This window comes from Stegostoma tigrinum, chromosome 1 (genome assembly GCF_030684315.1).
Source record: "Stegostoma tigrinum isolate sSteTig4 chromosome 1, sSteTig4.hap1, whole genome shotgun sequence".
NCBI lineage: Eukaryota > Metazoa > Chordata > Chondrichthyes > Orectolobiformes > Stegostomatidae > Stegostoma > Stegostoma tigrinum.
The window spans coordinates 125292801-125581158 of NC_081354.1; the positions used below are offsets into that span (position 1 = coordinate 125292801).

Sequence of the window (288358 nt, forward strand, 5' to 3'; positions counted from 1 at the left end):
AATCTTCCTAGTCTGAATGTGAGGTCAGAAGCTCATCTTTGCACTAAATGTGATATCAAGATTGTGAATGACTCGCTTAATTGCTGTTGCCCAGGAGAGGGATTCAGTCTGTTGTCGGGGAACAGAAATTGGAGTGAGGACAATGGTATCCAGTCTTCCCAAAATTTAATTGGAGGATATTTCTGCTTTTCCAGTACTGGATGTCAAGGTGAGCAATCTAATGATTTATTAGCCATGGAGAGTTGAGGGGTTTGATGGAGCTGAACTGATTTGTCATCAGCATATGTGAAAAAACATGATTAGATTAGATTCCCTACAGTGTGGAAACAGGCCCTTCGGCCCAACATCCCACACCGCCCCTTGGAGCATCCCAACCCCCCATAACCTTCACACCCCTGAACACTATGGGCAATTTAGCATGGCCATTCCACCTAGCCTGCACATCTTTGGACTGTGGGAGGAAACCGGAGCACCTGGAGAAAACCCACACAGACACTGGGAGAATGTGCAAACTCCACACAGACAGTTACCCAAGGCTGGAATCGAACTGGGTCCCTGGTGCTGTGAGGCTGCAGTGCTAACCACTGAGCCACTGTGCTGTCCCAAAGTGCTATTCTTTCAGATGTCAATGAAGGGCAGCATGTAATTGAGAAATTAGGATGATGTCAAAAATAGAACTTTTAAGGGACTTCACAGGTAACAGTGCAGGAGGAGGAAGAGGATCCAAAGCAAGCAACTTTCTGGTTATATGATGGGTAAGAATAGAATCAGGCAAGACTGGATCCATGCAGCTGGATGATGGAGTCATTGAGACATTTCATTTCTCCAAACTTCTTCAAAGGCTGTAATATATTAAGGACCACAGCACCATGGTGCAGAAAGCCATTCAAGAGTGGGGAGCAAAAAGACAGGTAGTTGTTATAGGGGATTCTATTATTAGGGGGACAGATAGCATCCTATGCAAGCTGGATCGGGAGTCCCGCATGGTGTGTTGCCTGCCCGGTGCCAGGGTGCGGGACATCTGCCGGATTGAAAGGATATTGGAGCAGGAGGGGGAGGATCCAGTTGTTGTGGTCCACGTTGGGACTAACAACTTAGGCAAAGCTAGGGTGGAGGACCTGTTCAGGGATTATCAAGCACTAGGAAAGAAATTGAAGTACAGGTCCTCAGGGGTCATAATCTCCGGATTACTGCCTGAGCCACGTGCCATTTGGCACAGGGAAAAGAAAGTTAGGGAAGTAAACACGTGGCTAAGGGATTGGTGTGGGAAGGAGGGATTCCATTTCGTGGGGCATTGGCATCAGTTTTGGAACCGGGGGGATCTGTACCGTTGGGACGGTCTCCACCTGAACCGATCTGGAACCAGTGTTTGAGTGAAAAAAAGGATAAATAGGGTGGTCAGTAGGACTTTAAACTTCTGAGTCAGGGGGGAAGGGAAAGTGAAAGAGACAGGGAGTATGGAGTTAAATGGAAAGATAAGCAACAGGATAGCATGTGTACAGGTGGGTTTAAGCTCGAGGCAGACTAGGAATACAGCAAAAAGGAAGGATAGCTTAAGACATCTTGGGATTTCCAACTTCTCTAATAATGATTAGAAAGCTAGCATTAAGGCACTTTATCTAAATGCTCGTAGTATTCGCAACAAAGTAGATGAATTAACAGCACAAATCCTCTTGAATGATTGTGATGTGGTAGGCATCACAGAGACATGGTTGCAGGGAGCTCAGGACTGGCAGTTAAACATCCAAGGATTCACAAATCAAAAAGACAGGGAGGTGGGTAGCGGGGTGGGGTTGCCTTGTTAGTTAAGAATGAAATTAAGTCTACGGCACTGAATGACAGGGTCAGAGGATATGGAGTCTGTGTGGGTGGAGTTGAGGAACCACAAAGGCAAAAAAACTATAATGGGAGTTATGTACAGACCTCCTAACAGTGATCAGGACCAGGGGCGCAAGATGCACTGAGAAATAGATAGGGCATGTCAGAAAGGCAAGGTCACGGTGATCATGGGGGACTTCAATATGCAGGTGGACTGGGTGAATAATGTTGCCGGTGGATCCAAAGAAAGTGAATTCATGGAAAGTTTGCCAGATGGCTTTTTGGAACAGCTTGTGATGGAGCCCACAAGGGAGCAGGCTATTCTGGGTTCAGTGCTATGTAATGAGCCAGACGTTATAAAAGACCTTAGTGAGTTTTGAGAAGATTTGCAGCTCAGGTTGAGGTTCTGGATGTGAGTTTGCTTGCTGATCTGGAAGGTTAGTTTTCAGACATTTCGTCACCATTCTAGGTAACATCATCAGTGAGCCTCCGACTTCTTATAAATAGAAAGCGCTTCGTCGGAGGCTCACTGATGAAGTTACCTAGAATGGTGACGAAACGTCTGAAAACTAACCTTCCAGCTCAGCGAGCAAACTCACATCCATAAAAGACCTTTTAAAGTAAGGGAACGTTTAGGAGGCAGCAGTCATAATATGGTAGAGTTCAGCCTGCAGTTTGAAAGAGAGAAGGCAAAATTGGATGTAATGGTGTTACAGTTAAATAAAGGTAACCACAGGGGCATGAGAGAGGAACTGACAAAAATCAACTGGAAGCAGAGCCTAGCGGGGAAGAAAGTAAAGCAACAATGGCAGGAGTTTCTGGGTGTAATTGAGGACACAGTACAGAGGTTCATCCCAAAGAAAAGATAGATTATCCAGGGTGGGATTAGACAACCATGGCTGACGAAGTCAAGAACTATATCAAAGAAAAAGAGACAGCCTATAAAGTGGACAAGAGCACTGGGAAATCAGAAGATTGGGAAGGCTACAAAAACAGACAGAGGATAACAAAGAGAGCAATAAGGAAGGAGAGATCAAATATGAAGGTAGGCGAGCTAGTAATATTAGAAATGATAGTAAAAGCTTCTTTCAATACATAAGAAACAAACGAGAGGCAAAAGTAGATATTGGGCTGCTCCAAATTGATGCTGGAAGGCTAGTGATGGGAGAAAAGGCAATAGCTGAAGAACTTAAGTACTTTGCATCAGTCTTCACAGTGAAAGACATGAGTAGTATGCCAACAATTAGGGAGAGCCAGGGGACAGAGTTGAGTATGATGGGCATTACAAAAGAGAAAGTGCTAGAAAAGCTAAAAGGTCTAAAAATTGATAAGTCTCCTGGCCCCGATGGGCTACATCCAAGAGTTCTGAGGGAGGTGGCTGAGGAAATAGCGGAGGCTTTGGTCGTGATCTTTCAAAAGTCACTGCAGTCAGGGAAAGTCCCAGAATACTGGAAAATTGCTGTTGTAACTCCCTTGTTTAAGAAAGGATCAATGCAAAAGATGGAAAATTGTAGGCCAATTAGCCTAACCTTGATAGTTGGTATAATTCTAGAATCTATTGTCAAGGATGAGATTTCTAAATTCCTGGAAGTGCGCGGTCAGATTAAAACAAGTCAGCACGGTTTTAGTAAGGGGAGGTCGTACCTGACAAATCTGTTAGAATTCTTTGAAGAGGTAACAAGTATGTTAGACCAGGGAAACCCAGTAGATGTTATCTATCTAGACTTCCAAAAGGCCTTTGATACGGTGCCTCACCGGGAGGCTGCTGAGCAAGGTGAGGGCCCATGGTGTTCGCGGTGAGCTACTGGCTTGGATTAAGGATTGGCTGTCTGACAGAAGGCAGAGAGTTGGGATAAAAGGCTCTTTTTCGGAATGGCAACCGGTGACAAGTGGTGTCCCGCATGGTTCAGTGTTGGGGCCACAGCTGTTCACCTTTATATATTAATGATCTGGATGAAGGGATTGGGGGCATTCTAGCAAAGTTTGCTGATGATACGAAGATAGGTGGACAGGCAGGTAGTACTGAGGAGGTGAGGAAGCTGCAGAAAGATTTAGACAGTTTAGGAGAGTGGTCCAGGAAATGGCTAATGAAATTCAATGTGAGTAAATGTGAGGTTTCGCACCTTGGAAAAAGAATACAGGCATGGACTATTTTCTAAATGGTGAGAAAATTCGTAAAGCAGAAGTACAAAGGGATTTGGGAGTGTTGATCCAGGATTCTGTACAAGTTAACTTGCAGGTAGAATCCGTGATTAAGAAAACGAATGTAATGTTGTCATTTATCTCAAGAGGGTTGGAATATAAAAGCAGCGATGTGCTTCTGAGGCTTTATAAAGCTCTAGTTAGGCCCCATTTAGAATACTGTATCCAACTTTGGGCCCCACACCTCAGGAAGGACATACTGGTGCTGGAGCATGTCCAGCAGAGATTCACACGGATGATCCCTGGAATGGTAGGTTTAACGTATGATGAACGGCTAAGGATCCTGGGATTGTACTCATTAGAGTTTAGAAGGTTGAGGGGAGATCTCATAGAAACTTACAAGATAATGTATGGCTTAGAAGGAGTGGACGCTGGGAAGTTGATTCTGTTAGGCGGGGAGACTAGGACCCGTGGGCACAGCCTTAGCATTAGAGGGGGTTAATTTAAAAAGAAATGAGACATTTCTACAGCCGGAGAGTGGTGGGCTTGTGGAATTCATTGTCACGGAGTGCAGTGGAGGCTGGGACGTTGGACGCCTTCAAGGCAGAGATCGACAAATTCTTGATCTTAGAAGGAATCAAGGGCTATGGGGAGAGTGCAGGGAAGTGGAGTTGAAATGCCCATCAGCCATGATTTAAATGGCGGAGTGGACTTGATGGGCCGAATGGCCTTACTTCCACTCCTGTGTCTTATGGTCTTATGGATTAGAGGGAATATTCGCTCTTATCACGGTTACATTGAGTTTAATTTGTGACTTTTTGATTCAAGCTGTTTAAGGCCTGTGACAAGCGCAGAAACTAGTTTGGAGGATGGTGTTTGCGTTTAGAGATGGGAATGGTAGTTCATGAGCGTGTGGAGTGAATTTTTGAGGTGTGGGTGTTAACAACAGATTTAAAGGAAGGGAAGGACAATATCTGAAAAGGCAGAGATGCTTATTAATATCCCAGAGGAAATGTTGAGGAAATCAGCAATTTGGTGGTAATAGAACAGAAGGAATAAGAGATGAACTTCATGAGCAAAATAAACTGAGGGCATATGGGGTGATTGTTATCTTTAAAATAAACTGAAATACATACTTTCTGCTCTCATAATGCAGAGGGGCAAAATATGAATTTGACTTTTTGACCATTTTGACTTGCTTGTGTTTTGGATGAATGGTGGTTCCAGCATTGAAAAGCACTTTGAGTTAATGGAATATAAGAGTATAACTTCGCTTTTTGGATAATTGCTCAGTTTCAAATTCTCGGACCACTGAGGCTGAAGTACTTAAAGTTACTCAACCAGCCCTCTGGAGAGTATTTATACTTCCTCTACCAATATTTGGATGCATTGATGTGATGTAATGAGACAGGCCTAATTAATAACTTAATAGTAAAGTTGTTGTTAAGGTAGCAGTGACTAATGATTAAATTTTGAATTCAGTTTCAGGAGGAGAAGAGTAGGCCTAAATCTTGTGTTCTAAACATATGTAAGCACAATTATTATGGTATGATGACAGTTGGCTGAAGTGAACTGGGAAATTAAGACAGGCCAGTGGACAAGCTGTGGTAGATATTTAAGGAAATATTTCAGAAGATTGAAAGTTCATTCTTGCTGGTATGTAAAACGGGGGGGAGAGAGATACATCAACTGTGCTAACTAGTGAGTTGAAGGTAATATCTCATTTATAGAATAAGCATATTCTGCAAAGACTGATTACAGGACAAGATTGGCTACAAACAGCAAAAACTGACTAAAAGAATAATGATGGAGAATGAGAGAAGCTAGCTGAAAACAAATCTAGTAAGAATTTGTACAGGTATTTAAAAGGACGAGTAAGTAAAGGGAGCATTTATCTAATAGAGCAGAGTCCAGATAATAAATGGAAAATAAGGAAATGATGAAAAGTTGAACAGATATAGCCTGTTTTTGCTATAGAAGTCTCAAATCCCAACCAAGAAATGGTCTGGATTACTTAATACTTGATTTCGAATAAGAGAATCCCATCCAATAGGTTGGGTCCATTTGGACTTAGATGAATTGGAGATTATCTTACTGGATTGATTTGGGAAAGATACTTCAAAGACCAAGACAATGTAATAGTTCCTCAGTATGAAGTCAAGGGTGACCAATTGCTTCTAACAAACAGGTTTTGTTACCATTGCCAGAGTGGAGAATATTCTGTCACAGTCACAGCTGATTGAGACGGTCACTCATTTCCAGAGAGAGATGCTCAAACAAAGAGTCAGACACCACCAGGGATAATTAAGACCCTTAATGTGAATTGGTAAATGTTGAAAAGATGTTTCTCCATGGACATACTGGAACTAGAGGATACAGCTTAATAATATGTCTGTGATTCCGACAGATGAGAAATTTTTCTCTGGGTCTTAAGTCTGTAAAACTCTTAGCTTGAGATCAATAGAGACAAAATCATTAATTTTTTTTTTAAAAGAAGTTATTGGATAGATTTTTGACTTTTAACATAGTCAAAGGGTATTATGGGGAGGCAGGAATGGGGAATTGAGGCTAAAATCATCAGCCATTAACTTGTTGAATGGTGAAAGTGTGAGGGGTTGAAATGGTTAACTTCTGTTCCTATTCTTGCATTTCATATAACCTTTTGCATGATTTCACTTTGAGATTTGAAACTTTGCCTTGGAGATTTTTGCAAGCTATAATATGGCCTTCCCTGTTGGAAGGGGTGGGTGGGGAGTGAGTCTGAAGAGGTTACATTTTTTGCATATCATTTTGTTTTTCTTTACTGCAGGTATTCAGGAGCAACATGTGGTCTTGCCTTTGTATTTGTTTATCCATCTCTCATTCATATGATGTCACTCCATGGTAGAGGACGGCTGAGTTGGCCATCTGCGATCTTCCACAGTTTCCTTATAGGTCTTGGTGTGGCTAATCTCATTGCACAGTTCTTGATATGAGTCTGCCAAAAATAAAGACTGAATTTTAAGATAACTTATTAACTGAATTACAAACTGTTCTTAGAATTGTAAGTTTCAGTATTATTCTCCTACATGGTAACACTCATCAAGTACAACAATCAGTTGTTATTATTACTTGCACCCAGAGGATTGATATTTCCCCGGTTATTGTAAGCTATTCCATTGACGTGTGACACTGATTTTGAAATAGGAGTACAGACAAACATTATTGATCTTTCATTTGGTTTACACAGTAAAACCACAGTTGGTAAATTGCCTACATAGTGTTGTTCATCCTCTAGGCTGAAGTGGGTTCTCAAATATTTTTCAGATGTAATCCAAATAGTAAGCAAAAGACAAAGTTTGTGAAGATTGCTTGTAAGCTACTTTAATGGGATACCATTTCTGTTTTTTGAACGGCACACATTTTTCTTTTTCCAAGCTGTTATCTTTCAGAGATTACATGTATCAGGTAGAGGAAAAGTTTATAATACTCTAGTGAATCAGTTAGCCTTTTCTCTGAGTAGCTGTTTGGTATATGGTAGAGAAGAAATCTTGTATTTGCCTGAAAGCTTTCATGGAGAATTGATTTTGTTGGTTTAAAATAGTCTTGAGGGTACCTAGACCTACATCTGAGCCACTTTGAAAGACTGATTTAAATTTATAATTTTGGCAGTCTAGGTTAGTGTTGGTGGCACCCTTCAGTTGTGCTCAGTTTTATAATGTTAGTTTTTGTTCCCACTTGTACGGCTGAAAGTGTTGGCTAATGTTTAGAAATCTCAACAGATCACTTTGCATATTATGTTTTCATGTAAAAATATATTTTCAATTTATTACATTTAACTGAATTTGCAGCCATTTGAATGATTCACCTCACTTGAATGCAGTACAGTATTCTACATGATGATATAATGATGACATCTTGCTTTATTTAAACTCCTATGTGCCCGGGGAGAAAAGTCTAAAAGATTGGGTCATAAGCAAGTTGTGCAAGCTAGTCGCTGGTCGTTTAGCTGGGTAATAAGTTGCATTTCAGCTGATTATGATAGTTACTGGAAAATATTAAGCAGAACTGTTCCAGTTTTGTAGCTGCATTGGTTAAAAACTTCCATTGGCAGACTAATTAAAGTTAGACTGAAGGTATGGCAATAGAAGAGTGCACATTGTGTTGATAGTGCATTATGTGTGGGGTCTTTGGGTGTCTTTTTAAAGCACTAATCATACTATAATTCAGGACCATAGTAGTGGGAGAATGCATTGCTTTCTCAACTTTACTGCATCTGCACCACTACTGGATTACAATGTATTGGTGCTGGCCTCTTCCTCCATAGCAAGTAGTTCCCTTCTAATGCCCATGCATCATGGGAGCAGGCCCAGGAGCAGCTCAGCTACATATACGGGACACAACAATAGGTCAGTTGGCCAAATATCTGTTGTAATTTTACTGACTATTGTTTTTCTTGAAATGGGATACGTTGCAATTTGTGTACTTCATTACAGCCAATTTAAATCAATGGACTTGTTTGATTTTGGGTAAATTTTACTTGGAAAGATTTAACTTCTGTGGTAAACTGGGCCTTATGCGAGACAATATGATGCCAATTCTGTACCAGTTAAAATGTATTTCTGTTACTGTTTTGCATGAGGCTTTTTAATCATTTTGTCAATGTTTGTTTTGCTTTACTTTCCTCTGGTGTGGTACATTTGTTTATGGATTTGAATGTGCATCTATGACACTTGATGTCAATAAGTTACTTGTACAATTTCAACAAGTTCAATCAATAAAATATAGCATATTTCAACATGCTTTTTCAAGGTGTTTCTTAACATACTGTGTCTTATACTTGGGTTACTGGAATGATGTAGCCAACATGTGTTTCTGTAGAGTATATGCAGAAGAAACTGCCCAGAATCTAGAATTTATTTGTTCATGGAGCATTGCTTGCATGCAAGCATTTACTACCCAGCCCAAATTGGTCTGGAGAAAGTGGTGCCTAACTGCTGGAGTCCATGTTGTGTAGGTACACTACGGAGCTGTTGGGGACTATTATGATTGACCCAGCAAAAGTGAAGAAGTGGCAAACATCATGCTAAGGCACATTGGTATGTGGGTTGGAGGAAAACTCTGGTCGTGCTTCCATCCACCTACTGCCTTGCCAATCTCGGCAGTTCAGAGCACCTTCCAGACCTGCAATCACGGGAGCCTTGCTGGGTTTCTGAAAATTGTGGAAGTGGTATGCAATACAGTCACTGCATTGTTGGTGAAAGGAGTGAATTTTGAAGCAGCTGGTTGAGGTCTGAAACTATAGGCTGTTTGATGTCAATTCCTTGTGGTGTTGGAGCTGCACTTCTCCAAATAAGCGGAGAGTACTCCAGCACACTCTGCATTGTAAATGGTGCATAGGTTTTGGGAAGTCAGGAGGTGAGTTTTTCAGTGCAGAATTGCTAGCCTCTGACCAGTTCCTGTAACCACAGTATGTGTATGGCTGGTCTAGTTCAATTTCTGGTCAATAGCAACCCCCTTCCCCCTTTTTTACCAGGGTGTCCCTCCCCTTAGCAGAATGTTGGGAAATACAGAGACAAATAATGCTACTAACTGCCAAGGGTGATGGTTGAATTCTCTTGCCAGAGATAATCAGTGCCTGATACCTGTGTAGCATGAACATGACTTGTCAATTATTAGTCCAAACCTGAACATTGTCCAGTTGCAGTCAGTGACAGCCCTTGACATCAACGCTGCATTTGACAATGTGGCATCTCAAGGACCCTGAGCAAACTGGAGTTAATTGGTATTGGGGGTAAATTCTGCTGGCTGATGTCCTATATGCCATATAGGAAGATAGTTGTGGTTCTCGGAGGACAGTCATCTCCATTCCAGGCCATGTTTGCAGGTGTAGTCCTCAGGATAGTGTCTTAGGACCAACCATCTTCAGTTGTTTCATCAACGACCTTCCCTCTATCATAAGGTCGGAAGTGGGGATGTTTGCCACTGTGCAATGTTCAGCACCATTCCTGACGACTCAGATACTGAAGCAGTCCATGTTCAAATGCAGCAAGATCTGAACAATATTCAGGCTTGGGATGACAAGTGGCAAGTAACATTCGGACTAGGCTATGACCATCACCAATGAGACAATCTAACCATTGCCCCTTGACAGTCCGCACTATCAATATCCTGGGATCGTAGCCACTGCATATAAACGAGTGCAGTGGCTACAAGAGCAGATGAGAAGCTAGGAATATTACAGCAAGTAACTCTCCTTCTGACTTCCCAAAGCCTGTTCACCATCTGCAAGGTACAAGTCAGGATTGTGATGGAATTCTCCCCACCTGTCTGGGTGGAGGTCTAACATTGAAAGCTTGATACTGTTCAGGACCAAAGCAACCCACTTGATTGGCACCACATCCGCAAGCATCCAAGACTGCCTCTCAGTAGCAGCAGTATATACTATCTACAAGATGCGCTGCAGAAATTCACCAGAGATCCTTGGCACCTTCCAAACCCAAAACTTCATCCTAGTCTGACAAGGGCTGCAAATACACAGGAACACCATCACCGGCAACATCCCTCCAAGTGACTCGGCATCCTGGTTTGGAAATAAATCATCGTTCCTTCACTGACACAGAATTTCAGGATTTGGATTCAAGCTTTAACAGCATCGTTAGTCAACCCACAGCATGTGAACTGCACCGGTTCAAGGTAGCAGCTCACCACCTTTTCAAGGGCACCCAGAGTAGACAATAAATGCTGGCCAGCCAGTGATGCTCATATCCCATTAATGGGGGGTGGGGGGGAGAGAAACTTCTGTCACCTGTTTAAACATCTTTCCCTTCTTTAATGACAAAGCATCTGCCAACCTTTTTGTTAAGGAACCAACTTATAAGTGACTTCCAGATCTGGCTTCGTGAATAACAAAAACTTGTTTGGGTAACAGATTGTGTTTTTAAAACAAAACAACAGACCAAAGTCCAAACGTCATTTTTAGCTGTCAGTTCCCGGTTCACATCTCCAAATTTATTAAAAGAATAACACAAAAATAATGAACCTACAGCTTTGCAGTATCTAGTGCCTTTAGCTATTTCTTAATCTCATGCAGTGAATCAATTTTGCTGAAATCTGGTATCCATAAGATGTAGCATCGCTGGTGTGGGTCAAGGTGGATTGTCCACTAAGCGCTACAGGCTGAAGATTGTTGTAAAAGATGAGGCTAAAGCATTTATATGGTCATAGTCACAGTATCACACAACACAGAAACATACTCTTCAGTCCAACTCATCCATGCCAATCAGACATCCTAATCTGACCTAGTCCATTTGCCAGCATTTGGCATCATATCCCTCTAAACCCTTCCTATTCATATACTTAGCCTTTTTAAATGTGACTACCAGCCTTCTCCACTTCCTCTGCTACCTCATTCTGTACATGCACCACCCTCTGCACGTAAATATTACTCCTCAGGTCATTTTTAAATCTGTTCCCCTTTCACCTTAAACCAATGACTTCTAGCTTTGGGCTTTCTTATTCGAGGAAAAAGACTTGGGTGAATAAGCAATCATGATTTTATAAATCTCTATAAGGTCACCCCTCAGCCTCCAACGCTCTGGGTGGAGAAAAGCCCCAGCCTATTCAGCTCCTCCCTGTAACGCAAAGACTCCAGTCCCAACATCTTTGCAAACCTTTTCTGTACCTTCTCAAGTTTTACCAACATCCTTATTAGAAGGGTGACCAAAACTGTATGTGGTGTTCTAAAAGTGGCTTCACCAATGTTTCTGACCAATGAAGGCAAGTGTGCCAAGTGCCTTCACTACCCTGTCTACCTGATTCTCCACCTTCAAGGAAGTATGCACCTGCAGCTTTGGAGTCTCTTTGTTCAGCAACATTTCCTAGGCCCCTACCATTAACTTAAGTCCTGCCCTGCTTTTACCTTTTCCAAAATGCAACACCTCACATTTATGTAAATTAAATCCCATCAATCACTTTTATCCACTGTTTGATCCACCCTCCCAAATTTCAATTTGTAAAACAGGATTTTACTTTCACAAAACTATGATTAATCCTGCTGATTATGTTATGATTTTCTGAACCATCTCGCTACAATTTTAACAATTCCAGCATCTCTCCGACACTTGGTAATAGTTTAGATGGCAATTTCCTGCTTTCTTTCTCCCACATTTCTTGACTAGAAGGGTCGCATAGATTTCTAACCCACTGAGATTCTTCCAGAATTTCCTGGCTACACCAGTTCTGAAGAAGGGTCTCATTAAGATTGGGCAGCAAGTCAACTGAGTAGTTAGCACTTTTGCCTCACAGTGCTAGAGACCCAGGTTCACTTCCAGCCTTGAGTGGCCGCGAAGTTTGTATATTCTCCCTGTGTCTGCATGGGTTTCCTCCGGGTGCTCTGATTTCCTCCCATGGCCCAAAGAGGTACAATTTAGGTGGATTGGCCATGTTAAATTGCCTATTGTGTCCAGAGATGCATTGGTCAGGTGGATTGGCCCTGAGAAATGTAGGGTTACATTGATAGCCTGGGTGGATGCTCTTCAGAGGGTTGGTGTGGACTTGATGGGCCGAATGGCCTGCTTCCACACTGCAGGGTTCTATAATGCTATGAACTCTGCCTTCTCTCACACATGGTGCTGCACCTGAATTTATCCGGTAATTTCTGCTTTCATTTCAAAGTTTAGATGTACAGCAGGATATTGGACAAAGTAAAAGCACCTCCCAGCAATTATATTTCGGCATACTAATTGTTCTGTATGTCCAAAACGTTTCTGACTTAAAATTCTAGATATGAAAGTCTAGATAGTTCCGGATATTTGAGGTAGGTATCGGGGAGACAGGTAGGTTCTTTACTCAAAGAGTGGTAGGGGCGTGGAATGCATTGCTGGAGAGGGTAGTGGAGTTAGCCTTATTAGGGGCATTTAAGCGGCTATTAGCTAGGCATATGGATGATAGTATAAGGTAGCGGTGAAGTTAGATAGACCTTAGGTTTCGGGTAAAAGTACAACACAACATTTTCGGGCGAAGGGCCTGTACTGTGCTGTACTGTTCTATGTTCTATGAGGGTCATCCCTAAATCAACAGTTGTACACTTGTACTTATTCTAATTCAAAAACCAACTGTGGTTTCGCATTGATCTGCTGGGCTCCCGCTTCTATGGAGAATGGGAATATTGGTGGAGCTGCCACCTGAATTGAGCTGTTTAATTGTCCACCATTCATGCCTGGATGTGGCAGGACTGCAGAGCATGGATCTGATGTGTTGATTATGAAATCAATTAGATGCTGCTCAGGCAGCATGGGATGCAAGTAATCTTGTGTTTACCAACTTTACCAGGTTGACACCTTATTTCTATGAATACTGGTATGCCTTCATGCATGTTGAGTCGGGGTTGATCCGTGGCTTAAAAAGAGAAAATGCTAAAGAAACTTAATGTCTGCTAGTATCTGTGGAGAAAGAAACAGTTAATGTTTCAGTCTAATATGATTCTTTTTCTCCAACACTTTCTGCCTTATTTCAGCTTTCTAGCATCCACAGCATATTGCTTTTATTTAATCCCCTGGTTTGGTGGTAATAGCATTGTCAGGGATATGCTGTGCCATGTGGTTATGGATTGGATTTGAATGCAATTCTGCTGCTGATGGCCCCCAACACCTCTATGGATGCCTAATCTTGAGTTGCTAGGTCTGTTTGAAATCTATCACATCCAACACACTGATGGTGCTACACAACACATTGGTGCTGTCTCAAGGCCATTGTCTCCACAAAGACTGTGCAACTGACAGTGGTTTCACAGTTACCCTGAATAAAAGAAGACTGACACCAAGTTTCAACAAACTCAAAATGTTTACTAAAACAAAAAAATTCTTTTAGCAAGTGGAAAACTGATTAAATAGAAAATATAGAAAACAGGAGCAGGTATAAACGATTCAACACATTGAGACTGCCACGCTAATTAGCATGATCATGGCTAATCATACAATTTGCATCCAATTCATGCCTTCTTCCTGTATCCTTTGATCTCATTTGTCCTAAGAACCATATCTGGCTCCTTCAAAACATTCAGCGATAGTAAGAACTGCAGGTGCCGGAGTCAGAGATAACACAGTGCAGAGCTGGAGGATCACAGCAGACCAGGCAGCATCAGGGGAGCAGGAAAGTTGACATTTTGGGTCGAGACCCTTATTGAGGAGGGTCTGAAGAAAAGTCCCAACCCAAAATGTCAACCTTCAAAACATTAAATGCTTTCATCTCAAAAATTTTCTACGACAGAGAATTCTACACTCTGGTGAAGAAATTTGTCTTCATCTCAATCTTATATGGCCCACCCTGTATCTTTATACTGTGACCCTGGTTCTGGACACCCTGATAATCAGGACATCCTTCTTATGTTTACCCTGTCTAGTCCTGTTAGAACTTTACAGGTTTCTGTGAGAACCCCCCTCCCTTATTCTTCTAAATTCAAGTGAATATCTAAGCTAACAAAGTGTAAAGCTGGATGAACACAGCAGGCCAAGCAGCATCTTAGGAGCTCTAAAGCTGACATTTCGGGTCTAGCCCCAAAACATCAGCTTTTGTGCTCCTAAGATGCTGCTTGGCCTGCTGTGTTCATCCAGCTCTACACTTTGTTATCTTGGATTTTCAGCATCTGCAGTTCCCATTATCCCTGAATATCTAAGCTATAAGGTCAATATCTAAACTATGGTCTAGAATTGTAACTATATCTCTTTTTTTAATAAAAAATGGAAAGACACTTTTTTTGACCAACGGCCATATAGGATAGTGGTTGATGAACTGTCAGTCCACAGAGCTTCAAATTGTCAAAATAGAATTACTAACAAGTGTATACCAATGGAAGATCTTTTAAGTAACACTTCAGTTCCATTGGAAAGCCAACTAAATCAAAATCTTTAGTTAATGGTCACAGTTCAAGTTTTTCAAGTTTTCAAGGTAGTCAAAATTCTGAGTTGTTGACTTTAAGTCCCCAACTGTCAATAAAATACAGACTCACTTGTCCCTCCGTCCCTTTCCTCCCCTGTTCTGGCAACCAGCAGCGTAGAGATCCCATAATCTCTTACAAAGATAGGTGTTGCAGCAATTAAGGGCAACATTCAGTATATTCCGAACAACAGATATATGTGAACACATCACACAAGATGTTAGGAGGACCTGTGATTCAATTGACAGTGCTTCAGCCAAAGATGAGTTGTCAACTTTCGATTAGTTGTATTGCTCAGTGAATTTTGTACTTGATATTCATGCTGGCTAAATAAGTGTTCTTCTCTAAATTTAGTTTTTCTGAGGATATGACTCACAAAAGAAGTCACGAGACACTGTCATTTTTGTTTCTTAAGATTTCTCACATCTTCACACTTACTTATTAACATTTTACAGATTTATTTGTACTTATGAACTATATGTTCTGGAAAAACTATAAAACAGACTCAGTTAAAGATTTGAAGCTAATATTGACAATGGAACAGTAAGATTAATGCTTCTCAAAATTTGAATAGATATTAGAAACCAGCTTCCCAGCTGTTAGTGTGTTAATAAAGATGTCTTTTAACTTCCTTTTCATTTTATCATTTACTGGATGTGGGAATCATTAACTACAGTAGTAATTTTTGATCAACTCTAGTTACCCCGATGAAGGTTCTAGTAAGTTTTGTTTTTACTGGTACATGGCAATGGTAGCATATCTTGCATGATCGGTATTTATTATCCTTGATGATGGTGTTGGGCTATTTTCTAGAAACGCTCAAGTCCATGTGACAATCTTTCGATTGACAAGGGAGTTTGGGGTTTGAAGGGCAAACAGGAACGTGGAGTCATGACAAAGTCCGATGAGCCATAATGTTACTTTAATGGTGGAGCACACTTGAGGGGCCAAATGACCTGTTACACATTCTTATTTTTTTTTCCATCGATATATGTGCTACAAGCGCATCAGCATTTGTTGTTCATGCCTAACTGCCTTGGAATTGAGTTGTTTACATTTCACAGGGCAGTTGAGAGTCAACCACACTGTTGTGGATCTGGTGTCACATATAGACCAGATCAGATCAAGGCAGCATATCTCCTTCCCTAAAGGAACAAGATGGGTATTTGACAGTAATTGATATTAGTTGCATGGTCACCATTACTGAGACAAGATTTTAATTCCTAGTCTGATCCATTGAATTTGAATTCTAGCAGCTGCCACTGTGGGACTTGAACCCATGTCCCCAGCAAATTATGCTGGACCTCTGCATTATTGCTTCAGTGTCATTACTAAGGCAACATCCCCATTTCGTGTCTTTGGGAGGGGAGTTCCACATTCTTGCCCAAGTGACGGTGAAGGAATAGTGTTACATTTTCAAGTCAGATTGGTGGGTCACTTGATGGGGAGCTTGCTGGTGATGGTGTTCCCACGTATCTGCTGTACTTAATCTTCTAGGTAGTAGTCATGGCAGGTTTGAAAGATGTTCTCAAAAATTTGGTGAATTTCTGCAAGTGTACCTTGTGGAGGGTACGTACTGCTGTTACCATGCACTAATGATGGAGGGAGTGAATATTTAAGGTTGTGTTTTGAGAGCTAATCAAGCATGTTGGTTTGTAATGGATAATGTTAAACTTATTGATGATCTTAGAGATGTATTCATCCAAGCAAGTGGACAGTATTCTATCACACTCCTGCATATGCCTTTATAAATAATGGACAGGCTTTGGAGTGAAGTGAGCTACTTGTCACAGAATGTTGAGCCTTTTGCCTGATCAGTACCCATGATATTTATATGAATGAAACAAAATCTGAAAACAACCAAAAACAGAAATTGCTGGAGAAACTCAGCAGGTCTGACATAGCTGTGGAAAGAAGACAGAGTTAACATTTCACTGGACCTACAATGTGTTAACTTTGTTTCTACAGATGTTGCCAGGCCTGCTGAGTTTCTCCATGATATTTATATAGTTAGCCTTTCCACGATGATGTTGACACTCTTGTGTGGCTGCAATGTAAGTGCTGACAATACTGCTGGTGCTGTAAAATAAGAAATTTCAGGTCACAAATCATCAGTATCACCTTAGCCACCAGATTTACATCTCCATAGGACATGAGGAGCTATGAACTGGCAGCATCTGTGGAGTGAGAAAATGTTAGTGTTTCAAGTTCAATGTGGTAGTTAGTGTGGTATATGTAACAGAGACCTGGGGCCCAGGGAAGAACAGGACTGGGTGTTACCTACTCAAGGTGTTCAGAAAAGGAAGAAAGACAAGGGATATTAGTATTTGTTGATGAAGGCATTGCAATGTCCCAGAGGGTTCAAGGGGAGAATCACATTGGCTAGAGTTAAGGATAAGAAGGGTGGAATTACCATTGCTCAGTATCATCTATGGTCTACCCTTTGGGTACAATGACATTTAAAAAGGTATTTTTTTCAGTGCATTTGTTTGGAGCAGGACTTGCTGTGTGGAAATTGGCAGCTGAACTTACCTACCCTAAAAATAAATACATTTCAAAGGTTGGAAAAAAGACTTTTGGGAAATCTTGAATATATGATAAGGTACAATATGAATTCAGTACAAAAAGTTTTTTCTTTCTTGTGAGTTTAGAGCATGTTCTTATCTTTTATCTCTTTCCTATTCTTGTAGCCTTGAGATTTATTTGGTTGATCCTTCTAAGTTTGTCAAACACATAAATGGAAACATTTCTTCAGTACTTTTCATGATTCATTGACGTTTTCAGTACAGAAGTAATGTCAGAGCTGGAAGAGGGGTAGGCCATTCAGCCCCTTGAATCTGTACCACCATTTAATGAGCTCATGGCTGATCTGTGGCCTAAATCCACAATACCTGCCTTTGGCCCATATCCTTTAATACCTTTGCTTAACCAACATGTAGTTGTCTCAGTTTTAAAGCTAATAACTGATTTAGCATCAACTGCTTTTTATGGAAGAGAATTCCAAACATCTACCAGTTTCTGTGTGTAGAAGAGTTTCCTCACATTTCTTGTGAATGGCTTGGTCCTAAATCTAAGACTATGAAATCAGTTCTAGAATTTCCAACTAGTGAAAACAGTTTACCTTTATCTCACCTGTCATTTCCTGTTAATAATCTTGAAGACGTCATTTAGATCACCCTTTAATCCTCTAAATTCTAGAGAAAACAGGCTTAATTTGTATTATCTCTTCTGTACCATTATGCTCACAAAGATCTGACTAATCTCATTTTCCAGTTCTTGGTCCATAGCCCTGGAGAATAGGGCAATACAAGTGATTGCAATGGTGGACGCTAGGAAGTTGTTTCCGTTAGGTGGGGAGACTAGGACCCGTGGGCACAGCCTTAAAATTAGAGTAGGTAAATTTAAAACTGAAATGAGACGACATTTCTTCAGCCAGAGAGTGGTGGGCTTGTGGAATTCATTCCCACGGAGTGCAGTGGAGGCCGGGACGTTGGATGTCTTCAACGCAGAGATCGACAAATTCTTGATCTCACAAGGAATCAAGGGCTAGGGGGAGAGTGCAGGGAAGTGGAGTTGAAATGCCCATCAGCCATGATTTAAATGGCGCAGTGGACTTGATGGGCTGAATGGCCTTACTTCCACTCCTATGTCTTATGTCTTATGGTGTATTCTTAAATGTTACAAGTTCCTGACTTGACCATTCTTAACAGAAGTTCTAGACACTCACCCCCGGCTGAATGAGAAAGGCCTATTTCCACACTGTAGGGATTCTATGATTCTCTGTCCTTAGTCTTAAATCAACAATCAGTGTTATTTAATCAATACAATACTTTTGACTGTAGTCACTGCTGTAATGTGGGAAAAGGTGGCTGACAATTTCTGCAAAGCAAACTCTTATAACCAGCTTTGTGATTTCCAAATATTTGTTTTTGTAATATTGATCAAGGAATGAATTTTGTCCAGAGCACAAAGGAAAGTTCCTCACTTCAAAACAGTTCAACAAAATTTTTTCTTCTTTATTGAATCATGGGATAAGGGCGTCACTGGCTGGGGAGCATTTATTGTCCGTCCCTAATTGCCCAGAGGGCAGTCAGGAATCTGGAGTCACATGTAAGCCAGGCCAGGTAAGGATGGCAGTTTTCTTCCCTAAAGGGCATTAGTGATGTCAGATGAATTTTTCCTGACAACTGGCAATGCATTCACAGTCACCATTAGGCTTTTAATTCCAGATTTCTGTTATTGGGAGGATTCGAACCCAAATCCCCAGAATTATTTTGGTCTCTGGATTGACAGTCCAACAATAATATTACTGGGCCATTGCCTCCCCTTTTACACTAAACCTACCTAAACTTACACGAAGGCAGGGTCTGAGTCAGTTTAGTTTTTAATGTTCAACTCTTTAAACCCAAATTTTATGACTTACAGGTGCCATCTAGCAGAGATAAACTGTAGGAAATTAACTGAGCAGGAGGACTCTGATGCATGTCGATGTGAAGTTATTGGGTTTTTTTCATGTTGGAAATACCCAATGTCTGGCATTGAGCAAATGTTTCGTGTCATTTGACTTGTGAACCCTTGTCTCAATGATGTGGATTTAACTTTTGGACTATTCAGATCTCACATACATCACTGTACAATAGCGTGCGGTGTATTATTGCAAATACTGACGTGCAATTGAGGTGTTTTTTTTCCACGACAAGGTGTTGTTGCCAGGTAGTTAGGGCGTGGCTACGCCTTTCCATTGCTAACAGCGGCAGGGCGCAATCCGCGCCTTTGTGTTACTAACCTATAATTTGAACGACTGTCAATGCTGGGTAACAAGGTGGCCAACATAAATCTGCAGTCGGATATTTTGACTTAGGTTTGGGAGGACTGTAAATATGGCTTGTACAATGTCGCGGCCCAGCCAATGCAAAATAAATACCTTTTGTCCTCGTCTATCTATCTCACAAGCAATGTAAGTTGCTTCTGGAGGAAATATACGGCGGGGCGTTTTTGCTTTTAAACAGCCTCACGCAATGATGAATTGATTTTTCCATTGCGGCACTGAGAGGCTCGGCACTCCTCTTCTAGCTATGTGTCCTTCAACCAGACGGCCTGCCGGGGCTTGGGGTTGCCGCTGACGTGGTTTAGGGAGGCGTTTCTGTCGCGCGGCGGCGGCAGTAGCAGAACGCGCTCTATCCCGGCTCAGACTGGGCCGGGACGGCCCCGAACCCCTCGCTCAGCCTCTCATTGTGACAGTGACAGAGACACCAGCCGCATTGTGACAGGGCCGCCGCCGCTAGACAGCAGCTTCTCCGTCTCTGCTGCCCGATCGTCCCCCTCCCCGCGGCTGGGGGCTTGTTTAATTTAAGGGCGGGCAACAGGGTCGGAGTTGACTTTGCAGAACTGTCTGTCGCTGATCGTATATCTCAGCTTCGGGTGTCCTTATTCCCGGTACCCCCCCCCCCCCCCCGAGAAGCAGACATAGCTTGTGTCGGCCATTAGTCTTCCTTTCCCTGCAGACTGCACATTAAAATTTGTGCGGACAGCTGCCAAGCGTCCTTTTAAACCCGCATTCCCTCCTCCTCCCACACACACATGCACACACCCCAAAGCGAGATCGCACCGCAAACAAAACTAAGCAAATTTCAGAAGATTGCTTTCAGAAAGAGAAGTGTTTGTACAAAGTCTGCGACCGTCAGTTCCTTCCAGTACAAAGGCAGCGAAAGAAGATGTTTGACTGGCAGAGAATCCCTTTTGTTTGCTTGGATGTAATATGCCTCATACTGGGTAAGTATATTTGAATATCTGATTCTATATAATGTGTATTATTATTATTAAAGATTGTATTCACTTATTAAAGTCGCATGTATTTTTGTTTGTTCGTATGTTTGTACATTTGGGCGCAATTGCATTTGATTTTGTTTTGGTAAGGAACTGCTTTTACTTAGGATGTACATTTTCCCTGCTGTCTGGGTTCCTCGTGACGTGTTTTGCTTTTCCGAACTCTGTGAATACGATGGTAAAAGGAGACAAGATTCTGATTAAAAGGGGTATAACAGTCCGTGCTGGTTCCACCACTCGGCTTCACCAAAATCACATCATTTTAACACGGTACTAACGGAGAGCAAGTATTGCTGGATGAGTTTTTTTTGCTGTTCTGTGAATTGCTGCCGGCTCCATCACAAGGGGAACCGTCTGTTAATGTGATCCAGCGGTCGCCACAGCGGGTCGCTTTTCTTAGCCAGCCTGAAGCCGTTGACTTGAGCAGATTATTCTCCCTCTGCAGTTTTCGCCCGTCTCCTTCCCAGTTCCGTGGCTTCTCTTACCTCTTAGCTCCCAGCATAATTCAGTGTCAAAGGGAAAGACGCTAATTTGACAAAGAAGTTCCCTGATCATGCAAACGACAAAGGCTGCGAGAGGAGGACGATTAAATTTATTATGCAGTTGCCCCAAAATAGACTTAAATATATATATATAGGACCCATTCTGAGAAACAAGTAGGTTTCAAATTTTCAAATGCTAAACAAAGGATAAATTCATATTTTAAAGTTAGATATTGACATTGAACCAAAACAGTCATAAGTTTAGTAATATCATGGTTGTTCTTCAATCCGTGTAGAACAATTTTTTTACATACAGTAACCAGTTCACAAATGATTCAATGGACTTTGCTCTTTCAGGGGCAAAGAAAGATTTATATGAAACAAGACTGAACTTCACATATGGTAACATTTTTAGATACTTGGAAACAAGGCTGTCCAACCTGGTCATATCTCAACTTTCATCTCAAGATTTCCGAGGTGGACGCGGGGAGCAGGTCTTTAATAATTATTTTTAGAACGGTAATAATATAATGGTAAAGTTAACTTTAGTTCAGACACAATCATTTGGAAACACAAAAATAACGTTAATATAATGCTCATCGCGACCGCCAGACGCCTCAAAGGTAATTGCAGCCGTGTCAGTCACCTGAATTGTGTGGAAAGAGAAAGTCATTTCGAGCACCCACAATTATCACAAACTGCACGAAAGTACTGGCCAAATAATTTGTATTGTGTTAAGTTGATTGAGATAAATATTGGGTAAAATTTGTTAACAAAGCCCAAATTACATCAATAAAGCTAAAAGAAAATCAGTTTACAAAAAGTAGCAGTGCTTGTTCTGCGATAACAAGGTATAGAGCTGGATGAACACAGGAGGCCCAGCAGCATCTTAGGAGCAGGCGCCTGCGAGCTTCCTGTTATGACTTATTTTACACTGTCAGAAGTTAAAAGTGCAATCTGCTCTTCGAGAGCAGTGGAAAGGGATTCAACTCCAACACCCCAACATATTGACTAACTACAGCTTTCTCATTGCAGGATGCATCAGCTGGATGCTGTATTCTTCAACAGGTCATAATCATGGGACAGAAGGCAGCCTTTTGGCCCATCAAGCCTGTGCCAGCCCTCAATGGAGCAAATCACATTGTTCCATTCCCTCATTCGATCTTCATAGCCCTGCAAATTTTAAGTGTGTAATTTCAGTTTGAAATCAATGATCATCACCAGCACCTCCCTAAATTGGAGGTTTCTGATCATTGTCACCCAGATCACACAATGGTTACAGTATAGAAGGAGACCATTGATCCATCATAAATGTACTGGGTCTCGAAAACAGAAATTCACCTGGTGTCACTCCCTTGTTCTCTTTTGTATTTTTTCAGGTAGTGACTCACTTCCGTTAAATGCCTTGATTGAAGTTACCTCCACCGCACAACCAGGCAATGCATTCCAGATCCTAACTCACTTCATGAAAACATTTCTCTTCATGTCTCCATTACTTCTTTTGCCAATTATTTTCCAATTTGTGATTTCTTATTCTAAGACCTTCCATCACTGAGAATAGTCTGCCCAGATCCCTTGTGATTTTTGAATACCTCTATGGAATCTCCTGTCAAACTTTTCTTCAAGAAAAACAAAGTCCTGAGTACATAACTGTAGTTCCTCTTCTATGGAACCAGTTTCAAGAATCCTTTCTTTACTGTCTCCATTGCATTTATGTGCTTCCTAAACAATGGTATACAGGACTGAATATAATATTCCAGTTAAGGACGAACCGGCGTTTCATATAAGTTTAACACAATTTTCTTGCTTTTACAATCCATTTTCCAATCCATTTAACTGGGATTTTGTATGCTTTATTAACTGTCCTCTTATCCTATTCTGCCAGCTTTAGTGACTAGTGCACACATACATTTCTCTGCACCTATATCCCATTCAGAATACTAACCTTTATATTATATTGTGTCTTCCCACTCTTCCTGATGAAAATAAAGCACTTTACAGTTTTCTGATTGTCCTCAAGCATACATTTTGTTCTTAATTTAATCTCTATGTCTTTCATAATCCAGGAAGCTCTAGATTTGTTTGCCTTTTCTTCCCCACCCCCAGGAATATTTTCTCTTCAAATGCAGCCCATTGTTCAGTTACTATGTCTCCTGCCAACATTGGGATTCCAGGTTGATTAGGTAGGATCCATTCTGGAGTGTGGGAGATTGAGGGGTGACCTTATGGAGCTTTCTAAAATCATGAGAGGCATCGATATGATGAATAGCAAAAGTCCTTTCTCCAGACTAGGAGAGGTCAAAACTGGAGGGCACAGGGTTACGGTGAGAGGAGAAATATTTAAAAGGGACCTGAGCAGCAATATTTTCACACAGAGAGTCGTGCATGTATGGAATGAACTGCCAGAGGAACTGGTAGAGGTGGGTGCAGTTACAACATTTAAAAGACATTGGCAGGTACATGAATGGGAAAGATTTAGAGAGATATGGGCCAAATGCAGGCAATTGGGACTAATTAAGTTTTGGAACCATAGTTGGCATGGACATGTTGGACCAAAGGGTCTGTTTCTGTGCTATATGAATCTGTGACTATGACTGTATAAAGAAAGCAGCAAAGATAGCTGGTGATAAAGCTTCAGCGTTTCTTCAGATTTCACTCTGATGAGATACTTAATGAGTTGTAGCTGTGAGGTTCAGTTCGGTTCTGGAGGAAATAAATAAGACTGTTCTTTTGCCAGACTAATAAAAATTAAAAGTGGCATACTTGAAAACTTCAGTATGGTGAAAAAAGAGATATGATATTGAAGCTTTTCATCTTGTACTCATCAGAACAGATGCTAGAAACGCTAAATTTCAAAGACTATAACAAGTTAGATCGAATGAGAAGTGGATGCTGGTGGTTGGCAAATCAATGCTGCATACTAAATGTGTTGCACCAGGGAACTATCTTCTCCTCTGCTTTTATTTAGTGTCAAAAAGACAGTTCCTTAATGTGTGCTTTTCTTCCTGTCTATGAATACATATAGCATTCAGCAAGTGTAAGTTGAGCCATATGGCAAAAATGACTGATAACCTCAAATTGGTTGTTGTGGAAGCAAGGTCATGGGGGACATTTAAGAGACTGCTGGACATGCATATGGTCACACAAATTTGAGGGTGCATACATGAGGATCAATGGTCGGCACAACATCGTGGGCTGAAGGGCCTGTTCTGTGCTGTACTGTTCTATGTTCTATGTTCTATGTATGGGTAATATACCTGGCACCACACTGTACTGAAATTCATACATACATTACACATCTGTGTGGTAGGTAGAACCTTTGTTCGACTTAATAGTGTAAGCGAGCATATATTTTTCTTCTTTGGGACTAAAAACCAAAATGGGGACTGTTACTTAGCTGAAGTAACAGGAATATTTTGCAACTTGTGAAAGATTAAATGCTTCACATTTTCATCTGGGCAGTGTTGCTCTTTGAGGCAGTGAGGGAGATATTTTGAGTGGCGTCAAGAATATTTGTATCAAGGGAATTCTGTCTAATAACAGCCTTCCCATTGGTTGAGCTGCAGTTTGTTACAAAACCGTAAGAGCAGGAACAGCCAGAGACGCCTGGAGCTTGTGAAATGTGAACATCCCTCTCTCCCTCACTCCCTCACTCTCATTCTCCATGAGTGGAAAAAAGAAAAAGCAAGAAAGCTTAAAAGAAGGAATTCTAGCAAGGAAAGACCTTTCAAAGATCCTGGGCTGGATTTTAATGGTGGCAATTGGGGTTTGGAGAATCATTTAGAACCTACATTGCTTCTTTGACGTTACTCAGCAAGTGCTGTCCAACTACGAAATTACAACTAATGTTAGACATTTTGTTCTGAGTTTTGTAAGCACAGGCTATCAAAGTGAAAAACAACCATCACTTTAAAAACATTGTATGCATCATTGTTGAAATCACAAAGAATCATCAAAGACAATTTCACCCATCCTTGAAATCTAGACTGTTGATTCACAGAGTTTCCTTCCCTATTGTTTATTTTTCACTCATAACATATGTCAAATCGTCTATCTTCTGTCTGTCTTGACTATGAATGAGTGTCTAGATATTTTGGGCGTTTTAAAGGGAATAGTTTATGTCACATTGTCATGGATAAAGATTTCTTTCTTTTCTGTGCCATTTGTTAAAAGTTGTATGGTATATATGAATAGAGTTATTTTCTATTAATGACAAAATCTGATGTGAACTGCTTTGGTCCTGAATACTAGTCAGTCAGCAAATTGGTTATTTTGGGTGCCTAATTGGGTCTTTATAAATTTTGTGATGGCTTATGGAACAGTGGGGCATGATAATTACTAATCACCTCTCAGTTAAGTTGTAATAACAGAAGCATCCTGTTAGTAAAAAGTAGCTTTGATGAGCTTGTTTGGTATCAAACTTGCATGGCAAGCAAACAGTTTGGACCGTATTAATGAGTTTGGCCAGTCTTATAACACATGACATATTGACCAAAGAAAGTAGGTTTGTGGAAGACAGTGGGAGAGAACCCAATTGTGGTGTTTCTCAGCTAGTAACACTGATAATATTACTGAATACTTACTTTGACTCTTCACAATGGGCAGAGTCCTGATTGTACTCAAACAGCCTGTGCTTACAAATCTGATAACATAATGTCCGACATTAGTTGTAATTCAGTGATTAGAAAGCACTTGCTGAGTTACCCCGCAGAAACGACATGGGTTTTCAATGGTTCTCCAAGCAGTGGTTGAGGATACCTCCATCCCCCAATTGCCACCATTAAAATCCAGCCCAATATTTTGATAAAATCTCTTGGAACAAAAAGTCATACTTTTAGGAATAGGGGTTAACAGATTTAAAGTAGAGATGAGGAGAAATTACTTCTCTCTGAATCTGTGGAATTTAAGTATCTCAGAATGTGGTGTATGTTAGTAAATTTAAGGAGGGTAGATTTTTATTAGTAGTTGGTTGAAAGGTTATGAATAGTGGGGATGAAAGTGGAGTTGACACCAAAATGAGATCATCCACGACTGTATTCAGATGGCAGAGCAGGCTGAAAGAATTGAATTACCTACACCTGCTTCTGGTTCTTATGTTCTTACTCTTATGGGCCCCTGGGGTTACAGGACTAGCTTGTGTAATCTTTCTATTAAATGTAATCTTTGACACCCAGATGTCATTCTAGTAAATCTGTATTGTACTTCCTCAAAGCCAATGTGTCCTTCCTTCATGACGATATCTGGAACTGCTCACATAACCCATTTGTGTTCATGTATAGCTGTAGTATGATTTGTACTCATTACGTTTTAGGTCTGTATAGGGGAAGGACCAAATCTAATTAGCCATTTTTTTGATTATTGACTGTACGTGTTAATGATATTTTAATTATGTATGGTTTAATTGAACATGATCATCACTGACCTTAGATATCTTTGAACCTCAACCATTTCTGGCTTTTCTGAAAATAGAAAGTACTGTTTTTGGAAAGCACTCTGATCTATCCTTTTTAGGTCAAAACTGGTTGTCATCACATTTTGCCTTGCTTAAATTCCATTTGCCATAATTTTGCTTTTTCATTTAACCTGTTATACCTTCTTATAATTTTATGCTTCCAACAACACTATTTATAGTGCTATTTCTATTTGCATCATCAGGTAATTTGGATATGTGGCAGTTTATCCTTTCATCGATGCTGTTTATGAATACGGTGAATATTTACACAGATTTCTTTGCTGCACTCACTAATTATCCTATCAATAGGGTTATCGATACATTATCTGTACACTCTGCCACCTGCCACTTTCCTAACCCTAGGTCAATAATTTTCCGTCAATCTCATCAGTTTCACCTGTAGCTAATGATGTGTTATTTTGGATTTAGTTAATTTCTGGAAGTCCACATAAACAATATGTGTATCTGTTCACTTCTTTAGTCTGCTTCTGCTGTTTGTAGCTGCTTCTATTGTACAATCTGCCGTCATGGCATGCCACAGTTGTCTACATTGTGCCAACCTGTCACATCCACTCTAGCTTGTTTGCAACTGCTCTGTGACATCAGTCATCCAGCTACACCCAGATGAACCCATCTTCCTGCAGCCTTTTGCTGGCCAGAAAAGATCTCTGTAGTAATGCAGTCTGACAAAGTGGCCAAAGTAGCGACGTTTTCTTTTCTGGATGTTACTTTGTATCATATGTTTTGCTCGTGCAGTCGCAATCTATCTTTTCATTTGTCCCTATGGCCTGTATATAGAATTTTTATCTCACTATCCACAATTCAAATGCTTCTACTTTCTTCCACAGATCTTTACTTATTGATCAGGTTTCCAAAGCATACAGGAAAGAAAACAGACTGTAGCATCTCATGAATTTTTATCTTGTCACCTATTCAAATAATTAAATCAGTCCTCATCAGGCATGTCATAATCAGTTTGCATTTGCATTTGTTATCTCTAATCAGCTGAAGATGTTCAAATGCTCCATCCTTGATTATAGACTCTGAGTATTTAACTGACAACAGATGTTGGGCTCACTAGTGTGTAATTTCTTGACTTTTTTTTCTCTCATTTCAAACATCTGACATACAATTTTCTCAATTCCGGAACTATTCATTTTGATTGGTATTCAAAATAATACTGCACTAGTTTTAGTTTTATTTTACACTAGTAAGAAACTTTGAATGTTGCACCATTATATTTAGCATACATAAGATGTATGAAGGTTCACTCGTTTTTATTTATTTCCGAGTGTTCAGTTATGTTTAACTATTAGATATTATCCAGGGATTTAGTTGTATTCATGAAAATGAGCAAAGTAAACTATGGCTGTTGGGTTAGGAAATGTATGTTTGTAGCTCTGGAAATAAATGATAATGAAGAGCGTAAAGATTAAGATCCAGTACATTCATGATTGCCTGCGCCAAGTAGCCATTACATGTGGTTGCACTGCACTATATATGGCCAAATATAGTTGAAGCATGAAAGGGATGGACAGAAGGCTAGAGACCAATGTTCATGGTCTTAGAGTTGACTTTTGGAAGAATAAATTCCAAAATAGCTTTTGTTTAAATTTTAGTTTTAAATTTTGGCTGCATGTTTTGAGATTAGAACTTAATCAGATTATGATGGATGTAGTAGATTTGTATGCAGATGCTCACAACCCTCTCTTTGCCATGCAATATGAATCAGATAGTATTGAAATAAAACATTTGCACAAAAGCTCTTGCAACAGTGTTACCAGAAAATTCTGACTAAATATTGAGATTTTACACCAATTCTACTCTTGGCAACTTGTGCCTGGATTTTTGAAAATCCCAACCACCTTTGTCAGAAAGGAAAAATGTATATCAAACAAACTACCATCAATACAAGCAACTGAGTTCTGAGGAAAGCCTGGAACATGAATAAAGACAGACTTGGAAGCAATAGAATAATAGGACTGGATTTAACATACACTGACCAATGGGATGTAGGCAGGGAATACTTAAATTCCAATGGGCCCATACCTTCTTCCTACCTGCCCACCCCAATTTTACCAGCTTGTTGGCTGCCAATCTGGATCCAAACCAGCTGGAAAGACAGAAAGCAAGACCCCTTTCTTTGTGGATAGAGTTTATTAGCTACACAGTCTTATAGCACCTACCACATGCAGTTTCACTGTTCCTCCTTATAACTACAAAGTCAATTAAGTAATCAATTCACCCCAATCATCTGTTTGTCTACTTGCTATATTAACAGACTTCCCTCTGGTCTTTAACTAATATGTTTTCAAAACACGCAATCAATCCTTGAGACCAATGAATGGAAATTAAACATAATTTCTGCCATATTCAATTTCTTTCCTAATATGGCAACAGATTGCTAACAGTTTTTAGCATAATCCTCTTCCTTTCATTAAACATAAAAAAACCTTTAATCAGAAAGCAATACAAGCAAAAATTGATTGATTTTGATTTCATGTTCTTATAACTTCTTATAGTATTCCTCTCTGAGGATATCAGTCCCTATCATCCTCAAGGAATGCACCCTAACAAAGTAACTGTTTCCCCGTTGTTAACTATTACCGGTCTTTCTGCCCTTCACTTTTGTAATATATAGCGTCACTTGGATTACAACTTATTCCTGATAACGTTTGCTCACAACCCTCTGTTTGCCATGCAATATGAATCAGATAGTATTGAAATAAAACACTGAACTTCCTCTGAAAGACAATTGTGCAGAGCATTCAGGTACTCAGAAAAAATTGAGTTAATTATGGCCCCTTTTGAACCAGGGAATGGTCACTCCTTATTGAAGGAATTTTTGGATTTCTTCAAAATGTCACTTCATTTAGACTGTAACCTTCAAACATTTTGGATGAGTTCTTTGCAGGGATTTGCCATGCCATGGCAGATGTTAATTTACAATTTGGTTGGTCCACTATAGTTTTCTGGAGCATCTCACTTCTACCAGTGGTCTCTTTAACATACTTCATTACTACAGGGATTTTCTACTGCAGTTGTAATGACCACGGTTTCGACAGATCCCTAGTTTCATTATTGGCAAGATTCCAGGGCTCCCAAGTGGAAAATGAGATCCTGCAGCCTTCAGGATGGTCTTTGGGCCTGAGTATCTTCTCCTATGTCCTTCCCCACCTCCAGGACTTGTCATCACATGAGCTGCTACCACAACCAACCCATTGTCAGCTACTAACGATACCTGTTCATTCTCTCAGGCTAACCATTACCCATTCCTTTGTCTACCCAACTGTTTTTCTCTCTCTCTCTGGGCTCCATGTCCACCAATCAGTTACTTCTTCCCTTCCCCCGCTCCTTCTTTAGCATAGGTACCAACCTTTCCCTAGCAATTGATGGTTCTGTAGAGGGGTCACTGGACCCAAAGTGTTAATTCTGCTTTCTCTTTTATTAGATGCCGAGTTTCCGCATCAATTTCTGTTTTTGTTTCAGATTTGCAGCATCCAAAGTTCTTTGGTTAATTAAAAACCCAGTTCCCTCTGCTGGATCAGCATCACTTGCCTCTCCTCCCAAATTTTCTGTGCCATGTGTGTTTTCAAAATCCTTGTTATTTGATTTAGGAAAATTCATTCCGTAATGAAGTTTCAAAATGCATCTAAAACACCCATTGACCATTTCCAGGGTTGACTCTTCTGTTTCAGTTTCCTGTTGTCTGTTGTAATTGCTGGATGTATTTCTATCACGTTCCTTTTAATTACGGTATTGGCGCTTTCAGCCTGTATTTGAGCCAACTTACATTGCTGTTGTGATGATCCTCCTTTCTTTATATTACTGCTGTATGAGCCATGAAGGCCTCCCTGGAATGTTTTAAAAGCTTTTGATATTTGTTCCAAGACACATTTCTTTCTGGAGTCCAGCTCCAGTTATCAATAGGAGCCGAATCATGTTTTGACACCTTAGCACAGCCCAACAGTTTAAAAACGATTACTGAATTAGGAATCTCCAAATAGAAATTTTGCAATATTGTCTGTTAAATTTCATTAAATATTCTTCTACAGAATATCCACCTTGCTTTCTAAACTTATCAAAATCTGACTATGCCTCCAATGGATTTAATAGGTCATCTTTCTTGTTTCAGAGTTTCTCCAAAGATTTTAATAGAATTTCCAAAAATTCCTCAGTATCCAATTGTTGTATCTCTAGTTTTGAGAATATTTTACCCATAATCTTGTAGCTGATGCAGACCAACAATATTAAGGCATAAAGGAGCTTCATTGGACTGGTGTGTGAAAGGAGCTACTGTTCCTGCTTTGTATCAATCAAGTAAATCAATTGTTCTTTTAACATTGTATTAACATAAAGGGATGGGGTGGGTGCTCCCTAAAATTTCTTAGTTGGAAGCATTGGGACTGCCAAATCCTGTTAAATTTAAGTATAGATTCATTGCTGCAGAGAAGAAGGCCACTTAGCCCATCATTTCCATGCTAGGCTCTTTTGGCGCAAACTAATTGGTCCAATTTAACAACAGAACCACTCAAGGTACTGATGTATTAATTGAAAGAAAGGTCATATTTGGATAAAAATGAAGTACTGAAACCAATCTATTTTAATCCATGATGGCTGCTGTTCATGGACAGAAGCTGTTAATAGTTTCATATACCTGTATGGAATAAGAGCATTTAGCAAAAACTCAGACAAAAAGAGAACAGTGTGCAGTTTAGTTTTTCAGTTTGAGCTGTAACGTGGGAATGTAATTTAACAGAAAAAAATACATTTGAATTTGTGTTTTATTTGTAAGTGTTTAAGGCTGATGATTTTTATCAAACCTGACAGGAAGACAGGGGCTGACAGTATCGCTAGGAATGAGCATAGTCTTTAAATGCATGGCATCTTGTTGCTAATTTGTTTTGGGAGCAGGCAGGAAATCCTCACATTTATGTTCGGTAAACATTCATTTCCCAAAAATTTCACATTGTGTTTTATTTTTCCTCAACGGAATGTCTTAAAACCCTACTCCCTAGTTACTTACAACAAAATTGAAGCCTATGGGATTAAAGGGCCAGTGGCAGCATAGATACCATACTGGCTCAAGCCACAATGCTGAGGGTGATTGTTTTATCAGACCAAAGAACAGTATAAATTTGGTATCCTTCAATGCTTGGTATTAAGGCTGCTGCTGGTTTTGATCTATGTTAATGACTGGATCATCAGTATAAAAGGAAAATGTCCAACGTTTGCAGAACAGACAAAGGTTAGGATATGGTTAACAATGAAGAGGGTAATGGCAGACTTCTCTAGAATGGGACTGGTGAAATGAGCAGACATATGGCAAACTAAATTTAATGCAAAAAACTGAAAAATGATGCAAGTTAGATGTTAAAAACCTGTACATCTTTAAAGGGTCCTCAGAAACAAGGAAACCTAGGAGTGGTTCATCACAAATATTTAGACATAAAGGGACATATTTCCCCCTCCCCCATTTCTGAAGAAGGGTCCAGATGTGAAACATCAACTTTCCTGCTCCTCTGATGCTGCCTGGCCTGCTGTGTTCCTCCAGCTCCATACTGTGTTATCTCTGATTCCAGGATTGGCAGTTCTTACTATCTCTGAGTGAGTTATAAGGATGCCCACCTTGAAGGAGTTAACCTCCTCCCTTCGAAAAGACCTCAGTGGATCTCTCTCCCACTGCAACCCTCTGGTATTCTCTTCGGCCCTGAAACTTCTTGCATCCCATGACCAACCCTCCCTCTCTTCCCCGCCTCCTTGACCTGACACAATCTGTCCATCTTCTCTCCCACCTAGCCGCTCCTCCCACCTCACTGACTAATCTCCACCACTGCCTAGCTGCTTTCTCCAGCCTCACCCCTCCTCTCTGTATTTAGTTCCGAGCTCCCTTCTCCCTCCCCCATTTCTGAACAAGGGTCCCGACCTGAAATGTCAACTTTCCTGCTCCTCTGGTGCTGCCTGACCTGCTGTGTTCTTCCAGCTCCACACTGTTTTATCTTTGACTCCAGCATCGGCACTTCGTACTATCTCTCATTTACAAGCCTGTTCATATTAAAAACCAAGCATGTAGAATCCTGCGCTTTGCAAAATTAGGCACAGAGTGAAAAAGCAGGAAAGTTAAACTAATCTTCCATAAATGATTGATGGCTTCAGGTGTAGAGCATTGTGTCAAATTCCGGGTGCCAGAGTTTGGTAAGTGCCTGAAAGAGGGTGCAGAGAAGATTTTGCTGGAATAGGATTTGGGATAAAGAACTTCAGTTAAGTGAAGAAACTGATGAAGAATCTAGGATTGTTCTTGAAAGAGAAGACAGGTGAATGGGAGACAAAAATAATTCAATATTTATAGAAAATATTTTGATATACTGGGAGAAACTGTTTCCAGGAGTGAGAGATTTGATAACCAGAGGCCAATAATACAATAAAATTGGAGAAAGAAGCAGAGATGAGGAAAAATAATATTGACAAAGTGATAGCGAGTTTTGAGAAGATTTGTAGCTCAGGTTGAGGTTCTGGAGGTGAGTTTGCTCGCTGAGCTGGAAGGTTCGTTTTCAGACGTTTCGTCACCGTACTAGGTAACATCAGCAGTGAGCCTCCGACGAAGCGGGTCATAACACCAGCGCTTTGTTGGAGGCTCACTGATGATGTTACCTAGTATGGTGACGAAACGTCTGAAAACGAACCTTAGAGCTCAGCGAGCAAACTCGCATCCATTGACAAAGTGAGTTGTTATTGGCCTAGAATGAACTCCCTTAAATAGTAGTGATAACAGATCCAATAGTTGCAGTACAAGTAAAGCCAGCGTAACACAGGGAAAGGCAGAGAGCTGCTTACAAGACTATAGTGAAAGAGTACAGGAATGCAAATAAATGGATATTCCCATTGAACAATCAACACAGGCAAGGTGAGCTGTATTATCATCTTCTGTGCTCAATTATGCCATTTTTCAACATTTGTAGTTAATTTTACATTTTGGTGGAGGCTTCACTTTTCATTTATCTTAAAAGTCTTTAGTCAGTGATCTCTGTGTAGCAGTTGAGTTGAATTTGGTACATGCAGAATTGCATGCAAATTTGACACAACATACTGAATAACGTATTGTTTTGTTTTGTGATAAAGTCAAATAAAGTCACAGGTATAGAGTCATATAGCACGAAAAGAGACTCTTAGGTCCAAGCAATCCATGCCAAACATAATCCCAAACTAAACTAGTCCCACCTGCCTGCCCCTGGTTCATGTCCCTCCAAAACTTCCCTATTCATGTATACATCCGAATATCCAGTTTTTAAAGAACTGTAAATGAGAGCTAACTGCCAACAATCTGGCACACAAACACAGCTTTGACCTGGCTGTGAAAATTAGTACCTAAAATGGGTGGCAGTACAGATGAATATGATCTAGCTAGTGACACCCTTATGCTGCATATGATTTGAGAAGAAGTGGGTTCCCTAATGGATTGGTTCCTTTGGACCAAACTGCTGTTTGGATACTCTAGCTCCAAATGTAGAAGTAATCCACTCTGAATCTGTGACTACTTTTCTTCAGCGTTTAAGAGAATTGTGTGCTATCTAATGCTGGATCCCATTTGAGTGAAATAAACAAATTATGTTTGTGACTGCTGCACAATCTTTGCATTCATGAGCACACTTCCTCAGGATTGGGAACTAATACTGTTCCACTGGAAAAGCTAACAAAGGTAACCATGCTTTGCTCAATTGGTCCCTAAGCCAGTTGAAATACATGTGATACCACTATTTTCTTCTTTTTCAGCACAATCGTAATGCAAGGAGAGGCTGGCGGCTGTTGGCTGGGAGCTGTCTTCTACTCTTGTCTCCACAAGCCATTGCTCTGATCACAGAGATATAGCTTTGTTTAGAAGTGCATGAGCAGCAAATCCCGCCTGGGCTTCAGCACATTGTAGTACGAGTCTGGCCTATCTGTGCTTGGAGACAGCTTATGCCTAAATATGGTGGAAAAATGCAAAACACTCTTTAATCAAGAGCAGATGGCCAGACCCAAGCAAAGTTGGCTTTGGCAGCAGATATTACATGGGCACTCACTGATCTATATAAACAGCAGAGTGCAAAGGGACCTGTAACATACAGAGTTATTTGTGAAACTGATAAGGGAGAGCATCCCCACTTTCCCCTACACTCCACATAACTAATAACACTTCCTAAAGAATTTTGACTGTTTCCAGAAAGTACTTGACAAGATAAATGTTTAAGTCTATTTTATCATCAAGCTGTCTTTATTCATTAGAACATATCACATATAAAGCTTTAACAAATCAGCAAAGTAAACAGTTCTTGATCTGAGTCAAAAAAATTATAATATTTCAAAGTAAACAATTTTTTGTGTTCTACTTCTCATCGATGTGCACATAATTAAACTTGTGTCTCTTTTGTTATCTGTCACTCTTCTCACCTGTCGGCTTTCTGGTGTAGCTTGTTCACATTTTCTCTTCCCTCCATTGGTCACACTCTGGTTTCCTTTCTGTACCTATTACTTCTTGCTTCTTCTTACTGTAAATTGTATTTCTCTGTCTTCCTTTTTTACAGAAGCCTTCAGCACAGAAAATGATTCAACTCATTGTAACGTAATTGACTCTTCAAAAGGGACACAGTTAATTCCACTCCTGTATTCTTTAATTATAGGCTCATAAACCACTCTTAACCTCTCCCTGCATCATAATTCTGGCCTAAAAGAGACAGCCACCTTTTACTGCCATTGACTGTATTGCAATTGGCAGCAGACCCATCTCCAAATGAGTAAATGACTGTATCTACGAAATGAGAATTGGCTCCCAATTTCAAGTATATGTTCAGTTCTCTATTGCAAGTTGTTAGACTAAAGTCTATTTAGTTTAAATAAAGTTTATTTAGATTTCACATCAGATGAAAAGCCGTTAAAATCAGATAAAATTAAATCAACCAATTATTAACAAAGAATACAACAAAAACTAGTTGCTGGAGTGACTCAGCAGGTCTGACAGTGTCTGTGGGGAGTGAAACACAGTTAACATTTCGAGTCCAGTGACCCTTCTTCAGAAGGGTTTCTTTGGAATATATGAACAGAACGATTAGACCTAATAACTTTAAGCGATATCTGCCTGCAAATTGGATGCTTATAGAATCTAAAAACATCAAGAGATAGAAGAGTTAAGAAAGGACATAAAGTGGCAATATTGACTCTAGGCAACATTGATGTAGATGGGGAAGAGCTACCTTTAGAGTTGGATACCAAGTTGGATGCACTGAGCTGGGAAGTTTCCTAACTCTGACTACCCACCTCCAACATGTAAGTCTTGTCTGATAACTCAACTTAGTTCTGCCACTCAACTTTGCAATATGCTGGGTATGGAAAATAGCTTCTCCTGGATCACATCGAACAAAATTCCCTTAGAAATGAACAGCAGTGAAAATTATTTCATAACCTCCAAACTGTAAGAATATACGTACTCAGAAACCTGAGGACCAATCCAAAGATCTTCTGTTCACTTGGAAATTTTGGCCTTGAGACGTCAATGCACCACATGTGTACACAAGGCTGACCACACGGATAATTGCTCACCTGAAATAAGTTTGGGGCAATACCCCAGCATAAAGTATGTGCTCACATACTTCAGCTGCATATTTGTGTTGTTCACCAATTGGCACTGTACATCTCGCAAATTGCAGCTGTTAAATCACTGAGCCAAAGCACTACTGCACAGTGGTAATTACACCAGAATCAGTTACCTGTAACATAAAGTCACAATTCCTGTCACTACAGCTAGACCATTTATACTGCAACTGGAGTAATTACAAAGTTGACTGTATAGATTTGATTTAATAGATTTGAAATTCTGTGGGTATTTTCCCAATCTCTCACCTACCATACACTTTTCTAATAGAGACACTAATACATTTCTGGGTTGTTCATTGGCTGCAAGGAGCTCTTCGGTGCAATCTATATTTAATGAAGCACTTTTCATAAGGAATTGTGCCTTTAGAAATGTCGTCACAATGGGCAATGTAAAAATATGGGAGCCAATTACTTGCAAGCAACAATTATTTGGATTTCAAAATGCCATAACGCAGCTTCTGAGAAATAAAACATAAACAGTATGATTGCAAGTGTGTAGGAAGATGTAGGAGACATAACTGAAAAATTGGTTGAAAGGATGGGCTTTTAAATTTTGAAGGTTGAGTGAAATAGCACGATGGTGGATTTTGAGAGGGAAGATCAAAGAGGAGTGTTGAGACAGTTGAAAGCTCTATTACAGCTGTTGGACATGAGAGGGACAGACAAGAGTCCATACTTAGAGCTGGGAGAAACCTAACAGTAGCGAGATTAGAGAGGTAATTCTTTAATTTTCTCTGATTTTAGTTGGAGAAATTAAGTCATCCATGACTTTCTAAGAACACGCAGTTGGTGGTGTGTCCAAGAATGTCATGGAAAGACAAAAAGCTTACGAAATGAAACTAGACATTGTAATCATATGTATGAAAAACGAAGATATAGATGACGAAGTAAAATATGGTGGATCATTGGGGCCCCCAGAATTGAATGTTTGGAATAGGACGAAAAGTTACTGTTCGAGCTGTGCTAGGTACAGTGGGGCATGGTGTCGAATTTTTCATACAGTAATCTTTCTTGTGTGAATGGCTCACTACCACATTGGGTGGTGTATTTATTCAAAAACCTGTCTGAGAACTTTTTCAATCTTTTCTTTCCTTGTGGATTGAGGCCTCCCCCCAATAACCACACTAATTTTGGTAGTCCCATTTTCCTGTATCTGCTGATTGTTTCACACATTAACTCATAGTCTGTGAAAAACACCTCCAAATTGATTGTTTTCAGTCTTTGCTAATGCATCATTCATGTAAATACCAGTGGCACCTGGACTCAAGAAATCCCCAATTTTTAATGCTCTTATAAAAACAATACTAATAATTGAACTAATAACTGAGTCAGAATGGAGTTCTGAGAAAGGGTCTCAAGACCTGAAACGTTAACTCTGATTTTTATCTACAAATGCTGCAAGACCTGCTGAGATTTTCTAGCAATTTTGGTTTTTGTTTGTGACTAATAATTGAACAGTTTGACAGTAAATTTTGCTCGGTTCTGTCACGGACTTTTCGGTCACTTACTCTAACATTAAGGAGCTAATGTTCCATATGATAGGAACAATGTTGTTAAACATGAAAGGGTGCAGAAAAGATTTACATGGACGTTGTGGGGTGGAGGGTTTGATTTATAGTGATGGGCTGAATAGGCTGGGGCTTTATTCCCTGGAGTGTTGGAGGTTGAGGGGTGATCTTATAAAGGTTTATAAAATCATCAGGGTGAACAGCCAAGTCTTTTTCCCAGGGTTGGAGAGTCCAAAACTAGAGGGCATAAGTTTAAGGTGACAGAGGAAAGATTTAAAAGGGACCTGAGGGGTAACTTTTTCACTCAGAGGATGGTATGTGAATTGAATGAATAAGTATGAATACCAGAGGATGTAGTGGAGGCAGGTACAATTAAAATATTTGAAAAGCATCTGGATGGGTATATGAATAGGAGGGGCTTAGAGGAATATGGGCCAAATGCTGACAAATGAGACTAGATCAGTTTAGGTTATTGTGGTTGGTGCGGATGAGTTGAAATGAGTCTGTTTCTGTGCTGTGTGACTGTGTGACTCCATGTTTTGAATAATTCTAGGAGAGCACTAGATAAATAGTACTTGGGCCATTGTTTTCAAATTATGCATGTTGGTATTGTATTTGCACATTGGAACTGATAGGGGATGTCCATGCAAAATATAAAGAATTATCAAGTGCATTATTTTTTTCTGGAATTTTATTTCTATTCTAGTGGGATTCTAGAATACTGTGGTTGAAGTTATTTATGTTTGTAATCACTATTAAATATCCTAATGGGGTAAGGACATGGACCATTTCTTCTTGGAGATATATATTCCCCTTTATATGACCTAAGTCTTCCCTGTCGCTTGCCAGTCCAAATCTGCATGTTGATCAGATCCTTGTATCGGCTGCTTTGGCTATGCTGTTATCAGAAGAATTGTGAGCAATTTTACAGTTCTCACAATCATTCATGCTTCCCCCTTTATGACACAGTGAATGCCTTTGATAACACAAAAAAATGCATTGATGAAGCAACTGAAGATGGTGTTTAGTGAAGAACAGTATCTAGAGAAACACCTTTGGCCTGCAACAATTCGCATCTAATCCAGGACATCCTATATCTCACAAAGCTTTTCTCTTTCAGTTTGTATTCTTTGTACAGCGGTTTTGTTGGTTTATAATAGCATTTTGTCATTTTCTTGGGATTCTCTGACATAGTTTGAATGTTTCCAAAGGAATCATTCATCCAGCTGTTTCAGACCCCTTTACTATTACATAAAATCTTCAAATGATTCAGGAGCAGACATCTGTTTTAAGTGTGACTGATTACTTTGAAATGAACAAACATTTATACGGGAAAGTGTAATCTTCTGATGGAACCTATTTTCTAAGATCTTAATCATAAGAGGCTCTTTATTTCAGAAGGATTCATTCATCACAGATTTCTTGAGATTATACAGTTGACACAGTTTTGGCTGTGATGATGCTGCACTGTACAGGTTGTTTTGCGTCGATCTTTGTTTTGACAAATGCCACGTTGCCACAAAATGATGATTTTTTTCTTGCTTGCATTCGTCCAGTGTAGATTTTGCCAGAATGAACTCTTGCACACTAATTAATGATTTTCTGCAGATGTGGAAACACTTCTTTCAAGGCATGAACTCCGAGAATTAACTCTCTAAATTCTGAAACATCTCATAAGGGGAATTTCAAAAAAGAAGTTGTAGGCTTAGCTATAGGTTTAATAATGACTTCTTAATCTTGCGCACTTATTACAAGCCCATGATACAAGCATATAATTAAACTTTTCTTTTACCAACAATGTTTTGAGAGCTGTTTACAGCTGCCCCTTTAATAAACAATTAATCTCTCATTTTGCTGACTTTTGAATTTGCTGAGTCACATTATGGGATCGCATAGGAAATTATCATTACCTAGTAGCTCACTTAATCTTAAATAGCTGTTGTGTAGAATATTAAAATTGCGCAAGTAACCAAAAACATTAGAAGTATTTTTCTATGACCTGTCCAGAGACAGGAGTACAGTTGTTTTACCATTGATGTTTCAAACTTTGAATTCCAGTTGCTACTGTGAATAGGACAAATTCAGAGCATCGGAAAGTAACATAGATGGTAAACAATTCTTGCAATCTGTACTACAGCTGAGAATAAAAGTTACACAGAATAATTCTTATCTGTGACTTGATGTAAGTAAGAATTGGTTGAATATGCTCGCCGTATGCCATTCACAGGAACATGTCAGTATTTACATATTTTACATACATTTCAGCATCATGCAAGGAAATGTGAAGCGTTGTATTGAGTTTTACAATGGAGGAGTGCAGATCTTTGTCAACGCCAGTGTGAACTTCACATTTTTTCCCTTTTGATTAGTATGAGGTCAAGTCAGCCAAATAGCATGTTCCAGATCACTACCTGGTGACTTCTGCTACAAACGAAGACTTCTGGCCATCAGATGAGAACAAAATAAGGTTCAACACTGTCGTCACATGGGGTCATATGACTCACCAGCAATCAATTCCTGTTGTCCTCCAAATCATCAGTTGTGTGTGTAATATGATTATTTGAGTAAAACAACAGAACAAGAAAAAGGCATCAGCATCTCAAGGGTTAAAACATAGACTTCTGCTTGCGTTGAGCCATAAATGGCCACTAATAGGTCAGTGGCTCTGCCAATCTGTGATATCTGAATGATTGATTTATTTTTTATTCTTTTCTGGCCGTACACAAGAGGTGCGCTGTGGTAGACATGTACTGCTGGCATTTTGGTAGAACTTGGTACAGATTAGGTTGTGACCAATAGATGCTACTTACAGACGGTAAGAGATGAGAGGCTAGGCAGGACAACATTGCAGGAATTAAATAGGAGGTAGAAATCCATTTGAAATGAACCCTTCATGTGCCAGATTCCTAGTATATCTTCTATTCTATTTTCCACATATTTTTTCTCACACCTTCATTGTCTTGATTATTTTATTTTGGTATTCATTGTATTACTTTCAATGTATGGTTCAGAAAAGGGAAAAATACATTTTTTTCCCAAATAATGAGCAGAATACAGCAAGAAGATTCGCAAATTGCTATATTGAGATTTAGGAAGGCAATAAAAGTTGAAATGAAGGAAATGAAAATCTCTCTTTGTGATTTTGTCAGTAGCAGCCAAGTTATGTCTTTTATACCCAATTATCACCGTTTCCAACACAAAATAAAGGTTCTGTGTAGTGATTGTTTGTCATGGCTGTGAGATCTGTCCTGACAAAGCCTCGTCTGATCTTTTAAACTGTGCAACCAAACAGCAGAAAATGTGAGTCAGCAATGTTTTTTAGTTTATCTTCACCAAGATTTCATTGAACTGGTAACTTAAAGCCCCAGGTCTGATGTTCTGGGAACAATGGTTTTGAATCCCACAATGGCAGGTGGTAAAATGTGAATTCAATAAAAATCTAGCATTAGAAGCAAAATTTAGTCTAATGGGTGACCTCGAGGTGAAGCTCAGCATGGTCTGGAGTCACGGCTCAGTGCAGACTAGAGGTTAGGTGCTGGCTTATTATTCTGAACTTCTTATTTTGGGTTAGAAGGCTTATTATTCTGAACATTTTATCTGTTTTTCTAATTATTTCCTATGATCTGCAATGCTGGACTTCTTATTTCTTTTTATAACTTTTTTTCCCTTAAGAAGTTGTGCTTAACAGTCTGTACCTAGGTACCTTTGTACTTATGATGGCGCCGTAAATGACGACTTGTAAACTTTCCACTGTCTCATTTGAGTACATGTGACAATGAAGCTATTTAAAATTCTTTAAAAAAAGATTGTTGTAAACACCCATCTGATTCATTAATTACCTTTAAAGGGAAGAAATCTGCCATCCTTACCTGATCTCATCTACATGAGTCCAGGCCCATAGCAATATGGTTGCCTCTTAACTGACTGCTAAAATCACCAGTAAGTCTTTCAGTTCAAGAGCAATGAGGCTTGTGTAACAAATGCTAGCCTTACCAGTAACGTTAATGTCCCATACAAGATAAAAGAAATAAAATTGTAAGAGTTATCAGTATTCTTTGGTAGTCAGTCAAATCACTTTAAAATGCAGAATACTGTGAAGATAAGCATGAACATAGGCTGGAATGTCTCTTTCATCATTAAATACCAGTCAAGCACTTAAGTGGTAATAGAACATAGAACAATACAGCGCAGAACAGGCCCTTCGGCCCTCGATGTTGCGCCGACCTGTGAACTAATCTAAGCCCCTCCCCCTACACTATCCCATCATTATCCATATGCTTATCCAAGGACTGTTTAAATGCCCCTCTTGTGGCTGAGTTAACTAATGCTGCTGGTTCTCAGGGTATCAGCTCCTGTGACAATGATGTTCCACTTGACTTGAAGCTGCCAAACAATCAGAGAGCAGCAGCCTCGAGAAGGTGCAATATAGCTTCAGCGGCCCAAACACCTGGCCGAGCAGCAAGCTGAACACCAAGTGTAGAGGCCAGTTCAGAGATTTTTTATTGTGTGGGGTAGGAGTGGGAGTAGGGACATGACAGGATCATCATCGCAGGGAGTGGGATCAGTGGGGTCAGAGGCAAGAATGGGGCGGAAGTTTTCAGCCACGCCTTCCCCCATTTTTGCTACTGCCTCCGGATTGGGACAAATTAAGGCCTCTTCCCCAACCTAGCAGGCAGATCACCCTGCTGTGAGCATTGGAAAGGCAGCTGCTTTATCAGACCTGCTGGGAGTATAGTAAACCAGGCCAGTGGCATGATGAGGCCCCTTAAGACAGCAGGTCAGGAAGGTCTAACCAGAAATTAATTCCTGAAATTGCAAGAAGGGGGCAGGTATCTCCCTACTGCCATGCGACTTCATTGCCCTTCCTGCCAACTTTCCTGCTGCCCAAGGGAAGAGAAAAGCTGGCCGTAGCCAGTCCCCTATGTGAAAAAGCCTCCATAATTGGTAGATAATAAGTGCTACCTGCTGCTCCCGTGTATGTACGTCCATTTACTTGGCTTCTGTTTTCTGTTTTATTTTATTCTGGGTAGGCACAGACATGTTGAGATAAATGGCCTCGTCATGTGCTGTACATTTCTCTAGTTTCTATTTTTTGCCCACTATTACCAGATCACTTTTCTGCAATTGTACTTTTAATACTTTGCTGCTTTTGAGTTATACTGGGCAGACTTCACACTGATTTCTAGACTGTGAAGTTGCTTGTTTTAATTATTTCTGGATGAATTGCGCTTTCTTTAACTCTTAATTTCAGGTCTTCTGTGCAAAGGTGCTATTGATTCTCAATTATTGTTTAATCCAGTTGTTCACTTGCAGACATATCTTTGGGAATCTGTTCTTCTGTCAAGCATTTATGTATAATTCACCAATGTTGCATCCAAATAACCACAAATTTAGCATTGACCATGCCAATGTATTGTTCCACAGAGTGATTAATGTTGAGAATTCTCTTCGCCAGAGAGCAGTAGAGACTAAGTCAGACAGATTTTGATCTACAAGGAAGTCAACGGCTATGAGGGAAAGACAGGAAAAAATTAAGACCACAATTGTATAGGCCAAATCTCTGCAATTCCTGCTTCTATTTCTTATGTTCTTATTTGTGCAAATATATGGAGTGCACATCTGCAACAGTCTGGATAGCAAACCCTGATCCCATGTCATAATCTGAACTGTATCCCTGCCCCCAATCTAATAGTTTCCTGCGCAATGTGTCTCTTTTCTTTTCCAGTGTTGGGCACTCAGCTGCCTGATGGGGTGAGTTGTTAAAAAAAAGCTAAGTAGAGGATTGAAGGGTGTGGTGGGCACTTCAAAGTGGGAGAAATTTACAGGCAGGACCCGGCAAAATTGTGAAAGTAATTAAATGGATGTGCTAAGATCAGGGGAGCAACGTAGGTCAATAGACAAGAGTGATTCATTTGTGAGGCAAAAGAACTCCAGATGTAGTCTCACTGGTACCCTGTATAACTGAAGTAATTTGTCCTGCTTTTGTATTCAATTTCTCTTGCAATAAGCAACAACATTCTACTAGCTTTCCTGTTACTTATCCTACCCGCATACATTTTGTGAATCATGAACTACTACATGCAGATCCCTTTTGTATCTCAGAGCTCTGCAAACATTTGCCATTTAGTTAATATGGTTCTATTTTATTCTCCTTACGAAAGCGGACAGTTTCACATTGCCATATGATACTGCGGTTGCCAGAACTTTGCCCAATCAACCTATCCTGATCTTTTTGTAGCTTCCCACGTCTTCTTCACAACTATCTATTATAGTTTCTATCTGCTGTTGTGTTATCAGATTCTGAGAGCCCTCTATGATCCCCTTACGGCTTTGATGGAAGTTGGATAAGTATAGTTTTCTTCTGCATTTATTACAAAATGAAATTCGGCCATGGTTCCTGCTCCTGATATTTATACGTGATCTATTTGTTAAAGTGCCAATGTGAGGTTGCTGTTTGAGCACAGGATAGACCATGGAGAAGCCTCAAAATGGAATACCCCACAAACTTGACTCATCCCATTTTATTGGTGAAAAGAGATATTGTTTAAAGTTATATGAGTAAATTTTCATCAATTGTGCTCTATGAGTAACTGCCTTCAAGAAGTGAGAAATAAAGCAAGAAACGTAGAGAGTTTGAAACAGTTAAAAAAAATTCAGCAAGTTATTAGCATTTAATAAAACAGCAGGGTTTAAAAAATTGCTTTAAATTTTCAGATGTTGGCACTTCATTGATTTGTTGACAAATTCTGAGGAAATGATTCCTATCTGATTCATTGCTGACTAAGTGCAGAATTGGGATCAATCCCAAGAGGGATACAACTCATACCAATCGTTCTACTTGCACAACTCTAGCACACGTGAGGCTGGACTGAAGCTTTATTTGCTTCAAAGATAGAGTGATGTTTCATAATTTAAAGCATCGGTGTGAGAATGTGTTTCTGCTGTAGATACAGGTCTGTTTAGGACTTTCAAATTGATTTAACTGTCTGAATAACCTTACATAGCCACGAGGGGTGTCTTTGCACATCCTGAAGGATTGGGTAAATCCATCTCTATGTGGATTGTTGAGGTAGTCTGACCCAGCTCCCTGGAGCCAATCAAAATCAGAAGCCAGATGTGCAATTACTGAAGCAGTCAATGGTTCAGGTCATAGCCTAGTTCAGTTCAAAAGTGTTTTTTCAGGTGCTGTCTTTTGATTTCTTGATGTCTTTTTTCTAATTATTAAAAGATTGCTACCAAGTCTATCAAAAGTTCCATTATATTGTAATTAGTTATAGGTGGGTATATTTAGCTTTTAACCTTTTATTCTGCCCTCACTCTAAATTTCACAGCCATCACATTTTTCCTCATTTAAACTAAAAGTATTTCCGAAAATAACTCATAACTTGAAATAAAATCTGCTTCCAGCTGTGTAAAGTGATTTTTTAATTTACTTTTGAGAGCTGTCGATCATTTATGTAGATGGATTGAGTAACAGAGACTGCTGTGGTCTAAGTTAAGTTGACCGTTGAATCCATGTGTAAAGGACATCATGATTATGTTACTGTGCATCATAGTAATTACATTGAATTGGAGGTTTTGTTTTTAAGCAAGGGTTATTTTGGATAGTACTCCAGTTTGAGTGAAAATTGTATGGTTTAATAAAAGAAATACAAGTTTTAATACCTGAATTAGTCTGCTGATGATATTATTTTACAATCAGAGCAATATCAATAATATAAGCATTTCTCCCCAACAAGCTTCCTATCCTTTTATAAAGTTAGAATTTGAAGGAAAGTTATGATTCGGACAGAACAAAACATTCTATCAGTCTGTAGCCACCATGGGAATTAATTTCATGATTTCCCTTGAAAGGTAAAGGGTTTGCAAAAAGAATTCCTTGGAAGAGGTTGATATTGAAATTGTGTTCTCAACCACTATGTCCATCTTTAACTATAAAGGAAATCCATCATGTTTCTGTTTTTATTTGAAACTTAGAATGACCCTAATAAAAACCCTTGTTACTTTTGCTGAACTGCAGTCTGTCATACAGAAGTGTAGATCGAGTATTACTTCCCTTATGGAGTGTTTGCTTCCTTAGCCAGTGCTGTCAGAATAACAGCCCATAGCGGGGTCACTATCATTGCATATACTCTGCAATTTAGCGTTACCACTTGTGCATCAATAAATTGGTTCCAAGTGTGCACAAACTGTCAGAGATGCCTCCGTTAATAAGATAATTAGACTTAAGTTGGCTACTTAGCAGATAGAGTGGCTAAAATATCTCATCTGGAACCAATTTTATTGTTATGTGATGATGCCTTGTAAGGTGAATGCTTTTATAAGTAGTTCAAGTTGTAGAGAAAAGGCAAACTTGCCTGAGGGAGGTGATAGGCCACTTTGAGAATTGTCATATGGTCAATGACATGACTAAAGCCCTTTTCCATTACAAATAAGTACGACACAAACTAGGGATCTATGATTCTGTTGTTAGAGGAAGTGAAGTGATTTTGTGTATTTACTCTCCACAGAAGTGGACCTGGGAATGTTTATGGATATTGGTTATTCAGTCCAACCTGGAGGCCATGGACAGTAACCTTAAAAGAACACAAAAGAGATATTGGGAATGGGGTTGGGGGCAAGGGGAAACTATTTAGTTTCATTTAATGTTGCTCTTGATTTTAGAGTATTGCTCAAAAGAAAGCACATCTTGTCAAAACTTTCACCTTGCGCTCGTAAAGAAAATTTGCAAAAATGCCAATTGAAGGGGAAACCTACATTTATACGAGTTGAGAGAAACGCAAGTGAACAATTGATAAAGGCAATGCTAAGGAGGAGTAACTGATTTATGCTGATGGATTGTTTACTGCCAGGCATTGTTTAAATTTTAAACCAAGAAATTGACTCTGGTTAAGGCAGTGCCCCTACGAATAAATCAGTGAATGTCTGTCATCTATTTGCTTGAGTTGAAATAGATGCCATGCATGTATATCTTCTTTCTGTTTGCAAATAGTTGAGCCCTTTGGAGTAATATTTGTAGCATCTTGTACACATAAATAGCAGCACTGAGAGCCTGACTGACAATCTATATTGGTCATCAACGTAATTCTTGGCACGCTCAGGATTATCCAGTAAATGATGGCCAATTGCTGAATCATATTTAATATTAGACACTGTTGTCAGTTTTGCAAAGTGGACTCATTGGGTATGGTCAGCTTGCTGTGAACAGTTAAGGAGACACACCGTTGATGTGATCCATCAGTCTGTTGGACATATAGCAAATATGACACTAATCTTGTATGAAAGGCAAAACATCTTTTCAGCTTGATGGCAGCATCCTGTTAATAGTGAACACCACTCGTGTTTTGTATTACCAAATGATTATTTTTGATATTGTTGATGTTTTCTCTTTCTCTTCTGATTTAGCAGGCTCCACGGTCTCATGGCTCAAATGCCACTGAAGGAATGAGTCCCAACTGCTGATAATGCAAATTAAAATTAGGCGCTAGAATCAGACTGTAGCACTGTCGTTATCAGAAGAGATTTAAAACAAACTATTTCATATGGAATGCAGGGAGAACTAGCTATTTGGATGCAGAACTGGCTTCAAGATAGAAGATAGCGAGTGGTGGTGAAAGGTTGCTTTTCAGACTGGAGGTCTGTGACCAGCAGGGTGCTGCAAGGATTGGTGCTGGGTCCACAGCGCTTTGTCATTTATATAAACGATTTGGATGTGAACTTAGGAGGTATGGTTAGTAAGTTTGCAGATGACACCAAAATTGGAGATGTAGTGGACTCGAAGAAGGTTCCCTCAGAGTACAACGGGATCTTGATCAGATGGACCAATGGGCCGAGGAGTGGCAGATGGAGTTTAATTTTAATAAATGTGAGATGCTACACTTTGGAAAGGCAAATCGGGGCAGGACTTATACACTTAGTGATAAGGTCCTAGGGAGCATTGCTGAACAAAGAGAACTTGGAGTGTAGGCTCATAGTTCCTTTAAAGTGAACTCAGAGGTAGGCAGAATAGTAAAAGAAGGCATTTGGTATGCTTGCCTTTATGTATTAGTGCATTGAGTAAAGGATGGGATGTCTCTTTGTAACTGTACAGGACATTGTTTAGGCCACTGTTGGAATACTGCTTTCAGTTCTGGCCTCCCTGCTGTAGGAAGGATGTTGTGAAACTAGAATTTAGAAAAGAGTAACAAAGATATTCCCTAGAGTGTCAGAGGCTGAGGGGTGACATTAGTAGACGTTTATAAAGTCATGAGGAGCATGGATAGGGAGAACAGTTAAAGTCTTTTTCTCAGGGTGTGGGTGAGTCTGAAACTAGAAGGTGAAAGGGTAAAAATTTAAAAGGAATCTGAGGGGCAACTTTTCACACAGAGGGTGGTGCATTTATAGAATGAGCTGCCAGAGGAACTGGTGGAGGCTGGTACAATTATGGCATTTTAAAAGGCATCTGGATGGGTATATGAATAGGAAAGGTTTAGAGAGATATGGCCAAATGCTTGCAAATAGCACTAGGTTAAGTTAGGATTTTTGATTGGAATGGACGAGTTAGACTGAAGGGTTTGTTTCCATGCTGTACAGCTCTATGACTCTGTATGCTCTGTAGCATGAGTCTAACTTGTGTTTGTTTCTCCTCCCCAGTGCTGACCTACCTGCATATTCCTAGTATTTGCTATGTCTGTTCATGTAGATCTATTTATTATTGATGGATAATTTAAACTGAGGTTGCTATTTAAAGGTTCGGGCAGAAATCTTGACTTTGCATAGCTCGTTAAAACAAGTGACGGTGAAGAGGCTGCTTTTTTTTAACGTCTTTTCCATTGAGGTCATTGGCAACAGAAATGGATGGCTGCTCGAGAACACTCAAACTTTACCTCATTTGATGATTTTTAGTTTAGATTCATGTGGACACAATGTGGAATATTACAGACAAGAAGGCGCAACAATACGATACCCCCTCCACATGTTCATAAACAATCGAAGAAGTTAGCAACAACACAATATTGCAAATGAAGAGAAACTATTGGCGACTTCCTTTTTGATACTACCAGATGTAGAGGAGTGGAATGGCTCCCCTTTCTTCCCACTCCTTGTTTGATTTTAACATTTTTATTTTATTTTATGAAACATTCATTTGCCAATTCAGTGTCTCCTTATCTTTTACATTTGGATGATAAAGAACTAGCCAGCTAGATTTCCTTAAGTTGAACAAGTAAGAAGCTCATTTTGTCATGCAAAAAACAAAGTTAAAAAAAAATTAAAAAACTAAAACTGGGAATGTTCATCCCAACTTCTGCAAAACATGACTTGAATCACATGCAAATCTACAATAGAGGTTAATTTTGGTCAAGTGGTCTGGTCATAGCTGACTTGGTCACATGACTTTTCTATAACTGCTATCAGAAAGTTAAAAATCCTTTGGATATTCCACAAAGTATCTTCATAATGGTAGCAGACGGCTATTGAAGCTGGGTTTTTAATTAATTTCAAGACTGAGATAGACAGATATTTTAATTAGTAAGGGAATCAAGGGAGGAAAGTGGAGTTGAGGATTATTAGATCAGCCATGATCTCATTGAATGGTAGATTCAACTCAATGAACTGAAAGGCCTGCATCTGATCTCATGACGTATGGTGTTATGGGGAGGCTGTTAATAGACCCTTTGGAGTGGATTTGGAGTACTACAGAGTCAACTAAAGCAATTTTTAGTTTGTCAGTGACCTGGTTTTAGTTGAAATTGCCTTTACAAAAAGTCTAATGTTTGTTTCCAGCTGATGAGTTAAAAATTAATATTTGAGTGAACATGTCTTTGTAAGACTTTATGTAGAGGTTTTTTCTTTCAATCATAGTGCAACACAAATAATATTGTGTTCGTCACTTGTTATGCTTTTCATCCTTCTTAATGTATATTGAATTCAGATGTTTTAAAATCAAGCAAAATGATTAATGTGTGGTTGTTTCAATAGATTCCACTGCCTAATATCAGGCAGAGTTTAAATTTCCCCCTTCTGTGCAGAATTGCACTGAGCTGTTCACACAAACAAATTTCTAGGTTAAATTTTCTCATCTAGAACATAGAACATAGAAGAACATAGAACATAGAACAGTACAGCACAGAACAGGCCCTTCAGCCCACAATGTTGTGCCGACCATTGATCCTCATGTATGCACCCTCAAATTTCTGTGACCATATACATGTCCAGCAGTCTCTTAAATGACCCCAATGACCTTGCTTCCACAACTGCTGCTGGCAACGCATTCCATGCTCCCACAACTCTCTGCGTAAAGAACCTGCCTCTGACATCCCCTCTATACTTTCCTCCAAACAGCTTAAAACTATGACCCCTCGTGCTAGCCATTTCTGCCCTGGGAAATAGTCTCTGGCTATCAACTCTATCTATGCCTCTCATTATCTTGTATACCTCAATTAGGTCCCCTCTCCTCCTCCTTTTCTCCAATGAAAAGAGACCGAGCTCAGTCAACCTCTCTTCATAAGATAAGCCCTCCAGTCCAGGCAGCATCCTGGTAAACCTCCTCTGAACCCTCTCCAAAGCATCCACATCTTTCCTATAATAGGGCGCCCAGAACTGGACGCAGTATTCCAAGTGCGGTCTAACCAAAGTTTTATAGAGCTGCAACAAGATCTCACGACTCTTAAACTCAATCCCCCTGTTAATGAAAGCCAAAACACCATATGCTTTCTTAACAACCCTGTCCACTTGGGTGGCCATTTTAAGGGATCTATGTATCTGCACACCAAGATCCCTCTGTTCCTCCACGCTGCCAAGAATCCTATCCTTAATCCTGTACTCAGCTTTCAAATTCGACCTTCCAAAATGCATCACCTCGCATTTATCCAGGTTGAACTCCATCTGCCACCTCTCAGCCCATCTCTGCATCCTGTCAATGTCCCGCTGCAGCCTACAACAGCCCTCTACACTGTCAACGACACCTCCGACCTTTGTGTCGTCTGCAAACTTGCTGACCCATCCTTCAATCCCCTCGTCCAAGTCATTAATAAAAATTACAAACAGTAGAGGCCCAAGGACAGAGCCCTGTGGAACTCCACTCACCACTGACTTCCAGGCAGAATATTTTCCTTCTACTACCACTCGCTGTCTTCTGTTGGCCAGCCAATTCTGTATCCAAGCAGCTAAGTTCCCCTGTATCCCATTCCTCCTGACCTTCTGAATGAGCCTACCATGGGGAACCTTATCAAATGCCTTACTGAAGTCCATATACACCACATCCACAGCTCGACCCTCATCAACTTTTCTAGTCACATCCTCAAAAAACTCAATAAGGTTTGCAAGGCATGACCTACCCCTCACAAAGCCGTGTTGACTGTATTTGATCAAGCCATGCTCTTCCAGATGGTCATAAATCTTATCCCTCAGAATCCTTTCTAACACCTTGCAGACGACAGACGTGAGACTTACCGGTCTATAATTGCCGGGGATTTCCCTATTTCCTTTCTTGAAGAGAGGAATTACATTTGCCTCTCTCCAGTCCTCAGGTACGACTCCAGTGGAGAGCGAGGATGCAAAGATCTTCGCAAGTGGCGAAGCAATTGCATTTCTCGCTTCCCAAAGCAGCCGAGGACAAATCTGATCCGGGCCTGGCGACTTGTCAATCTTAATGTTTGACAAAATTTACAGCACATCAGCTTCGTCTATCTCTATCCATTCCAGCATGCACACCTGCTCTTCAAAGGTTTCATTCACTACAAAGTTTGTTTCTTTCGTAAAGACAGAAGCAAAAAACTCATTTAGGGCTTCCCCTACCTCCTCAGGCTCCACACACAAGTTCCCTATGCTATCCCTGATCGGCCCTACTCTTTCTTTGACCATTCTCTTATTCCTCACGTAAGTGTAAAATGCCTTTGTGTTTTCCCGGATTCCTTCTGCCAAGCCTTTCTCGTGCCCCCTCCTGGCTCTCCTCAGACCATTTTTGAGCTCCTTCCTTGCCTGCATGTCATCCTCTCTAGCTGAACTTGACCCTAGCTTCCTCCACCTTATGTAAGCTACCTTCTTCCTTTTCACTAGAAGCTCCACCGCTCTCGTCATCCAAGGTTCCCTAATCTTACCCCTTCTTGCCTGTCTCAGAGGGACATATTTACTCATCACTCCCAACAACTGTTCCTTAAACCGTCTCCACATGTCGATAGTTCCCTTACCATGGAACAACTGCTCCCAGTCCATGCTTCCTAACTCATGTCTAATCGCATCATAGTTTCCTCTTCCCCAATTAAATATCCTCCCATTCTGCCTAATCCTCTCCTTCTCCATAGCTATGTAGAATGTGAGGCAGTTATGGTCACTATCACCAAAATGCTCTCCCACCACAAGATCTGATACCTGCCCCGGCTCGTTTCCGAGCACCAAGTCTAGAATGGCCTCTCCCCTCGTCGGCCTGTCAACGTACTGCGTTAGGAAACCCTCCTGAACACACCTTACAAAAACAGCTCCATTCAAATCTTCTGCTCTAAGGAGGTTCCAATCAATATTAGGAAAGTTAAAGTCACCCATTACAACAACCCTACTGCGTGCACACTTTTCCAAAATCTGTCGACCTATGCTTTCTTCAATCTCCCTGCTGCTATTGGGGGGCCTGTAGTAAACCCCTAACGAGGTGACTACTCCCTTGCTGTTCCTAATTTCCACCCATACTGACTCAGTAGGCAGATCTTCCTCGACAAAGGAAGCTTCTGTAGCTGTGATACCCTCTCTGATTAGTCGTGCTACACCCCCTCCTCTTTTTCCCCCCTCCCTATTCTTTTTAAATGTTCTAAACCCTGGAACATCCAGCAACCATTCCTGCCCATGAGAAACCCATGTCTCTGTTATGGCCACAACATCATAGCACCAGGTACTGATGCATGCTCTAAGTTCATCACTTTTATTCCTGATACTCCTTGCATTAAAGCAAACACACTTTAACCGATCCCTTGGTTCCTTCCCAGGAAAATCCTTCCCACTAGCTGGCCTACCTCTTGCTACTGCCTCACCTGCATCAACGCTCACCTCTGGTATACAGCTCAGGTTCCCACCCCCCTGCCATACTAGTTTAAACCCTCTCGAACTACTCGAGCAAACCTTCCACCCAGGACATTGGTCCCCTTCCAGTTCAGATGCAACCCGTCCTTCTTGTACAGGTCCCACCTTCCCCAGAAGGCATCCCAATTATCAACATATCTGAAGCCCTCCCTCCTACACCAGCTGCGTAGCCACGTGTTCAGCTGCGCCCGCTCCCTGTTCCTCACCTCACTATCTCGTGGCACCGGTAGTAAACCAGAGAACACTACTCTGTTCGTCCTGCTCTGCAGCTTCCATCCTAACTCCCTGAAATCACTTTTTATATCCTCAAACCTATTTCTGGCTATATCATTAGTGCCAATATGTAACACGATTTCTGGCTGTTCGCCCTCCCCTTTTAGAACTTTATACACCCGATCGGAGACGTCCCGGACCCTGGCACCAGGGAGGCAACATACCTTCCGGGAATCCCGATCTTGCCCACAAAATCTCCTGTCGATTCCCCTAACTATCGAGTCCCCTACCACGAGTACTTTTCTATTCTGCCCCCTTCCCTTCTTTGCCACAGTGTCAGGCTCAGTGCCAGAGAACTGACTACTATGGCTTTCCTCTGGTAGGTCATCCCCCCCAGCAGTATCCAAAACGGTATACTTATTGCTGAGGGGAATGCCCACAGGGGATCTCTGCACTGTCTGTCTGTCCCCTTTCCTCCCCCTAACTGTAACCCATCTATCCTCGACCTGAGCCTTAGGAGTGACCAACTCCCGATAACTCCTCTCAATTACCCCCTCTGCCTCCCGAATGATCCGTAGTTCATCCAGCTCCAGCTCCATTTCCCTAACACAATCCTTCTGCACAAATAGTAGGATTGTCACAGGTTTAGGGAGAAAGAGAGGAAAAATACACTCTCCAGTAAATACCACTATTACAGCTGCTTCTGTTTGGATATTGGGTATTGTGTAGGATTGGACTGGTTGGGTCCAACCGTCTGATTTGGAATAGCCAATTGTGAAATGATTAGCTGCACCCTATTGATGATGAATGAAGTCACAGTTCACTAAGATGATGGCAGTGTCTAGTACACACATATGACTGTGTATAAGTTTTGTCTTCAGTTCAGGAAGACAGAAAATAAGCTCACTTTTCGGTAAGTAAGATTAATACTGGCTCAGGAGTTGATGATATCTAAATGAGCAGACCTGAGCAGTGATCATTCCAAACTGAACTTAGACCCATGTAGGAGTGGTGTGTTTATTGACTATCTTTCATGTTCTGTTTACTCATTACTAAAATACCATTGCTATTTCCTTCACAATTGCACTAAGGCTTCCTGGACTTTTAACATAATGAGTTTGTTTGAACTGGAACATTAACATTAAAATTACTAAAATTAGTATTCTGTATTATAGTATTGAATAAGTCATTCGTGTATGACTATTAGATCTGTAATGTAGTTCTTTAAAACATATAATCTGTGTTCAGAAGCAGAGATGACTCTGCAAGCACTATGATTGTCCTTGGCTCACTGGTTAATGAGGGAGCGGGCTGTCTCATCATCTGATCCTGATTGCTATCCAGAGAGTCCTGTGCACATGAATGTTGGGTGTGGACTAGATAAGCTGCTGAGTTGCAGCCCATTCCATCCACTCCCAGCACAATGGTCAGATAACTGACTGTCAAAGTTCATGTATGACTTATGGAAATTTGCTAAGGTTCCAGAAAGCTACTAGCACCTAAGGATCTGTAACCTAGAAGCAGTTATTTGTCTCAGGAGAGAAAGGAAAAGGAGGAGAAATGGAAGGGAAATGAATCATCTAAAATAAATGCAAGGAAAGAAATGTCCTTAAAATTTTCATTTGAAAATATTAGATAAGATAAAGATAAAAAGCAAGATACGTTTTGCATCTGCAAATACTATACTGTACAAGTCCAGAAACATTTTGAACTCAATATGTGAATCATTGCAGATTAATGTTGTCCAAGGTGAGCATAATTTCCTGGTATGACTTCACATTGTAGGGAGACTACACTGGGGAGAAACAATTATTATATACCAAACTAGCAAGATATAATCAAATAAAACATCATGCAATGCATAATTTTTCCCCCAGTTTAATCGAGAGACTAGTCGCCTTCTCCAAAACAGCGAGCATTCAGCAGTGTGATATTACACAATATTTCCAGATAATCTATAGCAAATTTAAAATCCCTTCTTCAGACTGTGACTAAAGACATGTTAATTACAATGTTATGTTCCGTCTTATTTGGTGTATCTAACAGACAAAAGAACAGGCCCTCAGCTGAGTTCTATGAATGCCATAACAGTGGTTTTGTGAAACCAAACAATGGCATTTCTTGTATACAGGCGTACCGTAGAGTTTGCTTTCTGCTGTTATGTGGTCCACATTTAGCCACAAGTTTTGCACAGAAATTAGGTATATTTAACAAATGATGTCAACATTGAAAGAAGCAACTGTAAACCTCAGAGGCTGGGGCTTTTGAAGGTCAAAGGAATGGCTTGACATGTGTCCATGCCACAAGTTTTCATGAATTCTGATTCTCTGACCTGAGTTATTTCTTCGGGTTGAGTATAAATGAAGGCTGCAAGAATGGCAGAAATACTGTAAAGCATGTCACCATACTCCAGGCCTCCACCCACATCCGAGAGAGACTAGTTTGGATTAATTTAGCACAGGCTTTTAAGTACATCTTTTAGTCCCTGTTTTGGATTATGTGGTACTAGAAGGGCAAATTAAATTTTATAACTTTAAAAATCCTTTCAACGATGAGGCAAACATGTCAATTTATTTGACCTCTCATTAACTGTGTTGTACCTCTATCATGGATAACTATACAAAATTGAATGATGTTATAAAAGTAAATTAGCCATCCAGTGGTCATGCATTGAATACAAGAACTAGGTTTCTGATAAATTTGTTAGTACTTCCTTAATCAATTCACACTAATGCTTGTTGCTAATAAATAAGACCATAAGACATAGGAGCAGAAATTAGGCCATTCAGCCCATGGAGTCTGATCCACCATTCAATCATGGCTGATAAATTCCTCAACCCCATTCTCCTGCTTTCTCCCCTAATCCTCGATCCCGAATTGAAAAGGAAAAGAATCACCAAAACATGACTTTCCAAATAGCAGTCTGAGATCCATCATGAAACTGAAAAGTTTTGAGTGAATGCCAAATAATTTAAGTTCATGTCGTGAGAAAAAAGTTGGAATTTCCATCTTAGGATGAAACAAACATGTGTCCACTCAATTTGCAGTAAAAACGGAATTACCAATTCTAAACCTATTTGACACAAATAAAAGCAAGAACATATAGCAAATTATGTGTTCTGTGTCAGTGAATTAAAATATATAGAACTGTTTACTTAAGTCTTTAATACAGAATTGAGTCAAAATCTGGCAAGTGGACTGTTTTGTACTTTGAATTTCCTGGATACTGGATTTATGACTGTTAACTCTATTGTAAAGTTGTCAGTTGAAGGTTCACTTAAAAGCATTTTTTTTCTTCCTTCCTACAGCTGGTATGCCAATGGGTGTTATAAATTTGTTCAAAGTAAACCCATTTCAAAGAGGTTTTTATTGTGATGATGAAAGCATCAAGTATCCGTTCAAGAATAGTACCGTCACTTCCACTGTGCTCTACACAGTGGGGCTTTCACTGCCCATATCATCTGTAAGTAGCTCAAACTATCTGTGAAACAATCAAAGTTGCCCCTTAAAACTCATGATAGATGAGTGAATGAAGTGATAAAAACATGCTGCTGACTTGGCTTACTTGTTTAATTAGGGTGAAGCCTGCTTTTTTATTTCTTTCTACATTTTCCTTATCAATTTTCATCTTAGTCGAATGCAATTTGTAATCATAAAACTATAAGATGAACTTTTGCTAATACTGTATTTCCGCCTATCACTCGTAAATAAACAGATGCACCACACTGTCATTACCAGTAGTAAGCAAAGGGGAGATGGTGAATCTGTGGGGCTAGTCTATGGATTGCACAAAGAAAGAGCAGGCATGGATCCCTCGGGTGGAATGGTTTTCTTCAATGTTATAAACCAATGAAGGTTTATGTAATGTGACAAGTGATTTTGAGGGCCATGCAATAGTTAATGGAATAATTAAAATAAAATGGTTATTGTAAAAGTAGGATTTAGTCTGTTTGCGGTTGTATATGCCTGACTACACTTACTCACTGTTTTATTTAGACTATGAATGCTTTCATCGTTTGGATGTGTCAACAGCTACACATTCAGGCACTGGCTTGTTCCAATATTTTTTATCCAATTGTGGGTCAAATTATTATTGCAGCTAATCAGCACTGCTATGTCTGATTCTTTCAGCTTTTTTGGACTCTTCCATACAATATCAATCAGTCTTGATCAGGACGACATGTGAGCTGAGCATTTCAAATCCTTCTAGAGAAGAATATTGATTTTTTTTTTAAGTAGCCACTGAGAAAGAACAGTTTGCACCCAGCACCCGCACTAGAACAGTGCAGATGAGCTCATGAGTCACTAGTTTCAATCTTAGCTTCTGATGACATCAGTCTTCCCTCATTATCCCCATTTCCATTGACATTTCCCAGCTAAAATCTTAGTGGTGCTGGAGACTTGGAAGCCTGAGGGCTGATATGCTATATTGGACACAAGGGTTGTGCTCCTGCCTGTCAGTTATAGAGTAGCATTAACTTCTGCAGTTAAGAAGTCAGCATGCGCCCTGGTTGAATGGAAAGCCTAGGTCATGGGGAAATAATTGAAGCCTTGAGACACAGTAAAACTGAAGATGCAGAGGTTCTCCAGGGGCCCACAGGATGCAGCTTGATGTTAAGCCAGTGCACATCACCAAGTGCAATTTGTTGATGTCTGAGTCTCTGAGATTAGCAAAATGAATGTTATGAACAGTTAATATTCATATTTTTATTGACCTTATAAAAAGCAGAATAGTTGCAGCTAAAATTGACTCATGATGCACAAACATGATATGAGTGGTGCTCACGGTACAGCAGATGTTTTCCCTTTATAATTTGAAGATTGTAACTGCATTTCAGCTGAAAGAAAACTGTAAGAAAATGTTTTCAGATTAATCCTGCATTCCATGGATTCAGAACTATTTCATGAAATAACATCATTTGATTTTTCGAGATAATAAAATGTGAGGCTGGATGAACACAGCAGGCCAAGCAGCATCTCAGGAGCACAAGCTTTTGTGCTCCTGAGATGCTGCTTGGCCTGCTGTGTTCATCCAGCCTCACATTTTATTATCTTGGAATTCTCCAGCATCTGCAGTTCCCATTATCTCTGATTATATTTGATTTTTCGATACTGTTACTTCACGAAGATTATTTTTAATGTAGGAATGAAGTTCATTGTTGGTAGAATGTTCAGTGCTCAGAATTACTCCTGCACCAGCACGAAAAAAATAGGAATTCACTATATGCACTTGTAACAGTAATTGCTTATGACATTAGTCATGCTACAACATGAGCACAACGTGCTTTTCTTAAAAAGGATGAAAATTTTGCATTAAATTAAATAGACTCTGGATTTAATATTTATAATTGCTCATCCATTTTGATGCCATTTTCACTAAGTTTGTACATGCTGATGGAAATGAGTTTGATCCAACTCAAGTGCCACTAAATATAATGTGGAATGAGGATCTTATTTTAAGATGATTATTAGCAATTGATCAAGTAAAACTTGTTGAACTGGTGACCATTTTAGTGTTTTGATATTAGATGAAAGAATAATCATTTTCTTTGGAGTCCCCAATGAGGTGCTCGAAACATTACTTTCTGACGGGGGTCTTTGATTAATCTTTCTTATCTTGACTTCTTATTTCGGCATTCCTTGAGTTCTGTGGAAAAAATGTGGTGTAAAAATATCAAGTTATTGTTGAATTTGTGCTGGATTCACAGTGACTGTCACTCTATGATTGCAGCTTTTTGGGTTGTATTGCTGCCTGAACATTCTCTTCCAGAAACTGTGTTGTTGTATTAGTTCCGTTGGATATCTTTTAATCCAACAGTATTCCAACTTCTTAGCAGACGACTTAGAAAACTTCTTGCTGACAAAGATGCCATCGCTTTTGCAGAGATTAAAGAGCGCACGAAACAGTAGAACAATTTGGCTTGCTTCCTGGTTTCCTCCTTCAGAGTTTTATTTGAAACTGTTCCTTTTGTAAGATACTTTGCAACCGTCTACCTCAGAAGGTATTGGAGGCAGGATCACTGAATACTTCAAAGAGAGTTGGATGAATACTTGTTAGGCAAGGGAATCAGGAGTTATTGAGTAGAATAGTAGCTGAGAATGTGGGAACACAAACAGATCAGCTTGACCTTATTGAATGGCAGAGCAGACTTGAAGGGTGAACTGGTCTACTTCTACATAAGTTCCTATTTCACACATTCATGAGTTGTATACAGTTGGCGAATTGAAACATGACGAGCTCCTTCATGATTGTGGTCTTGCTTTTTGAAAATCACCAACACATTTTGGCCTCTTCTGTGGTCAGCAGTTCCATTGTTAATCTTTCTTGTGCAGTTTTTGGTTTTGTTTCAAAAAGAGAATAAAATAGTAATTGTCTCAAAGTGATGAAGTGCATTTGGCACAACCATATGTGGCAGAATCCATGTAGATAATCTTAATTGTGCTGTAGTTTGAGTTGTGGCATTAGAGCTTTGCTATAAGCCGTGTTTCCAAGTAGATGGATTTAGCAGAGTAGAATTTCATTGTTTGCAGGTTTACTTTAGGAATATGGAAAGCCACAATACTGGTGATACAATCAAAATATGGCTGCCAATTTCTGATGAGCAAATTGTACCTTCAGTACATTATCTAGCAATAAAAATAAACCACAGAATTTCAAAACTTTGGGTTACTCACGACGTTTGGAATAATGCTGCAAAATGAAAGCCAACTCAACGTGCATGTTCTACATTCCAAATCCCATCATCTTGTGGAATGTCCTGTCCCACATGTCTAAAGAAATGTAGTTTGAAAACCAACCTGTTCATCTCCATGATTCATGGCAGAAACTTGGGACTGTTCAAATTGAAGGACAGCAGATGGTGATTCCCCCATACTAACAATAGGAATCAAAAATGCTGATATCCAGGTATAAAAGTGGTATGATGAAAACCTTCTGTATTTTCAGTGATTTGTGTCAATAATGTTGTTAGTTGAATTACCTTGACATAAAATTGTCACTGTCATTTGCTGCTTCCTGATTAACTTAAATTATTACAAGAAATAAATATCCTTTAATTCCATCAGCTTGGAGCAATCAATGCTATAATATGTATTCTAACAATACTATGTGAAAGTGTAGAGCAAGATTTAATAGAAACATACAATCTCAATGTTCAGGAAAAGAGCAACTAGCGCATCATGCCTACCAATGCTGTGGTGACTGGATCATCATAGCTAAACCAGCTTAAACCATTTCTTCACAACCATGGAATCACCTGAGAAGGGTGTAAACCCTGGGTGCAATGAGGGAAAAGACATTCTGAAAGATTCCTCCCCATCCTCCACTTGTGATTAATTTGAGTTCAGGAGATCCCCTGGATTAAGTGTTTTCAAAATATGATCTTTACTCCAGCTAGGAGGTGCTTCAGCTAGTTCCTGAAGATAGAGAATTACCATCCACCACACCAGCTGAAGTTTGCTCGAGGAAAGGAAAATCTGTTCAATTTTCTGTGTGTTCCTACTCTTTGAAACATCAGCTCCCTGGTCCTCCTCAATCAATTGTAATCAAATAGTCTATTAATAGGAATTGAATCTGTCCCTCTAAATATTTTATAGGCTTATCAGATTACTTCAAAATCTATAATGCTATAAAACAGGCAGACAAAGGCCTTTGAGCCTATCTGAGTAACTGAAGTTGTTTAAGGTAATGTCGGCTCTCATAGGTCAAACTGCACTGGGGACGTGTGATCTGTCCAGTATCCAATACTGTCTTTTGAATTAGATAAAATGGCTTTATTAGTTCATAGAGCACAGTATTTTGTCAGCTTTAGCTACGATTTGGTCATGAAGTTTTAGTGATTGGTGTATAACATCAGGATCTTGTTCTCCCTCAACTTCTCTCTGTTGTTTCGTGTCATGATATGGATCATCTCTGTTGGACCTAATAACATGCATGACACTATATTTATCTAAAGTAAACATCTTATATTATGAACCCAACATAACACTTCTTCAAAACATGAAGAAGTCATTATTGGACTCAATTCTAACTTTCTGTATCCACAGATGTTGCCAGACCTGCTGACTGCATTTTATTAACTTGGGTACTTGGGTCCTTAAACCCCTTTTGGCCTCCACTGTTCCTAGATTTTTGCCATTTAAAAAAAAATACTTGAATGCATTCCTTTTTTGGTCCAAGCTGAATGATCTGACCATTATTTGCATTGAAGTTCTCTAATGCGATCTTCTTGTGGTATTTTGGGACCATTGACTTAATGAGACTAAAACCTCACCTTCCCTGAACTGAACTGCTTATTCACCTTTCAAAATGTTTGTCCAGAAGAGTTGTTAATCCATTGTTTTGAAACTACCTCCATGCAAGTCTAAACAGGAGGAATAAAAGTTAAAAGGTAAATTCCCTCATGGTACGAATATTTTATGGAAGCACTTGAGTGCAGATAGAAATTCCCTCATTGTTTTGTAACAAATCAGGTCACTGTTCCAGTGCCTGTACCATTCACTTGTCAAACTCAGAGCAGACCCAATTGTTTCATGTTAGGGCGTGAATTTTAATCTATGTGGGCTCCCTCTTTAAATTTTTTAAAAGTGCAGGAGTAACTGACATGTGTTGAGAAACTTGGAAGCCAATAATGTTTTGAATTATACCAAGCTACACATTTTCGGAGAAAATGCTGCCTCATGAGTGCATTTATTTCTGTATTATCAGCAGTGATGAGGCAATGGACTAGATGAAAAGAATCAAGAAGATTTTCTTTTTATAATCCTTCCTGATTTTCTTAGAACTGTAGTTAAAATGAGTTACATCACTGAACAAACAAGCCCAGACTATATTGATGGATGGGTCTTGACAGCAGTTGTAAAATCTAATTTTATTCATAGCATTTCTGCACAAAATCTTGTTTCAATATTTAATTTCTGGAGAGCAATACCAGAATTTTCTACATTGGTAAGTCTCACAACCATTTTGAAGATATTTTTATCAATTGGTATTTTGCTAACTTTTGCTTCAGCATTGCTGTTAAAAAAAAGCTAACAGAACATGAATAAATTTAAATTGTTGTACTGTTTAATGTTTGCACAAACCAGAGATGACTTGTTTAAAAAGAAATAATTTGTATTACATTCTGTTGTAAATGTGGACTATAATTTTCATTACTGTCAGGTTATCATTTCAGTTATCATTTCAAGTTAATGTTTAGAAAGAAGTTATATGAAAGTCTAGTTAAACCTGATCTTTGTTTTATGGCAGTATGATAAGGCTTAATTTCATGAATAGGAACTCCTGATGTGGAACTTTGTGCCAAAATTACACATTGAGACTTTGGACATATATCCCAGGGGTCCTACACATTGACAATATATCTGTTTAAATGGACTCCCACTGTATAATTCCCTTTGACAATAGCAGTACCTTATGAAATTTGCAAGAATATATCAAATAGAATCAAAAAGCTCTGTTAACATCTCGGATAGCAGTTCTTCCCATCCCCTTGACCTTTCCTCTTTATTACAGCACCATTCTACAGGTGTTGGGAACTTTTTAGTCTATCACCCAATTAGCCATTCTCTGTGTCAGAGTAGCAGCATACTATGTGACTATAGAGAATTAAAAAAACCTTGCAACTGTCCCCCATTGTAACTCAAGGGAGACAATTGGACAGGATTATGTATCTCCAAATGATTTAGCTTCCTAAGCAACCCTTCTTTGCTTTGGAGTTGTATCTCTAGAAATCAGGTTAATGGTGGGTTGTTAAAGTGATCAGATGTCAACAGTCCAAAGTGGCTGTATGGATTGTCAATTTAGAATTTTTGTTTGTTAATTCAAGTTCTATTTAGCTGCTCTTTGAAAGCAATGACTTTTACCTTTTTTGTCCTCTCCACATTATACTCCAGTGTTCAAAAATGGCAGGCAGCTCAGTGGCAGCAGATACAACAGAATAACTACAGTGTGGAAAGAGGCTATTTGGCCCATTGGGTCTTTCCTAACTGCCCAAAGAGCGTCCCACCAGACCCAGCTCTTCCCACCCTATCCCTGTAACCCTGCATTTACCATGGGTAACCCACCAAGCCTGTGTTCTATGGACACTATGGAGCAATTTGGCATGGCCAATCCACCTAATCTGCACATTTTTGGACTGTGGTTAGAAACCAAAGCATCCAGTGGAAACCCACACAGACAAAGGGAGAATGTACAAACTCCACACAGACTGGAATCAAACCTGTGCCCCTGGTGCTGTGAGGCAGCAGTGCTAACCACTGAGCCACTGTGCCACCCTTCACATCTCTGGTGATCTCTACATTTTCTATGTGGCCAGTTCCATTTTGCAATAACGATTATGAGTCTACAAAGTGGGCAAATCACCCTGAGATGACCATGTGCTATGACCACACTATTTAATCTGTTAAGTGCTCGTTTATTTTCTTCTGCTTTAACCTGTAGTTTGATGCTAGATAAATCATTAAATCAGAAAATATTTTGGCATCAGTCATTGAGCAACCCACATCGTATCTGGTTATACTGACAGTCTGGTTTTTTATTACTTTTGTTAGCTGGATTGCCCTTTGCAATTCTTACACCGATGCATTCACCATTCAGACGAGGATTTTACTGTAATGATGAAACTATCAAGTACCCTTACAAAGAGGACACCATACCCTACCAGTTATTAGCTGGCATATTTATTCCATTTATTCTGCTGGTAGTAAGTCAACTTATTTTTACTCGATGCAATTCACTCTGTCGTTTTTATTTGCTCTTGCAAATTCTGTTGCTTAGTAAGTGATGTGCCCATCAGTCACACTAAGGAAAACTTACGACCCATTTGACTTTAGTCATTGCCTGAATGGCTTGGTGAGTAAAATGTTAGCTGATTCTTAACCATTGATTAAATAAGCCCATGGTTAAACCCCTAGTCAGTGCTGAGTGTGAGATGAGGATTTGAAGTTTCCCTTATTTCCCCAGGCAATATCTAGGCACTGTTCAGTGATTCCTGAGGGAGAGCAGGGAGCTCAGTTAGCTCAATTGACTGGACAGCAGATTTGTGATACAGTGATGCTAACAACATGGGTTTAATTCCTGTACTGGCTGAAGCTACCATGAAGGATTCTCCTTCTCAACATCTCCCCTTGTCTGAGGCATGGTGACCCTTGGGTTAAACCATCAACAGTTACCGTGCTCTCCCTGATGAAAGAGCAGTCCAATGGTCCAGTAAGACTATGGTGACTTTACTGATTTCTAGAAGAAAGTCTAACTGTGGATCATTTTGTTAGCACTCAGCAAGAGAAAATCAGCTATTGATGATCATTTTACAGGAACATAGAATTGTAAGGCTTGCACAAAGAACAGTAAGGAGCATTTCTAAGATGAGAAATAATATCCTTGAGTTTCCTGTCCCATTATATTGGCAAACTAGCAATTGAAGAAGGAAAATTGGATGAATTAGGTTTCTGTGAGCACCTGCCCCTGCCATCATTTCTGACATTTTCTGCTGAGTGATGTTGGACACACTATTGTCTGCTTAGATATGCCTGAGATTGTTATGAAATTAAGAAATACATTTGTATGTTGTGTTTCCTTCCCTTTCCACTCTCACAAACTAGACAAAATGGACACCTGTGCATCCCTTGTGCCTAATGTTGCTATAGGTTACAGGGTAGGGGTAACTTTAAATGGCTAAATTCCTTTGGAAATGATCTTTCCCAAATCTTTAGGTGGGACCACAGGCCAACTGAGATAGTAATTGGCATTATTAGTCCCAGTGCTAGCTAAAATACATAAAGGGCCCTGACCCACAGCTTGTATACTGACATTAGGGAACTACTGACAAAGGGCAGAAGACCTACCTACATTCTGACTTCATTGCAATTTCTAAGATAATTTGTTGAGCTTTGATGTATTGCTTTAAACTCAACTGTTAAATTCTTAAATATCTTATTGAAAGAGTGTCTTCTTCAAGAAAATGGGCTTAATTAGTAAAGTTTTTTAAAATTATTTGTTAGTTTCATCAGCTATCCTGTGATTTGAGGACAGTGCCCTCCCTAGGTTATGAGTTACTGCCGTAGGTCTTTATGCAACTGGACAGGCTGATTATGGACCTTCAGATCTTTGGACAAGTAGGGCAAGACATCACATGATGTACTGGAATTGAGGATGCAGGATTTGTTTCTTTTTCTTTCTATGCCATCATCTGCCTCAACAATAAAGTATTTGGACTGAAGATATATACGGTTTCATAGGCAAGTAGTCACCATTTTGGTAGCAAGCTCCTCTATAATCAATATCGCTGCTGCCTTGAGGAAGGAGCAGCGCTTCGGAAACTTGTTGTTTCAAATAAACCAGTTGGACTATAACCTGGCGTCATGTGATTTCTGACCTTGGCCAATCTTTTGAGGAGACCTTCAGAATATCTGTGAAGACTTTTCTTTGCCCTGCCCTGGAACATTGGCTCAGCTACTCACTAGATCAACTTGCTGAACAGTCAAGCAAGGTGTTTCTGCCTCAAAGAACAAAAACTATTTTCTTAGAACTCTTGTGAACCTCTGATTTGGTGCCTTGTGTAGCTCTGGTGTAAAACCTGTTTATAGGCTTCTAATCCCTGATCAATGTATTTTAATTACATGTGTAATATGTCATTGTCAAAAAGACATGAAATTCTTAAATTACCACATTCTATTCTCTGTTGTAAAACAACTTCAGCAAATGCTGCACTTTTGCTTGTTTCTGAATAGCATGTAATATTGTAATGACATGCTGTACCAAATTCAAGGCAATTTTACAGTATCCAGTTATGCCAGTTTATTGCCATAGCAAACCCAAGGTGACTCAATGTTTTTATGTATTATGTTGGATTTGTTTTAGACACTGCTAGCCTAATTCAGAAGGCATTAGGAGTCAACCACATATTGTGGCAGCCAACATCAATGAAACAGCAGGCTCCTCAATTCTTTCTCTGTTCTGGGAAAATAATTCAATTTTTTTAAACACAATTTTACAACTAATGGTAGAATTTAAACTCGGAACTACTTGGCTTTTAGCAAACTGTATTGCCACTGCCATATTGTGGCTATTGAATATTGAACTTGCACAAGTCTGACATTGCTAGATTCATCAAGTTGGAGATTTGGTTCAGAGGAGTTTTAAAGATGGCCTTTACACTCCTCAGTGACACCTGCAATATGTTGTCTCATAAATCACAAGTCTGCTTGCGGTACTTTGTAACCTGTGCCTAAGATACAGTGGGAGAGAAGGGAGAGAGAGAGCTTCCTCAAATAATTGAAATGGGCTTCATCTGTTTTTGGGTCATCTGGGTCCTGTGGGCTTCATATCAGTCTCCTAATGTTCACACTGTGGTCCTTGTGGACCATGGGATTCTGCTGTGCACACTTCCCTTGATATTGGAATGTTTTGCAACATGCAGCAGACTGTGATTATGTGGTTCAGATGGGAGGTTATTGCCCTGAAACTTTACGCTTGTTCTTCAGATTCTGAGTATTTGCCACATCTTCTGCTCGTGATTATTTTGGATTCCTCAACTGGACCGTAAAAGTGCTCAGTTTCTCTGAGAGTGTGGTATCTTCCTGGTCCAATTTGCAGTTTGGGGGTCACAGTATGTTGGGCACAGCCAGAGTGGTAACCCACCCCAGAGCAGTTAGGGAAGGGTAGCAGTTTGCCCTCCAGAGCTGCCAGGATCTTACAGGCTTTGGGGTGGCCTGCAGCTGTGCTGAGCCCAGCAGGAGAAAGCCTCTTGGTTGGGGGGGAGGATTGTCCATACTGGTGGGCTGCAGACAGCTGGCTACAAAGGCTGAGCCCAGCTTCAGGTGTCATCACTTTTTGAATTTGATCCACATCTCACCTGTGTGTTGCGGAGCTTGCTGTCTCCCACCTTGTGGAATCCCCGGTCATCGAAAGATACGGGGGGCTCCATAACCTCGGAAACCCTTTAACATTAACTGGATTAGTGTTCCTGGAAGAGCCTCTTAACTGGACACCTTTGGGAATGTCATGCATAGAGGTGGGACTTGGCTGGTTGGTTGTGACTCTCTCTTGTTTCTGATAGAAGAATGTTTTCAATAGCAGAAAGATGTTTGCCCCCTTTTTTCAGCTTTCTAAATGAGTGCATTCATTGAACCATGTTCTGCACTGGTCGGTAACATTTGCTGCAGTTCAGGCTTGTTAACAGCACTGACTGGGGAGGAGAGATTAAGTCTTCCATCGGCAGTCTGGCCAGTCTTTGTAAATCTTTGCGATATGCGGATACCATGGGCTGCTACCTAATAAACCCATCATGGATACTCTCTGGATTATGGCATTTGCTTGTACAGTGACATTTGTTATGACCAGATGCCATTAATGGAAAGTTGCCCTTACTGCTCATAGACTTGATGTGAGAAGTCATGATGTCCACCAGGATTCTGGTCTCTTTGGGATGGTGTCTCATGGTGGCTATTCCATGAATAATCCAACTGAAGCCCTACTTTGGAAGGACAAGTATTAGAAATATTATACACTTCATGGGGAATTGACCCAGGGACTCATGGCATGTTCAGAGGCAAGTGCCACAGGCCAAGTCATGGGGAGCTGGTTCAACATTGTCTTTTTGCTGTTTTCCTGAATGTGGTTTCAGTTTTGATTTGGCAAACCTGCTCAGCAGCAGCAGGAAGCCATTTAGAGCTCGTCAGCAATCATTTCACAATACTTTTCCAGTGCAATTGATTTTACTGTCATGGCTCAAATCTCACTCCCCTGCTGTATCTTCACCTAACCAGGTTACAAGAGGCACATACACAGCAGGAGGTCAGAGAACTGAGACAAATAATTCAAATGTACCTACATGGATACAAATTGACAAACCTGAGATAGTCTTCTTCAGATGGATGCTGTCAATTTCCTCCAATCTCTTAGATATTGCAGGAAGAGATAACATTTGCTGGTGAGGAAGTGGTCGCTATATCCTCCAGCCACTTTAATCTTTTTTTGTCTAATTATCTTGCGTATAAGGCACACCAGCAATGCGCTCAGGGCAAGTACAGTAAAGGCTGCCTACTGACCTTGCAATGACATTCACTCAATCCCCCTCCCACCTCCACAGTCTGCTCACCATTCAACATTGGAGCCTGGATTGGATCCTCTTAACTGGGAGCTTGCCCCAAAATTTTCTTTGAAGGTGGTCTTCTGCAAATAAGTTTGAGACCCAGATATATTTGAGACAAATTGAAAATTTTGACATTTAAGAGATTCAGCCCTCGGTCTTTCTTTGGTTTAATGTTCACTGATTTTGTAGTTCTGTTTTTGAGAGATGTGGTGACAGAGAATTTCAGAGATGTGGTAGCTGTCATTGCCAGAGGTGGGTGCAGCCTGGAGCAAACTTACAGTTTTCCTCACTCTGTGATTGTGTACTGAAACATGACCCTTGCACTATTTGTTTTTCAATCGGTGAGTGACATTCACTGATATAGATCTAAGTTACAGTTTGAAAATTGTGGCATACCAAAGAAAGAACGCTGTACACATGAGCACCACTCAAAGTTTCATTTTTAGTGTCATAAAAGTAAGCTTCCAAAATGATTCATAATTCAAAATATAGAATCTAATAAAATCTGATTTCATTTTGCTTTTGCTTCTTTTCCCTGTGATAATCTTTGCTGATGTATTTGTGGCAATGTGCATGTTTTGTGAATTTTGTGTATTCATTATTTCCTATGCAGATCTGATCTCCTATTTTTCTCTGTTGCAGATAATCGTGGGAGAGTTAGCTTTGGTTTATTTGAACCGCTTAAACTCAAACTCCTTTGTTAGAAATTCCTATATAGCCACTCTGTACAAAGCCATTGGTACATTTTTGTTTGGGGCTGCAGCAAACCAGTCCCTGACTGACATTGCCAAGTATTCAATTGGTCGTCTTCGGCCTCACTTTCTTGATGTTTGCCAACCCGATTGGGCGAAAATCAGCTGTGATTCGGGGTACATAAATGACTTCACATGTCTGGGTGACCCAAAGATGTCCACAGAAGCAAGGTAAGTCAGAGTTTAGCTGCATATGAATTGTACACCTGTATAACGATTGAGCAGTACCTTTAATCTGCTCCTCATCATGTCACAAACTTCTTGCATCACAGAGAACAATGATATTTAAACTGTAAAATGTTACAAAGCATGCAAATAATAGTTAGCAGCTTAAAGCATGGAAGCCAGTGATGGAGATACTAAAATTTGGGATGTTCAAGGGGCCAGAATTAGAGGAGGGCAGTTGTCTTGGAGGATTGAACAGCTAGAGAAGATGACAGAGATGAAAAACAGGCAAGGCTATGAACAGATTCAAAATAAGGATGTGACTTTAAACTTAAGGCACAGCTTGATCAAGAGGTCAGCAGGAAGAAAGGCGATGGGTGAGCAGGACTTGGTGCGAGCTAAGCCCCAAGAAAAGCCACACAAACGAGTAATGTGGTACTTACATTTTAATGCCAGTGAAAATCCAGGTGTATTGGCCAAATGTCTCAACAACTGGCAAATCATATCAAACAGCATGTCCCTGTGGTTATTTGTCAGAGTGCTAACCATGCTCAACCAGCCAATACCTGCAAAACTCAGGACATAATGTCCACAGCTGGGTGTGATTTTGTAGTCAGGCAGTGTTTGCAGAACAAGCCCAAGTGTATTAACAGTTACACTAAGGACTAATTTAGGATTATCACTGGAACGTGCAACTGCATTATGGGAACTTGATTTGAATATTATAATCAGTTTTGTCACTCCAACCACATATACTTCTTGCATCCATATGTATTGAGCTAGTTTGCTCAGCAATTTAGTTTTTACATCTCACTCCTCTGTTCTTTTGCCCACTGTAGAGATAGTGGACAGTTAATATGAACACAGTGTTTGCAGGTGACAGTGTTCCAATTTGAAAATTATAACCTCCTTTGAAGAGACTTGTTTACAACTCGGAAAGCCTGTGGGATCACTTAGAAAACTGTATTGTCCCTGTTCCTCATAGTGCTTTTCATGTGTATTGGGATTCTGAGACTCTGTGGTATGCTAATAATTTCTCAAAATACTAATACCCTGGACTTGAGATCCAATCATTTATCTTAAATTGACGTTTAAAATATACCAAACCAGAATATTATGCACCCTTAGTCTCTATGTGTTTGATGAATGTTTGATCTAATTTCATGAAGTTGTGTTCAAGCTCTGAGGATTTTGCCTGCAGAAAGTGTGTAAGCTCAGATACAGAGCTCAATACGACCAGATGGATTGATCACTGTGGACAGAAGGATTTGATAGTTGCGTTGTCCAAGCTCTCAATGCGTGCTCCTTGTAGGCAAAATCCAGCATTGAGCGTGCGCCATTGAAGTCAGATAAGAACAATTGCATGAGATGCCTGTAGGTTGTTGAGACTTGCTGATCAGCTACTGCAGCATGAGCTCAGAATTTGGTGTGATTCCCGGAGGTGCTCTGGGTGGAAGGTATCTCCGAGCCAGCAGCTTTCTAACCTGGTGAGTTGGCTGCAGGCAGCAAAGGCTTGGCCCAGCTTCATCCTCATGATTTTTTACTGTAGGGATCAGGGGATTGATGCTCGCCAGAAAGCAGAATGGAATTATAGAATTTGATGAATAGCTCAACCTGGGAAATGAGCATAAGTGGAAGAGCAATAAATAGTCCAATTGGCATTTTACTGGTTAACACCTGTTACAGATGATTGTAAAGAAAGATAGATTTCAGTTTGATGAGGTTGGGGTCTGCAATGTATAATTTCTCACTCTTGCAAGAAGCAACATCTTTTTGGATCCTTGCTATCCGTGATTCTGATTTTTAACTCATGGGAAAAAGGCATTGCTGGGCTAAGCGCCACAGTTTACAAGAAGCATATGCAAGCATAGAATCCTAGTCTGTGGGAAAAAGTTCTGTCAAGTTTAAAACTCATTTTATGCTTGCAGGGAAAAGCACATACACTTTGCATGATATTATCTGGAATAGTCCTATTTGAATAGTACTAGGAGTTGCTAGTACCAGGCAAATTAAGGGCATGATATTTTATATAATGCATTCTGCATTTTTCAGAAGAGGAAACAAGGCCAAAAATGAGGTGTATATTACAATGTGAAGCAAAATTGGACACTGTTTAACAGATGGCAATTCCATTCTCAACTAAACAGAACTTGACCACATTCACATTCACTAAAACCCATAGTTCTTAAAAAAAAACTGCTAGAGAATATGGACTATTGCTATGGTTGTTGAGAAAGATTTGTGTCTTTGAAATGCTTCATTGTAATTATAGCCGATGAATTGGATATTTATAGAACATAGAACATAGTAAAGTACAGCACAGTACAGGCCCTTCGGCCCATGATGTTGTGCTGTGAAATAATCCTAATCCAAAAATAAAATAACCTAACCTACACTCCCCTCAATTCACTGCTGTCCTTGTGCATGTCCAGCAGTCGCTTAAATGTCACTAATGACTCTGCTTCCACGACTACCACTGGTAAACTATTCCATGCGCTCACAACTCTCTGGGTGAAGAACCTCTGTCTGACGTCTCCTCTATACCTTCCTCCTAACACCTTAAAGCTATGATCCCTCATGGTAGTCAATCCTGCCCTGGGGACAGGTCCGAGCTCAGTCAACCTCTCCTCATAAGACCAGTCCTCCAGTCCAGGCAGCATCCTGGTAAACCTCCTTTGCACCCTCTCCAAAGCCTCCACATCTTTCCTATAACAAGGCGACCAGAACTGGACACAATATTCCAAGTGTGGTCTCACCAGGGTTTTATAGAATTACAGCATAACCTTGCGGCTCTTAAACTCGATCCCCCTGTTAATGAAAGCCAAAACACCATATGCTTTCTTAACAACCTTATCCACTTGGGTGGCAACTTTGAGGGAGCTATGCACTTGAATACCAAGATCCCGCTGTTCCTCCACACTGCCGAGAATCCTGCCTTTAATCCTATATTCAGCATTGAAGTTCGACCTTCCAAAATGCATCACTTCGCATTTATCCAGGTTGAACTCCATCTGCCATTTCTCAGCCCAGCTCTGCATACTGTCAATGTCTCGCTGAAGCCTGCAATAGCCCTCGATACTATCAACGGCACCTCCAACCTTTGTGTCATCAGCAAACATACTAACCCACCCCTCAACCTCATCATCCAAGTCATTTATAAAATCTACAAAGAGCAGAGGCCTAAGAACAGAGCCATGCGGGACACCACTCAGCACTGACCTCCAGGCAGAATACTTACCATCTACAACCACTCTCTGCCTCCTGTCAGCCAACCAATGCTGAATCCAGACAGCCAAATCACCCTGTATCCCATACGTCCTGACTTTATGAATGAGCCTGCCATGGGGAACTTTATCAAATGCCTTGCTGAAGTCCATGTACACCACATCCACTGCTCGACCCTCGTCAACATGTCTCTCATGACTTTCTCAAAGAACTCAATAAGATTTGTAAGGCATGACCTGCCCCTCACAAAGCCATGCTGACTCCCTTTAATCATGCTATGCTTTTCCAAATAGTCATAAATCCTATCCCTCAGAATTCTTTCCAAAACCTTGCTGACCACAGACATAAGACTGACTGGTCTGTAATTTCCAGGGATTTCCCTATTCCCTTTCTTGAAAAGAGGAACAACATTTGCCCCCCTCCAATCTTCTGGTACGACTCCTGTGGAGAGTGAGGAAGCAAAGATCTTTGCCAGCGGCTTAGCAACCTCCTTTCTCGCTTCCTGGAGCAACCTAAGATAAATCTGGTCTGGCCTGGGGACTTATCAGTCTTAATGTTTGCCAAAATTTCCAGCACATCAACTTCCTCAATCTTGATCTGTTCAAGCCTGTTTTCCTGCTCCTCAAAGTTCTCATTCACAACAAGGTCCCTTTCCTTAGTGAAAACCGAAGCAAAAAACTCATTTAGGGCTTCCCCTATCTGCTCAGACTCCATGCACAAGTTCCCTACGCTATCCCTGATCGGCCCTACCTTCTCCCTGATCATTCTCTTATTCCTCACGTATGAGTAAAATGCCTTCGGGTTCTCCCTAATCCTTCCTGACAAGGCATTTTCATGCCCCCTCCTGGTCCTCCTCAGTCCACTTTTGAGCTCCTTCCGAGCAAGCCTGTAATCCCCTAAAGCTGTGCTAGACGCTTGCTTCCTCCACGTTACGTAAGCTGCCTTTTTCTTTTTGACGAGAAGCACCTCTGTACCTGTCATCCAAGGCTCCTTAATCTTACCCCTTCTTACCTGTCTCAGAGGAACAAATTTATACATCATTTGCAACAACTGCTCCTTAACTTTACTTAATTGAAACATATAAAATAATCAGAGGGTTAGACAGGGTGGATAGGGAGAGCCTTTTTCCTAGGATGGTGACAGCGAGCACGAGGGGGCATAGCTTTAAATTGAGGGGTGAAAGATATAGGACAGATGTCAGAGGTAGGTTCTTTACTCAGAGAGTAGTAAGGGAATGGAACGCTTTGCCTGCAACGGTAGTAGATTCGCCAACTTTAGGTACATTTAAGTCGTCATTGGACAAGCATATGGACGTACATGGAACAGTGTAGGTTAGATGGGCTTGAGATCGGAATGACAGGTCGGCACAACATCGAGGGCCAAAGGGCCTGTACTGTGCTGTAATGTTCTATGTTCTATGTTAAACAGTCTCCATTTATATATAAATCTCAAATAGCCATTTTAAAAGTCACTGTTAACAGAGGCCAGACAAGTGTTTGTGCATCTTTTGTTGCACGAATAACTGAACTGTAACATTTGAGATGAAGGTGAAACCTATTCAGTTGCATTTAAACTATGCGGCATTAATTATTTATTCTCTTAAGGAAACAATTGCCCATGAGAAATTGAAATCTAGCTTTTTTGTTTTCAACAGAACCTATGATGTAAGAGTTGTAGACATCATGTCACCTGACTTATTGGCATTTGCCTTTGGAAATAAATAGCAGATGACTAAGAATACCTTAATCCCTTAGCTGGTATCTATCCTCATTGCAATGCATAAGACAGGCTGCTACAGCCAGCTACTAAACAGTCTCTGGCTGTGGCTTTATATAGTTTTGCCAGAAAGTCGTAAACTTATTCAGTAAAGACTTGCCAATTCATCATTTGACCTTTTGATGAGTTGAAGTAAGCTGCATGCTTTTCTCGTGAAGTCAAACACGCATAGAATTTCAATCTTATACACTTTTGCCAAAAAGTAGAATAAAAGTTCAGAAAGTAATGGTAATGACAGAAGTTCTTGAGGCAAGTATAATTCATTGTATGAGATGATTGGAAGAACTCCTTCAATAAATCTGTCAAACAGCAAAGGCTGTAGAAAACACAGAACTGGAAAAGAAATTTGCAGAATGGTTGTATTTAAACAACTATTACTATTAGGAGGGTTGAATTACCAATTTTTAAAGAGCACTTTTTGTTCTGCAATTGTACTGGGTAAAAATCTTGGAATTCCCTCCCTAACAACATTTTAGGTCAACCCACAACACAAGGAGTGCCGCAGTTCAAGAAGACAGATCACCACCACATTCTCAAGGGCAACTAGAGACAAGCAATAAAATGCTGACCCAAAGAGGGATGCCCACACCCTATGAACGAATTAAAATAGTATTTCCACATAATTTGGGCTTTAAATTTGTTCTGACTGTAAACCTCCTGATTCATCTGCAGGTGAACAGGAGATTAATGGAATTGGAAAATAGATAGACTCGGTGAAAAGTCACATTTTAATCAGTGTTTTGTTCTATAACTTAAGAAAATATTACTTGTTTAGTTAATCTTATTTTCTTTACTTTCTCCTACATATCTTTGTGTAATGGGGCACTGGGAGATGAATTGGAAACACCGTCTATTCCCTTTTCCTTTTCCTTTTCCTTTCCCCTATGAAATTATGGCTGAATAAATCCTGCCCAGAAACCCTCCCAGTTTTTCACATTTCAGGTGTCATCTCAGGTTTTGCCTCCTTTCTAAAAACTGATAAAACTGCTGATGCTGTAAATCAGAAACAAAAACAGAAATTGCTGGAAAAACTCAGCAGGTCTGTCAGCATCTCTGGAGAGAAAGCAGAGATAATGTTTTGGGTCAAGTGACCCTCCCTCAGAGGTTAACTCTGATTTCTGTCCACAGATGCTGCCAGACCTGCTGAGCTTTTCTAGCAATTCCTGTTTTTGGTTGCCTGCTTTCTGCTGGCCTAAGTTTGCAGGTGAGGAAGCAGTCTGCTTGGAACTGATGGGTAGTCATTAGCATAGTTAAATATACACGTATGGACAAGAAGAAGGAGTAAGCTATTAATCTCTTATGCCTGCTCCAACGTTGCTGAGAGGAACAGAGGAATTAGGAGTGGGAGTAGGCAATTCAGCCGTGTGAGCCTGCTCCACCACTTAATGTGATCATGGCCGATCTTATCCTGGTTTCAACTCCACTTTCCTGCCTGCTTCCCATAGTTCTTTATCCCACATTTCATGAGAACACTTCTTTCTTTCTTTCTTGAATCTGTTGACTGGTTCGGCCTCCACTGCACTCTGAGGCAGTGAGTTCCACAGATTTACAACCCTCTGAGAGAAGCAGTTTCTCCTCATCTCAATTTTGAGCTCTCTATCTATGACCTCTTGTTTCAGACAGTCCCACGAGGGAGAACATCTGTTCAAAATGGACCTAATCAATCTATGTTAGCATTTTACATAGCTCAATCAAATTCACACAACCAACCTCCCCCCTCCTCCACCACCTCAACTCATTCTTCTGAACTCTGGCCCAAGCTGTTCAACTGTTTCTCATAGGACAGCCTTTTCATCCCCAAAATCAACCTGCTGAACCTCCTCTGAACTGCCTCCAGTACATCCATATCCTTCCTCAAGCAAAGAGACGAAAGCTGGACATAGTACTCCAGGTGTGGTCTCACCAACATCTTATATAATTGTAGCAACATTCTTTACTTTTATAATCTGGTCCTTTTGCAACAACTGCCAGGATTCCATTTACCAGTGTTATCATATGCTGCATTTGCACACCTCCTTTCTGTTTTCATTGCACAAAGATGCCCAGATCCCCCTGCACTGATGCACTTTGAATCTGCTTCACATTTAAATAACAATTTGCCCTTTTTATTTTTTCAGACAAAATGGACAACATGGCCCTTATAAAACTCCATCTGCTAGATTCTGGCCCATTCTCCTAGCTATTGATATCCATCTGTAAGCTCTTTATCTCCTCATGAAAGCCTGCTTTCCTACCTATTTTATTATCATCCATGAATTTTGCTATGTTACAGTTTGCCTCCACTTGCAGATCATTTGTATTGATTATAAGTAGTTGAGGTCCGAGAACTGAACCCTGCGGCACTCCACTAGTTACAGCCCACCATCCAGACAAGACCCCATTTATCCCAACCCTATGCTTTCTGTCAGCCAATCCTCTATGCTTAACCCTCTGGGATCTAACCTTCTGGATCAGTCTTTTACACAGCACATTGCCAAATCTTCAATTGGTTAGAAAGGAGATGCAGGATTTGATTGATTAAAATGCAAATCCCAGAATTTCTTTCACATCACTGCCCCGAAGTAACTAAAGGTTTTACCAGTGTGTACAAAAGGTGACACCTCGGGTTAGACAATACATTTTAGGTATGAGGTCTTGTTTAGAATCTGTCTGTATTTTAACCTGGAGTCAGACTGGTTTTGTTTCCAAAGCACAAATTTATAAATTGGCCCATTGACTGAATGTGTCTACAAATTGTGTGCTTTTTGAACAAAATAGAATACATCTGCAAAAACAAATCTGCAAATGTAAATTCATCCCATAGATGGAAATGTATGTATGTGTGTGTGTGGTGGGTGTTCCCTGTACAATGGGTTTCAAGATGCTCTCGACATAGCCGGAGAGGTTCTCACACAGGGTCCCATTGGCTGATACAATGGGACATTCAGGTGTGTTGGCTTTGTGTATCTTTGGAAGGCAGTAGAAGTCCGTGGGAAGTACGTGGGATGAGAATGGGTATTCTGAAAGACTGGAGCAAATATCTCGACCAATTTATTCAGTTGAGAGATGTATTCTTTGGTCGGATCAGCAGGTAGTTGCCAATAGTGCTCCTGGTAGTTCAGCTGTCATTACACTTCCTTGCAGTGGTCCATTTAATTCTGTATGACGGTGGCTCCTCCTTTGCTGGTTTGATGACAGTGTTGCATTGCATGGATGACATTGCATTGTGCCTGAGTGACGTTTGCACCTTATGAATGCAGCTGATGAATCCAACATGGTCAAGCCATCAGAGAATACATGAATGCCAGATTTGACTGTACAGATTTCGTACAGAAACTCTTCACCCATAGACCAGTCAAATCAGGAACATTCCTTGACACAATGGACATTTCGGCACTCTCCACCAGCATCCCTCACGACAATGGCATTACTGCAACAGTCTCAGTACTCAATACCAACAACTGCCAATTCCCAGATGCCATTCTACAATTCATTTGCTTCATCCTTCACCACAGTGTCTTCACCTTCCACAACCACTCCTTCATCCAGACACATGGAACAGCCATGTGGACCACATTTGTCCCCAGTATGCCAACATTTTCATGTACAAGTTTGAATAAGACTTCTTTGCTGCACAGGACCTCGACCAACACTATGCACAGATACATTGGCAACATTTTCTTCCTTTGGACTTATGGTGAGGAATCACTAAAACAACTACATCGCAATATCAACAAGTTTCATCCCATCATCGGACTCACCATGGACTGCTCTTTAGAATCAGTCTCATTCTTGGACATACGCATCTCTATCAGCCTCAGATCTTTGGATAAACATCCCCCAAGGCGGACTTGGGATACACAGCAATGTAGAGTCGCCGAGCAGAGGCTGATAGCCAAGTTTGGTACCTATGAGGAGGGACTCAACCGGGATCTTGCGTTCATGTCGCACTACAGGTGACCCCACCACACTATACACCTATACACTCCCCCCTACACACACACACACACACACATGTGCATGGACTCTCTCTTTCTCTCTTCCCCCCTCAAGGGCGCACACACACACTCACTCACTCTCTTACCCCCTCTCTTACACACACATACTTTTTCAACCCCCCCCCAACCCCCCAACACACACACACACTGTCTCACTCTAGCCCCCTCTCTCACACACACTCACTCGCTCTGTCATCCTCTCATACGCGCGCGCGCGCACACACACACACACACACACACACACACACACACACACACACACACACACACACACACACACACACACACGTCTATGGGGTGAATTTGTATTTGCAGATACATTCTATTTTGTTCAAAAAGCACACAATTTATAGACAGTCAGTCAATGTGGTGTTTTATAAATTCCTACTTCAGAAATAAAACCAGTCTGACTCCAAACCAAAACACAGACAGATTCTAAACAAGGTCTCACATCTAATCTGCATTGTCTGACCTAAAATGTCACTTTAGTTTAAAACCTTGAGTTCTGTCGGGACATGGACTTGGAAGGACTGCGGGTATTTACATATACATACTAATCAAATAAAACCTTTTAAATAATTAAAGATTTAACAGCATCCTAGGTTTATTTAGTACATTCTCATCAGTGGTGTGAGCCTCTGACCTTTTGCTTCTAAATGCTGTGTCTGATACTACCTCTCTCACTAATATCTGGAGAAGGAGAAAAGCTATGAAAGCTTGTGTTTTCAAATAAACCTGTTGGACTGGTGTTGTGTGATTTCTGACTTTGTCCACCCCAGTCCAACACTGGCACCTTCACATCAGGCCTACACCCTGGCATTGGAGCCACCAATGCAGCTGTAAACACAGCAATCACATGAACACCAACTTAAGTAATAACAACTGCAACAGCAGAACTAACACCGGTAGTAGCTGCCATCTCACTAATCACATGCCACTCCAAAGATCAGAGCAGATGCTTTTGAGGTGAGACCCACGTGGAGGGTGTGAATATTATCTGTGCTTCATGAGGCTCAGGTTCTCACTCCAGTTCATTGCTGACATCTGTAGCTTCCTGGAACAAGCCTTGCTTCCCAGTGGGCCAGGTAAGCAGGCATTTCTAGGCGAACACTGGAGAGCCAGGCCCCCACCCCAGGTCTGTGCCTTCCCAAAATTGTACTAAATGAGAGAAAGCAGACGATTATGAATTTCAGAAATGGCTTGTGTGGATAGGAGAATGTTTGTAGTGTGTGACTGTGAGGCATAGATGTGAGATGGCACAGAAATGAGTATTAATATGGGCTGTTCATTTTGGAGATGTGAGAAAGTGCATAAAGAGACAGGAATGTGTGTCTGTCTGGGGAATATAATGGTACCACGGTACTGAGACTCAGTGTTCCTACTACTCTCTCGAGGTGCTTATTCTCTTGATGCAGGTCGGAGGGATCATAACCTTATTGCTGGCTTTCTTGGCAACTTTCTTTGCCCTGCTCCATACTCACCAGCTTAGATTGAGCATTTGGCTTCTTCCTGTCCTTGGGAAAGATCACTTCAAGACAAGCGCTTGGCTGTCTCAGTAACACCGCCTGTTAGGAGTGAAGCACATGGAAACAACCTTGACTGATATCCTGCCCATGCCTGTGATTGTTGGAGGTTCAGACTATATGTCTAAATGAATCTCTGAAAAGTAATGGATTGCCCTTGATGCTAATCTTCCTTTAATTAAAATTGCCCCTTTAACTGATCTAGTGTGTAACTCTACCCCTCCTTTGTTGGGGAACTCAGAAGTGTCATGTTAGTATAAAATGCATGAAGCTCTACAGCAAACGGTGCTGACTTTTCCTACTGGTTTCTGATCCATCAGAGATAATTACTCGACAATTCTATCTGAAGTTCTTTTTTAATTCATTGATGAGATGTGTGCACCATTGGCTGGGCTAACATTCGTTGTCCATACCTATATGTGACAGTTATTGAAATATATTCAGCATGCCTCGGTTTAGTTGATGTTCACACAAACTGTACCGAACTCATTCTGGAAAAGTGGTATTTGATAATGATTGTATTGGATTAGCTGAACATTGAAAGTTTTAAAGTTATTAACGTGGGACAATATGAATCAATCATATAGAACATAGAACAGTACAGCAAAAAAAGGACCTTCGGCCCACGATGTGCCGACATATTATCCTACTAAGATCAAACTCCCCTGCATATCCTGTATGTTACTATCCTCCATGTGCCTATCCAAGAGTCGCTTAAATGTCCCTAATGTATCTGACTCCACTACCACCGCCAGCAGTGCATTCCACACACCCACCACTCTCTGTGTGAAGAACCTACCTCTGACATCTCCCATCTACCTTCTTCCAATCACCTTAAAGTTATGCCCCCTCGTAATAGTAATTTCCACCCTGGGGAAAAGTCTCTGCCTCTCCACTCTATCTATGCCTCTCATCATCTTGTACACCTCTATCAAGTCGCCTCTCATCCTTCTTCGCTCCAATGTAAAAAGCCCAAGCTCCCTCAACCTTTCCTCATAAGACCTTCCCTTCAGTCCACACAGCATCCTGGTAAGTCTCCTCTGCACTCTCTCTAAAGTTTCCACATCCTTCCCTTAACAAGGCGACCAGAACTGAACACAATATTCCAAGTGTGGTCTAACCAGGGTTTTATAGAACTGTAGCATAACCTCACGGCTCTTAAACTCAATTCCCCTGCTGGTGGAAACCAACACACTTTTTCCTTCTTTACAACCCTATCAACTTGGGTAGGAACTTTGAAGGATCTATGGAGGTGAACCCCCAGATCCCTGTGGCTTCCTCCACACTGCCAAGAATCCTGCCATTAACCCTGTATTCTGCATTCAAATTTGACCTTCCAAAATGAATCAGTTCACACTTTTCTGGGTTGAATTCCATCTGCCACTTCTTTGCCCAGCTCTGCATGCTGTCAATGTCCTGTTGCAACCTACAACAGCCGTCCACGCTGTCCACAACTCCATTAACCTTAGTGTCATCGGCAAACTTACTAACCCATCTTTCCACTTCATCATCCAAGTCATTTATAAAGATCACAAAAAGCAGAGGACCTAGGACAGATCCCTGCAGAACACCACTAGTCTCCAAGCTCCAGGCTGAATATTTTCCATCTACTACCACCTTCTGTTTTCTATTGGACAGCCAGTTTTGAATCCAGACAGCCAAATTTCCATGAATCTCAAGCCACCTTACTTCCTGCCATCGGGAATCTTATCAAATGCCTGGCTAAAATCCATAAACATCACATCCACTGCTGTATCTTCATCACTGTGTTTTGTCACATCCTCAAATAATTCAGTAAGGCTTGTGAGGCATGACCTGCCCCTCACAAAACCATGCTGACTATTTATAATCAAACTGTGCTTTTCCAAATAATCATAAATACTACCTCTCAAAATCATCTCCAATAATTTGCCCACCACAGAAGTAAGACTGACCAGTGTGTAATTCCCAGGATTATCCCTATTCCCTATCTTAACAAGGGAATGACATTTACCACCCCCCAATCATCTGGTACTACTCCAGTGGACAGTGAGGATGCAAAAATCATCACCAAAGGGGCAGCAATCTCTTCCCTTGCTTGTCGTACAAACCTTGGATACATCCCATCTGGCCCAGGGGACTTATCTAGCCTCATGTTTTTCAAAATTTCTTGCACATCCTCCTTCCTAATATCAAACTGTTCGAGTGTATCTGCCTATTTCATGCTGTCCTCACAAACATCAAGGTCCCTCTCACTGGTGAAGCAAAGTATTCATTAAAGACCTCCCCCACCTCCTCTGATGCTGCGCACAAATTCCCTCCACTATCCCTGATTGGTCCTACCCTCACTCTGGCCCTTTATTGGGAGTTACTTTATTGAGAGTTTTCTATACACTCCCCAGGATCAACAGAGACACTGAGGAATAGATTGGGAGACAGATTGTGGAAAGGTGCAGAAGTAATAAGGTTGTTGTCATGTGTGAATTCAACTTCCCTAATATTGTATGGAACCTCCTCAGTTCAAATAGTTTGGGCGGAGCAGATTTTGTCAGGTGTGCCCAGGAAGCATTCCTTACTCAATATGTAGATAGGTTAACTCGAGGGGAGGCCATATTGGATTTGGTGCTTGGCAACGAACCAGGCCAGGTGTCAGATCTCTCGGTGGGAGAGCATTATGGCGATAGTGAATCACTGAAGACAAGAAAGGTATTAAAGATATTTCACCAACACCCTTGATATGCAATGTCATTATTTCTTACAAATACAATGCTGTCAGTGTTAACCTAAAGTTTTTTTAAACTGGAGATGTCTTTAATTTTTTATGTTTTCCACGTTATTAGATGCATTTCACAACATTCGCTGATTTTACTTGTTTGGCCTAGTTTTGTTGTGGGCAGTAGATGATAGTAACATTGTATTTTTCACCCCACTAGGCTTTCCTTTTTCTCTGGCCATTCATCATTCTCTATGTACTGCATGGTGTTCCTCGCAGTAAGTATCTTTGCACTTTTATTGGTTTGCATTGTTCTTCAAACATTTGAGACGATTGAGATGATGTTTAACTTGAATATTGATTTGGCTCTATGCAGTTGAATATATAATTGTGGGGGAGGGCTTTATTTGCAATTGTAACAAAACTGAAGGTGGAGAAAGATATGAAGCCAAACCACAAAATGTAACTGAAATCTGCAACGTTACACAGAAACTGTCTGATTAATCAAACCAGTGGTGGTCTGCTACCCTGTGCATATTTTCAGAATCATTTTACATTCGTAAAATCAAGCTTTGAATACGACACTGTTTATACACAGAGACCTCTTCAAAGATCCACATACTGTGCAAGCAGAGGTGGCCAATCCACAGCTACAGTGGAGTTTTAAATGTTTTAATTCACCAGACAGTAAGGTGGCTTCCAGGTTGGAACTGTTTTATTTCCTGAATTTCTCAAACTCAGTTTTGGAGTTTTGGCCAAGTATCAAACATAGTTAAGAGAGGAATTGTGATTCTATTTATCTGTTCTTACATCAACAACATGTTTAGCGGCACTTTGACAATCCTACACCATTACATCAAAGCATAAATTTCTGGTAACAGTTCAATGGTGTGGATCATGAAAAAGAAAGGAAGTTAATTGCAGCAAAATGATCACTTTATTCCCTTGAGCGCAGTTTTGGTCTCCCACAGTAAGAAAGGATACTCTTGCCGTAGAGGAACTGCAGAGGAGGATCACGAGGCTGATATTGGGGGTGGCAGGAGTGTTATATGAGGAGAGGTTAGTTGACTGAGCATGTGTTCAATGGAGTTTGGAAGGAGGTGAGGAGATCTGATTGAAACTTACAAAATTCTAACAGGGCTAAATAGACTAGATGTAGGGAGAATGTTTTCCATGACTAGGGTGTCTAAAATCAGTGGTCACTGCTCTCAAGATACAGAGAAAACCATTTAGGACTGAGATGAGGAAACAATTTTTCACTCAGAGGGTTGTCACCCTGAGGAATTCGCCAACACAACATTGTGAAGGCCAGGTCACTGAATATATTCAATAAAGAGATTAGTAAATTTTTAGATACTAAAGGCATCAACAGATATTTAGAGAAAGCAAGAATATGACATGGAAATAGAGGATCGACCACGGTCGTTACCAAAAGGCAGCCTGGGCTTGAAAGACCAAATGGACGACTCCTGTTCTGAGTTTCTATGTTTCTGTATGTTGCTGAAAAAAGCAAATGCATTGTTTCCAATGAACAAAAATCATTCGATGATAAAACAATACTGGTGTTACATACCATGGATGTGAGTTTGCTCGCTGAGCTGGAAGGTTAGTTTTCAGCCCAGCGAGCAAACTCACATCCAGAACCTCAACCTGAGCTACAAATCTTCTCAAAACTCGCTATTATATACCATGCTTCATTATTAGATTACTGTCCACAGTGCACAACAACACAATGCAAATACTAAAACAGAAGTTGCTGGAAAAGCTCAGCAAGTCCTCCACAGACCCTTCCTCAGAACTGGACCTGAAACATTAGCTCTGATTTTTTTCTTCGCAGGTGTTGTCAGACCTGCTGAGATTTTCCAGCAGCTTTGTTTTTGTTCCTGATTCACAGCATCCGCAGTTCTTTTGGATTTTAGTTGTTGGAAAAGCTCAGTAGGTCTGGCAGCATCTGTGAGGAAAAAAATCAGAGTTAACATGTCGGGTCCAGAGACCCTTCCTCAGAACTGATGGTAGCTGGGAAACTGTCAGCTTATATGCAGAAAAAAGGAAGGGTATGGAGTAGGGAGTAAATGAAAGGATAGAGCCCGAAAAGAGAGAAGAGCAGTGAGGTAGACAAAGGAGTTGATAAAAATCCAGCTAGGAGGGTGAATAGTTGTTAATGGGGACTGTTAGTGACTAACAATAGGTAGTATGTAATTGGAGGCTGTGATAATAAGGAGAAATCGGAGTTAACATTTCGGGTCTGGTGACCCTTCTTCAGAACCAGTTCTGGACCAGACCCAAAACGTTAACTCTGTTTTCTCCTTCACAGATGCTGCCAGACCTGCTGGGCTTTTCCAGAAACTTTGTTTTTGTTCCTGATTTAAAATATCCGCAGTTCTTTCGGTCTTTATTATGTGAGAATAAGGCCTGGTGTGTGGGGTAAGGGGCTAAGAAATGGAAGAGTTTAGGCCCTAAAATTATTGAACTGAGTCCAGAGGACTGCAGAGTCCCCAAGTGGAAAATGAAGAATTGTTCTTCCAGCTTGCATTGGCTTCGCTGGAACACTGCAGAAAGCCAGAGACAGAGATGTTGGCTAGGAAGCAGGGTGGTGTGTTAAAGTGGTAGGCAACAGGTAGTTCAGGGTCTTTATTGTGAGCAGAATGTAGATGTTCTGCGAAGCAGTCAGCCAGTCTACACTTTATTTCCTCACTGTAGAGGAGACCACACTGTGAACAGCAACTGCAGTAGACTAGATTCTGGGAAGTACAGGTGAAGTGTTGCTTCACCTGGAAGGTACGTTTGGGCTCTTGGATAGTGGGGAGGGAGGAGGTAAAAAGGAAATAGAAGCGAGCTGTGCGGGGTTGGGGGTCTATCAGCTTGGAAGCAGTTACCAGTTACAGGAGAACATGCCGTAGGACTATTTGGTGGCGGGGATGGGGGGTGGGGGATGCGGTGCGGAGGGTGGGTGCAGTGTGTGAAGGAAGAGTGGACCAGGGTGTCCTGAAGGGAACAGTCCCTGCAGAAGGTGGATACAGGAGGGGAGGGGAACGTATCTGATGGTGGCATCTTGCTGGAGGTGGCGGAAATGGCGTCCGATGATCTTCTGGATGTGGATGCTGGTGGGATGGTAGGTAAGGACAAGGGGAACCCTATCACTGTTGCAGGAGGGAAGAGAATGGTGAGGGTGGAAGTGCGGGAGATGGGTCAGACCTGGTTGAGGACCCTGTCGACAATGGTGCTGGGGAGTCCTCAATGGACAAGTTGGAGGCTCCCTTTTCGAAGTTGGCCTCATTTGAACATATGCGACGGAGATGGAGGAACTGAGAGAATGATGTGTAGTTTTTACAGGAAGTGGGGTGTGAGGATGTATAGTCTAAGTATCTGTGGGAGTCAGTGGGTTCATAGTGAATGTTAGTGGCCAGTCTATCCCCAGAAATGGAAACAGAAATGCTGAGGAAGGGAAGGGAGAATTCAGAGATAGATCAGGGGAAAGTGAGGGCAGGGTGGAAATTGGAAACGAAATCAATGAACTTTTCCAATTCTGGACAAGAGATGGAAGCAGAACTGATGATATCAATATATCGGAGAACGTGTTGTAGGTGGGGGCTGCAACAGGACTGGAACAAGGAATATTCCACGTACCACAAGTAGAGATAGACATAACTGGGGCCCATGTGGGTACCCATGGCCACCTGTCTTACCTGAAGAAAATGAGAGGAGTTAAAAGAGAAGTTGTTGAGGGTGATGACGAACTTGGCCAAGTGGAGGAGGGTGGGCACGGTTCATGTCATTGCTGCAGGAAGAAGCGGAGACATCCCTGGTGGGGAATGGACATGTAAAGGGATTGCATTTCCATGGTAAAGAGGATGCAGCTGGAACCTGCAAACTGGAAGTTGTGAAAACAACGTAAAGCATCAGAAGAATCACAGACGTACAACTTCTCTTTCGATTCCTCCCACTTCCTACAGACAAAGGGGGTGGCCATGGTTATTCACATGTGCCCAAGCTATGCCTGCCTCTTTGTAGGTTACGTGGAACAGTCCCTCTTCCGCACCTACACAGGCCCCAAACCCCACCTCTTCCTCCGTTACATTGAAGACTGTATCGGCGCCGCCTCTTGCTCCCCAGAGGAGCTCGAACAGTTCATCCACTTCACCAACACCTTCCACCCGAACCTCAGGTTCACCTGAGCCATCTCCAACACATCCCTCACCTTCCTGGACCTCTCAGTTTCCATCTCAGGCAACCAGCTCGAAACTGATGTCCATTTCAAGCCCACTGACTCCCACAGCTACCTAGAATACACCTCCTCCCACCCACCCTCCTGCAAAAATTTCATCCCCTATTCCCAATTCCTCTGCCTCTGCCGCATCTGCTCCCAAGATGAGGCATTCCACTCCTGCACATCCCAGATGTCCACGTTCTTCAAGGACCGCAACTTTCCCCCCACAGTGGTCAAGAACGCCCTTGACTACGTCTCCCGCATTTCCCGCAACACATCCCTCACACCCCGCCCCCACCACAACCGCCCCCAGAGGATCCCCCTCATTTTCACACACCACCCCACCAACCTCCGGATACAACGTATCATCCTCTGACACTTCCGCCATCTACAATCCAACCCCACCACCCAAGCTATTTTTCCATCCCCACCCTTGTCTGCCTTCCAGAGAGACCACTCTCTCCACGACTCCCTCATCCGCTTCACACTCCCCTCCAACCCCACCACACCCGACACCTTCCCCTGCAACCGCAGGAAGTGCTACACTTGCCCCCACACCTCCTCCGTCACCCCTATCCCAGGCCCCAAGATGACCTTCTATATCAAGCAGATGTTCACCTGCACATCTGCCAATGTGGTATATTGTATCCATTGTACCCGGGGTGGCTTCCTCTACATTGGGGAAACCAAGCGGAGGCTTGGGGACTGCTTTGCAGAACACCTCCGCTCGGTTCACAACAAACAACTGCACCTCCCAGTCACAAACCATTTTAACTCCCCCTCCCAGTCCTCAGACGACATGTCCGTCATGGGCCTCCTGCAGTGCCACCTGAAGGTTGCAAGAACAGCAACTCATATTCCGCTTGGGAACCCTGCAGCCCAATGGTATCAATGTGGACTTCACAAGCTTCAAAATCTTCCCCTCCCCCCACTGCATCCCAAAACCAGCCCAGCTCAACCCCTCCCCCCACTGCATCCCAAAACCAGTCCAACCTGTCTCAGCTTCCCTAACCTGTTCTTCCTCTCACCCATCCCTTCCTCCCACCCCAAGCCGCACCTCCATTTCATACCTACCACTTCATCCAGCCTCCTTGACCTGTCCGTCTTCCCTGGACTGACCTATCCCCTCCCTCCCTCCTCACCTATACTCTCCTCTGTACCTATCTTCTTTTCTCTCCATCTTTGGTCCGCCTCCCCCTCTCTCCCTATTTATTTTAGAACCCTCTCCCCATCCCCCTCTCTGATGAAGGGTCTCGGCCCGAAACATCAGCTTTTGTGCTCCTGAGATGCTGCTTGGCCTGCTGTGTTCATCCAGCTCCACACTTTGTTATCACAGAAGTGAGCTGTGCGGGGCTAGGGGTCTATCAGCTTGGAAGAAGAGTCGGGGGGAGGTCACGGGATGAAATGAGATCAGATACCATCGTAGAAACAATGGCCTGATGTGTCATGGTGGGCTCATGGTCCAAGGGAAGATATAAGGAGGTATCTGAGAGCTGGCACTCAGCCTCTGCAATGTAGAGGTCAGTAAAGGTAAAGTTGCCATAGTCTTAATAAGGACACTCTCTCATTAAAGAGAGAGAAGACTGATGGTGGTTTAACCTGGGGGTTAACATGCCACAGGCAAGGGTTGAGTTTCAGAAGAAGAATGGTAACCTGAGCCCGTGTAGGAATTGAACCCACGCTGTTGGCATTAGTCTGCATCACAGACCAGCTGTCCAGGCAATCGAGCTGAACCCACCAGCATGAAACTGAATCTCCATCTGCCTGCCTGGGTGGATGTAAACGATCTGATGGCACTATTTTGAAGAAGAGCTGGGATCATTATTACCTTGATGTTTGTTAGAGTTTACTAAATGCAAAATGGCTGTCATGTTTCGTACAGAACAACAGTGAGTGTTGAGTGAATCACTTCAAAAACAGTATTTCATTTGCTGTAAAAGTGCTATATCAGCACAATTTTCTTCCTGGCTCACCACTTTAAAATACATTTTGGAAGTCATTTGGTCCATTGTATCTGCAGCAGTCAACCTATTTTCTAGCTTTTGGCTCTTTGCCCTGGAGGCTGTTCCAATGCAAGTGAATATCTAAATATACTTAAAGGTTACAAGTTCCTGACTCAACAGCCCTTTCAAGCAGTGAGTTCCAAACTTCCACGTAATCCTCAACTCTGCTCATTGTCTTCAACTTCTTACCTTGAATCTATATACTCCCTGGTTATTGATCCATGTGTTAATGGAAATTGTGTCTTCCTGTCCATTCTGTCTATGCCTGTCATTATCTTTATACACCTTGGTCCTCCAAAGTAAACAACCTGAGACCATCCAATCTTTCCTCGTTAGTTCAGACATTCCAGCCCAAGCAGTATCCTGGTTAATCTCTACACTCCATCTAGTGCAGGAAAACCTTCCTATAATACCATGACCAGATGTGAACACAGTATTCCAGTTGTGGTCAGGCCAACGTTTCATACAGTTCCAGCATCACGTCCCTGCCCTATGTCCTACGTCACTCTAATAAAGGCAAGTGTCCCATATGCCTTCTTAACCACCTTATCATCTGCTTTATTTTCAGGGATCTATGGATGCGCAGACCAAGGACTGTCTGATTTTCAGTACTGTCCAGGGTCCCACTATTCATAATATAATCCCTTGTCTTGTTAGCCTTCCCCAAGTACTTACTTCACATATTTCTTAGTTGAATCCCATTTACCACTTCTGCGCCCACCTGACCAATCTGTTTATATTCCCCAGAAGCCTACAGCTATCCTCCTCAAAATTTGCCACCCAACCACTTTTGGCATTGGCTAATTTCTTGGCCATGTCCCTACATTAAAGTCCAAATCATTAATGTACACCACAGACAGTACTAAATCCTGTGAAATCCCACAGCGAGCAGATTTACAGTACAGAAATATCCTTCCACCATCACTTTCTGCTTCCTGCCTCTTGGTCAAATTTGGATCCCATGGCTCTTATATTTTGACCTGCCTACCAAAAGGTTTTTTTTGAAAGAAGTTTTCTTACCTATCAACGTGTAGATTGAACAGGATATTAGTCCTAATATTAGAGAAGACTTTCTACAATTGGAGACTCAGGAGACTGTCCAACTAGAATAAATAAATGTCACAAAAGCATACAAGATTCGCTAATATGGTGCAGTTTAAGAAGATTGAGAATAGGAGTAACACCATAGGCTCCCTAGACCCTGCTCTGCAGTTCAGGACAGAGAAAGCTGAATTGTCTCAAATTCAGTTTCCATTCTTTCAAAATCCTGTATTCCCCGAAGAGATGAAAAATCTGGCTGTGCCAGCTTTGCGTGCATTCAATGATGGGATTATCACAACCCTCTGGAACAGAGAATTGCAACGTTTCACAACCTCAATGAAGAAATTGTTCCTGATTTCAGTTCTGAATGAGCAAACCATAATGCTGACAATGTTCCTTTATGTTTACCAGCCAGGGAAGCAACTATTCACTTTCTACCCAGGTTTCCTCTCACCCATATTTCCTAATCAGCCTCACTGCTCAACTGTGTATAATGTGCAGAATTCTAAAATTACATCTCAGTCTTCACAGCTTCTTAAGGTTGTGCGTTTCTGATTTTGAATTCTTGATAAAAGTGCAATTTTTGCCATTTCTAATTTGTAGTTTTACTTTCTCATAATTGCATTGTTTTGGATGGATTCAATTTACTGGATTGTTTTTAACAACAGTTAATCTTAATGGGAAAGCTGCTGCACAGGCAAAGGAGCTGCAAGTTGTATTTCAGTAGCTTGAGCAGAACTAATATAGCTTGTATTGGAAGAACACAGTCCAAGCTTTCTCCTATCCAAACGATATTATTTGAGAATTCGATGGGTGGAACTTGGATTTTATGAACAGTCAGAATTCAAGCCATAAAGGAAGTGCGACACATAATACCCATGAAAAAGATGTTTACTGCGCAGGAAGAAGTTGGCACATCACTTCTACTCCAGCTCTTCACCAAACCAATCTAAAATCAGTTCCATCACCCTGTAACACTTTGCTTCAAATATTTACCTTAAAATATGCATTGCTAACAGAATCAAACATTCAGATTGGTAAAACATTCATTATCTCAGCTACTGTCAATACAAATATCATTCTTAAACCCGCACCTCAATCCCTCAGTGACAATCTAAGCAAAACTTCCTCATTTGGCTGGGGTTGCACAGCACTTCCCCTATTGCAGCAGTGAATGAGCAGCTTAGAAGAGATTTTGTATTTCTAAAATATGAAACATAATTTCTCTCACCTAAAATAGTTTATTTCTAATTACATTGTCAAGTAATCTAGACCATGAAGAATAGAATTAAAATGTTTAGTTTTGAACAGTAGCTCAGAACACTTTTTTTTTAAACGCTGGCAAGGAACGAATTGAAATTTGTGCATGGTCTTACAGAGTTTCTCAAGATACCGATTTTTGTGGCTTTATTTTGAGAGCACAGGGTTTTCAGTGCACTTATGGATTACATAAATTATTGCATTTTTGCAGCAAGTACCTTAAGGAAAAGATGGTGACCTTGAAGTAATGGCATTTGCAGTGGAATGTCTATGCTAAATATTTCTACAAATGTGCATTAATAGGTGATTGTAAGAATATTCCAATTTGAATTTTTTTTGTGAGTATTCTACGTTTTAAAATTTTAATTATAACATGCAGTTATTGAAAATTACCAATGAGAATAAGTATAACGAAGAATCTGAAACAAAAACAGAAAGCGCTGGAGGAACTCATGTGGTCTGGCAGTATCTGCAGGGAGAAATATAGAGTTAATGTTTCAAGTCCAGTGACTGTTTGCCGGAACCAAAAGAAGTTAGGGAAGTGGTGTAATTTATATTGATGATGGATTTTGCGGTTGTGGAAGGGGTGGACAGGACAAGAGAGCGTGATGAATAGATAGAGATGATGTCCAGAGGGAAAGAGAAGTGAGTTACTGACAGCACTAGATACTGAATAGGTGATAACAGGAACTTAATATAGCTACATATGTGTTGTCTGTGCTGGGACCAACCCATTCTGAACAGCACCCAGGGATGTTGGGGTGGGTTATGAACATAGAGAAAGAAACTCATGCTCTGAAATGATTAAACTCACTGTTGAATGCAGACGACTGTAAAATACCTGGGCAGAAGATGAGGTATTGTTTCTCCAGTTTGTATTGAGCTTTGTTCATGGGAACACAGTGGTGTTTGAAGTGGCAGGCAACTAGAAACTTGCAATTATTTGTAATGAACAGAGTGGAGGTGTTTGGTGAAGGGTAGGGGTGACAGCAGAAGAGTGAGAATGGATTGCACATGACCGAGGGCCTTGTCAACAATGGTGGTAGGGAATCCTCGGCTGAGGAAAAAGGTTGATACTTCTGAGTCCTCCTCGCAGAAGATGGCATCATCAGAAAAAAATGTGATGGAGACTGAGAAACTGGAAGAATGGTGTGGGGTCCTTACTGGAGACAGGGCCTGAATATCTGCAGTCAAGGCAATTCTGGGAGTCAAACCTATCATCACACCTATCCAAGAATACAAAACTTCCTGCTTTTGTATCAGATCTCTGGCATTCACAGTTCTTTATTATATTAGAATGGATTTCCCACTGCTGAATACAAAACTGTTCAAACAAAGTAACGAGCATATCTCTACCCGACAAGACTAATGCTCATAATGTATCTTTAACAACGGACTACCATTTGCTTGGAAGACGGGCTATGTGCAGTAGCATTTAACTCACAGATAATGGGGTACAGTGTTTGCTGGCGTCACTTGCCTTCAAGTGTGTGATTGTTTCGGTGGGAGTATAACTACTTGATTCTACTCTGGCAAATTCATTCTACCGCTGTGACTAAGTTTATTTTAGCTTTAGCAATCCCAGAAATTAACCGCTTATCCTCCAATTTTCTCCGCTGGGATTCTGAAGACTGTAACTTGCACTGGAGTTTAGTTCCATGGTTGTTAGCCCCTCTTTGATACTTTGTCCAAGTGCTCAATTCTTCATACCTAAGCCGTGGCAATATTGGTTGGCAAGTTTTAAACCCAGGGTGGAGAATATGCAGCTTTAGATGAACCATATTTTATTAGCCTTATTCTATGTGCATACCTGACATAGTTTTAAAACAAACCTACAATTATTTTGTTTATCATTTTGATTATTCATTTCAATTTATTACCTCACATTAATATGTTAATTAGTAGTCATACTGGTCAACCACTGATAAAACATGCTTGGCTGAATGACTGAACAATTTTACTTCCATGGTGGTAGTGTGAGAACCTAAAAATAGTGCAAAGAATTGTGGATATGTAAGTGAAACAGATCGCTACTACCTGTCAGAACTTCACAGCTATACAATGCAGCATTTTGTCAGTGACCCAGATAGCAGAAACCATTACAATTACAGTCACTAATATTAATTAAACTCAAAAGTGTTTGTTAATGTAATTTCCTGTCTTCTATAAGTTTTGCAAATAAATGCATTCTTTATAACTGTTGCCTTTCAGTGGCTTGACAAAGTGTTAATTCTTCATATGGGGCTAGATTTGTTGATTGTGGAGGGTGTGAGAGCAATGGCCAACCTGTCCTTATTTGTCCTGCCATTTAATTTTACTTACACTGCAGTAAATTAACTGAGACAATCTCAGGAATGTTAGCTGAGATTAGGTAACTACATGCTGAGCAGCTTTGGCTCTCTATGTCTTAATGTGATAGTTTTTTCTACCATCTGCACTGTCAAATGAGCTGAACTTGAGCAGATACCTGATCGAGGCAGGAGAAATAATATTAAATATTACTCATCTTCATATACTTGTTTACTTTTTGCAGTATAAATTCTGATATCTATATCTATTATAGGAATTGCTGATATAAACTTGTTTGTTAAGCACAAATCCAGCAGTAGTTGAGCAAATGTCATGCAAAGGCTAAACAAGAGCACAATTTACGTTTCCCTTAATAGTTATTACATCCATTTGAGAATCTCAGAAGGGAATGTATCAGAAAAGTACATTTTCTAATAGGTGTTTATTATACACTGAAATCAGACAAAAATTCCGTTTATACCAACAAATTTCATTTTGAGTTTTCAAAAGTTTGGAAGACACAGATGTGACTAATCAACATGCTGAGTGCAGGCCCGATAGAAACAAACCCTTTCAGACATTATAGTTTCATTGTCAGCAAAAAAAATGCCTTAGTGTTCAGATGAGTATAATCAGATTTGTTCAAGCTTGTAGTCATGCTGTTACTGCTCAGTGTAAGTATAAGCTAATTATCAGAATCAGTGCTTGGAACCAGATGTTCAGCTGTTGCTTGTGGAGGAAAAAGAGCTGGTAATACATAAACATAAAAAAAACCCTCAAGCTTTTGCACGTCAACCAAAATCAAACATTATAATCATCTGCTTCAGTATACAGCAAGAAGGGCACACAGGTTTGTTTAGCCTGAAATGTAATCTATCAGTTCAGCAGTTTAAAAATTTAAAAATATTAACTGAATTTTAAACAAATATCTATCTGCTGTTGTCTCATGGAGCCTGATGCACTTTAGGAAGTATAAAACCTCAATAGCTGAACTTTAGACGATGACCTCCCCACAGAGAAAAGGTCGATGTCTCACACATCCATCGACAACAGAAACCTTGACAGTAAACTTAGCCGTCTTGATTCTGCCAGGTCCTCCTTACTAACATCATGGAATTGTTCTAAATTTGCAAAAGCTGAACCAATGGCAATGGCATGAGTTTGAGGTCAGAAGCTCATTTCAGAATCAAATGTGCTACCAAGGCTGTAAACGGCCAAGCTTAGACTGAGATTGTGGAGGAGAAGGATGGAGTCACTAGTCAGAAAACGGAGTTTGGCGCAGGCAACAAAAATAATGACTTCAGTACTGGATGTACAGATAAGCAAACTGATCATTCATAAACAGTGAAGGTGTTAAGAGAGATGGTGGTGAGGTAGAGCTGGGTGTCATCAGCTGATCAATGATGTGCCTTCGGATGAGGTCACAAGAGATGGTATATAAGTGAGAAAGAAGAGGTGGTGAAGGATTGACCCTGAAGGACACCAGAGATAACACAGTAGAAACAGGAAGGAGACATGGCAAATGAAGATCTGATTATGCTGTGATAGATATGAATATAACCACATGACAGCAACCAGATGAAAGTGAAGAAGTGCTGGAGGAGATGGTGTAGTCATCTTTGCAAAGACTGTCAACAGATTGAGGAGGGAAAGTTTACTTTTGCCATAGTCAAATGCAGAATCATCTGTGATTTTAATAAGAGCAGGTTTTGGCACTGTGACAGGAGTAGGTGTAGACCTGTCTGCAGGGATTCAAAAAAGAAGTTTGGGAAAATGGATATTATTTGGCAGGATTTGCAGAGGGACGAGAGGATGGAGATGGTAGGTTTTCTAAATTTGTTCGTGCGATGTGGGAGTCACTGGCTAGGCTTATAATTATTACCCATCCCTAATTGTCCTAGGAAAGGTGGTCGTGAGCTGTCACCTTGAACCGTTGCAGTGCTTGTGGTGTAGAGTCACCCATAATGCTGTTAGGGTGGGAGTGTACAAGGAGAGAGGGGCTAGGGTTTGGTTTTTGAGGAACAAGTTGGAAACCATTGATGAAATGATATATTGGAGACTGCTCCATGAAAGGCAAGCACTGGCCTTCACATGGAGCTGCAATGCTGTATTATAACATGGCAGCCATGCTTGGCTCCTCTCAATTGCCTGCCTCAGGGACACTCCTGGGGAAATTGTTCGACATTCTATCCTGTTCGTTTCACTGTTCCCCACATTCCTGAACCAGTGAGTTGCTGCTGGAGCCACAAATGCAAGAATGTTTCCAACTAAATTAGGTGTGTGCACTCAATGCTGATCACACCCTGATTCAGTAAACAATTTTCAGAACTTCCAAAATGGTATCCATATTGCCACAAGCAGTAACAAAGCACACAACTAAAAAACCCAAACGTCTCAGTTTAGTTGGTAAAATTTGAAAACATTTGCTTCAATTTTAATGTCATCAATGTCGTTATGAAGGTTCTGCCCGGTTTAAATCACAGCGGTACACTTTGTAGCTATCTTATATCCAGGAAATCTGAACAGTACCAAAGGGTGATTTTTAAATAGCATCTTAGACAGTTGGTAAAAAGATATGACTGTTGTATCACTTACAGCATTCTGGAAATGCAAAGAATCAAATGAATTCGAGATAATTACTGATGGTGTTAATTACAGTAGGATTAGCTCATCATGTAGAACACAACCCCACCCTAAGGATAGCAACAGTTGTTTATGACTATCTATCAAACTTCTGAGAATTCAACTTTTCACCTAGATAAGCTGAGAGAGAACTAATAGGTTTTTGGTTAAAATTTTACTATGTGTTAACAAGTCATGTGGAGAACAGATCACAAAAATATTATCTAGTCACTAAATATTGTTATCATTTCATGTCATTGTTAAACATTGTGTTATGGTTTGAGACATGTTTACGCCTTACTGTAATTACATGTCTTCAGCCCAACATCTGCAGATGAATCAAATTTCAGATGTGAGATTATGAAGTGGAATCAGCAACAGTGATAACACAACTCAGGCATTTGAAATCAGATGATGGGAAACTCTGCAACAGATCCAAATACCTTTAAGTTTACATTAAAATTTAGAAGAGTGTTCAGTTTACTTGCATAGAAAAGTACTAGACCAGAGAATTGTAAAGGCCATCTAATTAATCCCAAAACAAGTTCATCTCAGTACTTACTCACTCAAATATCTAATATAAACATATGTAAATGTCTGTTTCCAGCAATGTCTCCACATCATCAGGTTCTACTGCCTCAAGTAGCCAGTCCAAAATGAGGATGGCCTGATGAAGCTCATTTAAAATTTATTGGGGCAAAAAAACAGTAGATGCTTCCAAAATAGTGAGATGAAGCTGATGTGAAAAATAAAACTCGAGCCAAGAGCATCATTGTATAATATTCTGTACTAAAATCTCTTTTTATTTTGCTAAGTGCTCTCCCGGTTCTACCAGTTTTGCTAAGCTTTAACATATTTTTGAAGTTCACTTTATGTACTTCAGAATCCTGAATTTGACGCATTTTTGAACATTCTCTTCAACAGAATAATCTGTATGCAGAAAAACTTCAGGCTGTCCTCATTAAGACAGTTTAATTGGGTGTTAACTTGGTGTTAGTTTGGATGGGAGTTCAGTTGCTCTTTTCTCCACTGTTCTTTAAACAGAACTGTAAACAGATACAGTGCTTTCAGTGCCTTGTGTTCATTTACTTGAATTTGTGCTCCATTCCTGTGGCTACATGTCCCAAGATCCATTACTGTGCCTGTTTCAGTGAATTATTCAAATTTCTCTCATGCAGTTTCTTGCAGTCTGGAGATAATTAGACTATGTTCATACTGTTCATTTCCATTTTCTAGCTTCAGCAGCTAACATTTTGTTCACTTTTTTCTGGGAGAGGTTGTGGTGTAGTGTCAAAATACAGAAGGGAGGTAGAGGGCTTGGTGACATGGTTGCAATGTTGGCAAAACTAGGGAACTGATCATCAACTTTAGAAAGAAAGGAGGAGAACACGCCCCCACCTACATCCATGGAACTGAGGATGAGAGAGTGAAGAGCATCAAGTTCCTTGGAGTGATGATAACCGACGATGTGTGCTGGACTTCCGATGTAAATGTGACAGTCGAGAAGGCACAACAATGCCTCTTATTCCTCAGGAGGCTCAGGAAATTTGACATGTCCATAAGGCCCCTCACCAACTTCTGCCGATGCCAATTGAAAGCATACTGTCCGGGTGTGTAACGGCCTGGTACGGCATGTGCTCTGCCCAGGATCGTAAGAAACTGTAGGAGATGGTGTGCACAGCCCAGACCATCACAGAGGCCATGGACTCCAGTTGTATGGCTCATTGCTGTGGAAAGGCTGCCAACATCATCAAAGACCCAACAAACTCTGGTAATGATCTCCGACAGTCTCTTCTGAAAGGCAGAAGATACAAAACCCTGAACATATGCACGAGCAGGTTCAGGAACAGCTTCTTTTCTGGCCGTTTTCAAACTGTGGAATGGACCCTAGCTTCAAATAATGTAACTTGCAGTGTGACCTGTATGCATGTAAGTGTTTTTGATCTGTACAGCCTTTGCTTGCTGTGACTTGCCTGTACTGCTTGGAAACAAAGCTTTTCACTGTATTTTGGTACATGTGACAATAAAATGAATAAAAATAATAATTGGATGAATAATCTAAAACCCTGTTAAGGTTCTAGGTTTGAATCTCACCATGGCAAAATTTAACAAGTCTGGAGTTGAAAAATATCTGGCCTAGAAACTCATCTGTAGGAATGAAATCTTTAATAATTCCCTGGTCTGGTCTACATGTGACTTCAGACCCATGTCTTCTAAAATGGTCTAACAAACCACTAATTGTATCAAATCACTTTGAAGTCTAAACAAGGAATGAAACTGGGCAGAAAATATGGCATCAAACTAGGCACTAGACGTGATAATATAAAACACATCTCTGCTGACCCTGCAAAGTTCTCCTTACTGTATTCTGGGGCTTGTGCCAAAATTAGGAGAGCTGTCTCACAGTCTATTCAAAGTCACAACTGAAAAATCATACCTTACAGGCAATGTTCCAGACAACACCATCTCTGCCTTGTCCCACTGCGCAATTGGTTGGATGGTTGATTTGCAAGGCAGTGCAATGCCAACAGTGCAGGTGCAATTCCCTACACCATGGTGGCTACCCACTTTTGCAACCTCACTCCTTGCCTGAGATGTGGTAACCCTCAGGTTAAACTCACCACCAGAATAGTAGATTTCCTTCCCGAAAGGACATTAGTGAACCAAATGGGTTTTTCTGACAATTGACAATAGTTTCACCGTCATGGTTAACTCCAGAATGTTAATGAACTCAAATTTCACCATTGTGGGTTTCAAACCTGGGTCCACAAGAACATTATCGGGGTGTCTGGATTAACAGTTCTGCCACCTCCCAAATGCGTGGCAGAAGTTGAAGCCTCCATTAGACACATGAAGAATGGAAAAGCTGCAGGAGTAGAAGGGATTCCAGTGGAGATTTTCAAACTTGGAGGAGCAGAACTTACCTGTCATCTCCATTAACTTTTTTTGTACTCTTGTAGCTGCTGCATTTAAATGGCAAGTCCAGTTCTGTTTGTGGTCAATAGTAAGTCCAGAACATTGACAACAGGAGATTCAGCGATGGTAATGTCATTGAATGTCAAGTGGTGATGGTTAGTTTCTCCTGTGCCACTGAAGATGTTTGGGCCTAGGATACTCCCCTGAGGAACTCCTGCAGAGATGTCCTGGAGCCAATATGACTGAACTCCAGCAACTGCAGCCATTTTCCCCATGGTCAGGTATGACTTCAAACACTGAAAACTTCAATTTTTCTTGATGTCCTTTATTTCATATTCAGTCAAATACCGTAATGATGTCAAGGGCAGTCACTGTCACCTCATCTCTGGAGTTCAGCTCTTTTGAACAAGGCTACAATGAGGTCAGGAGCTGAGCAGCCTGACAGAACCCAAACTGAGTGTCACTAATCAGGTTATTCCTTTTCAATTGCCACTTGATAGCACTGGCAATGACTTCTTCCATCACTTTGCTCATGATAAAGAATAGAATGGTAATTGGCTGCCTCTTATACACAGGATATAGCTGGGCAATTTTCCATATTGCTGGGTAGATGCCAAAGTTGTAACTGTGCTGGAACAGCTTTTCCAGGGGCATGCCACATTCTGGAACACATCTTCAGCAGTTTTGCCGTAACATTGTCAGGGCCCAGAGCCCTTGCCATATCCAGTGCTTCCAATTGTTCCTTGATATCACCTGCAGTGAACCAAATCGGTTAAAGACTGGCATCTGTGACGCTGGGAACCTCTGGAAGAGGCCGAAACGTATCATCCACTTGGCACTTCTGACTGAAGGTTGTTGTGAAAGCTTCAGCCTTATCTTTTTGCACTGATGTGCAGCCTCCCTGATCATTGAGGATAGGGACATTTGTGGAGTCTCCTCCTCCAGGGAGTTGTTTAATTGTCCACCATGATTCACTGCTGGATGTGGCAGGACTGCAGAGCTGAGACTTGATTCGTTGGTTGCAGGTTGACACTTCATTTTTAGCGAAGCACAGTGTTGGTCCTGATATGTCCTCCTGCAATCTCCATTAAACCAGGATTGACTTCTTGGCTTGATGGTATTGATAGAGTAGCGGACATGCCAGACCATGATTTACAGATTATGGTTAAATACAATTCTGCTGCTCTTGGCCCACAGCACCTCATGGATGCCCAGTCTTGAGTAGAAATATGTTCAAAATCTAATCGATTCAGTGCAGTGATACTGCCATTGCACATGGTGGAGGGTATTCTCATTGTGAAGACCTGGCTTTAACTCCACGATGACTCTGCAGTGGTCAATCCTATCAATAGGCAAAGGAAAAGTCACCACAGTCCCAGAGGACTGCTGGGCTGCTCTCTCACTACAGAGACAGGTTGATGATTGTGGCATGTATGAGGAATTATTTAAAGTGTTCTGTCCAGCAGAGACTTGATATTTTGTCTGTCTCCCAAAGGGTGCAATCTCTTCTCTGCACTGGTTTGAAGGCAAGGGTGTGGTGTCCATGTACTGCCCTTGGGTGTCATGTTTGCCTTTAGATTTCTCAGGCCACCATTGGTTCTTGATTTCCCTTGTCATTTTTGTGACTTCACCTATGCTGGTGATTAGTTCTCCTTTTTGCCTGACTGGTGTTTCTGAGTTGGTTTGTGCATTGATACCTGGACAATGTGTGCAGTAGGTTTCAAGCCACATTCCTGCCTCATGAGTTCCAGGCAATGACCATCTGAAACAGGAGAGGGTCAATGGCATTACCGTTACTGAGATCCCAACTATCAACATCTTGGGGGTTACCATTGACCAGAAACTGAACTGAACCAGCCATATAAATATTGTGATTGTAAGAGTAGGTCAGCAGCTGCGAATTCTGTGTGAATAACTCACCTTAACTTCTTCCTGCAGTGCTGGGACATTTGTCCAGACAGCTGAGACAGCTTTAACCTGAGTGACAATCTCAGACCAGGCTGGCATGGTCCTGTGTTCTAGCCTCCAGTGCTGGTCTTAGTGCAAGTGGAAATCCCAGCTGTGCACCATTCTAGCTCCAGGTCCTTTCCTGTACAGAAAGGAGTTGATTTCTTCTTGTCTGCCATGCCTGGGGCAAATGTCAAGAACAGTATAAGGCAGCTCCAGCTCCAGCTCTTGGTCTGGTGCGCAAGGGGCTTTTAAAGATGGTGTTGTGGCAGGGGATGCCTGTCTTCTGCAAATATCTGCTGAGTAGTAAATTGTTCCAGGAACATCTTGTAGATTGGTTGAACTTTTAATAGGATGGAATGACAGAGACATTAACTGAAGTGTGCACGAAAAAAATTTTGTCATTGTTGAGACAGATTTATTTTTTAGAAGTATACATTTCAAACACTTGTGTAATAGTTTAATAATAATTCAGCATGACAAAGAAGGCAAAATCAAGTAACTTTCATGTATACTTTGACTGCACTGAAATATGAAAGCATGGATTCTTCAAAGGACAGTTCATATCATTTGATCTTCACATGCAATTGGAAATACTTTGTCAGATCCACTAGCTACCCCATTGAAATAGATTACAGAGCTAGTAAATAGTTTGCAATTCAGTAGTTGACTTTTGAAACCCTACCCCATTCAAGCAGGCTGACACAAGTAGTTTTAACATTGGGACAGTTTAAATAATTGTTTTCAAATTAATTATCTGCACCTGTCTAGCTACAACCTGCCTTGAGCCTCACCTCACATCCTGCAGCTGAAATTCTTATTGACACATCCATCACCACCACAAAAAAGTACTCTGGCATTCTCTCACTTGACTTACAAGTTCCAATTATAACTTGTCTGAAGTGGTGCCACCCATATTCAAATCTGCACATTCACACAAGCTCTCTATCATTTGTGCTCATCAGTCACCCCATGTTGCAACAAATTCAATTTAAAAAATCATACCCTCAGCCACTGATCCTTTCATAGCCTGACCATTCCTTACACTCACAGCCACCTCCTGTCCTATGTGACACGTGTCTTCTGCATTTTCCCTGTCATCTGGCTCCATTCAGATATGGACTGACACACACTCTGGAATGTCTTCACCACCAAATGATTTTATTTTGCTATATTCTCCTTCCTTCAGTATCCCTAACTCTCATTATGCCTTTGATTACCTCCCTTAACCTAATCCTTTTTCCCATTTCCTATTCGTTATCTGGTTGCAGGGTAATGCATGAAGCACTGTGGGATGTTTGATTTGTTGTAAGGAAAACAAGTATTAGTTAACATATTGAATTCCAAACTACTTAATCTTGTCTAGAACATCTATAAAATTCAAATCATCATGTTTTGCACTCACACTTAAAATCATAGTTACTCCCCCCCCACCACCATTTGTACCACTACACATTCAGAAACAGTTCTTTAAGTAAAATTCTGCTAGATCCATAGTGCGTTGACTTAAAATACTTGGTTTCGAGAGGGCCATCTTGTGTCATGAGTGTGGAATGTCACTTTCTTAATTTGTTACTGAACTGCAAAACAAAAGCTCACAGCAATTTCTTTATGAATTAACAGTATGGGGAAATTGCTGGCTAGGCATTTATTGCATACATCTAATTTCCCCTGAGGTGGTAGTGGCCTTTTTAAACCTCTGCAATTCATGTGATGGCAGTTTACTCACAGTACTGTTAGGGAGGGAATTCCAGGATTTTGACTCAGCAACAGTGAAGGAATAATGATATACTTCCAAGTCAGTGTAGTTAGTTATTTGGAAGGGAACTTGCAGTTGGTGGTGTTCTCACATATCTGCTGCCAATGTTCTCCTTGGTGGTTATGAAGAATTTGTTGAAGACACGACATTTTGGAGCAGCTATACATTGCAGCCTCAATGTGTCTGTGGTGAAGGGAGTGAATGTTTAAGGAGATGGATGGATATGTCATTTAAGTGGGCTGCATTGTGCCAGAGAATTTTGAGCTGCCTGCATGTTGTTGGAGCTATGCCTATCCAGTGAAAAGGAGAATATCCATTTCCTGATTTTTGCCTTGTAGATGGTGGACAATCAATGAAATGAGATAGCAAGCAGAATTCCGAACCTCTGACCTGTTCTTTTGTCATAATATTTTTGCTGCTGGTTCAGTTGTTTCTGGTCAATGGAAACCCCAAAATGTGGGGTGATTGAGTGATAGCAATTGATCGATTGAGAAGGGAAGGCAGCTTCTCCATTGCTGATACTGGTCTTTACCTGGCATTTGTGTGGCTTGAATGTTAATTGTCACTAAACAACCAAAGTTCTCCAGGTCATGCTGCTTGTCGGGGCAGAATGTTTCAGTTATCTGAGGGGTTGCAAATGCACCTGAACTCATTGAACATTCGAGATAATGGGAACTGGAGATGCTGGAGAATTCAAGATAACAAAGCATGGGGCTGGATGAACACAGCAGGCCATGCAGCATCTCAGGAGCACAAAAGCTTCGGGTCTAGGCCCGAAACGTCAGCTTTTGTGCTCCTAAGATGCTGCTTGGCCTGCTGTGTTCATCCAGCTCCACACTTTGTTATCATTAAACATTACTTCAGCCATTTCACACGATTTGCAAAAATGATATCGCATTACGGTATGGGAAGCCAATCAAGTGGGAGGAGCAAAAAGGAATGTAGCTGTAATTAGATGGAAATTATAGAGAGATAAGAGACCATTTTTCACAAGAAATGTGGGTCCAGATAGCTGTGTTTCTGCTGGTGACAGGATTTGAAACATCTCCTCATGGCTGAAGAGGAACTTACAGTGAGAAGGGGAAGATCTAGTCATCATGGTCCATGTATGTACTCACAACATAGCCAGGAAAAAGGAAGAGGTTTAGTATGAAGAGGCTAGGGACCTAACAAGAGAGATCCTCAAAAGTCATGATCTCTAGACAATTACTTGAGCCATGCGTAAGTTGACATGGGGCAAATCAGATTTTGAGAGATAAATGTGTAGCTCAAAGACTGATGTGCGAGATGTGGGATCCGTACTGATATGGTGGTCTCAACATGAACTTTGCTGAGAACAGCGTGCTTATGAGTCACTAGGCAAGTGGAGAGGATTTTAAACTAAAGTGGGGGCAAGGTATCAAGTTTGGGAAGATGGGAAGATTAAAGACAAGGCAAAAGAGAAAAGTATTCATATATGAAATGACAAACACGCTGTGGTAGGAAGGAATCAAGAACACAAATCTAAGAGTAACTGAATGGGTAAGGCTTAAGGGTACAAAAAGAATAAAAAGAAAAAACTTACTAGTTATTAATTAAACAATGCACATCACATTCAAAGCAAAGCAGATGAACTGAGAAAGCAAATACAAATGCTTAAGTACAATTTGGTAGCCATTACAGAGACATGACTTCAGGGAATGGATGGGGACCTGAATCTTCAAGGGTGGGATATTTAGGATTGACAGAATGTTAGGCAAAGGTGGGGGGTTGGCTCTGTTTTTTAATGATGGTATTAGCAGAATGGAGATGAATGACCTAGGGTCAGGACACCAAGATGTGAAAATGGTTTGGGTAGGGATAAGAAATAATTAAGGTAGGAAGTCATTTGTGGAAGTGATGCTGGTGCACAGCCCCCTAACAGTAACCAGCATAATAAGATGGAGCATAAAGAAAGACAAAATAGAAGTTTGCCAAAAAGGCGTGGTGATAATTATGGGAAATTTTTATCCATATATCAACTGGAGAAATAACATGGACAAAGTAAGCCTAGACAAAAATTTCATAGAAATCGCAGGAGAAACTAAGCAGGTCTGGCAACATCTGTGGATAGAAAGCAAAGTTAATTTTGTAGGTCAAGTGAACCAATCTTCAAATCTCTGAATCTTCTTCTGTACGCCTGGCTTCTGGTGGATTTCATCCTAAAGTCCTCAAAGAAGTGCTTCATGAGATAATTGTTTTAATTGTCCAAAACTCCATAGATACAGGGAACTATCAGACAGCAAAGAGGGGAGGTGATAATATAGCGGTATTGTCACTGGAATAGTAGTCTAGAGCCCTTGGATAATGGTCTTGGGCCATGGGTTTGGATTCCTCCATAACAGATAGATTTCAAATTCAATGAGCAAATCTGGAATTGATAGCCAATGTATTATGGTAACCATGAAACCATGTTTGAAGAACCTATCTGGTTCACTAATGCTCTTCAGGGAAGTGTAATCTTTCACTATCACCTGGTATGGCCTTAATGTGACTCCAAACCCACAGCAATATTCAGTTGCTGAACTGTTTAAGAGTGATAAATGCTGACTTTGCCAGAAATACTGACTTTCGATGAAAGAATAGCGAAAGTAACTCCTGTATTCAAAAAGCAGTGGAAACATAAAGCAGACAACATATTTGTGATAGGAAAGATGTTCGAAACTATAAGGCCATAAGACATAGAAGCAGAAGTATGCTATTCAGCCCATCAAATCTACTCTACCATTCAATGAAACCATGGCCGATGTGATAATCCTCAACTTCACTTTACTGCTATTTTTCCATAAATCTTGATTCTCTTACTGATCAAAAACCTGTCTATCTCAGCCTCGAATACACTTAATGACCCAGCCTCCAACAGCCCTCTGTGGTAAAGAATTCCATAGATTAACTACCCTGTCAGAGAAGAAACTGCTTCTCACCATAAGTTAAAGACATTATAGCAGGGTGCTTAGACCAATTCAAGTTAAACAGGCAGTGTGGTATCAAGAAACCTTACCAAAACTGGAATCAGTGGGGGAAAACTCTTCACTAGATGGAGGGTGGGGGTGGAAAAAGGAAAATCATTGTGTTTGTTGGAGGTCAGTTATCTCAGCTCCAGGACATCTCTGCAGGAGTTCCTCAGGACAGTGTCCTCAGTCCAACCATCCTCAGCTGCTTCAACAATGACCTTCCCTCCATCAAAGCATCCAAAGTGGGGATGTTCACTGATGACTGCATAACGTTCAGCATCGTTCACAAACCCCCAGATATTAAAGCAGGCCATGTTCAAATACAGCGAAACCTGGAGAATAACCAGGTTTGGACCAAAACATGGCAAGTAACATTCATACCACCAAATGCCAGGCCACGACCATCTCTAACAAAAGAGAATCTAACCATCATCCCTTGATCATCAAAGACATTACCATCGCTGAATCTTCCATTACCAGCATCCTGGATTTACCATTGACCACAAACAGAATTGGACTTGCCACTTAAACACTGTAGCTGCATAAGCAGGAACAATTGATGGAGACAATTGTTAAGTTCTGCTCCTCCAAGTTTGAAAATCTCCAGTGGAATCCCTTCTACTCCTGCAGCTTTTCCATTCTTCATATGTCTAACAGACGCTTCAGCTTCTGCTACATTAATTGGGAATCTAAGACCATCTTTGACGGAGAAGTGGGGCATTTCCTCAAACGTGACTTTGTTGTGACTATGTCAAGGATTAGGAGTTCTTTGAAATGTTCTGTCTATTGAAGACTGACGTTTTCTCTGTCTCTCAAAGGGTGCCATCTTTACTCTGCACCAGTCTGAGGCCAAGGGTATTGCCTTGGTAGCACTGAAGAAACCCCCAGGCATTGTGCTTGTTAGTAAGGAGTTCAGCTCCTTACTTTCTTAGTCTAGTATATGTTCTTGATTTTCCTTGTTCTTCTATGTAAGTTTACCATTGAAGTTTAATTAGTTCTCCTCTTTGCCTGATGGTGATTTTTTTTTAGCCAGGCGTGGAGAACTCTTCTTGTTCATAGAATATTCACAGAACCCCTACAGTGTAGAAACAGGACCAACAATTCCATACCACCTCTCCTAAGAGCACCCCACACAGACCTAATGCTCCTGCATTTTCCGTGTCTAACCTACGAAACACCCCTGAACACTATGGGCAATTTAGCATGGCCAATGCACCTAGCCTGCATATCTTTGGACTGTGGGTGGAAACCAGAGTACCCAGAGGGAACCCGTACAGACAGGGGGAGAATGTGCAAACTCCACACAGATTTGCCCGAGGCTAGAATTGAACCCGGGTCCTTGGTGCTGTGAGGCAGCAATGCTAGCCACTATGCTGCCCCATCATAGGGGCTCAACTGGGATGATGTGGTTATTCTCATTAAAACAGACTTGTTGTTTCCAAGGTCATTTGCCAATGGTTTCTTCACAGCATGAGACGATGGATGCATTTAGCTCTTTCCAGTTTTCCTCCACTCTATTGGAATGAACTCTTTGTAGAGTTTGGAACAAAGAAGAAATCCCTGCTGATTTCAGAGTTGCGATCATTGCCACCACCTTCAAGGAAGGAGACGAAGTGGGTTGTGGGAACTACTGAAGAAGCTCCCTATTCTTCATTACTGGGAAGATCTTCACCCTTATCCTAACCAGGCACCTTCTCCTGGTCTCTGAGGAAATTCTTCTTGATGGCCAGTATGGCATTTGGCCAAATTGCTGGTACAATGGACAGGATTTTCATTGCTCGGTCAAGAGCACAGCCAGGAACACCACCGATCATTCTATATGGCCTTCGTCGACCTGAACAAGGCTTTTGATTCAGACAAGCAGGAAATGCTATGGAAGACTGGCTGTCCAGTTAAATTCATTAGCCCTCTCCATCTCCTCCATGACACTGTGTCAGCAATGATCCTCATTGACAATAATATGACAGAATCCTTTGTGATCAAGACAGAGGTGAAGCAGAGATGTGTTGCTACCACCTTCACTACCACCAAGCTTCATCTTGTCAAAAAACAAGCTTTCTAGTGGTATGGACATTGTCCACAGGATGGACAGAAAACTTTACAACCTCAATTGGTTGAAATCCAGGACAAAAATGACCCTGACCTTGCTTGTGGAACTTCAGTATGTAGATGACATGATCTGATACCAAGACCACCTTGTATAAGGCAGTTATCCTTCTGGCTCTTATATATGGCCCTGGAACTTTGATTATATATTCATGTTATATCCAGACCCTTGAGAAGTACCATCAATCTGTTTGAGAGGGACCTAGCATGGGAAAATGGTACCAGTGCAGACAGTAGTGCATTTGGCAGTACACACTTGATGGGCCAAAGGAGCTCTTCATTACAGCATGATTCCGTGGATCAATGCGCTTTCCTAAAACCACAACTAACAGAGAACAATCTGAAAAAGGGAAGTGATCTATGTTATTTGGCATACCACAAATCATAATAAAACCTTTTTAAAAACAGAGGAGGGGTGAATCCAAGGGCATGAAATCTTCTCAATGCAGCTCATCCTCAAAATTGTAATTTAGCTGTGTAAACTTGTTGCAAATACCTTCTTCACAGACATAACGAATACTAATAAAGCATCAATGATTTGAGAAAAAAACCTAAATTCTATTTTAAAAGTTCGAAATTTCATTTAGTTTATAGAGAGATATTCCTCTGTCTTAATAAAGGGGAAGTGATGTTGCTCAGCAACCACATTTAAGAGCTGCTAGTTCTTGAATCATAGTATTTATTTAAGAGGAAGCATTTTACAATTACCTACGTAAATGGAGAGAGAAAGTTGCTTGATTTTCCTGCTTGGTTTTCATTGAGGATAAAAAGACATTTTATTGATGCAGTTTTGAACATAAACTGCAGTAACTTGTGTTTACGTTACAGTCGGTGTAAAAATGTCAGATACAAGGAATTTGCAATCCAGTGTAATTGTAATCAATGTGTCTACAATGAAAACTCACCATGAAAGACTGAAAAGGTTTCTTTGATTGCTTGGTGGCTAGAGGTCCTGTCTCAATTGTAACAGAGGCAGGAAAACTCATAGTTCAATGGCAAGTTTGTGTTGAATTGGGTGAAAAGCTTAAGTACCTAGTGCTGCTAAGGGCATGTGTGGCCATTAGTTGACAGTGAAATTGGTTTTGATTGTAATATCCCTGCAACCCAAAGAACTTGCTATCTATGAGCAAGTGGAATAAGCAAGGTGTAATAAAATTTCTGGTATCAATCCCTGTAGTATGGGCTTTCAGGAGAGAACAGGTAAAATATATGGTTGGGGGATAACAAAAAAGACAAGTCAACTGAATCACTGGGGGGGGGGGAACAAACTTTTGTTAATGTCTTTAATTTTATGGGCAATCTCTTCCATAAATCTCTGGACTCTATGTGGTACAGGTCTAAAAAAACAAATATGTAGAAAATGTACATGTAATTTCTCTTGAAATCATAAAGCAGCTTGTTCTCAGAATACCTTCAGCACTTTCAAATAATAACTATTACAATTTAGACTGTGCCATTGGATAAATTATGTAATCGTTGAGATGGTCATGATTCGGAAGATCCCTCAATGGTATTGTCACGTTTGCCTTAAATAGGTCCAGAATCCTGAACCCACGAATCAGTGATTAAAGTTTAATTCTTCAGTGAAAGATCAACTGAGTTGCACAATGATTTTGCAATTAATCTTATATAACCTTTGGTTTAGCTTGAAAATAAAGGGCTTCTTTCCAAAGATTACTTACTGATGAGAACAAGACATGAGGGACGTGGAAAAAACAGCAATGCTTAAAGCAAAAAAAAAGTCAGACTTAAGATGCACGAGGAGAATTTTGAACTCGGCTTCACTTCACTGATTGGAATTCTGGAAAGATCAGTTTAGTGAACAGTTCTTTTTACTGAAAGGAAGAATGTTTCTTTTGTCCAATGAATAAACAATTTCATATTGTTAAGAATCCAAAAAAAATATCAATAGCTTTAACATAAAATTGCATTTCTCATCAGTTTTATCTTCAGGCACGAATGGTGGGCGATTGGTCCAGGCTGCTACGTCCGACACTTCAATTTGGCTTAATTGCATGTGCAGTTTATGTGGGCCTCTCACGTGTGTCCGACTACAAACACCACTGGAGTGATGTACTGACTGGTTTAATTGAGGGAGCTATTGTTGCCATCTTAGTTGTAAGTAGAAATAAATTCTACATTTACTGCTTTGTCATTGTTTATTGCTAAAGTAAAATACTGCAGAAACAGGGAAACCTGAAATAAAAACAGAAAATGCTGGAAATACCTAGCAGATCAGATGGAATCTATGGACAAAGAAACAATATTAACGTTTCAGGTCAATAATCTTTCATCGGAATTATTGTGGAGCTAGTGATTTTTCTTTTAGTTATAGAATTCACATTCATGGAATAGGTAACGTAGAATACTTATCTTGCAAAATTTACGATATGCATTTGTAAGTATCAAATTCAATGACAAAGCACAAGTGATTATTATAAGGTATTCACAAAGCTGATACATAATTATTTACTGCTTTGCTTAAGCAAAATGTAACTGGCTTACATTCAATAATTTATTGAAATGCTACAACTTATACACAAGTATAAATAGAAACAAAAGACAAGGACATTCTTTTGGCCATATGCAACATTTTTGTTTGCCAAGACAGCTCCAGTATGTTTCCCCATCAAGGGTGAGCATGAGGGAAGTAATTTGTAGAATTATGAGGTTGGAACAAATCAATGGGACTCAGACAACAGACTTCCCGCATGAATTCAAGAGGCCAAATGGCCTTATCTGCATTGTAATTTATTTTGGCTTTTTGAAATAACCTTTAATATATTTGCCTATCTCTATGAAACACCTCAAGTGAACTTGGTGAGGCCCTGCATGTTCCACAAGCACACCACCGTTTTTGTGAAGTGTTATTTTCTACTGGGATTCCAGTTTAATTCAAAATCAATACTCAAGTCTCATTAAGTCTACATACTGACTGAGAAGAACATTTCCCGAACCATGTTGCAAACTCTAAATTATTTCAAGTATCTCAATTAAATTATTCCTTCAACTCCTCACTTTCAGAAAATAGAACTCATCACTGGGTGTTTCTCACAATAGCATTCCTTCATCACAGATATTCTCCGAATGAAAGCCAAGTTAAATGTGCTCTGACAACATTGTAGAACTGACCAGAACAATGGAGGATGAATCACCATGTTTACTACTCCTGTGGGGTGAAACAAACTCAGACCAATTAAAACCAAATGTAATGTATTGTCAATATTGCTACTTAAAATAATTCAATTTTCCATGTGCTTTTCTAGAAACAACCTTGGTGCCATTTGGTTTTTTCTTCCAAAATAGGTTTTCAGGCCTTCTATGTTACTTCCTTCTGCCCAGATGTATTCTCAGATTTCATTAATAACCTGCTTGTTTGAATAACATGCAGATCACAGCCACCCTAAATTCAAATACAATTCTAATGCATCTTTTCTTTTTAAATCAGGTGGTATTTGTATCAGACTTTTTCAAAGATAGAGTGGTTGGAATTTCATCTTCAGATGAGGAAAATTCACATTCAACTCTTCATGAAACACATGGAAACCATTGTGGCAGGAATCATCAACAATAAAAGATCATCCTGGGCATCAGTGAATGTAAATCTGTCTGACTGTGTAACTGTCAGAACAGAATTTCATGATGCGCACCTACTCAAGTTGATAACCATCTTTATGGATAAGCATCTGCTGCTATACCCTTGGAATCCACTTTGTATATATTAAATATTCTTGTATACAATTAAATTTTGTTTATAATTTCAGTTTTTTATTTCTACCTGAAACGGTTATCACTAAAATGATGTGAAGCAGTCAGATTAGTGCAAAATGTAAAATGTTTATTAAAATAACAGTTATGTACAGTTTCAGCTGTTGAAGCTTGCTTTGATGGTGCTTGAGTTCAACTACACACAAAAGCAATGGAAAATAAAAAAAATATACAACGTCTGCCAATCCTCATTCGTTGTCTATTTATTCCTTGACCAGAGGCATCTCTCCATAAAAATCATGTACCTCAATGCTGATGGACATTTCACAGATGTTTTTTAATTTCAACCTGAAAGTCGATGGTACTTCTGCTACTTATTCAAAATTATAAGTAAAGACTTGCAGCAAAAACAATATCTCTTTTGATCTTGGTAATGCCTGAAAATAAAAGATAATCCTGTATTAAAAAAATGCTTGTGGTTCAACCAGAATATCTGAGTTTTCAGCAGTTGCCTTTCTGCAGTTACACTTATGCTTTGCTGCTGATGCCTACCAATAGGTAAAGATGTAGTTTGTATTAATTCACGGTGAGCTGTATGGAACATAGAACATTACAGCACAGTACAGGCCCTTCGGCCCTCGATGTTGTGCCGACCTGGCAGACCGATCTCAAGCCCATCTAACCTACACTATTCCATGTATGTCCATATGCTTATCCAATGACGACTTAAATGTACTTAAAGTTGGCGAATCTACTACCGTTGCAGGCAAAGCATTCCATTCCCTTACTCCTCTCTGAGTAAAGAAACTACCTCTGACATCTATCCTACATCTTTCACCACTCAATTTAAAGCTATGCCCCTCGTGTTCGCCGTCACCATCCCAGGAAAAAGGCTCTCCCTATCTAACCCTCTGATTATTTTATATGTTTCAATTAAGTCACCTCTCAACCTTCTCTCTCATGAAAACAGCCTCAAGTCCCTCAGCCTTTCCTCGTAAGACCTTCCCTCCATACCAAGCAACATCCTAGTAAATCTCTTCTGCACCCTTTCCAAAGCTTCCACATCCTTCTTATAATGCGGCGACCAGAACTGTACGCAATACTCCAAGTGTGGCCGCACCAGAGTTTTGTACAGCTTCACCATAACCTCTTCGTTCCAGAACTCGATCCCTCTATTAATAAAAGCTAAAACACTGTATGCCGCCTTAACAGCCCTGTCAATCTGGGTGGCAACTTTCAAGGATCTGTGTACATGGACACCGAGATCTCTCTGCTCATCTACACTACCAAGAATCTTACCATTAGCCCTGTACTTTGCCTTCTGGTTACTCCTACCAAAGTGCATCACCTCACACTTGTCTGCATTAAACTCCATTTGCCATCCCTCAGCCCAGTTCTGCAGCTTATCTATGTCTCTCTGCAACCTACAGCATCCTTCATCACTATCCACAACTCCACCGACCTTCGTGTCATCTGCAAATTTACTAACCCATCCTTCTACGCCCTCATCCAGGTCATTTATAAAAATGACAAACAGCAGTGGACCCAACACCGACCCTTGCGGTACACCACTAGTAAGTGGACTCCAGGATGAACATTTCCCATCAACTACCACCCTCTGGCTTGCCGAAAGAAGACAATTTCCAATCCAAACTGCTATATCTCCCACAATGCCATTCCTCCGCATTTTGTACAATAGCCTACTGTGGGGAACCTTATCGAACGCCTTGCTGAAATCCATACACACCACATCAACCGGTTTACTGTCATCTACCTGTTTGGTCACCTTCTCAAAGAACTCAATAAGGTTTGTGAGGCATGACCTTCCCTTCACAAAACCGTGCTGACTATCCCTAATCAATTTATTCTTTTCTAGATGATTATAAATCCTATCCCTTATAACCTTTTCCAACACTTTACCAACAACTGAGGTAAGACTCACTGGTCTATAATTACCAGGGTTGTCTCTACTCCCCTTCTTGAACAGGGGAACCACATTTGCTATCCTCCAGTCATCTGGCACTGTTCCTGTAGACAATGACGAGTTAAAGATCAATGCCAAAGGCTTGGCAATCTCCTCCCTGGCTTCCCAGCGGATCCTAGGATAAATCCCATCCGGCCCAGGGGACTTATTGTAGGATTTCTAATACCTCTTCCTTGTGAACCTCAATTCCACTTAGTCTAGTAGCCTGTATCTCAGTATTCTCGACAACATTGTCGTTTTCTAGAGTGAATACTGTTGAAAAATATTCATTTAGTGCTTCCCCTATCTCCTCTGACTCCACACACAACTTAGCACTACTATCCTTGATTGGCCCTAATCTTACTCTCGTCATTCTTTTATTCCTTAAGTACCTATAGAAAGCCTTAGGGTTTACCCTGATCCTATCCGCCAACAACTTCTCATGTCTCCTCCTGGCTCTTCTGAGCTCTCTCTTTAGGTCTTTTCTGGCTACCTTGTAGCCCTCAAGTGCCCTAACGGAGCCTTCCCATCTCATCCTAACATAAGCCTTCTTCTTCCTCTTGACTAGAGATTCCACCTCCTTCATAAACCACGGCTCCCGCACTCTACAGCTTCCTCCCTGCCTGACAGGTACATACTTATCTAGGACACACAGGAGTTTTTCCTTGAATAAGATCCACATTTCTAATGTGCCCATCCCCTGCAGTTTCTTTCCCCATCCTTTGCTCCCCCTAAATCTTGCCTGATCTCATCGTAATTGCCTGTCCCCCAGCTATAACTCTTGCCCAATGGTATACACCTATCCCTTTCCATCACTAAAGTAAACATAACAGAATTGTGATCGCTATCACCAAAATGCTCACCTGCTTCCAAATCTAACACCTGGCCAGGCTCATTACCCAGTACCAAATCTAATGTGGCTTCGCCCCTTGTTGGCCTATCTACATACGGTTTCAGGAAGCCCTCGTGCACACACTGGACAAAAACTGACCCATCTATAGTACTTGAACTATAGTGTTCCCAGTCAATACTTGGAAAGTTGAAGTCCCCCATGACAACTACCCTGTCTCTCTCACTCCTATTGAGAATCATCTTTGCTGTCTTTTCCTCTATATATCTGGAACTATTCGGAGGCCTATAGAAAACTCCCAACAGGGTGACCTCTCCTTTCCTGTTTCTAACCTCAGCCCATACTACCTCAGTTGACAAGTCCCCAAACATCCTTTCTGCAACTATAACACTGTCCTTGACCAACAATGCCACACCTTCCCCTCTTTTACCATCTTCTCTGTTCTTACTGTAACATCTAAATCCTGGAAACTGCAACAACCATTCCTGTCGCTGCTCTATCCATTGTCTCCGAAATGGCTACAACATCAAAGTCCTAGGTACTAACCCATGCTGCAAGTTCACCCACCTTATTCCGGACGCTCCTGGCATTGAAGTAGACACACTTCAATCCAACTTCTTGCTTGCCGGTGCCATCTTGCTTCCCTGAAACTTTATTTCGGACCACACTACTCTCAACCATTTCTATACTAGAACTACAATTTTGGTTCCCATCCCCCTGCTGAATTAGTTTAAACCCACCCGAATAGCCTTAAGCAAATTTCCCCCCCAGGATATCAGTACCTCTCTGGTTCAGGTGAAGACCATCTTGCTTGTAAAGGTCCCCCACCTACCCCAGAAAGAGCCCCAATTATCCAAGAATCCAAAACCCTCCCTCCTGCACCATCCCTGTAGCCACGTGTTCAACTCCTCTCTCTCCCTATTCCTCGCCTCACTAGTACGTGGCACGTGCAACAAACCACTGACAACAACTCTGTTCGTCCTAGCTGTCAGCTTCCATCCTAGCTCCCTGAATTTCTGCCTTAAATCCCCATCTCTCTTCCTATGTCGTTGGTGCCAATGTGGACCACGACTTGGGGCTGCTCGCCCTCCCCCTTAAGGATCCCAAAAGCACAATCAGAGACATCACGCACCCTGGCACCTGGGAGGCAACACACCAACCGCGAGTCTCTCTCGTCCCCACAGAACCCCCTAACTATGGAGTCCCCAATGACTACTGCTCTGCTCCTCTTCCCCCTTCCCTTCTGAGCAACAGGGACAGACTCTGTGCCAGAGACCTGTGCCCCACTGCTTTCCCCTGGTAAGTCATCCCCCCAACAGTATCCAAAACGGTATACTTATTGTTGAGGGGAATGGCCACAGGGGATCCCTGCACTGCCTGCCGGTTCCCTTTCCGTCCCCTGGCCGTAACCCATCTGCCTTTTTCCTGTACTTGAGGAGTGACTACCTCCCTGTAACCCCTCTCAATAACCCCCTCTGCCTCCCGAATGATCCGAAGTTCATCCAGCTCCAGTTCCCTAACACAGTTTTCAAGGAGCTGGAGTTGGATGCACTTCCCACAGATGTAGTCAGCAGGGACACTAGTGGTGACCCTTACCTCCCACATTCTGCAGGAGGAACATTCAACTGCCTTGACCTACGTTCCCATTATTCTAAATTCCCAAGACTGTTAAAAAATAAAGAATAAAAAATAAACTAGTTACCTTACCAATCAGGTACACAGAACCTTTTTATTGGTTAGAGTAGGAGAATGGGTGGGAGACACTACCTGGGTAATGCAACCACACAAATATATTCAAGCATATTAAAAAAATCAATGTAATGGAGCTCCTTATTTTTTGCCTTAACTCAAAACTGGCAACTAACTCTTCTCCTTCATTTCTGAATGTTATTATTTTCTTCCCTAGTCCTACCTTGTACTTGGTCATGAATCCTTGGATACGGACAAAGTCACATTTTGTCAGAAAAAGCAGAGACTATCATGCAATTCATCTCTTGGACGAGACCAGGAAGAAGATCACTGGTGTATTTTATCTTTAATTCAAAGATTCTGACAAAACCAAACGTGTTCTGAATGCAAAGATCATTTAGCCTTGCACAAACTGAGAATACCTTGAATGCTTAACTTCTTTTTGGTACTAATTGTCAAACGCAATATAATCGTCTGTAAATAAGTGCACATTTTCAGCACAAGTAGTGATAAATCTTTTGAATGCATTCACATGATATCAGCAGCACTGGTTTTGCTGACATTCATTTCCCAAATCTAATTGCCCTGAGGTGGTGGTCTTGTGTTGCCTTGAACTGGAGCCGTCTTTGGAGCGTAAGTAATCAATACTGTTAGGAAGACAGTTTCAGGATTTTGACTCAGCAACAAGGAAGAATCATGAAGCTCCGAGTATGAATGGCACGAGACTTGGACAGGAACTTGTAGTGATGGTGTTCCCATGTTGCTCCACTTTTCAAGATAGTAGAACTGGAAGATTTGGATGGTTTTGTGTAAGGAGCTTGGTGAATTTATGGCAGTGCATCTTGGTACATACAGCCACTAAACGTAATGACGAAGGGAGTGAATGCTGAAGCTGGTGAATGCAGTGCCAAATCTACCAAGTTTTTCTGGATGGCCGTCAAGTTTCTGCACTGCACCTGTTATTTGTCACAGACTTCCCAACCTCCAATCTCGTTTTGTAACTACAGTATTTAGATGAACGGTCCAGTTCTGTTTCTGATAACTCATAACCCCTAGGATATGGGGGATTCAATGGTAGTGCCTTTGAATGTCAAGGGCTGATGATCAGACTATTTGTTGGCAGGGTCAGTCTCGAACTTGTGGCACAAATGTTACTTATCAGACCAAGACTAGATGCTTTTCATGCCTTGCTGCATACAGATATAGGTCAAGTTAGCATCTGAGAAGTCACCAATGATGTTGAACATTGTGCAATCATCAACAAATATTGCCCAATTCTGACCTTCCAATTGAGGTAAGGTCATTGTTGAAACAAGTCTAGGAAATTATCCAAGCAAGTTCTTCAGAAAAGTCCTGTTGACAGTTTCATTACAAAGCTTTATTGATGAAACATAATGCAGTTAAATGACTAGATGAATTTAAATTATTATGACCGTAGCCATTTTTAGTGCATGGCCTGGTATTCCAATTTGTCAATTACCAGGCAGCATTGTCTTTTTTTAAGCCATGTAAGCACGTACACTATGAAAGCTGGCCCACATAGTTATAGTTGAGATTAGCCGCATATGGTACTGCATTGTTCATGTGTGAAGGTGAAAGAGCTGCTCCTCATCATTTCATATTTCAGGAATTAGGATGTGGAGATGCCGGTGTTGGACTTGGGTGCACAAAGTCAGAAGTCACATGACACCAGGTCATAGTCCAACAGGTTTATTTGAAATTACAAGCTTTCGGAGTGTAGCCCCTTCTTCAGTTCAAGTGAGAGAAGCACACAGCCACAGAATTTATAGGCAGAGAGATCAAAAGGTTATACAAATGGTGCAAGTGGAGTGTCGAATAATAAGCCTCTGATCAAAAGTGTTAGACAGTGTGAGTAAAGTGTCAAAAGTTGAATAACAAGTGAAGGGATGACCTATAATCCAATTAAATGAGACAGAGAGATAATTACAATCTCTGCAAGACATGTCCGATCATTGACATGCAGACTACTATCACACATGGTAACATACCCACCATGTACACAGCAGATACTAATGTGACGTGGTCAAAGTTGTCTATCTCACATGCTGGCTGCAGGCAAGGATGCCCTGAGACATGATATACTGGAACGATCAAGGAGATGCTACAATGGACACCGTGCAACAATCGCCAAACAGGGATGTTCCCTCCCAGTCAGGAAACCCTTCAGCATCAAGGACATTCAGCCTCTGGCCTTCTGGTAAACGCTGTCCAAGGTGGCCTTCGAGATACACAACAACAGAGTCACTGAACAGAGACTAACAGCCAAGTTCCATACCCATGAACATGGCCTCAAACGTGATCTTGGGTTCGCGTCACACCATATGTGGCCAACTGTATCTATAAAATTTTCCTTACTGTCCTGTTTTGACACCATCACCATGATTAATTATTATGATCTCTCTACCTTAATAAACTTGTACAGTTTTGAATTACTTATTACTTCAGTTAGACCCTTGGCATGCGACTTATCTCTTTCTTGTTATTCCAGTCATTTGGTTTGTCTCCAGCACCACCTTACTTTTAATTTTTTGTAATTAACTCCCTGCCTCACATAATCGAATTTTTGTCATCCCATCACTTATTATTCAGCTGTTGACACATTACTCACACCATCAGACACTTCTGGCCACCTGCAGAGACTTATTATCTGACATATCAATCACAATTCTGTGCCTGTGTGCTTCTCTCTCATGACACCTGAAAAAGGGGCTATGCTCCGAAAGTTTGTGATCACGAATAAACCTGTCTGACAATGGTCTGGTATTTTGTGACCTCTGACTTCAGTAGTCAGGAAATGGGTTTCTTTTTCCAGTCAGATGGAAGCCAATATCTTGGGTTCCCCTTTCTCAAGTTTATGTGTCTCTTCTCAGTCCTCTGCTCCTTAGGGCTTGGCAATGACTGCTAATGGTTGTGATATCTTTTGACATTTTTCCAAAGCTACCTGAATTTTTGTTCCCTATTGTAATAGTCACCAAGTCCCATTACATTTAGTTTGGATGGAATTTCCCTGTCATCGGTTGTTTTGATCTGCCAAAACCTATAGCTTAAGTCATGTCAATGAACTGAACCTCTGGGTAGAGAATAATATTTCCTTTGGACAATCACGACTTTTATGGAAAAGGTAAATAATCAACTGTGAATACGTTAAGCTGGGAACGACATTACTGCAATATATGATTGCAGAACAAGAAGAATTTTTAAAAACTTGGCCATAAAGCTCTCCCAATAGTAATAATGACTTAAATACAAACCTTCTGCAAATTTATTTTCCAGTTCTGTGTTTCCTATGGCCTTTGCTGCTTGACACATCTGCCGAAGAAGTTCTTCCAATCGTCTCATACAGCGAATTATACTCCCTGTTTAAAAATAACAAAATGATCATTGCTGTATTCATTGGGCAGAAAAAAGATTTTTAAAAAAACAGCAAATACGGACAATATTAATTTAGCTTGGCCAGCTTTAATGATGGCCTTATTGCACTTCCATTGGCTTAATGGTCTTTGATAAATTTGGATTTCATGACATTTTCCATTGTAACAAGTGTAAATATTGCTAATCAAATACCTCAGTGTTACATAAAATACGGTGTATGTTGCAAAACGAAAAAAATGCAGTGTTGATATAAGTAATACATCATTAGGATTCCAGTGAAACACACTGGGGTGCAGGATTCTGACTGGCATTCTCTAAGTAGTTAGTTTTTAGTTCACATATCAAATTAAGACTGAACATTTTATCTGAAACAAAAATCTTGAGATTTATTACATAATGTAAACCTACTCTACAAAGATGTCACTCTAGTGGTTAATTACAGACAGATGCTACTTTAATCCTACGTTAACAAGAATACGAATTGTTGAACAGAATTATCTCAATATTTTACAGTTGGGTAACTATCCATGGAGAGGTGATTGAGCAGTAAAAAATGGATAAAGAACATGATCTAAAAGAAAGTTCTCGAGAAAAAGTTTGAAATTAAGACAAAGTGGAATGAGAGAGATGTTGGAGGTTTAGAAATTACAAATGAGGCCGGAGGGTTGGAGATGACTGCGAAGGTTGAAGCCACAATGTAATGTGAAGGCCAAATAAAACACACAGAAATCACATGACACAAAGTTATTGTCCGACAAGTTCAATTGAAAATACAAGCTTTCATAGCACCGCTCCTTCAACACATTTGAAATCACCTGACAAAGGAACATCATTCTGAAAGCTTGTGATTTCAAATAAATCTGTTGGTTATAACCTGGTTTTGAGTGACTTCTCATTTTGCCCACCCCAGTCCAACACTAACACCTCCACATCAAGAAAATAAACCTTACTGTTGACTTTGGGACATTGAAAGTCAATGAAAATGGAACGACAGGAATGCAGATTAGATTCCCTACTGTGTGGAAACGGGCCCTTCGGCCCAACAGGTCCACACCACCCCTTGCAGCATCCCACCCAGACCCATTTCCCTATAACCCACACACCCCTGAACACTACGGGCAATTTAGCATGGCCGATCCACCTAGCCTGCACATCTTTAGACTGTGGGAGGAAACCAGAGCACCCGGAGGAAACCCAGGCAGACATGGGGAGAATGTGCAAACTCCACACAGACAGTTGCCTGAGGCTGGATTGAACGGGGGTCCCTAGTGCTGCGAGGCTGCAGTGCTAACCACTGAGCCACCGTGCTTTTTTATGGAGATTTTTTTTAAGATTAGATTCCCTACAGATTAGATCTCAGTACAAGTACACAGGCTTGATATTCTTGTGGATGGTAGCAGTGGGGAGATAAGGGTAAAGAATTTTGGGTGTCAATTTTGAAGTGCTGTAGTGTTGATCAGGAATTTAATAGCAGAGGGGGCGTCACAGGGTGAAATAATTCTTTGACGAGGCGACCAAACACATGGATGAAGGTAGAGCAGTGAATGTGGTATGGATAGATGGATTTAAGTACGGCATTTGATAAGGTTCCCCATGGTAGGGTCATGCACAAGGTAAGGAGGCAAGGGATAGGGGGAAATGTGGCAGACTGGATTCAGAATTGGCTGACCCTTAGAAGACAAAGGCTGGTAGTGGATGGAAAATATTCAACATGGTGCTCAGTTACGAGTGGTGTACCACAAGGATCTGCCCTGGAGTCCTCTTCTATTTGTGACTTTTGTAAATGATTTGGCTGAAGGAGTGGAAGGGTGGATCAGCAAGTTCACGGATGATACGAAAGTGGGTCGAGTTGTGGATAGTGCAGAGGGCTGTTCTAGGTTACAAAAGGACATTGATAGAATGCAGAGCTAGGCTGAGAAGTGGCAGATGGAGTTTAACCCTGAAAAGTATAAGGTGATTCATTTTGGAAGGACAAACTTGAAAGCAGAATACAGGTTTAACAGAAAAATTCTTGATAGTGTGGAGGAGCCAGAGGGATCTCGGGGTTCATGCCCACAGTTCCCTGAAAGCTGCCACCCAGGTGGATAGAGTTAAGAAGGCGTATGGTGCGTTAGCTTTCATTAATAGAGGGATTGAGTTCAAGAGCCACGACATTATGCTCCAGCTATAGAAAAGCCGAGTTCGGCCATATCTGGAGTATTGTGTCCAGTTCTGGTCACCTCATTACAAGAAAGATGTGGAAGCTTTGGAAAAAGTGCTGACAAGATTTGCCAGGATGTTGCCTGGAATGGACGGAAGGCCTTATTAGGAAAGGTTGAGAGAGCTAGGGCTTTTCTCTTTAGCATGACAAAGTATGGGAAGTGACTTGATAGAGGTGTACAAAATGATCAGAGGTATATATACAATGTTCAGAGACTTTTTCTCTAGGGTGGAGATAGCTATTACAAGGGGTCATAGTTTTACGGTGAGTGGAGTTAGATAGAGGGGAGACGTCAGAGGTAGGTTCCTTACTCAGAGGGTGGTTGGGATGTGGAATGCATTGCCAGAGAGGGTAGTGGAGTCGGCCTCATTAGAGGCATTTAAGTGGCTACGAGATAGGCAAATGGATGACAGTGTAAGGTAGGGGTGGAGGTCAAATAGGCGTTAGGTTTAGGGTAAACGTTCGGCACATCATTGTGGGCTGAAGGGCCTGTACTGTGCTGTACTGTTCTATATTCTATGTTTTAATGTGTCTATTCGTTTCAATGCTGGTTTTAAAACCTCAATCTTGAACCTTAGGAAGTTCCAACAAATAGCTTATGCTTTCCAGGGCAATTTAAGGTGAGCAATAATTGCCAGGGAAGTCCATTCTCATGAACAATTAAAAGATTATATGCCTCATGGATTTGTCACAATTGATTAATGCCTATATCTTGATGGCAGGCAGAGATTTAAAGATTCTAATTTTCTGTTCAGAATTAAGTTCAATTTTTAACAAATCATTTAATGTATGGCAGCAATCAGTACATTTTGGGTACTGTGTTAACATTACATACAAGATGGATTTTTGTAATAGAACAGTTGACTCCATTACATTTAGTCCCAACTTTTCAAACTGCAACTGTGTTACTTCGATAAACTTGAAAAGGAATAAGTCAACAGCTGATGCTTTATCAAATTAATAACAAATATAACAGGCCATGAATGGAAATTAATGGTTACCTGAATGAATTATTTACCACACGCCAATATTTTCAAAATCACCTAGTCAAACAAAGCACTTTACGAGTTTAAACATATGTTCCACAATATAATCATTTCAGGCTCATTGTTTAAATGTTGAAATATCCAAGTGACAGGCTCAGTGTTATGACATCATATTTTCATTGTGACAGATGTTAGCCTCAATATGCAGTGCAGCAATATGCATTTCTGAATAAAGCTGACGTGTCATTACAAAAAGGCATCATTGTCGCTCAGCGAAGTGCAATTCTCAAAGCAGAGATTTGGACTAGCCGTAATGTATAAATGTTTTTAGATCTGAGAAGGCTGTGCATCATTCGCAGATACGGGGCCTTGAAAATCAAACAAAAATGTCACAGACTCACCTTGAATATTAAGTGGCTTGGATTAGAATCATTTTAATTATTGCATGGCAAAGTTCTGTAGTGAAATAAATTACTCCCTTTGTTGATCTGCAATACTGTCAGAACTGCTGCAAAAAAAATCTGGCATAACTATAACTGAATTTCTGTCCATGAATCCCAAGGTTGCAAGAAGTCCCAAACCCATCTGGAATGAATCAGAACAGGGCAGAAATCCAAGACAACTAAAGTTGCTGCAGATTCCAAAAGCAGAGCCACGCTGCACTTGGCACAATTCAAGTTTCATTTCAACTTTTAATTACACATTAACAGGACAAAATTTTCACCAATATGCACTAATAATCAAAGCACCATTTACAACCTTAAATTCTCTGAAATAATGTGGGACAGTGTTAAAGTTTCTAGGCTGTTAGCAAAACTTCTGACTTACTTAAAAAATCTAGGGCACAACAAGCTTCCCATCATTAAAACCCAATGTTAGTTTAATGTCATACCTCATTAGGCAATTAAGCTAATGCGTGTGTGCTGGCGGAAGGAGGCTCAGTTACTCAATGGAAAATGGTCTGATTGGCCACAATACCAAATTAGGAGGTAGAGTGGAATTAAAGTGCCAGCTGTGAAACTACAGCATCAGCAAAACAAAATGAGTGGGCCAAGCAACAGATGAAATTTGATGCAGCCAAGGTTAAAATATTGTAACACAAAGTAAGTGAAACAAGTATTCCATGGCTGAGAATGGAAATTAAATGAAACAAAGTCTTACTTGACTAAATTTTTCAGATTATGCATTGCAATCATCAATGCTGATAGAACATTGAACTAGATGGCTTAAACAATATAAATCAGAGGAAACCAGAAAATTCAGGAAAAACTCAGCATATTAAGGAGCATATGCGGAGAGTAAAACAAGTTAATACTTCAGATTTGTGACCTTTCATCAAAACTGAGGAGATGCAATAGGTGTTGAACAAAGGACCTGAGGAGCAAGGCCAAAAGGAAAGTTCTATATATAATGTGGAAAACAGGAGAGACTGAATGACTCTCCATGGCCATGGGGCAAGAAAGAAACAAAAAAAAGTGCTTAGAGCATATATGCTACTGTATGAAAGCAAAACAAAAATAAAGCAAATGTAAGAACGGAAACAAAATTCAGGACAGATTTGACCATCCAAAGTTGCTGAATTCAGTGCTGAGTCTGGAAGACTGCAAAGTACCAAACTGAAAGATGTGATATGGTTCCTGAAGCTAACAGAGTGTCACTGGATCAAACTGTGCACACACGCACACACAACTACTACACTCAGTTAAGATTGTTAAGTGAACGTTAAGAAATAAATGAGATCTTCAAACAGTGACACTGTGCCTAGAAGAGCTATGATGCTGATCTTTGTATTAAAGATTTGAGTAAAGATCAGAGAAACTGAAGGCTTCTCTGACTGTAACAGAGGTATTGGAGGTGACCATATAGAGGTTTGCAAGATAACTAATAGAGCAAATAGGTTAATTATGGAATACAACTTTGAATTAAAGAGTGGGAACACGAGACAGGTTCAAAACGATAACTTTAGAATCTTCAGTGAATGAAAATTCTGAAATCATTTAAGAAACATGCAATATTCAAGGAACGAGATTTTTTTTCAATGAATGGATATACAAAAATGGGACAATTATTTTTCCACAGCTTTAAGTATTGTGTAATTAGAATTTTATTTCACTGCTTTGGTACATAACAGAAATACCTTCATAACATAGTGAAATGCTACTTAGCAACAAACTACATCGCAACGTGACAGCTTTCTTTAAATGAAGAAAACTGACCATCATGTCTCGTGAAAACTCAATCTCTGAAAGAATTAGCACAAAGTACTTGGCTTGCATTTGGAGTGAGGAAAACTGTCTTTAGAAATAAATTTAAACATGTATACTCTTCAGGTATCATGGATTAAAAACTACAAAATCAGAAGTATCCATTAATAAATGCTATTCAGGTTCATATGCAGAAGAAAAGATTCAAACCTTCCATGCTCACTTCTTAAGATGGACCAAATGGCTGCCTTTTGCACCAGAACAATTGTGAGAAAAAAGCAAAGTTGCCACTGTTCACGAGGGACAGGACAATGCAGATACTGAAATCAGGGACAAAGACAGATATGCAATTTTTAAAATTAGCATAGACAGACAGGAGGTTCTGAGTGAGGAAAGGGAGGATATAGCAGGGGGAGGGTAATAATTTTCAATTCCTCTCTGCCTCCAGGGAGAGGTGCCAGAGGTTTGGAGGGCAGTCAATGTGGTGCTGTTACTCGAGAATGAAGCGTGGGATAAATCAGTGAACTACAGAGCTGTCAGGCTAACCTTTGTGGTGGGGACACTATGGGAAACAATTCTGAGGAACAGAATTCATCTGCACTCGGAGAAGCAGGGATTAATAAAGAATAGTCAACGCAGTTTTGTTACAGGGAGGTCATGTCTGTCCAACTTGATTGAATTTTTTGAAAGGGGGTGGGGAGCCATGACTAAGGTGTGGAAGATTATGAGGGGTACGGAGAAGGTGAAGAGAGAGCAGCTGTTCCTCTTGATTGACAGGACAATCACCAGGACATCAATTTTAAGATAAGGAGCATGAGATTCAGAGGGGATTTGGAAAAAACTACTTTTCACTCAGTGAGTGGTGGGAATCCAGAATGCACTGTCTGGGAAGGTAGTGGAAGCTTAAGTCCTGACAACCTTTAAAACATATTTGGATGAGTACTTCAAACATCAGAACAAGCAAGGAAAAGGGACAAGTGCAGAAGATTGGGATGAGTGCGCGTTTAATGGTAGTGATGTCAATGCAGACTTGATGGGCCGAAGGGCCTTTTCTGCCCTGTATGAATCTATAAGTCTAGGTAACCAGGTGTGTAGATGAGGGCAATACATTTGATGTAGTCTACTCAGATGTCAGAAAGGCTTTTGATAAGATCCCGCAGAGGAGACTGATAGTGAAGGTGAGTGTCCTTGGGATCCAAAGAAATCTGGCTAATTGGATCCAGAATCGTTGAGCAGCAGGATGCAGAGAGGGTGAGGGGTGCTTCTGTTCCTGGAAGCCTGTGTTGGGGGTGGGGGGGTTCACATGGATCAGGGCTGAGATTGTTGCTATTTTTGGTATACATACATGATTTAGACTGAAATGTAGGGACACTGTTTGGTAAGTTCGCAGATGACACAGAAGTTGGTGGGGTAGTAAGTCATGAGGAGGATAGCGTTAGGTTACAGGAGGATACAGACGGGAGGGTCAGATGGTTGGTCAGTGGCAAATGGAAATCAATCTGGATAAGTGTGAGGTGATGCACCTGGGCAGAACAAACAAGGCAAGGGAATACACGATGAATGGCCGAACCCTGTAACGCACCCAGGTTCAGGTAAGTAAAGTTGTTAAGATGGCGTATGGAATATTTGTCTGTATTAGCTGAGGCATAGAGTTTAAGATCAGGGAGAATATACTAGAACTGTATAAAATGCTGATTTGTCACAGCTAGAGTATGGTGTACAATCATAGGAGGGATGTGAATGAATTCTATAGGGCACAGAGGAGATTTTCCAAGAAGTCAGGCTGGACAGTTTTAGTTATGAAGTTATTGGATAGATTGGTGAGGCTGTTGGTTTGCTCGCCGATCTGGCTGTTATTATGCAGACATTTTGTCACCATGTTAGGTAACATCATCAGTGAGGCCTCCAATGAAGGAACGTTGTTCTACTCCACTTGGAATTTGTGTGATCTGGTCTGTTAAGTTGGGTCGTGTCATTTCCAGTTCTTTATTACATGTGTTTGTATATGGGATCTAATTCCACATGTTTGTTAATTGAATTACAGGTTGAAAACTAGGCCACTAGGAATTCCTGTCTGTGTCTGTGATTGGCTTGAGCTAGGATGGTCATATTGACCCTGTTAAATTGATGGCCTTCATCATCCAAGTGCACTGAGATGAGGGAAAGCTCATCGTGTCGTTTTGCTGCAAGCTGATATTCGTGTATCCTGATGGCTAGTTTCCTTCTGGTCCGGCCAATGTAATGTTTGTTGCAGTCATTCAAAGGTATTTTGTAAACTAGGTTGGTTCTGCATGTCATGAGTATGGTGTCTTTGGTCCTTCTGAATGTTTGTCGAAGTGTGACTGTGGGATTGTGTGCTACCATGATTCCTAGTGGTTGTAGGAGTGTGGTTGTCAGTTCTGTTACGGTGTTGATATAGGGTAGTGTTGCCAGTGTCTTGGAGTGTACTGTGCCCTCTTGGTGTTGTTCATCTTGGATGCACCTGCGGATGAAGTTGTTGGGATATCCATTGTTCACAAGTATCGTGTATATGTGCTCTTCCTCCTTCTTGCATAGTTCTGGCATGTTGCAGCGTGTTGTGGCTAGTTTGAACAGTGTCCTAACACAGTTTTGTTTGTGGACATTGAGGTGATTGCTGTGGAAATTGCTGTGCGGTTTGCCTTCCTATATACTGCAGTTTGGAACTCCCCATTGGTCATTTGTTCTACCCTGATATTTAGGAACGGAAGTTGATTGCTGTCTTCTTCAGCTCTTGTACATTTGATCCCAGTGAAAACGCTGTTGATGAGATGGTGTGTTTCTTCTAACTTGGTGCGTTTAATGATGACAAACATAATAGTAAACATAATGGTGACCTCATAGATATGCCATTGATTTGTATGCACATTTGGCCGTTAAAGATGAAGTTTGTGGTGAAGCATAATTCCAGTAGTCTGAGTATGTTTTCCTTGCAGATGAAGCTGTTTGGAGTCAGTGTTCCTGCTGCGTCCAGCACCCTCAACACAGACAGAAAAGCGCTTGAAGGGTTCAAGAAAGACAGGAATGTCATAATCCTATCAGTGGACAAAGGGCGCCTGGCCATCGTTATGAACAAACATTGAGAAAACACAGGCACTGCTGGCAGATACACATACTTACCAACAGGTGGAGACAGACCCAACACTGCAGACAGCAGGGATAGTTGGAACAGCAGACGTTGGAGAGTCTGAGATAAAAAGGTGTAGAGCTGGATGAACGCAGCCAGCCAAGAAGCATCAGAGGAGCAGGAAAGCTGACATTTTGGGCCTAGGCCCTTCTTCAGAAAAATCTGCTTTACTGCAGATAGCAAACAGGATCATCCAAATGCTGAGGAGCCAAAAAAAAATGCAGGACAAATGCACAAACAAATCAATGATACACTTACGGGGTCACCCATCTCAGGACTTATTGCAGAGTCAGACATGCAAAGACTGGAAGGCACTACCCTGCCCCTCATACAGCCAAAACTGTGGATCTGATATCGGGACGGCATGCTCATTGTCATTAAATGCAGCAAGTTAGAAGAAACACACCATCTCATCAATAACATTTCCACCGGGATCAATTTTATGACAGAAGATGGAGACAACAATCGACCTCCATTCCTAGACATCAGGGTAGAACAAATGACTTACGGGGAGTTCCAAACCACAGTACATAGGAAGGGAACCTATACTGACCAATTCCTCAATTTCCATAGCAATCACCCCTATGTCCACAAACAAAGCTGTGTCAGGACATTATTCAAATGAGCTATAACACATTGCAACATGCCAGAACGAAGCGAGGACGAGGAAGAGCACCTATCCAAGGTATTTGCTAATGAATATCCCAACAACTTCATCCACAAATGCCTATTAAATAGGCAATACCAAAAGCACACAGTATGCTCTCAAGACACCGGCCACACTACCCGATATCAACGACATATCAGAACTGACAACATTCCTACGACCACTATAGCACACAAACCTGCAGCTACACCACAACAAACACTCATGAGGGCCAGGCCAGAAGGCCACTGGCCATCACGATATATGGACACCAGCCAGCACGAAAACAACAATATGGATTTTCTCTCGTCTGAATGCACTCAGACCATCAATTTAACTGGGGCAACGTGACCATCCTAGCTCAAGGCAACCACAAAAATGCATGGGGATTCCATTTTCAACCCATAATGCATCAACAAATCCATGCAAAAAGCACCAGAAATGGCATGACCCAATTTAACTGGATCATATGAATTCAAAGCAGAGTAGAACAAGATTGGTTCATCGGAGGCCGCACTGATAATGTTACCTAGCATGGTGATGAAATGTCTGTACAATTAGCAGCTAGCTTGGCGAGCAAGCCAACAACATGAGCTGCAAATCTTGGATAGATTGGTGTCATTTCCTTGGAGAAGAGGAGACAGAGGCTGAATGAGATTGAGTAGTACATAATTATGAAGGGCATAGAAAAGATTCGAAGGAAGGAACTTTACCCCCTGGATCAACGACCAGGGTAATAGACTTAAGATAAAAGACAGGAGGTTTCAACGGGATGTGAGGAAAGATTTTTCACTCAGAGGGCAGTGGGAATTTAGAACTCACTGCCTGTAAGGTGGGAGAGACAGGAGCCCTCATGATATTTAAGAACTATTTAGATATGTGCTTGCAATGGCAAGGCATAGTCTGGTGTTTAGTTTTCATTGGTACAGACTCAGTGGGCGAAAAGCCTTTTTTGTATTGTAGACATCTATGGCCACGACTCTGTGATTCTATGACTATGAAGCTGAATACGTTTTCAAGATTGTTCTGTTACACTTTGTCTAGAACGAGAGACCTAGTTCAGAATTCTCTTAAGGTTAACATACACTTTCAGTTGGCAGTTAGGAAGGCAAATGCAGTGTTAGCATTAATTTCAAGAGAGAGATAGAATACAAGAGTTGAAATATACTGATGAGGCTGTATAAGGCTGTGGTCAGACCGTATTTGGAATACTGAGTGCAGTTTTGGGCCCCAAATCTAAAGATGTGTTGGTGTTTGAGGGGTCCAGTGGAGGTTTACAAGAATGATCCTGGGAATGAAAGGCTAGATATACGAGGAGAGGTTGATAAAGTTTAGAAGGATGGGAGCAGAGGATCTCATTGAAATTTACAGAATACCGAGAGGCCTGAATAAAGGTGGAGACGATGTCTCCACTAGTAGGAGACTAGCATTTGAGGGCAGAACCTCAGGTGAAGGAATGATCCTTTAGAACTAAGATTAGGAGGAATTTCCTCAGCCACAGGGCATTATATCTGCGGAACTCATTACTGCAGAAGGCTTTGGATCATTATGTGCATTTAAGACAGAGATAAATCGGTTCTTGACCAGTAGAGGGATCAAGGGTTCCAGTGAGAATGGGGTTGAGAAACACATCAATCATGATCGAATGGTGGAGCAGATTCAATGGGCTGAATGGCCTAATTCTGCTACTACATCTTATGGTCTATGACATTTGACATTAGAGTGTACAGCTCAAAGAGTCGTGCCATTTTAAACTCATTAAAACATAACAGAACATTAAACAGCAGAACTTGACACAATGCAATGGATCACTAGAACAGATAGCATGTTTAAATCCAGAGTTTTACAGCAGTTATTACGGATGCAACTTTAAACCTTGCAGAAGCAGAGATGATTTTGAGGGACTTTCCTGTGCAATTTCGTCACCTAGAATTTCTAGGAAAAAGGGTAAGAAAAGTAAAAGGTTCCAGGGTAGGAAAAGTTTAAGGCTCCGATGCAGGGAATAAAGAAAATCAATGAAGGGCTGATTATACCAATATGAACCATGGCAACCATAACTTCTTTTGTCTTCAATTTACTGAAATTGTTAGTTTTTTTGATCACAAACTCAATATAACAGGTTTGAAATGTTCCATAAAATCAACTGCAACACAATCAATAGGAAAATATTTAACAAATGTCATTGGTTTAATTATTCGACTTTAACACTTAACAAGCAACATGGGCCATGCAAAGGTCAACAAAAAGAGATTAAAAAGAGGAAGAACTAAATGCATTGATCATTGAACTAAAATTCTGAACCACAGCACTGAAGATCATTAAACATGGCATTGGTCCATCTTGGCTGCAGCTGCACCTTTGTGACAACAATCTGCAACCTCCCTTCATCCACTCCCTACAGACCTTTACATAAAAAAGTATATCCGATGTTCCTTTTAAACACAGTGGCCTCTGTCTCAAATGCTCTTCTTGATAAAACAATACATGGTTTGTAAAGAATAGTAACATAGGATCTCTTTGCACTATTAGTAATGACTTTAAGAGGTTCCACATATGGTTTTTTTGATGAAGAACAGATTCTTTTCTCTTCCTACCAATTATTCTGCCCTTTCATATCAAGTGCGCCTTTTATTCCTGAGATTAGCAAGGTTATTAAAAGGTGATTTCAGCCCAGCTTCTAATTTCACAACTGCCAAGTATTATAATTATGAAAATGCTGGATTATCCAAAGGGACAAGAAACAAAATTAATGTGTGGGTCTAAACTGTAAGTGGTATTTACCAAAGTTATTAAACTAACCTTCAGTAGCTAATACATCCGAAATGGGAGTGGGGTATCTTAATGGATAAAGTATAAGCTGTGGATGCAGAATTTCTTGAAAGCACGAAACTGTGATATTGCCTTGTTACCCATAATCAAGACTTCGTGCAGATAAAGACAAACATTTGTTTCCAAATTCTGAGTCAAAGCACTTTCAGAGCATATTAAACTAGTATAATCGAGGTCATTGGTAAATTCAAACAATTGTAAGGAACATAAACGCTTTTATTACCTTCAAAAACCTCTGTCATTTTGCAGATCTGAGCAAAAGTAGCTCCATTCGCCCACGTGAACACAACATCCATTAAATGGGGGCGAAATGAGTCAAGGTACATTTCCTCATCGACCTCCAGTTTGGCTTCTGCTGAAACTTTGGCTATTCTCCTGGCACATTCCTGAAATCAGACATGGAAAAAATTAATTCAAGTTAATTTCCATTCAGATTTCTTCTACACAAGACAGGCATAGAGCTTCACAAGAAGCTTGTCTTCTCCATGTTTAAGAGATATTTGTGTTTCTATAGCAGCTAAAATTACTAATATGCAAATATAAGTGGCATATCAGATGACTGGTGAAAATAAAAACACGGAATGATGAAAAGGCTGATGGGTACATATCAGTAAATGGAGTTACAATCACTCGGAAATGGCACTGAATAAGCTGACCGAGCTGTGGACTGACAAATCGCCGGGTCCTGAAATACTTTATCCTCGGGTCCTAAGACAGATAACCAATGAGGGAAAAGATGCATTGGTGCTAATTTTCTAAGAGTTGCTAGATTCTGGAAAGGCTCCATCAGACTGGAAAACAGCAAACATTACTTCTTTATTTAAGAAGACAGGCAGAAAACAAGGACAAGAGGTGAGGTGGCTTGGCCTTTAGCCTAGGGTTGGTGTTTTCATTGATCAAAGAAGTTACAGCTTGGCATTCAGTAAAAAGTAAGGAAATTGGGAAGAATCACCATGGTTTTGTGAAAGGGCTATTGCATTTAACCAATTTATTATAGTTCTTTGAAGGAGTAATATGCAGTAAGGGGAAATCCATTGATGTACTGTACTTGGATTTTCAGTGGGTATTTGACAAGATACCACATAAAAGGCTCTTGCTTAAACTAGAAACGTAGGGTGCAGGAGGTGCTAGTGCAGATAGAAATTGAAACAAAAATAGAAATTGCCAGAAAAACTCTGATCTGGCATAATTTGTTGGGAGAAAGCAGAGTTGACATTGAGTCCAGTGACTAAAGGTTTCTATTTTTCTTTCAGATTTCCAGCTTGTGCAGTTCTTTGTTTTATTATGGATAGAAATTGGCTGGCTGGCAGCAAACTAAGGATGCATAACTGGGCTTTTCACTGACTGGCAGGATGTGTGGGGTTCCACAGGTGTCTGTGCTGAGTCTCAGGTTTGCACAATCAATTACAATGACTCAGCTGAGGAGAGAGTTTGCAGAGTAACCAAATTTGCAGGTGACATAAAGATAGGTATGCTGTGAAGAGGAGACACGGCTGACTTGTACACTGATAAAGACTGGTTGACTGAACGTGCAAAAATCTGGTAGAGTATAACGTTAGAAAATATGACACTGTTTACTTTGAGAGGTCGAATAAACAAAGTATGACCTAACTGGATAATGACTGAGGAAATCTGAAGTGCAGAGGGATCTGAACGTTCTGGTGCATTAGCCATAAAACGTTACGACACAGGTCCAACACAAAATCAAGAAGTAAATGATAAGAGGAATAGATCAAAAAAAAATTGTGTTTCACTCACACTAGGCACTGATAAGACCACATCTTGAAAACTCTGTGCAGTTCAGGTCTCCTTATTTCAGGAAGGATCCAAACGCTGTGCAGGTGGTTCAGACAAGGCTTACTAGGTTGATACCTATGGATGAGTGGGTTATTCTACTGGCACAGTTTGGCTCATTTTTGCTGGAGTTTACAACTTTGAGGGGCAACTTGATTAAGTGTATAAGATCTGGAATGGTCTTGACAAGGTGGATGTACAAAGGATGTTTCCTGTCGTAGTTGAGTCGAGCAAGGGAGCACCGTTTTAAAATTGGAGATTGCTTTTTTACGACAGTGGCTAGCAGAATGTTTTTCTTTCAGACAGTTGTGCGACTGAAATTCTCAGCCTTAGAAGACAGTGGAGGTCGAATCATTAATATCTTTAAAACTGTCATCAGACACTGAAATCGAAGATCATCAGGAGTAGATGGGAATGTGGAATTTAAAACAAAGAGGTCGGCCATGATCCTACTGAGTGGTGGAGCAGGCTTGAAGAGCTGGCTGGAGGGTTTTTTCCTCTATCACCCTTACAGGTAGTGAATTCCAGATTCCCACCACCCTCTAGGTTTAAGAAAAATCTTTCTCACATCTCCTACAAACTTTTTGCTCCTTTTCTTAAATCTATGCTCGCCAATCACTGAGCTCTCCATCAAGGGGAAATATTCCTTCCTGTCTATCTTATCTATGCCCCTCATAATTATATAAATCTCAATCACGTTCCCCCTCAATCACCTCCGCTCGAAGGAAAATAACCCCAATCTATTCAATCTCTCCTCATAACTAAAACTCCCCAGCTCAGCAAAATCCTGGTAAATCTCTTCTGCACCCTTTCCAGTGCATTCACATTCTCGTTTTAGAAGATAAACATCTACGCGAGCTAAAAGGGCTCAAAAACCTGTTTTTACACTGGAATTGCCATGTGACCTACTAGATAAAATGGCTTTTGTACACTATACTATCTATAAGCGAAAAATGAATAAATGACCAAGGGAGTAAAACACATCCTTATCGCAATTTTTCTTTGTTGAATATCAAATCATAAAAGTCTTCCAAAGTCTGTTAGTCTTTCTGTCGCTTGTTTCAACTGTTTTGCAAATTTCCTTGGCATTGAGTGCTTTGGTGCTTAAGTTTAAATGTTCTGAAATGAAACTTGAGCAAGCCTGAAAAGATTGAATTTTGCCTGCTTTATTTAAATGCCAAAGTTAAGTACATATTTAACTTTGTATACAAATGTATGGAATACATGGGTATCAGGTTCAAGTAAAACCTTAAACCGCTTGAGCTCAAATTCCTGCTTCACTGAATAAGATTGGAAATGTAGGCCTCTTGTGTCTTTAATTTCCTGGTAACCGATGCTCACAAATTAAACCACCAAATCAGAGTTAAAGCAAGCAAAAGAAAATTAATACTAAGGTAGTTTCCTCTGTTGGAGAAAAAAGCTAAGGTTTTCGTGACCCCAATCACTTTGAACAATTTGCTCCAATGTTTTGAATGGCAACTATCGTATCAGCAGCAGTAAGTCACAAATTTTGGGAAGACTGAAGGTATTGTCTTTGATCCATGTTCCAAACTCCATCTCCTAGCCACCAGCTTAATATTTTTTGGAGATAACAGTCTGAGATATAGATACTCGTAATATTCGTTGTGTCATTATTTGATCTCAACAGAGATATTTGTGCTAAGACAATATACTTCTACCTCCATACAACACCCCACCCGGTCCATCTATTCTCATTTGCAGCTGAAAAAAATCACATATGCCTTCATTACCTTTAGGACTAACCATGCCAATGCACTCTGAGACTGTTTGCCACAGTCCACCCTCCTTAAATTTGAGGACATCCAAAACTCTGCTGTCTGCTGTCTTTCCTGACACCAATTCTCCCATTCACTAACTGATTGTTGAACTACTTGGATTCTGGTCAAGTCACATCTTGATTTTCAAACCATCACTTGTGAAGGGAATAGATAATAGAAGCAGACAGTTTGTTTCCAATGGTGGTTGGAACTCCAACCAGGGGGCACAGCCTCGAAATATGGGGAAATAGATTTTGGACTAAGTTCAGGGAGCACTTCTTCACCAAAAGGGTTGTGATGCTGTGGAATCCCCTGCCTAGAAAAGCAGTTGAGGCTACCTCGTTGAATGTTTTTAAGGCAAAGATAGATTCATGAACAGTAAAGGAATGAGGGTTATGGTGAGTGGGCAGGTTAAGTGGAGCGGAGTCCATAAAAATATCAGCCACGATCTTATTGAATGCCAGAGTAGGCTTGATGGGCCAGATGGCTTATTCCCATTCCTGGTTCTTATGGTCTTATCTTATCCGTGGACTGGACTTTCCCTACACCTGTGATATTTGCATTGCATTAGTGTTTACTGACTTCTGGCCTCTCGAGTAGCTGCAGTTTTAAATCAATCCAGTTCAGTTTCCCTTCTACAGTAACCCTCTGCATGTAGGAGATTCAGTGACAGTCTACTGAATGTCAAGGCGGGGGAATAGTCATTGTCTGCTACTCATTTAGTACAAATATTACGTTAGTGCACAGAACTGGTTTTGAAAGCAATATTGAGGAAATCCTGGGAAAATTCAAACCACCTCTATGGAAAACTACACAGTCATTTTGAACACATTATAGCGTAATTACCGCATGCATGTGTGGGCAGAGCTGTTGAGGCATTACAAGCAAGATCCATGTTTGGAAATGGGGAAGGGAAGAATCGGGCTGGTAATAAATACTCAAGTCTTTGTGAGACATTGCAGGACATGTAATTAATTAAATCTTAATGCTCTGGCTCAGCTAATTCTGAAGAGGCCACAATAGCGTAATCCTAAATTAGAACAATATAATAGCTAAAATATACCTACAGTGCTACAGTTTATTTGTTATTAAGTAGAATGATAATAAAAATTAGTAGTTGCTAATGATTTGGTAGTACTGGCATATGAACTGCACCCATAAATATTTGAATAAGTACAATAAACAACAAAACAGCCTTACCTGCATCTGTCGTAATGGGCCTGCTAGCTGTTCTGTCAGTTTGGGCATTTCATTTGCCTGTAAATTAGAACAGACATAATGAAACTGCTGTATCACTGATCTGTTATCAAGATTTAGTGCCACACAACATTGGAAATCTCCTAGTTTTTAGACTTGCAAGATCACTTTAGCTGCATACCTGACCATTTTGGGCCAGACACAAAGTTTGAACCAACATTAGTAATTACAAATAGATCTTGGGGTTCAAAGTGAGGATTTACCGAATAGTAAAGGAATATCTTTTGACAGCAGACCTTACCAAAACTTCAGGCTTGCAAAACATGACAGGAAAAACACTGAGATAGAATGGAAATTATACAGCAGCTATACAAAATCCTGGTTAGACCTCAATTGGAGTACTGACACCAGATCTGGGAAAAACATCTTAAATAGGATAAATTGGCCTTGGAAGTACTACAACATAGGTTTACATGAATGATACCTGCATTTCAGGGGTTAAGCTACAAGGAAAGAACATAAAAATTGCTTTTTCTAGAATTTAGAAGGTTAAGGGTGATCAGGTCAAAATATTCAAAAGGAAAGAAAAAGATAACATATTTCCACTTGTTGAGGATTCTAGAACTAGGTGTCATAGGCTCAGAACTAGAATTAGACTACACCGTTCGGGAGTGACATTAGGAAGGACTTCTTCACACTAGGGTGGTAGAAGTTTGGAACTCTTCCATAAACAGCAACTGATGCTAAGACAGTTGTTAATTTTAAATCTTTGAGATAGCAAAATTTTTGTTCAGCAAATGTGTTATGCAATATGGATCAAAAGGCAGGTATATGGAGTTGGGCCACAGATCATCCATGATCTCCTTAAATGGCAGAATAGGCTCAAGGGAAACACATAATTGCAAATGATTGTAAGGCTGTGTCAATTAGAGTTCCAAAGCTCAGTTTTTGGATCAGGATTGCAATTTTGTATGATTTCACGTATCACCAGAAAAAAAAGTTAACTTTTTTTTTGAGGGGGGTGCCAGGGGAAGTATTATTGTTCTGCATTAATCATAGCAGGTGAAAGAATTACAGAGCTTTCACCATTCAAACCACAAAAAGAATGGCTGTGCCAATACAATTACACATGTTTCCTTCTACTTTTCTCTGTAAATATAGGTGAAATACTTGACCATTGCTGTGTCTCCTTCATTCTCTATGAGATTGTCTCTACTGCCCTTTACGGAGCTCACTGACTCTTTGAAAGTAGTCTTGTTTATGCAGTTATAGTCTTTGCCATTATCCTTTACATTAAGAAAGCAAAAGCGATCAGTCTGTCTAGGGTGTCTATTTGCATGGCTTCTTTGATTTTACCTCCTTTTACGTTCTATATTAACATATCATTTTATTGTATACCCGGGTCTTAACGTTAATTCTTTCAACAATCTTCTCATTCATTTATGTAATGTTGGATATTTCCACAAACCCTTTCCATTCGATAAGTAAGTTTTAAAATCGACATTCCCCCATTTCAAAACTAAACAGCTTCTGTTTCAGAACTGCTGTCTTAGTAACCAAATTTTTTATTCCATTTACCAGATCCACATCCTTTCTCATTCATTTGAAATTTGGACTTTTGTAGTCCAACACTGTTTTCCTTTTAAACCATAAAAATTTGTTGGAGTCGATCCCACACTATTTCAGAGGAAATTATCCAACCTTTCTTTTTAAATGTCATTTTATGACCAAGCTAACAATCTTTTGTGAAGGAAGTACTTCCAGCACATAGCTTAACTCAAAGCTTTTCTAACTTGAGTTTATCCCTCAAACTCTCCATCATATCCAGCTGAAACAGCTTACTCATTTGGACAGTATCTAATCCTTTCCTTACTTTGAAGACCTCAAATTATATCTTCTCAAACCCTACATTTACTGAACTGGAAAGTCCCAACACTCTTGTGCTTGCAATGGCTATTATAGAAAATCACTTAGAATTGCTTGCAAATACTTGTCAAACATTGCTATAAACAAAGTCAATTCAAAACTCTCCAATCTATATAATTACTCAAACCACATTTACCAGCCTGTTTGGCTAATCTATTGTTTGGCACACAAAGAACTTCATGGAACTGCAGTCGTATGGTTTTTTTTTAAACTTCTTTCTTAACTCTTATTTCCTTGCAAGCTTCTTGACTTGGTCTTAAAATTTGAATTCCAAACAAAATTAAATCTACCGAACGTTACATATTATGCAGGGTCGACTGATGGAAAGATTCACTGTGACAGCTAAATTCAATACATAAATGCTCACTATTTTCAGCCAAGTAGCAGCAAGTGATGGGTTATACTGAAATCCAGCCTTCCTATGCCATTTTATGAACTTTTGACTCTGCCATGAACAATATTTGTCACTCCATACTAATTCTTTCCACGTCGTTCGCTTCTCCAGTGAGGAATTTGTGTCCTACAGAGCTCTGTTTTGAAACAGCTTGCTCCATGATTGCTGTGAATGATCGAATCGGTGTGAGCAATGTTTCAGCACATGGATGCACAAGTGGTGTGAAATGCGTTTTGTCAAGAACTTGACATTTTCCTTGTGCCCTCCAATCACTCAAGTTTTTGGCTCTTCATCTCCTTTTTCTAAAACCTGCACGTGGGTTCCATTATTCGACATTAATTCATTTTCAATACCAAACAAGGTGAGATATAAAACTTCCTAATCCTTTGTTCCTCCTTTCCAACAACACTCTTCCATTTTGCTGCCGACTTCTTTCAGTACTATTCTGACTCCAAGTTGTTGCTGCTGCTTCTGACTCTGCAAAGAGCCAGAGTGTCCTCTTCCACTATCTTGCAGAAGCCCAAACTTCCTGGCTACTTGTGTCTTTCTTTCTCCTCGTTTTCTTCTTCTCCCAGATGTCATTCTGTTGTCATCTTCTCTTCTTACCCAACAATTTCCAAGGCCACCTCTCTGAATGCTGACCCCACTCCTGAATGTCAGCACCCACGATTCCTGGCTACCATCCCCAATCCCCAGCCATGCACCGGATTAGGCACCACATGGACATGACTCTAACGATGAGCAATTTTATCCACTTATTGTCCCAAACAATCTTGTGGCATAGTCCTGAAAGCCCAAGCCCCATTTTGAAAGTTGCTTGGTCACCATGGCCTCTTTGCCCTCTGGCTTTTGTGGGAGAGAATATAATCCAAGAGCTATCCAAGAATTTGATCCAAACGATAGAGGGGTTTCACTGCTGCTCCACATCTGCAAACTGCTAGACTCACAATTTGTGATTTCAATAGGCAATCTGTGTCCAATATAAAGCAAGTTATCATTCACTGTAAATAAACACGTGTGCTCAGGTTGTCTGTCTTGCACATGCTTTTAGTGTGCTTTGAGTTCAGGATCAATTCTACCCTTCTAACAAATTTAAAGCTAAGGCGCTTTCTTAGGAAAGCAATTACTTGGGATAGGTGGGAGGAAGGGCAGGTTAGGGAGGCGGGTCAAGCTGGGCTGGTTTTGGGATGTGTTAGGAGGGGAGATTTTGAAGCTTGTGAAGTCCACATTGATACCATTGGGCTGCAGGGTTCCCAAGCGGAATATGAGGTGCTGTTCCTACAACCTTCGGGGAGCATTTCTGTGGCACTGCAGGAGGCCCAGGATGGACATGTCTGCAGAATGGGAGGGGGAAGTTAAAATAGTTTGCAACTGGGAGGTGCAGTTGTTTAGCGTGAACTAAGCGTAGGTGTTCTGCAATGTGGTCCCCAAGCCTCTGCTTGGTTTCCCCAAAGTAGAGGAGGCCACAACAGGAACAGCAGATACAGTATACCACATTAGCAGATGTGCAGGTGAACAGCTGCTTGACATGGAATGTCTTCTAGGGGCCTGGGTTGTGGGTGAGCAGGGAGGTGTAGCACTTCCTGTGGTTGCAGGGAAAAGTGTTCGGTGTGGTGGGGCTGGAGAGGGGGGGGGGGGGGGGGAGAAAGAGAGAAGAGGAGTTGCGGTCCTTGAAAAACGAGGACATCAGAGATGTACGGGAGTGGAATGCCTCATCCTAGGAGCAGATGCGACAGAGGCAAAGGAATTGGGAATAGGGGATGGCATTTTTGCAGGAAGGTGGGTGGGAGGAGGTGTATTCTAGATGACTATTGGAGTCAGTGGGCTTGAAATGGATATCAGTTTCCAGGTGGTTTTTGAGTGAAGATCCTGAAACACACTTCTTAACATCACACTGGTACTCGCTCCACCACAGACAAGTGGTTCAAGGAGGCGGCCCACCAGCATCTTTACATGGCTAATAGAATATGTGCAATCAATTCTGGTCACACATCATTCTGACTTGGATCCAGATAGTATTTTAGTGGTCGTTATGTTGGTGCAGGTTTCTTGGGCTGAAGGGCCTTTTCTGCATTGTATGACTCCACAATTAAGTTTGGTACAATAATAATTTGAAAATATGTCCAGAAAACCATCCTGAAACCACAATTGTGACATCACTGTTTCTTCGTTCGTATTATATCAAAATCCAAGAACTCTCTTGCTAACAGCAGTGTGGATTACCTACACCATATGAATGGCAGCACTTCAAGACAGCAGGTCACCACCACATTCCAAAGGGCAATTTGGAATGGGCAATAAATGCAGGCCTAACTAGCCAGTTCTACATCCAGAGAAATAATAAACAAAAGAGAAAAAGTCATGGTGATCAACCGAGCTCTCCGAAGTACACCCTCAGTATCTTTGGCAGGAAAATTTCTTCAATTCAGAGATGCTGAAGAACTCCAATCCCATCAGTATACATCATTACTCAGACAACTGTCTGTGCTGGTTTGATCACATTCAAGCATTTATGGTTTATCATTAATAGACCCAAAAATCTGTACATGAACTGACACTGGATGACCCTGGTGTGCCTGTCTTCAAGCCAGATGTGAAGATTGCACATGACAGAGACAATGGGAAGATAGGCGCTGACAACCAAAGCATCAAGAGGCTATTAAGAAGGGTACTGAAAGATGAAAGCATAAATGAAAAGCTCAGTTAGCCAGACAACAGAGGCCAGCAAGGGGTACGCGTTCTCAACACAATGTCACCTTCTGCTGCAAATACGGCAGAGACTAGCATGTTTTAACTAGGCTCCCAAGCCACACCTGATGTTCAATAAATAGTTGACCATCATGGCACAAACCACTGTCTTACAAGACAGAAGGCTGACACCAACTTAAAGGAACGTATTGCGGCTATTTTACACGATTACAGTCCACATGTAATCTACATTTATTTCATTGACCAGGCACACTTACTGAATCAATAATCAACTTAAAACTGTCCACATTTTGCATTATTATGCCAAATATCATCTCTAAGTTCATATTTAAGTTGTTAACTGCAGAACCTTGGAGAGAAGGCTAGATTTATAACAAACTTTAATGTTTACAGAAATTTATTTTTGCTGATCTATAAAGCAGGACAACCAAGAGATTTAGCTTGTTAAGTCAATCCTAGATGGCAGCTTGGCAGTGTTCATTTTACTTTTGTCGTGGGATAAATTTAGAAAGCTTTCCTGAACTGTCAACAACTCAAAATGTTACAATTTAGAATCATGTTGAACCCTTAAAGCCAGAGTTGGGCATTCCTGAGCTTGCAATATATTCCTGGTTGAGTTAAATGGATCTTAAAACAAAAAAAAAATTTTGCATATTTATAACATATATTTCACAACCAAAGGTCTTCCCAAATCTCACTCTACAGTCAGCTCAAATATTTTTCAAGTGTAGTTATTATTGCATTATCGAAACATAGGAAGTTGCTTTGCACACAGCAACTTATCACAAACACCAGGTGAACCAAGCAAACAGCAGTAATAGAAAAGTTTAGCCAACCTGTGGAGCAAATGTAAATGGAAAGAATTAGACTGATTGTTCCTTATTCCCCCTCTCTCAGAGATATAACCTGAAACTGCTAATGATACCCCTTGTACTGATATTATCCAACCACAGTCTCGTTGATTCCAATCAAAAACAGGGGAAGCCATGGCAAAACACAAACTGTTGATATCATTTGGTATAAAAGTGTCTTACTCTGATGATGAAATCTAGCTACTGTATGTACAGGAACAAATGCCAAACTATCATCCATATGACAAGTACATCAGGAGAATCATTTTACAATGTATTTTTCTTAAAGAGGAAGATCAATGAATATATTTACCTTCTCCTGAAATACAAAGCAACTCAGTAAGGCTGTAGCCTGCTCAGCTGCTAGATCATTGAAGATCCCATTAAACATCATTTCTGTCAGAAGTAGTTCATCCGCACTACAAGAAAACAAATTATCTGGTTAATACTAATCACACAAAATCTAGATGTTAATTTGTATAATTCATACTTTACTACATACCTCAATTGAATTATGTATAATTGTACACTACAGCATACTCTTGTGCAGGAAGTTGTGTTTACCAATTTAACAACTGGTTGATAAAGCTATTAAACAAAAGATACAGCTAAGGTTTTATAAATTGCATTCCAGATTGCAAAAGTACAGATAATGCAGAGATTAACTTAAATCTTTGGTTGGGCTTTAGTTTGTACGTTGCACTTCTTTGCAAACTTTTTCCCAATGTGACTCCATTTTAATGCAGACTGTGAAGGGGGAAATTCACCTAATAACCACATGGGGAATTTTTCACAGATTATTAACACATTTGGACATTAATCATTAATGCATTAACACCATGATTATTCATCTTATATGATCAGAACTAATGCATAACCAGTTCATGACTTCAATCTAACAGCATATTGATATTAATGTAATTGGGTTTGAATTATAAATTAAAACAGTTCAGATTTTAATGTATTACTGTTCTGATTATTGATGCAATAATTCGTGATAAATGAAGGAATAGGAAAGTGATGCAATAGTAAGTGTATAATTAATTTGATCCTGATTATTAATGTTATAGAATGCTGATTATTCCTGCAGCAAATCCTGATTGTTGATGCTATGGTGCCAGACGATTAAGGTCACAGTGAACTTATTGTTCACAAGGCAGCATCCTGAAAGTTTAATGGGGCTCTGATTATGAATGCAATGAGGAGCTGATTTTTCATGGAATATGACTCTGAGCATCGATGTAACAGTGTCCCCATGATCTATGATCATAACTATGCACTAGATTCTGATTAAAGTAATAGAATCATAATGACCTTATTTCCCTTATCTATCCCTTTTAACGTATTTTATGGCTTCACTAAGATCACCTCTCATTCTTCAAAACTCTAGAGAATACCCGAACCCTAACTCTAGATTTGCCAATCTCTCTTCTTTGGATAGCACTGTCATTCCAGAGATAAGTCTGTTGAATTTTAATTGCCTTCCCACGATGGCAATAGAACCTTCCAAAGACAAGAGACCAAATATGCATATTGTACTCCAGGTATTGTCTAACCAAGGTTCAAGAAAATTGAAGCAAGGCCTCACACTACTTCCGTACTCAAGGGCTCCTCAATAAAACCTAACATATCATTATCCTTCCAAATTGCCTGCTGCACTTTTATGTCACCCTTCAGTGAGTTAATGAGGATGACACCCAGGTCCCTTTGTACATCTACACTTTCTAACCTCTCACAATTTAAGAAATATTCTGTAAAATTTGTTCTTCTGACTGAAGTGGTAAGCCTACATTTTTCCACCTTCTATACAACTTGCCATGTTCTTGTTCACTCACTAAGTCTCTGCAAACCTCTGCAAGTTACTATGCATCACCCTCACAGCACACATTCTCACCTAACTTGGTGTCATCCACAAATTTGGAAACATTACATGTGATCCCCTCATCCAAAATACTAACATTGTTATGAAGATTCATTAAATTTGTTATTGCTTGGAGGATTTAAATTTCAAAGGATTGTCAAAATTGGATTTTAAGTTTTATGGAAATGCTTGGAGTGGTTTTGTTAAAAAAGTTCATTGTAATTTTACAGGGCACGTTAAAGATTTTTTTTTAAACCGGACTTCCTGTAAATACATGACTAGTGATAACTGGTTGCTTTGCTGTAGATTCCTGCAGGGGCTGCTTTTAAACAAGGACCGTATTGGAGAAGATATTTGTTTCTACTCTGGCTGAGTTGCAAGAAAGCTTGTTAAAAGCAAACTGACTTGGAGGAAAGCTTGCCATGAATAAGTTGAGTTGGAAGAAAACCTGCAAATAACAAGGTGCCCAGCTGATCTCCAATTTCTAAAAGAACCCTCATGTTGAGTAAAGGGTAAATCTTATTCATACTTTTGAAACAGTACTTGGTGAAACATCACAAGATTCTATTTCCTGAGAATCTGCAAAACTTCAGAGAGAAACAAATATGATTAGTGACTTGACCAAATGTCAGAACTTCAGAGCCACAGAATATATTATGCTTTATCCTTTGTTTTCATGAATAAGCCGCTAGTCAAAGTGTTGTTTTTCCTTCAGAAAATCATTCTCTGCCGAAAAATCTGTTTTTTCTTTTTGAGGCGAGAGAGTGATTTATTGATAGGCAGTGGAAGAGTTGAGGGGGTATTGAGAAAAAGAGAGCGAGAGAGATGTTTGTTTGCTTGTCTGTTCTGGGATAGCTGTAGGCATAAACATTTATACTTCCATAATAATGACACACATGATAACTAATCACTGTTCCTTAATTTAATAAGTCTTTTTGAGAATAAACCAAGCAAATGTGATTACTAGGAAACCCAGCTAATTGATTTTGTTTAAATCTACGAGAGATAAGAAATTTAATAGATTATCTTGGTAACTGGCAAATTATTTTGTGTTGTGATCCGTGCAGTTTTGCGATGAGGATAACAATGCACTCATCCAGCCTTGGTCATAACAAGTCTGTTGTAAACACATGGGAGCCAAGTACTGATCTTGCGAGTCACAGCCTGCCAATATGACAATAACCCATTTACTCGTGTTTTCTGTTTGTTAGCCATTTCTTAATCCATGCCAGTATACTACCTTCTATTCGGAGATAGCAAAAACTGCAGATGGTGAAATCAGAGTCAATACAGTGTAGAGCTGGAGGAACACAGCAAGTCAGGCAGCAGAGGGATAGCAAGTCGAAGTTTTGAATTTACACTCTTCAACAGGATTACCTTCTATTCCATGTGCCTCAATTTTGCTAAGTGCTCTCTTGTAGAGTCTATACAAGACTTTATTTACTGCACAAATTTATTACTGATGTAAACAGTTTCAGCTTTACACACATGCTAAATAATGTAATGTAAATCAGATTTTAAAAGGGAACTAATGTAAAGTTGGCTAATCCTTAATTTAAGTAGCTTTACTGTTGCAACCACAACTCTTTTTAAAAAAGTAAAACTGCTGTGCATTTAATACAAAAACTGCAATATAAATGCACAATAAAAATGCATGGAAGACTCATGTTGTAACCAGCACAATTAAAACTCAAATCTTTTAAGTTTGCTTAAGAACAAAATGTGCTTATAATGGAGCACGAGGGCGCCCTTGAAAATGATCACATGTCTGGAGTTTTGGGGACCTAGGTGGAAAAAGACAAACAGATCGAGAGACAACTCAAATCGATAAGTCACGTTTTCTTAAAGTGCCGGTTATGTAAATTTATTTACTTAATGCCTCACCTGCTTATTTCACAAGCAACTCTTCCTTTCATTTCAATTACATCAGATGAAGTAGCAAAGCCTAAGCGTCTGATTACTCGTTTACGGCATTTCAGTTCATCCATCTGCAAAACTGTTCGAGCTTTCTTCAGCTCTCGCTTCGCTGTTTTGATTTCTCCAGCAATCTACATATACAGACACATGAACATTCAATACATACAAGTTATAATGAGACACAATCCAAGTCATACATATCTGAAAAATATTACTTATCTAGCGCTGTCAATACCTTGATTGAATCGAGATCATGAAGTTATGAAATACATTTTCAATCAAAACTAGACAATGTTACAAATGATTTTTTGACAAGTGGTGAGCTCGATAAAAACCGGGGAGGTCGTTTGGAAAGTTAGACCAAACATGCGAGGTCTATGGTCATGTAGAGGACGGAAAATGGTAAAATGGCTAAAGTGATGATGGTGCAAGGCCAAGCAATAGATCCAGATGGTTGTTTAATAATTACAACAGACGATATGGGAAGCATGTAAAAACTGGCAAAATATGTAGGGGCTTCATGGTTGGTGAAAGGCAGGGTGGGATGCCCGAGTTGGCACATGCTTCTCTCAAAGCTGGACTTGAGCTTTGGTAATGAGATTCAAAACGTACAGATTCTTCTCAAATGTTTTCCCTCCACTGTAGGCATTCTTATGCCAGAGGTTCACATCAACACAGAAAGTAAAAGTTAGCCATTTGGCCTGCATCACCTCCACCATTCAAGATGATAATGGCTTATCCTCCAGCTCAGAGCCTTGTTCCCAATTTTCTCAACAAACCCTTTGATATCTTCACCTTAAAAAGAGTTATACTCAACACCTTCTGGAATTCATACAATGTTTTAGCTTCAACTTATTTCTGCAGTAGCGAATTCTATAGATTCAACACTCTCCAGGTGGAGAAATTTCTCATCCCAATCGGAAGTGGCCTACCCTGTATCCTTACATTGTGAACTCTGATTTTGGACTCCCAGGTCAGCAGGAAGATTCTTTCTGTATTTATCCTCTCTAAAATTTTACAGGTTTCTACAAGATCATTCCTCATTCTTCTAACATCCAGTGAATATCATCTTGACTGAATGAATCTCTCTTCGTACGTCATTATTGCCACTCCAAGAATCAGACTGGTAAACTTTTGTTGCCCACTATCCACAACCAAAACATCATCCCTCAGGTACAGAGAGCAAAACTGCAAACAATACTCCATGTGTGGTCTCACCAAGGTCCTGCACAATTACTGCAAGAAATCCCTGTTCCTATACATGAATCATCTCACTATGAAGGTCAACAGTCAAATTGCCTTTTTTGCTGCCTGCTGTACCTGCATGCTTACTTTCAGCAACTGATGTACAATGACACCCAGGTCTCATTTCACTCCTCTCTTTCCCAAATTGGCACCATTCGGATAACAATCCACCTTCCTATTTTGCAACCAAAGTGGATAACCTCACAGGAGGACGGGCCATGATCTGGTGGCATTTTCAATATCCGTCCAGAGACCCAGGTAATACTCTGGGAACCTAGTTCCAAATCTCACCTGACAGGTGGTGGAATTTGAATTTTATACAGAAATCTTGGATTAAGAGTCTTACGATGGTGGTGGAACTTCTGCTAATCATTGGAAAAATCTCTGGTTCATTAATGTCCCTAAGGGATGAAAATCTGCCTTGTTTACCCAGTCTGGTCTACATGTGACTCCAGACCCGCAGCAATATGGTTGACTCTCAACTGTCCTCTGGGCAATTAGGGATGATCAATAAATGCTGGCCTAGACAGTGATGCCCTCATCCCATGAATGAATTTAAAAAAAACTCTTGCAGAATGACAGATCGTAAGAACTGCAGATGCTGCAGTCAGAAACAAAACAGTGTGGAGCTGGAGGAACTAGCTAGAAGGATAAAAAAAAACTGGCTAGGAAACAGGAGACATAGAGTAGTAGGGGAAGGGGGTTTCTCAAATTGGAGACCTGTGACCAGTGGTATTCCACAGGGATCTGTGCTGGGACCACTGTTGTCTAAGATATATGTAAACGATTTGGAGGAAGGTGTAGGTGGTCTGATCAGCAAGTTTGCAGATGACACTAAGATTGGTGGAGTAGCTGATAGTGAATGGGACTGTCAGAGATTACAGCAGAATATAGATATTGTCAGATAAATAGCAGATGGAATTCAATCCGGGCAAACGCGAGGTGATGTATTTTGGAAGATCTGATTCAAGAGTGAACTAAACAATAAATGGAAAAGTCCTGGGGAAAATTGAGGTCCAGAGAGATCTGGGCATTCAGGTACATTGTTCCCTGAACGTGGCAACACAGGTCAATCGGGGGTAAAGGTGGCACACGGCATGCTTTCCTTCATTGGACGGACTATTGAGTACAAGAGTTGGCAGGTCCTGTTACAGTTGTATAAGACTTTGGTTCGGCCACATTTGGAGTACTGTGTACAGTTCTGGTCACCACATTACCAAAAGGATGTGGACGCTTTGGAGAGGGTGCAGAGGAGGTTCACCAGGATGTTGCCTAGTATGGACGGCGCTAGCTATGAAGAGAGGTTGAGTAGATTAGGATTATTTACATTAGAAAGAGATTGAGGGGAACCTGATTGAGGTCTACAAAATCATGAGGGGTATAGACAAGGTGGATAGCACGAAGCATTTACCCAGAGTGGGGGACTCAATTACTAGGGGTCACGAGTTCAGGTTGAGAGGAGGAAAGTTTAAGGGAGATATGCGTGGAAAGTTCTTTACGCAGAGGGTAGTCGGTGCCTGGAACACGTTGCCAGCGTAAGTGGTAGATGCAGACACACGAGCGTCTTTTAAGATGTATCTGGACAGGTACATGGATGGGCAGGGAGCAAAGGGATACAAACCCTTAGAAAATAAATGACAGGTTAGATAGAGGATCTTGATCGGCACAGGCTTGGAGGGCCACAGGGCTTGTTCCTGTGCTGTAATTTTCTTTGCTCTTTGTTCTTGAATACAGCAGGCCACACAACATCAGAGGAGCAGGAAAGTTGACGTTTCAGGTGGGAGGGGTGGATACATGGGAGAGAAGATGGACAGATTTTCAGAAATGGGGAGGGGGGAAAGGAGATCAGAAATATTCTGAAATGGCGAAGGGTCCCTCCCATCTCACTGACCAATCACCACTGCTCCCTGCCTGCGGTGCTCACCTATCACCATTCTACCTACCTTCCCCAGTACTACCCCTCCTCTCTCTATTTTTTTCTGAGCTCCCTTCCCCCTCCCCATTTCTGAAGAAGGGTCCTGACCCAAAACATCAATTTTCCTGGTCCTCTGATGGTGCCTGGCGTGCTGTGTTCCTCCAGCTCCACACTGTGTTATCTTGGAGTATGAGGAAGCCAATGTAATGATGGGGAATCGGGAAGTGACACAGAAGTTGAATAAATACTTTGCATCAAATGCATTTTTCCTCAAATACTCTACTTTTTCCTTAAAACCAATACTAATAAATTGGACTAAAGTTCTTACTTTAAAAATACAGCATTTCTGGTTCCGAATTCATGTCTTCAGTCTCTGGTATTTTGATTTTGCTGGTAACACATATTTATTTGATCTAACATTTCTCCAAACTGTTACTTTGGTTATATTTATCTGAAGTCGGTTGTAAGATATAGGGAAATTACTTACATAAATACTAAGCAATGGCAAAATGATCACATGGACACAATAAACTTTCACTTTAATGTTGCCTTGACACACTGGTATGCCAAAGATTTACAGGTGTTGCAAAAATACACAGAAACATCATTTCACAGCCATGATAAACCAATCTCATTTTATCAACAATATATTACACAAGATAACTCGTTTACCTGAGCTTTTCTCTCACAAAGTCTGTAGGCAGTTTCCAAATTTGAGTCATTATGCATAGAATGGGAATACATTCTGTGCTCAAAAGCCTCTATTTTCTGTATTACTTTCTTCAGTCCCTGATCCTTGATTCCCATGTCATCAATTGGATCAAGTAAAGGTATGCCATCAGGAAATCTCTTTTGTACTTCCTAGGACACACAAAAAATGTTCAGAATACAGAGTGGGAGAGGGCTTTGACAAATGGTGTGTTTCATATGGATTTTTTGCTATTTTTCATTAAAAAAAGAGTCGCAACAATTTATGACTCAATATGCAGAGATTGTTGGGATCTGGACTAGAACTTGTACCTGTATCGATTTCAAAACACTTTGCCTGTTGTCTAGTGGTCTCAGATCTTTTGGAATATACAGACGCACACTACTGATGGCTGTAATTAAATGAAGTAGGATGGGAACAACCTGTTTAAGAAAGAAGTCACAAAGAATAAACATTACATTATAGCCAAGTTAACTAAATACAAAAAATGTTCAACTGGCATTTTATGAATTATCAATTAAGTATCGAAAGTATAACATTAAAAAAAGGAGAGATGACCAGGAAATCTACATATCCATTCATATCTGCACAGAGAAAGCCGAGTGCAAAATCAGACAGGAAATGATGATACAGGGTAAAATCTGGTACCGAGGCAGTTGTTTTATCTTAATTCAATCATGTAACTAGAGCACTGATATAATCCAACACAGAATGAACATACAAAGAGATCTGAAAAGTGTTAGTTTTGCCTCAATCGAACATGTTTTTTTGTGGTGTCATGTAAAACGTGATGCCTAATAAGTGAGGTACCCATACATGTGAAGATGCATTAGCGATATAAAATTTGATAAATTAATTAGGTTAAAAACAAAGACAGGGAAAAAGGCTAAACATATCTCACATGGGTAAACATACAGAGAGTGGAATGAAGGGGTAGAGTTAGGAAGAGCACCAGTGTGAATTAACAAAATTGGCTTATATGCTAACTTGCTTTTTTGTGTTCCTAAACTTGGCACCTGCTATTTCCTCCTCTACACTTTGCACTGAACTAAATGGGGTAAGACCCACTCAAGCGACAACAAGCATATTCCATTTTGGGAATACAGATAAACATCTCAATGTGCTTTTCTTTACAACTTAGTTTAGAAATTCGTGTGAATGAATTTGAAAATTGGCCAAATGTTGGATTCCAAAATGAACCTAATGAAGATACAGACTGAGTAAAAATGAAAAGCAATATCTCAGAGGCATACAAATAACATAGAAATTGATAACAAAGGGAAAACATGAGTAATACAAAGACAGAGATCAAGAAACTATAATAAAACAACCTTTTTAAAAAGGGTATAAAAGCTAGAGAAGCAATGTTAAAAAAGGTAGAGTAAAAGTAGTAAAGTGCTGCATAAGGTCCTGGAAACAATGCCACAGAATATCTAATCATGCTTTGAAAAATTTATGTGCTAGTCTTTGTTTAAAATTTACAAATGCCAGGTCTCCTGAAATCCCCAAAGATATGATTAAACACTATCCATTGCAAATTAGGTCACTTTAGTTTTCTCCAGACTTTTCTTTCTATTCCGGACCTAATCTGTGGAAGTATTTGTATTTCAGCAGCCAGATTTAAACTACAGGGACAGGCATTTACATATCATATAGCAGTTACCAATTCTCCACTCTGGCCCTTGGCTCTGACCAGAAAAGCAGGGCTTAACAATTATTCTTATTTACCAGGAGAATGAAACGTTTTAAAGTTACTCTTCGAACAGCAGAATTGCAATTTCTTTCTCTCATCTGTGATTGTCCCTATAGTGATGATGCCCCCATAGTGATGTTTTGCAATTTCAGGATGTGGCTCAGTGATCAAGAATTTACTACAATATGAGAGCAAGTCAGGATGATGTGATTTGGAAGGGAATTTAGAAAGGGATGTTGTTCATGAAATATTGCTGCTCTTGCTCTTTCAGGAGTAAAAACTGTAGAGAAGTAGTCTATTAAATAAACCTTTTTGGAAATTCTGAAGGCATCCTACAGACATATATATGGCAGCCACAGTATGAACGGATATCCAGTATGGGAACGAAGGCACTAATAAAGAGAATGTTTGTACATTATACCTCAGGATCTCACATACTCTTCAGATGTCCTCTGTATCTGGTTGGGGCATGGCTTATCATTTGAAATTGCAAATGGTGCTGATCATGGTGGATTCATCAGCAAACAAACCCTTTCCTGATTTAAATACAGGACACAGATCACTGATGAAGAATTCAAAGATAATTGGGTGGAAAACGCTTTGTTGAGCAGTACGTCTGAAACACCTTTTCAAGATGACCCCACCGAGGCCTAAAATCTGTCAGTACTCCTCACTGAAATGGCAGAGTAGGTGCCAGTTAGAGAAGGAGCACAGGTGTTATAACTATGCCAAGCTGATCGCCTCAAAATTTCAGCTTCGGGTCCCAACTGTGACCCCAACTCAGTTTGGAAAGCCCTATCCTTAAGGGCCATTTCCTAGGGCTATAAAAATCGGTCTGATGGTTGCAACAAATTTTGTTTGCTTTGGGAAGCAAATGGGAGAACTGTGAAGTTAATGAGACAAGAAATAAAGACATGAAAATAAAAGTATGTTACAGCAATATCAAAATATCTGTCATCAGGGTTTTAGATCTGGATACATTTAAGATCTGTTCCACAGCAATTTAATGGCAGCCTTAATGTGTTATTTTTAATTGCATTGGAATTAACCGTAATCCACAAACCTGCATCTCGCCTTTCTCCCCTGGTTTAGCTGGTTTAGCTGTTCCTGATGCTGCAAGTTTTACACTGTCTTTATTGCAAAGCAACAAAGCCTCTACCACATACAAGGGGTCCAGTTCTCCAGTGTTAGGCTGTGAATATCAACAAGAATGAAAAATCATAACCAGAGTTCTAATATTTTCAATATCTTTTTGAAATTATACATATTTTATTATTGACAATCTACAAATCAAAGAAAAACTAAACATCCAAAGAAAATCATTTTTAAGAAACATATATGAAACATAAATACTTGTATACTCAAGATTTGACTTGTGAAGGTTTATGATTTTGCTTTTTAACAAAGATCATAAAAATACTTGTAAAATAGCTACCGAGATTTGAATAAGATTTAGCAAGTGAGGATGATGGGAAAAGGTCCAGTTGGGAACAGTGAAAATGGTGATCAACTGTGGTCTTGAATGTACTCAGTCTACACAGACTTCAGGTTAAGAACTTTATATTCAGGGTCCCACAATTTAGAAAGGACAGCCTCTCCAATATTCATCCCTGAATCAACAACACAAAATTAGACCATCATTTATCCCACTGCTACCTGTGAGAGTCTAACATTCAGAAATAGGAGCTGTAACAGTCTGACATTCTCAATCACACCTTGGTGCACATGGCTAGATTTAGAAGGGCTTTCATCTGCTTGAGTTAATGAGTTGTCCATGTGTAAATCTGGAGTACAGGTAGGTCATTCAGTTCAGCAAGCCTGTTGCACTGTTAAATACATCATGGTTGACCTGTTTTGGTTCAAATTCCACATTGTGCCAATCCTAATAATCTTCAATTCCAATTTCTGACAAGAACTTTATCACCCCAGCCTTAAAAATATTCAATAATTCCGCCTCCATCTTCTTCTGAGGGAAAGTTCCGCACAACTGCCTGGCAGAAAAGAATTCTCCTCACCTCTGTCCAATAAGGATGATGCACAAGTTTAAAATGGTGCCCCTCAGTTCTCAACTCACCCATGAAGAGACATCCTTTGCACACCTGCCTTGTCAAGGCCACTGGAGATCTTATATACTTTAATCAAGTTGCCTCTCACTTTTCTCAACTCTAGAGAAAACCAGACCTGTACATAATCAAGCTTTGGCTGAAAACTAGCAAGTAACATGCATGCCATGCAAATGTTAGGTAATAAACATCTCCAACAAGAGACAAATCAACTATTGACCCATGATATTCACCGGCATTACCATCAGCCAATCCACCATGATCAAGTTCCTCAGTGACCAGATATTGAACTGTCTAGTGACATAAATGCAGTGACTACAGGAACAGGTCAGAAGCTCAGAATCCTGAAGCAAGAAGAGAACTCCTGAAACCCCAGAGCCCATCCACCATCTCCAGGGCATAGGTTAAGAGAATGATGGAATACCCCCCGCTTGCCTGAATGAGTACAGCTCCAACAACTCTAAAGAGGCTTCAGATGATCCAGGACAAACCAGTCCTGGATCCACACATATTCACTCCCTCCACCACTGATGCTCATTAGCAGCAATAAATAGGATCTCCAACATGCATTGCAGAAATTGACCAAAGATCCTTTGGCATGTTCCAAACCCACGACCACTTCCATCATGAAGAACAAAGGCACCAGGTATATCAGAACATCAGCAATTCTAAGTCCCCATCCAAGACACTCACCATCCAGACCTGGAAATACCTCATCATTCCTTTAGTATTGCTAGTCAAGATGCTGGAATTCCCTCCTGAACAGCATCTGGATTAACAGCATCTAGACTGCAGTACGGAAGGCTGATCACCACCAACTTACCAACTTTGCAAGGGCAAGTCGGCACTAAATAAATGCTGGTTCAGCCAACAACTCCCATATTCCATGAATGAATAAAAAAAGCCACAGGAAAGTGAAGCACAAAATCCTTACTTTCATCATCACGTTTTCTTGTTGTAAAGGAGAGTGTTCCATGAGATTTACTGATTTTGTGCTGTACCTGCACACTAACTTCTTGTAACCTGTGCACCAGAACACTCAGCTCCTAATGCACTCAGAATTCTGCAATCATTCTCTATTTAAGGAATACTCAGCTGTTTTATTCTTCTTGCCAAAGTCAAGAACTTCACATTTTGCCATATTAAAAACAGAACATGAAAGCTGATGAATGAGATTATTTAAGGTCTAAATTGGCAACGGCTGCACATTTATCGCAACTTCCCAGTATTGATCAGCTTGGTTGGTTGATAGCAACCAGCAGAACATCAGTATCATAAAAACTAGGTTTCTGAGGGATGTCTAAGGTACAGCCCCTTCTCAATCTCCAAAATCTCTTGCTGAGAAATGCAACCAAGTAGAGATACAGTAAAGATAAGAATTGGTTTAGCCCCCATTCAGCCATCTATCGCCAGTCATTGACTTCAAGATCGCAAATAAAAACTGAACCACTTAAATCATGTACTAGGTGAGGAACACAGTGGCCAAAGAACTGTAATCCAGTATGATCTTCAGCACAAGATAGAAGAAATAACGATCAAAACAACAGTAGCTGTGTGCTTGCACTAACCAGCACAAAATAAGAGAAGATAGCACAGTTCTGTGCCGTTTTGGGAATTTGGGGAGAAGTTACCAGACAATTTGACACTCTTATCAATTTATATTCAAGTAGTCATAAATGGTATCCTTGGCAGTATAAATTGAATACAATGTATTTGAAGTTACATTGCTAATTTTCACAGAATATGATTATTATATCAAGAGAACGTATTCACATTTATTTACTTCTTGCAGAAGTGAAAAGCAAAGACAAGAACTACAAATGTTTTTGCAAATTGGACTTCATTAAACAATTTGTGACAAGAAATACAAGAAACAATTAAGGAATATCATCCCAAATTCAACTACATTTTCGGTCACAAAGAACTCAGATCTGTACGAAAATTTTCTAGTGAATAAAATCTTTTGCTCTCAAGTGGTTCATCTGTCTTTTGAGGCTGCTAAATCAACTCGTTTAATTAAATATTAATAAGTTAGTTTAAGCATCTAATATCTCCCGTTGTATGCATTAATGGGATGTTTTCATCCTTGCAACTATCATGTATATCACCATTATGTGGGGTGATATCTTTTGCTGCTCAATTGTATCCTCCACTGCTTAAATTGCCTTATCTCCCCATGCTGGATTGTTGTTAATAATAACTTTCAGTTGACCCTTTTTACCAAGTGACCAGAAATATAAACAACAGTTGCAACAAGAATGGATTCTCTTACCACTTAATAACATGAGTTTTTCTTTGAGATACTGACGGTGGAAGTACAAGTTGTTCGCATGAAAAAATGCTTTTTAAAAAAAGATTGGAGTGAACTTAAATGTATCGGGTCATTGCGAGCCATTCGTTAGCTACTGCATTTCTATTTGTACAATGTTTACTTAAATAACTGTCAGAACAAAGAAGAGCAGCATAAGTGGCAAGTCATCACGTAGTTGTCACTGATTAAATTAATTCAGGGAAAAGTTGTTCTTCAATAGGAAGGAAAGATGTTATCACTGCCAGCTGTAATCGACGCCAGATACCCTAATATGAACATTGTTGCCTAAATAATTTGACGCTTAATTTCCTTTCTTTTCCAAAGTCTGTACTACTGCCTTAAGTGTTACTGTGAAGAAAGCAGACAAAATGTAAACATGGTCTATGAAGACGAGGATTTTGTCTTTTAAGTGAATATAAAACCATCTGCAACTAACTTAATAGGTGTTTTTATTTGGCAATTAATCAGTTAAAACAGGGAAACCTATAGAAACATAGAAGATAGGAGCAGGAGGCAGCCATTTGACCCTTCGAGCCTGCTCAGCCATACCTCACAAGTATGGCTGTTAATTTGATATTTGGACAGATAGACACAATTGTTTAAAGAAAGCGGAGAGATCCACAGAAGTAACTGGTGGATTGGAAATACTGATTCACTAGATGTCAAGAATTTGGAGCTCTCATGACAAGTCATTGGGCTCAAAACATTAACTCCGCTTTCTCTCCACAGATGCTGCCAGACCTGCTGAGTTTCTCCAGCAGTTTCTGTTTTTCTTGAAGAACATGCTGTTAATACATTTCATCCTGGGTGACGATCCTCAGCTTTATGCTTAGGGTTTACTTGGTAAGAAATACATACCATAATTTCTTTCTCTTTCTGGAATTCTTTATTCGGTGTACAGCTAAGTAGGTGATTGTCAACAAAAACACCATTGCAATTTGGTCTTGCAAACAATGCCTTTTTAAAAGAAAATCTCAGGATGTGGTCATAGGTGGCAAGATTATCATTTGTTGTCCAGTATCAGTTCCTTCAGAAAGTTTAGTGCGCTTTCTTCTTGAACCTGTCATCCCTACGCAGATGGTACTCCCACAGAATGATAATTAAGTAATAAATTTGAATAGAAATCCAGCAATGAAAAGAAACAATGACACATATTCAAATGAAGATAGCATGCAGTTTGGGAGTGATGACATTAACATGATATTACTGCTCTTGCGCTAGATCTCACATAGTAGTTACCTTTGAATTAACATTGGGGTGTTGCTAATGAGCATCCTGGGTATGCTGAGTTACAGTACACTATTGATGAAGGGAACAGACACAAATTAACCAGCATAGGAAACAATCAAGCACCCTGCTCTTATCTGAATAGTGCCACACTTCAATAACTACTGTAACTGCACTTAGTCAGTGGTGTGAAACGTCACACCCTCGCCCTAAGAATTGACAGTAATCGACAGAAGGCAAGCCTCTTTTGATATAGTTCCCCCAGTTCAGTTTCTCCAAGACTGATTTGTTTGCTAGATTAAAGATTCAATGAAGGAATATTCCCGTGAAACATTCAATCCAATCCAATGAAATGCACTGCACTTCCTCTCGCTAACCATAATAAACTTAATTTCTGGTTTGTGGTCTGAATTGTATGATCTGGCAGACAACGAATGTCTTGGTACTCATATAACTTACAAGCTTACAGTAGCTCTGCCTATTATTTTTAAAGGATACCTCATTGCTAAAAGGGTTTGTTGTATTAGTTTCCTTTGTGTGTAAAAAAAAATTTCAATTCACAAGGATTAAGCACTTGCATGTGGAAGTGGATCTTCGAGCAAGCAATGAGAACAACTAGTTTATTCTCAATACCATCAGGAACATCTCCACCTCATGCAAACTCCCACTTCAATCCAAACTAAAGGCTCAAAATGTTTGCTGCGCAGCTCTTTTTAAAAGGTATTTGAGGAAAAGATTAACACGAAACTAAGGCAATTTGGAGAAGAGCTGCAAGGTTTCATAGAACCCCTACAGTGTGGAAACAGGCCCTGAGGCCCATCAAGTCAAACCAACTGTCAGAGCATTCCACCCAGAGCCATTCCCCAAACCCAATTAATCTACACATGCTTAGACACTCTGGGCAATTCAGCATGGCCGAACCACCTAGCCTGCACATCTTTGGACTGTGGGAGGAAACCAGAGCACCCGGAGGAAATCCATGCAGACACGGGGAGAACGTGCAAACTCCACACAGACAGTTGCCTGAGGGTGGTATTGGACCTGGTCTCTGACGCTGTGAGACAGCAGTGATAACGCTGCACAGTCGCTCAGTGGTTAAGTTAAAGTGATGTGTTTTTAAGAGTGTCCAAGAAAGAGATGAGACTACAACACAAAATTCCAAAGATTAGATACTAGACATTGATAAAGCCATTAAATCATGAAAGAAGGGAGCAGATGAAGACTGTATCAGAGGAATGAACATTTGGAGGTATGGATCGTGGTGTCAGACTGTTGAGGAAAGCAATGGATAGTGAGGCTGTGGAGTGAGTTACTCACAAAAACTAAAATCGTAAATTTGTATGGTTTGAATGAAAGCCAGAATGATAAGTATGATTTATGACCAGGACTCAGTATCATGTCACGGCGTTATATAGCACGGAGAAAGATCCTTCCTTCCCAAGTATCAACACGGACTAGATACTCTAAACTGATCTAGTTCCATTTGCCAATATTTTGACCATATCCCCCTAAACCATTCTTAATCATGTACCCATTCAGATGCTTTTTGAATGTTTTAATTATGCCCATCTCCATCATCTCGTCTCACAGCTCATTCGAGGACCGCACCATGAAAATGTTGCCCCTCACGTCTCTTCTAAATCTTTTCCCTCTCACTTTGAACCTATGCCCTTTAGCTTTGAACTCCCCTATCCTGGAAAAAAGACCTTGGCTATTCACCCTATCCATGCTCCCCATGATCTTATAAACCTCTACAAGGTCACCTCTCAGCCTCCAACACTCCAGGAGAAAAATAGCCCAGCCTATTCAGTGTCTCCTGATAGCTCAAATCCATCAGCCCTGGCAACATCCTTGAAAATCTTTTCTGAACTGCTTCAAGTTTAATAAAATTTTTCCTGTAGAGCTTTAGAAGAGTTGAAATTTACAGATAGTAATAACACTAGTAGCAGATGGGTTGAGGTAAAATAGACATAGATAATGAACTTACTGACATGCAAGTAGCCAAAAGTTTATGATGGAGATGATATGAAATCAGTTTGAACTCAAATAAGATATAGTAATGGTGTAAATAATCAAAAGGAGTAGTTTAGTGAGGTGACATGGTTGGCTGTAGGAACTAAGAATGCTATCTCTTCTGGTTCAGTTGGAGCAATTTGCAAAGTCACCAACATATCTAAGTAAAGCAATGTGACATTGGAAAATCAACCAAAGTCGGGGATAGTACACTATACAAGTCCAAGTACTGAATGACATGAAAAGCACCGTATAAATGTGGAAGAGGAAGAGCCAAAGGATGGATCTTTATCACAGTTCACATGAGAAAAATCAGTTAGAGACGTTCTCGCCTGTTATTTTCTCAAAATCATTTTGATTGGAGAATTGCTTTTCAAAAGCACCAATAATCAGATTCCTCATTTACATTAGAATGTTGTAACAATACCTAAAATTTGGAAATTTTTTTTAAAGAAAACAGGATATTCAATCACAGATTCCACTGCAGAATCTATATTTAGCACATGCTCTAGACAGGGAGGGAGAAAACAGGGGTGCAGAACATGGAGAAAACAATGACCTAGGAATGCTGCCTGACGGCACCATTCTAAAGACAAGCTTTTTTTAAAAGTCAATCAGAAAACAACCACTCCCAAAGGCTATTGCCTTGTGACTGCTCATGCATGGATGTGGGGGAGAAGGTAGGGGAGAAACGTGAGAGGTGGGGGGAGGGAAAGAGAGAAACAGAGAGTGAGAAAAAAAAGAGTCAGATTTTGGGCAGATACTTGAATCTGGAGACTGAAAGTAGTCAAATTCCTATTTCATACTCAGCAGGAGGTCAGATCATTGTAGGAGGAGAAAAGTCCAAAGACTTCAAAGTCAGTCTGCCAAATCTTTGCATTCGGTGTTGGCCAAATATTAAAAAAAACTTGTAAAGATATGACATGCCCGCACAGCCTCATGTGTCACATGGACAAAGAAATACATTCCAGACAAAATTACGATAACTTTACACATCCTGAGACCATTAAAAGACATTCCTGAATTGAACATGCCATTTTTTTGGAACAAAGATGATGATAATCCTAAACCCCTCATGAACAATGTCTTCAAACAACAGACCAGAAGTGTAGCTAATAAACCAGAGGCCATCATATTTGGACAAGGAACTGCAACTAAGTGTCTCAAAGTGAGACAATCATGTTTGCCCCTTTGTAATCTTTAAATGCTGTCTGCAGGGAGACAGAGTCAGACAGAGAGAGAGAGAGAGAGAGAGAGAGAGAGAGAGAGAGAGAGAGAGAGAGAGCGAGAGAGAGAGCGCGAGAGAGAGCGCGAGAGAGAGAGCGCGAGAGAGAGAGAGCGAGAGAGCGCGAGCGAGAGAGAGAGAGCGCAAGAGAGCGAGCGAAAGAGAACGAGAGAGAGAGAGCGAGCGAAAGAGAACGAGCGAAAGAGAACGAGAGAGCGAGAGAGAGAGCGAGCGAAAGAGAACGAGAGAGAGAGAGACTGCGCGAGAGAGAGCGCGCGCGCGTCAGAGAGAGCGCGCGCGTCAGAGAGAGAGAGAGCGCGCGCGTCAGAGAGAGAGAGCGCGCGCGCGTCAGAGAGAGAGAGCGCGCGCGTCAGAGAGAGAGAGAGAGCGCGCGCGCGTCAGAGAGAGAGAGCGCGCGCGTCAGAGAGAGAGAGAGAGAGCGCGCGTCAGAGAGAGAGAGCGCGCGCGTCAGAGGGGGAGAGAGCGCGCGCGCGTCGGAGAGAGAGCACGCGCGTCACACGCGTCAGAGAGAGAGCACGTGTCAGGGTAGTGCGCGTTTCAGAGACAGAGTCAGAGAGAGAGAGAAGCAGGCAAAAAGCCAATAACATAAACGCCTGAAGAACCAACAGCTGGAACATCTTAAGGTCCCAAAGTCTGTTCCTTTGTTGCTCTACAAGTACAGCAAACTGAGCTCCTACCAACAAGACTATTTTTAAAAAATCATCCAGGCGATGTGTTTTAGAGTTGTTGGCACATCACTAACTACCCTTGCTAAAGTGATGAGTTGGTTTTTTGAACTGTTGCAGTCCATTTGGTCAATGTACATCCACAATGCAGCCAGAGACACTGTTCATTAATTTTGACCCAGTGACAGTGAAGGAACAAGTCAGGATGCCTTGGAGAGAAAGTGAAACAATCCAGCATACAATATCAACTACTGAATTCAGCAAACCTACCCTTTAGGAGAAATCATCAGGTCTGCAATGTAATTTCCCAGAACAGGACAATTGCATGATATATGGACCAAGTTGTGGCTAATGACCCGTAACAGTGCACTATCCTCTTCAACTCACTTCCCTTGAGTGTGCATGACTCTGTGAACAAGTCTGGTATCTTCAGATTTACTGAATTCAGCAAACCTACCCTTTAGGAGAAACCATCAGGTCTGCAATGTAATTTCCCAGAACAGGACAATTGCATGATATATGGACCAAGTTGTGGCTAATGACCCGTAACAGTGCACTATCCTCTTCAACTCACTTCCCTTGAGTGTGCATGACTCTGTGAACAAGTCTGGTATCTTCAGATTTCTGGTCGAGGACATAAATAAACAATCCTCATAAACCCACAAAAACCTTGCTGTCACGACACACCCACCCATCCTGCACTCCAAAACTTATTTTTTCTTTTAATTCATTTATGCAGGATGAGGGCATCACTTGCTGGCCAGCATTTATTGCCCACCCCTTGTTGCCCTTAAGAAGGTGGTGATGTGCTGTTTTCTTGAATAGCTGCTGTGGGTTGAAGCACAATACCATTAAGGAGGGAAACCCAGGATTTGGACCCAATAACAGCGAAGGAACGGGAATCTATTTCCAAGTCAGGCTGGTGAGTGGCTTGGAAGGGAACTTGGAAGGCGGTGGTGTTCCCATGTATCTGCTGCCCTTGCCCTTCTAGATGGAAGTGATCATGGATTTGAAAACTGCTGTCTGAGGATCTGCTGCTACTGAGCATCAGAGGAGGAGAGAGTGGATGCTTTTGGATGCAGTGCCAATCAAGCGGGCTGCTTTGTCCTCAATGGGTGTCAAGCTTCTTGAGTGTTGGTGGGGCTGCACTCATCCAGGCAAATGGGGAGTATGCTACCACACTCCTGACTTGTGCTTTGTAGATGGTGGCTAGGCTTTGGGAGTCAGGAGGTCAGTTACTTAGCACAGTTGTCCTGGCCTCTGGCCTGCTCTTGCAGCCAGAGGATTTACATGGTGAATCAGGTGAGCGTCTGATCAATGATAACTCACAGGGTGTTGATAGTGGGGGATTCAGTGATTGTAACACCACCGAATGTCAAGGGGTAGTGGTTAGATTAACTCTTATTGGTGATGGTCATGGCCTGGCATTTAAGCGGCATGAATGTTACCTGCCACTTGTTAGCCCAAGCATGGATATTGCCCAGATCTTGTTACATTTGAACATGGACTGCTTCTGTGTCTGAGAAGTAGCAAACGTTGAACGTTGTGCAGTCATCGGCGAACATCTCCACTTCTGACCTTATAATGGAGGAAAGGTCATTTATGAAGCAGCTGTAGATGGTCAGGCCAGGGACACTACTCTGAGGAACTCCTGCAGAGGCATGCTGCAGCTGAGCTGACTGACCTCCAGCAACCACACCCATCTTCCTACGTGTCAGGGATAACTTGAAATTCCAGAGATTTTGCCCCCGATAGCCATTGCTACGGATCCTTGATGCCACACACAGTTGAATGCAGCCCTGACATCAAGGGCCGTCACTCTCACCTCACCTCTGGAATTCAGCTCTTTTGTCCATGCTTGAACCAAGGCTGTAATGAGATCAGGAGCTGAGTGGCCCTGGTGGAACTCAAACTGGACATCACTGAACAGGTTACTGCTGAGCAGGTGCTGCTTGATAGCACTGTTGCTGACACCTTACATCACTTTACTGACGATCGACAGTAGACTGAAGGGGCAGTAATTAGCCAGGTTGGATTTGCCCTCTAAGTACAGGATGAATAAAATGAATATAAAACAGGAATAGTCCTGTCTCACCTTGTCTAGAACAAACTCATGAATGACCCACTGCAATCATACAAGCAAATAAATACTTCTGGTTTATAATCAATGCGGTAGTGTAAGACATGTAGCAGCAAATCTTCAAAAAGCTTGGCTCTAGTAATACTATTGAGATTTCCGACCAGAGTATTTGTTTTATAGTTAAATATTGGCCAGGTCAACAAGAAACTCTTAGACATTTAAACAGTGTCATGGGGTCTTTCATGCCCATCTGAAAGTTTAGGATGCGCTTTTGTTTACCACTTCATCAGACAATGATACCTTAAAGTGGAAGGTGCCAATATTGCTGAAAAATAGCTCCGGAGAAGCCTTTAGTAGATACACAAAGAAAAATCAGATGGATGAAAAGATACACTTCATAATGCATCAAATGGCTGAACCACTTCTGGCAGTCAAATTGGTTAGTTCTAACTTTTGTCCTGCAGATTTAAGCATGTGTATCTAATTGTTGATAACCGTAAGTTTTTATCAGTCATTTTGTATCTTGCATTTGTGAAGCAATACAATGCTTAAACAAGTATCTGAATAAACAGTGCTTCCAACAAATAAACTGTCCTCCCATTATCATGTCATTTGTGTATGATTAATCCAACTGCTTACCTTCACATTAGATTTCTTATTGAAATTTATGACAACTCCCCAACCAAAGTCATCGTCATCATTTTTCACCTGAAAGACAAAAGATTTTTAGTCTACCTAAAAAGCAGCATTTCAAGGTAGACAGTAATTAGTGGCAACACACAAAAAAGACTGAAAAAGACAATTCCTTTCAATTTTTCTATTCTTTCTTTTGAATATCATGAGTTAGAAAATGGGCAATAATTTTATGATTCGGACATTTCAAGGTTCCTGGCATCATCGTAGCCAGAAGGAAGTTGCATGTGATTAAGTTACCACTTTAAACCTTTGTTTAGTACTTTCGTGAAGTTCAGTGTGCAATGCCACATCTAAAGAGTCTTCCTGCTTTAAACCTTTGATGAACAGCTTTAAACATAATTTGCTCTGAGGTGCTAAAAATGGACTTGACACTCCAACAAACTGGATTCTCATCTTGGTGACTTGATGTTAAAATGACAATTACATTTCTCTTTCATACTGGGTTGGAGGAGCAGTCTGTGTGTGTTGGAAGGACAAACAGCAATAGAAGTGTAAAACTTCTGCCAATTAAAAAGTTCAGACAATTCAGACAATTAAAACCTTTGTTTTTATACATTTTAAATATTACTGCCCTACTTCTCATTTTGAATTTGCATGCTTTCACCTGTATTAATTATTTATGACACACAGCAGGCAAGATATTTCATACAAAATCAATCGGTGGTCCAATAACATTGAAGAAGCTTGACAACATTCAAGAATGATGCAATCTGCCGAATGGACAATGGTCCAAGATGTATTGCAACTGCTCAAATGGACGCACCATCCAAAGCCATGACCTCTACCAATTACAAAAGTAAAGGCAACAACCGATCACCACCTCTCAGACAAACAGCTGCCTGATTTGAATAAATATCAATGTTTCCACATAAATTCCTTTATTGCTGCTGTCTCAAAGGTCTGGAACACCTTACGTTACAACATTTGGAAATACTGCAACACACAAACTATGGCGGTTCCAGAACGCAGACTTCCAATAGGTTCTGAGCTGTCACTAGGTAACAAATGCCCACAGCTGCCAAATCCAATGAATAGATGAAGATTATTTAAGACGTTTGCTAGTTGATTGTCACATTATTTTCTATTTTATACTAAACTACATTTAATGTTTAGCACACAATCCAACTTGACTATGCTGTACACACTCATATTCATTGAATAAGGGAATAGAAGAAAAGTTGAAATTGGGTTGAGTAATAGCAGGATTGAATAAATTTTTTTCTATAGGGCACAGGCATCACTGGCAAGGTCAGCATTTGTTGCTCATCCCAAGTGCCATTGAACAGAATGGTTTGCTTGGTTTCACGATTACTGAGACCAGTATTAAATATTAAGTTAAATTATAACCAGTTACAATGGTGAGGATTGAATCCATGCTCCAAATCAGCCTGCATCTCTGAATTATTAGACCAGAGACAGGACACTGTGACTATCTCCCTACATGGTAAAAAGTAACAAAGATTACTTTGTTCTTAATCTCCATGTGTGGCGAGATGTAGCATGCATCATTGTTCCTATTGCTTTAAATTTCAGCAGAAAACAATGTTAAAGTATTGCACACCCCAGAGGAAACAAATAATGGTAAGCATACCTTAACGAGTCTGCCTGGCTGAAGAAATGGCAAGCAGTATTTTGGTTTGTGTACATACTCCTCAATTTCTTTACCCAGTTTAGCCAGCTGCTGCCTTATTTTGTAGTAAGTAACGACATTTTCTTCGTTGGGAATTTCAATTTCGTTGTATTGTCCTTCCAATACCTTCACTTCTGCAGATATAAAATACATTGAATTATACAAGGTGTTACATTATTTACTTATTTTTCTTTGTTAGTAGGAGGTGAATACTGCTCACAAGGTTACTATTAATTGTGTATCCTGAACCATCCTCAGGGAAGTGGAGGAGAACCAATGTATGTGGGGTTGGTACACCTACAGTGCTGTTCGGGATGGATTTCCAGAATTTTGACCCACTGACAGTCGAGGATTGGTGATAGAGGTCCAAGTGTGGATGTTTTGTGATTTTTGAAGGAAACGCTTAGATGTGCTTATACGCCCATACATCAGCTGCTATGTTTGGAATGATAGAGATTGTCTGTTGAAAAATGCCATCATACCAAAGATGTCTTAACGAGACCCTTCGGCATGCTTGTAGATGGCACACATCAAGAGGAAATGAATGTTTAAAAATGTGGATAGGGGACTGATGAGGTAATTAGCTTTACCCTTTATGGTCATTAACTTCTTGAGTACGATTGGACAGCTCTCATTGAGGCAAGTGAGGAAAATTCCATCAATCTCCTGACTCGTGGATTGTAGGTGATGTACAGACTTTGAGGAGATGGTTGGTAAATTATGTGCAATGGATTTTACAGTCTTTGACTTGCTCTTGTTGCCAAGGTATTTATATTGCTGGTTTAGTTCAGTTTCTGATGAATAGTGCTCTACACTTATTGGTGTTTAGAAGAAAGAAGGGTATTCTTTTCCAGGAATAAAAGATCTTTAGGAGACTTGATAGAATGGATATCTGGGATGATATTTCTTTATGCCTGAGAGTTTAGGACCGATGAATGTACGCTCTTAAGACGGAGATGAAGATACTTCTTTCTCTGAGGGTCATTTGTCTCTGGCATTCTCAGAAAGCAGTCAAGACCAGGTCATTGAGTTTGCAAAAGATAAAGTTGGATAGTTTGTTAAAAGACAAGGGAGTTGACAATTATGAGGACGACAGTTAGGAAGGCAGAGATGAGAATAACAATCACATCACTTACTGAATTGCAGATCAAGTTCAAAAGGTCAAATAGCATGCCTGCTCCTGTGATCAAAATGCTTGGTCCAAGAGGAGGAAATTGAACATCAATTCAGGAATAATTAAAATTGGGGATATGCAAGAAGCCTTACAGGAGTATGGGTTGTTTAATACATGGTTGTAGTGGAGATTAGAGATTGGACAGGGTAGGCCAAGGAAGAATTCATAAATGGGATTAAGGATTTTAAACATACCAAAAATTGTTGGAGAAGTTCAGGAGGACTGGCAGCATCCGTGGAGAGAAAAAATAGTTAATCTTTTGAGTATAATGACACTTCTTCAAAACTTAAGAATTTTAAATTTGAAGTTTTACTTAGCCTGGAGCTGTGTTAGTGAGCACAGGGAGATGTGAGAGTCGGACTTGGCACAAGGCGGACTATAGGCAGTTGATGCAATTCTCAAAAGACCACTGCACCATTGTGAACCATTTCAGTTTCTCACAAACTCTAACAATCCTTTAGTTTGGCAAAGTAAATGCAAATATCTGCAGGGATTTGGGTAGCATTTCCAAAATTCAGTTCACAAAAAACAATCACTCTGGTACAGTGACATTCTCTCAGCTATATGGCTGGATTTTCATATAAAAATTTTCAAATTATAAAACACACCAACTTTGTAAAGAAACAAATCAACAAAGCAAACTACAATGAGTTGTGGCAATTAAATTGATTACATCAGCATGCTCCACCAGGAATTTATATTAGATGAGTCCACATAAATTGAAATGTACACCAAAAAGGCACTAATAGGAATTTTGGATGCTCAAGGTATTCATCACTGAGCAGCTGTTTCTCCTATCTTCTATTACTTGTCCATTCTTCTAACCTGCTGCTGGTGTACACACATTTCGTTTATCTGAAACTGAATCAGAAGAATCCCAACTCTCCCTCCCTTCAATTCTCATCAATGACCCAGGGTGACTGGCCTGATCGGCAACTGGTGCACCAGATTATGTTTTCTCAAAAGACTCAACAGGTCATAGTGAATTATCTCAGTGCTATCGCCAATTATCAACTTCTTCATCTTAGAATGATCTAAGTTTAAGAAAATTCTTGCACATGGTCAAACAAACTGTTCCATTGAATTCCTAACTATGACAGGAGGTTCCACAGGTTTTTCTTAGACTGGTATTTTGGTTGGCTAAAACTCAATTTGACTGAAAAAATTGTACCTAGCAATAAACATCCAAGAAAAAGGGATAGACACACCTTACATCTTCCAATCAAAATTTGATGAGATCAATTAATAAGCACAGAAACTCAGCAGGTGTGGCTGCATCTATGGACAGAGAAACAGTTAATGTTTCAAATCTGGACTGAATCTTCTTCAAAAGTGGTCTAAAATGACACAATTGGAGATTATATTCAGGTAATTCACTGTAATCTCAAATCCTTTGAGATGAAAAATCCAGTGTGCTGGATGAAGACCAGGTAATCCAGCTATCTGCAGTTCTGAACACTCGCACTGAACGAGAAACACTTGTTTCTCTCCACTGTTGCTGCCAGATCTTCTGAATTTCTCCAGTGTTTTGTGTTTGTTTCAGATTTCCATCATCTGCAGCATTTTATTTTTCTTTGAGAACCATTCTCCAGTTCTCATGTCAAGTTCAGTCAACGAGTTCTGAAGTTTCTTAAAAATAGCATAACAGCATGCAGCTAGGCAGAAATGTATTTAAGGCAGACACATTTCAATTATTTCAGATACCTGAAGAATCTAGGTGCTATACTTGTTCACAGCACCAAGTCTATGAAACAAATCTCTCAAATGATGCCTGGATTGCTGCATGAATGGAATCTATTAGCTAAGTAACCATAATGCCAATAATATTCATTTCCCTACCTGAAGGTGGAATATAATCTCGGACTTTATTCTTCATATTCCAAGGCCAGAAACCATGTTCACACTAAAACGTGCACTGCATGATTATTGTTGATGATGCTTTACAGTCTCCTGAAGTAGCCCAGCAAGCCATCAGTTATAATCAAACCACCAGAAACAATAAAAGACTACTCTACAACAGTTCAAGAAACTCATCCCCAACTTCTCTGGGCAACTAAAGATGGGCAATAAATGTTGACTCTTTTAGCAATGCCCACATCCAAAGAATTATATTTTAAAAAACTCTGCAGCATTGCCTTTGAACTGAACTTTACTACTGCAAACTGCTTTTAAGATTCCATTTAGTTGTGACATTAAAAATTCTGGAAAAAGTCTATTTTTATTTTTCATGACACAATTTAATAATCATGGCCAATTTGCATTCTTTTCACCTTCTATGAAGAATCAAATATAACAAGAGAATCCTAATGAAGTGCTTTTTGTCTGCTTTTCATTATTTCATAGCTTTGCAAAACAATTACATCATGCTCCCCAGGTAGCACTTGGCCATGAACTTTGTTTTTGGTCCAAGGGTTCCATAGCTTGCTTTTGCTCACTGCCTTGATCCAGAGAAAGAATGTCAATGCATGTAAAATATTATTCACAGATTTGTTTTTATTAGTTTTTCCACAACTTGCACACAATTACTGTACTAAACAGATTCGACACACCATTTATTCTGCCTGACTCTTTATAGATGCGTGCTGACATATTTATTGAAATGCAAGTAAACCTAACTAAAACGGTTCAAACGGACTCCAAAATGCATTAAATATAATATACATCAATCATTGGGGGAGAAGACATTCATCAAGTCCCATTCGCCTATTAGCCCTGTGCTCACTGATTTAAACTTTAAATTTACATCCTGGCTTTCAAATTCCTCCATGGCCTTGTCTGCTCTTGCTTCTGTAATTTTCTTCAGATTCACAAATCTGAGAGTTAACTGAGCACATCTAATTATGGCTTCTGAGCACCCTGATTTTAACTGTTACGCATTAATGGCCCTGGTCTCATTGTCTAATCTTTTAACCTCTGGAATTCCCTTTCTAAAGCCTTTCCAACTCACTTTCCTCATTTAAGATATTCATTAAAATCCCTGATCAAAATCTCTTCATGGGGCTCAGTTTCATATTTTGTTTCAAAATTTCCTGTGAAACAGCTTGGGATATTTTATTACTTTAAAATCACTAGCTTAATATAAATAGCTTTCTTTTCACGTTATTGAATTAACATCATGTCAAATCTCAAATGAAAATATTTCATTTCATTAGAAGGAACTGACACATGGTTGTTACTATTCGAGAGAGTTAGATTGACAGCGAAAGTAAAGTGATCTGAGATGTGAACAGTATACCTACATCTGTTAAATATTTTTTGCTTAATGTAAAGAAGGCACTACCACTGACGAGCTGGGCTAAAGGGCCTATTTCTATTTCGAATGCTAATTTAATGTTTTTAAATAACATCAGTTATTCTTCAGTTGTTCTCTACCTGCTCTGTCTAGGCCCGCATGATTCTGGGGTAGAAGTGATCTGTTTAAGAAGAATGGATTGTACCTGAATTGGAAAGGGAATAGTATACCGGCAGGGAGCTATACTAGAGCTGCTTGGAAGGATCTAAACTATTACGAGGGGTAGGGGAAAGCCCTGGGAGATGGTGAAGAAAGAGGGCTGTCTGAGGCGGATACAATTCGGAAAAAGAGTAAGACACACAGTCACAGTAGGCCGGAACAAGACAGAGAACGAGGTAGGACTGATAAATTAAACTATTTATTTCAATGCAAGAGGCCCAACAGGTAAGACAGATGATCTCAGGGCATGGTTGGGAACTTGGGACTGGGATATCATAGCAATTACAGAGATGTGGCTCAGGGACGGACAGGACTGGTAGATTAATGTTCAAGGGTAGAGATAGAATATATCTATACAATAGAAAGGGGAGCGACGTTTTTGATTATGGATAACATTACTGCAGTACTTCAGGAGAATACTCCTGGGAATACATCCAGTGAAGTTATGTGAGTGGAACTGAGAAATAAGAAAGGGATTATCACCCTTTTTGGGATTGTACTATCATCTCTCCCAACAGTCAGCAGGAAATTGAGAAACAAATTTGTATGGAGGTCTCCGTAATGTGAGAGAAAAATAGGGTGGTTGTGGTAGGGGATTTTAATTTTCCCAAGCATACACTGGGGCTGCCATCGCGTTAAGGGCTTGGATGGGTAGGAATTTGTTAAGTGTGCACAAGAAAATTCTCTGATTCAGTACATGGATGTACCTATGAGAGATATAAATCTTGACCTATTCTTGGGAAATAAAGCAGGGCAGATGACTTAGGTCAATGGGGGAGCACTTTGGGGCCAGTGACCATAATTCTATTAGCTTTAAAATAGTGAGGGAAAAGGATAGACTGGATCTAAAAAGTTCTAAACTGAAGGAAGGTCAATTTTGACGGTATTAGGCAAGAACTTTCAAAAGTTGATTGGGGGCAGATATTTGTAAGTAAAGGAATGGCTGAAAAATGGGAAGCCTTCAAAAATGAGATAACGAGAGTCCACAGACGGTGTGCTCCTGTTAGGGTGAAAGGCAAGGCCAACAGATGTACGGAATGGCAGATGACTAGAGAAATTGAGGTTTTGATCAAGAATAAGAAGGAAGCATATGCCAAGTACAGATAGCCAGGGCCAAGTGAATCTCCAGAAGAGTATAAGTGCAGTCAGAGTATGCTCAAGAGGGAAATCAGGAATGGGGCATGAAATAGCTTTGGCAAATAGGGTTAAGGAGAATCCAGAGGGATTCTGGAAATACATTAAGGAGAAGAGAGTGACTTGGGAGAGAATACAGCCCCTTAAAGATCAGCAAGGTTGCCTACATGTGGAACCAGATATGGAAGATAGGCAACATGGGGAAATAAATCTTGGAAGATGTCCATACTACACAAGTGGTGGTGTTGGACATCTTAAAAAGCATGAAGGTGGATAATATCCCCGAACCTAATCAGGTATACCCCAGAACTGTGTGGAAAGCAAGGGATAAGATTGCTGGGACGCTTGCTGAGATATTTGTATCATTGACAGCTACAGGCAAGGTGCTGGAAGACTGGAGATTAGCTAACGCTGTGCCATTATTTAAGAAAGGTGGTAAGGAAAAGCCAGGGAACTGTAGACCAGTAAGCCTGACATTGTTGGTGGACAAACTGTTGGAGGGAATCGTGGGGCAGGATTTACATGAATTTGAAAAGGCAAAGACTGATTGGGGATAGTCAACATGGCTTTGTGCATGGGAAATGGTGTCTCACGAACTTCACTGAATTTTTTAAAGTAACGAAGAGGACTGATGAGGGCAGAGTGTGAATGTGGTCTATATGGACTTCAGCCAGCACTTCGACAAGGTTCCTTATGGTAGACTGGCGAGCAAGTTTAAATCACACAGAATACAGAGAGAGCCAGCCATGTGGATACAGAACTTGCTTGAAGGTAGAATACAGAGGTCGATGATGGAGGGTTGTTTTCCAGACAGGAGACCAATGACCAGCAGTGTGCCACAAATATCTGTGCATCATGAGATTGGTGCTGTGTCCACTGCATTTTGTCATTTTATATAAATGATTTGGGTGCGAACATAGGACTTGTGGTTAGTAAATTTGCAGACAACATTAAAGTTGAAGGTGTAGTAAAGGAGGTTACCTCAGAGTACAAAAGGATCTTGATCAGATGGGCCAATGGATCAAGGAGAGGCAGATGGAGTTTAATTTAGATAAACATGAGGTGCAATGTTTTTGAAAGGCAAATCAGGGCAGGGCTTACACACTTAATGTCAAGGTCCTGGAGAGTGTTGCTGAACCAAGAGACCTTGGAGTGCAAGGTCACAGTTCCTTGAAAGTGGAGTCACAGACAGACGGGATAGTGAAGGTGGTGTTCAGGATACTTGCCTTGATTGGTCAATGTACTGAGTGCAGGAGTTGGGAGATCATGTTGCGGCTGCAAACAACATTGGTTCAGCCAGTTTTGGAGTATTTCATGCAATTCTGGTCTCCCTCTTAAAAGTGCGCAGAATTAGTCAGGATATCCCAGTTGAGGGGAAACCAGCATTTTCATTATTACTCTTTTGTCGATATAGTAGCATTGGCTAAATAGAAAGTTGAGCAAATTGCAAAAATGTCATTGAAAAGGAACATGTCAAAGGAAATGACAGTCATCGCATTTCTATTATGTACAGCAACTTTGGTTTAAATCCTTCCTAAATATATACACATTGCAAATATTAGTAGGTTGATACTAAGTCAACTGAACTAGCACAATCTCCAGCCGGTTACAATGGGTGTGAATTCACGAGTGTTGTAATTGGGCACTAATTAGCAGTTTTAAAAATCAAAAAGAAGAACATAGAACAGTACAGCACAGTACGGGCCCATCGGCCCTCGATGTTGTGCAGACCTGTCATACCGATCTCAAGTCCATCTAACCTACACTACTCCATGTACATCCATATGCTTATCCAATGACGACTTAAATGTACCTAAAGTTGGCGAATCTACTACCGTTGCAGGCAAAGCGTTCCATTCCCTTACTACTCTCTGAGAAAAGAAACCACCTCTGACATCTGCCCTATATCTTTCACCCCTCAAATTAAAGCTATGCCCCCTCGTGCTCACCGTCACCATCCTAGGAAAAAGGCTCTCTCTATCCACCCTATCTAACCCTCTGATTATTTTATATGTCTCAATTGTATGTCTCAAGAGTAATTGTAGAAAATGAAACTGGCAACCCAGTAGTTTTAAGGTATGTTTGAGTTTAAAACCATTTATGAAAGACACAGCATCTCACTTATTTCTAAGATCAGGAGGGAAAAAATGCTCACAATTAGGAATTTGTCGTTTGATGCTGATCAATTTGGTAGATGACAGGAGACAACTTCACAAGTGCAAGAAAAATTTCTTTCCACAGAACAAATATAATTTGTAATAGTATTAGTCTTTAACAATGAAGATTCACAGGTTGTAGAAGAAAGGAAGGGACTGCAACTACATTGAAAATGCAATCCCAACATATGCGAGTCTAAAATATTTTCTGAAATGACATCTACTGTTTAGAGCCTTTTTTTTACTGTTAATAACAAGACTTGAATCCTGTAATCTAACTGTTATTTTAAAATCTTAATACAAGGTACTCTGGCAGAGGGTGAGCTATCATTTGCTCGTGATTGATGTGTGGCAACCCCTGGTCTAGTCAGTACACCTGTGTCAATATCAATGATGTAAATAAAAGGGATAGTGAAGAGAATAAGCATGAGTGTGCGATGACCTTCAGGTGCAAGCGTTTACATCCATGGATTGAACCATAAAGAACAGGTGAATAGCAACTAGACTGGGGGGTGGGTTAGAACACTGTGATGCAAAGGATAGTGTGTTTCATATATGATCCAGAATACTGAAAAGTATACTCATTTCTACATAGCAGAGTTAAGTATAGGGAGCAAATATGTGAGTGAAGAAACGAGCAGCCAGAGGTCATGGATCTTTTAGATACTACTCGGATTGGGATCAGCCTCAAAATATTAATTGTGATATTAACACTTAGTATCAACATACTAATATTTACAATGTGTATATATTTAGGAAGGATTTAAACCAAAGTTGCTGTAGATAATAGAAATGCGGTGACTGTCATTTCCTTTGACATATTCCTTTTCAGTGACATTTTTGCAATTTGCTCAACTTTCTATTTTGCCACATGAGGCAGTTTCACACAATTGGGACTATTGGCTTCAGCTGTAGTTATCATACTATCTGGCAACTAACTGACAGAACTCAGGCTTCATTGAAGATACATTTATTAAATACCAGTTACATTGATTTCACTATGCCCCCAAGATGAAGCTTGTAAATATTAGTCAAATTATGAAAATAAAACAACCACAATTGGTACATTTTCATCCTTAAGGGAGGAGATGGCCTGGCAGTATTATCACTGGACTGTTAACCCAGAGACAATGGTCTGGGGACCTAGGTTTGAGTCCTGCCATGGCAGATGGTGGAATTTGAATTCAATTTAAAACAAATCTGGAATTAAGAATCAAACGACGACCACGAATCCAGTGTTGATTGTTGGGGGTGGGGGAACACCATCTGTTTCATATCCCTACCTGGATGGCCTACATGTGTATGAAATCAGCTGCACCTATTTTGCATTTTACACCCATTATTACACAGCCCTTGACTGCCCTCTGGACAATTAGGGATGGGCAATAAATGGTGCTTGGCTGGTGACGCCCTCATCCCATGAACAAATAAAGAAAAAGGAAACAGTATCATTAAAATTAGAAATGTTAAATCAAATTAATAAACTGTGAAACCTGGGAAAAATAATGACACTTACTTTCCACCACCCCTGGGATTGCCTTGTAATTCTGGAATTGGTAGAAGGATTTTTCCAACATGTATTCAGGATTGATCTCTTCAACACGAAGAAGGTTTAAAACCATGTTATAGGTCAGATGAAATGCACTATTAAGGGGGTCGGCTGAGCCCTAGGAAAAAAAACGCCAAATGAATAGAAGTGAAAAATATTTTCTCCTAATAAAACTCTGAAGGCAGTCTAGCAGATCAAAACAACATGGATATTACAAAATTCCCCGAAAAAACTTCTATATTTTCAGCTAGTTTTCTCTTCTCTAATTTCTTCCTTATTCATTTTAGTATTCAAACTTTGCATTTTTAAAAAATATCCTGTACATTCTTCAAACCTGCCACTAGCCTTCACACAAGTGTACAACATTTCCTTTCATAAAAGTTGAAGTAAAATGATATAGATGCTGGAAATCTGAAATAAAACAGGAAATACTGGAGAAACTTAAGACAGTCTGGCAGCATCAGTGGAGACAGAAAAAGTTAATGCTGGGTCCGATATGACTCTTCAGTACAGGCCGACGCTGGAAAATCATGGCTTTTATGCAAAGGAAGGAGGATGAGGAGTGAAAGGAACAGATGGTGACAGTCTTCAGGTAAAATATAAAATAAGTGCTAATGGTGTAATAAAGGGTGTGAAATGCAGAATAGGTGCAGCTGATTTCAATTTGATTTATTGTTGCCAATTATACCGAGATACAGTGAAAAGTGTTGTTTTGCATCCTCTACAGACAGATTGTAACACAATGTGCAGGATAGAGTGTTAGAGCCACAGGGAAGGTGCAGACAGAGATCCACATTAAGAGGTCCATTCAAAAGTCTGATAACAGCGGGGAAGAAGCCATTCTTGAATCTCTCATGCGTATGATCAAACTTTTATATCTTCTGCCCAATGGAAGAGAGAATAACTGGGGTAAGGGGGCCTTTGATTGTGTTGGTTGTTTTCCCAAGAGAGCGGGAAGCATCGATGGAGTCAACGGATGGAAGGCTGAAAGATACTGCGCTGTGTTCATGACACTGTAGGTTCTTGCAGTCTTGGAAAGAGCAGTTGCCATACCATGCTGTGATGCATCTATAAGAATTGGCAAGTGTCTTTATGGACATGCCAAATTTCCTTAGCCTGCTGAGGAAGTACAGATGTCGCTGTACGCTCTTGGCTGTTGCACCGACATGGGTGGACCAGGGTAGATTCTTGGTGATCATCACTCGAGGACTTAATATTCTCGATCATTTCACCTCAGCACCACTGATGCAGACAGGGATATGCCCTCCACTTCAAAAGTCAATGATTAGCTCCTTCATTTTACTGACATTAATGCAGAGATTGCTGTCTTTAGACCATGCTGCTAAGCAGTCAACCTCTCTCCTGCATTGATTGGTTACTGCCTCCAATGTGGGCCTGATAAATGCTCACATAATCCAAAAGACAACAATTCTTAAGTATACAGTGAGTATGTTGATTAAGGGTCTATCATTGAGGAACATGAGTTTATTCGACTGCTGCTTGATTTTCCTGCAGGATAGCCCATCCATTTTTGGCACAATTCCTTGCAGCTATGCAACAATGGATTTGCAAAGTCACAAAGTTGTACTGATTAGCTACAGATGCTCATAGATCTGGAAGTCTGTCCCAAAACCTTTATGGCTCATTAAAGGAAGCAAGGGAAGTAATATGCTCCTTGAAACCTTCCGCTTCAACCAACTTCTTGGTTATCGAAGCGCCCTACCAAGTTGTGCTAATGTAATGCCTCTACAAGTTATTTCAAACATTTGAAGCTTATTCTCCAAAATTTTGCCTTTTACTTCCAAGGATATTGTTTTGTCACGGTAACAGCTTCAAGCTGCTTCTCCCCCTCTACCTTACAACCGTTTTCCACTCTAATTTTTCAAAATTACCATTTACGATCCTTTTGGACTTCCACTAACTCGCTTCACCTTAATAACTTTGAGACAGACAGGAAACAAAGTGAAAACAAGTCCTAACAAAAACAAAGTTGCTGGAAAAACTCAGTTCAGTTCTGAGGAAGAGTCACCAGACCCGAAACGTTAACTGTTTTCTCCTCCGCAGATGCTGCCAGACCTGCTGAGCTTTTCCAGCAACTTTGTTTTTGTTCCTGATTTACAGCATGCACAGTTCTTTTGGTTTTTATTTGAAAACAAGTCTTTCCAGTCTAATTGATGCTCATTAAACAAGCTTATCAATGTAATAAACCAATTGTGAATTGCATCCAATGCATTTTAACTTTTTCCTTAAATAAGACAACCAAAACTACACACAGTATTTGAGATTCAGTCACAATGATTCCTGTATAACTGAAGAATAAACATATATTTGGCTACAACTCCCCTCATGAGGGATAACTTTCCATTAAACCTTCTTGATTTTCTGCTGCACACCTGCACTGTAACTTTCTGTGACTCATGCACAAGCAAACATGGATCCCTTTGCATTTTCAGAATACTGCATGAATGGGAGTTTAATTTATTCTATTTTGCTCAGAACTAACCCTTCAGTTAAGAAAGATCTTGTTATTAATTTTAAGCATATTTCAGTTAAAACAAATTAAAGGTGGAGGGTTGTTTTTCAGACAGGAAGCTTGTGGCCGGCAGTGTTCAAAGGGATCAGTGCATTGTCCACTTTTGTTTGTCATTTATAGAAATGATTTTGATGAGAATATCAGAGACGTGGTTAGTACGTTTGTGGATAATACCAAAATTGGTCATACGGTGGACAATGAAGAAGGTTATCTAAGATTACAAAGAGATCTTGATCAATTGGGTTAATGAGTTGAAGAGTGGCAGAATTAATTTGGATAAATGCAAGGTACTGCATTTTGGTAAAACAAACAAGTGCAGGACTTATACAAATAGAAGTAGGGTCTTGCGTAGTGTTATAGAACAAAGAAAATCTAGGAGTTCAGGTACATAATTCTTTGAAATTTGCATCACTTATTGATAGGGTGCTTAAGAAACCATTTAGTCCGCTTGCTTTCATTACTCAGGCCTTCAAAGTACTGGAGTTGGGACCTCAATAACATTGAGGTTATACAGGATGTTGGTGAGGCTTCTTCTGGAGTACTGTATCCAGTCCTGGTCACCCTATTACAGGAATGATATTATAAAGCTGGAGAGGATTCAGAAGGGATTTACCAAGACATTGATGAGAATTGAGGGGAGAGGCTGGATAGGCTGGGACCTTTTCAGTGGAGCATAGGAGGTTGAGGGGTGACCTTCGAGAGGCTTATAAAATCATGATGGGTAAAGATAAGGTGAATGGTGTCTTTTCCCCAGGGAGAGGGATTTCAAGACCAAGGAGCTTATTTTTCAAGGTGGGAGGAGAAGGATTTAAAAAAGAAGACATGGGTGGCACATTTTTTTTTGTTTACAGAGAGTGGCTCAAGTGTGGAATGAACTTCCAAGCAAGTGATGGATGTGGATACAGTCACAATGTTTAAAAGACATTTGCATTTGTACATGAATTAGAACTGTTTGGAAGAATATGGACCAAGCACAGGCAGGTGAGACTAGTTTAATTTGGGATTATGGTCAACATTGACTGGCTGGACTGAAGGGTCTGTTTCCATGCTGTATATCTCCATGAAAGAAGTTACGCTGAATCCATTACCTTCAGAAGTTGTTTTCCAACTGTTGGACTCATCTTTTCATCTACCATAAGAATAACAATTCCTCTTTCATCCATGCCACGTCTTCCAGCTCGACCTGACATTTGAATGTATTCCCCTGAAGAGATCTTTTAGAAAGAAAGTAAACTGTATTAACATGTTTTTAATCTTTGAAAGTTTACCACTGCTTCAATGATTGAACACCTTTAATTGACCAAGTAGAAATGGATTAATAAATAACAAAACTGAATGAACTGAAAATTATGAAAACCACAAAGCTGTTGGAACTATGTATGAGCAGGAGTACTTACTGTCATGCATACAATATTTACATCTCGAACTTGGAAGTACTGGAATTGGAAGTAATGAATTGTTTTGCTCGTCAAACAATCAAACAGAACTGACATTGACACAGGTAAGGCTACAGCAATTCTAGACATTAACTGACAATTGTGATTTTTTGAGGGCATGAAGAAAATGGAAGAGATTAATGCAATGTACATATATGAACGGTTACAGATCCTAATTACAAACAGACGGAATCGTAGAAGCGATTCTTGAAAACACTGATTAGAAAAGAAATTCTAAATTTTGGGAAATAAAAACAAACTTGGACTTATTCAAATGTACCAGCTGTTCAACGTACTCAGCCAGACTATGTTTTTTTTTGGATTTATTTTCTCTCTCTGTCTTCAGGCCAATCCACATTCCTGGGTTTCACTCAAATAAGCAAATCCTGTCTGGTCCAATGCAATCTTAGCACATATCTACCACCTAAACAGCAAAGGAAGCCTAAAATCAACAAGACACCTGCTCTTGCACTCATAACAGTTCACAGCAGATAGATCAATCTTTAATGATCAAAGCCTGCGGGTGTCACAAGAATACATGCACAGAATTGTGGAAACAAGGAAAATGGTGTAGAAAAGCATTGATGCAAGTTACAGAAAATTTCAAGTATTAAAACAGTTTGACTTTGCAAATATATCACAAAACAGTGGCCTGGATTAGAATCAGATGAGAGTTACGGAACAAGGCTCTCCACAGTACTGGTAAAAATCTCAGAACCTTGTGCAATAATCTTAGTCACTGCAAACTAGTAGAATAAAAACATAATCTGAGAAAACAGAATGATTCTTAAACAGCAACTTTAAACAGAAAATACAGATCTTGAATTTCGGCCTTTGCTGAAGCCTTCAAGGACATTGAAATTGGTATTTCATTAAAGTCGGAAGAAACAGAAAAATTGGAATATAAACAGCGTGAAGAATTAATCTCCACAAGATCAGTAGATGAAAATAATTAGAAACATGTAGATGCAAAGATAAAAGCACATGGAGGGAGCAAGGGAGCCTTGAAAAGTCAACAGGTATCTCAAGACAATAACGTCACAAAATTTGCTCATTGTTTCCCCTCAATAATCCCATTAAAGTGAGATACCCAGCTATGAAAATTTGCGCACTTAATGGCATACCGTAAATAAAATTTACCCACTGCAAAAGAATTCCAAAATAAAACACTCTTCAAAGCTGGCTTGGAAAATAATGCAGTACAGTTTATTTCCACTATTCGGCAAAGTATTCAAACAGACTTTTGTAATTTAAATAGCAAGACAAGTTCTGTGAGCCATGTAAAAACATCTGAGAAAAGGTAAATTCTACATACCCAGCGGAAATCTTTCCCATCAAATTTGCGGGCACTGGTGAACAAAACTGTCCTTGCAGGCATGTTGATGCCCATAGCAAAGGTCTCTGTTGCGAATAATGCCTAGAAAATGAATTATTGCAAAACTGAATGACATAAAGACATTAGTATGCAAGTGTAAATCTTTTAACTTAAAAGTAGGGTGCTGTGTTCACTTGTTTGTCATTTGAGTCATAAGTGATTTGGGTAAGAATACAGGAGGTATGCCTAGTAAGTCTGCGATGTCACCAAAATTGGTGGTAATAGTCGACAGTGAGGAAGGTTACCTAAGATTACAAAGGAATCTTGATCACTTGCGCCAGCAGGCCGGGGACAGGCAAATGGAGTTTAGTCTGGATAAATGTGAGGTATTATGTTTCAGTTAAGATGAACAAGGGCAGGACTTACACAGTTAATGATAGGGCTATAAGGACTTTTTGAGAACTGACAAACCTAAGGGCTCAGGTACATAGTTCATTCAAAGTTGCATCACAGGTCGACAGAATGGTAAAGAAGGTATCTGGCATGTTTGCCTTCATTGCTCAGATCATTGAGTATAGGAGGTGGGATGCCATGTTGCAGATATACATGGTGTTGGTGAAGCCACTTTTGGAGTACAATGTACGGGTTCTAGTTGCGCCACTCTTGGAAGGATATAATTAAATTGGAGATGGTGCAGAAAAGATTTACAAGGATGTTACCAGAGCTGGATGGTTTTAGTTATAAGGAGAGATTGGATTAGCTGGGACTTCTTAATTTTCCCACTGCAGCGTAGAAGATTGAGGTATGACCTTATAGAGTTTTATTAAATCAGAACAGGCATAGATAAGGTGAATGGTAAAAGTCTTTTTTCTATGGTTAAGGAGTTCAAAACTAGAGGGCATACTGTTAAGATGAGAGGAGAAACATTTAAAGGAACGTGAAGGCAGCTTTTTCACACCATGGTGATGAATATGTGGAATGAACTGCCAGAAGTGGAGGGTGCAGGTACAATTACAACATTTAAAAGACAGTTGGACAGATACATGAATAGGAAATATTTAGAGGGATAGGGGCCAAATGTAAGTAAATGAAACTAATTTAGTTTGGAGGACGTGGCTCGCATGGATGAGTTGGACCAAAGGGTCTGTTTTGTGTCACCTGACTCTATGACTATGATCAATCCGTACAGAAGGCTGATATCAAGTAACCAGTAATACAGACTGACATGCCATCTGGTTGTACCATCCATTACAAAATATAAAACCATCTTTATCACACTGTACTGGTTCAAAGTGGGTCTTTAGGTCAATGGAAGACGTGCAACATACGCTGCCTTTTCTTGCAATATTCCAAAATGCAAAATTTTTTTGTGAAATTAACAGAGATTAGGAATTTGTAACTGCACCAGGCCAAAGAAAACAAGCAGGTTTTTACTTTCAAGTATTGTTCTCTAAAATTGATACAATTTTTAAATGTACCTGTTTGAATTAGAACACAGGTCTCTAAATGGAAACATTTAATAAAAGGAAGACGAGTATTCTATTCAGTTCCTCAAGACTGCTCAGTCAATGTAATTAGAGGGTTGATCTATACCTCAAATCCATTCACCTGAGACCCCTTTCCTTGATGCACATAACTAATAAAATTCTGTCAATCTCAGTTCTGAAATTTTCAAGTGAACCAACGTTTGAAACATTAGAGGGAAACGACTCAAAATTTTCACTGTTCTTTCAGATAATGTGTTCTGATTACACTCCTGAATAGTCCAGCGCAAACATTATGATTCTGTTCATTTGTTCTTTCAACAGTGATGATCAACTTTTCACACAATATTTTCAAGTTGCATGCGAGCAAAAATATCCTCCTGCTAAACAATCCTCCCCCTAAAATCACCCTATTTTTCGAACATATATTACATTCCAGCCAGTCATTCCATTCTCAGAGAGTCACAGAGCCATACAGCACAGAAACAGACACTTTGGTCCAACCAGTCCATGCCGAATATAATCCCAAACTAAACTAGTCCCACCAGCCTGGTCTTGGCCTATATCCCTCTAAACCTTTCCTATTCATGTGCTTACAAAGTGATCTTTAAACAGTGAAACTGTGCTCGCATCCACCATTTCTGCAGGAAGCTCATTTCACATGTGAACCACACTCTGCATAACAAGTTTGCCCCTTACGCCTTTTTTAAATCTCTGTACAATGTTCACTCAGTCTAAAGTCAATGGTTCTATAATATGCATGTCCTAACTGATCTTAAGTGGAGTTTCAAATCTGGCTTCTAGACCTTGACCAAGATTACACAATTTCAATAATCAGATGCTACTCACTTCCATTCCTAACTCACCCACACTTGCACATTTTCCTCACTCTCTGCCAGCCCCATGAAACCTCAACTGATCCAGATTGCTTGCAATGACATGCAATGAAGTCCCACCCACTCACCACCTTATTCATAACATATTCGACCAAGCCTTTAACAAACATATACAAGACACTCCAAGATTAACTTTACCTTCAGGAGTCCTTCAGAGAAGAGAATTTCAATGGTCTCTTTCAAAATAGGAAGCAAACCACCATGGTGGATTCCAATTCCTCGTTTTAAAAGAGGTAGCACATGTTCGACCTGGTTAAATAAGAATTAAAATGTCAATAAATAACATTCCAATAACATAAGTATTGATATTGGGGATGATGTGATAAAGGAGAGAGACTTGAAATCAAAAAGGCTCACTGCTCTCTCAATTCCGTTTCCTGAAGGTAGCAAGTTTAGATTGAACCACGAGCATTATGCAGCTTTCTGCCACCACAGTCCAAATGGTCACACTTCAAGTGAAAGCCAGGCATGTTGAACAAGATATAAGCTGCAACTGGTATCCAGTATCACTCAATTTCTACAATCATTGTGTTTCATACTACACTTTGTTATCGGGGCATAGGTCTGGGTGGGATGTCTGGTGTGGAGTTGCTGGGCCAAAGAACCTGTTTCCACACTGTAGGGATTCTATTCTATGGATGACACCGAGAACTTGATCAAATGGGTCAATGGGCCAAAAAATAGCAGATGGAATTCAATTTGGATAACAGAAGGTATTGCATTTTGGTACAACAAACAAGGGCAGAGTTTATACAATTAATGGCAATGCTTTGGCTAGTATTGTAGAACATAGGGACTCAGGGGATCAGGTGTACAATTCTTTGAAGTTTCTGTCACGTATAGATTGGGTGGTTAAAAAGGCATTTAGCGCACTTGCTATCACTGCTCAGGTCTTTGAGAATAGGAGTTGGGAAGTCATGTTGAGGTTGTACAGGACATTGGTGAGGCCTCTTCTGAGGGGCACGGATAGAGCTAATGTAAGTTGTCTTTTCGCAAGGTTGGGGCATCTCAAGACTGAAGGGTACAATTTTAAGGTGAGAGGAGAGAGATTTAAAAAGGATGAGAGGAAAAGTTTCTTATACAGAGGGTAGTTTGCATGTGGAATGAATGTCCTCAGAAGTGCTGGGTGTGGGTACAATAACAATGTTTAAAAGACATTTAAATGCGTATATGAATATGAAAAATTTGGATGGATTTGACTGGATTAGCGTGGTATTATGTTCGGCATGGACCGGTTGGACCGAAGGCTATGTTTCCATGTTGTATGACTGAGGAACAGGTGAGCGCGCGTTGTGTTGGGGGGGGGGAGAGAAGAACAGGTGTGCCTGCTTTTTGTGGGGGTGGGGGGGTGCGCTAGAGAGGTCGCTCGTCTGGGCTGAAGAGGCGTGTGTGGGGTGAAGCGAGAGTGAGTGAGCAACTGAGCATGACAAAGAGAGAGAGTGAGAGTGATAATATTACATACAATATTAATTTTCGAACAAAATTCAGCCTATCGAGCCTCATCCATTATTCACGAAGATCAGAGCTGCTCGTGTTGTGGTCTCAGCTCCTACTCTAAACTCACTTCATATCCCAATCTACTAAACTCAGATTTGAATAAATTTAAAGCTCCAGCCTAAACTCGTGGGGAAGGGAATTCCATTCACTAACAAACCTTTGAGTGTGATTTAATGTTCACTTTCTCATGCAACTGGAGCACTACAAAATGACACTAACTAGCATAACTGGAGGAAGCAACATTTTAGCTTCAATATTACCTAAAAGACTGAGGCTAAATTTGTCTTACTGCTGGGGCCAACGTGAACAAGGTACCTGATCTGGTACCAAAACACTCACCTGAGGAAGTTTTTTATCTTCATCAGACAAGCAGTCAATAGCATTATTGAAAACCTCTTCCACGAGTTTCTTTTCATCATCTGAAGGGAAATAATTATTTCTGACATACGTAACTGCATAAATTGACTCTTTACAATTTTCTTATCCAAGCAAAGCATTCACAATCGTTTTTTTTAAAAAAAGCAATTTCTGATGATAAATTTAAATATTTAAGTGGAAGTTCTTCCCAATTTATCTTTCCACTTCCATTTTTCAATTTTCTCATTAAGGTCAGAAGTAGCAGCTGATCACAAGACCCAATACAGAAAGCAAATGAAAATGACTAGTTTACACTTATTAACCAACATTTGGTATTATTTCACTTACACGTCATCAAATATAACTATGACATTAGTGGGCACAAACTCAAGTAACAAAAAACATGGAAGTGCACTTCCTGCAATTTAAACAAGCTTGCATATACTCCCTGTTGACATATTTATTAAATTCTACCTTGGGGATCTCAACAAGTTAAGTCCAGTTCCCAACTGGTGGGCAGCATTTCCTTGCAATGTTGAAGCCTATAATGCCAAATTTGATACAGGCCTTGAATTGAGAAACCAGGCAACAATGGGATGTCTCATCATGAGAAACGATTTGTAACATTCAAAACAGATTTGAGTCTTCCATTTACCATGAGGGCTAAAGCTGATGACAATGCAATATAATATTACAAGACAAATATGAAAATTGAATGCGAGAAACTGAACGAAAAACTTTGATTAAATGGTTATCTGTATACTGAAAACCTAGTGAACAAACGTCAATACTGACTACTGAACAATAATTATATTTCCATGCATTGGGAGACAAAACCAACACCAAGTATTTAGTATTTTTGCATTTTGTAGACTTCACAGTGGGGCAGAAGAGATGGAAAGCATCAAATTAAGGAAGAACACAGAAAAGTAAGAGGAAAGCGTTCTAAACACCCAGCATGTCAAAAGGATCCACATAAGGTTACCTTCCCTTGTTAGGTGACAGCAATTCCTAACAATAAGCGGAAGTTGAACAAACAAGGAAGAAAGCAGTTTTCTTGAGCCAACAGTGAGTTATAGAATTACTGTTATCTCTTTCAACAACCACAAGCAGGCAATGTTGGTAAAAGACTGTAGATAAAATTAAATTGTCACAAATATTCCTTTGCAATTTACCTGGGCCTAAGTTTCAGCAGTTATTTATCCTGGCAGTTACAGTATGGAGCTGGAGGAACACAGCTGATCAGGCAGGATCAGAGGAGCAAGAAAGTTGACTTTTCAGTCAGGACCCTTCACCAGGACTTTCCTACTCCTCTGATGCTGTCTGACCTGCTGTGTTCCTCCAGCTCCACACTGTGGTGACTCTGACTCCAGTATCTGCAGTTCTTGCTATCTTTTGAGTAACTTCAAGTGTTTCTTGACAAAGTATGTAATTTTCCTTCTGAATTTTCCTTCAATATTCTACTTCATAGCAACGTGTTGGAAATTACTCAGTCTTCTAACTCACAAACCACACTACTCCCACCACACTATGGGGTCACAATGTTTCTTTCGTTAACAGTAGATAAATCACAAAAAGCTCAAGCTTACGTATATGGTGAGTGCATTTCAGTGAACTCAACATACGAGCATCTAAGACTGTATTGAAGAATTCTAAATTTGTTCAATTTCAGTCAAAATTAATTAAACATTAACCCTGTTTTCATGACTTGAAGAGATCCAACTGACATTTTTATGCATAGCATTCAGGAGTAAGCTTCACAAAATTGCAAAGAATACCCTTGGAAAATTTCTTGAACTAAATTTAATCCTGTTTTCAAGGGACAGAGTCATAGAGGTACACAGCTTTGAAACAGATGCTTCAGTTCAACTTGTCCTTGCCAAAAAGATATCCTGAATTAAACTAGCCTCATTTGTCAGCATTTGGCCCATATCCCTCTAAACCCTGCCTCTTCTTACCATCTTCCAGATGCCTTTTAAATGTTGGAATTGTACCAGCCTCCACCACTTCCTCTGACAGCTCATCCTAAATACGCACCACACTCTGCGTGAAAAAGATAGCCCTTAGGTCTCAATTACATCTTTCCTCTCTTACCATAAACCTATGACGTCTAGTTTTGGACTCCCAAACCATGGAGAAAAAAACCTCAGCTGTTCAAACTATCCATGGTGCTCGTGATTTTATAAACCTCTCAGGTCACCTCTTAGCCTCTGATGTTCCATGAAAATTAGCCCCAGTCTCTTCAGCCTCTCCCTATAGCTCAAGCCCTCCAACCCCAGCAATAACATCGTAAGTCTTTTCAAAACCCTTTTCTAGTTTCACAACATCATTACTATAAGAGGGAGACCAGAACTGCATGGAATACTTCTCTTTAGGAAACATGCAACACAAAGACATGAGAGTTGCTAGGGGGGTTCGCGAGTGATTGCTTCCTGGTCTTCGCCAAGACCAACTCCAAATGAAACAGTCACATTTTTTTTCTCAGAAACTCAAAAGTTTCTTTACTCTATTAATTCACAGGATATGGGCAAGGTTAGCATTATTACTCATCCCTGGATAAAGTAGTGGCAAATTGCCTTCTTCGACCGTTGCGGTCTAAGCAGTGAAGGTCCACTCACAGTAGTATGAGGAATGGAATTCAGGATTTTGCCCCTGTGATAGTGAAGAAATGACAATATATTTTCAAGTGAGGATGCTGCATGGCTTGGAAGGGAATTGGTGTCCGTGCAACTCTTGCTCTTGCTCTCTTCGGTGGTACAATTTGAAGATTTCAATGGCAGTATTGAAAAAGCATTGATGAGTTGCTGCAGTGCAGCTCACAAACTGTATACACTGTTGACACTGTATGTTGGCAGGAGGAGGAGTCAGGTGAAAGTACTTTTGGATCGAAATTTAACATACTGTATTGAAAAGGCAATAATTGTTTCTCAGATAATTTTACTGAGTTAAACTTTTACGGACTGAGATAATGGGAACTGCAGAGGCTGGAGAATCCAAGATTACAAAGTGTGGGGCTGGACGAACACAGCAGGCCAAGCAGCATCTCAGGAGCACAAAAGCTGACATTTCGGGCCTAGACCCTTCATCAGAAAAGAGGGATGGGCAGAGGATTCTGAAATAAATAGGGAGAGGGGGGAGGCGGACCGAGGATAGAGAAGATAGGTGGAGAGGAGAGTATAGGTGGGGAGGTAGGCAGGGGCTAGGTCAGTCCGGGGAGGAAGGACAGGTCAAGGGGGCAGGATGAGGTTAGTACACAGGAAATGGAGTTACAGCTTGGAGGTGGAAGGAGGGGATAGGTGAGAGGAAGAACAGGTTAGGGAGGCGGGGACGAGTTGGGCTGATTTTGGGATGCAGTTGGGGGAGGGGAGATTTTGAAGCTGGTGAAATCCACATTGATACCATTACGTTGCAGGGTTCCCATGCGGAATATGAGTTGCTGTTCTTGCAACCTATGGGTGGCTGCATTATGGCACCATACCTAATGGTATCAATGTGGATTTCACCAGTTTCATTATCTCCGCTACCCCCACTGCATCCCAAAACCAGCCTAGCTCGTCTCCGCCTCCCTAACCTGTTCTTCCTCTCAACTATCCCCTCCTCCCACCTCAAGCTGCACTCCATTTCCTACTTAGTAACCTCATCCTGCCCCCTTGACTTGTCTGTCCTCCCCGGACTGACCTATCCCCTCCTTACCTCCCCACCCGTCTCTCCTCTCCATCTATCTTCTCCTCTATCCATCTTCAGTCCGCCTCCCCCGTCTCCTTATTTATTTCAGAATCCTCTCTCCGTCCCCCTTTTCTGATGAAGGGTCTAGGCCCGAAACACCAGCTTTTGTGCTCCTAAGTTGCTGCTTGGCCTGCTGTGATCATCCAGCCCACACTTTGTTATCTTAAACTTTTAAGGACATTCATTTTTAAATGTAGTACACAGTTTAGGAGGTGACCACATATTGAAAAATAAAGTTATATTGCAGATGTAATACTAGCTCACAATTACTGTTATTGGAAAAAGCTGCAGTTAAAAACAATCATCTAATGATGAAAGTGGTGTCTTTTAATGTTTCAAATAAAGTTTTTAAAATAATGAGCTGTTACCTTGCAATAATTGTTTTAGGCTTTTGAGAGGAACCAACAGATGTCCTACAGTGCTGCTGTTTCATAAATATCTTTAAAAATGTCATCGTGTGCCGTAACTTCCCACTTTTTTTCTAAGATGTGAATCTGCTGACAATTTTCAGGTTGAAACAGCTACTTTGCTATCATTAGGATAACAAAAGAAAAGAAAAGTTGAAGAAAACATAAGGAGCTGCGCTCTTCACGTGCTTCAAATGGAGTAGCAAAACAGATTAGGAATATAAATGCTTGCTGGTTCAGGAAATCTCTTTAAATACAAAGTTATATTTTGTCTGGGAGCACAAAGGAATCATTTATGTACAGAGTTTCAATTTTTCATGAGATAATCAGTGGCCTTGTCGCAGATGAAGGATAATTCCCTAATGGAAAACAACTTCACAAAACGCCTTTGTCAGTCTCATGGATAATGAAATTTGAGAGAAATTTTCAGATTCATTTGATCGCTGTAAAGTGATGAGTACTTACAACTTGCGGTTCTTGCTACATTTTTTAAGCTTCTATGTAATCACAAGTTTTGTGAAGTAAAATTGGCCAGTAGTTTCAATCATAATATGATCTGAAATACAACAGCCTGTACTGCACAGTCCACCAGTTAGAATGAAGAAAATCCCCAGCAGATAAGCAGCATATGCAATCACCAGAGACATGGCATGAGGGGTTGGCTTCCATGTGTTGCTATGTATATATGCATATATACATAGATACTTTGAAATTTCAGAGGTAAGGAGTTGCTGACAGAAGTTGCCCATTTTAGTAATCAACTTTACAAAAACATGATCTGATCAGTTCGCTTTCTGTTTTCGGAAGCTTTCTTTGTTTTTTTGTATTCATTCATGGGATTCAGCCTTTTTTTATGCCAATGTTTATGCCCATTCCTAGTTGCCCTCGAGAAGTTGGCAAGCTGCCTTCGGCAATTGCTGCAGTTTATTTCGTCTAAGGTAAAGTTACCATCGTCTCAGACAACCATGGAGCTCCTCTCTCTTTACAGACAACTGGGGTCAGTTTAGCCTTCCTCAGACGAGGGTAAAGGTTGAGAAAACAGGACCTTCATGGTTTCCTCAGCCAGTACAGGAATTGAACATGAACTAGTGGCATCACTCTGCATTGCCATCCAGCCAACTGAGCTAACCAAGCTTGGGAACCCTGCAGCCCAATGGTATCAATGTGGATTTCACAAGCTTCAAAATCTCCCCTCCCTCCACTGCATCCTGAAACCGGCCCAGCTCGTCCCCGCATGCCTAATCTGTTCTTCCTCTCACCAATCCCCTCCTCCCACCTCAAGCCTCACCTCCACTTCCTACCTACTGATCTCATCCCACCCCCTTGACCTGTCCGTCCCCCCCAGGCTGACCTATACCCTCCCTGCCTCCCCACCCACACACACCGCTACTGGCTCCATCCCTGCCTCTTTAACTTGTTTGTCTCCTCTCCACCTATCTTCTCCTCTATCCATCTTCAATCCGCCTCCCCTCTCTCCCTATTTATGTCAGAACCCTCTCCCCCTCCCCCTTTTCTGATAAAGGGTCTTGGCCCGCAAGATCAGCCTTCCTGCTCGGCCTGCTGTGTTCATCCAGCTCCACACTTTGTTATCTTGGAGTCTCCAGCATCTGCAGTTCCCATTACCTCTAACCAAACCCCTCATTTGGTTTAGGTACACCCACAATGCTGTTAGGGAGGACTCGGTCATCTCAAATATACATTCAGTTTTCTCATTATTATGTACACCTAAAGGAGAATCTCTCTGAAGTTTTCAGCAAACCTTTCCAATATTGATTCACAGAAGAGGGACTGAACAGAAGAAACATGAATGTAATTTGCGAAGCATGTCAAGCCTGTTCTATTTCACTGCATTGAGGAAAAAAAGCTCACTGGTGGCATGAAAATAAAACACAGAACTGCAGATGCTGGAAAATCTGAAACAAAAACTGAAATTGCTGGGGAGCCTCAGCAGGTCCAGGAGCATTTTCAGAAGTATCCGAAGAAGGTCACTGAAATTCAATCGCTAACTTTGCTTTCTCTACACAGATGCTGCTGCGATTCCACAGCAATTTCTGTTATGGTTATTGGTGGCATTGTCGTGCTGGATATTTCAGTTCAAAATTTTATTATATTTAATACCAAAGACAAAATCATACTTCACAGTCATGGTACAGTATGATTTTGTCGAAAAATCTTGGTTTTAGAAATGTTAGACAAACCTTTAAAGCATGGTACAAAGTGTTAAAAGTCACATAATATGTGAGATACTAACATGCACATAAAAACAGACATCCATGCTTTTAAAGCCAGAGAGGCCCCTTTCTCAAGTGCAATGCAATATTTATTTCAGTCTTTGAAAAGTCAGTGCTTAAAGGCTGTATTTCCTCTTTTCTTTGAAAATGCATTAAGCCCTATTTAAAAAAACATAGACCAAACCCTCAACAGAGCAGAGGGAATTCCAAAATTTCACACCTGAAGCGAATAGTTTCCAACTTCACACTCATGCCAGCCTTGATCAGAGTCTATGCAAGTGAATCAAAATTATGATTCATATACTAATTCACTTAATATATTTCAAGGAAGACTTTGATAAATGATCAGTACTCAAGAATTCACTACAGTCAAATAATTCAACATGTTCCACAAATAATGCAAAACCAAGAACTTCTTTTGAAATGTAATACTGTCTGTCAAAAATGGAAATTAATCTACTTGAAGTTGCTTAGAATAAAGGAGGTTAAACATTTCTTGACTTTACCAATTACGTGGTACGTCTCAAATGCAAATAACTGGACAAAAATTTGCTTTGAACTTTATGAAAATGCCAATAATAAATACATTTCGGAAGAAATTCAATGAAAACCACCCTTAAAATATCAGGAACTTTTCCTTTAAATGCAAATTTGCTGGATATTTGACAGGAATGCAAATTACTACTATCAATATAATAATTAAAATTACTAAGCATGCATATTGTATTTTAAAGTACAGTTCCGACAGTCACTAAATAAAGTAGCCAAAGGCAGTCTCAGCATTTTGGTTCCTCAAGTTTCTTACACTCAGGCACTGCATTTCACATGAAACAACTAAGCATAAATAACATACAGACATCCACTAGGGCCTCAAGAGCAAAGGACTGTTCACTATTAACTTATTGCTGTTTTAATTCTTCTGTAAGCAGAGTCCCCATTTACATGATATGGAGGAAACACACCCATTCCCATCTCAGGTTGGCCCCAAAACAGACTCATAAAACATAAGTGTATCATTACCATCATGTCGACCATAAAATGGACATACATCCGCAGCTTGTGGAATTTTACTTCATTAGGTTGGAGTGGCAGAACAATGGCAGTAACCTGCTTTAAGTTTGCAAGGCTCGGGCTGCGAATCACATACGTGAGCTTGGCACCTGCATATCCTGCTCCAGGTTACTCTTCAAGTGCTTGCTCCTCCAATTCTTCGAATTTTGTCATTGTGTACATGACACACCAGACCATTCAGCACTTTTTAATCAGCATTTTGTTATCTGCCAATTGTTTGCATATACTAACATACACTTGAACATCCAAGTCCAATGTCAGGCATCCAAATTACACATCATAGACTGCTTAATCCAGATCTCAACACACCAGGCTTTGACAAACCATTTACCAATGTGAAGTTAAATTCTCCTCCAGGTTAGTAGAGGTGAAACATGTATCCCAACACACAGGACATATTGTACCAAAGACTGTCCCACCTTCAATTCATTTCTGTTCTTAGACAATAGCCCAAGTCAGCCGATATTATTTGAGAAGATGAAGATGGACATTTCACTCAAGTCCTTCACTGATGTAGCCTGTAGATCGGGGGCAGTAAGCCTACACCTGCATCATATCTTATCTTGGTGTATTAAGGCAACAGGTGGCAAGAATGCAACACCAGTCAGGAAATCTTGCTGTGGCTTCAACATTCTCAAATGCATTGATAATATCATGGAATGACGTACTATCATTGTGTCTGAATGGTGTGGGGCAGAAATTATGCCCAAATGCATCTTTGGCCACGGAAAATTGTACGCCCATGATTCAGCATGCCATCATCACCTTGGCAAGGGAGTGAGGCAGATGTGATGGAATTGCGTGAACTTCATGGAGAGGAATTTCCCAATGAGCAATTAATGCAGCTGGACAACGATGGAGCTCAAGAGAAAGAATGCACTGAAACACCAGCTCCACAAGCTTTGTCAATGAAACATCGCGGAGGCTTTCCAACTCATTAAAGTCGGCAACAGAAATCTTCTTGCAGGATGACCCAAAGAGAGAACAATACAAAGTAAACAGGATGCTCAGTGATGACTTGAACTGTGATAGAAATCTACCTAGATAAGCCTAAGGAAACCATTCAATAATTCACGGATAAATTTTTCAAAAATATTTAAATTAATAAATTTCACTTCAATTCAATAATTTATTTTATTCTGCAAGTTATCTCAGCTAAGGATACTCAATACTGCACATATAGGACACAGCATTTCAATTGGTACTGAAAGGTATCCAGAGGAGATTCACCAGAATGATTCCAGGAACGAAGGTCTTCAAACTTACAGAGTACTAACAGGCCTGGATAGAGCAGACGTGGAGCAATCAAAAGAAATCATAAACAGAAGCATATTAGACAATCTTGTCTATCTAGGAAAATAAGCTCATTCATTACTTGCCAAGAATTAAATCAAATATCCCCTCTATTAGACAACAATCATAAGTCTAGAAAAACAGATGGCTGATAATTTAAGTACCTGAACTACACCTTATGTTTGTGAGCCCATACATTTTTTTTTCAGTCACTGAGTGAGTGATGTTTGTTCAAAGCCATATACTTCCAAGAAACATGGCCTGCTTGACAGCTCTCAGCTTTCAAATCCAAAGTCAACACATTGACCACACAGGTGATACTATCCAGACATTTGGCAACTGAGAAAGTTGAATTAATGAACACATAAAGGTACTATAAGTTACTCTATTGGGCGTTTTTTTGTGAATGAATTTCATTATTAACTACCCAATCAGCACAGAATGACTTTGCATCCAATTTTAATTCTACTGTTAAATCAATGGTAGCTTTGTAACTGTCTGCAAGAAGTTGGATTCAGAAACAGGGTGTTAATTCTCAAGTAACAGAAAAATCTAATGGAAGCAGCCATTTGAAAAGGTAAATTATTTGGTTGGACCAGAGCATGTGAAAATGATAACTTTACTTTCAATGCTTATATTGCGCTGCAATGTAAACAGAACTGTTTTTAATGGAATAAGTAAATTTCTCAAAATCACAGCAAAGTAGCATGAAAATGCTCAGGTGAAACAATCGCTGCTATGGCACTCAAGATGCAGCATGTGGCGATAGCAAAGCAGTATTGTCACTGGATGAGTGATCCAGAGACCCGGGTAATATCCTGGGAACCAGGGTTAAAATCCTACTATGGCAGATGGCATAATGTGAAATCCATTAAGAAAAACAATCTACAATTAAAAGTCTAATGATGAACATGAAACCACAATTGCTAGTTGAAAAACCCATCCAGTTCATTAATAACTTTCAGCGTAGGCCAGTCCTTAACTGGTCAGGCCTCCAAGTCCACAGCAATGTGATTGACTCTTAACAGCCTTTTGAACTGGCCTAGTAGGTCACTCAGTTGCATCAAACCATTAAAAGGAGCTCAACCAAAAAAGGCATCAAATAGGACATATCCATTAGCACTGATGAATCAACATTCCTTGATGTACATGTTTGGACAAAGTACTGAGGATGGGAAAGACACAACATGAACTGTGGGTGGGGCACTTCAATGGTTATCACTCGAGTGGTTCAGCAGCACCATTATAGACCAAGTTGGCTGCATCCTCAAGGATATATCAGCTAGTCTAAATCTGGTAAATAATGAGAGAATCAAGCAGAGGGACATACAATCTTGACCTCATCCTCACCAATCTGCCCGCTACAAGTGCATCTGTCCATCACAGATTGGTAAAATTGACAACCGGATGGGGACAAAATCCCAATAAGAGAGAATCTAGTTATTGCCCTTGACATTCAACGGGGCTACCATCATTGAATTCCTCACTGTCAACATTCTGGAAGATTACCACTGCGCAGAGTCTGAACTGGGCGAGCTATACAAATACAATGGCTATGAGAGGAGGATATGGAATCCTGCAATGACTAACACACCTCTTAATTCTCCGGCGCCTACCAACAATCTACAAGGCACAAGTAAGGACTGTGATGGAATACTCCCACTTGCTTGGATACGTGGAACTCCAACCACACTAGGAAAGCCTGACACTGTCGACAACAAAGCGGCCCACTTGGCACTACATCCACAAATATCTACTCTTGCCATCACTGATAGTTGGTAGTACCAACATTTACCATCCACAAGGAGCACTGTAGAAATTCACGAAAATCCTTAAGACAGCCCCTACCAGATTTGCATCCACTACTGTCTAGAAAAACAAGGATAGCAGATACAGGGATACAGCATCATTTCCAAGTTCTCCTTCAATTCTGACTGGAAATAGAACACCAAACCTTCAGTGTCACTGGCTCAAAATACTGGAGTTGTCTCCCTAACAGCCATGTTAAGTCAACCTACAGCACGTGGGCCATAGCAGTTCAAGAAAGCAACTCTCTACCAGCTTCTCAAAGCAACTTTCCATTTAGTGATGCCCAAGTGCCATGTATGAATAAAAAGGTGTAAACGAAAATGAAATTTACAGAAGACAGAACTGTAAAGCATAGGAACAGGCACTTCTGCCCATGATGTTGTGCCGAATGTGACGCCAAATTAAAATATCCCTTCTGTCTGCCCTTGCTCCATATCCCTCCATTCCTTGTGCATTCATGTGCTTATCCAGAAGTCCCTTAAATGCGCCTATCATATCTGCCTCCACGACCACCCTTGGCAATGTGCTCCAGACTCCTACCACTATCCGTGTAAAAAACCTTGCCCCTCCTTTGAACTTTGCCCCTCTTGCCTTAAATGCATGCCTCCTAGTTTTAAACATTTCAACTCTGGGAAAAAGATTCTGACGATCAACTCTGTCTATGCATCTCATGATTTTATAGAAGTCTGTCAAGTCTCCCATCAGCCAGTCAAGAGAAAACAACATGCCTTTTTTTTGTCTCTCTCTACAGCTTAAAGCCTCTAATCCAAGCAGATCTTGATAAACCTCTCTTGCACCCTCACCAAAGCTTCCACATCCTTCCTATAATGTGGTCACCAGAATTGAATGTAATACTCTAAGTGTGGCCTTATGGAAGTCTTATAAAGCTGAAACAATGACATCCTGATTCTTGTACACAATTTCCTGACTATCAAAGGCAAGCATACCATATGCCTTCTTTACCACCCTGTGTGGCCACTTTCAGGGAGCTATGCACTTGAACCCCAAGGTCCCTCAGTAGATTACTGGTCACGCCATAAACTGTATACTTTTCCGTTACATTTGATCTCCCAAATTACAGCACCTCACATTTACCTGGATTAAACTCCATCTGCCATTTCTCCACCCATATCTGCAACTGATCTATATTCTGCTGTATCCTTTGACAATGTTTAAATTATCTACAACTTCATCAATCTTTATATCATCTGCAAACCTGCAACCCTACCCACTAAATTTTCATCCAAGTCACTTATATATATTGCAAACAGCAGAGTTCCCAGTACCAATCCCTGCGAAACACCACAAGTCATGGACCTCCAGCCAGAATAACACCCTTCCACCACTACCTTCTACGGGCAAACCAATTCTGAATCCAAGTGGCCAAGTCAATTTGGATCCTACCATGTATCTTAATCTTCTGGATAAGCCTACCATGAGGGACCTTGTTGAAAGCCTCACTAAAATCCATGTAAACAACATCCACTTCTCCATTCTTATCGATCACTTGTGTCACTTTCTCAAAAAATTCAATCGAGTTAATGAGACATGACCTGGCCTCCACAAAGCCATGCTGACTGTCCCTAATTAGGCCATGATTTTTCAAAATGCGTGTAAATCCTATCCCTAAGAATTCTCTCCAATAGTTTCCCAACGACCAATGTGAGACTGAAGAACCTACAGTTTCCTGGATTGTTATGATTCCCCTTGTTGAACAGAGGAACAACATTAGCTACAAGCCAATCCTCCGGGACTTCTCCTGTGGCAAGCGAGGAAATAAAAATCAAGGCTCCAGCAATCTCCTCTCTTGCCTCCCTCAATAATCTGGGTTAGACACCATCAAGTCCTGGGGACTTCTCCACCTTAGTGCTCTTTAAAAGACCCAACACCACTTCTTTCTTGAAATGAACTAGTATATTGGCAAGTTCCACACACATCTCACTATCCTCCATATCCTACTCCTGGGTCAATACAAATGAAAAGTACTCAGTGAGGATCTTGCCCACATCCTCGGACTCCAAGCACAAGTTCCCTCTTTTATTCTTGAGTGCTCCTACTTTCTCCCTAATTATCCTCTTATTTTTAAAACATGTATAGAATGCCTTGGGATTCTCTTTAACCCTACTTGCCAAGGTTATTTCATGGCCTGTTCTTGCTCTTCTAATTCCCTGCTTGAGTTCTTTCCGGGTTTATAGTCCATGTAAACACGCTTAAATGTATTTAAGCCAAAAGACAAAATACTAAATAGTACAAAATTAATTTTAAAGTAACAATGTTTGAAACTTGATAATAAAATGTGAGGCTGGATGAACACAGCAGGCCAAGCAGCATCTCAGGAGCACAAAAGTTTGAAACTTGTCTGGAGAAACCAATGCAACACATCATATGAACTGCAGCAAAACTTGTAGAAATGAGGAACAACTAAATTTTCTGCAACTTGAGGATGTGAATGATGAATGTGAATGAACAATTTTAGATAAATCTTTCCGCAAAAGAAAATGCCACAAATTGGCTAAAATTTTAAATCAATAAAGTAGTAGTAATCCAGATTAAGTGACAGAAAAAAAATCAAATGCTGGGCTACAGAAGTTAAAAATTAGGGGCTTACAGTAACAGGCAAAACCTCATTCAAAAAGCAACAAAGTTTTAGACTAACTGAACAAAAAAAAACTGAACATAAAGTATAAATAAATGAAAGAATCAATTACATACATTTCTGGAGAAGAGAAAGGTTGGGGAACCTACTGTGATGTTACATAAGTGGGACTGATCAAGTTAAAAATTAAATCAACTCATTGATCCAACTTTTCCTGTTCTTAAATTTCTGATCTGATTCTGAACAATCAGCTCAATTAGTAACATTCAGCACTGACTGAAGAACAAAAGTAAATACTCACAAGACATTATTCTACCAACACCACATCTATTTTCTTCAAGATGATGAACTGTTGCTGTCCATGTGCTGAAGATAGGCTCCCAATATTGTTAAGACAGTACAGTCCAAGATTTAGACTTAGCAAAAATGGAAATAAAAATGAGAGGTGTCCAAATCAGGGTGGAGCCTCTTGTAATGGAACTTAAAGACTGTGTACATGAAACAATGAAGCTGTGGCCAGAAGTCAAGTTCTGAGGAAGGGTCATTCAACGCAAAATGTTAACTCTGATTTCTCTCACAGGCGCTGCCAGACCTGCTGAGCTTTTCATGCAATTTCTGTTTGTTTTTTTAAAGGAAGCTGTGGGCTCGAGTAGTGCTATGTAACAAGCCACAGTGAGTTGCCAAATAGCATCCAGTGTTTAAAAGACTTGTTGCACGGTGCACCCAAAGGTGAAGGGAGTGAAGTTTTGCACAAATGGGATGGGTGCCAATCAAACAAAGCAATATTAAAAAACAGGAGTAGGCCACAGTGCCACTTGGGTCTGAGCTGTGATTTAACGCAAACATGGTTGTTCTTCCACTCAAGCACCATTTTCTCATCTCCCTTGATTTATTGAGAGTCCAGAAATCTTTCTATCCTATCCTTAATTGTACTCAAAAATGAAGTATCCATAACTCTCGGGTATAAAAATCTAAAGATGCACAACATTCCAAGTGAAGAAGTGTACCCTCATCTCAGTTCGAAATTATTGCTCCCATGTCCTAACTTTGCATCATCAATAAACCGAGATACATTACTCAGTCACCTCATCCAAGCTATTAACATAGACTGCAAATAGTTGCAGTGCAACAGTGATTCTTGTGACACTTAATTAGTCACAATTATTTTCAGTTCCAATCTTTTCTTGTTTAATGCTTCATCCAATGGTAGAGTTACTGTTGGGATTAAATTATTACAGCCCGGCTAGCTCATCCACCTTATTGCCAATGATTTGCGTGTTGAAAGAGCCTTGAATTTTATCTTTTTACTTGTGTCCCTGCAATTACCTGATTGGTGAGCTCTGATCCTTCTGGTCCCACTCTCTTTGGTTTTACCCACATTGCTATATTGTTCCAATGCCTCAACCATTCTCTGGTTTCCTAAATCTTCCTTCACCTGAATTGTTCCACAACAGCTGACCAAACCCCACATTTGTTTGAAGTCACAGGCTTAGTTGTATAATTTGCCAGGACAGAGGTTTCACCCTGGTTTAGATGCAGTCCATTCCGATAGAAGGACCAAATCTTCACCAAGTATTCATGAATCAAAATTCCTGAGCCTCATACCATTCTTTGAGCCTGTTAAATTCTCTAAAATGCTTGAACTGATGTTAATAGGTGCATGACTCATTCAAGAAGCCAGAAATAATTATCTTTGATTTTCCCTAATTTCTTAAGTTCCCTTTAATAGAAGCAAGAATTATGCTCTGCTATGTCCTTGCCCCTCCATGTAAATCATGGCATCTGGATTTTCCTCTTTGAAGTTATCGTTGTCTAAGGAAATGTCCACATCCCTGACATCAGATGAGCAACACAATCATCAGAGCTCCAAGTCACAGCTGAAGAAAACAGTATATACCCACTGATGGGACTAAATTCTTTAACTAGCACATTCCTCTGTGCTCTCCGCATTTGAACAGCATCCTTCACATCAGTCAGTCCACTTGCTGCCCGGTTCTTAATCCAAATAGGAAGCAAGCACTTTATACATGTTGGACAGAGGTAAGGGACTGAGGTGCCTCGATGACATGCAGATTGCCCATACCTACTGATGGCAATCACATTTGTGTATCCCTCACACTTGACCACGTTTGAAGTTCTGACTAGCCTAAGGAATGTGACCATCACTTAGAACAGTGTCTAGGTAACTTTCCTCTCCTTGTTTGGTCAGCCTCCAACTCCATGACTACGTTGAAGATCCACAAACTGCACATATTTAATGCAGACAAGTTTACCTTGGATCACACCGGCATCTCCCACAATCATGACACATCACTCACCCTGTTGTCTTAACTGTGTGTTAATTAAGAAAAAATAAACTATGTATAACTAATCAACCCTTCTAATACAATAAAGTCTGTTACTTCTTAACAAAATGCCAACAGCTAGGAAATTAGGAAAACGGTGGAAGAAGTTCTCTCATGTATTTACAGAGCTCTGAGCATTGCTTACCTTTCTGTAGAAATAAAATGTTAATCTTGCAAGTGCTCCTACCTGTATTAAAATCCAATTTGGACATCTGTAGAGCATATGCTTCACAGTCTTTCTTGCTGAAGCTGAAGATGATAACAGGCTGAAAATTCCTTTCCATGATCATCTTCACAATTTTAAATACATTCGATGGACCTACACGTCAGAATAACAATAATTCACATACAATGGAGTGAAGTAAAACTCTGCATGAAAATAAGTCATACAATACAACTAATGTTACAACTGCAGCTCATGAATTCGGATCAAATCACACAACTTAAACATGTTTCAAACCTTATGCAGAAAGAAACAAGTTCTTCCTTATGCTCAGAATCAAAATTTCATTTTGTGCAGAATGTCCATTTCTATCATAGTATTGTGGGCACTGTATTTGACTGACTAAAAAATAAAATCACTAGGTGAAAAATAATGCTTGATTAAACCAGTTCTTCACTTGCAACAACTATATTTTACAATTGTCTTTCTGTCAAGAGATGGGAATTCACATGACAAAAAGTGATATTGACTTCACACAGGTATTTTTAGCATTTACCCCTGCAAATGCAACTGTGGGTTCTTGGTTTGAACAGTGTCCTGTAATACACTGTAAATACATGGCAAGCTCATCAGAGTTCTTTAAAATGCTGATGTGATAAATGTGACTAGCGCTCTGTTAATTACATTTTGTTTCATCTTCAGTTCCCTGATTAAGGTGAAGGATGTTTCTGCTAAGTACAGGTCAAGTGTGACATGAGGTGGCGCTGGATAAAACTGTCATAACGCAAGTCTGAAGCAACCACAAAGCCTCTAACATCACTGTCACATTTTTCCATTCATCCCACCAACTTCTTTGATGAAGATTGCTAAACAGTCAAAGGGATTTTTATGATTTGGACCAGCCCAACTCAGAGCTAAACTGTGTGACCCGTATGCAAAAAGTATGATTCGTCACTTTACACGTTAAAACGCAAAACTCGAGTATTTTCGGGTTAGTGCAAAACTACTAATTGTTAGTTTGCAAAGGATTTGGGTGCTTTTGAAGAAGAACTATAAAGTTATTAACTACAAGAAGCAACAGGAATTCAAATTGTCATGGTGCCTTTTTTGGAAGGGGGTGGAGCACGAGTGTGAGAATCTGTTGGTGCAATTGTGCAGGGCTTTAGGGAGATCACACCTGGGGCACAATGTACAATTTTGGACTCTGTACTGAAGAAAGTGCATAATTAACCGAGAAGAGCACAATGAAGGGTCACCACATTGTTTCCTAGATGATGTGTGTCTTAGGAGGCCAGACTCACAGGATGGGCCCATACATTCTTGGGATTCAAAGGGTGACAGGGTATAACACGAAGCAGATAAGATTCTGAGAGTACGTTCCTCTTGATTGAAATCTAGAACTGGGGCATCGTCTCAAGATAAGCAAATATCTGTTTCTGGCAGAAATAACATCAAATATAATTGAATACAGAAAAACAACCAGTGCCCTTGTAACTGACATCTACAATAGTTCCAATAGGAAGAGATACTTGCTTAATAATCCATAAAAATCAAAGATGGCTGGAATCTGTAATGAGGCACTTTTTCTAACGGGCAAGAAATCCACAATTCTTGTTAAATATATTTCTTATCAAATAATAGGTGGCTTCACAGCATTGAGCTTAAGTAAATTTAAACAACTCTCCACATTTAATTTTTCATAACTTTTCTATGATTAATCTTATTCGCATTCATTGGAAGCCCTATTAAAAACGTAAATTAAAGATCACAAAAATCTCCACTATCAACTTAGCAAATAAATACTATAGAATTCAGAAGCAGTGGCAAATCACTGCCCAAATATTGTAAATAATCAATGTATATAAATGGGAGACTTCGAAACATGAATGGGCATTTCAGTTTTAACAATGAAGGTGTTTTACTCGAATCAGTTATACATTATTCAGTAATATTCTGCCCGCCTTGTGAAATAAAAATAGGGCAACAAATAACTTACCACTATTTATTCAAATTCAGCAATCTTGATTTTTGAGACCTATAAACCTATATTCAATTTGCTGGTCATGCATTTAAATGCTCCACTTCCAAATCTTGGTTTTAGTGAAAAACGGATACCATTTGTTGAATTATATCAAACATCACATATTCTAGTTACATCTCTACACATGCATTTATACTTAGAATAATTACAGAAACTGGGGAGTTTTGATTCAAACAGATTTTGAAATACAGACATAGAATATTCTGACCATTATTACAATGTAAACATGGCAATTTAAAAAACTCTGTAGTCAACTGTTTTTGCTTAAAATACAGGTAAATGCCATGGGGAACACTGGATTTTTTTTGAAGCTGCTGTTAAAAGGTCATGTTACTGCAAGTGATGCTGAAAGCTGAAGTCTACAATACCTTTTAAAGAAAAAGCTTTAGAAATACTGGTGTCTTCAATGTTATTGTCAAGAAGACAATACATGTGCAATGAGGTGACTGCATGCTTCCATACTAAGATTTCACAGAAAATGTTGACTCTTGACCTCAATCTAACAGAAACTGGTGCAATTAGTTATTGCCAAGTAACAGAAATGCGAATTAGTGAAGGAAATAAAATCAGAAAATGTTTTTGTTCTGAAGTAATGTGTACACGTGATAACAAGAAGAGTGAGAAAGTCATTGTAGCGTGAGTGGCGAGAAGATGATAGCACCAGTAGTGATCTGTTGGGAAATGCAGATGTTTCCAGGCAACCTCATGTGGGTGGAATTATTACATGTTAAATAAGTAGAAACACAAGTTTTCCTTCTGTTTATTTTCTACTAGAATGAAAACTATCCAACAAAGCATTTGCATAAAATCATGTAACCTTGGCAATTTCAACAGTTCAGCAATTTTTTTTCTTCTTCATAAAATATGGGTGTTGCCAAGCCCTACTTGCTCTTGACTCAAGAGGCTTGCTTGGCCATTTACGAAGGCCATTATGGGTCACCATATTGCTGCGTGTCTGGAGTCAAATGTAGGTCAGACTTGGTTAGGCTTGCAGATTACATTCCCTAAAGGACACAGTGAGCCATGTGAGTTTTTGCAAAAATTGATAATGATTTCATCATTGTCATGATTGACAGACTAGCTTTTTGTTCCAGATTTATTAGTTTATCTTAAATTCCACCAGCTGCTGTGGGCAGATTTGAACCCACTAGGCTAGGGCTTTTATGTTACTGGTGAGGTTACGATAATGCCATTTTCTCCTAGTTTGTGTTTATGATACAGGATGAAGTCCAAACTAACAATGGAACATGTACATAATCCAAGCTCATGTAAAGCAAAGGGTTGCAAAGATGAGCTGGAGCAGGTCAGGGCAAATCATTTTAAAGGGGAGAATTCCATAACTGAAATGTTGCAATTCTGCCAAGAGGCAGAAATCTTTCAACTCTGAAATAATTGCAGGAGGGAGAGAACACACTTCAAAAAGGATTACAAGCTACAAAAAAAAATGCAAATCAAGTAGAAACTGGGTTTCAAGCTGCAGCAAAATTATAAAGAGAATTAACATTCAAATGACTAGTGAAAATATACTTTAGCAATGGTATAACTCTAAACATTCAGTCAGCATTTCACTTCATCATTATGCAAACGATGACAAACAAAATTCAATCACTTCAATTTATTTTTCAATACCTTTAGTTCCTCCTTTACGTCCCTTTGGATCACCCTTCGAAAGTTCACCAGCATCTCTCAGTACTTGCATGGCAGTGTTGAAGTTATCTTCTCTAAAATCTCCCTTTCAGATACAAAAATATATAAATTTTCTTAAAGATAAATTCACTAGCATCATGACTGGCTGTAAAGCTCGAGGGGTGTACTGTAATCTTTTGCATCATATTAATAATTACCTTCTAATTTCCATGGTAAAATTATTTGCACATCTAAAAGGATCATGAATCTGTGGAATTCATACCCCAGAGTATGGCAGGTGTTGGGGAACTGAATACATATAAGGAGGAAATGTACAAGTTAGTAATGGGTTGAAGGGTTATGGGAAACAGGAAAGCAGATTTGAGACAAGATGAGATCAGCCATGATTATGTTAAAGTGGTGGAACAGGCTGAAGAGGTTAAATTGCCTACTCGCGCTCTTAATTCTTAAATTTCCTGTAACTAGCACCAGAAGGCTAACCTTTTCATAGATTTTAGACCTCTTCATGAGGGCAGTTCATGGGAGAATGAGGTGGGCAGGGAAGGCATTGGGCAGGGAAGGCATTGCTGGAAAAGACTGTGCACAGTGAAATAAAAAAAGGAACTGTGGATGCTGAAGGTCTGAAACCAGAACAGAAATTGCTGCATAAATTCAGCAGGCCAGGTAGCATCTGTGGAGAGGAACTAGAGTTAATGTTTAGAGCCTGGTGACCCTCCTTCACAACCGACAGTAAGTAGGAAAATGTGGTACACGTGCTGACGATATTTTTTGAATGGGGGTGATGCAATGAGCAAATAAATGAAGGCAGCACGCAGAGGGACAGAAAGAAACTTAAGCAATCCAAGGAATGGTTGATAGTAAGCGAGGGAAGGAGAAAAGCTGATAATGAGGACTGTGAATGAACAAGAGTGGGTTAGCTGTGTTGAAAGCAGCCAATGTTTTGACAGAACCTGGGTATGATGATGGGCTCAGGATATGGAAAGTGGTGTTCAAGCTCTAAAAGTTGTTCAACTTGACACTGAGTCCTGAAGGCTGCTGTATCCCCAAGTGGCAAATTACATTCTGTTCTTCTTTCTTGCACTGAGCCTTGCAGGAGCACAGCGAGGACAAGCTTAACCAGGTGAAGGACAGTGATGGTGGATGGGGTTGATCTCGGTCAAGGTGAGGATAAATAATAGTCACACAAAAGTGAAGAGACAGGGTATCACTTTTATTGAGCTGCTCAGCCTCCCGTGATCCATTTAAGGATTCTCCACCCATTTTTAACAGCAAATTGTAATAGCAATCCTACAACTGGTACAAAATTTAGCAAATTCAAATAAGCTTTCCATCACGTCTCCAAACAGAGAGAAAGCTGCTCTGGCATTCATTGGTACATCTGAAACTTTTGAGAGGCCATCCTAAGGGTCAATGAGGTGGCTACACTTCCTTCACGACCAACAAGTTTCAAAAGCTTTGGCCATTTTTCTGGCAGATATATCCGTCTAATATTTACACATCCATAGTTCAAAGTATACAATGAAAGCTTGTGAATCACATTTGTACAGCGCAGTTCAAAGATCTGCCTCACTTACATTTTCATCAACTACAAGATGCAATCCATCACCTCCCGCTGGAAAAATATAGTGCTGCAAAGGTGTCGGTCTGTAGTCAGTATAGATCACATGGCATGGCTGAAACAAAAATGTACAAATAAGGCTTTCAAATAAATTAGAAAATGTACACCTTACTTATAAATTATAGATTATAAATATCTACCATACAAGTCACAAAATCGGAAATGTTCAATCTACTTCACATTGCAAACACTTTTACAGATAAAGCATTAATGATATGTTTAAAGATAAGCTTACAGTTTCAGAAATACACAATTTAACAGATTACACAGATGTTGAAACTTCTGGAATAAAGGATGCAGAGAATAAAACTAACAGACTTTGAACCAAAGGCATATTTTTATGCTGTATGTGCATAAGTGTAAAACCGAAAAGGTGTCAATTAGAATCCTATTGCTTGAAACGTGGGAAAATATATGACAACAAGAAAGAAACATTCTGATAAACATACTCCAAGTGTTTGGAATTTCCTCAATGTCAGAAATCGTGGTGTTAGAAGTATGAAATGAAGTGTAACAAGAAACATAAATAAAAAAACTGCTCAGTTTTAATTTTGTGGGATAAACTGCCATCTCGTGTGTAGGATGGTGTCAGATTCCCATTTGGACTAATTAAATTACTTTGTAGCAGTACACACTAGACAATCTGAAGGTCTTCTTCTGTACTATATTATTCTGAAATGGCATACTGAAAATCTAGTTGTACCAGCCAAGCCAGAGAACATTGCTGGGGTTAGATGAAGAGGTATGGAAAAAAGTTATCTTGGAGCATGAACATTGCAGAGACCAGGTGGGCCATGTAGCACTTGAAAAGAAAATACATACTGGCAAACTACACAACAAATGCAACTAATAACATGATTTAACAGATGTGTATCAAGGAAGGGAGATTTGATTTAAAAAGTGTGTCCAAAATTGTGGAAGCAAGACATTTCAAGGTTGCGACTGAAAGGTGAGAGATCTGGGAGAACGTATAACAGATAAAAATGAGTAGATAAGAATTTAACAAATAAGAGGAGTAGGCTATAGAGTTCTTCGATTCCACATCTGCTATGTCATTCAATGCAACTGTTGTTGGTCTTCGGCTTCATCTCTAATTTCTCACCTGCTGCCCACGTCCCTTGCTTCCCCAATAGACTAAACATCTGTAATCTGAGCCACTAATATATTCACTAATATATATATAACATATAGCTTTTGGGATAGTGAATTCCCATGACTCTGAATTCAGATTCAGTCATAAATGAACATGGCTGCCAAACAGGTTCCCCAAATAAATTCAGTGTCAGTCCTCCCAATCACCGTCAGAACTTTGTAGGTTTCTACAGGACCAACTTCCTACTTTTAAACTCTGGAGAATACCAACCAAATTTACTTAGCCTTTTATGAGTGAAAAAACCTCCTATCTCAGGGATTTAGTGACCTATTGTTGGGCTGCCTCTAATCTAACCATTATCTTCCTTAAATATGAAGACAAAACTGCACACACTGCTCTAGTTGTGATAAGTTGTAGTAAGATTTCCGTATTTTTGTACTCCAATTCTTTGCAATAGGAGCAAACATACAACAAGTATTCATTGCTGCTCGCTGTATTTGCACACTAACTTCTTGTGTTCTTTATCAGCACAACCAAACAAATCATAATGTTCAGAAAAACATATTTCACAGCTTTTCAAAAATATTGTTTTTCCGTTCCTGCAGGTGAAGTGAATAAACTCAAACTTCTCATATCCCATCCTTCACCTCGTTGCTTAGACACGGAACCTACCTTTAACTTACTGCAGCCTCTTCATATCATCCTCAAACTTATATTCACATCCAGCAATAAACATAGGCTCATTACTCTCCAAGCATCAATAGAAACAGACTGTAAAAAAGTGAGCCCCAATGCTGATCCTTGCAACTCTCTGCCAGCGATAGCCCACCAACTTGAAAATGTTCGATTTATCTTTACATTTAGCTGCCTATCCGTTCCTCTATTCATCCTAAGGTATAACCTCCAACTTCATGAGCCCTTATCCTCTGAAATAATCTAATGGATGGCACTTCATTGAGTACCTTTCAGATATACTCCATCCATTGGCTCCCTTTTAACTATCATACCAGTTACATCATTAAAAATGTGAATAATTTGTCAAACACAACTTCCCTTTCAATAACAACCATGTTGATTTCATCGTACTATTTATTGAAGTACAGTGTTGAGACTTCCTTAAGTATTGATTCCAGTACTTTACAGATGGCTAACCTGCGTCCACTGGCCCATACCTCCCCCCTGCTCTCCTTTCTTTGAATAACAAAATTTGCTAACCTCCAATTTTCTAAGGCAGTTCCAGAACTTCAGGAATTTTAAAAAATCAAAACTGGTCTACGCATTTTCTCTGCAGCTCTATCATTTAGAACAGCAAGAAGCCCTAAGAATTGCAAATTGAAAACACATAGCCTCAAAAATTCATCAGAGAAATATCCTAATGCTAAAATTCTTGAGATTCGTCATCTATCCGCTATCACAATCAAGAAAGGGACTGCTCACTAATGAATCCAGTGTTGAATATCATTCACAATTTATCCAATAATGAAGCCATGGCCAACGTTCAACAGCATTTGAGACGCTGTCACACTACAGGTCAGAAACGGAGCTTTTGATAATATGTACATGGAATGGGGGAGGGCTGTAAGGAAAGGACAAGAATCATCGTAAATGTTGAACAGAAAATACCCAAGAAATGAAGAATAACAATCCATCCCATGGTCCTCTACTTAAGAGAGCCCAAGTCTGTCAGAATATGAAGCAAACCTTCCCAGCGCTGCTTCTGAAATATCAGAAGAATTCAATAAGAGATCCAATGACAACTATGAGGTGGTGATAAGCTTGTGACAAGAATAATGCTGGTTGCGTTGGGTAGACAGGAAGTGGGACTTGAGATTCAGCAGATTGACACCCTACAGTGACAGGGGGAGGAAGGGGAATTGAGAGGTGAAGCAGTTTGTCTAATGTCATGAATCAAATTTGGATCTGCTGCATCATCATTTAGACTTACGAGCTGGACACAGCAACTGCAGGAGAGCTAGCGCTGTCTGCAATAATGCTGGAGAGCCAAGAAAAGCAGCCTTTCCCAACTGTCTTCCAAGACATCCAGGAGGCCCTTTACAAGTCCCAACTTATACCCAGTGTTTCATTTAAAATTCAGAATATCTGAAAATGTTTTTAAATGTTAAATTCCCATCCATTGGTATTGTTAATGGCCTTTTTATTAGAAAACATATGTTGTTCAGCACAGATGGAAAGGTATGTAGATGCAGTACTGATCAGTTCAACTTCAACTTCTCATCTTTGATTCACATTTTTTGATAACCTACAACATAAATCTCAGCAAACTTGAATTAAGATGCACGCAGTTCGACGGGGGAGCAAATTCCAGACATCCATCACACTCAACATGCAAAAATTCTCCCCCCCTGTCACTTGGAATTTCCTTGCTATAATTTTAGGACTATACCTTGTGTATTAAATTCTCCTTTGGGTGGGAAGCTTTTTGGCATTAATCCATGAAATAGCTTGGAGACTTCAAATGGGCTTCATAACTTAACCCTTCAAGGCCCAGTCTCCATCCAATTAATAGCAACTATTATAGCATGCCATTTTGCTGAGATGCAGCATCCAACATTAAGTTTAGCATTTCAAATGGACTCTACAATTAAAGCATAGTTCTCTTTGAGATAATGTCCAACATTTCATCACCACTTCCTTCTGCTATCTACTGAACTTACTGTGTTGCTTAACATTCACTGGCATTTCCAGTGCTGAATCCCTAGTGATCAACATTCTAGTCATTATCATTTCCCAGGAGTTGAACAAATCAAGCCATATAAATGCTATGGTTACAAAAGGACGTCAAAGACTCGGAATGTTGCAGCGAATAACTTACTCCTGACTCCCCACAGCATGTCCACTATCCAGAAAAAAAACATGGTAGGCATGCGATGAATTAATTTCCATTTGCTTCAATGACAGTAGCTTCAGCAATACTCAAAAACAAAGCATCTGCTTAATTGGCACCATACCTGTAAACATTCACTCTCTCACCAACTCATTAACAGGAGCAACAATCCCTCTAGGATGCATAGTTGCGCAAGCACTCCAATGTTCTGTAGAAAGTGAGTGGCACCAGGACACTAATCGCAGTATTGTCTTCCCATTACAGAAGTCACTGTTACACACTGACTTTAGAGGCTCATGCAGCAGGTAAAAATTAGGGGGAATGCTGAGCAGCGGTGCATAACATGTGCAACATTCATCAGGGCTCCTGAGGTAGCATCTTTCGAAACCATGATCATGACAATCAAGAAGAACAAGGTGAGTAGACGCAGGGAGTACCATCACTTGCAAGTTCCCATTCAAAGCACTCACCATTCTGACTTGGAAATGTATCACCGTCATTTCAATGTCAGTTGGTAAAATTCCCAGAACACCAGAACCATATGGGTCTGCTATGCTAAATGGACTGCAGAGGTCCAAGAATGCAATTCACCATCATCTTCTCAAAGGCAATTATGGATGGGCAATAAATTCTGGTATAGTCTTCAATGCCTACATCTGACGAATAACTTAAAAATGTCTACTAACACGGATATGCATCTCTCTCTTCCTTCATCCAAAGCATTGATACATAGGGAATTTGAGAGGTTCCAGGCAATATTATTTGTTGCATCCCGTCAATTGGAGAATATCTACTTTAACGTTACTATCTCCTACTTTCTGAACAATCAAACTCCCTCAAATCCCATGGATCACTGATCTTCCTTGACAACATTCTAAATCAACATTAAGGGAACTGCAGTTTTTCAATTCTACTGAACGGTCATTAATTACCTGCTTGTGAAGGTGGCAGATCCATTCAGCAAATTGGCGTGCATTGGGAATAGTTGCAGAAAGGAACACATAGTGTACATTGTCTGGGAGAAGAATAATTGTTTCCTCCCAAACAACACCACGTTCTGAAAGTAAAATCAGAGCAATTTAAATTTTATTCTCCCACGAATCTGTTAAACAGTGCATAATCTAACATTTTGGTACAATGAATTATAATCAGAGAATTGGCTCACTTGCAAAATGGCCCTCCATTAATAAAACCTTCAAACAGATCCAAAATTGTTCCCTGTGCTATGAGTTCTAACTGAAATATCTTCTCTGCACAAAATGTCCACAGAACAAGTACTTTTCTTTAAATCTCATTAACTTTGATAATAAGACCAAGTGCAGACCTCCCAACAGTCAGAGGGAGATAGAGGAGCACATATGTAAGCAAATCAGAAACATTGATAGAAACAGGGTTATAGTTGCACAGAACTTCAACTGTCCTAACTTTAATGGGATCACCTTACTGTGAAAGGATCAGATGGGGTGGATTTTTTAAAGTGCATCCAGGACAGTTTTTTGTGCCGCTGTGTAAACAGTCCTACTGGAGTTGGGGCAATGCTAGCCCTCACCCTAGGGAATTAAGCTGGGTTAATCAGTTGAAGTTTCAGTGGGTGAACATTTTGGGTACAGTGAGCATAACTGCAAGTTTCATAGTACTTACAGAAGGGAGTGATGTTGTGCAGAAATTAAGTGTCTGAACTGGAGGAAGGTCAATTTCAATATCATAATTATTAGTCAGGATCTGGTAACATAGACTGGGAGTAGATATTTGCAGGTGCATCTAGAGCAAAGTGAAGAGTTTTTAAGAAGTACTAGAGTGAGAATTCAGGGCTAGTATGTTTCTGGAAGAGTGAAGGACAAGGGCAGCAGGTCCAGGGAATCCTGGGATGTCAAGGGATATCCAGAGTTTTGTAAAGGAGGAGGAGGAAGTATACATTAAGTACTGAGCATATAGTGTGTGTGGAAGGTTGTTTAAAATGAATATTTGAAGGGCAAAGAGAGGTCAAGAAATATCTTTGGCAGATGGGATCAAGGCTTTTTGCAAGTATATCAAGAATAAAAGGATTGCCAGGGAAAGAGTGGGCCCTATTAAAGACCAAAGAGCCAACCTGTGCAGAGAGTCAGTCAGTATGGGTGAAGTCTGTAATGCATACTTCTCATCTGTATTCAAAGATGAGAAAGGCATTGTAGCAGGGGATATCAGGTGGGATGATGAGGATCTAGAACACTTTAAGATTAATAAGGAGGAAGTATCAGATGTCTTAATAGGTATCAATCCCCGGGGTCTGCTATAAATCCTGCTATGGGAGGAAAGGGAGCATGTCTTTTTCGGAATACAGGCAATAATCATAAAATGATTGGTGCTTTTTTGCAAGGGGGATGGAGCATGAAGCTTGGGGAGTCCCATGGATTCACTGCTGCCTTGGTGCTTGGACCCCAGCATGGCACCTCACAACCTCTTTGGAAACCTTGACTTTGGGAGGCCCAATTGTAAGGAATTAGCAAATGGGAGGAGAAGTGGTAGGATAGTTGGCCTTTAAAATCTGCTCTACCATTCAATAAAACAATGACTTGGTTGGTTTCCTGCTGGACGTTCTTAATCCACAAGTCCCCTTTAGATTCAAAATCTATAATTTAGCCTTAAATTATTCAAAGACAAAACCTACACTATTGACTGGGACAGAGAACTGCAAAGGTCACCACTGCAAGGAATGAATACCTTCTCATCTATGTCCTAAATGGCAAATCATTTTTTTTAAACTGTACCTTTTTGTTCTAGTTTTTCTCACAACACAAATCATTAGACAACAACCAACATAAGAACTAGCAGGAGTAGGCCCTTCAAGCCTGCTCCGCGATTCAATAAGATCATGGCTGATCTTTTCGTGGACTCAGATCCACTTATCTGCACTCTCACCGTATCCCTTAATTCCTTCATTGTTCAAAAAAAAATCTACCTTCGCTTTAGACCGATACAAAATACCTGTTCAATACCTTGGTCATTTCATCCCATAACTAAATACCCCTTCTCATCCTCTAAAGGGCCAATGTTTACTTTAGCCACTCTTTTTCATTTTATATATTGATAGAAACCTGTCAAGTCTCCTCAGAATTACTTTAATAAAATTACCTCTCATTTTAAACTCAAATGAACATAAGACTACTTTGTTCAAGTTTTCATTCTAGCAATCCATGCAGTGAGCTTTCTCTGAACTGCCACCGATGAAACACATCACCCCTTCACATTAGCAGAGACTAAAAAGGCACACAGTACTCTAGGCGTAGTGTAACAAATGGTTGCAAAGCTGTAGTGAGGCTTCCCAAGCTTCATGCTCCATTCCCCCTTGCAAAAAAGCATCAATCTTTTTATGATTATTGCCTGTATTCTGATAAAGACATTCTGTCCTTTTCGCATGTTTCACCCTACTTGCCAGTACATTCTTATGTTTGCATGATCTGTCATACTTTGGTCATTATTTCCCATAATCCTGACCCACGAATGAACTCATGCCACCATCATCAACATCAACCAAAGGGCTCTCTAAAGTCCTAATGATACTATTAGTCAAAGCATAGTTTGCTTGACAGTGCAATTCCCTCTTTCCCTAACTGTGCTGCCAGTGGCTCATGAATCAAAGCCTCTTTCTCCAACACTGATTTTTAAAGCCACACATTCAACTCTTTCACCTTATTTACTAGAAACCACTATGCTTGTGGCTCAGGTAGCAATTCAGAGATTATCTTTGTGATTTTGCTATTTAATTTAGTCCTATTTTGCATAGTGACACTGCAATGTAATTGCAGATTGTTAGTTTCTAAACATAATTAACTGCTTACATACCTGCATCTCTCATGTAATGAATTTCATCAAAGATGACCCAGGCAACTTCTCTCATTACCTCAGATCCTCTGTACAACATGCTCCTCAAAATCTGTTACAAAAAATATGGTTTAACTCACACGAAACATGACATAATTTGGGACAGTAATGACTATGGTACAGTAACTTATATGATCATTATCAAAAATTAGCCATCTTGCTCAATCTTGTCAACAGAAAATATAACTGGACATTTAACTTTTTAACGAATAATGAATTGTATTGTCTGTACTTTCACCTGGTCCAATTGAAGAAAAGTCACAACAAACTTAATTTCTACAATAAAGTGAAAAGAAATCAGGGTTGCAGTAACAAATGCAGGAACTTGCACTGTTTGACAAAGTTCTTCTGTACAGCCAGCTGTCAAAATCATCCAAGTTTCATCTCTCATTTCAGAACCTTCATGGAACATCAGAATTGAGAATACGAACTCAATGTGCTAAAAACCAAATGTATTAACTCCGAGTCTAACAATGAACTCTGAGCCATAATATTAACACCCAAGATAACCAGATTTAATTAGCCAATGTGCATGAGATTGGACGGATTTTCTGCTGAAACAGAAATGTCACTGGAATAGTTTTATTAACATATACTGACTTTCAAACAAAAAAAAGACAAAATTGTCAGCAGATCTGTAAATACTATTTGTAAACTAAGTCATATGTCAATGGTATTGTAGGTAAAATCTTCATTTAAGTCACAATCTGAATCATATTGGCCCATATTTTAAAGTAACAATGGATGGTAAGGCTATCAGCACTAAAATGGTCTCTAAATTCTACGTTGTCACACAAAAGCCCATTAACATCAAAGGGCATCTATTAACTTTTGTCACTGACAGCAAAACTCAGACTGTTTTCCGTAACAGATGACAAGCATACAGGAATAAAATGTTAATGGACAGATCAACTTTACCTCAGTTGTCATGACCAGACAGGAGGCTGTTGGGTTGATTGTGACATCACCAGTCATTAGGCCAACATCCTGGAATTCTTCATACATCTCACGATATTTCTGGTTGCTCAACGCTTTGATAGGACTGGTGAAGATAACTCTTTGCTTATCACGTAAAGCAAGTGCTATTGCATATCTATGGAGCGAGAAAATGTCATTTGAAAACTAATCTTAGAATTCTGAAGTGGGAACACCTTCTGCACTTCATTCTCGTCACTGATAGTGAAACAGTTACGATAGAAACTTTCTTCAAAACAAAATAAGCAAATAAGAAAATTGTAAATCCAAAGCAAACAGATAAAAGCTGAAAATGCACATATTCTGGCAGCTCAAATTCATTTAAAATAGGTAGGTGCTGACGAATCTGTTGCACATTTACAGGATTTTTCTGCTTCTTTATATTTTTTAAAGAAGCATAAAACAAAGGCACTGACTTATCAATGTTCATTCTGTGAAAATATTCAAAGAAGTGATCAATTGATTTTGGAATCAAGATAGAGGCCTCGTAGGGAGAATAGAATTCAAGTCGAAGATCAATCACAATCTTAATGAATGGTGGCTTGTCTTTGCAATTTCTTCCATTTTTATGCAACATTCTGCCAGTGCTTTTTGAAGTGGATAATCAGGCACAGTAAACCTCTACTTCTCTGCTTACAAAGTCTGCACCAACTGCACTGCTCATGATCATGCCAGTATGACTGAAAGAGTGTGACTACTGGTGGCTGCGCATTCATTGACCAACTCAGAATCATTATGGCACCGGAGCCCTTCAGCCCTTTATGCCCGCATCAGTTCTATTAACTTATCCCAATCTCCTGCTTCTTCCTGCAAATCCCTACACACTATGAGAAGTATCACATAGACAAGATAAAGAAATAAATGAGTATCCACAACTCCTAATCTGGAACACAAAAAATTCAAGCAAAATGCTTAACAACAAACTGGAATGAGCACTTACTCAGCACACACGGTTTTGCCAGCTGATGTATGCGCAGACACCAGTACCGACTGATTGTTATCAATGCAAGCAATGGCCTCTCTTTGAAAAGCATCGAGAATGAAAGGGTATTCCTGTAATTAAAAAGAATGACTAAGAAGAATACTGACTTGTTGGTTATTTTCTGATATTGATCAAGGTCATACATTAATTTTTATTTTTAGATCATACTGCACTTCAATTTCACATGATAATTAGTGACTGGCAAAAGTGAGCATGTGGCTAACCTGCTGAATAGTGATGACTGAGATGATGTTTATGGCTGACTGATGGTTAAAAAATGGAGGGTTGGTCTTGTCCATTTTGCCAGAAAGGACAAAAATGAAGCATATTATCTGAGTGGAGAGAGACTCTGACCTCTGAGACGCAGAAGAATCAGAGGTCTCAGCTCAAGAATTGCAAAAAGTTAATAATGAATACAGCAAATAATTAGTACAACTAACTGACTGCTTTAATTTATTTATATGGAACACAAAAGTAGGGATATGTTGCTTCAGTTAGAGATGGCAATGGTGAGACCCCATTTGCAGCACTGAGTGTTGTCAGGGTCACTTTACTTAAGTCAGGATAAATGCACAAGAAATCACTCAGACAAGCTTTATCAGACCAGTACCTTGTTTCAGCAAGTTGTCTTCTGAGAAAATAATGGACAGGCAAGGCTTGTACTCATTCAAACTTAGAAGATTACGAGGTGGCTTCGTTGAAATGTGTAAAATCCTAAGGAGTGAAAAAGATATTTCTTCTTTGGGAAAAATGTAGAACTGTGCATCAATGTTTAAAAATCAGGGGTTGCCAATTTTAAAACAGATATGAGATGGATATTTTGCTGAGAGGGTTGAGGCACATTGGAAATCTTTTGCTGAAAGACAGCATCCATTCATATCCAAACCATCCAATCAGAAATTCTGAGTGCACATGCTCACATCTGACTCTGGCTTTTAAAAACACGCCTAAGAATGTACTTGTGAATTGTGAAGCCCACTTTTAAAAAAATTAAAAATTCTGATTCGATTGATATTTTTTCTCTTCATGTTTTTCGGAGTTTTTTTCCCCCACTAAGAGTTTGCTAGGTTTTTGTTGTTCTTCAATTTATTTCAGAGATCCTGCTGCTACTATGAGACATTCTCCTGTGTGTCAGCAAACACAGACTCATGAAAAGGTAATGAAAGCAAGGTTTCTAAATACTTTTAGATAGAGGTGGATAGATTCTTATTGAGATACAGGACGAAAGATGAGGAGGCTTAGCAAGAATGTGGATTTAAGCTCACAAACAGATCAGCCATGACGTAATTAAATGGCAAAGGTGGTCTAGGAGGCCAAACGGGAGACGCCTGCTCCTTGTTCATTTGTTGTAGCATTGTAATTGTAGAGACAGCCAAATTCTTTTGAAGACATACTAAACAAAGTTAAGAGCTAAAAACAGCGAATGACAAATTCAAACATTAACAATTTACCTGCCTCGACATGTCTCTTTCAGTGGATTCAAGAGTTCAGGGAATCAGTGTAGAAACATCTACATGTTCTCGATTGTACAATAATTGTGATTACATCAGCAGGTCCTTTGTTGTATGTACTTTGACAAGTATTTATGAGGAAAAAGTTCATGCAAATTGTGCGACAAAAACATGATAATACGTGTCAAGTGTTGTCAACAGCAAGTTAAAATGGAGACTGAGAAACCAACCTGCATTTATTCAAGGTCATTCCTATCCCCAGGTTGTCTCTCAGCAAATGAATTGCTATAAAAGCAATTAAACTTTAGAAACACTGAGAAATGTGGATGGAAGTCTACATCCAGATGAAGGTGCTAGGAACATTGGCTTCTAAAATAAGAATCATTCATCAGATGTGGAAGACGCTGGTTGGGCGAGCACTTGTTGCTCACTCCTAATTGCTCTTGTTGAGATGCAGTCCATTTGGCGCAAGTACACTGACAAATGCTGCTCAAGTTGCACTCATCCAAACAAGTGGAGAATATTTCATCACAATCCTCATTTGAAGATGAGGAACAGACTTTGGGCAGTTAGGAGGTCAGTTACTACAGAATTTCCAATCTCTGACCTGCTGTTGCAACCACAGTATTTATATGGCCGGTTCAGTAGAGTTTCTGGTTAATAACAACGCCTCGAATGTTAAAAATGGAGAATTCAGAAATGGTGATGTCACTCAATGTCGTGATGGTTCTGAGACCAGGGAAAGCAAGATCAATGTACTTTCAACAAAACATCTCTTGCACTCCAGGAAATGTATTGTTAGAGCACCAACCTGTGACCAATATTAAGTACTGCAGGTAGTATTAACATAAAAGGACTTTTACGGTCAGTTCTATAATTGCAGCCACAAACAGTGAAAAGATATCCCTGATAATAAAGTGTGAAGCTGGATGAACACAGCAGGCCAAGCAGCATCTCAGAAGCACAAAAGCTGACGTTTCGGGCCTAGACCCTTCATCAGAGAGGGAGATGGGGAGAGGGAACTGGAATAAATAGGGAGAGAGGGGGAGGCGGACCGAAGATGGAGAGAAAAGAAGATAGGTGGAGTGGAGAGTATAGGTGGGGAGGCAGGGAGGGGATAGGTCAGTCCAGGGAAGATGGACAGGTCAAGGAGGTGGGATGAGGTTAGTAGTAGGAAATGGAGGTAGCTTGGGGTGGGAGGAAGGGATGGGTGAGAGGAAGAACAGGTTAGGGAGGCAGAGACAGGCTGGGCTGGTTTTGGGATGCAGTGGGGGGAGGAGATGAGCTGAGCTGGTTGTGTGATGCAGTGGGGGGAGGGGAAGAACTGGGCTGGTTTTGGGATGCGGTGGGGGAAGGGGAAATTTTGAAGCTGGTGAAGTCCACATTGATACCATTGGGCTGCAGGGATCCCAAGCAGAATATGAGTTGCTGTTCCCGCAACCTTCGGGTGGCATCATTGTGGCACTGCAGGAGGCCCATGATGGACATGTCATCTAAAGAATGCGAGGGGGTGTTGAAATGGTTTGCGACTGGGAGGTGCAGTTCTTTATTGCGAACCGAGTGGAGGTGTTCTGGGTGTGGTGGGGTTGGAGGGCAGTGTGGAGTGAACAAGGGAGTGACGGAGAGAGTGGTCTCTCCGGAAAGCAGACAAGGGTGGGGATGGAAAGATGTCTTGGGTGGTGGGGTCGGACTGTAGATGGCGGAAGTGTCGGAGGATGATGCGTTGAATCCGGAGGTTGGTGGGGTGGTGTGTGAGGACGAGGGAGATCCTCTTTGGGCGGTAGCGGTGGGCGCGGAGTGTGAGGGATGTGTTGCGGGAGACGCAGTCAAGGGCGTTCTCGACCACTGTGGGAGGAAAGTTGCGGTCCTTGAAGAACTTGTGCATCTGGGATGTGCAGGAGTGGAATGCCTCATCCTGGGAGCAGATGCGGCGGAGGCGGAGAAATTGGGAATAGGGGATGGAATTTTAAGATATCCCTATTGTGTTTTCCATGGGCACATTGTAACCACACTGTCGTGTTTGAATAAGTTTTGAATAAAACTTTGCTGTGTATTAGGTCTCCCTAATTGGTGCATGTCATTATTACCTTTCAATTTTAGAAACCAACATAACATTCTACCTTTGACTGTGCCCTTGCAGTAACTTCCCAAAACACTATGTTTATCAGAATGTATTTCAGAGGGAGTCAAAGCAGAAAATTTCACACGAAACTTGATTAAGATGGTCTTCACCAAGTATAATCAAAACAGCTTTACAATTTGATTTCACCACCTGACCACAGCAACAAGTCCAATGTTTTCATTAATTTCTGAGCTAGAAACAGAACCAAAGCTGAAGAAGACTGCATTAACAGAGTGAGGGCACAAAAGAAGAATTTTAGTCAACTAAATTGTGCTTTAATATCAGACACAAAAAGACAGGAGTAAGCCATTTGATTCATAAGCTTGCTCCAGCATTCAATATGATTGTGGTTGATGCTCTAGAGATCTCAATGCCATAATCTCAATCCCACTCCCACTCCCCATGCCTCTTGATGCCCTTAGTGTCTAGAAATCTATTTCTTTCTTAAATATTTCCAGTGAGTCTGTTTCTTCCATGTTATATTGTGGAGAATTCTAGAGTCACAACTCTCCGAACGGAGAAGGGTCCCAACCCAAAACGCCAAGCTTTCCTGCTCCTCTGATGCTGCATGGTCTGCTGTGATTATCCAGCTTCACACCATGTTATCTCTGAATTTAGAGATTTCTTCCCATTGCCCAAGTTCTAGATGATTGACTCTGCATCCCAAGACCATAACTGCTGAGTCCAGACCTACTCGCGGTCAGGGGAAACATTATCCATGTACACCGTTGGTCCACCCTTGTCAGATTCCCTCTCATACGACTTCAGTAAATACAGGCACAGGGGAGACAATCTACCAAAACAGGAATCAGCTTAGTAAGTGTTCACTGAATGTCTTTTGTGGCAAGTATAACTACAGCAACTACAACTATACACCATTTGCCTTACTAACTGTTTGCTACACCTCTCTGCATTCAGTGACCTGTGCACAAGGACACCAGATCTCTTTGTGTATCAACGTTTCCCCAACTTATGACTATTTAAATAACACTCTTAAAGAAGGATCACCAAACCCGAAACATTAACTGTTTTCTCTCCTCTGCTGCTCCCAAACCTACCAAATTTCTCCAACAATTTCTACTGATAGCAGCATAAATGCTCATGGCTATTGGCAGAATAGAAGGTGAACAAAGATGTAACTATGTAGAAAGTGCAAATGGACTGTACCTTGGCTGCTTTTCCAACACGGGGTTTTAGTTGCTGATATTCATCTGACAATGGAATGGCCACCTGAAATTAGGCAAATAAGTGGTGGCATTAGAAGCAAGACAGATGAAACAAACAGTCCGTCCAAATCATGGTATGAACACAACCAGAAGTGAAGTGATATATTTAACATATATCTCCGAAGTAACACATTTCCTTCTACAAAAAAGTAGTCAAAAGCAATTATTCTCAAATGTTAATGATGACTGATTGCCCCCTTGTCCTTACTTTTATGTTTTGCTTTTGTGAATTTTTCACATGGCTATTCTAATCAATTCCATTTTGTTTCGCTGTTGTGTGACCTTGGTTTGTTGCTTCCTGCACCAACTGACTCCACTCACTTTTCAGAACTCAGCAAATTGAATGCACGTCTCTAATCTACAGAAATCTCACACATGTATCTTGAACTGTGCCAAGCTTCACAGCTTTTAGTTCTGGAATCTCACTTCGACTTAAACTTGATTGGGAACACAGCTGGCATGAAAACATTGTCCAATCTACAGTTAGTATTAAAATAAAGGACTTTTACCGTCAGTTCACTACTCACCTCTACCACAAACCAATTTTCACTAGTTCAACCACATACACCACCTCAGCCTTCTTTATCCCAAGGTGAAACAGCCTTATTTTTGATATATTCAGAGATCAAGGCTTTTTCGAATAACTTTGGTAGAAGTCTTACTTTCCGCAGTTTTCACTGCCACCATACTTTCCATCATCTGCCCTGCTCAAACTCAGATGGTCTGAGTATGAGGAAGCCCAGCACAAACTGCCCACTTTAGAAAGATTGTAATGCTGAACTTCTACCATTATTTCTTTATTTTTCTAATTCATACCCAAGATTTTGTACCTAGTTTTATAAGAACTGTAAAGCTGATGTTTTAACTTTATTAAATTTTTTAAAATTTGTACCTAAAAGTTTGTCCCTAAGTATCTTTCTACCTAAGGTAGAAATGGAAATGGCAACTTTGTACACTTTTTGCTGTACTCATGTATCCCTGTATTTCAGTACACATGACAATAAAGCCTAATTGCAATTCTATGAAACTTCAACATTGAAAGTCACTTTAGTTTGTCTCCTCCACTTCTCACCCCACCCGATTCTTTCAGCGTCTTCTCATAGTCACACAGCATGCAAACAAACCCTTCAGTCCAATTCGTCCGCACCGACCAGATGCATCAATCTCACCTACAATTAAATTGTACAACATATTTTTTCCCCCCACCCCAAGGTTCTTACCAAGACACAGCCCTGATAATGTTGGAATGAAGTTACTTCACTTGGCAAATGTGTCAGAAAACTGATATCACACTCTCCCACAATCATCAAGCTAACAGCAGCTTGACAAGCTCTACAAAACACAGGAGTACCACAAAAATACCAGTTTCGTCAGATCAATCTAAACAGAGGAGACTACAAAGGGATGAGGGTAAGTTGGCTGCATAGACTGGCTAACTTCATTAAAAGGTGTGACAGTGGTTAGGCAATGGTTAATATTTAAGGAATGAATGTATGCACTGCAACAATTCCTTTCAGATAAGAGACGACATCAGGAAAAGTGGTGCAACCACACGTAACAAAACAAATTAAGCACAATACTAGCTCCATAGAGGAATCATATAAAGCTACCAGAAGATATACCTTGAGGACTGGGAGCAGTTTAGAGCTCAGCAAAAGAGGATCAAGATGGAAAAAAAAAGGTTGAGAGCAAACTTAAAGGAATATAAAAACAGCCAAAGTGCTCGTGTAAGGAAGTTTAAAAAAATGAGTGCGGACAAATATAGGCCCCTTCCTGTCTGTGCCATGAGATTGGATGAAGAAGAACAAGGAAATGGCAGAGCAATTAAACAACTTTAGTCTGATATTACAGAAGAGACAAATAATTTCACAGAAAAGCTGAGGAAGCAAGGGTCACTTAGGAAGGGGGAACTGAAGGAAATTAGTATTTTCACAAAGGCGAGCGGATATTAATGGGTCTGAAAGTTGATAACTCCTCCAGTCCTATCCTCTACATCAAAAGGCGAGCGGATATTAATGGGTCTGAAAGTTGATAACTCCTCCAGTCCTATCCTCTCCATCCCAGAATATTAAAGGAGGGAGGCTGGAAATAGTAGATGCATTGTTCCAAAATTCAGTGGGTTCTGAAACAGTCCAAGAATATTAGAGGATGGCAAACGTCATAGGATCATAGAATCCATCCAGTATAGAGGCAGGCCTTTTGGTGAGTCCACACCGTCCATCCAAACAACATTGCAAGGGATAGTCCCTTCAGTCAGAGGCTGTGGCTTTGGGTCCGAGTCTCTCCAACAAGAGGAAACACTATTTCCACGTCCACTCTATCCAAGCCTCTCGGTATTCAGTAAGTTTCAATCGCATTTCCCCCTCATTCTTCTAAACAGCATTATGTAGAGACCCAAAGCTCTCAACCGCACCTCATATGACAAGCCCTACATCCCCAGGATCATTCTTCTAAACCTCCGCTGGACCCTCTCCAAAGCCAGCACACCCATCCTTAGATGTGGGGCCCAAAACCGCTAACAACATTCCAAATGCAGAGATTATTGCCCACGGAGAGCACTAAAGGTTTACCAGGGATTCCCAGGAAGGCAGGTTTCTCCCACAAGGACAGATTGTGTCAACTAGGCCTATTGTTCAGAAGAATGAAGCGGGGATGGGTGGCTATTGAAACAAAGAATTCTAAGAGAGGTGACAGCTTGGACGAAATGATGATGCTTTCCCTGGCTCTGTGATCCAGAGCAAGTGGTCACAGTCTCAGAATTGATCATTCTGGACAAAAATAGCAGGAAATTTCTTCACCCAGAGGGTGGTGAGCCTGTGAAATTTCAGCATAGAAGGCTGTGGAGGTCAAATCACTGAATATATATATATATTACAAATACACAAGTTGTGTACACAAGCGCGTGTGCAAGTGCATGCGTACGGAGAATGCTTTTTTTCTGATGTGAAGTGTAATAGATCAAAATGATCATCATGACCTCCTGAGTTGATTAGGCTAATTAAAGTTCTCCGTAACTCTTAGAAGAAAAGGACAGCAAAGACAGTATTAGGGCTGACTTTGATCAAATAGACCAAATAGTTTAGTCAAAAAGAGATAGATTTCTCGAAACTAAAGGTATCGAGGTTGTGGGGAGATACGGGCAGCGTGGTGCAAAAAGATAAAATGAGACCCCATCACGTTGAATAGCTCAGTAGGAATGACGGACTGAATGGCCTACTGTTGCTCTTTTTTTTCTACAAAGAAGTATCCCTCACATTAAAGACACTGCACATATACCATTTCCCTTTTAACTTAATTTACAGCTGTAGTGCAATTGCACTATATACTTAGTCTGCAAGACTAAGTTGCCAAAAGGTTAAAAGTCATGCTGCTCCTGAATGTTACAATTAACAGTCATAACATGAGAAGTCAACACTATTGTACCAATGATGAATTGAAACAACGTAAAAAAAAAGTTTTCAGATATGTTATTTCTACTGCAGCACATAAGCAACAACTCTGTTCAGAAGGTTTAATGCCATATACCTTCCTTTGGCCCATATCCCTTAATACGTTTGCTAAACAAAACTTCCCAGTTTACAGATGCTTCTCAGACTCTGTTTCCTCTGATTAAAGTTTTACTCACCCCCCAGAATACTTCCTTATTTGCTAAATTGAATTTGTGACAGAAAAACTCAGGGAACTTTAACTATGTTAAAAAAAGGCATTGCTACTGATTGCCTACACCATCCTAGTTATTTTAAGTTAACAGTGCATTAGTTTATGAGTTTCTTTTCACAAAACTGTCAGTAATTAGTAAAGAAAGACAAGTTCTAACAAAGTAATGTTTAAAAAAAAACGCAAACCTGAACATGCAAAATGCATTCAGAGCTCATTATTTACAAAACATAGTCCAGAATCTCAATCCAAGTTCGGAACAAGTTCAACACACAAGTCATATGAGGCACCTATGTCTACACATCTTCCAAGGCCTGCAATGTACTGCTGCTTTGCTTTGTTTTGTCAACTCGGGTGGAAAGTCAGGAAAGCAACATAATTCAACTTCACTCAACGATCAATGGAAGGATGATTGGAGTCTTGTACTTTCTCAGTCAAGAAATGGTGCCTGGCATTACAAAGTACACAACATGCCACTTTACAACTCGACTTTTATTAAAGTACACAATTGGTGACACATGTAATTCAAAAGTATTCTGCATTAAAGCTGAAGGTTTTAAAGTTAACTTTATCAATAGGTCAATACCGAAATCTAGAAAACAAAGAAAAAAAATCATTTTAATTGAGGCACTTACTTCGTGGTTACAGCCTTCTACTGTATCAACTTGTTCCACCTTGACCTTAGGCATCAAGTCTGAAAGGCTAAGTTACCAAAAGGTTAAAAGTCATGCTGCTCCTGAACGTTACAACGGTCATAACATGAGAAGTCAACACTATTGTACCAATGATGAATCGAAACAACGTAAAAAAAAAGCCATTATTTCTACTGCAGCACATAAGCAACAACTCTGTTGAGAAGCCCTGTGAAACAGATTTTCTGGTCTTGGCTGAATTTGTCCCCTAACACATACCAACTTACCGTTTAGCACATGAATAGAAAAGTTGCTGAATGTGTGGCAGAAGGTTATCACTTAGCAAAATAGAAGGTTGGTAAATAATCATGGAGCAAACATATTTCAGTATTCACAGGAAAACAAAAGTGACTTTTAAAAAATGTGTTCATGGAATATGAACACTGTTGGCTAGGCTTGCCCAAAGGGTCTGATACCTGGACATCAGAGGTTATGTTTTGAGGAGAAATGAATGAATTAGATCTGTTTACTCTCACATTTAGAAGGTAAAAAATCTGATCAAAGTCTACAAGATATTAACAGGAAAAACAGGGTGGATCAAGAGAAGCTATTTCCACTGGTTGTGGATTCTAGAACTATTGGGCACAGTCTGCGAATTAGGGCCAGGCCATTCAAGAAAGATGGTAAGAAGTATTTCTAAACACAAAGGATGGTAGATGTTTCAAAATCTCCTCCACAAACAGTACTGGATGCTGGATCAGTTGTTAATTTTAAATCTGAGATGGACAAACTTTTGTTAAGCAAAGGTATTAAGGGATATGGGCCAAAGGAAGGTATATGGCATTAAGCCACAGAGCAGCCATGATTTCAGTGAATGGTAGAACAGGATGGCTAATTCCTGTTTCTATGTACCTAGTCATGCATAGTCAAGGAAAGGCAAGGATGACAAGTTTCCACATGACTGAATCAAATGGGTTATTACAAGAATTGACAATGATGACATTTATCATGACATGATCATGATAATGAAGTGTGCAGCTTGATGAACACAGCAGGCCAAGCAGCATCTCAGGAGCACAAAAGCTGATGTTTCGGACCTAGATCCTTCAGAGAGGACCTCTCTGATGAAGGGTCTAGGCCCGAAATGTCAGCTTTTGTGCTCCTGAGATGCTGCTTGGCCTGCTGTGTTCATCCAGCTCCACACTTTGTTATCTTGGATTCTCCAGCATCTGCAGTTCCCATGATCACTGATCATGATAATGGTCATGATGAGGCCAGATTTATTTTCATTCCAGATTTTTTACTGAATTCAAATTTCACCATTTGTCATGGTGGGATTTGAACTCGTGTCCCCAGAACACTAACTTGATATTCCGGATTACTGGCCCAATGTCGTTAACCAAGCAAGCTCAGCATATTTCACAAACTGAAATAGCAAGTCACAGTTATAACTTACTAATATTTCACACTGAATATTGTTAACTATGGATATCATGCTAATTTTGCTTCGGATATATTTTAAATTTTTAAAAATATTACTTGATTTCATCGGTGGACACAGCTTCAAGTTTTGGCTTTTTTCCAAAGAATGCATCATCTGGATTATCTGTCTCTACTTCACGTTTGTTCTTGACTGAGGAAACTGCATTAGCTCCTTGAATACCTCCAGCAAGGGCCTTCCTGCAGAAGATAAATTTTAAAACTTCACCAGCATTTTAAAGGTAAGTTGGTTGTACACTTGGTAATCTTTAAGGAATGTACAGTAAAATCTTTAAAAGTCAACTGTATGATTTCCTGGGCACTCTAAAAACAGATCTACAAGCTTTGAGATGAACAAGGTAAATTCCAATAATCTCTTCAAAAAATTACAATACTTGACATTTGTCCCATAAAACATACAAGTTCACAATGCACCTTACACTTAAATACAAAGTCTTTAGCATAATACGGAGGAAAGATTTATGGCTAATGCCAGTTCAATCTCATTATTCCCCCACTAATTCCAGAGACTACATGACAATACAAATTATGTTAACAATAGGCAACCACAAAGCAAAATTTTTGTTTTCAATTTATATCAGAAACAACAAAAGTGCAATTTGATATTGAGGGAAAGCAAAGTGCCTCAAAGTGAACAATAGCCACAAACGGTTTAATTCAAAAATCCAGTGCAGCATGACATCTGCGCTCAACGAGGCAGGGGAACCCTTCACATATTGTGGACTGACCCGGGTCTTAATTTACATCTCACAAGCAGACATTTGGCCTCCATTGCTTCTTAAATATTTGACCTTCTACGCTTTTTGGAAGCAACTCCACACATTAATGATTTCAACTAGGTGAAGAATTCAAATATTTGAATCCAATTTTTTTCTCCACAAGGATGCTGCCTGGCCTGCTGAGTTTCTCCAGCTGTTTCAGTTTCTGTGTGATGCAAAAAATTTCACCTTAAACAAGGACAGTAGAGGTTAAGCCTGCCGAGAACCAAACCACAGCCCTAAATTTGCTCAAAACCTGCACTATTCAAGCAGCACATCCAGAGCATGGCATTCATGCTAGAAAACTGGGGTGCAAGGGAAAGAGGCCATTATCCACACTTGGCATTGTTTGACCAAGACCTTACCAAAATTTGAATGATGTCACAGAACTATTAAGTCTGTCCATTGTATCTGCGCTGGTTATCCAAATGAGCATGATGACACAGTGCCATTCTCATGCACTTTACACATATCCCTTTACACTATTGTATTTAAATAATCACCTGATACCCTCTTGAATGCAACAACTGAGCCCATCAATACTACACTTCCAGGTAATGCATTCCAGCCTGAACCACTGGTAAAAACAAGAAGCAGAAAGCAATTCCAGCACAATAATGGTTGGCCTCACCTTGGCCTTAACCTCAGTTTCCTGCTCATCTGCCACAACCCTCGACTGACTAAAAATCTGCCAATCGCCTCCACTGTTTTTCTCTCACATTACGTTTACTTCTTTTGCAAATCACTTTCAATCTGTGCCCTCTTATTCTTAATTCTTTTAAGAACAAGACAGACCTTCTCTGTCCAGACTTCTCACGCTTTCGAAAATATTACACCTCTTCTTCAACTTCTTTTCACCCAAGAAAAACAATACCAATTCCTGCAATCTAATTTCGTAGTTGACAATTCTCAGCCCTGTAGCCATTCCCATAAACCTCTTCTGCACTCTGTTGAATGTGTCCACGTCTTTCCTAAAGTGTGACACCCAGAATAATACGCAACATTTATCGTAACTCTGCCTCACCAAAATCAATAGAAATTTTATAAATTCACACCAGTTTTTTCCCCAAGGTTGACATTTAAGGAACAGCAGCATTGCAAATATATCCGTGGAAAGTGCAACAATGAAATTGAAAAGGAAATCAGGAAACCAAACAGGAGGCATGCAATACTTATGGCAAATAAAATCAAGGAAAACATAAAGACACCTGATAAATATAAAAAGATCGAGAAAATACTGTCAGTGAGTGGAGCAGATTACAGACAAAGGTAAGCTATCTTTAGAGTTCAAAGAGCTGGACATAGTTCCTGATGAGCACTTTGCCTCTGCCTTCACAATATAGTGGGATGATGCAGACATTGCAATTGAGGAGGAGAGTGCAAGATACTTAACGGTGAAACAGCAAGTATTGAATTTATTAACAAATAAGTTGCAAGGTCTGGGTGAAACATAACCCAGATTGCTAGATTTTCTAATCAACCTGTTCAGAGATATTATGACATATCTCAGAAGGTGGGACTTGGAACAGTGACCAATTCAGTGCAAAATAGTGGAACATCAGTCCAACATTTTCCAATTCTATCTGTCTTAAGGCATTGTACTGGAGGGCTACTGAACAGCTATCATTAATATTATTTATTATTAAGTACTAAATTCCATTCTGTACAAATGAAAGGGAAGGACAGACTCGGAACTGTAGACAAGTCAGTCTCACATCAGTAGTGAGAAAATTACTGAAAGAAATTAGTGTCATTTAGAAAGGCATGTGCAAATCAAAGGGATTCTGCCTGGATTCTTGCACATTTAAAAAATAAAATCGAGCATTCATGCTCAGCAGCAAATAGGGAAGGCAAATAGATGGTTGACATTTATTTCAAAGGGAACGGAGTCTAAAAATAAAGCTCTAGCCAATCAATCCTGGAATACTGTGAACATTTTTGACCCCATTATATAAGGAAATATATACTGGTATTGGAGGCAGTACAGAGAAGGTTCACTACACTGATACCTGGTATGTTGGACTTTTTTAAATGAGGACAGACCAAGTAGCTTGGGCTTGTAGTTTTTGGAGTTTGGAAGAATGAAAAGTGACCTTATTGAGATATAGAAGATTGTTAGAGGACTCGACAGAGTAGCTGTGCACAGCTTGATTTTTTTTGGGAGTCTAAGGACAGAGGGCGTAATCTCAGATTCAGGGCTCGAGAGAGATGATGAGAAATTTCTTCACCCAGACAGTAGCAAATCTGTGGAATTATCTACCACAGTGGGCTGTCACGGCTGGGTCATTAACTATTGTCAAGGGTGAATCCGACAAATTTTTAAACTGGTAAGGGAAGTTTTATGAGAAAAGGCAGAAGGTGCAGTTGACAAATATCAGATCAGCCATGATCTCAGTGAATGGCGGAGTACCTTCAATAGGCTAAAAGGCCTGCTTCTGCTTGTACATCATATGGTCTTTAGGTACATAGGGGCAGTTAAGCATGTTTAATTATAGAAGAACTTTTGTTTTAAATAGGATTTACTAGAATGCCACCTAGGTTGGAAGGTTTGACATATATGAGGTTGGATAGGCTAGGACTTTTTCCCTGGAGCACAGGAGACTGAGGGGTGACATTACAGAAGTCTATAAATTCATGAGAGGGATAGATAAGGCAGATAGCCAACAGCTTTTCCCCATGGTAAGGTAAGAGGGCATAAGTTTAATGTGAGGAGAGATACAACCGGATCCAGAAGGGCAATTTTTTCACACAGAGGATAAGTGTCTGCAACAGACTGCCAGAGATGGCGGTGGAAGAAAGTATAACTCTGTCGTTTAACAAACATTTTATGCGCACATGGATGAGATAGCTTTGGAGGAATACGGTCCACATAACGGCAAACAGGACTAGTTTAATTGTAAAAACTGAGTGGCATGGACAAGTTGGACCAATGGACCTGTTTCCATGCTATAACCCTCTACGGCTAAATCATTCATAGGAAATGGGTATAGCTGGCTTTTCAATACTTCTTTCCATCGCTGATTTCCCAGAGCACAGTTAAGAGTCAATGACATTGGACTGAGTTTGGAATCAGATATGCCACATCAGGAAACGGTCACGGTTGTTAACAGAGGTTACTATTAGGCCAGCTTTTCATTGAAATTAAATTTAATCATCTGCAAAGGTGAGATGACTAGCCCAAGATATTTCTGTGCAAAGACCATATCTTTACATTTTACTGAATTTTTGATTGAAAATTGTAAGTGAAAAAGAACTGTTTTGAAAAGCAAGCTTATTAACACTCCCACTTCCTACAGACTAAGGGGGTGGCCATGGGCACCCGCATGGGCCCCAGCTATGCCTGCCTCTTTGTAGGTTACGTGGAATAGTCCCTCTTCCGCACCAACACAGGCCCCAAACCCCACCTCTTCCTCCGGTACATTGATGACTGCATCGGCGCCGCCTCTTGCTCCCCAGAGGGGCTCGAACAGTTCATCCACTTCACCAATACCTTCCACCCCAACCTTCAGTTCACCTGGGCCATCTCCAGCACATCCCTCACCTTCCTGGACCTCTCAGTCTCCATCTCAGGCAACCAGCTTGTAACTGATGTCCATTTCAAGCCCACCGACTCCCACAGCTACCTAGAATACAACTCCTCCCACCCACCCTCCTGCAAAAATTCCATCCCCTATTCCCAATTCCTCCGCCTCCGCCGCATCTGCTCACACGATAAGACATTCCACTCCCGCACATCCCAGATGTCCAAGTTCTTTAAGGACCACAACTTTCCCCCCACAGTGATCGAGAACGCCCTTGACCGCGTCTCCCGTATTTCCCACAACACATCCCTCACACCCCGCCCCCGCTACAACCGCCCTAAGAGGACCCCCTCGTTCTCACACACCACCCTACCAACCTCCGGATACAACGCATCATCCTCCGACACTTCCGCCATTTACAATCCGACCCCACCACCCAAGACATTTTTCCATCCCCACCCCTGTCTGCTTTCCGGAGAGACCACTCTCTCCGTGAATCCCTTGTTCGCTCCACACCGCCCTCCAACCCCACCACACCCGGCACCTTCCCCTGCAACCGCAGGAAATGCTACACTTGCCCCCCACACCTCCTCCCTCACCCCTATCCCAGGCCCCAAGATGATATTCCACATTAAGCAGAGGTTCACCTGCACATCTGCCAATGTGGTATACTGCATCCTCTGTACCCGATGCGGCTTCCTCTACATTGGGGAAACCAAGCGGAGGCTTGGAGACCGCTTTGCAGAACACCTCCGCTCAGTTCGCAACAAACAACTGCACCTCCCAGTCGCAAACCATTTCCACTCCCCCTCCCATTCTCTAGATGACATGTCCATCATGGGCCTCCTGCACTGCCACAATGATGCCACCCGAAGGTTGCAGGAACAGCAACTCATATTCCGCCTGGGAACCCTGCAGCCTAATGGTATCAATGTGGACTTCACCAGTTTCAAAATCTCCCCTTCCCCTACTGCATCCCTAAACCAGCCCAGTTCGTCCCCTCCCCCCACTGCAGCACACAACCAGCCCAGCTCTTCCCCCCCACCCACTGCATCCCAAAACCAGTCCAACCTGTCTCTGCCTCCCTAACCGGTTCTTCCTCTCACCCATCCCTTCCTCCCACCCCAAGCCGCACCCCCATCTACCTACTAACCTCATCCCACCTCCTTGACCTGTCCGTCTTCCCTGGACTGACCTATCCCCTCCCTACCTCCCCACCTACACTCTCTCCACCTATCTTCTTTACTCTCCATCTTCGGTCCGCCTCCCCCTCTCTCCCTATTTATTCCAGTTCCCTCTCCCCATCCCCCTCTCTGATGAAGGGTCTAGGCCCGAAATGTCAGCTTTTGTGCTCCTGAGATGCTGCTTGGCCTGCTGTGTTCATCCAGCCTCACATTTTATTATCTTATTAACATATACATGTAATTGCTATTTAAACTGCAGATTATTCAGCAACAGGGATGACGACTACAGACATGGTAGAGCCACTGAGTGTGCAGCAAGGGTGATTTGGTCAGTAACAAGTAGCTGACTGCGCTGTAGAATGGTTGTCAATTACAAAGTCCTTCTGACTGTCAACAATTCAGTGATTAGCTCCCAGGCAGCTGCACAACTTGCTGGTGGGACTGTTTGGTCAGCTGTCTTCTGACATCCAAAAAAGAAAACCCTGTTTTTTCCCTCTGCAGTAAAAACACCTTAAGTCCAAAGAAAGGCAGATTACTCCCCTATTCAATATTGAGAGTGTGACTTTTAACTAATATGCTGAAAGACTTTTTAAGTGTGAACAAGTTGCCCTCTGCCCCCTGTAGGCAGGTGAAACTATCTGATTGAAGAGTAGCAGATTCTAACAAATCAAAAGGATCATCCAATAAATCCTATGGACAAAGCATATTGAACTGCATTCCCAGTCTTTCCCTCCACTCGTGCTTTTATTTGTGTCTGAGTGTGTTGGAAGAGTTCCTTGGGGTTACAGTTTTATTGAGTAAACTAGGCGGATAAGGTAAAGGAGAGTCGAAAGGGATTCCACAAGTACATGAAAGGCAAAAGAACAAGGAGAGAATAGGACCTCTTAAATATCAACAAGGTCATCAAAGTGTAGAACCAGGAGATATGGGTGAGATCCTAAATGAATATTTTCGCATCTGTATTTATTGTCAAGAAAGGCATGGATGCTAGGGTACTTGTGGAAATAAATAGTGATGTCTCGAAGGGAGTCCACATTACAGAAGAGGAGGTGCCAAAATCTTAAAATACATTAAAGTAATTAAATCACCAGGACCCGATAAAGTGTATTCCAGGACTTTGTGGGAGGCTGAAAAGAAAATTGCTTGGCCCCAAGCAGAGACATTTACATCATCGACAAATTAGAGGAAGTGCCCAAAGAAGGAGGGTAGCTAATGTTGTGCCATTATTTTAAAAAGGTTGCAGGGAAATGCTTGGGAACTACAAACCAGTCAAGCTAACATCGGTGGTGGCTAAGCTATTGGAAGAGCAGGCAGGGTCTACAGGCTTTTTGAAAGGCAAGGACTTATTTGGGATAGTCAGCATGGCTTTGTGCATGAGAAATCACACCTCACAAATTTGATTGAGTTTTTTTAAAGAGCGACTAAGAAAGCAGAAAAGGGCAGTGGGGTAAATGGACTTCAGTAAGATACCACATGGTGGGTTAGTGAGCAAGGTTAAATCTCACATGTTCCAAGGAGAGCTGGCCGACAGGATTCAAACTTGGATTGAGGGTGGAAGATAGAGACTGGTGGTTAAGGGTCGTTTTTCAAACTGGAGGCCTATGACCAATGGTATGCCATAGGGGTCAGTGCTGGGTCCATTGTTACTCATCATTTATATAAATGATTTGGATGGGAATTTAGGAGGTATGGTTAGTAAGCTAGCAGATGACACCAGGATTGGTGGTATAGTGGACAGTGAAAAAGGTTATCTGGGAATACAGCGAGATGTTGATCAACTGGGTGAGGATTGGCAGATGAAGTTTAATTTAGATAAATGCAAGTTATGCATTTTGGTGGGTTAAACCAGTGCAGGACTGACACAGTCAATGGTAGGTCCTTGGGGAATGTTAGACAACAAAGAGATCTAGGGACACAGGTTCATAGTTCCTTGCAAGTGGAATCACAAGTAGACAGGTTTGTGAAAAAGGCTTTCAGCATGCTTGCTTTTATTAATGAGAGCATTGAGTATAGGAGTTGGGACGTCTTGTTGCAACTGTACAAGATGTTGCTAAGGCCACATCTAGAATACTGAGGGCAGAAAAGATTACTAGGATGCTACCTGGATTGGAAAGTTAGAGTTACAAGGACAGGCTTGATAGGCTGGGACTTCTTTCCCTGGAGCATGTGAGACTGAAATTTGACCTGACAGCGGTCTAAAAAATTATGAGAGGCATAGATATGGTAGATAACCAAAAGCTTTACCTCATGGTTTGGGTCTTTAAACCTGGAGGGGATAGGTTTAGAGTGAGAGGACAAGATACAAAATGGCCCAGAGGGGCATCCCACCCCCAATACAGCGGGTGGAGAGTGTCTGGAACAGGCTGCCAGAGATGGAGATGGAGGCAAATACAATTTTGTCATTTAGGAAACATTTAGACAGGGACACAGATGGGATAGGTATGGAGGGGTATGGGCCAAACACAGTCAAATGGGGCTAGATTAACTGTAAAAACTTTGTGGCATGGACAAGTTGGTCTGATGGGCCTGCTTCCATGTTGTAAACCTCTGCGACTTATATGCTGACGTTTTTTTTTTAAAACCTGCAGCTGGAATATGTTTATTTCCAATAAACAGTCATTATTACCAAGTACAGAAATCTAGTTCACCCTTACCGTTGACCTGGATCAAAAAGACCTGGGGAATTTTGCATATTTTAGTAAAAATTTTAACAGCTGTGAAAACTCTGGGAATAGTGGAGCCTGATTTCTAGATATACCTCACTGGGGTAGTGCACAACTGCTCTGGCACTGCCTCCCCAAATTAACAAGGATATTGTCAGGCTTGGAGAATTTTAGCCCTGAAGAAAGCTTGAATAACATTTTAAAAAAAGGATTACAACCAAAGAAACCGCTGTAAAGATAAGAACTAAGTTAAGGAGAAACCTCGGAGATGGGCAAGGTCTAAACTCAATATCTGAAACCCTGGTCGGGCAGCAAGACACATTATGCGCTACTAATGTTTTGCTACACCCTTGAAGTGCCTAAATCAGCAAGACTACCTATTAAGGCTAGGAAGTGGGAACAGGTGAGTTTTTCTTGCTAGCGGATTGGTCAAAAGGCTTCCTTCTGTCCTCTAAATTTCTATGATTCTACTCAAGTTTATGGGTTCAAAACAATTCAGAAAATAAATTAATTTTTAGCTGAAGCATGGCTTCTTTGTTATGATGGAAGGAATACACACTATAAGCACAAGAGAATACATGCACATGCTAGTGATAAATGTAGTAGCAAAGGAGAAATTTATTTAAGGATATTTTTAGGTCTGAAATGGGCATCAAGCTCACATTACACATCAGAATTTTAATATGTAGACACTCCATGTTGCATGTAACTGATCAAAAATAGGTTGCCGAAACCCACTCTCCAGCTCGTCATGCACAGCCTACCAGTTTAAAGGTACTTTAAATGCATACTTAGTTATAACAATTCTTTTGTTGTGGGTGGTCGAAGACGAGCAACACCTTGGAAAGCAGTCCAAGTATAATGTGAGTTTAGCCTGTTTCCACACTTACGTGGGCTACTAGGAGTGGTGGTTGCTGGGGTGACATGTCATGGATGACAGCAAGGGTCATATTCCTCCTGGATTAATTAATTTGGAGCAACATGAAGAGAAGCTCACAAGGTGTTGGAAAATAACACAAAGCATAAAGTTGCTTTATGATACATGCAATAATGTAGATTTCAACTGGCTAGACAGCTGGTTTGCAATACACAATGATGCAAACAGTGTGGGCGCAATTCCCGTTCTGGCTGAGGTAACCACAATGGTCCCACCTTATCTACCTTCACCCCTCACTTTAGGCATGACCACCATGTGCCACTCTCTTATTGCAGCCCTACGGTCTAGTTGGAATATGGTGACTCCTATTATAAAACTGCAAAAATAACAAGGTACAGTTTTTCACAGCAGCACAGCCTACATATACCACAAATGATTTGGTACCAGTAAGTGATAAATTAAGGCACCATTTTTTTGTCTCTGTGTAAATAGTGAGAAAAATCAAATGAATGCACAAACCTAGATCAATGTGAAATTGTGCACTGAATCATGAATAAGATTCTTGCAAAGATTTGTAGCTTGGGTTGTGGGCGAGGTTGTTGACTTGCTTGCCAGGCTGGCTGGTCATAGTTCAGACGTTTCGTCACGATGCGAGATAACATCATCAGTGTGGCCTCCAATGAAGTGATATTGTTCTACTCTGCTTAATATTTATATGATCCAGTCAGCTGAGGTGTTTTGTGTCATTGCCGTTTTTTTTGTAAGGGAATTCCTATTGGCCCATAATGCAACCAATAAGCATGTGGAATTAGACCCCATACATAAACACTCGCAAAAAATAACTGGAAATGACACAGAACATCTCAATAGACCGGATCATACAAATTCCAAGTGGAGTAGAACAACATTGTTTAATCGGAGGCGGCATTGACGATATTACCTAGCATGGCGACAAAACATCAGAACTATTACCACCAGCTCAGTGAGCAAGTCAACAACCTCAATGAATGATGAAAAATCATCACTGCAGAGTGATTAAAGATCAAGTTAAAGGAAGGTATTTTGCAAGCCTATTATGCAAAGAATCGGAGTTGATGAATCAATGCTTCAGGGATGACAATGATGAAGGCAAGGTGATTGATAAAGGTAGCCCAACAAGAAAAATATCCCACTGTAGGCCAACAGTGCACCTGCTGACAGAACAGCATACACGTGCTGCAGCAAGCAGAGAGATGGCATTTGCATATTTGGAGATAACAGAAGGATGATTTAAAATATAGTTTGCAACCAAAAAAGTATGATGAGCATGTCTAAGAGATGGGTGTGTTATGCTGGCGAGCTGGTGTAACTGACTAAATATTCACTGGCCCAGGCTAATACTCTAGGATCATGGATTCAAATCCCAACTGGTGGAATTTAAATTAAATTAATAAATCGTGAAATTAAGACATCTCACCAGGAATAACTAAAGACAAGGCGACCACCCAGTGAAGCTACAGAACTACGTATGTGACAAACAGCAGGTGACAGATAGAGCAAAGTAATTTCACAACTAAAGGATCAAATCTAAGCTCTGCAATCCAGCTGCATTCAGTCATGAATGACAGTGGACAATTAAGCAACACACGAGAAGAGGAAAATCCACAAGTATCTATATCCTCAAAGGTATGGGTGTGCCACAGATCAGTGCAATGAACAAAGCTGAAGCACCAAGAACAATTTTTCACCAGAATGCGGAGTGGACGATCCAACTGGCGCACCACTGTAGACCCTCAACATTACAAATACCAGTCTTCAGCCAATTTGATTCACTCCACATAACATCCTGGAAATGGCTATGGGCCCAAACAATATTCTGGGTATCGGACAGAAGACTGGTGTGCAATACTTCATATTTGCCGAGATAAGTGCAGCTTCGAAAACACACAATGAACCCATTGCGATCAAAGCAGCTCATTTGTTCAGCAAAGCATTCATAAGCATTAATTCCCTCCACCACAGAGGCTCAGGAGCAGCAGAATGCACAGCAGACACTCACCAAGTTTCCTTAGCCAGCACCTTGCTAACGCAAGCTGACAACAGGCAGGACAAAACAGGAAGCAGGTACACTGGAACATTACCATCTGCACATCTCCCTCCAAGTCACCCATCATTTTGACTTGGAAATACGTCACCATTCCTTCAGTGTTGCTAGGTCAAAATCCTGGCACTCCTTCCCTAATAGCACTGTTGCTATCCATGCACTCTCACTCACCAACTTCTCGACAGGAACTACGGATTTGCAATATATGTATAGCCCACATAAACTGCTGTCACTCAAAGACTTCTGAAATGAATGCAGTAGATGGAAAGATTAGAGGGAATGTTACCTGGAATTCCCTGTCTAATAGCACTGTGGGCATATCTGCATTACATAGCAGCAAAACTTTCCTGTGAATTAATGATGATTTTACATAAGCATCGATGTGGTGGACCAAAGGGTCCATTTTCATGCTGTACATCAATATGACGGAAGCATACTTAAGATCTAGGAGGATGGGAAATGAAGAAGCCCTTGAAGTATATAAGGAAAGTAGGAAAGAACTTTAGCAAGGAATTAGAAGAGTTAAAGGGATCATGAAAAGTCATTAGAAAACAGAATTAAGGAGAATCCCAAGGCTTTCTATACATATATTAAAAAAAAGAAAGGGTAGCCAGGGAAAGGGTCGGTCATCAAGAACAAAGGAGAGTATCTGTGTGTGGAGCCAGAAGAGATAGGGGAGTTCTAAACAAATGCTTTGCGTCAGTATTCACCAAAAAGAATCAAATGATGGAAGATGATCTCAGAGAAGGGAATGTCGAATTTCTAGGCAAGTTGCTTTAAAAGAGGACCGTGTTGTGCATGTTAAAAAGTATTAAGGTAGATAAGTCCCCTGGTACTGATGGGATCTATCCCAGAATATTGAGGAAGGCAAGACAGCAAATTGCTGGAGCATTAACAGACATCTTTATATCCTTCTTGGCCACAGATGAAGTCCCTGAGGACTGGAGAATAGCCAATATTGTCCTATTGTTTAAGAAAAGTAACAGGGAAAATCCTAGAAATTACAGACCTGTAATCCTCATGTCGGTGGCAGGGAAATTAATGGAAAAGATTCTCAGGGACAAGATCTATACACATTATAAGTGATAGACAGCATGGTTTTGTGCGGAGGAGAGCTTGTTTCACAAACTTGTTTGAGTTTTTTGAGGAGTTGACGAAGGTGATTGATGAGAGAAAAATGGTTGACGTTATCTACATGGACTTCAGTAAAGCCTCTGACAAGTTTCCTTATGGCAGACTGCTACAACAGGTCACATGAAGTCACATGCTATTGGGGTGAGCTGGCAAGCTGGAAATAAAACTGGCTTAGTCATAGGAGGCAGAAGGTAGCGATGGAAGGATACATTTTGGAATGGAGCATTGTGACTAGCAGTGTTACACATGGATCGGTGCTGGGGCCTCTGCTGTTCGTGACCTACACAAATGATTTTGAAGAAAATGTAGCTGGTCAAATTATTAAGTTTGTGGACAATACAACAATTGGTGGAGTTGCGGATAGTGAGGATGATTGTCCGAGGGTACAGCAGCACAGAGATCAGTTGGAGGCATGGCCAGAAACATGGCAGATTCAGTTTAATCTGAACAGATATTTGGTGGTGCATTTTGGAAAGTCAGGTACATGTGGAAATTATACAGTGAATGGCAGAAACCTTAGGAGTACTGATGTACAGCGGAACCCGGGTGTGCAGGTCCACAGATCTCCGAAGGCAGCAGTGCAAGTAGATTAGTTAGTAAAAAAGGCCTACATAATACTTGCCTTCATTGGAAGGGCCATTGAGTATAACAATAGATAAGTTATGTTGCAGCTTTATAGAACTTTATTGAGGCTACACTTGGAATATAGTTCCCCTCACCACGCTACCAGAAGAATGCGGATGTTTTGCACGGGGTAGAGAATAAGGTCCCAGGATGTTGCCTTATTTGGGAGATTTAACCTATAAAGAAAGGTCTGATAGACTGAGTTTGTTTTCAGTGGAATGCAGAAAATTTGTGGGGCGACCTGATAGAAGTTTATAAGATTGTAAACAGAATGGATGGAGTGTAAAATATGAGGCTTTTTCCCAGGCTGGAGCAGTCAACTCTGACACAGCTTCAAGGTTCAGTGGGGGGGAATTTTAAAAGAGATGTGCAAGGCAAGTTTTTCACACAAAGTATGGTGAAGGCATGGAACATGCTGCCACAGGAGGCGGTTGAAGCAAACAATAGCAACTTTCAAGAAACATGAATATGTTGAATGTGGATGAATACATGAACAGGAAGGGAACAGAGGGATACAGATTCTCTGAGTGAAGACAGTTTCAGTATGGAAGCACAAAATGTGTCAGCACAGGCTTGGAGGTCTGAAGGGCCCGTTCCTGTCCTGTACTGTTCTTTGATTACAATCCTAAAAGAGGATACAGTGAAGCATAGATGTGCCACTGCAACAGAGCTCCATTTTGCAAAACATTTCCAGAGTAGATACCAGAAACAGTGCCAAGAAAATGCCTGATTTAAACAAAAGACATATCTGAGGTTTGCTTCAACAAAATTGACTTTGTGCTTTATTGGAAATTAACCCTATTTCCAATCATTCCAGTGTTGCAGTAGTACCAAAGCCTGATCATTATCAATTATGAAGACTGGTTCCACCAATCGTAACATGTACCAGAAAAATCTCTTTAAGAGAACAAAGTACTAAGAAAAGTCATCTTGCTTTTTAACAGCTGCCTTTCCCAGAAAACACTGTAATGTGAATTGAAAATCACACATAGCTTTCCAGCAAACAATACAACAAAATTTCAACAACTTGAATCAGCATCATGTCAATCTGAAGGAAGTGATCAAGAGAATAGTGGACAGTAATGACAAAGTTAAAAAAAAACCAAGCCAATGGAGTTCAGTATGAAAGAGGAATTTATGTGTGTCCATGCCTGGTAAGATGATCAGCTGGACCCAAACTTCTTGCAGAGACAAGAAGCACTCAGGACAGAAGCCAACAATGATACTAAGGAGGCTTTTCAGAGTACTGTAGAATAATTGGGAGTGTATAGTTGAGTAGGTGATTATGAGGAGGAATTACTATGGACAACTAGTGAGACCAGGTATTAAACTGTCTGATATTTCCAAAATTATATACATCCTGTCCAAAGCTCTGAAATGAGCTCTGTATTGAAGACATTCAGTAAGGGTCTAAAACAGAGGAAACCAGTCCACTGGAAGTTTAAACTTTCCAGGCATTTTCTGCACATATCTTGGAGTCCTGACACAAATATCCCAATGCACATTTCATTTCCAACAATCCAGAGATCAGAAATTTGAGTAAGTATACAAATTTAAGTTAGTATTGCATCATTAATTCCAAGAATACTCCTAATAGACTGGTGAGGTAAAAATTTCACAAGGTACAGGTTTTAACAGTTCAGTGCAAAAATTGCTCGGAATGTAACCTTGTTCTGACACAAGTTAGGCATGTGAAACGTGGCAGTAAGGGCGTGATGATCAACAAATGTGAGCTTTTAAAAAAAATTAAATAATCCTCCTTCTACCCTCACGAAAGATGCATGTGTGGAGTTAGAATGTAAAATACTGATCAGATATAGCATTGACCCAGTACTAATGCTTGATGGCAGAAAGTATTTCACCCCACCGCGGAGAGCAATGCACCTTTTCTGTTTTCAGTAGTTGTAGAATTAAGGAAGGGCTTCAGCAAAGGGGGTCATTTGGCCACCAAATCCAAGGCAGGTCTCTTCAAAAACCAACTCCTGGAGAGATGTACTTCTCAGTAAATTAAAATCCCTTCCAAATATTAGAATTCAAACTCTTCCACCAATGTCAAATAGCACATGCTAGATCACAGTCACCTGCCATGTAAAATACCATTCTGCTCACGTTCATAAAACCGAGAACTGCAGATGCTTGTAACCTGAAACAAAAATAGCATTCGCTAGAGAAACTCAGCAAGTCTAGATAAAAAGCAGAATGAACGCTTCAGGACCAGTGATGTTCCAAGTTATGTTGCCAGACCTGAATTTCTCCAGCAATTTCTGGTTTTGTTTCTTCTCATGTTACTGTTTACAATAACATAAACTCTATGGTCAGTTTCTTTCTGTGCCAACATATCGAACTTTATAGCCATTCAGAAATCCTAATCTAAGCCCGTTACACTTAGCTTCGGTCATTTACTGCTCACAGCATTAATAAAAAAGGATCTCGCTTCCCAAAGTCTTAGATCTGTATCCCTCTACCTTTTATTAATTCATTTTATCCAAACGTGTCGTAATCTCATAAACCACTATCAAATCTCCTCTCAATCTCGTTTGCTCCAGCTGCAAATTAATCTCGTTGCTGAAACCTCCATCCTTGGGATCATTTTAGTAATTTTTCTCGGGTCTACATCCTGTTAAGGATCCCGAGGCAACGAATGGGCTGAAAAGGAGAATGGATTATCACTCCTGCCTTGTGATTGCTCTCCATTGGATCCTGACTCCCACAGCGACTCAACTCCACCAGTGTGACTGCCCCTCACCGCTCTCTCTCTCTCCCCCACCTCCAAGTCTGTGATTCCCAAGCCCACGTCCACTCCTTGTGTCCCCCTCCCTTCAGGGTCAGCTGGGAGGGGGGGAGGCGAGCACGCACACGTTCCGCCCAAGCAATGATGGTCAGGGAGAAACTGATTGCTCCGTGCTGGCTGGAATGATGAGAGCATCTTTCTCACCCAGGAACACCCCCGCCGCCGGCGCCTGCAGACCCGGTTTTGTCCTTCTTGGTGGATTCCTCCTCGAACACGCTAAACAGATCATCACCGAACGCGTCCGCCATCTTTGTCCACTGTCCCACAATGCCGCGGTGCAAACGGTGGTGTCCACAAAGAGTCAAACTGAGCGGGACCAGAATCGCGCATTTCAAAACACGTGCAGCCGAGTCCCTATCTGTTCAAATACCTGGCATTTCAATCACACATTTACGTTCTCTCAAAACTACAGCATGCAATTCTTTGAAAAATTACTTCTCTTTGCTGTAAATATGTGGCGTGTTCCACAGTTGAAATACGCCCATATTGTGTGCTCAATCCAATCGCAAACAATTCCTACTGTCTCTAGAGAATTAAACAATGTTTTTTGGGAACAATTCAAAAGGCAAACTCTGGGAAACTCTCCATCCTCACTGCAAGAATGGGCATCTAGCTGGGTGGATTGCTTTTTGTGACCAAACCTGGACATTTGTTTTGCGGAGGTGTCATATAAGATTCTAAACATGTTTGTCTCTCCACAGATACAGGACTGCCAGATCCGCTGTGTTTCTCCAGCATTTTCTGTGTTTCTTTCAGATTTCCAGTATCCGCAATATTTTGAGATAACCAGGTGTACAGCTAGATGAACAGAGCAGGCCAAGCAGCATCAGAGGAGCAGGAAAGCGAACATTTCGGGTTCTGAAGAAGGGTCTAGGCCCGAAACGTCCGCTTTCCTGCTCCTCTGATGCTGCCTGTCCTGCTGTGTTCATCCAGCTCTACACCTTGTTATCTCAGATTCTCCAGCATCGGCAGTTCCGACTGTCATCCGCAATACTTTTGCTCTTTTTCTATTCGTGCATCTGTAATGCATTGAAATAAGAGCAATTAAAATCAGACATATTTTATCACAGAGATAGTAGGAACTGCCGATGCTGGAGAATCTGAGATAACACGGTGTGAAGCTGGATGAACACAGCAGGCCAAGCAGCATCAGAGGAGCAGAAAAGCTTGACGTTTCGAGTCGGGACCCTTCTTCAGAATCACACAGATTGATTTGCTTTGCCAGATGGACAGCTAGAATAATTTCACTTATTTCTCATGTTATACCAACAGACACATAACACTGTGACCATGCAGTAAATTAAACATTTAAAGGCTACTTGCCGTCTTCAGAATTCCTATTCGGTTATTTGTTATTGGAAGTCTGATAAAAAGTCTGCCTAAACTTGTTGGTCGTCTTTTTTAATGTAAAAAACCCTGAATTCTATTATTTGTGATAGACCATATATTTCTAACCCAAATACGACGTTCAGTTCTGACCCATGAGAATGTGAAGATCAGTCATAAAATTATAGACCAGTAAGTCTCACGTCTGTCGTCTGCAAGGTGTTAGAAAGGATTCTGAGGGATAAGATTTATGACCATCTGGAAGAGCATGGCTTGATCAAATACAGTCAACACGGCTTTGTGAGGGGTAGGTCATGCCTTGCAAACCTTATCGAGTTTTTTGAGGATGTGACTAGAAAAGTTGATGAGGGTCGAGCTGTGGATGTGGTGTATATGGATTTCAGTAAGGCATTTGATAAGGTTCCCCATGGTAGGCTCATTCAGAAGGTCAGGAGGAATGGGATACAGGGGAACTTAGCTGCTTGGATACAGAATTGGCTGGCCAACAGAAGACAGCGAGTGGTAGTAGAAGGAAAATATTCTGCCTGGAAGTCAGTGGTGAGTGGGGTTCCACAGGGCTCTGTCCTTGGGCCTCTACTGTTTGTAATTTTTATTAATGACTTGGATGAGGGGATTGAAGGATGGGTCAGCAAGTTTGCAGACGACACAAAGGTCGGAGGTGTCGTTGACAGTGTAGAGGGCTGTTGTAGGCTGCAGCGGGACATTGACAGGATGCAGAGATGGGCTGAGAGGTGGCAGATGGAGTTCAACCTGGATAAATGCGAGGTGATGCATTTTGGAAGGTCGAATTTGAAAGCTGAGTACAGGATTAACGATAGGATTCTTGGCAGCGTGGAGGAACAGAGGGATCTTGGTGTGCAGATACATAGATCCCTTAAAATGGCCACCCAAGTGGACAGGGTTGTTAAGAAAGCATATGGTGTTTTGGCTTTCATTAACAGGGGGATTGAGTTTAAGAGTCGTGAGATCTTGTTGCAGCTCTATAAAACTTTGGTTAGACCGCACTTGGAATACTGCGTCCAGTTCTGGGCGCCCTATTATAGGAAAGATGTGGATGCTTTGGAGAGCGTTCAGAGGAGGTTTACCAGGATGCTGCCTGGACTGGAGGGCTTATCTTATGAAGAGAGGTTGACTGAGCTCGGTCTCTTTTCATTGGAGAAAAGGAGGAGGAGAGGGGACCTAATTGAGGTATACAAGATAATGAGAGGCATAGATAGAGTTGATAGCCAGAGACTATTTCCCTGGGCAGAAATGGCTAGCACGAGGGGTCATAGTTTTAAGCTGGTTGGTGGAAAGTATAAAGGGGATGTCAGAGGCAGGTTCTTTACGCAGAGAGTTGTGAGAGCATGGAATGCGTTGCCAGCAGCAGTTGTGGAAGCAAGGTCATTGGGGTCATTTAAGAGACTGCTGGACATGTATATGGTCACAGAAATTTGAGGGTGCATACATGAGGATCAATGGTCGGCACAACATTGTGGGCTGAAGGGCCTGTTCTGTGCTGTACTGTTCTATGTTCTATGTTCTACGTTCTAAAACATTCCTTGAATCCTCCAGTTCCAAGGTATTGTGTAAACTGAAGATGCACTCAAGTATATAGAGTTCATATACAGAATTCAAATATCAATCCATTTCTTCACAACTAAAACACTGCTGTTGAAGCCAGAAATCTGACTGAAAATCATCCAGTTGAAATGTCAATTCTGATTGTTACCCCACAAATATAGACAGAGAGGTAGCATAGACATTTACAGTACAGAAGAACAGAACAAAGATCTGACTACACTAATCCCACTTGCTAGATATCAGCAGAGGCTATGGCAATGCAAGTGACTACATAAATACTGCTTGAATGCTGCAAGTGTTTCTGATTCAAACACCCTTTGCATTATGGGCAGTAATTTCCAAACTTCCACCACCCTCTGAACGAAAACTTTTTCTCTGAATTCCCCTCTTAGTCTTCTATCTCTCACCTTCAATATATGCCCCCTGTTTATTCCCTATGAAATTGAAAAAGTGCTTTCCTATCTCTGCCCCTCTTAACCTTACATATCGATATATGAATCCTTTCAACCTTCACTTTCAAGGAAAACAAGCCAGGCATTCCTCATATCTCAGGCCAGGCAGAGTCCAGGTAAATACCCAGTGCACCCTTCTGCAATCACATCCTCCCTATGAAGTATTGGCATAAATGTGGAGTATTTATAATATGCCTATTTTATAAAAACAAAAATTTCAAAAATTCACTGTTTCATATGAAATGTTTCACTGATATTTTGGACTATTGTCATCAATATTTGATACTTCTGAAACAGTGTTGTCTGCAACTTCTGATACATAATTTAATGCACAAGCAAAGCAAAAATCATTTTGGAGTCAGCTTGCACTGCACCACTCTTGGTTGCTTGTGACGCAGCAATCCCAGTCATATTGTCAGAAAATTAGGAAAATATGATGCAAGCTGAGGTGGAGGGCTGTTGTTGCCCAGCATATTTTTCTGTTGTTTGCATAAGTAATTGAAAACATAACTTTATTAGGCCTCTTTTGCTGGAGCAACCGTGCCTAATGGCATGCACATTTAGATTCAGCTGCTTCTGCTTTTACACACCCTTTAGAGTAGTACTGTATATTTTATACTATCTCTCCATTGTTCTTTCTACCAAAAGTATCACCTCATATTTCTCTACATCAATCTTCAACTGTCAGCTATCTGCCCATTTCCACCAAGTTATTAATGTTCTTTTGACGTTCTGTACTGTCCTTTTCTGTGTTTACAATGCTTCCAAGTTTTGTATCGTTTGTAAACTTTGATATTGACCCCTGCATTCCAAATCAGGAAAAACAAGCGTCTGAATGCCAACCCTGAGGAAACTATATGACAAGTCTTCCTCCCACCCCTGTTCACTACCACAAGGCAATTTTGTACCCATATTGCTTTTGCTCCATGAGCTATGCCTTTACTAACAACTCTGTTGTGTGACACTGCATTGAACACCTTTTGAAAGTCCATGTATACCACATATGGTTTGCAGGGGAACGATTTGGCAAATGAGCATCCTATGTTGACAATTCTGATATAAAAAGGTGCAATAACTCAATCACACAGCGGTATTTTGAGATTTCCCCTTACGTTCTTTATACAACAGCTTTGTGCTTGTGTTGAGAATTTTTTCTGGCATTGTTTACTGATATTATCATGCAGATTTCATTTAAATGGGATCTCAAAATTTTCCCTATCGTTTTGGATTGGTTCAGTCACACAAATCACCATCTCTACCCATTTTTCATGGTAGATATATGACTATAAATGCAATCAACACAGAAAATGAAAAAAAACTACACATAAATTATTAAGTTATCGTAGCCACCTTGATTAGTACTTCAGTACAGTTCTGAGAAGGTACTGCAATGTAGTGGGTGCCAAACTGTATGTGAAATATGAAACTCGTGTCAATGAAAATCTGAAAAACAAACTGAAAATGCTGGAATTACTCAACAGATCTGGCAGCAGCAGTGGAAGCAGAGTAAGTGTTTGAAGTCAACATTTCATAAGAACTCATCAACCACTAAATCCTGCAAAAGCTATGGATCCTGAAACATCCTAACTATAGCAATGAAGACTCATGCTCCAAGTGTCGCATTACCCATACCTCATCTGTTCCAGTATAGCTACAACATCGGGATCTACCAACAATATAGACAGTCTTGAAAATCCTGACTACAAAAAGTAGGAGAAATTTAATCTGGATGAGCACAGCAGGCCAAGCATCATCTTAGGAGCAGAAAAGCTGATGTTTCAGGCCTAGACGCTTCATCAGCCCGAAACGTTAGCTTTTGTGCTCCTAAGATGCTGCTTGGCCTGCTGTGTTCATCCAGCTCTACAATTTGTTATCTCGGATTCTCCAGCATCTGCAATTCCTGTTCTTTCAGAGATTTAATCTGATCAGTTACCACCCAAGCTGTTTCATTTGAATTATCAGTGAAGTTTTGGAAGATCTGATTTATCTAATTGAAGGGCGGAGTGTGTTGAAGAGATCAAATGGCCAACTGCTGATCATAATTCATGTGTTTGTATATTAATGGAGACTGATTATCTTAGTCTTCAGAAATTACGATAGCAATTCGTCAGCATAGTGTTATAGTGTCTTCAGTTGTTTCATCAATGACATTCTCTCCATCAGATGATTAGAATTATACACGCTATTTTATGATGAAGCTTCAAACTATAGTATCATTATTTGAGGGAGTCAGTTAGCTGGAAGGCTGGTTTGTGATGCAGAGTGATGCCAACCATATCGGTTCAACGGTTGAAGCTACCTCACTGAATATGTTTAAGGTGAGGCTAGATAAATTTTTGAACAGTAAAGGAATTAAGGGTTATGGTGAGTGGGCGGGTCATTTGAGCTGAGTCTCAAAAAGATCAGCCACGATCTTTAAAATGGCAGGGCAGGCTCGAGGGGCCAGATGGCCTACTCTTGCTCCTAGTTCTTATAAGAACCAAGTGAGGTTACAGTGGAGGAGTCTCCCTCTTAACCTCTTCCTGACCTGAGGCATGGTGATCGTCAGGTGAAACCACCACCTGTCTAAATCTCTAATGGCTGTACAGCCCTATGGTCTGTTAAGACGATAGAAACTTTACCTCCATTGTTATTTGGGTTTTAGAGATGGGTGAATAGATTCTAGTTTTCAATTCCGTGAAAATCAGATGTCTCATTTTTTACGGGAAAAAAAATCATTCTGAACTTTGAGATCAAAACAACATTGACAATAAGTCAGAGATAGCAAGAACTACTGATGCTGGAGTCAGAGACAACACAATGAGGAGCTGGAGGAACACAACATACAAGACAGTATCACAGCAGCAGGAAACTTGACATTTCAGGTCGGACCCTTCTTTAGAAGTGGGGAGGGAGAAGGGAGCTGGGAAATAAATTGGGGGAGGATGGGAAATGTAGGTGGGATGATGATAGGTGAGTGTAGGTCGGAGAGGTGGGGGTTGGTGAGTGGGATGGGAAGGGGGAAAGGTGGGAGAGAAGATGGGCAGCTTGTGTCAGGTCAAGGAGGTGGGGATGAGAGGAAGGCTTGGACATGGGATGAGGCTCGGGGTGGGGAGATTTTAAAACTGGTGAATTCCATGTTTTGGCCATTGGGCTGTAGCCTCCAGAGGCGGAATATGAGGTATTGCTCCTCCAATTTGTGGGTGATGTCATTGTGACACTGGAGGAGCCCCAGGATAATAATAAGCTGTGTAATTTCAGCTTAATAACCTGCAAGATACCCGAGGAGATAATTTGTGAGGTGTTTGTTGACTTGAGTTTGATGATCTCTGGGGAGAGAGCTAAAAACAGGTTCATGCAGAGACCACCTCTTCCTCCGTTACATTGATGACTGTATCGGCGCCGCCTCTTGCTCCCCAGAGGGGCTCGAACAGTTCATCCACTTCACCAACACCTCTCACCCCAACCTCAAGTTCACCTGGGCCATCTCCAACACATCCCTCGTCTTCCTGGACCTCTCAGTCTCCATCTCAGGTAACCAGCTGGAAAGTGATGTCCATTTCAAGCCCACTGACTCCCACAGCTACCTAGAATACACCTCCTCCCACCCACCCTCCTGCAAAAATTCCATCCCCTATTCCCAATTCCTCCGCCTCCGCTGCATCTGCTCCCAGGATGAGGTATTACACTCCCGCACATCCCAGATGTCCAAGTTCTTCAAGGACCGCAACTTTCCCCCCACAGTGGTCGAGAACGCCCTTGACCGCATCTCCTGCATTTCCCGCAACACATCCCTCACACCCCGCCCCCACCACAACCGCTCCCAGAGGATCCACCTCGTTCTCACATACCACACCACCAACCTCCGGATACAATGCATCATCCTCTGACACTTCCACCATCTACAATCCGACCCCACCACCCAAGACATTTTTCCATCCGCACCCTTATCTGCCTTCCGGAGAGACCACTCTCTCTGCGACTCCCTTGTCCGCTCCACACTCCCCTCCAACCCCACCACACCCGGCACCTTCCCCTGCAACTGCAGGAAGTGCTACACTTACCCCCACACCTCCTCCCTCACCCCCATCCCAGGCCCCAAGATGACCTTCCATGTCAAGCAGATGTTTACCTGCACATATGCCATTGTGATATATTGTATCCATTGTACCCGATGTGGCTTCCTCTACATTGGGGAAACCAAGCAGAGGCTTGGGGACCGCTTTGCAGAACACCACCGTTTGGTTCACAACAAACAACTGCACCTCCCAGTCGTGAACCATTTTAACTCTGCCTCCCATTCCTCAGATGACATGTCCATCATGGGCCTCCTGCAGTGCCGCAACGATGCCACCCGAACGTTGCAAGAACAGCAACTCATATTCCACTTGAGAACCCTGCAGCCCCCTGGTATCAATGTGGACTTCACAAGCTTCAAAATCTCCCCTTCCACCACTGCATCCCAAAACCAGCACAGATAATAAAGTGCGAAGCTGGATGAACACAGCAGGCCAAGCAGCATCTCAGGAGCACAAAAGCTGACGTTTCGGGCCTAGACCCTGCTCTGATGAAGGGTCTAGGCCCGAAACGTCAGCTTTTGTGCTCCTGAGATGCTGCTTGGCCTGCTGTGTCCATCCAGCTTCACACTTTATTATCTTGGATTCTCCAGCATCTGCAGTTCCCATTATCTCTGATACAAAACCAGCCCAGCTCTTCCCCCCCCCCCCCCCACTGCATCCCAAAACCAGCCCAGCCTGTCTCAGCTTCCCTAACCTGTTCTTCCTCTCACCCATCCCTTCCTCCCAACTCAAGCCGCACCTCCATTTCCTACCTACCACCTCATCCCGCCTCCTTGACCTGTCCGTCTTCCCTGGGCTGACCTATCCACTCCCTACCTCCTCACCTATACTCTCCTCTCTACCTATCTTCTTTTCGCTCCATCTTCGGTCCACCTCCCCCTCTCTCCCTATTTATTCCAGTTCCCTCTCCCCATCCCCCTCTCTGTTGAAGGGTCTAGGCCCGAAACATCAGCTTTTGTGCTCCTGAGATGCTGCTTGGCCTGCTGTGTCCATCCAGCTCCACACTTTGTTATCATGCAGAGAAGAGATGTCTATTTAGCGGAGCTTGAATTATTAGCAGAGTCCAAGCAGCTAGAGTAGGGGAGAAATCCTGAGTTGCTTTGAAATTAGTCAGAAGAAAGCTCTGGAAGCAGAAGGCTGTGGAAATGTCAGACAGGAAGACATCCTACAACGCTGTTACAACACATGAGTCTTAATGGCGTGAAGTAATAAGTGGCCTGAGATAGCAGTTTGATTTCAGGTTCTCTGGGAGAGTCATTAACTAAAGAAAATTTCATTGAGTGAATGCAAGAAAATTTGCCAAAAACAAATTACAGGGGACAGCCACACCAGCTGAGAAAGAAACTTCAGTATGAAGATAGGGTGACTCTTCACTGAGGTTTCAATATACTCTTTGGAGAGTCAGTGTGGACTTGATGAGCTGAATGGCCTGCTTTCGCTCTGAAAGGATTCTCTATATCTTATGCTCTCATAACAAGGCAGCCTGCGTAACAGCACCCCATCCACTACTTTAAACATTTGTTTTCTCCAAATTATTGCACAGTGCAATGCGTACTATCTTCAACATGGTATAGCTCTCAATCTACAACTTACCAATAATCTTTCAACAGTGCCTCTAAACTTGTCACCTCTGCCAGAGGAACAAAGGCAACACATGCACAGCCACATCCACACTTGCAAAATCCTATCCAAGTTACATACCTTCCTCCATTGTCGCAATGCCAAAATTCCAACTCAGATCATTCTAGCAACACAATGTGTATCTACCACAGTCATACAGCACAGAGACAGACCATGAGGTCGAGGTGGATAAACCGAAGGCTGGAAGTAGACAGCAGGCTAGGCAGCATCTGGAGAAAAGGAGCAGTCAACATTTTGGGCATTACCCTTCTTCAGGACTGGATGAGGGAGCAGGGGGAGCTGGTGATAAAGTGGCTTGAAAGGTGGAGGTGTAATGGTGGTGATAGGTGGACTGTACAACCTGGTGGTTGATGGGAGGGATGAACAAGTCCATACTGATGAAGTTTCCCAATCTAAATTAGTTCATCTTGTCTGCATTTGGCTCATATCCCTCCAAACCTTTCCTAGTCATGTATCTCTCCAAATGTTGTGACTGTACTCACTTCTACCACTTCCTCTGGCAGTTCATTCTACATACAAAGTTGTCCCTCAGGTCCCTTGTAAATCTTTCTCCGCTAACCTTAAAAATATGCCCTCTTGTTTTCAACTCCCCCAAACTAGGGAAAAGAGCTTGGCTATTCACCTTACCTGTACCTCTTAAGACTTTATGAACCACTATAAGGTCAACCCTCAACCTCCTTCACTCTGATGAAATAGTCTTGGCCTATCCAGCCTATCCTTATAATTCAAACCGTCCAGTTGGACAACATCTTTTCTGAACCCCCTCCAAATTAATAATATCCTTCCTACGGCGGGGTGACCAGAACTGTACACAGTACACAAAGTGGCTTCACCAGCTTCCTGTACAACCTCAACATGATATCCCCGCTCCTATACTCAGTAGACTTAGCAACAAAGCTAAGTGTGTTAAATGCCTTCTTAACCACGCTGTCCACTTATAATGTCCAAAGAACTATACCTGAACCACTCGTTCTCTATGTTTTATAACACTACCCAGAGCCATGCGATTAACTGAATAAATCTTTCCCTTGTTTGTTTTACCAAATGCAACTCCTCGAATTTATCCAAAATAAACTTGAATTAATCATTAAGGAAGAATTAGCAAGACATCTGGATACAAATTCTCCCACTGGGAACACCCAGCAAGAGTTCATAAAGGGTAGATCATGTTTGACAATTTTGGTGGAATTATTTGAGGACATTACTTGCATGGTGGACAGTGGGGAACCTGTGGATGTAGTGTATCTGGATTTCCAGAAGGCATTTGACAAGGTGCCACACCAAAGGCTGCTACATAAGATAAAATTGCACAGTATTACAGGTAATGTATTGGCATGGATAGAGGATTGGTTGACTAGTAGAAAGCAAAGACTAGGGGTAAATGGGTGTTTTTCCGGTTGGCAGTCAGTGGCTAGTGGTCTGCCTCAGGGATCAGTGTTGGGATTGCAATTGTTTACAACTTATATAGATGATTTGGAGTTGGGGACTAAGTGTGGTGTGTCAAAATTTGCAGATGACATTAAGATGAGTGGTAGAGCAAAGTGTGCAGAAAACACTGAAAGTCTGCAGAGGGACATAGATAGTCTAAGTAAGTGGGCAAAGGTCTGGCAGATGGAGTACAATGTTTATAAGTGTGAGGTCATCCATTTTGGTAGGAATAACAGCAAAATGGACGATGTTTTAAATGGTAAAAAATTGCAGCACGCTACTGTGCAGAGGGACTTGGGTGTCCTTGTGCATGAATCGCGAGAAGTAGGATTGCAGGTAAAGCAGGGAATTAAAAAAGCAAATGGAATTTTGTCTATCATTGCTAGATGGATGGAGTTTTAAAACAGGGAGGCTCTGCTGCAGTTGTGTAGGGTTCTGGTGAGGCCACACCTGGAGTACTGTATGCAGTTTTGGTCTCCTTACTTGAGAAGAGATATACTAGCACTGGAGGGGGTGCAGAGGAGATTCATGCGGTTGACTCCAGAGTTGAGAGGATTGGATTATGCAGATGGACTGAGTAGGATGGGATTATACTCATTGGAATTCAGAAAATTGAGATGAGATCTTATAGAAACATATAAGAGTATGAAGGAAATAGAAAAGGTGGAGGCAGGGAGGTTGTTCCCATTAGCAGGTGAAACTAGGACTAGGGGGCACAGCCTCAAAATAAAGGGAAGCAGATGTAGGACTGAAGTCAGGAGGAACTTCTTCACCCAAAGGGTTGTGAATCTGCAGAATTCCCCACCCAGTGATGCGGTTGAAGCTACCTCGCTGAATGTGTTTAAGGCAAAGCTGGATAAATTTTTGCAGAATAAAGGAATAAGGGTTATGGTGTGCAGGCAGCTACGTAGAGCTGAGTCTCAAAAAGATCAGCCATGATCTTATTGCATGGCAGGGCAGCCTCGAGGGCCAGATGGCCTACTCCTGCTCCTAGTTCTTATGTAAACACTGTCTGCCACATCTCAGCCCATTGGCCCAATTGAGCACGATTCTTTTGTAATCTTAGATAACCTCCTTCACTGTTAACCATAATACCACCAATACTACAATGATTTAAAGCTTGCCACTATCTTCTCAAAAGCAATAGGGATGAGCAACTGTTGTTACTCCTGCAATCCTATAAGCAAATAAATAAAGTAACTAAGAATCAACTCATGGAGGAATTAATGAGAGACTTTGTTATAAACAAAATGTCGGTCAATGTGGAACAACCACAGACTGTTGGAGAAACTTAGCAAGTCTGGCAGCACCTATGGGGAGAGAAACAAGTTTAATTAATTTTCCGTATGACTCTTCAGCAAAACTGAGAGTCCTGCTGCTTTATCATTCTCTTAATCACCGGACCTGAAACGTTAACTTTGATCTCTCTCTCCACAGATGCTGCCAGACCTGCTGAGATTTTCCAGCGATTTCTGTTTTTGCTTCTGACTTCCAGCATCCTCAGTTGTTTCGGATTTTTACCATGCTTGGTGTTGTTTCAGATTCCCAGCATCTGCAGAATTTTGACTTCATTTTTGTGTGAAAACATGAAACAGCTGAAGCAAGTAACATTTCTGGGTAAACAACTGAAATATTTGAGGGAGAAACGGAAATAAAGTTATGGTACTGCGTGATACCATTAAGGATTTGAAGAATACGTCTGAGCTACACTCGCGATAGCACGGACGGTGTGGGTAAAACGGTCCTTTTCCAAGATTGGATACAGCTCCCAGAACATTGCGGGTGCTGATCAATGAAAACGACACTGTTTTGAGTTGGTCACACGCCAAACTCTACAGCAACGTTTTATCGTCCATCCCGAGCCCAAATCAGGCGCAGAGTCGAGCGTGACGATCAAAACGCTCCAGTGCCGGCGACGCCATTTCCTCTCGACGACTTGTACCGCAGTCAGACGCATGCGTGTTGCGCTTTAACCGGCTCTCTCTTTTCCTCCGAGCGCGAGCGCCTGCCGTTAACGTTTTCTAGCCGCTTGCGGGAGACCCAATGAGGGGAAAGAAGAAGAAGCGAACAGAGGCCGCCGCGGTGGCGGCGACAGCAGCGGCCCGACTCCCGCGTCCAGATGGAGCGCAGCCCGTTGGCGAGAAGAAAAACCAGAGCCTGCGGCCGGCGGCTGCCAAACCCAGCGCTAAGGAGGGTAAAGTTAAAACAGGTGATGTACTGGTGCGGGCGGTCCCCGTCGTCTGGTTCCCCGACCCCTCACCCTGTCTGAATGTTGCTGCTTTCTGTCGACTGGGCTGCTCATCGCGTTCCCGGTCGCTGTGCACAGGTTTCAACAAATTGTCGCAAATGGGATGCTTCTTCGGATCCGCCAGCAAACCCACTGGAATAAAAACAAAGTTGCTGGCAAAACCTCAGCAGGTCTGCCAGCATCTGGGAAGAAAAATGCATCGGGTCTGATGACCCTTTCTCGGAACAGGTCACCAAGCAAACACACTGGGAGGTTGAGTGACTGAATAAAGCCGTTCTTATGGACTCGGTGATGTGCCTGGAAGGTGGTGATAGACCGAAGATAAAAATGATTTGATTCATTATTGTTGCATGTGCCTAAGTACAGTGAGAAGTCTTGTTTTGCATACAGTACAAGCAGATCATGTACCAGGATTGTATGGTGATTGAACTGATTGAGGAGCCCAAATTTACTGCTGCCAAGAAGGCACACAGAGTGATAGTAGATAAAGTGTGAAGCTGGATGAACACAGCAGGCCAAGCAGCATCTCAGGAGCACAAAAGCTGACGTTTCGGGCCTAGACCCTTCATCAGAGAGGGGGATGGGGTGAGGGCTCTGGAATAATTAGGGAGAGAGGGGAGGTGGACGGAAGATGGTGAGAAAAGAAGATAGGTAGGGAGGGGAGAGGTCACTTCAGGGAAGATGGACATGTCAAGGAGGAGGGATGAGGTTAGTAGGTAGGAAATGGAGGTGTGGCTTGAGGTGGGAGGAGGGGATGGGTGAGAGGAAGAAGAGGTTAGGGAGGCAGAGACAGGCTGGGCTGGATTTGGGATGCAGTGGGTGGAGGGGATGAACTGGACTGGTTTTGGGATGCGGTGGGGGAAGGGGAGATTTTGAAACTGGTGAAGTCCACATTGATATCATTGGGCTGCAGGGTTCCCAAGCGGAATATGAGTTGCTGTTCCTGCAACCTTCGGATGGCATCATTGTGGCACTGCAGGTGGCCCATGATGGACATGTCATCTAAAGAATGGGAGGGAGATGATCAAATACAGTCAACACGGCTTTGTGAGGGGTAGGTCATGCCTTACAAACCTTATTGAGTTTTTTGAGGATGTGACTAGAAAAGTTGATGAGGGTCGAGCTGTGGATGTGGTGTATATGGACTTCAGTAAGGCATTTGATAAGGTTCCCCATGGTAGGCTCATTCAGAAGGTCAGGAGGAATGGGATACAGGGGAACTTAGCTGCTTGGATACAGAATTGGCTGGCCAACAGAAGACAGCGAGTGGTAGTAGAAGGAAAATATTCTGCCTGGAAGTCAGTGGTGAGTGGAGTTCCACAGGGCTCTGTCCTTGGGCCTCTACTGTTTGTAATTTTTATTAATGACTTGGACGAGGGGATTGAAGGATGGGTCAGCAAGTTTGCAGACGACACAAAGGTCGGAGGTGTCGTTGACAGTGCAGAGGGCTGTTGTAGGCTGCAGCGGGACATTGACAGGATGCAGAGATGGGCTGAGAGGTGGCAGATGGAGTTCAACCTGGATAAATGCGAGGTGATGCATTTTGGAAGGTCGAATTTGAAAGCTGAGTACAGGATTAACGATAGGATTCTTGGCAGCGTGGAGGAACAGAGGGATCTTGGTGTGCAGATACATAGATCCCTTAAAATGGCCACCCAAGTGGACAGGGTTGTTAAGAAAGCATATGGTGTTTTGGCTTTCATTAACAGGGGGATTGAGTTTAAGAGTCGTGACATCTTGTTGCAGCTCTATAAAACTTTGGTTAGACCGCACTTGGAATACTGCATCCAGTTCTGGGCGCCCTATTATAGGAAAGATGTGGATGCTTTGGAGAGGGTTCAGAGGAGGTTTACCAGGATGCTGCCTGGACTGGAGGGCTTATCTTATGAAGAGAGGTTGACTGAGCTCGGTCTCTTTTCATTGGAGAAAAGGAGGAGGAGAGGGGACCTAACTGAGGTATACAAGATAATGAGAGGCATAGATAGAGTTGATAGCCAGAGACTGTTTCCCAGGGCAGAAATGGCTAGCACGAGGGGTCATAGTTTTAAGCTGTTTGGAGGAAAGTATAGAGGGGATGTCAGAGGCAGGTTCTTTACGCAGAGAGTTGTGGGAGCATGGAATGCGTTGCCAGCAGCAGTTGTGGAAGCAAGGTCATTGGGGTCATTTAAGAGACTGCTGGACATGTATATGGTCACAGAAATTTGAGGGTGCATTCATGAGGATCAATGGTCGGCACAACATTGTGGGCTGAAGGGCCTGTTCTGTGCTGTACTGTTCTATGTTCTATGTTCTATGAGAGTTGAAATGGTTCGCGACTGGGAGGTGCAGTTGTTTTGGCGGACCGAGAGGAGGTGTTCTGCAAAGCGGTCCCCAAGTTACGCTTGGTTTCCCCAATGTAGAGGAAGCCACACCGGGTACAATGGATACAGTATACCACATTGGCAGATGTGCAGGTGAACCTCTGCTTAATATGGAAAGTCATCTTGGGGCCTGGGATAGGGGTGAGGGAGGAGGTGTGGGGGCAAGTGTAGCGTTTCCTGCGGTTGCAGGGGAAGGTGCCGGGTGTGGTGGGCTTGGAGAGCAGTGTGGAGCAAACAAGGGAGTGACAGAGAGAGTGATCACTCCGGAAAGCAGACAAGGGTGGGGATGGAAAAATGTCTTGGGTGGTGGGGTCGGATTGTAGATGGCGGAAGTGTTGGAGGATGATGCGTTGTATCCGGAGGTTGGTGGGGTGGTGTGTGAAAACGAGGGGGATCCTCTGGGGGTGGTTGTGGCGGGGGTGGGGTGTGAGGGATGTGTTGCGGGAGACGCGGTCAAGGGCGTTCTCGACCACTGTGGGGGGAAAGTTGCGGTCCTTGAAGAACCTGAACCGCAGGAAATGCTACACTTGCCCCCACACCACCTCCCTCACCCTTATCCCAGGCCCCAAGATGACTTTCCATATTAAGCAGACGTTCACCTGCACATCTGCCAATGTGGCATACTGTATCCATTCTACCCGGTGTGCCTTCCTCTACATTGGGGAAACCAAGCGGAGGCTTGGGGACCGCTTTGCAGAACACCTCCACTCGGTTCGCAATACTTCCTCAACACAAAGAGTGATAGTGAGTTTTGAGAAGATTTGTAGCTCCGGTTGAGGTTTTGGATGTGAGTTTGCTCGCTGCGCTGGAAGGTTAGTTTTCAGATGTTTCATCACCATTCCAGGTAACATCATCAGTGAGCCTCCGGTGAAGCGCTGGTGTTATGTCCCGCTTTCTATTTATCTGTTTAGGTTTCCTTGGGTTGGTGATAGCATTTCCTGTTCTTTTTCTCAGAGGATGGTAGATTGATTTGGAGCCAGTGTGTTTGTTGATGGAGTTCCGGTTGGAATGCCATGCTTCTAGGAATTCTCGTGCGTGTCTCTGTTTGGCTTGTCCTAGGATGGATGTTTTGTCCCAATCAAAGTGGTGTCCTTCCTCATCTGTATGTAAGGATACGAGTGATAGTGGGTCATGTCGTTTTGTGGCTAGCTGATGTTCATGTATCCTGGTGGCAAGCTTTCTGCCTGTTTGTGCAATGTAGTGTTTGTCACAGTTCTTACAAGGTATTTTGTAGATGACGTTCGTTTTGCTTGTTTGTGTAGGGTCTTTTAAGTTCATTAGCTGCTGTTTCAGTGTGTTGGTGGGTTTGTGGGCTACCCTGATGCCAAGAGGTCCAAGTAGTCTGGCAGTCATTTTGGAAATGTCTTTGATGTAGGGGAGAGTGGTTATGGTTTCTGGGCCCGTTTTGTCTGTTTGTTTGGGTTTGTTGCTGAGAAATCCGTGGACTCTGTTTTGCCGATTTCTCAGCAACAAACCCAAACAAACAGACAAAACGGGCCCAGAAACCATAACCACTCTCCCCTACGTCAAAGACATGTCCGAAATGACTGCCGGACTACTTGGACCTCTTGGCATCAGGGTAGCCCACGAACCCACCAACACACTGAAACAGCAGCAAATGAACTTCCAAGACCCTACACAGACAACAAGCAAAACGAACGTCATCTACAAAATACCTTGCAAGAACTGTGACAAACACTACATTGCACAAACAGGCAGAAAGCTAGCCACCAGGATACATGAACATCAACTAGCCACAAAACGACATGACCCACTATCACTAGAATTCTTACATACGGATGAGGAAGGACAAAACGTCCATCCTAGGACAAGCCAAACAGAGACACGCACGAGAATTCCGAGAAGCATGGCATTCCAACCGGAACTCAATCAACAAACACATTGGCTCCAAATCAATCTACCATCCCCTGAGAAAAAGAACAGGAAATGACATCACCAACCCAAGGAGACCTAAACAGATAAATAGAAAGCAGGACATAACACCAGCCCTTCACCGGAGGCTCACTGATGATGTTACCTGGAATGGTGATGAAACGTCTGAAAACTAACCTTCCAGCTCAGCGAGCAAACTCATCCACAAAGAGTGAAATCAACATTAGATTTGAAATTAAAAAGGTCCGTTTAGTACCCAAATAACAGTGAAGAAGATGTTCTTGACCCTGTTGTACATGTGTTTTAAGCTTTTGTATCTTTGTTTCTAAATTTTTGTCAGACAAATCATAAGCCTCAAAAAGAACTTTTTTTTTCCTTTTTTTTGATTATAGTGTCTTCCACCTTCTTCCATCAGGAAGAAGATGCAACAGTTTGAAAACGTACACCAACAGATTCAAGAACAGCTTCTTCACTGCTGTTATCAGACTTTTGAATTTTCCTCCCATACATTAAGGTTCATCTTTCTCTGTAACTGTAACACTCTAGTTCTGTTCTATTATCCTGATGTAATTAGGCAAAGTATGATTTTCCTGGATAGCATGCAAAACTATACTTTTTGCTGTATCTTGGTACATGTGACAATAATAAATGAAATCAAAAAAATCAAATTCGTGGCTTTTAAGCAGTTGTCCCTAGTTGTGTAGCGTCATATAGGGCAGCTCAGTGGTTAGCGATGCTACCTCACTGCACCAGGGTCCTGGGTTCGATTCGACTCTCGGGCAACTGTCTATGTGGAGTTTGCACATCCTCCCTGTGTCTGTGTGGGTTTCCTCTGGGTGCTCTGGTTTCTTCCCACAGTCAAAGATGTGCAAACTAGGTGGATTGGCCATGCTAAATTGTCCATAGTATTCAGGGATGAGTGGATTAGGTGGGTTATAGGGGGATGGGTCTAGGTGGGATGTTCTGAGGGTCAGTGTGGACTTAGAACATAGAACATTACAGCACAGTATAGGCCCTTCGGCCCTCGATGTTGCGCCGACCTGTCATACCGATCTGAAGCCCATCTCACCTATACTACTCCGTGTACGTCCACGTGCTTGTCCAATGATGACTTAAATGTACTTAAAGTTGGCGAATCTATTACCGTTGCAGGCAAAGCGTTCCATTCCCTTACTCCTCTCTGAGTAAAGAAACTACCTCTGATATCTGTCCGATATCTTTCACCCCTCAATTTAAAGCTATGCGCCCGCGTGCTTCCCGTCACCATCCTAGGAAAAAGGCTCTCCCTATCCACGCCTCTGATTATTTTATATGTCTCAATTAAGTCACCTCTCAACCTTCTCTTTATTCGGAGAGTAGAAAGGGAAATGGAACGCTTTGCCTGCAACGGTAGTAGATTCGCCAACTTTAGGTACATTTAAGTCGTCATTGGACAAGCATATGGACGTACATGAAATAGTGTAGGTGAGATGGGCTTGAGATCGGTATGACAGATCGGCACAACATCGAGGGCCGAAGGGCCTGTATTCTGCTGTAATGTTCTATGTTCTATAAAAACAACAGTCTCAAGTCCCTCAGCCTTTCCTCGTAAGACCTTCCGTCCATCCCAGGCCACATCCTAGTAAATCTCCTCTGCACCCTTTCCAAAGCTTCCACATCCTTCTCATAATGCAGTGACCAGAACTGTACGCAATACTCCAAGCGCGGCCACACCAGAGTTTTGTACAGCTGCAGCATAGCCTCTTGGTTCCGGAACTCGATCCCGCTATTAATAAAAGCTAAAACGCTGTATGCCGCCTTAACAGCCCTGTTGACCTGGGTGGCAACTTTCAAGCGTCTTCGTTCATGGACACCGAGATCTCTCTGCTCATCTACACGATCAAAAAACTTACCATTAGCCCAGTACTTTGCCTTCCGGTTACTCCTACCGAAGTGCATCACGTCACACTTGTCTGCATTAAACTCCATTTGCCATCCCTCAGCCCACCTCTGCAGCTTATCTATGTCTCTCTGCAACCTACAGCATCCTTCGTCACTATCCACAACTCCACCGACCTTCGTGTCATCTGCAAATTTACTAACCCATCCTTCTACGCCCTCATCCAGGTCATTTATAAAAATGACAAACAGCAGTGGACCCAACACCAACCCTTGTGGTACACCACTAGTAACTGGACTCCACGATGAACATTTCCCATCAACTACCACCCTCTGTCTTCTTTCAGCAAGCCAATTTCTGATCCAAGATAACAAAGTGTGGAGCTGCATGAACACAGCAGGCCAAGCAGCGTCTCAGGAGCACAAAAGCTGACGTTTCGGTCCTCGATCCTTCATCAGAAGGGTCTAGGCCCGAAACGTCAGCCTTTGTGCTCCTGAGATGCTGCTTGGCCTGCTGTGTTCATCCAGCTTCACACTTTGTTATCTTGGATTCTCCAGCATCTGCAGTTCCCATTATCTCTTATCTATTAGAAAGATGTGGTGGCTTCGGAGAGGGTACAGAGAAGACTTACCAGGTTGTTGCCTAGTATGGAGGGCATAACTGTGAGGACAGTTTGGAGAAACTTGGGTTGTTCTCGCTGGAATGACTGAATTTGAGGGGGGACATGATAGATGTCGACAAGATTATGAAGGGCGTGGACAGTCAGAAGCTTTTTCCCAAGGTGGAAGAACTAGTTACCAGTGACCATGGGTTTAAGGTGCGAGGGCAAGATTTAAAGGTGATGTACGAGGCAAGTTTTTTACGCAGAGGTTGGTGTTTGAGGATGGGTTTTAACAGAAAATATCTTTGCAGCAGCTGCGATAGTATGATGATGGGCAAAGGTGAATTTCAACCTCCCTAAAATGTTTTCACTTGACTGAAAGTATTTTCTTCAAACCCTGCCTTTGTAAGTGTATAAGATAACACAGTGTGAAGCTGGATGAACACAGGCCAAGCAGCATCTCCGGAGCGCACAAGCTGACGTTTTGGGCCTAGACCCTTCATCAGAGAGGGGAATGGGGAGAGGGTTCTGGAATAAATAGGGACAGAGCAGGAGGCGGACCGAAGGTGGAGAGGAGAGTATAGGTGGGGAGGGGATAGGCCAGTCCAGGGAAGACGGACACCTCAAGGAGCAGGATGAGGTTAGTAGGTAGGAAATGGAGGTGCGGCTTGAGGTGGGAGGAGGGGATGGGTGAGAGGAATAACAGAGGGAGGCGGGGAGGCGGGGCTGGTTTTGGAATGCAGTGGGGGGGAGGGGATGAGCTGGGCTGGTTTTGGGATGCAGTGGGGGAAAGGGGAGATTTTGAAGCTTGTGAAGTCCACATTGATATTATTGGGCTGCAGGGTTCCCAAGCGGAATATGAGTTGCTGTTCCTGCAACCTTTGGGTGGCATCATTGTGGCACTGCAGGAGGCCCATGATGGACATGTCTAAGGAATGGGAGTGGGAGTTAAAATGGTTCGCGACTGGGAGGTGCAGTTGTTTATTGCGAACCGAGCAGAGGTGTTCTGTAAAGCAGTCCCCAAGCCTCCGCTTGGTGTCTCCAATGTAGAGGAAGCCACACCGGCTACAGTGGATACGGTATACCACATTGATGACTTTCCACATTAAGCAGATGTTCACCTGCACCTCTCCCCATCCCCCTCTCTGATGAAGGGTCTAGGCCCGAAACGTCAGCTTTTGTGCTCCTGAGATGCTGCTTGGCCTGCTGTGTTCATCCAGCTTCACACTGTGTTATCTTGGATTCTCCAGCAACTGCAGTTCCCATTATCTTTGTTAGAGTATATATGGTGCACAGTGCTGCCACTAAGTAAGAACGGATTAAGAAAATGTCAAAAATGATGCAGAGTGCCAATCCAAATCAGCTCTTTGTTCGAGATGGTGTTGAGCTTCTTGATTGTTGCTGAGGGTGCACCCATCAAGGCAAGTGGAAAGTTTTCCATCACAATCTTTACAGGAGCCTTTGCAGATGGCGGACTGTCTTCAGGTAGTCAGGAGGAAGTTGTTTGCTCCAGGGCTGTTAGCATCTGACCTGCTGTTACTGCCACTGCATTTACGTGGCTGGCCAATGGTGACAGAGTCTGTTGATAGTGGGCAACTCAGTGATAAGTAATGCTGCTTGCGATACACTGTTCTGGATGGCTTGAGAAAATTCAGAACGTGATCAGACAAGGTAAGCATAAATTGAGATGGTGCTTGTATTCAGTCAAATAACCTGAGTGTTAGTTTGTGCTGTGAGGTCCATTTTCCAAGTTCTTTCTGTTAAGACTCCTTTTGTACTGACACAACACCATGAAACCTGTTTTGAATGTTCAGTTTTAATATGTTAAACCAACAAAGCATCCGACACTGGTTGGTAAATTTAGTGATTGTGCAGTTGATAAGGACTAAACTCTATACTGCACAAAATCACACATTGCAAGGGTTACGTTCCTGCAAAACCTTGTAAATTATGAATTTGATTTATAATGGGTGTTAATCGGAAAGGTTTTAATCATCCAAAATTTTGATGTATACAGTACATGTTGGAAGAAAGTTTCTATTGAACCTTTTTTTTAAATGCACAACCAGTCGTTATACTTGAGAAATAGTGTGATAAAGTAAGAATGCTCTAAAATTTGTCACATTATTCCTTATGGCTCCAGGTAACAATGATGTGGGCCCTCATGAAACATACCAAGTATAAAAAGTGCATTGTGCACTTTGCAGCAGAAATACAGTTTTGTTAACATCTGTTTTATTTTTGAGTCACTTTACTGTTTTTTTTGATGTCTATGCACCAGGCGATGAACATTAAACATGTAATGAATGAAATGGTGTGTGGAATTGGTTGTGCCCTTAAGATAATTCATGAAAGGTGAAGATGAAAATGGCAGCATTTTTTCTGCCGTTATTCATTGCTGCTAAAATGTCGATCTATACTTCTTTTAAGGCTTAAACAGTCTTATTTAACGTTGAATTAGTTAATTCATTCTCACTTGCGGAGCTGCAGTCATTGAGGCCACAATTTTAGGTTGTTGGCAGGTTCCTTCACTTTTACATTTGTCGTAACAAATGGCATGAAATGTGTTGTACTAGTATATTACATCTTCAGGGACACAGTTGTGGGTGAAATCATGTCCACTGGCCTTATTTTCTGAGTTCATCTAATTGTTTTCTGCTCTTCATTTTTAGGTCCAAAGACATATAGTTTTAGCACAACCACCTCTAACGAATTGAATACTGCTGGGAATTTGGATAGATCCATTCCTAAGGTAATCATCAGCTTGAATTTAATTTTTGTGTTATTATTCGAAATATTCGTAGGATATAGGTGGTGCTGGCTAGACCATTTATTACCCATCCCATAGAAGAAGATCATAAGCGACCTTCTTGAGGTGCAAGGATACCTACAGTAGTGTTGGGAATCAAGTTCCATGATTTTGACATGGCATCAGTGATAGAAAGGTGATTTAGAGTCATAGTCATACAGCATTTCAGCAAGTATAGTTTAAGATGGTATGCAACTTGCAGTGGAACTTAGTAGGGTGGTGGTATTCTCGTGTGTCTGCTGCTGTTGTCCTATGTGGCAGAGACCATGGGATATTGTCATATGAGCTTTGGTGAGTTATTCCAGTGTACCTTGTGTGCCATCTAGATGGTGCACACTGCTGCTAACTGTATACTAGTGATGAAGGGAGTGAAATATTGAAGATGGTGGATAAGGTGTCAGTCATATTGGATGTTTTGTCCTGGATGGTATTGAGCTGCTTGTGTTGTTGGAGCTGCACTCCACTATGCAAATGGAGAGTATTTCATCACACCCATTGTGGGTGTTTCTTGTGGGTGGTGGACAAGCACTGGCAGGGAAACTAGAGCTGAACTACTTGCGAGAGAAGCCTTAGATTGTGTGCTGTTCTTGCAGTGCTTAGGTTGCGCTCATCAACCCCTTATTGGGCCTTCATAAAAAAAATTGTTCATTAAATGTGATTTACCTTTAATAAATGTGTGATGGCTTTCCATAATAATCCGCAATTACCCAAGTGACTGCTAATTGTAGAAAAGATCATCAAGAACAAAATCGTTGTTACCAGTGATGTTAAACCGACTGGCCTATAGTTGCTAGCTTTGTTCTTGGACATGTTTTAGAACAAGAGTTTTGCAGTTTTTTGGCATAATCTTTGAGCATAAGGAGGATCAGGAGATTATGGCCAGTATCTCTGCTATTTGCACCATGACCTATTTTGGAATCTTCCAATGCCTCCGACCTGGTCTCGGTGACTTATCAATCTTTTAGGCTAATGATCTGTACCTAATAATCTTCCATTTCAGTTATCTAGGAGAATTCCACTCAACCCACTGACATTTGCTGTCCTTCAGTTCAGTATTTCTAGCTTTTCCTTGTCCTTTAGAGAGCTAATTTAAGTCTTTATATGATAACACTGTTCCGAAAGCAATCTTGTAATGACAATTGATGTGTTTGTCACTCAGGACCTAATTTACCAACAGTCCTCCTTTCTCAACGAAATAAAAACCAAAAGAACTGCAGATGTTCTAAACTTGAAACCAAAACAGAAGCTTCTGGAAAAGCTCAGCAAGTCTGGCAGCATCTATGAAGAGAAATCAAAGTTAATGTTTCAGATCTGGTGACCCTTCCACAGAACTGATTTCTCTTCACAGATGTTGTCAGACCTACTGAGTTTTTCCAGCAATTTCTGTTTTTGTTTCAATCCTCCTTTCGCAATGGGCTGGAAACTTAGAGTCAAGAAAATTCTTGAGCATGTTTCAGAAATTCATTGCTTTCTGTTCATGTTAATAGTACTGCAGAGTTCTCAGTCTAAAGATTACATCCAGGAATATAACCTTTCCTCTGTTTCCTGCCTCCGACCAAATAGATTCTGTCCTTGACCACAAAGACATCCTCTCTAGCACTGCAATGTTTTCTTCAGTCAGTATTGCTATGCCCCTTCCGTGCTTTTCTGACCTAGCATTCCTGAATATCTTGTACCTGGGAATGTTTGTTATCCAGCCCTGTTCTTTTTGTTTTGAGTCAGGATCCTGTTGTTGTTGAAAGGAGAGGTCACCCTGTTGGGAGTTTTCTATAGGCCTCCGAATAGTTCCAGATATATAGAGGAAAAGACAGCAAAGATGATTCTCGATAGGAGTGAGAGAGACAGGGTAGTTGTCATGGGGAACTTCAACTTTCCAAGGATTGACTGGGAACACGATAGTTTAAGTACTATAGATGGGTCAGTTTTTGTCCAGTGTGTGCAGGAGGGCTTCCTGACACAGTATGTAGATAGACCAACAAGGGGCGAAGCCACATTAGATTTAGTACTGGGTAATGAGCCTGGCCAGGTGTTAGATTTGGAAGTAGGTGAGCACTTTGGTGATAGCAATCACAATTCTGTTATGTTTACTTTAGTGATGGAAAGGGATAGGTGTATACCACTGGGCAAGAGTTATAGCTGGGGGAAAGGCAATTACAATGAGATTAGGCAAGATTTAAGGAGCACAGGATGGGGAAAGAAACTGCAGGGGATGGGTACATTAGAAATGTGGAGCTTATTCAAGGAAAAGCTCCTTTGTGTCCTTGATAAGTATGTACCTGTCAGGCAAGGAGGAAGCTGTAGAGTGCGGGAGCTGTGGTTTACGAAGGAGGTGGAATCTCTCTTCAAGAGGAAGAAGAAGGCTTATGTTAGGATGAGATGTGAAGGCTACGTTAGGGCACTTGAGGGCTATAAGGTAGCCAGGAAAGACGGAAAGAGAGAGCTCAGAAGAGCCAGGAGGAGACATGAGAAGTTTTTGGCGGATAGGATCAGGGTAAACCGTAAGGCTTTCTGTAGGTATTTAAGGAATAAAAGCATGATGAAAGTAAGATTAGGCCCAATCAAAGATAGTAGCGGTAAGTTGTGTGTGGAGTCAGATGAGACAGGGGAAGTGCTAAATGAATATTTTTCAACAGTATTCACTCGAGAAAACGACCATGTTTTCGAGGAGAATACTGAGATACAAGCTACTAGACAAGGTGGGATTGAGGTTCACAAGGAAGAGGTATTAGAAATCCATCAGAGGGTGAAGATAGATAAGTCCCCTGGGCCGGATGGGATTTATCCTCGGGTCCTCTGGGAAGCCAGAGAGGAGATTGCCGAGCCTTTGGCATTGATCTTTAACTCATCATTGTCTACAGGAATAGTGCCAGATGACTGGAGGATAGCAAATGTGGTTCCCCTGTTCAAGAAGGGGAGTAGAGACAACCCTGGTAATTATAGACCAGTGAGCCTTACCTCAGTTGTTGGTAAAGTGTTGGAAAAGGTTATAAGAGACAGGATTTATAATCATCTCGAAAAGAATAAATTGATTAGGGATAGTCAGCTTGGTTTTGTGAAGGGAAGGTCATGTCTTACAAACCTTATTGAGTTCTTTGAGAAGGTGACCAAACGGGTAGATGAGTGTAAACCGGTTGATGTGGTGTATATGGATTTCAGCAAGGCGTTCAATAAGGTTCCCCACAATAGGCTTTTGTACAAAATGTGGAGGAATGGAATTGTGGGAGATATAGCAGTTTGGATTGGAAATTGGCTTGCTGAAAGAAGACAGAGGGTGGTAGTTGATGGGAAATGTTCACCCTGGAGACCAGTTACTCGTGGTGTACCGCAAGGGTCGGTGTTGGGTCCACTGTTGTTTGTCATTTTTATAAATGACCTGGATGAGGGCGTAGAAGGATGGGTTAGTAAATTTGCAGACGACACTAAGGTCGGTGGAGTTATGGATAGTGACGAAGGATGCTGTAGGTTGCAGAGAGACATAGATAAGCTGCAGAGCTGGGCTGAGAGGTGGCAAATGGAGTTTAATGCAGACAAGTGTGAGGTGATGCACTTTGGTAGGTGTAACCAGAAGGCAAAGTACAGGGCTAATGGTAAGATTCTTAGTAGTGTAGATGAGCAGAGAGATCTCGGTGTCCATGTACACAGATCCTTGAAAGTTGGCAGCCAGGTTGACAGGGCTGTTAAGAAGGCATACAGTGTTTTAGCTTTTATTAATAGAGGGATCGAGTTCCGGAACCAAGAGGTTATGCTGCAGCTGTACAGAACTCTGGTGCGGCCGCACTTGGAGTATTGTGTACGGTTCTGGTCACCGCATTATAAGAAGGATGTGGAAGCTTTGGAAAGGGTGCAGAGGGGATTTACTAGGATGTTGCCTGGTATGGAGGGAAGGTCTTACGAGAAAAGGCTGAGGGACTTGAGGCTGTTTTCGTTAGAGAGGTGGTGGTTAAGAGGTGACTTAATTGAAACATGTAAAATAATCAGAGGGTTAGATAGGGTGGATAGGGAGAGCCTTTTTCCTAGAATGGTGACAGCGAGCACGAGGGGGCATAGCTTGAAATTGAGGGGTGAAAGATATAGGACAGATGTCAGAGGTAGTTTGTTTACTCAGAGTAGTAAGGGAATGGAATGCTTTGCCTGCAATGGTAGTAGATTCGCCAACTTTAGGTACATTTAAGTCCTCATTGGACAAGCATATGGACGTGCATGGAACAGTGCAGGTGGGATGGGCTTGAGATCGGTATGACAGGTCTGCACAACATAGAGGGCCGAAGGGCCTGTACTGTACTGTACTGTACTGTACTGTAATGTTCTATGTTCTACATGGTCACTTGTACTTGAAGCTTATCAATATTATTTACCACATTCTGCATTCTCAGATGTGCATGGTAAACCTAATTTAGACCTAAGTGTATTCTCTCTTCCTTTGAACCCATTTAATATCTTATTTTTCCATATCAGTGCTACTTATGTGCTAAATAACACATTGGCCCTGGCTCTATTTGGATGCTGATCTGTGCCAGTTCCATTTCCCTAGAACCAGCCTCAGGTTCTCTAAAATCTAAGGTCCTCCCTGTCTGCATCATTTCTTTAAACATTCATCTGATCTGTTCTTTGTTTTCTATATTCACTTTTGTGCAGCTCTGAGAGTAATCTAGAGGCTGCTACCTTTTTCAAGTCCTGCTTGCTAGTTTCTTTCCAGGCTCCTCAAACTCATCTCCCACTTCGTGCTGATGTGCATCATGGCTATTGGCTGCCTACCCTCACGAGTAGAGTGCCCTGCTACCCCTCAGTGAAATCCTGCCATTACTTGCTCAGAATAAAGGAATGCCAATTTAAGACCGAGATGAGGAGGAATTTCTCCTGTCAGAGGGTTGTGAGCAATAAGAACTCTTCGCCACAGAGAGCTGTGTGGGCAGATTCTTGTGCCTGTTTAAAGCTGAGTTAGATACTTGATCAGTATGGGAATTGAAGATTATGGGGAAACGAGTAAAGTGGGCATATGGAATGCCAGATCAGCCATAGTACTATTGAAAGGCACAGCAGACTCGAGCTGAATGGTCGACTCCTGTTCCTATTTTGTGTGTCTTATTTGATCTTATGGTCTTAACCTGGGAGATCACGTGCCATCCTGTATTCACATCTGAGGCCACAGAAATGTCTGTCTCTTCCCCTAACTATTTAATCCCCTGTGAAAAGAGACTTGGCAGAACTCCCAGGTTCTGTCTGCAGAAATGACCCTGAGCATCTGGTTGCCTGCCATTTCAACACACAACCGTGTTCCATAAGAACATTACTGAAGAAATAGAAGCAGGAGTAGGCCATCTGGCCCCTCGAACATGCTCTGCCATATAGTAAGATCATGACTAATCTTTTCATGGACTCAGCTCCACTTAGCCGTCCACTTATCGTAACCCTTAATTCCTTTACTGTTCAAAAATCAGTCTGCCTTTACCTTAAAAACATTGAACAAGGTAGCCTCAGTTGCTTCACTGGGCAGGGAATTGCACAGAATCTTAACCATTTGGCTGAAGAAGTTCCTCCTTAACCTCGTCCTAAATCAACTTCCATTTTGAGGCCGAACCCCTACTTCTAGTTTCACCTACCAGTGGGAATAACCTTCCTGCTTCTATTTTAGCTATTCCCTTCACAATTTTGTGTTTGTCTCAGGTCCCCCCTCATTTGTCTAAATTCCAATGAGAGCACTCCCAGTCTACTCAATCTCTCCGCATAAGGCAACATTCCCAAATCTGGAATCAACCTATGAACGCGCTATCCACACCCTCCGGTGCCAGTACATCCTTTCTCAAGTAAGGAGACCAAAACTGTCCACAATACTCCACAATGTGGCCTTGGCAGTACCCGTACAGCTACAGCAGAACTGTGTTTTTAAAATCCATTCCTCAAGCAATATGGACAATATTCCATCTGCCTAGTTCATTACCTGCCGACCTGCAAACTATTCAATACGGTCTGGAGCTGGAGGAACACAGCAGGGCAGGCAGCATCAGAGGAGCAGTACAGTCAATGTTTTGGGCCTAGACCCTTTGTCAGGACTGGGTAGGGGGAAGGAAGCTGGGAAATAGTGGGAAGAAGAGTGGGGCTGGAGGAAGATGGGTGAGATGGCAATAGGTGGATGCAAGTAGGGGATAGTGGGGATTAGTCATTGGAAAGGGTGGGGAAGGAGATGAATAGTTAGTGGCACGTTAAGGAGGTGTCTATGAGAGGGAGGGTTGGACAAGGGATGAGGCCGGGGGGGGGGTGAGATTTTGAAACAGGTGAATTCTACGTGTAGGCCATCGGGCTGTAGGCTGGAATATGAGGTGTTGTTCCTCCAGTTTGTGTGTGGCATCGTTGTGGCATTGGAGGATACCCTGGACGGACAAGTCATCCAGGGAGTGTTGGCGGGGTGGGGGTGTTTAACTAGTTAGCAACGAGAAGGTGTTGCTGATTATAGGGTACAGAGTGCTGGTGCTCCATAAATCTGTCATTTAGTCTGTTTGGTCTCACCAATGTAGGAGAGCATGAACTATTTTCTAAATTCAATAAGGTTCATAAGGCATGATCTATCCCTCACAAATTCATGCTGACTATCACAAATCAAACTGTGCCTATCCAAGCGATCCTAAATCCTCTCTCTCAGAACCCTTTCCAATAATAATAATCAAACTGTGCCTATCCAAGCGATCCTAAATCCTCTCTCTCAGAACCCTTTCCTTTTCTCAATAGGAAAAAATTCAGAAGTCTGAAGTGTAAAGAGACTTGTGAGTTCTAGTCCAGGATTCTCTCATGGTAAACTTGCAGGTTGGTGGGCATATTATTGGAAAGGGTTCTGAGAGAGAGGATTTAGGATCGCTTGGATAGGCACAGTTTGATTTGTGATAGTCAGCATGAATTTGTGAGGGATAGATCATGCCTTATGAACCTTATTGAATTCTGAGAAGAGGTGACCAAACATGTGGATGAAGGTAGAACAGTGGATGTGGAAAATGTGGATTTAAGTGTGGATTAAATCGATTTAATACATTTAAATAGGGGCGGCATGGTGGCTCAAGTGGTTAGCACTGCAGCCTCACAGCGTCAGGGACCCGGGTTCGATTCCAGCCTCGGGTGACTGCCTGTGTGGAGTTTGCCCGTTCTCCCCGTGTCTGCATGGGTTTCCTCCCGGGGCTCAGGTTTCCTCCCACAGTCCACAGATGTGCAGGCTAGGTGGATCGGCGATGCTAAATTGCCCATAGTGTTCAGGGGTGTGTGGGGTTATAGGGGAATGGGTTTGGGTGGGATGCTTCAAGGGGCGGTGTGGACTTGTTGGGCCATAGGTCCTGTTTCCACACTGTAGGGAATCTAAGTAAGGCGTTTGATAAGGTTCCCCAAGGTAGGCTCATGCAGAAAGTAAGGAGACATGGGAGAGGGGGAATGTGGCAGATTGGATTCAAATTTGGCTGACCCTTAGAAGACAAAAGCTGGTAGTGGATGGAAAATATTCAACATGGTGCTCAGTTATGAGTGGTGTACCACAAGGATCTGCCCTGGAGTCCTCTTCTATTGATGATTTTTGTAAGGGATTTAGATGTAGGAGTGGGAGTGTGGATTAGTCAGTTCGTGGATGATGCAAAGATGGGTACGGTTGTGGATAGTGCGGAGGGCTGTTCTAGGTTACAAAGGTACACTGATAGGATGCAGAGCTGGGCAGATGGAGTTTAACCCTGAAAAGTATGAGATGATTTATTTTGGAAGGACAAACTTGAAAGCAGAATGCAGGGTTAACTGAAAGATTCTTGGCAGTGTGGAGGAGCTGAGGGATCTTGGGGTTCATGTTCACAGTTCCCTGAAAGCTGGCACCTGGGTGGATAGAGTTGTTAAGAAGGCGTATGGTGTGTTAGCTTTCATTAGTAGAGGGATTTAGTTCAAGATCCGTGAAGTTATGCTCTAGCTATACAAAAGCCTGGTTTGGCCACATCTGGAGTATTGTGTTCAGTTTTGGTCACCTCTACAGGAAAGATGTCGGAGTGTTGGAAAAGGTGCAGAGAAAATTTGCCAGGATGTTGCCTGGAATGGAGGGAAGGTCTTAGGTGCAAAGGTTGAGAGAGCTAGGGCTTTTCTCTTTAGAATGATGAAGGATGAGAGGTGACTTGATAGAAGTGTACAAAATGATCAGAGGTGTAGATAGAGTAGACATGCAGAGACTTTTTCCTAGGGTGGAGGTAGCTATTACAAGGGGGCATAAGTTTAAAGTGAGTGGAGGTAGATACAGGGGAGAGGTCAGAGGTAGGTTCTCTACTCAGAGTGTGGTCGGGACGTGGAATGCATTGCCGGAGAGGGTAATGGAGTCGGCCTCATTAGGGGCATTTAAGCGACTATGAGATAGGCATATGGATGATCGTGTAAGGTAGGGTGGAGAATAGATAGACCTTACGTTTAGGGTAAAAGTTCGGCACAACGTCGTAGGCCGAAGGGCCTATCCTGTTCTATTTTGAGTCAGTAGTCAAGAAGGCAAATGCAGTGTTGGCATTTATTTTGAGAGGACTTGAATAAAAAAGCAGGGATGTACTATTAAGGCTTTATAAGGCTCAAGTCAGGCCACATTTTGTGTATTGTGTGCAGTTTTGCGCCCCATATCCCAGGAAGGAAGTACTGGCCCTGGAGTGGGTTCAGAGGAGGTTCATGAGAATGGTCCCAGGAATGAAAAGCTGACCATACGAGGAATGTTTGAGGACTCTGGGACAAAAGTCTTTGGAGCTTAGAAGGATGGGCGGGGGCGGAGGGGGTGCGTGGGGCGGAATCCAATTGAAACTTTCAGAATACTAAATGGCCTGGACAAAGTGGGATGTTGGGAAGATGCTTCCATTGGTGGGACAGACTAGGACCCTAGGGCACAGCCTTAGAGTAAAGGGAAGACCTTTTAAAACGGAGATAAGGAGAAGCTTCTTCAGCCAGAGTGTGGTGAATCTATGGAATTCACTGCCACACAAGGCTGTAGATGCCAGGTCATTGAATATATTTAACACTGAAATAGATAGGTTCTTGACTGTCAAGGGGATCAAGGGTTACGGGGAGAAAGCAGGAGAATGGGGTTGTGGAACTTATCAGCCACGATTGAATCGCAGAGCAGTCATAATGGGCCAAATGGCCTAATTTCTGCTCCTATGTCTTATGGTCTTATTATTATAGATTTGAGCATTTTCCCCACTATAGAAGTTAAGCTAATGGGCCTATGGTTATCCACCTTTTGTTTACCTCCTTCTTTTGTAGAACCAGCGGTGTCACATTTGCTGTTTTCCAATCTGCTGGAGCCATCCAGAATCAGCAAATTTTGGTCAGTTACCGCAAGTGCATTTGTTTTCCCCTGCCATCTCTTTCAGTACCCTGAGATGCATTCTATCAGGACCCGGAGAATTGTCTACCTTTAACCCCATTAGCTTGTCCAAAACTACCTTAGAGATAATGATCACTTCTTGGTCCTCACATGCCATAACCACCTTGTCATCACTTAGAGGCATGTTGTTTCTGTCTTCCACTGTGAAGATTGACACAAAATACCTGTTCAACGAGTTGGCTGGATCTTTATTTCCCATTATTAAGCTCCCCTTCTCATGCTTGAAAGGACCCATGTCTACCTTAACCACACTTTTTCATGTTATGTATTTATTGAAATTTTTGCTCTCTGTTTTTGTATTCTGAGCTAGTTTACTCTTGTAATCTAATTTACCTTTCTTTGTAGCTTTTTTTATGGCTTTCTATTGACCTTTTAAAGATTTCCTCATCCTCTGGTTTCCCACTAATTTTTGTATGCACTAGCTTTCAATTTGATACCCCTGTCCATTTCCCTAGTTATCCATGGCTGGTTATTCCTGTCCGACAGAGCTTCCTTTTCAATGGTATATATGTTTGCTGAGCACTACGAAAAATAACTTTGAAGGACCTACACTGTTCTTCAGATTTCCCACTGTATAGTCTTTGCGCCCAGTCTCCCCAACCAACTCCTCCTTTGTTGAAATGAAAGATGCTGGATTTTACCTTTTTACCCTCCATCTGTATTTTAAATTCAACCATACTGTGATCTCTCCTTCTGAGAGGATCCCTAACTGAGACCGTTAATTATTCCTGTCTGATTACACAGAATCCAGGATAGTTTGCTCCTGCGTAGGTTCCATTACGGACTGTTCGAAGAAACTGTTGTGGATACATTCTATGAACTCTTCCTCCCTGGACTGACATTGTTTGACCAATCAATATGTTGATTAAAATCTCTCTTGATAATTGATGGACCATTTTTATACACACCAGTTATTTCTTTGTTTATTGCCTGCCCCACTGTGATGTTATTATTTGGTGGCATATAGAATATGCTTTTCAGTGAATTTTTCCCCTTGTTATTCCTAATTTCCACCCACCAAGGTTCAATGGGGAAAAACGGTTGAATTGGTATCATCTCTCACTATTGTTCTGATGACATCTTTAAATATCAGAGCTACAGCATCTCCTTTTGCTTCCTGTCTGTCCTTCTAAATAGTTTGATATTCCTGGATATTTAACTCACAGTCATGACCATTCTGCAACCATGTCTTCGCTAATGGCCACCGAATCATACCCATTTGCAATGATTTGTGCTGTCAGCTCATTTATCTTGTTTCAAATTTTTTTCTATTTGTTTTTCTTTATTCATTCACAAGATGAGGGCGTTGCTGGCTAGGCCAGCATTTACTGCCCATCCCTATTGCAGTGGTTCTGTAGTCACGTGTAGGCCAGACCAGGTAAGGACATTGGTGAACCCAGATGTTTTTTTCTGACAGTCAGCAATGGATACATGGTCATCATTAGACTCATAATCCCAGATACTTAGTGAATTCCAATTCCACTGTCTGCTGTGGTGGGATTCAAACCTGGGTCCCCAGAACGTTTCCTTGGACTCTGGAATAACAATCCAGTGATAATACTGCTAGGCCATTGCTTCCTCGATGGCATTCAGGTAAAGTGCCTTTGTGCTAATTTTTTATACCTTTTTGAATCCTAACACCACCTCCAGAAGAACCTTGGTTTTTAAACAATCCCTGGCTGACATCTTGGTCTTGGGGCTTGCTGAAATGTTCCAGCAAAGATCTGCGCAAGTTCTAAGAACAAGATGTCAGTTTCCACTTAGGAACTCTGCAACCTCTGGATTCGATATCGCATTTGATACTTGGAGGGCCTGAGTACCTTTTCCCATGTCATTACCCCAGTCCTCAAACACAACGCTTTGTCATGACGTAGACTGCTGCCACAAGCACCATTTTGTCAGCACTAATGGCCTCCATTAGCAGCTATTCATTCTCTCAGCTTGACCGTAACCAATTCCTTTGTTTACCCAACTCTCTCTTTCTCTCTGGGCTCCATTCCACCTATTGTTTATTTGTTACCCTCTAACCTACCCTGCACACCCCCCTCACTCTCCTACCGCCTGCTCCCCCCACCCCAGGTCTGGTATATATACCAAACATTTCCTTGGGACTGTCAGTTCTGAAGGAGGGTCACTGGATCCAAAACTTTAACAACTCTGTTTTCTCTCTACAGGTGCTGTCAGACCTGCTAAGCTTTTCCAGCAATTTCTGGTTTTGTTTCTAAACCTATGTGACTATCACTTTTCCAGTCATCCTCCCATTTAATCATGAAAGGTGTTACTTAAATAATAGGTCTCGTTGGATACTCGGCAATCAACTGCTTTTGTTGGGCTGATGCCACTTTATTGGGGGTTGTGGGGAGGGGAAAGGTTAACAGAACTGTTTTTTTAAGTTCTCTGTTACTGTCCGAATCATTGATTTGCTGGAGAGTTGGATATATTTACATTTATTGCTCTCTTTTCTTAATTATTTTTAATTTTATCCTGTAGAACGAATTCATTTAATTGAATATCAATTATCAAATTTGCTTTGGTTTTTAACCTTCCTGTCATCTCAGCATTGCACTAGCCACCTTCAATTATAGAGAGCATTTAAAATGCTTTGAGCATCAAAAAAACGTCAAATCTGCTGAAGAGATGTGTATGTTCTTGAGGCACACATATGCATCTGTTGGTGTTGTTACGCTTAAGAAGTATTAAAATTAACAAACTAATTGTATTTTAAAGGTCGTGATTAAACCAGACCTGGAACAAAGGATTATAAGACTGATTAACCAATTCAAAACAGAACAAGGCAAATCGGGAACCATCTCTGGAAGGCTCACAGCTAAAAAACTGCAGGTAATGCTGTTTGAGCCATTATTTGCAAATATTTCAAGCTCTTCAGGCAGTTCTTCGGTTGTGCTTGCAGTTAAGACATGCTGTGGACCAGACTAAACCCCCTTAAAATATATTAATAAAATAGCCCAGACCCTCTTTTTTTTTAATGCTAAGTGTAAGGCATTGTGTTCCAGACACACGTTGATTTGTCAAACTCCTTGACTTTCAGCAAAACATACATTATTTTTGCACATGAATTGATTTAATGGCAAATTGCTTTTCAGTTCCATAAATCCATGGTGAGTATTTATGGCACATGGACTGTTGGGCTTGTGGAAAGTGGCAGGCATGACTGTATATTGTGGGAAACAGGTTCTTCGTGTGAATATAATAGGAGTTGATTATAAGAACAGAAATTTCATGTTCTTAATATTCTAATTGTGTTTGAGCAAGGGATAACTTTTAATATGCTTGGGTCAGGAAAGCGTTCTTGGGATTTAAATGATGTTTATTTCTGTAGTTTATGATCTTTAACCTTCTAACTGTGATCTTTGATACTGGTGTTGTGTGTTTGTTCTAAGTATTTCCACTGCACTGTTACCTTTTCAGCTGAATTTTAAATTCAATTTTAGTTTTCTGTGATGTTTGAATATATACAGAATGATTTTTAAGTTGAAACAGCCTTGTTAACTGAATGTCTGCACAGGATCTATATGTAGCTTTGCAAGGATTTTCATTTCGTGCAGAGGACATTGAAGAAGCCATGAAGAATACTGTCATCTTTGGCGGAGATCTTCATTCTGCTTTAGACTGGTTGTGTTTAAACCTTCCTGATGGTAAGTTGTTTGAATATGAATTTGTTGTAGCAATGTGATTGATTTATCTGTGACAAGCATGAAATGGACTTGGATATGGTTTGCTCTTTTCACTTCTTGGGGCAATGAATGTTTCCTCCTTCAATTCTGCAAAATGTCATCAATCTGAAATGCTAGGGGTTTGCTTACTCCACAGGTACTGTCTGCCCTCTTCAGTATTATTTTTTTCTTTTATTTCAAATTTCACTCATTTGTGTATTCATTTTATGTTACAGAAAAGATTCAATGCAACACTGCTGTCCTTATAAAACTGTTTCATTAGCCTTGCAATGAGTATTGTTTTATAAAATTCAGCAATACACTTTTTTGAAAATGTAAATCCATTTCCTTGACTTTCACTCAACCTTTGCAGCATAGTTACACAAAATCGTGGCCAAATATCATAGAATCTCTACAGTGTGGAAGCAGGCTATTTAGCTATTGAGTTCACACCGCCCCTCCAAAGAGCATCCCAACCAGACCCACCCCACAACTCTAGCCCTGAAACCCTGCATTTCCCTTGGCTGATCCACCTAGCCTGCACATCTTTTGACTGTGGGAGGAAACTGGAACACCTAGAGGAAACACATGCAACCACGGCAAATGTTCAAACTCCACACACAGTTGCTCAATGCTGGAATCGAATCCAGGTCCCCTTGTGCTGTGAGGCACCAGTGCCAACCACTGACCCACCATGTCGCCCCATCCAGTCAAATCCTACTCGGTTGTTTTGTATCATCCTTGTGGAAACATGTGCCTCTTAACTAAAACAATGGCATATCCATAGGACGGCACAGTGGCTCCGTGGTTAGCGCTGCTGCCTCACCGCGCCAGAGACTGGGTTCGAATCCACCCTTGCGTGACTGTCTGTGTGGAATTTGTACATTCTCCCCTTGTTTGCGTGGGTTTCCTCCCACAGTCTGAACCTGCAGATTAGGTGGATTGGCCATGCTAAATCACCCATAGTGTTCAGGGATGGAGGGTCTAGGTAGAATAGACAACTGAAAATGTAGGGTTACAGCAATAGGATAGGGGATTGTGCCTGGATGGAATGCTGTTTAGAGGGTCGGTGTGGTCTTGATGGGCTGAATGGCCTGCTTCCACTCTGTAGGGATTCTATGATTTTGTACCTTTTGAAAAATGCCAATAATAAAACCTAATAAAAAATAACAACACCAATTTAAAAAAAAATAAAACTGATGTTTTAATTAAAATAAATTGCATTGTTCCGATGCTTTGAAATTATACTGATGGTGTTGGTTTTAATTGTAAGCTTCTGTGTTTCCTTTGTGATAAAAAGGAAATCAGAAGATTTTGTTTCGTTCTAGTAGGACTTGTGCTTGTACAGATGACAAAGAATGATGAATGACTAAAAAGTATCTTTGTTCATGACTGGAAGCTTAGGAAAGACGGTGGCATCCCTGGAGTACTTAGCTTGGGTAATTTCATTGCTGCAATTGTAACTGTATTTTCCAGCATTACATTGATAGGGTCCTGATTATTATGCAATAGAATTTTGTGCTGCTTGCAGAAACTTAGTGTACCAGTATGTAAGTACATTGGCTACAAGAGAAGGCCAAATGCTGGTAATTCTGCAGTCAGTAACATGCCTCCTAATTATCCAAAACCTGTCTATCATCCATAAGCCACAAATCAGAAGTGTGATGGATTATAAACCAGGCTGCACCAAGACTTGAAACTCAACACCATCCAGGGTGAAGCAGATTGCTTGATCAGCATACATCTAACATTGCTAGTACTCAGTAAACGTAAATACCATATCCAAAATTCATTGTAACAACTAATTTAAGTCTCCTTCATCAGTACCATCATTCAACCCTTGGCTAACATCTCTTTGACAAAGATATCAGCTGAGTGACAATACCATTACTTTCCAAGTTCCCCCCTCAGCCATCCTCACTTGAAATTTTATCAGTCTTCTCTGTCACTGAGTCAAAATCCTGGAACTCCCTCCTGCACTGCGGTGTACCTGCAACCATGAAGGTAGTTCCCTGCCCCTTTTGAGAACAAATAAAAACTGAAAGAACTGTGGGTACTGTAAATCGGGAACAAAAGCAAAGTTGCTGAGGAACGGCTCGGAACTGAAGAAGGGTCACCCAAAACGTTAACTCCGTTTTTTTCCCTTCACGGATGCTGCCAGACCTGCTGGGCTCTTCCAGGAACTTTGTTTTTGTTGTTGTCTTTGAGAACAAATACTGGTCTAACCGGTAGTAGATTCGCCAACTTTAGGTATATTTAAGTTGTCGTTGTATAAGCATACGGATGTTCATTGAATACTGTAGGTTAGATGGGCTTCAGATCAGTATGACAGGTTGGCACAACATCGAGGGCCGAAGAGCCTGTACTGTGCTGTAATGTTCTACGTTCTATTTTCTAACCAGCAACATTCACACCTAGGAATGAATTCAAAAAAAGGACAAGCAAAACTGGGAATTCATGGTTGCAGAACCAAAATTTTGATCCATCATTCAAATTATGTTCTGTTAAAATGGGTATGGTTTTAAGAAAAACTGCAGTGAACTTTGTGGACTTTACCAGTTTCAAAATCTCCCCACCCCTCGCCTCATCCCGTGACCAACCCTTCCTCTCATCCCTGCCTCCTTGACCCGACGCAGCCCGTCTGTCCTTTCTCCCACCTATCTGCTCCTCCCACTTAACTGACCAATTCCCCACCATTACCTACCTGCACTCAGCTATCACCATCCCACCTAATTTCCTCCACCCCACACCACCTCTCTCTGTTTATTTCAGAGTTTCCTCCCCCATTTCTGAAGAAGGGTACTGATTCAAAACGTCAGTTTTCCTGCTCATCTGCTGCCTGGCTTGCTGTGTCCCTCCAGCTCCACACGGTTATGTCTGACTCCAGCATCTGCAGTTCTTAGTATCTCTGCAGTGAAATAATGGTGGTTTTGTAACATTTGGTTGGTTATGCGATTTATTCATGTCTTAAATTTTCAATATGCTTTTCATCCATTGAGGATGCAACTTTGTACTGTACAACTGTTTTTCTGACAAGTTTCTTTCTGCTGTACGAAGACAACAGATGAGCAATCTGCTTCTAGACTCTGCCTTTGTTTAACTGGATATTAGAAACCAAAGAAGATGATCATCTTCTTTGGGTGGCATGGTGGCTCAGTGGTTAGCACTGCAGCCTCACAGCGCCAGGGACCCAGGTTCGATTCCAGCCTCGGGAGACTGTCTGTGTGGAGTTTGCACATTCTCCCCGTGTCTGCGTGGGTTTCTTCTGGGTGCTCCGGTTTCCTCCCACAGACCAAAGATGTGCAGGCTGGGTGGATCGGCCATGCTAAATTGCCCACAGTGTTCAGGGGTGTGTGGGTTATCGAGGGATGGGTCTGGGTTGGATGCTCCAACGGGCGGTGTGGACTTGTTGGCCCAAAGGGCCTGTTTCCACACTGTAAGTAATCTAATCTAGCCAAGAAGAATGGAGTGTGTGTTCAGGAAGTTTATTTGGACTGGTTTATTTCAGGATATGTGCGCATGAGGAATTGTGAATTTAATCCTAGTTTTCTAATGTTGGTGCAGCCAATTTTATTAAAAATAGTTTCCCATTTAATTGGTTTGAAATGTTACTTTTATTTAAGATTCATTACCTGATGGATTCAAGCAGAAACTGCAGGAGGAAGAAACCAAGACCAAGCCCAAATTGCAGATGCCTGTGAAAGCTGAAATAAATTATGAAAAATCTGAGGGTCGAAAGGGTGATGATAAACTTCAAACCAAGGTGGGATTATAAATCTTTTGTCAAATTTAATGTTTTTCGCAAAAGGTGAATAGAAGAATGGTGATGTGCTGTTCTATTTTTCCCTTCCTACATTATGCTTTGGCTTTTATTTTGGAAATATGATTCTTATACATTACTAGTTCCATGTGCTACTGACCATAATTGCCCATAGTGTTCAGGTGTCTGTGGATTATAGGGGGATGGGTCTGGGTGGGATTCTGCAAAAGGGCACTGTCGACTTGTTGGGCCGAAGGGCCTGTTTCCACACTGTCGGTAATCTAATCTAACCTACTAATATAATAAAATGTGAGGCTGGATGAACACAGCAGGCCCAGCAGCATCTCAGGAGCACAAAAGCTGATGTTTCGGGCCTGGACCCTTCATCAGAGACCTGCAACCTTTGGGTGGCATCATTGTGGCACTGCAGGAGGCCCATGATGGACATGTCATCTAAAGAATGGGAGGGAGAGTTGAAATGGTTCACGACTGGGAGGTGCAGTTGTTTATTGCGGACCGAGAGGAGGTGTTCTGCAAAGCGGTCCCCAAGTTACACTTGGTTTCCCCAATGTAGAGGAAGCCACACCGGGTACAATGGATACAGTATACCACATTGGCAGATGTGCAGGTGAACCTCTGCTTAATATGGAAAGTCATCTTGGGGCCTGGGATAGGGGTGAGGGAGGAGGTGTGGGGGCAGGTGTAGCATTTCCTGCGGTTATTGTCCATTCTGTTTTGAAGTGAAGGCCAACATTCCATTTGCCCTCCTTATTACCTACTGAACTTGGATGCTAGCTTTTTGATGTTCTTGCATGAGCACTCCTAAGTCCCTCTGTTTTGCAGATTTCTGCAGTGTTTTTGTATTTAACTAACATTTGGCTCCTCTATTCCACCAAAATGCATAACCTCACATTTAACCACTTGTTGTCTTTGCTCACTTGTTTAACCTGTTTATATCCGACTTCGTACTGTTTGTGTGTTCCTCAACACTTGTCTTCCCACATGTTTTGTGTCAGATACAAACTTAGAACATTGACTTTCTTCATCCAAGCCATTTCTATATGTTGTACACAATTGTATCCCCAGGATTGACTCTTTAGCGCACTACTCGTTGTACGTTGCCGTTCCTGAAAATACCCCCTTATCCCAAATCTCTGTCTTCTATTAGTGGTCAATCCTTTACCCATGCTGATATACTATACCCAATACCATGAGCTCTTACTTGTTTGGCCACCTTCTGAATATCTATTTTTACTGCATCCACTGGTCTCCCCTTCATGGGGCCATGCTGACTCTGCTTGATCATAATTACGTTTTTCTATTTGACTGCTATCCTTTTATAATTGACACTACCATTTTTTTCGAATAAAAGATGTTAAGCTAACTGGCCTTAAGTTTGCATTTGATTGTCTCCTCTTTTTAAATAAACCTATTTCATTGGCAGGTTCAAATCCTATGTTATCTGTCTTGATATTACTTATAAGTTTACTTTCGTGGTTTATTTCCTCTCTCTTTATTTTTATTTCGTTATCTTCTGCTGTTTTTAAAGCTTTCCTAAACCTCTGGCTAATCATTTAATCGTTGCTACATTGTAGTTTTTCTTTGTTATCCTTAACTTCCATGGATAAGTGTGGTTGGCTTACCCCCTCCTAAAACAATCCCCCCCTTCACTGTATTATGTTTTTGCTATTAGCAAGAACTATTGTCTTAAATATCTAACATTGCAGTTCAATTGTCTTTGCTGCTACAATTCTTTGTCCGTCCACTCCAGCCAGGTCTGCCATCAATCTTCTGTAATTATCCTTTTTAAGCTTAGCACGGTTGTTTCCGACCCGAGTTCCTCGCTCTTAAACTGAATGCTCAATTCTGCCGTATTATGGTCGCTGTTTCTGAGGGGATCATTTGCTCTGACCTCATTAAATATATGTGTTTCATTACGTAGCATCAGATCCAAAATTGCCTGATTCTTGTTTGGATCCAAAGCATACTGTTCTTGGAATCTCAATTCGCGGTATGAATTCTTCTCTTTGGCTACCTCCTGCCAATTTGGTTTTCCCATGTAAATGAAGATTGAAGTTGCTTATGTTTAATGTGCTCACTTTGTTGTGTGCCGTTATTGTCTTCTGAGTAATTCTCTGTCCGACTGGAAAACCATGTTTGAGAGCTGACAGACTATTCCTACCACGATTGTCTTTTCCACTTACGTTTCCTACTTCCATGCATATGTTCTTGATATCATACTTACTCCGTTCCCTACCAACAATACAAACCCATCACCCTTTCCTTTCAGCCTGTCTTGGCTTCTTGCTCATGGTAGAGTTGGGGATATGCAGACCATGAGGTGTCACATTGTTTCCAAAATTTTTTTCTGCTGCTGCTGATTGAGACGCAGTGAGCATGGATGCCCAGATTTGAGTTGATAAAACTGTTCAAAGCCTGTCCCATTTCGCATGTCAGTCACGCCACACTGCTGGATGCAGGGTGCATTCAGAGTGCAATAAGATCCTCACTCCATATGAACTGTGCAGTGATCGCTCCTATCAGTACTATCATGGACAGATGACTCTGATGTTTCCTTCCTTGTGTTTGCCCTCATGTCATGAGACATTGTGGGTCTGGAGTTCATGTTGAGGGCTCCGAGGACAAGTCTCTCCTAACTTTGTACCACTGTATCGCCACCTCTGGTTACAGCTGGATCTAGCCAGCAGCGGTGGTGAATGTATCTGGGACATTGTCATTGTCATTAATATTAGGTATGACTCAGTGAGCTTCATTGTCAGCCTGTTGCTTGATTAATCTGTGGGAATGCCTTTCCAATTTTGCCAGATGCCCATATGTTCATAAGGAGACTTTGCAAGGTCAAGAAGGTTTGTTTGACATTGACAGAGGCACCAGAAGAAAGCAATGCTGGGTTGAGTGCCTGGTTTTGTTGTTTGCTTTGAATTTTAGAGAGGCTTTTGGAAAATTGCATGTCTTGTGTACCGTTTAAGAAGGGAGTTAAAAGTCAACCACATTGCTGTGGACCAATAGTTACATGTATGCTAAATTAGGCAAGGATAACAGATTAGTGGCACGAAAGGACATCATGTGACCAGATCCTCCTTTTGAACAGTCAAGAATAATTACATGGTGACTATAAGACTAGTTTTTCCACTATAAATTTTATTGCATTTGAAATTCCAGCATTTGTCATTGAGAAGTTTGAACCCATGTCACAAGAACATTAGCTGGGCCCCTGGATTACTAGCCCAGTGGTGTTACCACTGCCAGGCAAATATCCAATTTGTAAATATTTTTGGGGAAGTCTAAGACCTGTTTAAATTGAATTCTGAGGAGCATGAATTATTTTCTTGCTGATAGGCTGCTGAAAGTGGAAACAGACAGGTTAGCATGAAGGAATGGATTTTACAATATGCTGAAAATGCAAGTAGTAGTGGAGATGATGACAATGATGACCAGGACAATGAATTACCTGAAAAAACTTGTGAAAAGGAAGAACGCTTTGATCCGGTGAGTATAAAAATCATTCGAACTTGCATGTATCTTCAGATGATGGAACGTGGCATGACTTGTACTTTTCTTTCCTTTTCAATTTTTTTTCTCCTGAAGACACTGGAGGCCTGTTGATTTGTTAAAATTCCATCTATGGCAGGTGCCCATCAGCACCTCATTCAATAATGTTTTTGACTGAATTATGTCAATTTCACCAAGCTATTGCACTGTGCACGATGTCGAAAGTGCTTGAAGCCTTCAAAAACAACCCATTTTGTGGCATCTCAGCAAAGGAGCATTCATCCTGATTTTTAACACTTAGTTGTGTGCTGTCTGAAATTGGATAACTGTCAAAAATTGGTTAAATCAAATTTCTTGTGATTTTATGTCACTCGGAAGAAGTTTCAGAAATGTCTTGGAAAAGGTTTGGTCAATTGGAGAAGTTGGACCTGGCCCTGTTTTGTTTTCTTACCACCATGTTCTGTATTACTGCATATATTTACCATAACATATTGCACATAAAGGTCTTTTGATGGAAATTCAAGGGGACTTCATTTTCTCATTGAACAGAATGAGCTTTACTTGGAGCTGACAGCAAAGCTAGTTGATGTCAAAGAACGGGCTCTATCCTTTAAACAGAATAATAACAAACCAGCTCACAAAGAAGCAGGTGAAAGAATAAAGATACTACAACAGGGTAAGAACATAGTTCCTCACTTTGACCAATTAGTGTATTGATTTTTTTAAGAAAAGTAGTTTAAAAATTAATTGCTATACCCTTAATGTAGCTGTGCCTTGGAAGAGCAAGAATTAGAGCAATACTCAGCAAAATGTATTTTTCTGGGTCTTCTATTGAAGATTGGGCCTAATTTGACATGGTTCTATCGAAAAAGCAAGTTTTTGCTGGATGATATCTGAAATAACTCCACAGAGGCCAGTATCTTGTCACCAAGTCATCCTTTATTTACATATGGCGATTCCTTGACACTGATAAGCTCCCTCAGAGTGTTATTGGAAGACGATGTTACAGAAAAGAGCAACAGTAGTTATAGAACATAGATAAAATTCAAATTATGAGAAAAAGTGAAACAAGTCTAGGAAGAAGATTGTCTTGAATGTAAAACATTGAATTGCATTGTAAATGCAAATTATTTTGAAATATAACATGAAAATTGACTTATTAACATTAAACCACATTGGAACTTTTTTGGTGTATTATTTGTGTTAAATTTCATGATATTTTGAGTCTGAATTCGAGCAGCTGCTCTATGGCTGGAAGTTGCAAGTTTTCCGATTGTCTTTAACCTTTGTGCCTTGGGAGGTAATGGATCATGCTTTCCATTTTAACTTTTAAACAGAGATTAAACAGTTGGAGAAGCATCCTGCTTTTGATCCTTCAGTCAAGATGGTAGACTTGAAGAAGAATGACAAAAGCTCATCTGAACATCCTGATGATAAGCACGAAGCTGCCCTTAACCTAAGCTTGCTAGAAGAATCAACACCAAAATTAAAAGAGAAATGTAAATAACTGTATATAAAACACTTGTTTGGATAACGTTTATAGCATGTTTACCATAGAACTTTTGTTCAATCTTTTATTTTAACTTTATTACTATTGTAGCAAGAAATGAACCAAAGGATATACGGAACTTCGACTACACTTCACGAAGTTGGACAGGGAAGTCTCCCAAGCAATTTCTGATTGATTGGTGCCGGAAAAATCTCCCTACTAGTCCAGCTCCTAACTATCGCAAAATCCCTGTGGGTAGATTCTGGAAGTGTAGGTTTGTAAGTTTTGTTGTGCCCTTTATCAAAATCCACAAACTTGTTCGTATTTTAGCCTTGGTAATATTAAGGATTTAATGGAAATAACTCTTCCGCTCAGCGTAACATTTTTGGTTGATTTTAAGCTCACGTGGTTCATTGTTTCAGAGAAAATTTTAGAGGATTCTATTAAATTTAACGTTTTAGAGTAGATTTGTATCTCGGATTGTCGGTGTTGAGGTTGGTTGGCTCACCGAGCTTGTTTGTTTCGTTATTGTGCTTGGTAACATCCTCAGTGCAGCCTCTGATGAGGCGTCGGTGTGTTTTCCCGCTTGGCTTTTAAACTCTGGGGTCTGTTGTGATGGATTGCCTCACTTCCGGGTTTCGTCCATTGTGGAACGTATATGGGGTCGAGTTCAATGTGTTTATTAATAGCATGCTTCATGGAGTGCTATGCTTCCAGGAATTCTTGTGCTCTGCCTAGCCTGTCCCAGTATCTTGGTGTTGTCCCAGTCGAAGTGGTGGTTCTCTTTGTTCATGTGGATTGAGAACCATGACTTCGACTGGGACAACACCAAGATTAGCTAATGGTCTCCTAAATGAAATTCCAGTGTAAAAACAACTGCAGTGTTTACAGTTTACATCCAGTTTGAAATGTTAAAGTTGGGCTTTAGACTTATATTTTGAACCTAAATATGGGTACCTATTTGCATGGTCAGGTTGGGTTAATGCACGTCAACTTGCAAACTAAGCTCAAGATATAATAGAAACATAAGAATTAGGCTCTAAGGGAATATTTCAGAATAGGTAGAACAAGTGTATTTCTATCATAAAGCAAATTCTAAAGGGAAGACCCAGCATCCAAAGTAAACAGAAAAAATATATATCTGTGCAAAGGTGAATGACAGGTCAGATCATTGGTCAGAATGTAACAAACAGCTGAAGATGACCAAAAGATTAATTAAGACAAAAAATTAGCATGAGAGGACCTAACTAGGAATGCAGAAATGGTTAAGAGTTTCTTCAGATATTTATAAAAGAAAGAGACGTCACATGTTGGCTCTCCGGAGACTGAGAATGGGGAGTTAACAGTAGATAAGAAGAAAATGGCAGGTGAAGTGAAGTGAACAGACATTTTGCTCCTGGCTTCATTGTAGAGAATACATTAACAATCGTGGTGCCACCTGTAAATCAGGAGGTGGAAGAGAGATGGGAACTTAGTGAATATTCCAGTCAAGGGGGAAGTGGTATCAGGCTAACATAAAGTGATAACCTGGTGTGAAGCTGGATGAACACAGCGGGCCGAGCAGGAAAGCATGACGTTTTGGGTCGGGACCCTTCTTCCGTAAACTTCTTCTGAAGAAGGGTCCCGACTCGAAACATAAAGCTTTCCTGCTCCTGTGATGCTGCTTGGCCCGCTGCGTTCATCCAGCTTCACACCGTGTAATCTCCAGATTCTCCAGCATCGGCAGTTCCTACTATCTCTGTAACATGAAGTGATATTAGATTTATTAAGCTCTAGGCTGTCCAATCTCCAGGGTCAGTTGGATTTCGTCCTGTATGTTGCTCATGTATTGTATTTTCCAAAATTCCTGTGATTCAGGAATGATTCCATTGGAAAGCAACAAATATAGCCCTTCTACTCAAGAATAGATGGAAACACAAAACAGGAAACTATAGGCAGTTAGCTTGACATTTGCTGTGGAAGTAGTGTAGGAATCAATTGTTAAAGACATCATAGTTGCACACACAGACAAACTTAAGATAATCTGGAAGGGTCAGCATGATTTCATCAAAGGGAAAGCATGTTTAGGCATTTTATTGGAGTTCTTTGAACCATACAATAAAAATAAGCTTTTAGACATGCTGTACTTGGTTCTCAGATAGAATTTGATAAAGTGCTGCTTCAAAGGTTATTGCAGAAAATCAAAACTCATGGTGCTGGCAATAATACATGTGGGAAAATGTCAAGGTTTTGGCAGGCAGAATAAAAACTTAGAGAATTGTTTAAGTGGAGAAGAAATGCACAATTCTGAGCTACACAAAAGAGGTAGTGCAGGTATGGTGCAGAAGCAACTCGTTCACTTATTATGAATTATAAAGAAAGCTGTGGAGCCAGGGTCATTGATACTCTGAAGGTAGCAATTGATAGATTCTTATTAGGCTGTGGAATCAAGGGTGAGCAATGACAGATATGTATATTGGAATTGAAGCACAGACAGATCAGACATAATCTTATTGAATGGCAGAGCAGGCTTTAGGGACTGATTTGACTACTCTTAGTTCATCTGTGTAATTTTATAATTTATTATTTTGGTACACTGTGAATTTAATGTATTTAGATATATAAATGCACAGCACCCTATGTTCTAAAGGCAAAAGGAATTTGTACAGACATTGCAGCTTTTTGGAAAAATGGATTTGTGGAAATACCTAATCCCTGTTCCATCCCACTTGATAGCATCCTGGTCTGAGAATTCTGAAGAGCAGTTAGTTGTTGCTATATCTGTAAGCCAATATGTCCCCACCAATGAGTACCTTTCTCTCATTGTGTAATCCTTGTTTCTAGTTAGTTTTTACGTCGTTGTCCTGATGAGTGCAAGTTAAAAAGCTTCAGCTGTTTCACTTTTTAACAGTGTTTGTTATTCAATTAATAATGCTGTATGATGTGGGAGCTGTGGTGTTTTGTAGAGAAAAAGAAATGAGACAAGTACACAAATTAGCTCATTTGTGATATCCTTTCCCAAGAGTAGGATAAGGGAAGAAATTTTAAAAAAGCTGATCGTTACGATTGCAAATGTTTCTCACAGTTATGCATTGGCATAAAACTGCCACTAAGTATTATTTTTATTTTGTTCAGTGTAAGAGTAAACAGGCAGAAAGATGGAATGCTGGAAGTATGTCCCACCATTCTCACAGAGGATGCCATGCAAGCCCAACATCTGGCATCTACATTGGCCCTGTGGCATTTAGTAAGAGGACAGGTAAGGTTATACTTTTAATATCCATTGCCTTTGAACACATTTGGAAGCCTGCATTTTTTTTTGTTCTATGTCTCAGGAAATGGACAGTCAGAAGTCGCACAATACTTGAACAAAAGAACGTACGTATATTTTTGAATAAAAGCTTTATGTACATGACTTTTGCAAAGGATTTTAACATAAACTGCTAAAAGAAAGATTCAACGTTTTTCTCCAATAATATCTACGAAGCTGTCAACCCC

General features: G+C 40.9%; 4 protein-coding genes across 13 annotated transcripts in view; 3 read left to right on the forward strand and 1 right to left on the reverse strand.

Annotated features, from left to right (window-relative positions):
* slc38a9 (solute carrier family 38 member 9) overlaps positions 1-8721 on the forward strand; it is an 82867-nt gene extending 74146 nt beyond the window's left edge. For 7 of the 8 annotated variants that reach the window (XM_048524650.2, XM_059648462.1, XM_059648469.1 and 4 more), the window contains one exon: positions 6770-8721. In XM_048524650.2, the coding sequence (XP_048380607.1) occupies positions 6770-6935 (166 nt within the window). In that variant the 3' untranslated portion in view covers positions 6936-8721. Of the gene's footprint in view, positions 1-94; positions 209-6769 lie in introns of all 8 variants that reach the window. The other variant, XR_009446142.1, reaches the window with a different exon arrangement.
* Positions 8722-19621: 10900 nt separating this feature from the next.
* On the forward strand, positions 19622-111302 carry plpp1a (phospholipid phosphatase 1a). 3 transcript variants are annotated; one of them, XM_048527227.2, is made up of 6 exons: positions 19622-20647; positions 56340-56494; positions 68766-69046; positions 82454-82511; positions 109297-109473; positions 110804-111302. In XM_048527227.2, the coding sequence occupies exons 1-6, from the start codon at positions 20590-20592 to the stop codon at positions 110927-110929; spliced, it is 855 nt and encodes a 284-aa protein (XP_048383184.2). In that variant the 5' UTR covers positions 19622-20589; the 3' UTR covers positions 110930-111302. The 3 variants fall into 3 exon arrangements, with proteins under 3 accessions (XP_048383184.2, XP_048383189.2, XP_048383200.1); XM_048527232.2 differs by lacking the exon at positions 56340-56494 and adding an exon at positions 63583-63734 and having other exon boundaries at positions 19639-20647; XM_048527243.1 differs by lacking the exon at positions 19622-20647 and adding an exon at positions 63583-63734 and having other exon boundaries at positions 56395-56494.
* On the reverse strand, positions 111173-241053 carry mtrex (Mtr4 exosome RNA helicase). Its single transcript, XM_048527213.1, has 27 exons — positions 240941-241053; positions 225201-225341; positions 223665-223731; positions 219314-219376; positions 214532-214644; positions 213535-213709; positions 212578-212668; positions 209688-209812; positions 204774-204872; positions 203182-203284; positions 199536-199667; positions 183853-183932; positions 182155-182265; positions 179637-179738; positions 177974-178099; positions 174320-174470; positions 164850-165022; positions 163202-163270; positions 152021-152149; positions 149576-149686; positions 149228-149416; positions 145363-145526; positions 141931-142036; positions 135741-135797; positions 131192-131354; positions 118838-118942; positions 111173-111500 (listed from the first exon to the last, which is right to left on the reverse strand). Exons 1-27 carry the CDS (start codon positions 241042-241044, stop codon positions 111448-111450), a joined length of 3102 nt encoding a protein of 1033 aa, XP_048383170.1. The 5' UTR covers positions 241045-241053; the 3' UTR covers positions 111173-111447.
* An 11956-nt stretch (positions 241054-253009) lies between these two features.
* Positions 253010-288358, forward strand: part of dhx29 (DEAH (Asp-Glu-Ala-His) box polypeptide 29) — a 126892-nt gene continuing 91543 nt past the window's right edge. Inside the window, exons 1-10 of the mRNA XM_048541874.2 lie at positions 253010-253494; positions 262939-263018; positions 275173-275286; positions 275972-276101; positions 279743-279882; positions 283240-283389; positions 283942-284068; positions 284730-284891; positions 284993-285155; positions 287996-288119. Coding sequence (XP_048397831.1) covers positions 253329-253494; positions 262939-263018; positions 275173-275286; positions 275972-276101; positions 279743-279882; positions 283240-283389; positions 283942-284068; positions 284730-284891; positions 284993-285155; positions 287996-288119 — 1356 coding nt within the window. The 5' untranslated portion in view covers positions 253010-253328. The remainder of the gene's footprint in view (positions 253495-262938; positions 263019-275172; positions 275287-275971; positions 276102-279742; positions 279883-283239; positions 283390-283941; positions 284069-284729; positions 284892-284992; positions 285156-287995; positions 288120-288358) is intronic.

Bases quoted from the DNA above. Each gene is read 5' to 3' on its own strand.
- mtrex (XM_048527213.1), bottom strand. From the start codon at position 241,044: ATGGCGGACGCGTTCGGTGATGATCTGTTTAGCGTGTTCGAGGAGGAA. The intron at 152,150-163,201 runs GTAAGCAGTTGG...TGATATTCACAG, and splicing joins ATAAGAAATCTAATGTGAAG to CCTAACACTGGAGAACTGGA. The intron at 111,501-118,837 runs GTTTGTATTTAA...TTTTATTTTCAG, and splicing joins GGAAAATAAATTTGCAGAAG to GCATTACCAAGATCAAAAGA.
- plpp1a (XM_048527227.2), top strand. From the start codon at position 20,590: ATGTTTGACTGGCAGAGAATCCCTTTTGTTTGCTTGGATGTAATATGC. The intron at 56,495-68,765 runs GTAAGTAGCTCA...TCTCTGTTGCAG, and splicing joins TTTCACTGCCCATATCATCT to ATAATCGTGGGAGAGTTAGC. The intron at 82,512-109,296 runs GTAAGTATCTTT...ATTTCTCATCAG, and splicing joins ACTGCATGGTGTTCCTCGCA to TTTTATCTTCAGGCACGAAT.